At 35.1% G+C, this 288358-nt stretch overlaps 1 protein-coding gene and 1 pseudogene across 3 annotated transcripts; both read left to right on the top strand.

Moving 5' to 3' along the window:
- Nucleotides 1-46841: 46841 nt before the first annotated feature.
- Nucleotides 46842-47419, top strand: LOC138381805 (cyclin-dependent kinases regulatory subunit 2 pseudogene; annotated as a pseudogene). The gene has a single exon (XR_011233175.1). The product of XR_011233175.1 is annotated as a cyclin-dependent kinases regulatory subunit 2 pseudogene (transcript).
- A 46642-nt stretch (nt 47420-94061) lies between these two features.
- HNF4G (hepatocyte nuclear factor 4 gamma) lies at nt 94062-220631 on the top strand. 2 transcript variants are annotated; one of them, XM_069466338.1, is made up of 10 exons: nt 94062-94298; nt 201197-201368; nt 204926-205020; nt 208066-208172; nt 209676-209831; nt 212837-212924; nt 215024-215176; nt 215305-215541; nt 216735-216857; nt 220366-220631. In XM_069466338.1, exons 2-10 carry the CDS (start codon nt 201223-201225, stop codon nt 220485-220487), a joined length of 1227 nt encoding a protein of 408 aa, XP_069322439.1. In that variant the 5' UTR covers nt 94062-94298; nt 201197-201222; the 3' UTR covers nt 220488-220631. The 2 variants fall into 2 exon arrangements, with proteins under 2 accessions (XP_069322439.1, XP_069322438.1); XM_069466337.1 differs by lacking the exon at nt 94062-94298 and adding an exon at nt 198053-198170.
- Nucleotides 220632-288358: the final 67727 nt, after the last annotated feature.

Raw genomic sequence — 288358 nt, 5'->3', positions numbered from 1 at the left:
TCTTAAGATCAAGTTAAGACAATTAGAGATGCTGGTTACTCATATTGCTGTCAGGGTCTAGCTAATTAACCAGCTAATTAACTAGCTCAAATAGAGAGCCAAGAACACATGATAACATTCATAGGAATTACTTGGGACAGAGACATTAGCAGTATTCCTCAAACAATCAAAAATAAGCTACCATCTCTTCTAGCTCAAAAATTAAAACAAAATTTGTTTGTTTTGTTTTATAAAACATTCTGAACATCTGTAGATTTTATTAGCCTACATTCACAGCTAACAGGAAAAAAAAAAAACTGGATTTGAATGGAGATTTCAACAACAGCGGCATCTCTTGGAATATCAAAGAGTCATTATCCAGTGGATACTTGGAGCCATTCAAACCCCAGTGATGTTCAAATGATGTTAGAAGTGGCAGCAATTCCACCTACACTCACTGAAGCCATTGCCAAAAGCCCATTACTGCCTCCCAGTGGTAACTTCTGGGTTTTGAAACTAGAAGTTTTCCTGATGTAATTCCTAGTTATACTCTCTTTAAAAAGCAATTGTTGGCCTGTTGTGCTTTAGTTAAGCCTGCTTCTATTTAATACCTGAAATATCCATTATGGCATGCATTATGTAAAAATAATATTCTAACAGAGAAAAATTCAATAGTTTCTCATCAAATGGAAATATTATATTCAAATGCATGAGACAAAGGAACCTTTTCAGCACATTAAAAGATGGCTTCCTTGGTCTTTGGGCACTACATTAGATCCCCCTCAGGATTTATCTAAGTCCATAGGCAAATGGGCCCCTACGTATGATCAGTTCTTAGAGGATGCCAAACAAGCAACATGATTAATACATGGCACCTCAGGAATGGAAGAGCAACATTCAATCTAGACAGCCTTGGGACAGGTCATTAGTTGTACTTTGAGTGAAGGATGTAAAGATAAATCTGCTCAATGGATAAAATTAAGAGTTGTGTTCCATAACTGTAGCATCAGAGGAACTAGATCATAAGAATAATATTAATAATATGATACAGATTTTTATTGATTCTTGGGTGATAACCAATGAACTGGAAGTATAGATCAGAAAATAAGCTTGGTTGGGCAAGGTAGCTCAGCCTGTAATCCTAGCACTCTGGGAGGCCCAGGCAGGAGTACCAGTCACTTGAGGTCAGGAGTTTGAAACCAGCCTGAGCAAAAGTGAGATCCCACCTCTATTAAAAATAGAAAAAATTAGCCAGGCTTGTTGGAGCATGCCTGTAGTCCCAGCTACTTGGGAGGCTGAGGCAGTAGGATCGCTTGAGCCCAGGAGTTTGAGGTTGCTATGAGCTAGGCTGACAACATTGAACTCTAGCCGGGGCAACAGAGCGAGACTTGGGCTCAAAAAAGAAAAAAAAAAAAAAAGAAGGAAAGTAAGCCTTAACGATTCACAGGTAAGAGGTACGTTAGTGTGGGGTACTACATTATAAAAATTTTGTGAAGGAGGAAAATCCAAGTGGATCAGGTTGAAGCCCATCAAAAACAAACAAACAAAACAATAGCAACACCTTACTAATTCATAAAAAACTGGAATTGCATATCCACATTTGGTCTTTGAAGTGGCTTTTTGGTGCCCTGAGATGAGCAGTTATGGAGGCATTTAAGCAATACAACAATGGGCCGTAAAAGATATATCCACTGTCCCCTTTCTTACTGAGAAGAATCCTGGGAGGTCTTTGACCTTTCATTGAGAGGTCTCAGAGCTCTCTTACGTTTGCCTGTGCTTTGTTCCTACTACTATACCCTATTACTTAAATTTATTTAAAGCCTTACGTGAGTATAACTTCTGGAGTCTCATGAATCCTATCAATCATCTTGCTCTGTGCAATTAATGTAATCATATAAATCAAATTTTAAAACATTCTCCATTAATATTTCTATTTTTTGAAGGTTGTAATTATCTAATCTTGTTGTGGTTTAGTCTTCTGAATCCTTTTTATGGTGAATTTTCCTTCACATGTTTATTTACTTTCAATTGTGTGCTAATCTTCAGTAGAGCTTTATGTGGAGTATTCCTGTGCAGCTAGGGTGAAGAGTATGTTTCTCTAGAATAGTTTGTGTTTGTTTTTACAAGCTTCCCCAGGGAGTCCCCTCCAGGGGATGCATTTTTGTTTTAATTTAACAGTTTAGAGATTTCCATATCTCTTGAGCTTTGCAAATTTCATGAGAAAATGTTTAACAAGCTAGGACATAAAACATGGCAGGAGTGAGGTCAACAAAAATGACATGGTAGGAAACTCCTAGGATGTGTCCATGCCTAGAAACACAGAAAAACTGGCAATTTTGTGAGAATCAACCTTATAGGAACCCTGGAAGATAGTCGAAGGCTTACAGCAAACAAGTGAATGTTTAAATAGAAGAAAAGTCACTGAAACATGGTAAGAAACGTTCTCGACAATTAAGGTATCCTTACTCCACTCAATTTCCCAGGATGCTACAGTCTTGAAAATGGCAGCCTGTTCCTGGTGTGGGTGCCTGGTTCTGAAAGTAGCAGTGTGGACATTGTTCCCAAGGAATTGTGTTTGTCTTTTTTGACCTGTCTGTGGCTCCCTGAAAAACTGATGCAAGGAGCTTGCCTTTGCTTTACCTGACTCAGAACTGTCTCAGGGCAGAGAAATGCCTAAGGAGCACATTCCTCAAAAACACTGAAAAGAAAATGAACAACCTGCTCTGCCTGGGGCATCAAATAACACTTGTGGCAAACAATAGTCATGTTGAACACCTTGGAGGAAAAGCTGGGAAGTTTGATACTTTGGGAAATAAGAGCTTTGAAAGCTCTACATATACCAGGGAATCTATAAAGCAGTGTGCATGCACAGTACAGAATGCATTCTCAGAAAAAAATCTGAGAAGAGTATATGCTTTCACCCCTGGCTTATATTTAAGCTCAGTGCAAACAGAAAGTGAAATGGCTTAGCTAAGTGCTGAGGGAATTCCTCAATGAAGAGCCAATGAGCAAAGAACTGAAGGGATTTTTTTTTTCTTTTCTTTTCTTACTTCTTCATCTTCTTTTGTTTGTGTGTTTTAGCTTCAGACATTTAAGGAAATATCTGTTGAATCAATAGCTGACCACAAAGCTAAAGAGATTTCAGAGACCACACAAAACAAGAAATACCATCTTTACAAAAATGGTTTACAAAAGTCACTAAACAATTACAATCCCACAACAAACATAAATGGAAAATCCTAAAAAGAGAATCTGATTTCCAGAGTTACTGTATCATAATATTCAAAACATCTAAATTTTCAACAAAACATTATGAAACATGCCAAGAAATAAAAAAAGTATGGATTAGTCACAGGAGAAAAAAAGAAAAGAAATTAATAAAACTGTCCCTGAGGAAACATAGACATTGGATTTACTAGACAACAACTTTAAGTCAACTGTTTTAAATGCATTCAAACAGTGAAAGGAAACCATGGACAAAGAGCTAAAAGAAAGGAGAACACTACCTTAAAAAAATAGAGAATATCAATAATGAAATAGAACATATCTCTGGATCATGACAGTGTAAAAAAAATAAAAGAAATAAAATCATCTATCTATCTATCTATATATCTTCCCATTAAAAAGAAGCAAATAGAAACTTTGGAGCTGAAAAATACAATAACTGAATGAAAAACTTACCATAGGAGTTCAAAAGCAGACTTGAGCAAGCAGAGAAAAGAACCAGCAAACTTGAAGATAAATCAATTAAATTATTCAGTCTGAAGTGTCAGAAGAAAAAAGAATGAAGAAAAATGCATAGAGTCTAAGACACTTGTGAGACACCATCAAGCGGACCAGAATAGGCAGATGAGATTCCTAGAAAGAAAAAGAAAGAAAAGAAATAATGGGGAGGAAGAATATTTGATGATATAATATCTGAAAACTTCTCAAATTTGATGAAAGACATGAATCTATATATCCAAGAAACTTGACAAATTCCAAGTAGGATAAACTCAAAGAGATCCACACAGGGACACATTATAAACTGTAAAAAGAGATAGAATCTCAAAAACATCAAGAGGAAAGTAAATCATCACATACAAGGGATCTTCAAAATTAACAGTTCATTTCTCATCAGAAGCCATGGAAGCCAGGAGACAGCAGTATGATACATTTATCAGACTGAAAGAAAAAAAAATCTTTCAACCAAGAATTATATGTCTGCCATAACTATTCTTCAAAATAAATAAAAACATTAAAACAATCCCAAATAAGAGCTGAGGGAGATTATTGCTAGTACATCTGCCCTGTAAAAAATGCCAAAGAGAGTTCTTCATGATGAAACAAAAAGATATTAAATAATAATTTGAGACCATATGAAGAAATAAAGAACACAGGTAAAGGGAAATTGTTACACAAAGGACATTATGTATTGCTAAAAGGATCAACCCATCAAGAAGACATAACAGTTAAATATATATGCACTTAAAAACAATGTCCCAAAACATGTGAAACTAAACTTGACAATTGAAAGAAGAAATAGACATTTTTTAAAGAATAGTTGAAGATTTCAATAATGGAAGAAACAACTAGATATGAGATCAAAAAAGAGATAGAGGACTTGAACAGCACTATACACCAATTACCTCTAACAGACATATACAAAACATTCTGCCCAACAGCAGCAAATTGCTCATTCTTCTTCAGTGCACATGGAAGAATCTACAGGATAGACTGAATTTCAGGCTGCGAAACAAGTCTCAATAAATTTTAAAAGATGGAAATCACACAGAGTATTCTTCAAACACAATGGAATGAAATTAGAAACCAGTAACAGAAACAAATGAGAAACCAATAAATATTTAAAAATTAAATAATGCACCATTTAAAAGCCAATGAGTCAAAAAAGAAATCACAAGGTAAATTAAAATATATTTAAAGGTGAATAAAAACAAAAACACAATATACTGAAACTTTTGAGATTTAGCAAAAGGAGTGCTCAGAGATTAGTATATAGCTGGAAATGCTTACATTATAAAAAGAACAGTGATCCCAAATAATAACCTAACTTAACCTTTAAGAACTAGAAAAAGAAGAGCAAGTTAAAATCAAAGCTAGCAGAAGGAAGGAAATGATAAAGATTAGAGCTGAGATAAATGAAGTAGAGACTAGAAAAACAATAGAGAAGCTCCATGAAACCAAAAGTTGGTTCTTTGAAAAGGTCAAAAAAATTGACAAACCCTTAGCTAGATCAAAAGAAGGAAATTGTATTATTTTCAACAACATAGATGAATGTGGAGGACATTATGCAAAGTGAAATAAGTCCAGCACAGAAGGACAAATATTGCATAATCTTACTTAGATGTGGAATCTAAAAAAGTTCAACTTATAAAAGCAGAGTAGAATGGTGGTTGCCAGAAGTTGGACAGAGAGTGTTTGGGGAGACGGAAGATGTTAGTTAAAGGGTATAACGTTTCAGTTAGACAGGAAGAAAAAAATTTTTGCACAAGAAGAACATAATATAGAGTAAATAAATATGGCTCAGCTGTGGATTCTGATTCAAAGACAATTATAAAGGGAAGGATAATGTAGAGATGAGATGTAGTGGAGGAAGAAATGTGAATGAGTTAAATCTTTTTCTTTCATCATTTTATATTTTAGACAAAATAGAAAAAAATGGGAAAAATAGAAAATAGAAGAAATAGAAATAGAAAAATAGAAAAAAATCAAGGAGTAAGAATGTAGGCACATCACTGAGGTCCATGTATACAAATGCCATCTCTGAAAGAGGCACAGCCATCTGCAGAGAGGAAATTAGAGGGAGCAGGGAGACAGGGACTCCTACTCTTCATAATAAGCCTTTTAAAGTTATTGTATTTTTAACTCTGCGCACATTAAATTTGATTTAAAATTAAATTTAAAGAATACTGTAATGTATACTTTAATGTTTATCCAACAAAAAATCTTTTATTGCAGCACAATTCACAATTGCAAAAGTATGGAATCAACCTAAATGCCCATCAATTCATGAATGGATAGAGAAAATGTATATATTGTGATATATATATACGCACACACATATACATATATATACCATGGAGTACTACTCAGCCATAAAAAGGAATGAAATAACGTCTTTTGCAGCAACTCGGATGGAACTGGAGATCATTATCCTCAGAGAAATAACCTCCGAAATGGAAAAACAAACACATGTTCTCACCAATAAGTGGGAGCTAAACGATGGGCACACATGGGCCCAAAGAGATATAAAGGACATTGGAAACCAACAAGGGGGAGGTTAGGCGGGGTAAGGGATAAAAACTTACCTATTGGGTACAATGGACACGTTCTGGGGACAGGTACACTGAAAGTCCTGACTTCCACCTGATATAATTCATGCATGTAACAAAAAACACTTGTACTCTCTAAATTTTTTGAAATAAATAATTTTTAAAATGTTTCAATAAATCACAAAAAGCATATCATCACAGCTAAGGAAATAGTTTCCCTTGTCTTCCTGATCATTCCCATTATTCTTTGATGGTAATAGAGTAATACATCTTTTTTTAATTCAAAGCGCCTGTGACAAAGGGTAAATACATTTCTAAGTAAGAGACAATTATCCTCCAATAGTGTGACTCTGCCTCTGACTTCATAGTTGGCACTATATAACATAAAAGAGGAAAAGAAAAAATGAGAAATTAACAAGGAGACTATTGCAAATGGTTATTAACAAAAAAGAGTACTGCAATGACTTTATACTAATTTAGGAATTGGCATGCTGGGGATAATTGCAGTAGATTGCCCGATGGTGACATCTAATGTTCATGGAGAATTGTAAGAGAGGTGTGACTATGGACATGGGCAGGAAGTCAACTCAAGTCAACCAGCTGTATGTGTGTTCTTACTCAATGAGTTCTTAAAAAAAAAATAGATCAGATACTCAGCAAATACACATAAGTCATAGCAATTAAACACGAAGAGTGGCACTTGTTTGGATAAGTAAGTCTATGTTTTTAAAATAAGCTTTCCACAAATTAATAATACAAACTATGGAGAAATGTAAAAATTCATCCTGAGTATCCAATCAACAATTGGTACAATAGAAATGAATGTAACAATTAAAACACTTGATAGATTTGGATTTAGATATAAATATATCTTCCTTATGATATATTAATAGATATATTGTTATATCGATATATCAATAGATCATTTTCATAGGAAATGAGAGAGTACACACACAGTCCCCTAAGTTGGCTCTGAGACGGAGCTAAAAAGCAAGACCAGGGGCATTAATCTTCCGTTCAAAAATGTATCCCTATAGAAAGCTTTTGCATTATATTGTCTTTTGTTCAAAATACAGCCTAGTCAAAACTTATTTATATTGAAATAAGACAGGAAGAGGTTTTTGTCAGTTTTTTTCTCCCTACAAATCGAGTGACATTTATCAGCACCTCAAAAGCTGGCTAAGGTTAATATTTGACTAGACATTAGAGGAAAAAAAAGAAACACAAACCCACGGGGCTTAAGATTTTCAATGTATCAGCTCTTGATTAGCACATCAGATAGAGCAATGCTGGGCTCTGTTGCTAAAAGGCATTGTCATCATTCCTTCTCCCATTTCCATGACAATAATATTAGAGATATAAAATTATGAAAGACCTTCAAATGTCAGTTCTGTTCAGTCTAACCGTGTTTCAATATCTGCACCAATTTTTTCCCGTTAGGTTGCAAATACTACTCTCTGTGGCAGACCCTGCTGAAATTTAATCAGGTAGAACTACTGGGAAAATTTCTGAACATTCAGATGTGATTATGAACGTATTATCATTTGTCTCTAAATAAAGATTTTAAAAGAACTCATTAAATCGTATTTCTCTTCAAATATGTTTTAATATACAGTAAGTGGGAATAGATCATCATTGTGATGTTAAGGTAACTTTTGTTGTTTTTTCTCAGGATCAAATCTGTAGATCAGGAAATGTACTTCTTTTAAATGCATATACGATATAAAAGGATATACCATGTGTTAGACACAGGCTTATGTTTGTGTGCAGAGTTGCCTAAAATGTCTGGATTCTTAAAAGCTTTGGACATATTTGCCATAATATTTAACAGTTGAGGGCAGTGAATCTTTGTCACAAAAGCTACCATTGGAGAAGGCAAGACAATTTAAGAGCATGAGACTGTTGGCTTTCAAATATACAGTTCTTCAAAGAGAAAATATTTTGGAAATAAGGAAAGTTTATATTTTCAGCAGTGACTTTTAGGGTGTTGTTTTTTCCTCCTGAACTGAGAACAGCAAGGGTAACTGAGTGCTGTTAAGAAAAACCTCCGAATAAAGCTCTGTCTCATAACCAAACTTTCTGAGTTTTCGGATCTCACTTTGCCTAGTTCAATATTTCTCTATCCATCAAAGAATAGCTTTGAATAACTTGATTTATTAGCATTATGGAAAGATTTTTTTCCCTTTTCCCCTTTTTAATTTACACTAAGAATAGTAAAAGAAATAACTGCTTAATCCTTTTTAAAAGAAATGTCATTATTTCTTTTCAAAATATTTTATATAGTTTATGACTCAACCATAAATCATCGTGCTCAATGAACAGAGGAACACTATTATGGAGAACCAAGAATGGTTGCTGATCCAAAAATTACAAATGAATATTTCATATATAAGATCTACATTACAGGGATCAAAGATAAGAGTATGTCATTTATTTTCACTTGTCAACAACTGAAAAAGTTATTTTTTAAGCCCCAGTTAAGAAGCACCTTCTTTGAGAAGATGGTCTAAATTCTTTCAGTTTATTGTTCCTTCCTCTGTGATAGTTTCACAGTACTTTGTAGGCTATTATGTAATATTTTTATCTGATTTATTTTAACTCCTGTCTGGAGTGTGAACTTCTTCACACCACTGGCCCTATTTTACTCATTTGTGTATTTTTAACACTCATTCATTGATTCCTTCAGTCAATATTTATTGAGTATTTATTTTATGTCAGGCACTGCATTAGGCACCAAGGTCAAAATAGTGTTGAAAATAAAATATTTCCCTTCTTCTCAAGGCTTCAGTCTAGTGGAGAAGTCAGACATTTATTTGTTTGATTCTTAATATCAACTGATAAGTGATAGGACTGAAATGCACATGGCGATAAATAGGGAGATATAAAGCTAGCAAAAGATTTGAAGGCTGAATGAGCTGACATCTAAAGCATGAGACTAAATTAAGTAACTAAAATGGTGGCAGGGGTGAGACAGGGGAAAAAGCCTTCTGCAGAGAGGAAGCGCAGGGAAATGCTCTGTGGTAAGAGGGAACATGGCCCATCCAAGGGGCTGTTACCAGAATGACTAGATCACAAAATGAGGGTTTGGTGATGAGGGGAAGCTGAAGAGGTGGGGAAGGCCAAGCCACCAAGGATCTTGTCCATGCTAACAACTTTTTACTTTACCTTCAGAGCAATGAGAAGTCAGTGAAGTGACTGAACAAAGGTGGTGTTTCAATAAGATCTGCCTTTACTCTAGATTTTACATGAATTGATAGTGGTCATGTGGAAGACAGATTGGAGCAAAGTAAGAATGGATGGCAGAAGCCAATGAATACTGATCTTAGCCCTGTGCCTGATATGACCAATGAATTGTTAGACCATCCCCAAATACATCTGAGTGTTTTACCCTCCCCAATTTTTGCAGTCAAATGAGAAGGATCTCAGCAGGCCCCAGAAAGGACAGCATTGAAGGTTTTCTTGTATCTTTGTTTTCATTTTCAGCCTATAAGTAAGTCACTGAGATTCTAGAAGTCAAGGGGATTTGCAGAAGTGATGATAATTGTTAGAAAAAATTATTTAGAGAGCATTAACTTAATTTTATTAATAGATATGTAGATATGTACTGTTTATCCATCTTTTAAAAGCTGCTCTGTGTGTTGTTTTGTACATAATGAGAGATTAAGTGTACAAATGGACAATGGCCAGAACATATATAAAATAGAACTCTTATCCCCAACCTGCAATAGCTAGTCCAGGAAATCAACCCATTGTGTACCTTAACCAGCCCAGGAAGCCAGCCTATCTTTAAGGCAAACTTGTAGGAAGTTTAGCAACAATACAAGAAGTCAAACAGTAACAACTGGATCAAAATGTCCAAAAAGTATTAACAACTGAGAGCTTCCCCAATTTTTGTCCCTGCTTCCAACTTATGCCCAACCAGAGAAAGCCAAGTATGTACCCCTAACAAATAGTATAGGATGGTCCACTTTGAGGTAGCTCACCTACAGCTTCTCTCTGCCAACAGCGTCTAATCAGGGCATGCCTGAAGCCTTCCCTTTTATTCACTATGAAGCTTCCTCACTCTTCTGTCTGACTTTCAGTCATTGCTAAAATGCAAGTAATGGTGGCTGACTCCTTTTGCTATAGCAAGCTCTGAATAAGTAGCTTTCACTTCTTCTTCTTTGGTTGGTCTTCATTTATTTCTTCAGTAAACTCTCTAGTCACCAGAAGGCATAAAGAGCTAAATGTCCATTTGCTACTTCTAGCTATATATCCATTTAATCAGGGCCTGGAATATTGAATGAATGAGTTATTATGTTTTTGAATTAGGATATATGTGAGTATATGTGTGTTTGAAAGAGAAAGAGACAGACAGAAAGGAAAAAAAAACAGAGAAAAAAATGAGCAAGGTATTTAAGAGTGGGAGGTTGGTCGCGTTCATTCCTTCAGCTCATTCATATTCAGCACCCACAATGTGTCAGGCACCATTCAAGGCCTCTTTGATGGATAGATCCTCGTCTCTATGGAGCTTACATTGCAGAATAGAAACAAACAATAAACAATGAGCATAATAAATAGGTAAATTTTAGAGCATTTTAGAAAATAGTAAATGCTATTTTTTTTAAAATAAAGGCAAGATAGGAGGCTTTTAGGAGTCTAGGTGGGTAGTAAATTAAGTAGGTGGTCAGGGAAGGCCACCTGGTGAAGGTGATAGTTGAGCAAAAACTTGAAGGGGGTGAAGAGTCAGATAAGCAGATATATCTGGGGGGAAAGTTTTTTAAGCCGTGGAGAGATAAGAGCTAAAACAAGGACCTAAAGATGGACAATACCAGGTGTGTTCAAGCAATAGCAAGATGGTGAGTGTGGCTGCAGTTGAGTCATTGAAGAGGAAGATAGATGAGGCTGAGAGGGGTGTGGTGTGTGCAGGGGGAGAGGGAGAAGAGACTCGTAGACCATTATAAGGATGTTTGCTTATTATCCGAGTGAAATGGAGAGTTGTGGCAGAGTTCTGAACAGATGAACTGCAAGGGTTAAGTTTTAAACAGATCCTCTGCAGCTGCACTGAGAATAGACTAGAGGGGGAAAGAGTGGACTTAAAGTGTAGTTTTTTGTTTACATTTAAACATCAGTGTGTTCAATAATATAGACATTCTCACAGTGGCTAAAAAATATAACTAGGCAATTCTGGAAACCACAATTCCAAAGATAACAGAAACCTGGAATTCTTACAGTTTTGTTTTCCTCCTCATCTCCCTATTCCATTCAACTAGAGAATTGGACAAGACAAGTTACCCCTTCTCTCTAAGCTTGACTATTCTATGAATTTAATGAACTTATGAAGGGACATTTGGCCTAAAATACATTTATATTCATACAAAACATTTCAATAATATCCCCTAAATTCGAAGCCCGATTTATAGATCAAATAATGCCTGCATCCACTCTATAATTTTCAGTCTATGTGCTAATTATACCCAGTATTAGCTCACCATAAATAATTAAGCCAGATGCATTGGGAAAAAGTAAGAATCATTTGAGAAAATTTAAATACATATGCATTCTGATTCAATAGTGATAATTTGTAAGAGGGAACAGCTAGAAAAGAAACTTGATTTAAATCTTAATATCATACTGTGGCACCTGTTCTTGGAAAAACAAATCTTAACATCAATATTAAGCTCAAAGAAACTTGCCCACTCAGACTCCTGCCCGTGGCCTGTGTCAGAAAAGTCCTGTAGTTGGGTGTTAAAGCGATGCTTAAGAGGAAGGTATTGGACTGACACCAATAGAAAAACACACCTGCAGAGAAGGCTGACTTGTGCCATAAATGAAAAATAGAAAAGTGTCGTTCAGAAGAATGTATTACCAAAAAATTCAATCTGTTTTCTAACTAATCTCATGTGAAGACAAATTTTAAGTGGAGGAATGCAAAATGCCTTACATTTTGGCCTCAAGATGCTATCCTGCCTCTTTGTATTTTCATTGAAAAGAAAAATGCAGGAATCAAGAAAGAATTCATGTCCAGTTAACCTGGTTATGGCCCATTGACAAGGCATTCCTTTCCAACCATAAATATTTCCTGATGTTTGAGAGATATTCCAAGAGTATAACCCATTTAGATTTTCAAATCAAATAAGCAAACAGCCATCTTCACTTCATTACTTTTTCTGACACCAGTTTAACACCACACCAGCACACTACAAAATGGTCATTATCATTCATGGTCTTTTCACATCAGCACTTTTAGCAGAACTAATATTATTTGTTTAAATTTTCAATTTTAAAAATAAGTTTCAATTAGACACCATGTAAAAGGTGAAAATAGACGTTGTATATAACCCCTCATTCATTAATCTCATGCAATATATAGGTGACAACCTGCTACATTAAACTCCAAGGAACTAAAAATAGCTTAGTAAAAATTGTTGCTTAAAATAACTTAATTTTTAAACATAGTTTGCAAGCCTTATTTTCTTTCTCTCTTTGTTTTAAGACTTTTTATTGGAAAAAGTATTAAACACACAAATGGGAACTCTTAAGACTGTATTCAAAGAATCTAAAATTATCCCCCATTATATGGCAGAGACTGCTTCTATTCTTCCTTCTTTTTTATTAACTTGTCACTGACCAAGCATATGGCCCCAGGAAGGAAGGCCATATTTCTAAGCCTGTTTTGCAATCATGTGTGGCCATGTAACTAAGTTGCGGCCAGTGGGATACGAGCAGAACTGATGTGTGAAATTTCCACGTAGTGACATTAAAGGGAAGGAGTGTGTCTTCCCATGTGTCCTTCTTCTCCACACTAGCTGGAATGCAAAAGTTTTGGCAATCCATTTTGGACATCAAGTTAAGAGCAGCACTCAAGAGTGGAAGGATGGTGAAATAACAAAATGAAAATGTAGACCACTGATGGCTTTCTGGAGCAGAGCTTTGATACCAGCTGGGAATTTTAGGTAAGGACAAATAAATTCCAATTTTTTTAACTATTATTTTGGGTGTCTCTATCTCCTGGCAGAAATTATTTCCCCACTAATACATACGATGAGCATACCTCGTGTAGCTGAGAGCGGAGATGCAAGAATCAGTAAGTGTAGTGCAGTGGGAAGCGTGTGGCATTATAGCACCAGCGTGGCTGAGCACAAGTCCCACATTAATCACTTTCAATAGCTGCTAATTTACGGCAAATCAGTTAGCTGTTTCTTGGGTCTTTCATCTGTAAAGTGATGATAGTAAAAGTAATTTCATAGTTTTGATGGGAATAAAAATGTCTTACAAGGTAAATGAATCTATAGAAGTTTTAGTTTCTATTGCGATATGCCTGCCTTTAATATATAAATAAACAGCTAAGTTAAGCACAAATTCTCTTCATTTACATTAAGTTTATACCAAAGTTATATATCTTACTGATGATTGAAAACTGATGGGTTTTTTTTGGTGGGCGGTTGTGTTTGTTGGTATGTATTAATTGATTGACAAAACATAGGTAATAAAGATGAGAAAAAGTAGTGTAATTTTATTTTTAATGCTTAGCCAACAGATAACTGGCATTTTACAGTATGAATGCCAGATGGTGGGAAAAACTTGATTGTGCTAAGTATTTGGTGAGAGAGATTCTGTCATGCTATCTCATTTACTGTTATTAGACATCTACCTGCAATTGTTGACCCATGAATTACAGAAGAAAACTGATCTGGAGAGCATCAGGTAAGATAAAATTCATTTAGCCAAGATTATGGAATGTGATTAAAATCTAGGCAGCTTCCCCTTAACCCCTAGAGTACTTACTGGGGACACCCTATTGCCATTCAGTGTCAGGGAGCGAGGTCTCGCTGTATCCAAGAAGTTTAGTACTTGCCACTGTACAGTTCTTTCATACATATGAGCTTACACCACTATTTTGAAAGAATGTACAGTATGAATTGTGTGCTTCTATTTAGGAAGCTCTTTATTTTGAGCTCTTTTAGGGTTTGAAACAAGTGCAGCATCACAAAGGTTACCCTTATCGGTGAGGAGGGGGACTCAGAATTAGATACAGTGTCCAAGTAATCCTAACTAGCATCTCTCCTTACCCAGTATATATGCATATTCTTATGTGCCTGTTTGTGCAAATGTTTGCATCCTTAATGACCTGTCAAAATATGTCAGTATGGGTTATGAGAATTAATGAAAATATTTTCACCTAATATTATTTCATTCCCATATGCACACATGATCCATTTTAATAGATCCTCATAATTGACTTGAGATCCAGTAAACAGGATAATTTACCAGGTTAGACCATAAATACAAATGAGTCCCTAAATGACCTCTCAATCTTCTATGAAAATGGAGGTAGATAATAATATGAACATACAGAAGAAATTTCTGTTTGTGTTTGGAATCCATTTTCTTTACTCATTGAGCAAATAAACATTTTTTTGAAGACTGAGATGTTGTAGAACTTTATTTCAAACTTATTAACAACAAGTAACCATGAAGATCTAACTCAGAAGAAGCTTGGGATTCATCTTAACCTATACTGGAGCTCCTGTGCCACACTCTGATGCTGGTATACAGACAGACCAGGTCCCCTGAATGTATAAAACATCATATTGTGGGAAGGAATGTAGCAAACCACGCATATTAAATTTGTGCACCTCTTGTAGTATCCTGGATAGAGTTGGAGCCCATCCTTCGAAGTGAAGCATCACAAGAATGGAAAAACAAGCACCACATGTACTCACCATCAAATTGGTACTAACTGATCAACACTTAGGTGCTCACATGGAAGTAATATTCACTGGGTGCCAGGCAGGTGGCAGGGGGTGGTGGGGATGGGTAAACTAACAACTAATGGATGCAGAGCACACTGTATGGGGGAAGGGCACGCTTGTAGCTCTGGCTTGGGCAAAGCAAAGGCATTATGCGTAACCAAAATGGCTGTACCCTCATAATATTCTGAAATTAAAAAAATAAATAAAATCAAATAATGTAAGTCTTCCAACTTTGCATTTTGTTTTTCAAAGTTGTTTGGCTTCTTCTAGGTTCTTTGCCTGTCTGTGTTGGAGCAGTGTTGATATCTAGAGATAAACCTGAGGAAAATTTCTCTATAATAAATATCAAGTCTCTTGATCTAAAAAAAAACTTGTGTAGTCATAGCGCTTGTTTACCATCCTGGGCTCATGAGGCAAACAGGGGTGCAGGCATGAGAGAGGAACAGTACATCAAGCAGGGAAAGAGATGAGGGAGTCACATGAACTCTACCACTTTACATAGATCAATTATTTAGGATTCGTGAGTTAGTCAACACAGGAGTTCTCCTGAAAGAAATTTACCTGCTGATCCAAGCAAATAAACTACAAAAATGCACTTAGATCAAGGTGTGAAAATATAAAAGGTATATCCATTATCATTCCTCATAAAGATATGTAAGTATATGTAAAATTATATACAATCCCCCCCTGTAAGTTTACTACATTTAGAGTTCCAATGTCTGCAGGTTGGATGATGGGGTGTCAATAAAGCTAATTAAACATTTCCAGAAACCACACATAACTGAAAGGGACTTGGAGGACTCATCTGTTGACATTTAAATATCTACTGTGCAAAGTGGAAAGCAAGATTTGCATCCAATAATACCACTTGGTTAGTCCAGCAGCTTTTATAACCTGGTAAATTGTTTTTGTGCAAGAGTGCATTTTTATGAAATTAGGTGGATATTGTCAATGTTATAATCAACCTTTTTTTCTCATTGCCCTTTCACTGGAGTAGCTCCATTGTAACAGATGTTTCCCTCTTTACTGCTGAGGCAAAACTGCATGTATCTTGACACAGGCAGGCAGCACTTGGCTTTGGAACATTAAGTCTTCCATCAGGTTATTCCCTCAGTTTCAGTCATTGGCTTAAATAGGTCTGTTTCTTCCAAGCTCAACAACATGGTATCCAAACACTGTTTCTCCATTAGTCACCTGGTTCCATGCTCCAAAATGCAATTCAGACTTGGAAACAAGTGTGTATCCATGACCTTTAAGGTCTAACATGGTCTGGTGGAAAGCATATTGGAAGAATGGTAGTCTCACCAACTTGCTAGGTGACCTTTGACAAATTACTTGACCCCAATGTGCTTCATTTTCCTTTCTACACAAGGCACATGGAGGCAACAGTATACAGCTTCCTGCTCTATATTACAGGGATTTCATAAAGCTAAAATGTAATAACTGTTTACATTCTGTGTTGACATGTTGATGCCAAAATAGCTTCCCTTTCTATGCTGGTAGAAACATGTTGCCAAATTTATAATAAAAATTGTTGAAAAATGGTTTAGAAGAAACACAATTTACTCCATTTTTACTATTGAGAACAAATTTATTCCATTCAATGATGATGCCTGGTAAGTTTTAAAATGGTAAAAGCACAAGATTCAGAATTCAGACCTGAATTAAAGTTCTAACACAACTACTTAGAAGTCTTTGCTCCATACATCTAGGTCCACTAATGCTCTCCCACCTTGTACTTAGTCCCGTGCAGTAGAAGAGACAATCTTGGCCAAGGCAGGCAGCATTCTAACCGCCAAAGGCAAATTCTCACTCCCCAAATCAAGTAACTCATACACACCTGTTGTGCTCTCACATTGTTCAGTTTGTCTACCTTTGTGCAAGTGAGTTCCAAAAAACAGGACTACCAGTTAGGAAAGACAAGATGTGTGTTCTTCAAGTCACAGTTCCACCAACCCTAAACCTCCTCTGAATGTAGCACAGTTCCCATTCAGATCTGGAGGTCTGATCAAAATCCAACCCCATCATAGTTTCTGGCATACAGTAGACAATTTACTCTGCTTTTCTCTGCTCTCCTCCCTAAAACTGACTCTTCATCCTCATAAATTGGGGTCTGAGTTCCCGACTTACAGGACATAACCTTTAAATGACAACCATCTATTCATCTGACAACTGTTTCTGAATTCTCTAAAGTTGTGCTTTAAATTCCAAGTGGAAATATTGGATCTGATCATTTATAGAATACTAATTTAGACTTCAGGTCATCTGGACACCAATGGCCTGATCACTGGAAGCTCTGAAGTAAAATTTTAAAGCCAGATCAATTCTCTAGTCTCTCTTCCATTTTGATTAGTGACTCTCTCACAAAGCAGAAGCTTCTCCCAAGCATTCAAAAACATATCTTGATCATCCACTATGTGTCAGGCAGAGTGGCTGGATGGGATTATGATAAGCTAACATTTATTTAAAATTTTCTGTATTAGGCATTGTTCTCATTGTTCCTCTCATCCTCACAACCAGCCTCCTGAGTAGGTGATATTCTAATTTCTATTTTACAAATAAGGAAATTGAGGCACAGAGAGGCTAAATTATTCACCCAGGGTTACATACCTATTTAGTGATAGGGCTAGGATCTGAATGCAAGCAGACCAGTTCCAGAATCCATGCTCTTAAACACTATGCTGTATTGAAACGAGGGGGAAATTGGAAATTGTTTCCTGGAAGAGGGGATATTTGAAATGGGATTTCAAGATTAAGCAAAATGACCCAGATAATGAATTAGGGTGAGAGCATTTCCAAAAGACAAGACCATGTACAGTTATATGGGGGTGTGTAAATACATTACTGGGTTGGAAAGTTGGAAAGTTGAATACACAGCAAAGTTGTTGATTGAAGGGGCAATGACAGATAACCCTAGTGAGCCAAGGAGGAGCAAGAAGAGCCCTAAGACATTAAACATGTCTTAGCCATTTGGATATTATCACAATATCACTGAGGGAAGATCACAGTAGTTTAAGCCTTTGAGTGACATAAATAGTACTACCCTTAGATATGGGCCAAAGGGATCCCTGATTTGGAGCCATGCATATTACAAACATGTGCACACATTTTATTAAAAGACATACAGACTTTCTAGTAGAATAATCCTGGTTGCCTGGGATGTTATTGATTTTGGTGCTGAAAATCCTACACATCCCAGGAATGCCCCTCAGTCCTAGGCAAATCAGAAAGTCTTGTCGCCCTAACTTCTGTCACGGATAATCGTACTTTTAGGGCAGGCACAGTGGGACCTAGAACCCTAAGCCTACACTCCAGTGAATAAGCCCATTCAGGCTCTAGAGAAATGCTGCTCCACATACTGTTTTCCACTCAGTCTCAAAACAAAAGGTAACTGCATCTAAAGCCAGGGGAGGACTGTGAGTTGTGCCACTGTTGCTACTGTAGACAGACACTACTTTGGAGTATGGAGAGAATTTGAACTGCAGAAATATTTAGGTAAGAGAAAAAGACAAATTGTTTCAACTTGTTAAATCCTTCCCTTTAGATATTATAAATATAATAAATACTTGAAACCATCTTATCTTTTTCCAGTAGTGCCAACTGTCCATTTTCTCACTTCTTACTGTATTTAAATTCAATGTATGGAGGCACTCAGAAAATGATATGGTATACAAAATAGTTAGGTATGGCAGCAGGGGCATATTTACATTATTAAACAATTTATAACTTATAAATTATTTAAGAGGTAAGCGTGATACACCATAAAAAAAGGTGTGAGGCACCAAGTCTTTATAATAATGTGTGTATTTAGATATTACTTTAAGGAAGGTAAAAATATGACATGATTAATAATGACTTATAGAATAAAATTAAAATATTTTTAATATTTATTGCAATAATAAATTATCATGGAACCCCACTTCAAAGTTTGAATATAATATATAAAATTCACTGTTTACTTTTGATATAAGTATGTATTTAAGAATTTTATTGACAGTTCCAATTGCTATTGCCCCAGCTGAGAAATGTTCCTCCACATTGCCATTAATAAAAAGCTATTTAAAAGCTACAGAAATTCGAAGAAGATTTGCTAATTTGGTATTATTATCAATAGAACACAGATTATGAGAAAATTTTTATAATAACAATATAATTTGTGATTTTTCTATAATGAAGTCAAGAAACAAATTTTATTGGAAAAATTATATAATGATTATTGAATTACCTTTATCTTATTATTCATGCAAACATTATCACCCCAGAATGCATATCAGAAAATCTATACATGGGCAATAGTAATTCATTCATATATCTTTGATAATTTGCCAAATATTAGTTATATAAAACATAGCTTTGCATTATGACTTTATTGTTATGAAAGTATATACTTTAAGGTATAAAATATAATTGATTTTTTTTTTTTTTTGAGACAAAGTCTCACTCTGTTATCCAGGCTAGAGTGCCATGGTATCTGCCTAGCTCACAGCAACCTCAAACCCCTGGGCTCAAGGGACCCTCCTGCCTCAGCCTCAAGAGTAGCTGGGACTACAGGCACACACCACCACACCAGGCTAATATTTCCATTTTCAGTAGAGACAGGGGTCTCGGTCTTGCTAAGGCTGGTCTCGAACTCCTGACCTTAAGCAATCCTCCCTCCTCGGCCTCCCAAAGTGCTAGGATTACAGGCATGAGCCACCATGCCAGGCTCTATAATTGATTTTATTTAACAGGTTTTTACATTGATTTTCCACTTTTAAATATCTACTATGTGATAGGTGAACTCCCATATGTACTCTTGTTCTAAACCCACTACTGTTAGCAGCAGACTTGGGCACGAGTGATTAAATGTACATTTGGAAAGATCACTCGGGGTTGGAGGAGAATAATAGTAGATAGAGGGAGATCAATTAAGAAGATTTTGCCGTAATCCAAACTTGTGGATGAGATTTCTGGCTTGAGTGAATGAGCAGACAGCAATGTGATTTGGTAAGTTGCTAGAAAACTCTGGAGGACTAGAGGGTTGTGGATGAACATGTTGAAAACCACTTTAAGCAATGTTGAGTTTGAGGTACCTGAAGAAAATATTAAGGGGGAAATATAGATGTGTGTATATGTATGCATATATATGCATGTATGTATTTATGTATCTGACTGAAGCTTAGAAGAGAGGTCCGAGCTGTACATTTACAATTCTGTGCCATCAGTCAGAGTGAGTAAGGGTTGATTTCACAAAAATAGAATGTGTATAGTATAGAGTGTAATATGTGAGGAACAAAGGAAAGGACTGGTTTTAAAAGAGAAAAGAAAGTTAACCTGTGTCAAATGCTACAATAGATCAGGAAAAGTTAAGAGTTGAAAATTATCAATGGAAGCTATTGAGAGCAGAAAGCAAACTGAAGTGCCTGAAGCATAAATGGAAAATAAATAGTTGGACACTGAGATTAGACTGCTTTTCTCAGCAGTTTGGCAGTGGATGGAAACAGTTCCTTGTTAAGTGCAATTGTGACAATATGGAAGGAAATGCATGAGAGAAGCAACGGTTCAAGAAAAATGTATTGTTGTTTTTCAAGGTGAGAGTGGTATAAAAATGTTTATATTTCAAGTGCAAGGAGATACAAGGTGAGGCTAAAGACATGGGGGAGAGAACACTGATGACCAATAGTATAAGATCTCAAAGCAAGAGAGATTCTCCAGAGCACATACAGAGAGAGGGATACTGACCCATGATAAAAGAGAAACTATTCCACTGAAGTTGCAGAGAAGGATGAATGGACCTGAACACTTGCCCAGATGGAAGTTTTTTTTGTTGTTGCTGCAAATCCATTTGATCTAGTTTAACCAAAAGAGGGGAATATAAGATTCATAGGTATCTCCTAGGACCTCAAAGCAGGAAACACACCTCACTAGGGCCTGGAAACAGGAACAAGAAACTCTTCAAAATCTCTTTCTCCAGGGCTGTGAGTCTCTCACTTCTGCTTCCCTTGGTACCGCTGCTTCACTGACACTTTCCCTGCTTTTCCTTGTGCATGTGGCTCCTGGCTTTACATATGGCAGTCAAACAATCATCAGAGACCACCTAAAATCTCTGAAAACAAATCTCACGTTCCCAGAAGAGATCATCTAATTAGCCCAGTGTGAGTTAATGTGCTAATGCATTCATCTACGGTCAAGGAAATATTATGGGCCATGTGATTGAACCCTAGCAACCAAAACCCATCCCTACAGGTAAATATCTGAAACTCCCATCCCTGTCCTAAGTCATTTATCACACTGCAGGTGAGTTTTTTTAGTGAGAGAGGGACATGAGTTGAAAGAATTTCTGTCTGATAGTCTCTATTTAGTCATTGAGTTAGGAGGCAAGGTTTTCTGCTGAGTGTGATTGTGACAGTATTATATAAATTGTAATGAGAGTAAGGAAGGTCAGAAGTGGCTGTTTTGAAAAATGGGAGATGTATACCTATGGGGACTTACAAAATTTCAATAAGACATCATTAGATTTCTAGCTCAGACTAAAGACCAAGAATCTATCACGGTCCCAAGCCACGCTATTGTTTGTGTAGAAATTCTTGACATTCTGGCTATAAGAAAGTGGCTGGATATGTGGATGGACTAACGCAGGGTTAGAATTTTGTCAGGGGGTATTGTGGAATTTTATCAAGTTTACGTAGAAGAACTAGTAGACAAGTCAATGAAATACTAACAATCTAGTGGTTTAAGTAATGAAGTTTTATGAGACTGGTGAGAAAGAGAAGAGAGAGAGTCTAGAATAAAGAAGAGGAGAAGAGAAGAGAAAAGTGGAGAGGAGAATCAGGAACTAAATATCTCCATGAGGTAACAGGTACAGTGGACATAAAGATGTGAAGGAGCTTGATAGAAGTGCAGTTGTGTTAAAGAGTGAAAAAACATTACAGTTTCTATTTAGGAATGTTGGGTAATTCTTAGGAACAGTTACAAGGTCTGTTGGGTGTGGTTGGCTGCAGTAGAGTTGAGGCATATTGGTGTTAAGAAGGGCAACAAATTATGAGACAAGGTTTTTGGATAGATCAACCATTAACTTTGACGCCATCTAGGATGATAGTTGGATTTGTGGGTGAGGGAAGACCGTGAGTGAGGTGCAATAAACAGTGTAGATACCAGCATTGAGGAGGAGGATGGATAAAATAGCATAAAACTAAAGAAATTTTATTTGAGTGGAATGGAATGTTGTCTTTGGAAACAAAGTAGTTGTAACATTCTTTCCTAGCCTGAAATGTATAGACTTTGGACAATAAACAATATCCATTTAAAGATTCAACAGGGAAAGCAAAATTCTTCAGAGGTTCTAGTTTGAATCTTAAGAGACTGAAGATTTAGAATGCTTGGAGATTTCTTTACTATGAAATTCAGTTATATCTGGATCAGATGGAGTTGGATTATATTAGTTAATTATTAGGAGGTGGAAGGAATATCAGTAATAATAAAAATTAATATTTTAGATTACTCCTGTCATTAAGACACTTCCAAGCGTCTTCCACATGATGTTATCTCATTTTCAATAATCACAAATCCATGAGCTATATACTATTTTGCCTATTTTACAGAAAAGAGAACAGAGGCATCAAAGGGTTAAGCAACTTGTCCAAGACTATGCAGGTAGTAAGAGATAAAGTCAATGTATCAAGTCAGAAAATCTGATACACACCTGAGCATACTCTTAACCACTATGTTATAGTAATGGAAAGATCTAGGTTAAAATAGAAAAGATGAAGACAGATTTAGGAACTTAATTATGGAAGTGAAAGGAAAACTGGAAGTACTTACATTTTGGCCAGTAGCACAGAATTACAATACCAAGCAATTACAATTGGAATTACAATACCAATACCAAACTTTCCTTTTGCAGTGATGAGTTTAAATACTCAAACACCTTTGAGTCTAGCTGTTCAACTAACCAAATCAGTTGACTTATCTTTCCCAATCTTACTTTGCTTAAATGTCTGCCAGTGATTTCTAAATATTATAAGGCCCTAAAACAATTGTTTTGATTAAATCACACAATCTCTCTGAATATTAGTATTCCCATTTGTAAAGTATAAATAGATAATACAAACTTCTGAGTCATAAAGGAAAAAATAAAACCATGAATATGAAAACTGTTAGAATAGTTGAAAACACTGAATGAACAAATGCTTCTTCTATTAATGAAAAATAATAGCTTTAATTTTTGGAACCGTGGTAATGTATACCATGTTTTGTTATTATTAATACTTATTTCTCATTAAACCCTCATAATAATCTTTAAACATGGGTATTATAGTATTTCTACTTTACAGATGTGGAAAATCAGGCTTAAATGCCAAACATCAAGTCATGGAAGCAGAACTTGAATATATCTTTCTGACTTCAAAGCAATGTTATTGTATGCTATTCTCTTAATACTAATGAAGAATACTCCAGGTAAATATCACTACTATATAACAGGAAGCAGAATTATTACAGCCCATTGCATCAAAATGCAATGCCCCAAGCTATCTGGCTTAAATATAAACCATTTAGTGCAAAAATAGAAAAATATAGTAAAAGCTAGGATAACCATTATTCCCAATATTACTTGTAGGCATATTTATCCCAGCCCTAAATTACTAAGCCTCTACATTCATAGAGTCAAACACTGAGTGACTATAGGTCCTAGATTTCTCAAGACAGTTTTGATTTGTGCTACTGAACTGACAAAATGTAATACCTTTTACTCTCAAAAGTGTCTTGGTCAATGGACAATGAATTATATGAGCATCCCAGTTTAATGTCTCCAGAGGTTAGACCTTACCATTGCTCCTACCAGTGATGGGTGCACTTGTGCTTATCTGGACAGTAGTACTGTCTCAAAGCCAGTAGAATATCCTCTGAATATGATGATTTCTAGAATGTTTCCTGTATTCTGCAACTCTTCTGGTAGACACTTAGGATGATTTTAACCCGAAAACAGATAGAAACCATAAATTATAAGGAAGAGTAATTCACATCCCTATCTTCTTATAAGAACATAATTTAAATATAATATTTGTATTGGTCACAACAAATGTCATTCTAGTTAATTTGGACTACATAGTTAATAGAGGATAATCTATGATGACCTATTCCTAATAAAACATTTTCTAAAATAAAATGTCTTTTAAAATTTTTCACACTCAGAAGATTATTCTTTCTTCGGCTTTAATCTTTACACTGAATTTTGAACTTTCCCTTGATATTCTTTGCATAGCAAATATTGTAATTTCTCTTTTTCAAAGCAATACAATCAAGATCTTCTAACACTTGCAGCTTCATCATGTCATGTTAAAAACACTATTATTTTTTCTTCTTATTCTATTTTTATATGTTTTAGGTATGATATTAATATAAGGTTTTTAAAAGTGTAACCCAGAATAACTAACGACAACCAAACAGATAGATAGTTTGAAGTTTGCTTGTTTTTTGAAGGCTTTCCAGTCTAAAAGAGCTTGCTCAACTCTTCAGGTTAAAAGGATTAAATTAGAATGATGGTTTATGTTAACATAGAGGAATTTGATCAAGTATGTTTAACAACAGTTTTCTCTAAACAGGAAAAACAATAGTAAACAAGTTAAGAGCAACTATTTACATAAAGTATCTCGAAACTGTTGAAACAAAGATAAATGCAGAAGAGTTAAAAAATATTTACCAATATAATAATTCAAACTTTAATGGATCTTAGAAAACAAAATATCTTCTTTCTGAGTTTGATACATAGAGCTTTCCAGCAGAGGGCTCTACAATACTGAAGGATGTCACATTCCACAGAATTGAGGAGGCACCGCTAGTGAAGCCATTTTATAATTATATACAACATAGTAAACAGTATTCCGAAACTCAGCCCATAGCATTTTCCACAACCCCATACAGTAGATTGAGACTTAAGTAAAAAACAAAAAGAAAAAAGTAATCTAATACTGATTTACGGTATTAATTGTTAGTTTGATTTTAACACTCTCAAAGTATATGTAAACTAGCTGGTTTCTCTAGACTGTTGTCTGATGATACAAAGCTATCTACCGTCTGAGCTGCAGGACGCACGCATGTGGACAATAGAAGCTGTTTCCTTGGAAACGACTATGTGAAAGCTCTTGGAACATCTCCTCCCCAGGAGTTAATTTGTTTCAGATGGGGAAAGGTGATTACTTATGTCTGTGAGAGAGAGAGAGAGAGAGAGGGAGAGAGAGAAAGAGAAAGAGAAAGAGAGAGAAACTCATATTTTTTTCCTATCATCACTGTAATTTTTTTTTTAATGTAGAGTAGATGGCAATAGCAAGGGTAAATTAATGACATTGTCACCATCTATGATTATAACTCTACAATGGTGCTGGCCTATTGTAGAAGAAACAGAGTAGGGGTGGAATAGGAAAATTTCCTAATTGAACCAAAGTAGTCCAAAGTGTGTTGCCTGCCCTTCCCAATTTGCTGGAAATTTTCCAGTGTTCTGTTTCTCTTAATGCTGATCATTACAAAGTGCAGATGTTTACCATGTGGGTAGAATTACCTATAAAAGATAATGAGCTGTCATATAACAAGGAGGAAATTTCTGCCCCATTGATGTGAACTTTTTTTCCAGTTGCAGTGAAGTCTTAGTCCTGCAAAATCCTCTCTTTTGCTTGTCCTCTTGCCTTCTGTGTCCCTTCTAGCATGGATTACTTGGGAAGTGTGTTGTGTTCACGCCTATGGAAATTTCCTCAATTCTGGACACAGAGTAGTAGGTCTTGAGTAAGGCTCTATTAGTTGATTGGCTAATTGTTGGCATTACTGACTGTTCTGGTTTGGAGCTGTAGAATTGTTGGGTTGTGATTTGGGGCTATAGAATTGCATAAAGCCAATCAGTCCATATGTGGAAGAAACTTAGGACCTAATCTTTAGTATCACTTTTTTGATGAACAAAGTTAACCAGACAACAGAGATCTTACACAAATTACCAGGACTCAGCTAAAACAAAGCAACTAAAGTCATTTCAGTACATAAGTTTATCAAGAGTATTGATTGTGTTAATCAAGTTTTACAGAGCCTTTTATCTCAGTATGGTCTAATATAAAGAAGTGTAAATTAACCTTAAATATTTGAGATTAAAATCAAAGCCAGATATCTCCATAGGAAAAGTGATTCTGCACTCAGATAAATAGCATTGGCAATATCTCTTGCCTTTTTAAAATAGATTTTTAGTAATGTGAATTCATATTTTGGATGTAACTCTATAAATTCACAAATAAATAGAAATGACTCTTTTGATAAAACTCTTTCCTTGCTATTCAACTGTATTGTCATTAAAGAAATCCCATAAGAAAGAAGAAAATATTGAATCTGGGAGATGTTGATTGTCACTCAGAAATTCTCAATATCATGCTAAAGTTTTGTGAACTATTCTAAACCAATAAACATGAATTTTATATAAATAATCATTAGTTCTAAATATCAATAAATTCTGTCTACTCAAATACTTATAACTTACAGTTTGGTTATCATTAAGGGGTAGTTACACTTTGTTTTTTGGTAGTTATAGAATTCTTTTTTGTTTGTTTGCATCATCTTTTTGGAATTCTTAAATATTACCAAGTTTTATAGAAAAGCTGTTGGATCACCACAAATATACAAACACACTGATCTTCTTAAGAAAAAGACAAATGTTCCAAAAAGCACAATTCCATCTGTCCCCTTTATCCAAATATATAATCCAAGATGACAAAACTTGTACTTATGCATCACTTAGTCAACAATAATATTTGGACATATTTAAGTAAATAAAATATCTATAGTATTTAATATCTTATGTCTTCCTTTCAAGATAAAATACATTGAAATCTCTGTGTTGAAGGGATTATAAAACATTCAAGTGGGGTATAATTCATAAATCTGGGCAGTTCATTTTCTGAAAAAGCACTCTGTGTCATAAGCCTAGAAAAGCACTTTGCTTTCATTCCAGGGCCATCTTTTAAAAGAGAGATGATTTTTAATGTAAAATTTGGTTAGAAAGAAGTAGCACTATACTGTATAATAATACAAAAATGGAATCCACCATAAGAAGAAATATTCTTCCAAAACATGACAGGAAAATGTTTCTCTTCCTTCTTATAGGATTATATATTGTGATTTCCCTGAAAATTAAATTTTGTCTATGTTTTTGCTTATGTGTGTGCCTGAGAAAAAGAACTAACAGTGGGCCAGGCGTGGTGGCTCACACCTATAATCCTAGCACTCTCGGAGGCCGAGGCGGGTGGATGGCTCAAGGGCAGGAGTTCGAGACCAGCCTGAGCAAGAGCGAGACCCCATCTCTACTAAAAATAGAAAGAAATTATCTGGCCAACTAAAGGTATGTGCCTGTAGTGCCAGCTACTCGGGAGGCTGAGGCAGTAGGATCGCTTAAGCCCAGGAGTTTGAGGTTGCTGTGAGCTAGGCTGACCCCACGGCACTCACTCTAGCCCAGGCAACAAAGCAAGACTCTGTCTCAAAAAAAAAAAAAAAAAAAAAAAGAACTAACAGTGATACACATAAACTTTTAGAAGAATTAGACATCGCTATGATTCACATCTTCATTGATTCAATAATATTTACTGAATGTGAGAATTTGCTTCTGCTACATATTATTGTAAATACTTGGGGTACATCACTAAACAAATAAATATCCCACACTTTATATAGCTTATATACAAACAGGAAGAGGTCAACTAGGATTAGATTTGGAGTGCTACCATCTCACTTCAATTGTGTCCATGTACTAAAAGAGTGTCAATAATAAACTTAGATGGCTCTTGAATTTGGAGTATTAATGTCTACCCTGGTTTGGCAGGTCTCCATCTCTGACTAATTCTCACCTCATTACTACTATCATGGTGCTATTCTTGACTTAGTAAGACATATGTATAGAAATAGAAACATACTGCTGAATATTCCTGTGTTCTGTGGAATGCCTAGTAGGGAAATGGGGAAAAGAGAGTTGAATCGAGTTCTAGATCAAATTCTGTGAGAGGTGGTAACATTATGTACCAAGAGGAATACGAATTTTGGGCCAAAACCACCAATAAGTGAAACAAGAAGTGGAGAAACCCAAACAACTCAGAGGAGCAGCTAACAAGTGGATAATGCCAAAGTGAATTTAAAACAGTATCTGGTCTTTCCTTCAAAAATACATTATGTTGAAGTGGCTTTTATTTTGTTGTAAGATCTGTCATTGTACATCTAGTTGCTACATCTAGTTGCATACCCTTCTTCACAAGTGGATATACAGTTAAGTGATCCCATTTATGGAAGTGTCATAATTCTGTTAGAAACTTGACCTGTTAGAGTGTAAGCTCCATGGGAGTGAGAGTTCGGTTTATCTTATTTACTGTTAGGCACCCAAGACCAAGAATGATGCTTTGCACATAGAAGGTAGGAGATAAAGATTTCTTAAGTAAATGAATAAATCCACAGCTGACAATTTTATCTATACACCAGAAAGACAGACTTTAAAATCTACATAATTATCTTGCACATATACTTTTAAAAAAGACTATGAGGCAAGTAACTTAGTTCAATTGCTTAGGTTCATTTACAACTGGTTTGTTTTGGAGGCCATAATAAAAAATTAACTGTAACTCAATTGCAAATTCTATCTCAAAACATAGAGATTATTTGGCAGATTTCCTCAAGTTGTTTTTTTTTTTTTTTTTTTTGAATGGCTGAGGTTTGATTACACTATTTTTGGTCTAAAACCTTGAGTTTTGATCTATTTGAATAAGAACTTATCTGCATCTATTAATACATTCTTACCAACCATGCTTTCCTACTAATTCCTGTTTTCTCTGGCTCTCTTTTACATTTTTTCATTCAGGTCCTAAAGTGAGCCTATTCCAAAATTCTCTCTAGACTTTGACTTTGATCATTTCACACATCTCTAAATATAACCCACATGCAAATTCTATCCTAAAATGTTCACCAATAGCTTTGATTTGTCACCACAGCATTTTATTGCTCCCCTGCCTTCAAAAGATCAAAACACTAGATGTGTCTTCTCCATTCTCAATCATGCTGCTTCTCTTGAATTCAGTACTTCTCATATTGCTTCACTATTTTCCCAGTAATCCAATATTAAATCCTTATAGACATCATATCTTTCTCCTCAAAAATCCCAAATAAATTTATTGACAAAAAAACCTATTATTTCTTCCTCTACCTCAATCTCTCACATCTTTATTTCATTATCCTTATTTATTACTTTTTTTCCTGTACAATTAGACAGTTTTTCAGTAGTACATATCATAAGTCTTTCTCTTCCAATTCGTCTTACACATGGTTCTCAGTAAAACTTCCTAAAACACTTTTTTGCAGACCTCATGCACCTAATTTAACTAAATAAAATATAAATTCTAGACTTGACTTTCCAGACCTTCTGTGTTGAACCTTCGGTACCGTTTTAAATTTTGACCTCTACAAAATCATTATGTGCATTACATGCCGCAAAATTCAAATATGTGTTTTCCTTCAAACACTCCATGAAATTTCCTAGCTCCATGCATGTCTTTTCCCATTCCTTTCACTAGGAAAATACTTTAATCTCCATTCTTCTACTTAAGTCCATTTACCTGATTTTTTTCCTCTTTCCTCACTCTCGTTATATTAGTTAATTACGGTTGTGAAAAATTACCCCAAAACTTAGTGTCTTCAAACAGCTAACATTTATTATCTCATAATTTCTTTTCATCAGGAATCTGGGCACATCTTGGTTGGATGCCCCTGCCGCAGGGACTGTCACTAGCCTGCAATCAAGGTGCCAGCAGGGGCTACACTGATCTCAAGGTTCAACTGGAGAGAGAGTCCACTTCCAAAGTCACATCCGTGGCTGTTGGCAGGATTCAGTTCACAGTGACCTGTCTGACTGCAGGCTTGAGGTCCTCGCTGGCCGTTGACTGGAAGCCACCCTCAGTCCCTCGCCACTGCATAGGACATCTCATGACGTGACTTGCCTTGTCAGAGCAAGCAAGAGAGCAAGCAAGAAAGGCCGGCAAGATAGAAGCCAGTGCTGTTTGGTAATGTAATCTCCAAAGTGACATCCGGTCACCTTGCAGCATTCTCTCCATTAGCAAAAAGTCACTTAAAAGAAAAGGATTACACAGGATGTAAATATCAGGTGACAAGGATCATTAGAGACCAGCTTAGATGCTGGCTACTAACTACACTCCTCAATTGTCATTTCTTTCTTGTTTCTCTCAGGAAATACAAAATTTTTTGGTCTCTGAATTCCTATACTAGTTGATTATCTTCCTCATTGTGCCACTAATCAGTTTTATCTTTTTATTCAAGTACTTTTACACATATTAGCGATTGACTACAATATGTTTAATTCCCACTGTATATCTATCTATTGCAATATTTTATGCATAGTATTTTTGACTAAATATTGCGGGGTGGTTCCTATCTCTGTCACAATCCCTCTTAACAGGAGGGACAAACACTCCTGTTGGTACCTTTTTATTCAAACGCTCACCTTAAATATCATGAATGCTCTAACTAGCAAAACCAACCTAAACTTTCAAAATACTCCATGGAAGAAAACTTGTAAAATGATCTCACTTTTATTTTCACCTGCAGGTCTCAAGGGATGCCATTGCAGTTTTTAACAATGTGAACATTTTTTTAACAAGATCTACTACAACAAAATATTCCTGAAATCAAGAAACAGCTCTAATGGCGTTTTATCTATATTTATATCACTTTCTACAAAAAGCACTTAAAAATTGATATTAATAATTGGCACACGTATTTTGAGGCAAGTATACTACAGAGTTTCTGTCTTCTGCCATTTAGATGCAAACTCGGCTGAAAACAAAAATCTAAAACTCATATTAAAGAATATTGTTATACAACTTAACAATTATTTCTTCTTATTGAAACCTAGATGCAGACAATAATTTCATAAAACATAGTGTAACAATATCAGAAAACATTGTCTGACAATGGACTGATATCACCATCCCCTATTCCACAAAATTTGGGGAGATTAATAATTAGTTCATCAGTCAAACAACACTCTATATTATTTATATTTATAAACTCTGCTGTAAAATTCCCTTTGTCTTTTAAATTAGCTTACAAATACATCATCTATCTTAGATTATACATTATTAGGAGATACGATTTACTCATTTTAAGAGGATCTTAAAATATAGCCCAATCACAGATGAATGTCTCTATTATAAAGAAGTTTCAAATGACAGTGATTATTTTCTTCTTTGCCCATAGCTGGACTTTTCCCCTTTATTCATTACCTTTACAGATCATAAAAATAACTTTGAATAATTATATAAACAAATTGTGCATATACCATATTGTTTCTATAATCTTTGCTATTTGCATCAAAGAATAGCACCATTGTGCTTGAATTGAATCATTGATAATTTTTCTCCAAGGGCATTTTTGATTGGCAGGCCAGTGGAATTGCTGGTGATGCTACAGAAACATTCAAAGAACAACATTGTCCCACAGGATACACAGGAGAACTGTCATAAATTAAATGCACCATCTGCTGCTGTTTAAATGAAATAATGATTTAAAAGCCTCACATAACATATACAAACTTCAGAAAACATTTTTTTAGTACAAATACAAGAGCTATAAAATTTGATTCCAGGAAAAAAAAAAAAAAGAGGGAAACCACAAAGTCCTTGAATTCCCTGAGATTGAGTTAGAATCCAGATCTTCCTGAATTCAATTCCTTTTAACATTTTACATCAGATCTTTAGTTGATCTGGTTTCCCAAAAGATATAAGTTTCGCTTTCATAATTCATTCCCAGTTTGGCCTGGAATAAGATAGCTTACCTCCACATTCCTGGCAAGAAACATTTCTTTGCTGGAAGAAAATTTCACCTTTTAACTGAATGTTTGGCTAGAGATCAGGAAAAAATAAGATCTGATTTCTTTTACACTTGACTTCCTTTTTCATGTGAGCCTTACACAGAATTGTCTTTATTCTTCACTCTGTCAGCTGGAATATAATAAATTATGCCAGTTCCTGTTGATCTATCACCCTTAGGAATTCTTAAACATATCCCACAAATAATGTATCTTCCAGTTCATTGAAATCTAGCAGTTTGAGAATTTATTCATCTCAAACAAAGGATGTGAAATATGCCTTCTTCACTTCCTAAAAGGCCCAATGTACCAACTGCCTTTAAACTGGTATTTGATTTTCCAGGCTTCTAACTAGTGCCAATGTTCTTTCTTTACAACGTTGCTGACTCCTTAGTTTTAGCTTCCTCTCTTTTGCCTTCTGGGCCTAAAATATTCTCTCTTCCAATTTTTAAACTGCTATTGCTTTGTTTACATAAGTTAACAATCCCCTACCAATTCTCCTTCCCTCCTTCCTTCTTTCCTCCAATAGCTTAGTCAACAAGAGAAAGCATGAAGCTGTGGCTTCTAAAGCAACTTTGCATGAAGACATTGTTTATATCTGAGCCAGCTTAATATTAAGTTTTTGCTATCTCAATGTATGAATGAGATCATTGAACTTCCATGTAAAAATAAATACTCATATAAAATAGGTAAAAAGATTACATTATTTTATTTTATGATGAAATAAGGCAAGTATACTAAGAAGTATGGTGTTTAATAAAACTTACCAATTGTTGGAATGATATAAGTGATTTTTTTTTAATTGACAATGTAGGCTACAAGAGCTTATGTATGGAAGTCTCCTGTTATTGCTCCACTAAGAGAAAAAGAAAGAACACCACTATTCCACCACTGATATTACATACCCCCATGGTGTCTAGTACAATGTCTTGAACATTACAGTCTCTCAGATACTCAATTGTATTAAAGTGAGATTTTATTTGAAGAATACAATATAAGACAGAAGAAGCCCTTGAGGATTCAGTAGTAACAAAGGTCTATGTGGTGTTTTCAGCAGAATGTTTGCAAAGAGAAGGAAAATAAGCACATATATCAGTCAGGGTCCAGTTAGGAAAACAATAATTGCACCAGGTCTTTTAATGGAGAGAATTTAATAAAGGAAATAGGTTAACAACTACAAGAGAACTACAAAGGCAAAAAACACTACATTGAGATAACAGAGGTAGTCATTTCAGCATGCAGACTTCACCTGTGGGACTAATGAGACAAAGGGAAAAGATTGATCGTCAGATTGTGGAAGTTTGGAGGGAGGTCTCCATGGGGCCGGGACCCACAACTTCTAAGGAGAGGTGCTGTCCAGCAGGTGCTGGTGAGGAGGACCCCCACAGACCCGCACCTCAGAAGAGCTAGGCACCAGGTGGATGGTGCTAGAATCTTGGATATGGCTATTTAGCCCTGTAAGTGAAACAAACAAAAAGAAAGTGGAAACCATAACAGTTACCACTGGAACCAAATGCTGCTGCCCAAGGCCGAGTGGGTGTGAAGAACTGTGGCCAACAGAACAGCAAACAAAAGGGTCAGAGCCTTTCCCTTCTCCCTCTTCCAGCCTTCCAGTCTCGGCCCATCAGCAGAACCTAACAGGAGACAGCTGGCGATATAGAAATGTACTTTGCAGAGTCCCAACTCCAGGTTCACCAAACAGAATACAGAAGGCTGTGAGAGATGATAGCCTAATAACCAACACAAGAGAGTAGGGGGAACCATTAGAACAAGGAAGATGTGCTGTATGACTGGAGCAAACTGGGTATGTGTGGTGATCAGGGGAAGGCTGGAGAAGGTTGCTTAGGAAATCCAAGAGTTCAGAATGTTCTTTGCCGTTAGCAGAGCCTTAGCATCCGTTCAGACTTCTCCAAATTGTTGGAGTCATCTCCTTACCTAATCCCTTTGATAAGGTATGGATGGTTCCTCATTGACCACAGACTGAAATTCAACTCTTACCCTCATGATTATATCCCCTCATGATCTGGCTACTTCCTTCCTTTCCCATCAAGGCCCTTAGGTCCAAGTGCATAAAACTATTAGCCTGAACATGACATGTTGAGACACACATGCTATTCTCTCTTTCCAGCACACTCCAATTTATCATTCAGAACAGAATTGAACTGTCCGTCCAGGTGAGCCCTGTTTGTGTGGCCAGCACTTGGTTCTCCTCTCCAGTAAATGACCAGCACTCCTCTTTTTGCTTTCTTTGCTCATGTCACACCTTCTCTCTCGCTCTCTCTGCATCAGCCACGCTTGCCTCTATGTTCTTGTCTTAGGATTTGGCACCGGCTTGACCCTCCTTTCCCTGCTTTATTTTTTTTTACACTGTCCTTATCACTTTCTAATATACTATAGAGTTGACTTATTTCATGCCATTCTCCATGGAGAAAAGTTTTCAGTTTGTACTGTATGTCCACTGCACCTGGGAGTAGGGACAGCCTGGCACTTGGTAGTTCTCAGAAAATGTCGTTGAGTGAATGAATTGGGGCTGAATCAGACACTGCACAGCCCTGGGGCACTGAGAACTGTTAGCTGCTAGAGAAAGGGAATGCAAAAAGGATAAATTAAAAAGAGGATGGTGGATTCCAACTCTTTTAAAAAAGATGTTATTCCTTGAATGTACAGAAAGGCATGGGGAAAAAAATAAAGTATTTTTTTTTAAGAAGAAAGGTATTTGGAAATATTTTTAGGTTGAGGAGTAACAAAAATAAGAATTTGATACTTTTTAGAACACATTCTTGAAGGAAAAGGAGGCTGTTGATTATGAGCATAAGTAACATGGTTAAGCTTAAAAAAGATATTCTCCTCTGAGAGTGGAGGAAAAGCAGACGAGTGAAGGTAAAACATTTCATTTCAGGCGAAAGAGGAAAGTTGCAGAGTGCTTGTGAAGTCAAAAGTTACGCCATCTAGTTAGAGCATCTGGTCAGAAGGAGAAGTGACAGGTGTTTTTCCGCAGCTGCGCAAGGAGCCCGCGGAGAGGGAACCTGGAGTTCTTGGAATACTTGTGTTCTACGAGGCTGTGCTGCAGAACATTCACAGGCTTCCTCAGCTTCCTGCAATTCACAGGGCAAGCGCCAGGTTGGAAGAGCGAGATTTGCGTTCGTCAGGGCTGCTTCTGAGTTGAAGAAATGGCAAGGATGTGAGAGCAATGGGTAGAAGCAAGACGAGTACTGATTTGAGCTTTTCTTTGGAAGTTGGCAAGTGGAGAGGAAGGAAAGAAAATAGGTGTTATTTGCTTAGGTTTGGGAGAAAGACAGGTTATGTGGTGTGAGGTCACTTTCATTTAAGATAATTCGTAGAAAGAACATTTGCAACAAAGTTAATGTCAGAGATTGCCCTTCAACCCAAGCCAATTTATGGCACCAATGTCCACGGTGAAAGAAGATAACACACCAGCAAGGAGAATTGGAAACAGGATTGGCAAAAGGAAATGAAAACCGAACAAAGTAGAGGTGAAATCAGACTTCTGAGATGGTGACCGAGGTCACAATGGCAAAGAGAGCAAGTCTATTGTGAATAGGCTTCAAGGGAATTTAGGAAAAATGTTCACCTCAAATTAATAAACTCAGAAAATGTATTTGTACCACATGCAGTGATTCTCATGTGTGACCTTAGTATTCCTTACACTGATTTCTCAATTCTCAACTCATATTGTAAGGCAAACAAGTGATTCTGTAAAACTTCGAGGACAATGCAAAAACACCAAACATCAACTTGTTAAAATCATATTTTTTTTTTAGAGTAAGAAATGTATTGCTGGGCATGGTGGCACACAGCTGCCCTCCGAGCTACGTGGGAGGCTGAGGTGGGAGGATCACTTGAGCCCAGGAGTTCAAGACCAGTCTTGGGCAACATAGCAAGGTATCTCAAAAAAAAAATGGTAAGAAATACATTAATTAAAGCTTGTAATTTCTGTGATTATGTAATGATCAGTTGCTTTCAGAGATTTTAAATTTTTAAGAAACATTATTGAAGTATTAGAACATCTGAGGTCTGTGGTTGGTGCATAATATGCAAGGAGATTAGTATAATGTTTTATATTTTAAAAAATGAATAGAAAAATTAGTTTACATCTGTATAAATCCCTGGGTTCTTTACCAGGAGTCTTTTCATTTTTTCTTTTTGTTATAAATTTTGAGTATTTGGGGGCACTAAATTCTGAGATTTTTGGTATTTTAACTGTGCTGCTAATATGTTTAATTTTCTCATTTATATCATTTCCATTTCTTCAAATAAAGTTTAAGAAATAAAATATAATTTCTCATTTTACAGATTAAGAGTACACAATCTTTAAAATGGATAAAATTAAGAACTGTTGATAGCAGAATTAAACAAATCTGTCAATTTAAATAATCATTATAAAAACTCTAAATTTTTGAAATCACTGTATGCTTACATGTTAATTGTTTATTTTCTATAGTTCTGCACTGCCATGGTTTGGTCAACTCTCACATCTTTAATATTGTGGCTGTGCTATTTATTGTGGTTAATAATGTTGTGTCATGCCTAGCTATACAGTATCTCTCTCTTGATTTATTTAATTCACCTAGGAAAGTTCTACAAACACAGCCTTCAGGGAATCATATACAAAACTTTTTACCCAATCTATATTTGAGATGGTAAGTTATCTATGAACAACTTATATCTTAAAAATCAAAAAGGCCCACAAGGCTTTCAGATTTGTTTATGAATAATTAAAAATAATGTAACCCATACTTTCTTATTATGGTAATTCAAAATTTAATCATATATAAATGAGAATCCACTTTTATATGTTTTCAGTTTTGTAAACTGTCTTTCTACTATAAATCGTTCAGACTATAATATTTTGGAGTTCAATGGAAAATCTCAAAAACCGTCTGTAAAAACCTTCTAAGAATTAGTAGAGTACAAAATTTGTTGGTCCCTGTTCTCTATTTCATAGCAGAAACATTCATACTGGTGAAACCTCCTGGACATAAGATAAAACATATATATGAACCATCTTTTTAGTTCAGGCACTTTCTTCCTACAGACTATTCTGGGTTCAGCCATTTAGAAAATAGTATATTTGTACTATTAACCTATTAACCACATTTTCCCATTAACATAATTTTATCCACTGCAAAAATATGCTTTTCAAAAATGTACTCAACTTGTAATCCAACCCCACAATGCTTTTAGAAGTATTAACAAAAGAATCTAAATAGCATGTCAAAAATAATGCAGTCTCAGCATTGACATGCAAGATTTCGCTTGATTTGGTAATGACTGTTGAACTAGTCTAATTACCTATTTATCTGCTATATGACTTGTAATAAGTCACCTAATATTTCCTCTCCTTGTTCTGAAGTTTGGAAAGACATGTCTTCAGGATATAAAGCTTGCTTATTTAGTAAATATTGACTTGCTCATTAAACTTCCCTACACTGTAACTACGAAGCATTATTTGAAAATTTGTGATGGTTAATGTAACGAGACTATAAAGAAGATGGAGGATTTCTGGGGCTCATTAACACAAGAGTTGTTTTTATAAATGCTGAAAGCATAGGTGGTTACTAAAAAAAGATTAAAATATATACAAGAATATTGAATTCATAATGCTTTTTTAAGTGAAACTTGTGTTATACTGAAAATGACCATAGTTAACTTGGATTTAAATCAAGAAGGGCAATCATGCCCTATCAAAGTTCCTCGTTGCACTTTTCAAACACACAGATGCAATATGTGTCTCTCAGTTTGACCAAAAACTCTCTCCTACCAGAAAACATACACCATGAGGGCAGATAGCCTGTCTTTTTTTTTTCTTGTGGTTATTTATCATTGTATCTTCAAGACTTAGTATAGTGGATGGCACATATTAGGAGCTCAATGTATATTTGCATGAATGAACAGGATAAATTTTAGGTCTTACCAAACATTTTAATACCCATGTAGCATATTTTTAATTATACTCCAAAAGATCTTTCTAGAATGAAAATTAGTTATATATCAGAAGAATTTTGAAAGAAAGTCTATGAAAACGTACTTATTTTTTATTTTTAAATATTCTATTACACAGGACATCCATCCACAAGGGAAATATTTTCCTAGGCTCTGGCTACATGACCACAGGTGGATTGGATCAGTGTTGAAAAACTAATTGAACAATTCAGGCAATCTGTTTTCCTAAGGGCTGCTTAATACATCACAAGTGTCAGGACTAGTACTTCCAGTTCCTCACTGCTGAATTCAGGCATATAGCTGAGTCATGATTAACTGTGTTAAGACAGTTTTCAGACTTTTAGTTTTAGTATTGAAATCATTATATTTGATATTCACATCAAATCAATTCAATTCACACTATTCACCAAAAATTTGAAAGTAACAGAAATTATACTAGTATTTAGAAATGTATCCAAGACCCTTTAACCACAGGTGGAAAGAAAGCACAATGGCTTCTATGAAAGTGGTTGTCCTGGCATATATTCTGATTTCAGATTTAGTTATTTATGTTCAATAATTTCAGAATGATCATCCTGACACCTTGAAATAAATTTGTTATCTTCTAGGAAAAAAAATTGATATCTGTCCATAAAGCAAGAAAATCACAAAGAGGATTCAATCATCATGTCCTAGTATAATCTACATAAAACCAGACTGATTTGTTCGTGCCTGGAAGTCTGCCTCAGGGTAGTGTTTTATTAAAAGAACTGAGTCCAGCAACAGCAACAGGTTAATTGAAAATAAATTGTCTAGTAGTTCTAAATGAAATCCTGAGACAGAAAAAGGACATTAGGGAAAAACTAATAAAATTTGAATAAAGCTTGTATTTTAGTTAATAATAAAATATCAATGTTGAATAATTAAGTGCAACAAACGTATCATAGTAATGTAAGATGTTACCAAGAGGGAAAACTGAGTTTGGGGTATTTGGGTACTCTTTGTGCTATCTATGTATTTTGTAAACCTATTTTGTAACCTATTTTGTAAACCTATTTTGTAAAACTATTTTGTAAACCTAAAACTAGCTAAAATAAAATTTTATTTTTTAAAGCATATTATCTTTGTTGGAATTACTGTGAAAAAACCCCAAAGATTCTATTCATTATTCATGCCCAAAATGATTGAAATTCAGTATTTTTTCTTCTTTTTTTCTTAGTATCTTGCTTTACATAACTACCTCAACTTTTGATTATGCTTCATAAAGATTCTTAAATTTTTACTCCATGACATAGACTGCTAAAAATTTTTATCTCACTTTCCTGTTGATCCTTTCTCATTTCTCTTGTTTTTTTCTTCTTCCCATCAGTATCAGAGCTTCTCTTCTCCACCTCATTTCTTAAGCATATGCTATATGATATCATCCTGAAATCATCAAGCAACACAGAATTCTTGGCAGTGGCTGAGACAATGACTACACATGTATTAGTATTTAGAAAGTAATATAGTATAACAGGCTTTCAACAAAACAATTAATGATGAAATAATTCATATGAGGTTTATAAATTATTGAGAAACAATACTTCTTTTAAATAATCTGCTCTATGTCTTGATATGAAAACAAAGACTGGATATCAACAAGTTGTCAGTTCGTTACAAATTAATGTCTATAGTCAAAGAAACTCTAGAGAAATACCTTTAAAATATTAATGAAACTTGAAAACTTATTCTAAAATTTAAATAGTAGAGGATGGGTTCAGAAGTAAACTAGATATTTTAAAAAAGAGAATAAGGATAAAAAGCTATCCTTCCAAGATAGACTCATGACCATCTGCTATACCTGTATTTTATGGTTTTTTTGTTTTGTTTTTTTGTCTCTCTTCTACAAATAAAGTTTATGTCTCTTGATGGAATGTTGTTTGGTTTTATCCACCTTTGTATCCCTTGAATATACTGTTTCTACAATAGTGCATGGCACATAGTAGCATCTCATAAATATTTGTGGAATAAACCAATTATACATCTATAGTTGGTCAGTGTAATACTTGGGGAGAAAAATAGCCAAATAGCAAATGACCAAAAAACAAACTCAAGCATACCTGGAACATTAGACTATGTCAAAGGATATATTAAAAAATCAATCAAACTCAAGAAATCAGGGTTTCTTAGAGAGCTCTGTGCAATTATTTAACTGGAATGTAAAAAGAAAAAAAAAATAAGCCTGAAACTTGATAACATTTTTTGTGCCAAAATATAAGGAAATACCCAAAGAATGGTGAAGATATATGTAAAGGTCACAGGAACCATGTTGAAGGTTTGCCATCTCTGGGCAAATCTGGGACAATTTAATATAAATAATGATATTAAAGGATTATAATCTATTGAATGGTTTAAGAATCCATGAATCAACATTGATATAATGAATGAAGGGTGAATGAGTGAATAAATGAATAGGGAGCATTCTTCCTTGTGGTAGAATGCCAACTCATGAATGTAGAAGGAATGATAGAAGTAGAAAATTACCATTTGCCAAAAATCATAAGGACTTAGTTGCAAGAAAGAATTAAGTGTAAGCATATAGGTGAATCTAGATAAATATCAACTATATGGAATAATAATATAACCTAATTGCTGGATTAAAATTAAACAAGACAGAATGAAAATACTGGACAGGAGCACAATTAAAGTAGGAGATGTTGATCAGAGTTAAAGCATACTAAGTTTGTTGTAGTGATTGAAAGGAGAAAGAATAAAGACGGGTTTAGAACTTAAGTTAAATACATGTTATAAAACTTCTATGTTTGCCATTAAAAGTTACAGACAAGACATTAGCTGGGTTTCCCATAATCTGAAGACTCGGACCACATCCAAGGTGGCTCACTTGCATGCCTAGCAAGTTAGTGATGGTGGTTGACAGTGGCCTCTGCCTTTCTTCATAAACCTCTCATAGGACTGTTTGGGTGTGCTTTCAACATAGAAGCTGGCTTCCTCCAGAAAGAATTATCAGAGAGAGAAGGAGAGAAAGAGAGAGAGAGAGAGAGACATACTCTTTTATTTTTATAATATAATACCTTACTGGTTACATATGGTGGTCTCATTAGACATAGAAAGAGCTACACAAGAGTGTGAATACCAGGAGAGGGGCCATTTGGGAGGTTGGCTATTACACGTGCTTTTAAAAAATGTGTATTCTATAATTGTCAGATGTGATGTTATAAACACACATTAGCTCGAGATTTTTATTTGTATTGCTCAAATCTTCTATATTCTTAATTTTAAAAATCTTTCAGAACAATGTATAACACACATACAGTAAAGCACATAAATCTTGAAATTTTACAAATGCATACATCCACATAACTACCACCCATATCAAGAAATAAAACATTACTAACACTTGAAGTATCTTGCAGGCTCCGTCTGACTTCCTGTCTTTTAAAAAATATTAAATAAATAAAAATCATTAGTTTGCATCCTTTTCATCTGCTCAATTTTATGAGTTTCAGCCATGTTGATGCATGTGGCAGTGATTCATTCTCTTTCATTGCTATATACAATAAGACTGTATGATTGCATAATAACTTGTTTATATTTTAGCTGTTAATATTCATTTGGGTTCTTCCCAGTCTGTAGCTATTGCAAAGAATGCAACTATAAATATTTTATACATGTGTTTTGTATGTGAATACTTACTATAAACATGTATGCTATGGTTTGGATATTTGTCTCCTCCAAACTTCATGTGAAAATTTTATCTCCAGTGTTGGAGGTGAGGCTTAATGGGAGATGTTTGGATCATGGTGGCAGATCCTTCATGAATAGATTAATGCCTTCCCTCAGGAGTGAGTGAGTTCTCATTCTACTTAGTCCCATGAGAATTGATTGTTTAAAAAGCCTGGCACTTTTCCCTTCCCTGTCTTGCTTCCTCTTTCACCATGTGATCTCTGGACATACCAGCTCTCCTTTGCTTTCCACTAGAGTAGCCTAAGGCTATTACCAGATGCAGATACTCAGTCATAAACTTTCCAGCAATCAGACTCATGAGCCAAATAAACTTTTTTCTTTATAAATTGTCCAGCTTCAGGTATTCCTTTACAACAACACAGAACAGACTAAGATAATATGTAAATAGAATCAAACTGCTGGATGAGATGGTGAGTATGCTTAATTTGAAAGACACTTCCAAATATTTTTCCCAAGTGGTTTTATCAAGTTATATTCCTTCCAGAAGCATATGAGAATTCTAGTTGCTCCAAATTCTTTCCAACATTTGATATAAAATTTTACATATTTTTAAATTTTAGTTCTTCTGAGGTACATGTAGTAGAATTTACTATGATTTTAATATTCATCTCTCTGATATTTAATCAGTGGCACACTGGTAAATGTTTAATAACATGCTCTCCAAAAACCATATGCATATAATAAATACATGTATCCACACATGCATTAATTATAAATTTTATTTATGTACTGGATGTTGTACACAGTTTACAAGTAAAAAATTAAATGCTGAGGAGAACCTGGAAAATGGTGGACCAAAGACACCATCTCAGAAAGAAGGAAAAGTTTTAGACGAAAAAGAAAAAACAAACAAACATAGATTGGGTATAATTCTGAGAGAAACATGCCAGAACCTACCAGAGACTCCATGGGAAGAAGGTGTAGAACAGAACAGGAAGGAGCAAGGTATTGACACAGGTCAACCCCTGAGAGGCATGGAGTCCAATGAGAATGGTAGGTGGTTTGTTTCTCCCCCCATTGCATCTGACAGATGGTGGGTCCCCAAGCTGCTGGAGAGACCTTTTGCCCACACAAGCCCAGAAGCTGCTGCTTCCAGGGAGCTGGAAGTTTCTTGTGGGCAGGGCACCAGTCTCCCAACCCCCGTGTGGCAGTTTCTGCCCCACAGACCCAAGCCAGGACAGCAGGCGCCCTATTGCTTCTCTACTCACCATGTGTCCTTGTCCTCCTCAGGGGGCTTCAACTCCTCAGGTTTCAACTCACTAGCTCCCACACAGACATTTTTCAACTCCAGCCTGGACTGCAGGAGCCACAGGATTCCAGTGGGTCCTGGATGACCTGTGTGACTCCAGTGCCTGAACATTCTGGACAGGCGACCTCCCAGAGGGAGGATGGGCATGACCAGAGTGCTAGATTTCCTCCATCCAGACTTTTCTTCTCTCCTTCCCCTTCCCAAACTATGGCTGCCAAAAGAGACAATTGAGCCACAACACTGAGGCTTCCACAGAGAAAGATGCTCAGACCTTTCCTCTTGGGGTCCTGCAATAGACTGAGGGGGTTCTCAGACTATGGGCTCCCTGCCTGCAGCTCTCTCCCTGAAGCTGCTTGCCCAGCAACTCCATCAGAGCGGGGCATGCCCACAGGTGGAGGTACATTGAACCTGCTGGGCGTCCCATGGACAACTTGGGACTAGCATGTTTCTCCCTGGCCTGGTCAAGGATTGATCTTCAGGAACCCAGGGATGGACCCCCAAGCCAGATTCCATACTTCCAGTTCTCAATCATGTTTCTGGAGTGCGGGGAGAGGAGATCTGTGAGTTAGTCTTGGCAGGCAAGGGAGCCTGCATGGGCAGATTGAGGGGAGCATGTAGGGGGTCCTAGCTGCAGTGTGCTCACAGGGCACCCACACCCCCACAAGAGGGCCATGCTCTCAGCTCAGACCGGAATCCTGGGCAGGGAATTTCCCGGCCTGTATCACAGTTATGGAGGAGCCCAGAAGACTTGAGCTTCTGCCCACTGGCAGATGCTGGGGGGTGGGGGGGACCTCAGAGCAGGGGAGGGCAGAGAAGAGTGAAGTCCACTTCAGATTGCCAGACTATGAATCTCAGATGGCTCTGCCTCCACAAGCAGATGTTCTGGTTGAGTGGGGCCACTTCAGCCCCTCCCTAGTGGCTTTGCCCAGAAGCTGGGGGCAGACCTTTGACTTCTGCTGAAACTTTTGCCAGCTTTTGTGGAGCCTGAGGACAAGCTCACCCAACCTAGCCCCACCCAGACACACTCCCCCACCTGCCTTTTCTATGGCAGAGAATTAGGATTCACCTGAAGTTCCAGGACTCACCACCTGTGGCATTCAAATGCTTCTCCTGAGGACTAGAGCTGGTCACAGAACCCCAAAACAGAATTGCAGCTTGTTCCTTCCAGCAAGCACCATCTACTGATATGGAGGTCAATTTGCATGTCCTTTATAGCATTTTGTGACTCAGTCATACAGGGTGTGGTTGATTCTGACCCACAGGCATCACCTACTTTCTCAGAGATTAAACTAGATGTGACATTATGTAAACAAAAGGAAATACAAAAATAAGAAGCAGAGCAGCTGCTCCAGATGAAAATAAATCAGTAAAAGAACTCTGGAAGTATGAAGAATCTGTGCAAGAGGTCACACCCAAAAGGGAATACCAACTCTTTAGCAATGGGTACTAATGAAAATCAGAATATTAAAAGGAAATATAAAAAATGCCAAATATGGATTATAAGCAAGCTCAACAAATTACAAGAGAAAATGAAAAAGCAATGCAAAGAAACAAAAAAATTTTCAGAAAATGAATGAAAAATTCACTAAGGAAATCAAATTATTTAAAAAATCATGTAGAACTTCTGGAAATGAAATATTCATTCAAGGAAATGCAAAACACAGTGGAAAGTCTTAAGAATAGACTAGACCAGAAGAAAGACTCTCAGAGCTTGAAGACAACATCCCTTTGAATTAAATAAGTCAGTCAAAGATAAAGAACAGAGAATTCCCTCTTTCTCTTCTCTTTGTCCTACTTTTATCTCCAACTACATCTTCTTGAGCCAGACAGTGATAATCTGAAGCGATGATATGCCAGCCTCAAGAGGCCCTGCATGCTTCTGCGTGCACTCTCTCTCTCTCTTCCTCTCTTTGCCTCTGTTCCTACTGATTGAAATGTCATCTTTCCATCTATGTTAGTGGGTTTTTTTTTTTTTCCATTCTCTATTCTATTCTAGTGCTAAGTTAGCCTTTTTGGCACAAATACCACAATGTTCTATATGGTACCTATTTAGGGTATGTTTGGTTAGATGAAATTCTAGCGTATCTGGGTTTCTTTTTACAAAAAAAAAAAAAAACAAAAACAAAAAAAACAAAAACAAACAAACACACCTAAAAACAAGAATAGCTTTTCTCTAGGAGAGAAGGATATACAAATTCTTTTCATTTTCTTTAATACAAAGTCATCCAGTCTGAAGCACTGTGATGCCTTGTTCTATTCCAGCATGCTGTTTCATGCTCGTGCTTTTATCTACCATTCAACTTAGTATGGTACCATTTATGTAGTGAGTGTTGAGTAGATATTTACTGAAAGAAATGAAAAGCTCTTCCCAGAAGCATTTAGGGGATGTGGAAGAATATGTGACTACCAAGCAGAGGATTATTATTTACTATACCTCACACGGTACATGTCTAAGAATTTTGCAGTAAATCCCCAGAACAACATGGAAAAATAGACTGCAGGAAGATGCTGAGAACTGAGAAAACAGATTAGAGTCCAGAAAAAAATTGAAGTTTGAGTGTATGTATGAGTTAGCCACTGCTGTTTAACACAACCTCAGTGGTTTAAAATAATAAGCATTTGTTATTGATCATGAATGTACAAGTCAGCTGGCAGTTCTGGTCTTGGCTGGGCTCTCTTGCATGTTTGAGGGTTGGCTAGCTGTAAATTCACTTAAAATAGCCTATGTTAAGGAACGTGAGCTCTTCTCTATACGGTCTCTCATCCGTTCACTTGTCTTAAAACAATTGACTTTAATTCTCTTCCATACTATATTTTTAAATTGGAAACCTTCACCACAACGGAACAGGCTAGGAAGACTACATCATCCCAATCATTGGGAGTTGTAATAATTGTTTTCAGTTATTTTTCTAAGGCCTTTTGACAGCTATAATTTCTTGAATACTGAATGGTAGCTCTTGAGAAAGCTGTGATTTTTAAATGAAGTCATTCACATAGTCTAATTGTCTTAACCCAGTAATTGTTCTTCCAGATAATGCAAAAGGGCCATATGTCAAATTTCTCTTACTGAAGGGCAAAGAGTGTTCCTTCGAATACAATGCAGGAAGATCCCAAGTGCATATTGATTTCTTATTTGCAGAAGGATTTATGTTAATATATTAGTCAATACAAACACTAAGTTTAGCTGTAGAAAAAGCAATTTCAAATTTATTCTCTTTATTTGCTTTTATTTGAGATTAAGGTAGAGTTTTTAAAGTATAAAATTCCCCAAATCCTAGAAAATACAAAGAAATATCACTTATCAAGGACTCATAATATCAGAAAGAAGATATAAGAATAAAAAAATCGTAAGTATTTAACCCCAGGTCTGTCTCTCACATCTTAAAGAGTTTCTTTTAAAAGACAGAAGATGATACATTTTGTACTCTTAAAATGGTTCCAGTTTAGATGCCAAATTTTATCCATGTTGGTTTTGTGATTAACCTATACCTTCCCTATAAATGACACAAGTTTTGCTTTGCTACAACACCAAATCACACACAAATTCTTCAGGGTGAAGAGTTAGGGCACTGTTACCATCTGTCCTCTCTCTTTCCCCACCCTCATACCCAATAGCTCTTTTTAATGATACAGTGTTAATATCAGGAATTGCTCCAAGCAATCCTAAACTTTGACCCTCTGAGTAAATTTCACTATGATGCCCCTAAGGAACTGCCAAAGAAAACAAGAGAGAGCCTGACACTCAGTGGAAAGCAAATAAAGTTTCTATTACTAAGACCTCCCAGGTGTGAAATAAAAAATAGGAGGGCAAAATGATTCTCAGTTTACTTAAAAGATTATTGGTAGGCTTGAAATTGTTTATTTTAAAATGTCTTTCTGAAGCTAAATAAAAATCTGCTCTGTTTGTCTCTTTCCATGTCTATGTAACTAGTATGCATGAAGACGATCACCTCATTTTGCAGTATTTTTCATCTCTAACATTTAAAAAAAAATTTAGAATTTCCATCTTTCTGAGTCATGTCGTTTCCTTGGTCAGCACGGACGCGCAGTTCGTTGCGCCCTCTTTTCGCGCTTTCGTCCCCCTGCTCTGCGGCGCCCCGGCAGGATGGCCCACAAACAGATCTACTACTCGGACAAGTACTTCGACGAGCACTACGAGTACCAGCATGTCATGTTACCCCGAGAACTTTCCAAACAAGTACCCAAAACCCATCTGATGTCTGAAGAAGAGTGGAGGAGACTCAGTGTCCAGCAAAGTCTAGGCTGCGTTCATTACATGATTCATGAGCCAGAACCGCATATTCTTCTCTTTAGACGACCTCTTCCAAAAGATCAACAAAAATGAAGTATACCTGGGATCGTCAATTAAATCTTTTTCAAATTTAATGTATATGTGTATATAAGGTAGTATTCAGTGAATACTTGAAAAATGTACAAATCATTCATCCATACCTGTGCATGAGCTGTATTCTTCACAGCAACAGAGCTCAGTTAAATGCAACTGCAAGTAGGTTACTATAGGGTGTTTAAGATTAAATTTCTTCTAGTCAGTTTTTCTCTTAATATAAGTGCCTGTTTGACTTTACCTGTTACGTTACCTTTGTTAAATAAAGTTTGTATGTTGCATTTACAAAAAAAAGAATTTCCATCTTTCTGTTTTTATTTAGTCTATTTTATTCTATTAAAGTCCTTAGCATATTAATCATGGTTGCTTTAAATTTTCAGCATACTAATTCCAAATCCCTGCCATAGCTGAGTCAGGTTCTGACGCTTGCTCTATTTCTTCATGCTGTGTTTTTTTGCCTTTTAGTGTGCCTTGTATTTTTTTCTTGATAGCCAAATAGGTATTGAGTAAAATGAACTGCTGTAAGTAGGCCTTTAGTAATGTGGTGGGGGAATTTTTAACTCTCAGACTTGTCCACTCTGAGCCTAAAGCAATTAGTCAATTAGAGCTCACCTTTTCCTGCACTGGCACTGGTTTCTTCTGAGATTTTTGCTGGATGGTTTTTGTTCCAGTAAATTATGTATTTGCCTGTATGTCTCTCCAGTTTGAAGGACAGTGGTTTGCCTATGACCTTACTTCTTTGATGGATCTAAGAAGATTTGTTGGTTTTTCAATTCATTCAGCTCTTTACTAGATGTTAGGAAGAAATCATGACTTCCAAGCTTCTTACCTGAAGGACCAGACACTGGAAATCTCCAATTATTCTAGAAACTTCACTTTATCTGTCTGCCCTTTTACTCCACGCACAAACAAGCTGCAGTTTTTCTAATGTTCTCTTCTTTCATATATGCAGAGGTGAGAGAACTTAAGAAAACTAGCTATGAAAGGGAAGAGAGAGAGCAGGGGCTAGAGGAAGAATGATGGTAAGACCAGGGTGAGGATTTAATGAATTAAGGAGAGGGGATGTGGTGGAAGAGACACTTGGAAGTCACTGGGAAAATGTGTCACTGATGGAGCAAGTCCCAGGAAAAAGATGAACTTGATAGAGCTTAGAGCTTTCATTCAAGGATGGCAAAAACTTAAATATCTCATTATTCTTGGGTGGAGATTACTGTTTATGATTATAGAGAAAGAGAATCAGAGGTTCAGAGAAGTTAAGTGATTTACTTGAAGTTATAATGGCCAATTAGTGTAAGAAGATATTGATGTACCAAATACACTAGCGACTGTTGGGATTCCATTTTTAATATTTTACCACCAGACACAGACATTATGCCAAGGAGCCTCCTTCAAGAGAAGGTCTATACCTTACAGCCACTGCTATTTTTTCAGAAGTGTAGTTGGTTTTGCAAGGTTGATTTTTAACAAAATTGACTCTGTCAGAAATATTTTTAAGAAAGCCATTAGGCCATCACATGCATAGTGCTATGGCTTCAGTTTAGACCTTCATTCTACAAAACCATTTCTTCTGAACATGAAGAGACTTTTGTATGAAGCACTATTTCATCTTTATTATATTGGACATGATATAAATATATCTACACACAGAAAAGTAAGAAATGATATTTTATTTCAAAATTATCATGTATCAAATGAAATAGTATAAATAGTGGGAAATCCTATATTCTAATACTAAAGGAACAGCTGAAACCATGGCATTTATTCAGAAGGCTTGCTTTTGCACTACAATGATGAAATTGTGCAGACACATGATGTAATAAATTAAATAATATGTCAACTAAGTACTATTAAATCACATTTAAATATACTATCGTTGATTGCTAGAGTGAAGCTCAGAGTATACACCAGGGAAATCAAGTTGTTTTGAACTTAGTTATATGGTCCTTAAATAAATTATGCTTTGCTAATGCATTTGCTTTTGAGCAGAATTTTGCTCTAGATGAAAAAGATTCTAATATAAATCTCAAACATAAAAATAAGATTATCAAAATTTGCTCTTATCTAAATGAGAAATGTAATCTTTCTCTAGGTCAGAAATATGATCTTGGTAGTACTCAATTAATAAAGGTGGCATTGTTCTAGAGTAAAAAGAGCATTAGATCTTTTTAAGAAAAGTGGATTACAGAACAGTCTTAATCGCTAAGTAATTATATGATTTTGGGCTAGTCATCTAGCTTTGCCAGATTTCAGTTTCCCATTGGAAAATGAGAGAGTTGCGTGTACTAACTCTAAGACTTCTGGTTCTAATATTAAGTATTAAGAGGAGAGAGCTTACCTTGTATTAAACAATTGATAAACTTTTAAATTTTTATTCACAAAAATCTGTAAGGGTGGTATTACTATTTTTCACACATGAAAAGCCAGGTAGTTCTGAAAGGTTAAGTAATGTACTGACAGTCAGCTAGTTAGAGGTAGAACCAGGATTTGAATCTGCCTCTCAGTCTGTAAAACTCATGTTTTTCCCTTCCTATATGGTATGTGTTGGCTTTGGCTAATACTACCTCCTGCCTGTCTCTGAGTTGACACTTTGCTAAACGTTTTAAAAAGAAAAAGAAACAGATTCATTAATTCCTCCTGTCTTTTCTGAGGAAACAACAAAAAACTCCTACAACACACAATAGGAGGAAATCATCACCAAAGGGCTGCCAGTTGATACATCCACAGACAATGGCTTTAGTCTCCCTCGGTTTCCAAAAGAACAAAACAATGCTACTTTCAAAGATGCAAAAACTGCACGTCAGAGTATTACTATCCAGGCCGTTGTAAGTCTACAGACTTAGCTAAGTGTGACATGCCCACAGTTATTTTCAGACACTGTAATTGTGTCTGCAGATACTTTTTTCCTCCTACTGGTAATGGTGGAGGGAAAAGGGAATTGAGTTGGAGAGGTCCAGTGACTTGTCCAAGGCCACAGCTTTTATAGAAGAACACAGAGGTTCAAAATTAGGCATTTTTGACCCCAAATTGTAAACTATCTTCAATTAATAAATGGAGGAGCTGAGGAAAAACACAGTTTCATTAATATACACAGACACCCTAATTAAAATTGCAGCACAATAACATCCACATGAAAACTGTATTATTATAGGAGCTTTGTTTCCCGAGTAACAATGAGAACAAAAGTAAAATAACATGAAATTCAGGATTATAACCATCCTGCCATTGGTTTTTTTCCTAAGTTGTATTACATAAAATAATTTCATTTAGGAAACATTTTGAAAAGAGTACAAGCTCTTTAAAAAATATCACTAGTGCATTAAAAAAAATCATTTCTATGAAAAAGAAAGAAAAATCTAAAGGCCCATTGTACTGTCAGTGTATTGTTGGCAGGTATTTTTAAATCCCGATTCTAGAACTGAATGTTCGAGCTGCTACTTAAGGGAAATGCCCAGGAGCAATTGGTCTGAGCCTGAACTACTGCTCAGGCCTCTACACTGGCAGAGTCGTCAGTGGTGAAATTGTCAGCACAGTTGAAGGCATTTACGGGAAAGCCAAGATTGGAGGTGAAGGGAAATGAAATGGAGGAAATGAAATGGCTGTATTATTCAAATGTGCTGCAGACAAATCTTCAGCCCTGGAAAAATGCGCTCTGTATTCCAGGTAACTGTATTAGCTTAACTGATTCCAGGTGTTCGCAAGCATAATTGATTCATTCCGCAAACATTTCTTAAGTACCTACTATGTGAAAAACAATGCTATAAAACAGATTGTATGAACAGCCTTCATTCATTTCTAGAATTCTTCCAATTACAAATCATCAGTCTTTATTTTCATACATTTACAAAATCAGCACTTTATCTAATATAAGTATTGGTTAAGAAATTGGGAGGTTAATATGCACGCTTTCTGTCTATTTACAATCTACACTTTATCTCACAGGCTTTCTGTTCTCCCCTTCTCCTGGTAAATTGAAATAAATTTACTCAGGTATTGGTCGTGGAACATTCCATATGTCTAAAACGCTTTTCAACTTCACTGTTTTCTACAGAAAAAATTTTAGACTTTACCCAGGAACTCATGTGGTAAAGCACATTACAAATACTAACAGAAAATTTCAATACATTGTTTCCTGAAGTAGAAAAACCCGCAATCTGGAAAAAAAATAACACCATAGAATATAGTATTACACTTTGTCCTCAATTCTTCGTGACTACAGGAAAATAATTAATGCAATCAAAATAGAATAAATTTAAATTTAAAGCAACTAAAGATATTTTGTTATTATTACTTGCTTGTTGCTTAAGCATATTGTACTAAAAGAAAATTCTTCCACCAGAGAGCGTTTATCTTTTAGAAGTCCTGTTTCATTTCAGAGTGTTGGAAGTAGAACATAGTAGTAGTAACTTCATGATGGTAATATGCTAGATATGAATGTCAGTTCCTCAACTTCATATCTTAAACTGGATATAAAAAAGTAGATTGAAAGCGGGACGCAGTGGCTCATGCCTGTAATCCTAGCACTCTGGGAGGCCGAGGCAGGTGGATCGTTTGAGCTCAGGCGTTCGAGACCAGCCTGAGCAAGAGCCAGACCCCGTCTCTACTAAAAATAGAAAGAAATTAAATGGACAACTAAAAAATATATATAGAAAAAGTCAGCTGGACATGGTGGCACATGCCTGTAGTCCCAGCTACTCGGGAGGCTGAGGCAGAAGGATCGCTTGAGCCCAGGAGTTTGAGGTTTCTGTGAGCTAGGCTGACGCCACGGCATTCCAGCCGGGGCAATAGAGTGAGACTCTTTCTCAAAAAAAAAAATTTAAAAAAGTATATTGAGTAAATGTAACTCAATCAATATTTAAATATGCAGAAAATTAATGTCATATCTTTTTTTTTTTTAAGTCTCTAACCGATTGGGCTTTCTCTCTCTGATACCACCTGCTTGCTAGCAGTCCAACCTAAACCTTACTCTGATCTGATCATTAAGACAGTCCTGGGAAGAGTTCACTTTCCAGGATGAAATGATCAAAGTCTCCACCCATTGACATGTCCTAGAAAAAACCTGAAATATGACCCCTTCTTAGAAACCCAAATAAGAAGGTAGGACAGGATTCCTACTCCCCTCTCCCTACGTCCCTCACTTTATCTAGCACATTCTCTCTGCATCAAAACCTCAGGATAAAGCAGGGAAAATACTATCTTTCTTCCTTCCCTTGTCTTTCTTGCTATTGCTAATGCCAGGAGTGCAGGTGAGATTTTCTTTGTCTTATTTTCTGTCATTTTCTCGTAACTACCTTGGAACTAGTCCAGCTGTCATAGACAAAAGATGCATCTTCACTATGTGGGACAACTCCAGTGAGTTGTGTCCTTCTGGATTCCCTACTGATATGCTAAATTAAGAAAGGGAGGAAAGGGAGCCATGGAAAATCCTCTTTCTAGGCTGTAGTCTTGTGGGAGAATTCTATTTTGCATCTCAAAACCTGAATATAACTTCATTCCTTCTGTAACAAACTCTAAAACTCTCCTCCATCTCTACTCACCTTTATCAGGTAGATGGACAAACACCCGTGGCTTGCTAGGGTAAAGTATATCTCAAAGGAAAAAGAGAACTGGATGTTAATGTTTTTTCAAAATATTGCCTCATTACAAGTATGCATGGGAATGTAATGCATTCCATTAGCATTAGAGAGTCTATACTTGGTACCTTCAAATTATTCTCCACATGATATTTCTACCTTTGAGGTCAAATTATTTTTCTATTTTTATTCTCTCTTTTTTTTTTCTCTTTCTTTAAGCCGTCATTCTTTCCTTTCAGTGTAGTGTCATTATTTTTAGCAACATTTTCCATAGCCTCATGGGTGCTGCTTTGGAAGTATTAATTTCTCTTTGTCACTTAGTTTCAGGTGTATTTTACCAATGTGAGCTTGAGCATTCCGTTTCTCATGGTTATAGTCTGTTTGTTTAACTTGTGCAAACTACAAATAAAGGTGAAGATAGGACGGTATATGATAGAAGCATAGATTTTTTGATTTATCAATCACACTTGCTTAACATGGTATCAAAAGTCCTTCACCCTCTGGGAGTTCCCCCATTCTGCTGACTGCCCTGTGTGTCCATCAACAGAGACTTCTGCTTTTGAGTGTTCTTTAGTGATTCATGTCACCCAATTTTCCTACTTCTAAAAATATATTCACGATTATAAAAAAACACTTGGCTCTTCTCTCAGTCAATCCAAAATCAAGCTTCAAGACCTAGCCCAAATTCGGTGTCTTCATAAAGTACTGTTTACCGAAAGCTAGGCTTACCTTTCCCTTCAGCCTACCCGCAGCACTTTACAACAACTGCAATAAGAACAAACACATACATAGTACTACTTTGAGCCAGACATTGAACTTAACATTTGACATATAGTAACTCCCCTAATCCTTACAACAATCATAAGAGACAAGTAATCAGATTTTCCAGAACATAGAGATGAGGAAACTGAGACACAATGAATTTAAGTAACCTATCTATGGTTATATAACTAGTCTAACATCAATTTTTCAGGATTGTATAACCAGGACATATCTTAAATTTGAAGAAAACAATGAACCCCATTAAATTGTGTACAAAATTTTGTTTCGATGGGCAAATGTAGATTTTTTTAGGGGAGAAGGCCTCCATCTTTACATCAGATTTTCAAAGTATTCTGTGTTCTAAGAAAAGATTGCACACTCTGAGAAAGAGTATTCAGTACGATTCTTTAGTTATCTATTTAAAAAAGTGTACTTTTTGGAATTATTTACAGTGTATGTGAGGAATCTAGTGAATACCTTTGATTTGACAGAACATCTGTTTTGAATAAGTAGAAACTTTGGAGCTGCTAATAAGGGAGCAAGTAAATTAACCAATCAAAAAGAAATGAAATCACAGTTCACTCATTAATCACCCCTGCTAAATTGTAATAATAAATGTAATCTACAAGTGTAATAGTATTTATCTCAAAATAATAGTAAAATCACATTTCTCAAAGGACACATCACAACACAAAATATGTACCATTAGCTAGTAAATCATAACAATAAGTTTATTGTAACTTGAGATCATCCTTTACCTTTGTCTTGTTATAATTAAAGATTTTTCTATAATTTCTATAGAGTACATATTATAATGAATATGTATTTATTTTGAATTTTTAGAAAATGGATTTAAGTCTCTGCTGTGAGGTTACTTCAATCCTTTTCTAACACTTATTTGGCCCTATGTTGGCATGCCAGCAAATATAATTCAGGCATTTGAGGTCATAGGAGCTCTAATTATGCCACATGCACATATATAAATACATGCGCCCTCACACACACACACATACACACATTCACACACACATCTCTAATGTCTAATTCATTTAAAAGGATACATTTTATAATATCTTCTCTAGATTTACATATATATATATGCACACACACTTCAAAATGTGAACTAAAAACCCCTATCTTTAACAAAACCACTTTAATTCTTTTCAAGTTGCTTGGATGGTTCATAAAATATTCAAACCTAGCATTCTGTGTTGACCTGATTTTTTTCAATAAAGTAGATGAGAATAATATTCATTTATTTTAGAAATTGCTGAACCTGATAACTTGAAGGGTCAAGAATATCTAGAAATATGAAATGAGTCACTTAAAACAACTGAGGCCCAGGTGTGACATCTTTGGAGGAAAAGATTACAGTCCTGAGATGGCAATCAGAATAGTTTATGTTTACAGTTCTTCATGATATTGCAGGCTTGTCATGAAAATAAATTACTTGTAGTCCTCTGCCATTTTCTATTCCTGTCTCATCATGATAATAAGGCATGAAGTTTTTAACATTCAATATATTCTGAAATGCAATTTCATTTAAAATGCACTGAGTTCTAAAACATTTGCTGCCTATGTTTACTTGCAGATTCCACTTACATTCATATATCTAAAAGTACTGCTTGCTCTGTCTAGTAACAAATGAAAATTAAAACCATGGTTCTGAAATATGGATGGCTCATTGGAAATAAGATAGTAACCCCCAATTTCACTTTCATCTCTGAGAGGTGAAAATTTTTCTTCTAAATTTAGAAATTCCCCAAAGTTCATCTTGCAACCACAAGAAATTCATATAGTGGGATGGGAAAAGGCAGTGCATTATCATAGCATAGTTTCAAAGGAACATGAACGTTTCTACTTGGTTGGGTCACCTGCTGTCTTATTATTGCTTCCCAAAATATTCCGACTCACTAAGCCCCATGGTCACCAGGACCTGGCCCTAAAATGTCAGATAATTTTCCAGTTAGCCTGAGTCATGCTGTACCTTGTAAGTGCTGGAATTACAACTCTAATAGTAATAAATAACAAGGGTGAGATAGGCATACTAGCATTTCTTAAGCAAGAATAAGAAGCTATGGTGTTCAAAAATTTTAAGAACTTTCTTAAAGATCAAAAAGATGGCCTTATCTTTCCATATAAGATATGGCTAGATATTCTGGGACTAGAGAAATGTCAAAAATGAGTGAAAATCAGAAAAATCATAAACATTTTTAAAGCTCTGTGGAAGCATAGGAACAAATAAATGTCAGAATAAAACAATCTTAGGAAATTTGGATAAGAGCAAAATACTCTGTACATTTTCTGTTATAAAACTTCTCATAATCGAATCATGTAGTTAACTCTGTTAATGTTATATCGTTAGCTTCATGAGACCTGAAATCCTATCTCTGTTGCAGGGCTTCATCTGCAGCCTCTGGTACTATGTTTGACACATGGTGAGTACTGAAAAATGTTTACTAAATTAATGAGTATTCCTCCTTAACGCCCAGTAAACAAAACTGAGTGGAGACTACAGAAATATTAGTAGGTTATAAAAGTAAAAATAATGCCAGTATTATGACATCAAATATTCAGGTAACCAGAGGAGAAAAGAGGATAGTATATTGACAATATAAACATATAAATATAATATAATATAAAAAAGTAGAAAATTTTAGCATGCCATTTGTAATCCCTACATTATAACTTTAACATATTTTGACCCTTAACTGTAATTATCAAAACTATTTTAAACGTGCTGCTCTATTTCTTACACTAAATTTCCATTCTTGCCATTGAATATTGGCCCATTATAACGAAAAACAACCTTTTCTTCTTTTACACGGTCAACACAACACAGCACGGAACACTTCTGGTCACCAGAATGCCTGGGGAGATATCCCCAGTGGACACCAACTGGGTGTCCTACCATTCAGTTCAATTCTGACACTCTCTATCTGAAGTCAGATCCCACAGGTTAAGGGCTCCATTCTGTAAGACTGCTCCTATTTTAGACTCCAGTCACAAGTAGTAGTTGTTACCCATACTTCTAGTTGTTACCCAACCAGTTCCACATCCCTATCCATGGGTTCCATTAATTTGTTAGGACAGTTCACTGAACTAAGGGAAACATATTTACTGGTTTGTTATATTAATAAGGGATATAATAAAGGATGCAGATGAACAGAAAATAAAGAGATACATAGGTTGAAGTCTGGGAAGGTCCTGAGTACAGGAGCATCTGTCCCCAAGGAGTTGGGGTGCTCTACTCTCTTGGCACTCCAATGTGTTCATCAATCTGGAAGCTCTCCAAACTCCATAGTTTGAGAATTTTCATGGAGGTTTCATGACATAGCAATGATTGTTTATTAAGTCAATCTCCAACCCTTCTCCCCTTCCTAGAGGATGGGCAATGGGGCTGAAAGTTCCAAGTTTCTAAACATAGCTTGATATCTGGTGACTAGCCCCCATCCTGAAGCTACTCAGGAGCCCATCAAGAGTAGCCTCGTTAGAGCAAAAGATACGTCTATTACCCAGGAGCTTCGATCCCTAATCTTCTAGTCCCAAGGTATTAGAAGCTCTGTGTCAGGAATCAGGGACAGAGACCACATATATATTTCTTATTATATCAATAATCATCAATATCAATATCATGTCCATGTTCTCTCAACAATGGCAAATTGGCTTTACCTCCTATGCCAACCATGATTTATTGACATTGACTTTATTGAGAAGGACTGCAAGAACTAATTACTCCAAGTTTAGAAGGCCCTGTTATCAAGTCCTCAATGAGTAAAAGTATTAACTGAGACACATAGCACAGTGTATTTACTGATGTCCTGCAATCTTTTTAGTCTGCAATTGTTTCTCCATTCTTCACACCTATCTAAATGCCATCAAATCTTCAAGGTCTAGATTACATGCTATTTTTTTCTATAACAGATTTCATAACCATTAATCCTAAATGATAACCTTCTTCTAAAAAGTCCTATGACATATGTTTGCCTTATTTTGTTGTTACTTTTATCTTTGTATAATGTTATGTCTTTTCTTAACAGTAAGATTATAATCCCTTTAAGAACAAAGACTGTGTTTTGTCTGTTTTTCCTATATTATTTAGAATACTACAAATGTAAAATCTCAATATAATCCCTAGTGAAGAATAGATTTTTATGTATAGAATTAGAGGCAGCTTTCCTTATTAGTTCATTGATTTGTTCTCGTCTTAAATTACCATTAGTGAATTTTTAATGCATATGTAAATCTATAAAATTTTATATAATACTATAATATTCTACTATAAACATGCTTTATTTCATAAAACTTTTCAAAATTAAAATTTCTCACAAAACCTTTTCTGTATCTTAATTCTTTTTCCTCTTTTTTGGCATCATGCTGAAGAATTATTTTCAATTCCTATATTTTAAATATAACACATTTAAATAAATTATACAATAATTCCATCATTTTGAAACTCTGATATATTTAGCTCAACCCTTCACATAGTGAAAAATTTTCCCTATCCCCAATTTTGCTGTTGATGGAGCAAATTTCTTTCTATATTCACAAAAATAGTTCTTAGTGGAACATTACAATGAATATACCATGCAAAATTAATTTTCAAGTGATCAGAAGGCAATAAGTACTTTTTCATAATTAGTTCTTCTTAAAATTAATCTAATGTTGAGGCTTGGGATTGAGATGTCCTATGTATGCATCATCTTTGACCTCATAATCTCATCTTTACCCTTATGCTTGGTTTATGTGTCATGTCTTCTGGGATATCTTTTATTAATATAATCACCCAGTTCCTAGGCCCCAGATGAAGGTTGGAACCTTTCCTCTCCACATCTCCACACCATCTTCTAGTTCTTCTAGTTGCTTTCATCAGAGCCCTTATCATCCCCATGGTCCTTGTTTGTTTACATGTATATTGCCATTACAAGCTGTATCTCTTCTGGAAAACTATGCTTTCTTTTACTCATCTTTATATCTACAGAGCTTGGCACTTAATAAATAATGAATAGAATAAACAGATGAACAGAAAATTGATTCATTCAGTACTAGCAGAACTCACAATAATAGTTGAGAAAAACCCTAGTGTTAACTGACTGACATTCAAAATTGTTGCTGACACCTGATACCTTTGGCAAATTACTTAATGTCTCTAAACCTCAGACACCTCTTTGGGAAATGGACATATTACATCACAAAAGCCTGTGAAGTTTAAATTGGGAAATGTACAAAAATCTACATGAACATAATGCCAGGCACATGGTATGCTATAAATAGAGCATTGGGGTTTTTTGTTTGTTTTGCTATTGTTAATGCAATAATTATGATATTAAGTGACTATTATATAATAGACTAAGTTTTGTGAAGTATGTTTAAGAGAAATTCTGGTTAACAGGCAGGGCCAAAACTCTGAATTCCTCAGTCTCTCAACTTGGCTGCCTGGAGTTGGGGAGATGGAGAAGATGGTGGTGGACAGTGAAGGGGGTTGGAGTGGGTTCCATGAAGTTTAGGAAGGGGCTACTTTTCACTCAATACAGGGGATGAACCCCTATCCTTAGACATATACTGAGACTGAGACATGAAACCATTCAGTCAATAGTTATTACACTTCTGCTATGTCTCAGAAGTGGCCATGATGTTTGGAAAGGATGCAGAAAGTGAAAGTCTAAAACAAGCTGACAATCAAAGGAGACAAATCTCAGAAGCAAAGTAGGATCTGAGGAAGCAAGACAGCTGAAAAGCGAGAAGGACTAAAGCGGGGAAATGAGAATTGGGCCCAGAGTAATAACACAGATACAAGATGTTACAGTGGGTGGGGACTATTTGCTTGCTTGCTGGGGTATTTTTAACCATAGGTGTGGGTTCAGACTCGTGAGAGCATGCCTACCTGTTACACATTCATTTAAAAGGGTTGAAGCAGAATAATGTGCTTGGATTTATTCTTTTGATGCAAATAAAATTTTTGAATATTTTCAATCCACCTTTGAAGTACTCAGAGCTCTTAATCAGTCCTGTGGTAAACAAAATGTATTAATTGCTTAATATGTCCCCCGCCCATGCTGATCCTCCAGAAGTCTGACAGACACCCTCAGTGGCTTTTCATGTGATTGAGTGGATAAGACCATTTTACCCATAAAACATATGAAAGATCAAATTCTGACAGTAGAATGTCAGTTTTTACTATTGTTATCTAAATAATTTCAATTAGATATCTTTCTTATATGTATTGAACAGTTTTCTGCCTTCATAAACAGAAGATATTTAATATAAGTAAAATGTTTCCTAATAATCAGCATCATCAACATCATTGGCTGTTCTTTGATATAATTAAGGTAATCAACTTTTTTGATGGTAGAAACAAGTCTTACTGATTTTTATTTTTTAATTACATAGATATAAAAAAAAACAGTTGAAATAAAGAACAAGGAATATCTTCCATTATATTAAAGATCCCTAAGGTGCTAAGAAATTTTTTGAGCTCTTAAATATTAATAATTTTTCCATTTTTCTGGCTGTCAGCTCTCTTACTAGTTTTACAGTACCTGTCACTTTACCTTTCATCCAAGTTCTTTTTCCAAGTTTTGATTCTAATTTACTGCGTACTAGGAGACTAGACAAATGAGTTTACTAAAATTCTGTCTAAAGTTGGTTCATATATTTCTAGTAAGTAAAGTTTGTAAGCATTGAGCTATTAATTCCATTTTGACTTTCAAAGTCTTTTTTTTTTCTTTTGATTTCTTATTATTTGGTTTCCAAATAGTTGGAATTGTCAGATAAATATCATGTCTGAAAGTTACATGTAGACAATTAAAGTGTATGATTAAGGATAACACTATTTGGCATAAGCTCTGCAATTCAGTGAATTCCAAAATTAGAAAGCTCTATGAAGTCAGCCCACTGAGGGAGCCATTCAGAGTCAACAGTTATTACTCTCTGTGTCTCCTTTATTTATCTGGGTACTGGAAACAGCCTGAATATATACTTAGTCAAAAGAAATCTAGATAGCACAAAATTTCAGGTAGACTGAATTGCATGTACAAAGGCACTCAAGAGACAGCAAGAAATTTGGTTTGGTTGGAATAGCGGTGACATGAAGGGAAACAGAAGATAGGGCAGACATGAGATGGTGGAGATAGGATGGATCCAAGTGGGATACGCTGCTTGGTTTGTGGATGCTATTCTTAAGAGCAATTGTTCTTAAACATCAGTGTGTTTCAAAATCACCTGGTGAGTTTGTTAATAACTGTACCTGCAGTTTTTTTTCTGAATCACAATATTTTTTTTTTTTTTTTTTGAGATGGAGTCTTGCTCTATCACCTTGGCTAGAGTGCCGTGGCGTCAGCCTAGCTCACAGCAACCTCAAACTCCTGGGCTGAAGTGATTCTCCTTCCTCAGCCTCCCGAGTTGCTGGGACTACAGGCATGCATCACCGTGTCCGGCTAATTTTTTTTTTCTATTTTTAGTAGAGACAGGGTCTCGCTCTTGCTTAGGCTGGTCTCAAACTCCCGACCTCAAGGGGTGCTTCTGCCTCGGGCTCCCAGAGCACTAGCATTACAGGCGTAAACCACTGTGCCTGAATTCCCCAAATTAAGAACCACTGCTTTAGAGAAGAGGAAGGCAGTGCAGATTTAAGAGTCAGAAACTGATGTCATTAAAGCTTTTGTTTGTTTGCCTGCTTTAAGAAAATCACTGAAAGTATAATGGAAAAGGAAAAGACTGAGGAAGAATATTAAGTTTGAAGAATACAAAAACCAAATCTGTATAAGAACAAACTACTAAATTTTGGCCTGATTAAGTAGGCTGCAGTATACATAAGATAGAAAAAGGAAAAGGCCAAGGGAAAGTAACTTAAAATTTTTAAGAAATAAATGTCTAAGGAATAACCAGATAATAAAATCATAATTACCTATTGTGTATGAATTCTACCTCTAAAGGACAATATTTTTCTTATATAAATGTCATGAGTCATGTTATTAACTGATATTTAAGGTTATTGTGGGTGATAAGACAAAAAAATATTATAGGATTTGTTTTTTTCTATCTGATTATCAAAGTAATCCACTTAATTTTTTTTTAAATTCTGAAGTATCAAGATCCTAAATAAAAATTTACTATGAACTTATTAAAGAGGCGATAAAGTCACACTTTTGAAAAAAAATTATAGTTCTTTTGAGAGGTTGAAGCAACTGCTCTTCCAGTGTCCCACAATTCACTGCTAGAACTGAGAGCAGATGTGAGAGAAAACAAGTACTGTATTTCTTTCCATGTGAAGAAGTAGCTTATCTTTCTTTTACTCACTCGTGAATTCATTCAGCTGTAATTTATTGAGGAGTTACTATATGCCAGACATTTTATTAAATGTACAGATTTGATATGAAAATACTAGATACATTTCCTGTTCTCCAGAGCTCGTTCTCCATGGCTAAAGATAACAGTAGAGGGGAAGAAGCTGTGATTAAGGGCTAAGAAGAGGTGATTAAAAACAACTAGCCTAATCAAATTGATGTGAAGTCTTGGTGCTCTAAATGTCCAGTAAAAAGAAAGAAGACACATTTATAAATGAATGGTATGTTTATACCAAACAGGAAATTAAGTATTTGCAAAAAAATTTGGAATAAAAAATCATTCATTTGAGTATATTCTGGTTCTTACATAGTTTAGTTATGTAACCTTAGTCAATGTACTTAATTCTCCTGATCTACTTACCTCTCAAGTGAGAATAAATATAATTTTACATAGGCCTGTCAGCCTATGGCACATAGATAAAATGAAATAAGATAAAATGCATGAAAGTGTTTTCTAAATTGTAAAAGCCTATGGGGATATTAATGACATATAAACAAAGTACCATAGGAAAAACTGCTTAAATGCTACTTGAGCTTAATCTATGAACACTCATTAGTGATGGTCTGTTAGAACTGTTCATTAGAATTAGAAGTGTAGATCTATAAATTGCCCACGATTTTTGTCATTTAATTATCTCAATAAAATGATCAATTGTTAAAAGATTAAAGTCTGCAAAATGGCTGCACTTTTAGAGCTGATCTTTTTGGAAGCTGTGGAAATTTATCCGTTAACTCGTCACTGGAGGATTTTTATGAATTGTGCAGTTAGAAATTCCTATCCAAATAAACCTATCTTTAATGTTGTTACAGTTTCATACATTAAGTTGTGGAGATAAACTCAGGTTTCCAAAAAAACGTTCCTTAACTAAAACATAAATACTCAGGCTTTCCAACTTTTATAAAATGGGTCAAAATTAAATTTCAAGAGTGAGATGTTTCCTTAATGTTTCCTTAAATGAACTGTTGACAAGACTTTGGAACCTTGCAGAATAAAATTTGGCTTCCCTTACAATAAGTCTTCTTCTGTACAAATTGTTAAAATCAAGTCACCACACAGCCATAGATCCAGCATTTTCATTTTTGTTACAAAATGTCACTGGAGGGGATTTTGTCCTTGCAAACTGCATAAAATTTACAGTAGAATATTTGTAAAAGCAGGATGCTGAAATAGATCTGCTTTGATTCCTTGGTAAAGAAAAAGGAAGGGCAAGAAGCTTCAGCTTCTATTTACCCTGGCATTAACTCAAGATAAGCCTTAAAATTACTTTTTGGTGTACAAACAGTGTGGTTTCCCCATCAAAAGGTTATTTGTTACAAAAGGGCTTTATTCTGTGAGATATTGGGTACATTCACTTTTTAATTAGAGCTGCCAAACTCTGGGCCAGTGTGAGGTCAAAATCATGTCTTTTTACGATGCTCTTTTTCCTGATTATAAAAGTAATAACAAGTGCAATAGATCCAATTTTTTCCCCAGAGGATTTTCTCAAGTTAACTGTAGCATGAAAAAATTAACCACAGACCGATGCCCTGATTTTGCCCTTTAAATATCTTGAAAGCTTCTTCAAACACTACAATGAGATACCGAGAGACTGGGGTAAGAATGGGATTGTGGTGTTGTTGGTGTAGTTCCTTCTTATGTCATCTGGCACTGAATGAATGAATGAATGAGTGAGTGAATCTATGAATAAATAAGGGAATGAGCTTTTACATGAGATAGACAATTTTATTTTCTCTTGCCCTGCCAAATGGATGGGTAACAAAATACAAGGGCAATAAAATACAAGTTTTATGGTGTTTCGGTGTTTATTTGTGAGGATTATGGAGCAATATCAAGAACACAGTGACTAAGAGTGTAAATTTTTACCAATTAGTCTTAATAATGAAACATTGACAGTGTATTTGACCTATTAAATCAATATGTTCCACTACAGATCCTGGTTTTCCATGTCTCCTGACCTATTCAATTCTTTAATTTCTTATTTCACAGGGGAAAGGTGAACAGATCCTAAAATAAAGTGGTTGTCACTCGATTTTGAGTCTTACATTAACCTTTTAAAATATATACTTTCATAGAGAATTGAAAGTTTTGAACATTGGGCAATGTTGAAAGAAGAAATCTTCTTCCAGTTCACAAACCTCCCCACTGCAAAGCCAGAGTAAAAGCTTGAGGGTCTGAGGATAGGGTTTTCCTACAAAAGCATAGCAGAAAGGATGGAGGAATGAGTTAGTACAATTGAAAGGGAAAAGATCAACTTTTGGCTTTTGGACAGGGTTGGAAAGATTAGGAGGAGAGGACACCACGATGCAGAAACAACGTCCTCTTCTCTCAACCATTCAAGTGGATGCTGAAGAGGAGATAGGATGTTCCGAAGAGAGATGACAGAACACAGGGAGGCGATGGGAAACCCGAATGCAAGGGCTCTTTGGGGGCCCTGCTTCTTGTCTGCCAAGCAGAGAGGAGAATACATCATAGGATACAGTGTAACCTCATGGTTCAGCTGAGGCAGAGCACAGAAGAGATTTGAAGCCATGAAGCAGTGACCCCTGTGGCACACACACAGATTTGAAGAGAGGCTATGTAGACTGTGATTTTCAAAGTGGCACTATTGCAGGACACCCAGTGACATGAAGGCACCAGGGACACCTCCATGGAGACAGCATGGACTGAGAAAATAACAGGCCAAACAGAGTCCCTTTTCTCCCCCACCGGCAGAAATAGGCACTCTTTGCCTTGCATCGTTATCCTACCATCCTGGGAAAGAAAGGAGAAAGAGGAGACCTCTCTAGAAGTTTGAACTGACTAAAAAATATTACCAATAGGAATAAATACTGACTTGCCAAGATTAGTTTTTTATTTTTATTTTTCTCTTTTTTCCTCTCCGTAATCACTGAGAAAGGTGCTTGAGATCAAGATGAGATTGATTATAGGAAACAAATCATGTCACAGTTTAACAGATCTAAGTTGTAATGGGTAAACTCTGACCAGACTAAAGTGGCATTACCCAGACATTCCGCACCACCCCCGCCCGCCCAAGCTCTGCTTCCATTCTTTTTTGTGGGACTGTAGCAAGGTAGTATTAACCATTCCAAGCTAGCAGTTAAATTTTTGGAAGTAAAAGACAACTTCATTCTGAATAAAATCTCACAGTTGTGAGCTTGCACAACTGTACTCTCCCACAAAAAAGAAAAAAAGGCCCGATTATGTTGTATCATTGGTTATAATTCTAAACACAGTGTTATAAAAATGTAAAGAAATACTCAAAGCCATATATCCAAAATAAACTAATGAAAATATCTGGAAAAATTCAAAAAATTATATCAAAATAAATGTTATTTTTGGAAAGTAATCTTGTGGTTAAATTAATGTACATTATGCAAATATTTCTAAGTATCAATTACATTAACTAGTAATACTTGACTGGCTAGGCACAGTGGCATGTGCTTGTAGTCCCAGCTACTTGGGAGGCTGAGGTGGAAGGATAGCTTGAGGCCAGGAGTTTAAGGCCAGCCTGGGCAAAACAGTGAGACCCCATCACTAAGAAAAAAAAAAAAAAAAAGTAATACTTGACAGAGTTGCATTACACTTCTTTTAGTTATTTTTATGGTAGAATATAGCTAATTATTTTTAAGTCAATTGTATTCCAGAACAAAATATACTGATAAAGTTTAATCATAAAAAAGGTTTAGGCTGGCTGCGGTGGCTCATGCCTGTAATCCTAACACTCTGGGAGTCCAAGGCAGGAGGATTGCTTGAGCTCAGGAGTTCGAGACCAGCTTGTGCAAGAATGAGACCCCATCTCTACTAAAAATAGAAAAAATTAGCCAGGCATCATGGTGCATGCCTGTAGTCCCAGCTACCTGGGAGGCTGAGGCAGGAGGAATTGGTTGAGTCCAGGAGTTTGAGGTTGTAGTGAGCTATGATGACACCACTGCACTCCAGCCAGGGCAATAGAGCAAGATTCTGTCTCAAAAGAAAGAAAAGGAAAGAAAGGAAAAGAAAGGAAAGGAAAAGAAAGGAAAAGGAGGGGAGGGGAGGGGAGGGGAGGGGAGAGGAGCAGGGGAGGGGAGGGGAGGGGAAACGAAAAGCTTTAGATTTCCTTTAATTTTGCCTAGTTTCCCCTATAAATGAACTGACAGACATGAAAGTGAAGTGTAAATTTCCACATTTGGATAAATATAATTTCCTGAATAAATCAAAGAAATGAACCTCTTGTTTTTTATTTATAGACTAGTTTGACAGAACGTTTTGATGTCCTTTCCCAATCCCACATTTGAATAATCTGGATAATGCATTTATAGTTTATTTTGCCAGTGAAAATAAGACCCTCCAAATGGAGAAGTGCCTATGTTTTAGATCTTAAGCTCCTTACCTGTAAAACTATGAGTTTGAACTAAAAGATAGCTACATACTTAAATGTACTAAAGTTCTGTGATTTGGGGATTCCTTAAAATTTATACATACTATTCTTCATTACTTACACTAAAATCACAGGAAACAATTCTACACACACATATATATGTCCCGGAATTCATACCCATTATATCACTATACTTCAGTTATTTCAAAACTCCACAAAAATTATGTAAGGAATTGCTTAAATCTTTAAGTTCCATGGGGGGGATAAAAAGGCTCAACTAAATTTCAAAATCAAGAAAGGGCCCATATAGCCATCTGGTGGCTATTTAGGGAAATACATCTGAATCTTTCCACCAATATCATTGAAAATTGGTACATAGCATTTAAAAAAAGAAATAAATCATATATACTAATTTAATATTTGCATTATTCTAATAGATCATTCAAAACATTTTAATTTCATATAGATGTATATATTTGCTTTTAGATTTTTCTTTAAAGCATAAAGCTTTTCTCATACATACTAATTACTAATCATACATATCATTGTTGTTGCTATTCATTATAAATTATACCCATTATAAATTTTAAAGGAGCTATTCAAGATCATAGCTCCTTTAAAATATGAGTTAGATAGGTAAATAGAAGGGACAATATTTGATAGCACAACAAAGTAACTAAATCAAAAATAAGTTAGAATATACTTTAAAACAACTAAAAGAGTAGAATTGGAATGTTTCTAACACAAAGAAATGATAAATGCCTGCGATGATGTATGCCCCAATTATCCTGATTTGATTAATACACATTGTGTGCTGTACAAAACATCACATGTACTGTAATATACACAACTATTATGTACTTATAATAATTAAAAAGAAAAAAGGAAAAAAATATGAACCCCAAATAGACTAAACACAGGAAGTTGAATGATTATGCATGGATGCACTTTTTATAAATACTCATATATATTACTCATATATAGGACCTTTCAACCAATATATTAATATATATATATACTAATAAGTGCCAGGCTCCATAATCATATGAAAAAGCATAGCCCAGCTTTAAATATTTAAAATAATATGAAGAAATATCTAAGTAGTAACATATAAACATAACATTGTTAGACTTAACTAAAGTATAAAAACATCAAAGAGAAGGATCATATGTTGTTTAAATAAAGGTAATTGCAGGGAAAAAAGCTAGCTATACATTGTTGTCAGATGATATAGCTTATTCACAGAATTTTACAAAATTCTGAATATGTCTTTTAGAAAAATGGACATTTTTTCAATATAGCTGTTTGTAAGCAGTGAAATAAGAGCGAGTTTATAATTTAATATGACCATGGTGAAATGAAAACCTTATTATGGATATTCTTAGAGAGTTTTCATAGGCAGAGGGAAAATAAGTATGTCAATTTACTAGATGAATGTTTTGCTATATAAGTCTATATAAAAAAAATAGAAAAAAAAATGAAAAACCATGAAAAATAATCTGTTACATATTTTTTCTCCAAAGGCAATATTCCCAATATATTAAAGTGTAAGCATGTCCAAAAAGTAAATTTAGACTGGGCGCAGTAGCTCATGCCTGTAACCCTTTTGGAGTCCTAGGCTACAGGAGGATCTCTTGAGGCCAGAAGTTCGAGGTTACGGTGAACTCTCATGACACTACTGCAACCTAACTGTGGCAACAGAGCTATATTCTGTCTCAAAGAAAAAAAAAGTTTATGAGGTTAGCAGTACATTTGCATAACACAATAATTTTATTGTTAGTATTTTGCTAGGCATTAAATTTCATTATATATAAGATTTAATGAAATTATTGTATTATATATAATATTTAATGAAATAATTATTTATTTATTAGAAATAGAGTCTCACTATGTTGAAACCAGGCTGACCCTGAACTCCTGGGCTCAAGGGATCCTCCCACCCCAGCCTTCCTAGTATCTGGGACTACAGGTGTACACCATCACACCCAGTTCTAATGGAATATTTATTTAAATATGGAGGCTAGTCTACACATATTGCTCTGATAAAACCCTTGCTCAGAATTTATTTTTAAGAGTGTAATGTTTTTCTCCTGTGTAATTTCATTGTTAACTTTATGAATAGTGAATTTTTAGTCAATAAAATATGGAGAAGCAATTTACAAAATTTTAGTAAGGTTATGATGGAAATTTAGAAGTCAGTCAATCTGATAACCAAGAAAAACATTAAAATAATCAACACTAATTTTTCAGTTCGAACATTTCAATCTAGAAACAATAATGTGAATAATAAGCTATCATTAGAACAAATGACTTTTATAATCATTCTATAGAAATAACACATAGCAAAGAAGATTAAGACTGGTTTCCTCAAGTACTGACTTCTAAGTGCAATTCTGTCCTATTCAAGCCAAAAAAAGCATGAAAACATTTTTTAAGTATATGAAAGAATAAGCAAATATTTATGGGAAGAACTATAATCATATGTATGAAACCGAGATTTATTGGCTACACCTACTTAAGCTTTTGTCCAAAATATTGTTATAAATGTTCTATACCAAGAGTTTTTTCCCTTTAATACTGTCCCCAGAACCATAGAATATTTGCCTCTGTGTGTGTGGTTTTTTAATATTTTTTATTTTTAATTGTTATGTATACACAATAGTTGTACATATTTGTCTTGGTTGAGCCTGTTTTAATGAATGGACAAGAGTGCAAATTCTAGAGTCAGACATTCCTAGTCTTAATATCAACTCTACTGCTTAACAAATATTCCTTCTTGGGCCGGGCGCGGTGGCTCACACCTATAATCCTAGAACTCTGGGAGGCCAAGGCAGGAGGATCGCTTGAGCTCAGAGAGCTGGAGACCAGCCTGAGCCCTGAGCAAGAGTGAGACGCTGTCTCTACTAAAAATAGAAAAAATTAGCGGGTGTGATGCCACGTGCCTGTAGTCCCAGCTACTTGGGAGGCTGAGGCAAGAGGATCACTTGAGCCCAGGAGTTTAAGTTTGCTCTGAGCTAGGCTAATGCCACGGCACTCTAGCCCCGGCAACAGAGCGAGGCTCTGTTTCAAAAAATAAAAATAAAAATAAAAATAAACCAAACCTCTAATGCTGAACTTTTTTTCCCAAAGTAGGTGCTCCAATATGTAGCCCTATCTGCAATTGGTGGAGAGTTGCCTTTGCTACACACCCTCCCCAAAATATGTTATAGTCAGACTCTTCAAGTTTCTGTCTATTAGGTTATCTAATGACATCAGATTTTGGTTAAATTTTATATTTCCTTGACTAAAAATAGGGTTGATCATCTTTTCACTTGTGTGTAGCCATTTAAACTTTTTTCTTTCATAAAGTGCCTCTTCAATTTTTATTGACTTATAGGGATTATCTCGGTACTAGATCAGAGGAATTCTCAACCTCTCATGTTGCCACCATTTTGATCATGTCAGTATTAGAGATGGAAATGGGTTGAATTGCAATTTCAGATATTTTTGAACCATGGGTTAGAAGTCACTTATGGCAACCTACGATTAAATGTGGTTCTACCTGATTTCTCTCTGCTTTTCTCCAAAGCCACTTTGGGATTTTTTTGTTTGTTTGTTTGTTTGTTTCTGGTGGGTGGGGGGAGGTTACAAAATTAAAGTTTGTGTTAGGAGGAGCCAGGAGAGAATGGTCAGGTAGAGCAATTTGTTTTGTGTTTCGGGCTCTTTTAGATTTTATTTCATCTCTCCAGCCCATACTGTTGACAAAGGATGAGCTGATTTCTCCTGTTCTTGGAAGTGTTTCTCTTCTACATCAGGCTTTTTCTTCTGTCCATCCCTATCTAGGCCAGACGCCCATCTCTGGTAATGGAAGCTGACATTATGGTTCTCTGCTCACCTATAGCGAGCTTATTTCTCTCTGGAATTTAACTTCTTGAGCCTCCTTGTATCTAATGTTCTTTGCTAGCTGCATAAAAAATTGTGATTTTTATTTTGCCTGTGTTTTTCCTGTTGCCATGGAAGAAAGGATGGTCACATATTTCTACATCCTCAGAGGAATATATATATATCTGTGTCCACATTGGACACAACATAATGTTGATCCAAGAAAGTGAACCACAACAAACATTTGGAGAATTCCATTTATTAAACATTTTAAAAGAATAAATACAAATAATTCCAAGTGTATGTGCCTATTTTTACTGTTTTGATTACTTCCGATTAGGGTAAGCAAGGATAATTGTTAGGGCAAGTTCTCTCTCCTTTTTTTTTCTTCAAGAGTTTAATTTTCTCTCTCTTCTTTCTTTCCTTCCTTCTTTCTTTCTTTCTCTCTCTCTCTCTCTCTCTTTCTTTCTTCTTTCTCTCTTTATCAAAATATCCATTCCTTCAACTTGGTTGATATCAATTGTATTTTAGGAGGAACTGAAATAAACACAATCATTTATGCTATAGTATAAATGACTAATAATCTTTTAAGATTATTCCCAAATAAGACTCAGATCAATAAATTTTTGGGTAGTGTGACAAAATGAGCTAATGCTTGTAAGTCAGAGATTATGTGTATGGTTGAAATTCATGTGCATATATCAGTCAGTCTTTCTGTCTACAGTCCTTTGTTTATGCACTTACATAAGCAAAGCATGAATTATTTTCTTTCTTCTTTACCAACAAAATCTTATCTGCCATTCAAAATTTTCATTACAATTTAGTGCACCATGATTCCTTCTTTTATGGTTCCATCTACTATAGACTGAATGTATTTCCTCAAAATTTATAATTTAAAACTTAATCCCCAGCTGGGCATGGTGGCTTGCACCTGTAATCCTAGCACTCTGGGAGGCTGAGGCAGGAGGATAGCTTGAGCTCAGGAGTTCAAGACCAGCCTGAGCAAGAGTGAGACCCTATCTCTACTAAAAATAGAAAGAATTAGATGAGCCACACAGCATGTGCCTGTAGTCCCAGCTACTCGGGAGGCTGAGGCAGGAGGATTGCTTGGCCCCAGGAGTTTGAGGTGGCTGTGAGCTAGGCTGACACCACAGCACTCTAGCTCAGGCTACAGAGCGAGACTCTGTATCAAAAAAAATAAATGATTAAAATAATAATAATAATAATAAAACCTAATCCCCAGTGTGATGACATTAGGAGGTGGGGCCTTTGGGAGGCTCTGCCTTCCTGAATGGGATTGGTACTCTTGTGAAAGAGGTCCAGAGAGCTCCCTTCACCCCTCTGCCATGTGAGGACACAATGAAAAGGCCATCTGTGAACCAGAAAGCAGGCCCTCACCAGACACCAAATCTTCCAGCACCTTGATCTTAGACTTCCCAGCCTCCAGACCTATGAAAAATAAATTTCTGTTGTTTATCAACTACCCAGTCTATGGCATTTTGCTGTAGCCGTCTAAACAGACTAACTCCATTCCACACAGATCACTCACTTCTATGCACTTTTATTTATGAAACTTTAATTATATGCTTTTATTATGTGCTTTTGTTCTATAACTCCTACATAGACATCTTGATTTTTGTATTATAAAAATTTCAGTTGAAAGTGACAGAAATTCAACTCAAAATAACTAGCAAAGGAAATGTACTGGCTCACATAACCAAACCAAAGAAAGACGGGAGCGGAGCCTATTTCAGTAATAAAAGCTGGAGTTTGGAATTCAAAAAGCATCAGCACTCTCTGTTAATCTTTCTCTCCTGCTTTCTCTCCTCACCTACCACCACCATCATGAGTGTAGGCTTTTATTTCTGTAAATTTCTGTCTCAAGTACCTCTATATAGCAGGTTGCTATGGTTTGAATGTTTGTCTCCTCTGAAACTCATGTTGAAACTTAATCCCCAATGTGGCAGCATTGAAAGGTGGGGTCTTTAAGAGGTGATTGGGTCATGAGGGCTCTGTCTTCATGAATGGATTAATCTATTCATAAATTAATGGATTCATAGGTTATCATGGAAGTGGCACTGGTGGCTTTTATATATATATAAAAAGAGGAAGAGAGACCTGAGGGAGCACACTGAGCCCCCTGGGCATGTGATGCCCTGCACCGTCTTGGGGCTCTAAAGAGAGTCCCCATCATCAAGAAGACCCTCACCAGATGTGGTCCCTCTGCCTTGAACTTCATCCTATATAACTTGGAAAAATAAATCCCTTTTCTTTATAAATTACTGTGTTTTAGGTATTCTGTTATCAGTAATAGAAAGCAGGGTACTTGTTTGGGTTTATATCTTAACAGCTTCTGATTCAAGAGGAAAGGGCTATGTCTTTCCTCCACTGTTGAAATTCAAGGAAAGATTCTGATTGTCTTAGTTTGAATTACATCATCACCTTTTGGACACTATAATCTAAGGTATATAAAATTATTATTATCCCAGCATGAGAGGTGCCTCCATTTAGCTAGAGAATGGGATGGGCTGGGTCAGAGTGCTCTGATTGGCACTATCACCTATTAGAACCCATAGGATAGGGTGACATAGGTCCCAAAGGTTGTGTGTGTGAGACAGTAGGAATATTTTGATCTTGCCTAGAAAAGGAGAGGAACACTGGGCAGATGAAATAACAACAAGCTCTTGGAAAGCGGGAACTATAGCTTCTTCTTCAGTGTCTCCCTGCCAATTTCTCCTTTGAACAGAGATGGTGGTTTCAGAGGTCAACCAAACACAGTAAATATCTATGAGCTAAGTTCATTGATTAAAGCTATAGAGTTTTAAAACATATTCATAAAAAACTATTTGTTCTGTCTTGCAGTTATGTTTAGATTGAATTGAAATAATGCTGGTTTCTTATTTTTTAAACATCAATGAGATCGCAGTGTCAGAATATTAGAGGAAGAGAAAATGTTTGGAGGGTAAGATAAAGCTATTGAATATGAACAGAGATTTATATCAACCAGTGACACAAGAATAGAAAAACACATTTATGTTAGTGGTAGAGTTGGAATACCTTCTCTTCTCTTCTCCAAATTGTGTCTATAATTCCAGGCATGAACTTATGCCTCTCCCTTTCAATCTTGACGATCTGTGGAATTCCAATCTTTGTCAACCTCTTCTTTCGGTAATTCTACTGTTTATTTATTTTTTTATACTGCCACAAAGCAGAAATTTGACCCCTCATTTGCAATCACAGAATAATGAGATGTTTATTTCTTTAATAACGTCTTATAAATATGCCTTGGCTATATCAATTAAGTTCTAGATTTTTTGACAAAAAGTGGCATGCCTTCTGCTTTTCTTTAAACCTATGTAGCACTGATCACAGCTCTGAACACACAATCCTTCCTGTGATGTTTGTGGACAGTGAAGAATCAGGATGGAATGTTAGGAACTTCCAGCAGGATATATCTTGTTACTACTTTGAAGGTAGTTTAAGAAAAAAACATAACATCTGCTAAATATGCATGCTTATATTTACTGTTATGGATGCCAAGTAATTACCTTCCTTCCTCTTCTGGAAAAACAGAGGGTTGAAGCCAGAAACCTGTCTCCTCCATGGACAGGTAAATTTATGCTACTAGGAGAGTATACTCAGAGAAGAGGGAAGGATGGGAAACTCAGCCAGCTTGTGTAAACACATCTTCAAGATCGCAAGGAACCAGATCTTTCTCTTTTTACACCATTCAGGCTGGAACAATGTAGATTCTCTTGGACTTTGTCTTAAATTCTTTAGAGAAAATGGCAAAATATAAATAATTGAAAATAGAAGGATTCTTTCAAAATGTCATCAAAGACTATTTTATTTGTCCTACCTTCAGTAGAGCAAAGAATCTATATATTTCCCTGGGAAAGCACCTGTGTTAGGGGCCTTTTCTCAATTAAATTATTGTCAGGGTCCATGAATGTTGTATGGGCAGGAGATACCTGGCCCAAATTATTGGGGCCAGCAGTACATAGTGGAGACTGGAAACCAGATACAAGCCCCATGGAAAGAGGTGTTAGCTGGTCTGTTTTTTCTGAGATGAATGTGGGGCCATAGGCTTTCTTGTTCAAAAGAGCTCTATTCTACTTCTGTGGACTTGCTAATGCACCAGATAAATTTCTAAAATTGCATAAGTGTATTGAGCAAGTTCGTGTCTCACTATCATGTATGTTTTCTACATCCCATGATGCTTTCAAATTCAGATCACATTAATCTTCCTATCTATGAAACACTCTGATAAAAATAAAATAAACTGAAGAAAGAAAATAATATTTCAGAGAACCGAGAACATAAAAAGACAGTGACAAGAGGGCAAACTTGGCTTTCACCTAAATTCCAGCAAAGAAAACATGTTCCAATTTACTAAAATGGAAACACATAGATATTTAGCAGCTCTTCTTGCTGGAAAGTGCCGCCTGATTTCTGACTCAGAAGGACGATTCCTCTTGGGCTCAAACATGGTGGCTGGTAGTGGTTGATTTCCCTGTGCATCATTTTGATCACAAGTACTTTGGGTGAGATACAGTGACTGTCCATATCTGATTGTCGTCAGAAAGGTGTTAAAACTCAGGATTCCCCATGGCCAGTAGGGAGTAGGAACAGAAGAAAAGGTCCAATGGGTCTCAGCATCTGGGTGTGAGGCAGCCTTACATGTAGAGTGAAAGGCAAAGGGTCTTCGTGCCCCTGAGGTGGTGTGACATAGCTTAGAGAGGTGAATCTAGCAAAGGCAGGCAGTCAGAATCTAGGCAAAATGCAGTAACTGGGTGGACCAAGGGCCAAGGGCCAAGGGCCAAGAATCTCCCAGCACCGTGTATATCTCAGGAGAAGCAAATGGAAACAAGTGGTCACCAGGGACACTGTGCTGCTCAGTGTTTGGCATTAAGAAGCTCCTGATGATTGGTGAGGTGAAGACAGAGGAGAAAGGAAGGATCCTGAATTAACTAAAATTACCTGGAATTGACTAAGGTTAACTTTCTGCCACAGAGAGCATTGGAGACTCAAAATAGACATTAAATTCAGTATCAGAAAATAAGTTTACATTTCTTGCCTGACTGGCTTTGTGAAGTGAGAGACATATTTGATAAACTTGAAAAGCAAAATTATTTCAAGAGAATAGCTAACCATGACAAATACTACAGGTTTTAAACTTTGCTAAATTTGGGGAGTTTCTATTATTCTAGGAAATGACTCAGGAACACAGGGAGTTGAGGAAAGCAGATGGCAGGAGTTCCAGAGCAAAGGCCTAAGCTCTTCCAACTGCAAGGCAAAGACACCCTGGCCTGTGGGGACTGTCGGCCACACAGTGCAGCAAGAGACCTATTTTCATCAGGGTTGGAAATGCTTCGTGGGAAGAAATGGATGTTGGTGAATTGGCCTGCCTAGCTCATTTTCTTGGCAAAACTCCTAAGTTTTAAAGGAGGCAAAGGACAAAGCCCCGCAGAAATCCATCCTAAGTAAAATAGAGTCACACAAACTATATCAAAGAACAGGTTGGGAGGCAGAGGCCCAGGGAAATTCTGAGTATAACATTTTGCATGACATACAGATAGACCCAAGTGGCCAGGGGCAGTGGGTTCCTTGTGGTCTAAGTGATGGTGGGAGAATTATACATGTTCTCTCTGATGACCTCTTTGTAATCCAGAGGACACTAGCCCTGGGAGCCAGTGTGAAACAAGGGGATCTATAAGTTAGGACTACGTGATGTGAGAAATAGAGGATGGCCAGTCATGTCATAAAACATGGCACAAAATATCCCATTTTATAATAAACAATTTTGGCAAAAAAAGGCCAAAATATTGAAAATACACATTTAGTAAAAATTTAGTACTGAAATGTGTTTCTCAAGAGAGTTGATCATGCATGTAGAACTTGTTCAAAATATTTGCTGACCTCCACCACCTACCACCACCCAGGATATAATGATATCATTGACCACCCCAAAACCAGAAGAAATAAATCTAATGAAGAAACATCAGCCACTACTCCAAAAAGAAGCAGTAAATTTTAAAAGTTTGTGCTTGAAGACAAAGATTGAACAGGTGTGTCTGCAGAAGTTACATTTACCTATCACACTGTGATGGGTAACTTTTCATAAACAGTCATGCATTGCTTACCAATGAAAATACCTTCTCATAAAGGTGATCATCTTTAGGTGATTTTGTCATTGTGTGAACATCACAGAGTGTACTTACACAAACGAGGAGATACAGCCTACTACACACCTAGGCTACATGGTATAGCCTATTGCTCCTAGGCTACAAACCTGTACAGCACATTACTGTATTGACTACTCTAGCAAACTGTAACACAATGATAAGTATTTGTGTAGCTAAACATAGAAAAGGTATAGTAAAAATAAAGTACATATTATAATCTTATGGGAACACCAGAGTATATGCGGTCCATCGCTGACCAAAAGGTCATTATATGGCACGTGACTGCATATCAAATAACTTCTGTTTTATATTAATTTTACTCATTTCAATTTCATGATTTCTTGTGGAATTGTGAAATTATTGTTGTCAGTATGTTGGCTCCATTAGCAAAAGAAGAAATTTGTAAAGAGTTAAATGATGCCAATTTTATATCAGAGTTATCAAATGCTAAAACAATAAACACTGAAGCTAATTTTAATAATAATAATTTTCTTCACACAATAGAATCAATGTAGAGTCTTGGAAATTTACTTTTCTGAAGTGAAACATTTGGTGTTATAATGAATGCTACTGTGAATACAATTAAAAGGGTCAAAGTTGAAGATCATTTTTTGTACAGATAATTCAAAATACTATATTTTCATGAGACTCAGGATTATAGTAAAATGATATAATTCCTAAATTAGGAAACCAATGGACCAAAAATATGCTTTAAATTACTTGTAGTATAAGCATAATTCACAATTACATCTGTTTTAGCTATTATGCTGCAACAAATTACCACAAACTTAGTAACACGCATGTATTTTCTTACAGATCAGTATGTCACAAGTCCAACACTGGTCTCACTGGGCTAAAATCACCGTGCAGCAGGGCTGCAGTCCTTTTTGGAGGCTGTAGGAGAGTCCTTGCCTTTTCCAGCTTTTAGAGGCTGCCTACAGTCCTTGGCTCTTGTCTCTGATCCTCCATCTTCAAAGCAGCAAAGTAGCATCCTTTTTATCCTCCTTCTATTGTCACAACTCTTTCTCTGAGCACATTTGGGAAAGATGATCTGCTTCTATGGACTCATGAGATTAGATGGGGCCCTCTCAGATAATGCAGCATAATCTCCCCATCTCAAGGTTCTGATCTGAATCACATCTACACAGTCTCTTTTGATACATATGAACATATTCACAGGTTCCAGGTTAAGGCATGGAAATCTTCAGGGGCTATTATTTTGCTTATCATATCATCCAAATAAAGTGTAATACCCTACCAACTCATATATAGGCTTCCATAAAGACTTTGAGATTTAACAGTCTTATAATTATAAATTTATAAATAATAATAAATAGTACAAAAGAACAATACAATGGATAATAGAACATATAGCAAAAAAGACTTCCTTGAAGAAGTTTGAGATGACAACTGAAGGATGAGTAGAAGATAAATAAGTCAAGATTTTTGAGCACATAGACTGTAAGGTGTGGTGCTTTTAAGAAGGGAAAAGAAGGCCAAAGTCATATATGTACAATGGGCAAGGGGAAGAGTTGCATAATCTCCTACCAACTAAAGAACCAAAGATCAGATTGAACAGGCTTTTCTGATTCTGTTAACTTTTTTTTAGAAAAAAAGCATCTTAAGTACGGAGAAAGCATTTAAGGGTTTTAAGCAGAAGAAAAAGTGTTGTAATAAAACTGGGAGTTTTGGAAGGTGATTATAGTATCACTGTGCAAAACGGGTTGAAAGGGACAAAATTGGATGAGAGTTACTAAAAGAGTTGATACAAGATGCTGTAGACTCATCTACTCTCAGAGATCTCAAAGTCACCTTGATAGATCCCAGGTCTTCTCATACAAGCCTGCTTTTCTTTATTGTCCGCCATGTGAGTAGATAACCATCTAGTTCTGTAAGCCAAGACCTGAGAGTCATCTATGATCTCCCCTCTCCTCACTTCCCAATACCCAAGTCCTATCAATCCCAAAATAGCTCTTGAAATTGCACCCATCTTTCCATCCCCGCTGCTACCACTCCTACTACTCTGGTACAGACTAGCATCATTTCTTGCCTAACACATTGCAATAGGCTTTTAACTGATCCCCCAAGTAGATTTTTGTCCTTTCTGTTATCCACATTGCAACCAGAATGATCTATTAAAATCATAAATTTTATTAAAATCATTCTACTGTAATGTACATCCCATACCTCTCCCCTCCACACACACACATTTAGGACCCATGGGTGGGTTCTCATTGCTCAGAACACACAGCCCTGCAGCCTCACCACAGCTCTGTGTCTTCCAGGGCCTCATGACTATTCCCAGCTCACATACCCCACGAAGACCCCTAACTCTCATGCTCTATCTCAGACGTCTTCTTTTATCTCTTTGAGTGTTTTGGGCTCTCTCTCATGGTAGAGCCTTTTTGTGTGTTAATTTCTTAGTCTTTCCAACTAGAATGCTTCTTCCTGTGCCCAGTTAACTCTGATTCTCTTTCATATCACAAATAAGAAAGTACTTACTCAAGGATGCATTCGCTAATACTTCAGTTCTCCTTTTACATTTTTATATCTTTTTATGTAGTCAGGTAATGTTGGCACCTGGACCCAAATCCAGTTGAACCTGATTTCCCAGCCCATGCTTTTAATCACTAAGATACCTGCCTCCCTCCAGCTTAAGAGTTTCCCCCTCCAATGTCCCATATTTCAAGAAAGGCTACACCATTGACTATATAACCTATTTTCAATTTTATTTTCAGCAAGAACACGAACCTAAAGAACAAAAACTTGACCAAGGTTGAATACAAAAATGAATTCTCTGTAAAAGTAATTTAAAGTTTAATAGTTTTTGGTTACACCCCAAGTAGACACTTAATAAGTGAGAATCCATGATAAGAACTCCCAAAGTTTGCTTTAAGAACAAATATACCTAATGTATTTGTTAACATGAATACTGTCTGGGAGCAGGGAATGAACCCACATCGGGATTGGCATTGGGACAGCTCTCCTAACCATTAACCTTTATGGGAAAAATTGCAAACACGATAGGTAATTTTACAAGTCATCTTAGCAAGTAAAGGAATAAGTAAGAAATCTTCTGTTCTTAGAGAAAAGAGGTGAGATGTACTAATGAGGCTGCTTAGAGAGGTTTGCGTTTTCACCATTTGTGCCATGCAATAAATTTAAAAGGCTGTAGTCTCCAAGGCTGTCACTCCATCACCTTTCACAACACTAAGTTCACTTAATTTTTTTTTTTTCACTTTAACAGCTAAGGATGTTATCACTTACGGTGAGGTCAGTGAGAGGGTAATACTACTCTTGGTGACGCTAATGAAAAGGTACAGTGGTGACATGAGTTAATTGCATAGTTACCACACAATTGCCAATTTATGTTCTACTGATGTTAACAGAGAATGGAAGAGAGCTAGCATTATGTGTCCAGAGTACTGCAGGATATAATAATATCATATAATATAGAACTGTGCTTGGTAGTATGTGACATTTTCATGGACAGGTTTACTCACATAAATAAAGAGGATTATGAAAATGTATGCTTTCCCATATTTACTGTTCCAATGCTGCTTAAAAATGGACCTCATAACAGTGATCTTTCTTTTCCTCTTTCCCTCTTAATCATTCAAGTTTCAAAAACCTGACTGATGGACTTCTTAAAAAAAATAAATTTAATGTTCATCTAGAAAAAAACAGTTATTTTACTCCTGAACACAAGCTTCAATTTGATTTTTTTTTTATGTAAGTGACATACAAAAAGTACAGAGGGAAGAAATAGATTAGGTTGTGGACTTGGTTTCCATAATAGAAAAAAATTTCATTTATAAGAATTTTGTTAGATTAAAATAAATTATTTCTAGTGTTTTGTTAGTTCTTTACTTCTATTTAATTTTCAGGATCTCTGAATGTGTTCTATGTTAATATTTCCACAAATTCCTGGAAAAGTAAAAAGATCTTTTTTTTTCTTGGTTTTCAAATCAAGTTTTTTGAGGTATAAGTGACATATAATTATACCTTTAAGTGTATAGTTCAATGAAAGCATGCCCTCTTTAAAACAAGGTTTATTTAATGACTCTCTGAAGGATAGTTTCAGTAAAATGTAGGAACTGATTGATTCATAAAATTATCCATAGCACCTCTAAACTAACTTCTTGAGAAATTTTACTCTGAACACGAAGCAGAGTCCATATCTTACCTATTACCCACACATATGTAGAGTGAATATAAGTGTAAATTTTTATCAAAACACTTTAAACAGTTTTAAGTTAAACCCAACTATAATCTCTATACATTTGCTGATAGTGAGCCACAATGAGCAGAGTGCTAAAAAGCTAGAATAAAATTCATTAATTCTTTGGCATTATCCAATCAAAAATATATACTAAGTATGATACAAGGCACTTGTAGATACTAGAGACACAGTAGTAAACAGAATAGACACAGTCCCTAAAATTTGTTTCTTTACCTTTCCTCAAATGTTTGTAATCTATTTAATACTGTATATTAAATCAATTCCTGCTTAAAATAGAGTAGATTCTGTCCTCTGGATGCTGATCAATGCTTTATAGCTACTAATGCTTTCTTGTCTAATTGCATGGTCCAAACTTATGCCTTGATTCTGACTGCCTGCCTTTGCTAGATTCACCTCTCTAAGCTATGTCACACCACCTCAGGGGCACGAAGACCCTTTGCCTTTCACTCTGTAAGGCTGCCTCACACCCAGATGCTGAGACCCACTGGACCTTTTCCTCTGTTCCTACTCCCTACTGGCCATGGGGAATGCTGAGTTTTAACACCTTTCTGACAACAGTCAGATATGGACAGTCACTGTATCTCACCCAAAGTACTTGTGATCAAAATGCTGCACAGGGAAATCAACCACTACCAGCTACCATGTTTGAGCCCAGGAGGAACCGTCCTTCTGAGTCAGAAATCAGGCGGCACTTTCAGCAAGAAGAGCTGCTAAATATCTATATGTTTCCATTTTAGTAAATTGGAACATGTTTTCTTTGCTGGAATTTAGGTGAAAGCCAAGTTTGCCCTCTGGTCACTGTCTTTTTATGTTCTCGGTTCTCTGAAATATTATTTTCTTACTTCAGTTTATTTTATTTTTAACAGAGTGTTTCATAGATAGGAAGATTAATGTGATCTGAATTTGAAAGCATCATGGGATGTAGAAAACATACTGTGCTTGCTTTTGCAACCCAGGCTGATGAAGCATCCACTATCTAGATCGTGATTATCTGGTTGAAGTCTTTCCCACCACTATGGTGACCAACTCCACAGGGGCTCCCCCAGTCACCACTGAGGCCACCAACTGTAAATGGGTCTCATTCCAGTCCACACAGGGATACAGTTCTGCCTCCTGAGATAACCAGTGGGATTCTAATTCTTCTCATCACTTTTAGACCTGAGTAATATAGATTACCCAAAAGCTCCTGAAGGGACTAAGAGACACCACACAGATGTATAGAGAGGTGACTCCCCATGAGCTAAACATTGGACACTGAGAACTTTAAACAGTGGGAAACAATAGTTAGAAGGAGACTCGCAGATACATCTCTCCTCTGTCCTTCCCTCCACCACCTTCTCCTGAATCTGTCAAGATACCCTCAGGGGACTGAAACCCCAGCTGCTACTTTAACAAAAGAAAAACTTAACATAAATAACTCTTAATTAGATAAAAGCATAGTTTTATTAGTCTGCTTAAGCTGCTATAGCAAAATACTAGGTGCTTAAACAACAGACATTTATATTCTCACAGTTCTGGAGACCAAAAGTCCAAGATCAAGGGTCCAACCAGCTTGGTTTCTGGTGGTGGCTGTCTTCCTGGCTTGTAGATGGCTGTCGTCTCACCACATCTTTGCATGGCTTTCCTCAGTGTGTGCACATGGAGAATGAGACAGGGAACTCTCTGGTGGCTCTTCTTATAAGGACACTAATCCTGTCAAACCAGAACCCTACTCTTATGACCTCATTTAACCTTACTTACCTCCTTAGAAGCCCCTTCTCCAAATATAGCCACACTAGGGGTTAGCGATTCAACATATGAATTTGAGGGGACACAGACATTTGGTCCATAACATACCATAACTCTGATTAGATTTCCAAAGTGACCCAATTCTAAGAAAATTTAAAAATAACTGATGTGGAAGTTAGAAAGTTATGGGGATGCTTAGACTGCACAGACATTTTTTTAAAGTACAGGTGTTTCCAGGTTATGGACAAAATACATTCCTGAGCACATCTTTAGGTCGGATTTGTATGTAACTCAGATCCTTGATGAACAGCACATATACAGTAATAATACTATAATGGCTTATATATAATAATACAATGTAATACTGTAATAATAATCATACTCCTATACTATAATAATAAATTACAGAAACTATTGTGCTCTTTCTTTTAATTCAAACAAACAGAACATAAAAAAAACCCATACAAAAAGTTTAGATAGGAAATAGGAGAAATTTCACAAAAGAATATTAAAGGTTGACACTCACCTAATGTTGCATCAATGTCTTGCTTACTGGAAGGGGCAATTTTGAGGCAAGAAGGTAGGCTTACTTTTTTTGTTTGTTTGTTTTGTTTTGAGACAGAGTCTCACTCTGTTGCCGAGGCTAGAGTGCCATGGCATCAGCCTAGCTCACAGCAACCTCAAACTCCTGGGCTCAAATGATCCTCCTGCCTCAGCCTCTGAAGTAGGTGGGACTACAGGCACTAGTCACCATGCCTGGATAATTTTTTTTTTTTTTGGTAGAGACAGGGTCTCTCTCTTGCTCAGGCTGGTCTCAAAATCCTGACCTCAATCGATCCTCCTGCCTCAGACTCCCAGAGTGCTAGGATTATAGGTGTGAGCACCACGCCTGGCTGGTAGGCTGACGTTATTGGAAGATGATGATGGAGATGGTGCCGGAGGGGATGGAGTGGGTGCTGGAGAATCCTGATTCTGTTGCTGGAGGAGGGGAGCTGACCACTGAAGTCAGGCTTCCTGAAAAAGGTATCAAGTGTTGTTTGCACAGCCTTTTCCTTATTTTCATCATAAATGGTCTTGTAGCAGCTGATGCTCTTATTAACAAGCACAGCAAACCTTTGTAAACAGCTCAATGTTAGGGTCTTGCTCCTCAAGCATAGCAAATCCTGATTCAGTGAGACAAAAGTCTTCGGCTAATTCTTTTGTCCTAAACCTTCTTGGCTCTTGGCTAGGTGCAGTGGCTCATGCCTGTAAACCTAGCACTTTGGGAGACTGAGGAGGGAGGATTGCTTGAGGCCAGGAGTTCGAGAACAGCTTGAGTAAAAGCGAGATCCCCATCTCTAAAAAATTAGAAAAATTAGCTTGGCATGGTGGCATGTGCCTGTAATCCCAGCTACTTGGGAGGCTGAGGCAGGAGGATTTCTGGAGCCCAGGAGCTGGAAGTTGCAGTGAGGTCTGATGACACTAGGGCACTCTAGCCCAGGCCACAGAGTGAGACCCTGTCTCAAAAAAAAAAAAAAAAAAAAAAAAAAATACCAACTAAACAAAACCCCCAGCTTTCTTGGTTCTAGATATTCTGATTCTTTTTGTTCTTGTGTTTGTATTAGTTGCTTCTCTATCTATGAATGAGACCAGCTGCTAGCATAAAGATGCTGCGTCAGTGAGCTGCTTATGCCATGTGGGTTTGTTTACATATGCAGAGGAAACTAGTTCCTGAATTATTAATTTAATTATTTAATTGTAAATTATCCTTATGGAAGTCTTGGGAGCCTGTTCATAGGTCTGGAATGCAGTAAGCCAGGTTGTCCGTAAGCCAAGGACTACTTGTATTATTAAGGTACTGACAGTTTAAAAAGGTTGAAATGTGAAAGATGAGGTAGTCATTAGTTTTACCTACCCAATATCTATTCTCCTATACTTCCTTACTGTAGATTGGGGGAAAAAAATGGCCGTAAATTCTTCCCATTCCAATAAGCATAGTGACTTTCCCATCCTCCCATCAGGAAGTAGAATCTATCTGTCCACCCCTTGAATCTTGGTTTGGCCACGTGATTGGCTTTGGTCAATGAGACATTAACAAATGTGATATAAAAAGATGCTTGAGAAGTACTAGTGTATTGGGACTTGCCTCTTTTGCTTCTGGGATCCCGGAGACCACCATGGAAAGGAGCCCTATTCTCCTGGATAATGAGAGGCCACATGGAGATAGAAAGAGGCCCAGCCACCCTAGCTGAGGTCTTTGACACAAATTTGAGACCACTGTATATCATCCACCCTCAGCCAAGCTGTCTCAGAATTGCCCCACTAACCCAAAGAATTGTGAGACATACGTGTTTTAAAGCATTGAGTTCTAAGGTAAGCTTGTTATACAGCAAAATCCAATTTACTATTACTTAACAAAACCCCAAATATATTTGTTTTAGCAATCTGGCTACTGAAGATACCCTCTGATATGGTTTGGATGTTTATCCCCTCCAAACATGTTGAAATTTGATCCCCAGTGTTGAAGGTGGGACTGAATGGGAGGTGTTTGGGGTGGGGGAGCGGATCCCTCATGAATGAGTAGGTTCTCTCCGGACAATCATGAATGAGTCCTCACTTTATTAGTTCACTCTGGAGCTGGTTGTTTAAAAGAGCCTGGCACCACCTCCTTCCTTGCTCCTTCTCTCTCCATGTGACACACCTGCTTCTCCTTCTCCTTCCACCTTGATTGGAAGCTCCCCGAAGCCCTCACCGGAAGCAGATGCTGGCACGATGCTTCTTGTACAGCCTGCAGAACCATGAGCCAAATAAACCTCATTTCTTTATAAATTCCTTAGCCTCAGGTATTCCTTCAGAGCAGCACAAAATGGACTAACATACTTCCTTATAATCTACAGCTGTAAATGGTATCTTTGTGATCCAGTTCTGGCCAAAGAGGCATAAACATACATTGCTGATTGCTGTCTGGTAGTGAAGCCATATAAAGGGAAATAATTCTTTTAGTTGGCATTGTCCTTTGACCCTTTGCTCTTCCTCCTCTTTCTTGTCTGAAATACAGATAAAATGAAGGAACCATATTGTAACCATGAGATGAAAGTTCTATACTAAGAATAGTAGGACAGGAAAATAGAATGTTTGTGCCCTGACGGCATTGTTTATCTGCCTTACCAGGTTAAGAATACTTACCTCCAGATTTTTTGTTAGATGAGAAAAATAAAATTTTTAATCCACTGGAGTGGATGGATGCAAGTATTAATTTAAAGTAAGAAAGAAGGTGCAGTCACTGTTCCTATTTTGCTGGCTTTGCCAACTGAGTGGATAATGGTGCCATTAATTAATCCAAAGAAAAAACAAGTTTGGGAAGAAGATAACTTTTGGAAACACTGAGCTCAAAGTGGCTGTGAAAGGTAGAGGAGGCACCATTTAGAAGGTGGTTGGTAAGCCAAAGCTTTTATCATGCTGATACTTAGAAGAAAGATCTGAGTTTGAATATAATTTAGGGGATCGACAGCAAATTTTGTGGTAGGTGAAATTGTTGGAGTGCATGGGATTGTCCAGGAAGAGTGAGAAGAAAAGAAGTCTGAAGGAAGAGTCTTAGGAAATAAATACCAGTTGTTAAAGGATGGTTGGAGCAAAGTATTAAGAATCACAGATAAAAGAATGTTAAGAGGGTTAGACATAGACTCTGGTGAGCTTAATACAAGGATTGAACATGTCCTTATTGGATTTACCAATCAGGAGGCCACTAAGGCCCTTTGAGAGAGCAGAGTCCCTGGAGTGGAAACAGCTAAAGCCGGATTATGGTGAGTGAAGGAGTGAATGGAAGGTGTTGATAAGGAAACCATAAGTTGCCTTGGCTAGTGAATCTTGCCTGCAAGGGACAAAAAGTAGGGCAACACCACAAGGAGACAGTGTAGAGAAAGCAAATTTTGTTTTCACTTTTTACAAATTTTGGAGTTTGTTGGTAAGACTTGAACTTATTTATAGCCTGCAGGGAAGAAGCCATTGGAGAGGGAGAGTTTGAAGATAGAAGAAAACGAGATACTGTAATTGATAGAACAAGGCCAGGCATAGGCAGGAAGGGATGGGATCAAGAACACAGGTGGAGGGATTAACCTTAAACGGGAGTTGAATCTCCTCTTCCTGTGAGAGCATCAATATTTCTTCCTGAGAAGGGAAGGTGCACTTAGATCTACATGGATACACAGGAGAGATACAAGGGCCCTGACTGCTGTAGTTTCAGCTTTTATCTGCCATCTGATCTTGATTGGAGGCATGTAAAGGATCAGGAAGGCAGAACTGGTGGCTTCTCTTGTGAGTATTAAACCATAGCAGGAATTCCGAGCCAGCTGCTGTCAGCTTTTGAAAGCATTCACTACTCTTAAATTAATACCTGCATACTACAGTGCTACTTAATCATTAATATTTCAAATGTGGATTAACACAAAACAAAATATCTTGTGTCATACACTGATCATTAACCTAGTTTCTAAAATGATCAATATGCTTCCAGATGAGAAATCTTGTTCTTATGACACAGAGTTACAGAAGAATTTGAATACATTTAACTAGTTCATATTTATAAAGTAACTGTTCTGAAAAGGAGAGAATACTTTGTGCAATTACAGAATAGAAAAATATGTTCAGAACATACTTGCATTTTGTTTAGGAAATAAAATAAGCAATTAGGATGAGGCAGGGTGGAAAGAAAATTGACCTGACAGGCCCAACTGAATTTAGGGACAAATCTTTGGCAGCATGTTAGAGGACTTTTCAAGACTTGTTTGCCTTAGCATTGGTAACTTCATCACTTGAAATTAAAGTGCAGGTGGGCACAGACTGTAGGATAAATCTACGATAAAGATTTGCAAGGTATCTGTCAAAAATTGTACTAAGCAGATGAGATAAATGAATACATCATTTGCATTTGACAATATATTTTTCCTGGTACTTGATGTTTACAACGAGTGGTAATAAACTGATTGGTTTTCTTTTCAGTTGGATGTCTGGTATTTTGTAGACCATGTGCCATCAAGCAAATATTTCTTTTGGATGTATGTTCTATCTATTTTATCCCATAACATGAATTGCATTGGTGTCTTTTTGCCTCTTTTCCATGTGAGAGACAGTATGACATAGAAGACTCGTGCTTGCCTTGTCTGGAAACCACGTTACTTCTGCACTTACCAGTTTCACAATTCCTCAATTCCTCAGCTTCTGCTGATCACTTATAAAATGATATTAATGATATAAATCTTCCAGGGCCCTTGCGAGTACTCAATGTGTTAACTAATTAAAATCCCGCAAAACAATGCCTAGTACATTGTAAGCACTCCCCCTAAAAAAGTTACCTAAGAAAGTTAGGTAACATTAAATATGGTGATGATTTTGTAATATTTATTTTAGTAAACTACATATGCTAAATATTTTATAATGTGAACCTCAATAAAATATAGTTTTAAGTTACCATACCTTGTAAATTTTAACCTGTTTTTTGATACAGTCCTCCCTTACAATACATGGTGGATTGGTTCTATTGGTTCTCCTGAGAATACCAAAATCTGCAGATGCTCAAGTCCCTGATATAAAATGGTGTAGTATTTGTATATAACCTACACACATCATCCTGTCTACTTTAAATCATCTCTAGGTTACTTATAATACCTAATACAAGGTAAATGTTCTTCCCTAAACAAACTGTATTGTTTAGGGAATAATGGCAGGAAAAAAGTCTGTAAATATTTAGGACAAATGCAGTCATCTCTTTTTTTTCCTGAATATTTTGAATCCAAGCTTGGTTAAATCCACGGATGTGGAACCTATGGGTAGAAAGGGCCAACTGTATTTGATAAAGTCAAATTTTGGATACTTATAAGAAGTCATCAAAAGCAAGTATATAAGTGTAATCAACCCCATCTTTCTTTTTTTCTCATTTTCTTTCTCTGTTTCTTTTATTTTGGCAAATATTGGGAATAGCTTTGTGTGCATATTTTAAGAGTCCAAACAAAAGGAATACCTCTTTGCTGTTTTTGAATTTTTTAAATTTGCAAATTAACTGGGTCCAAAGCTAATAGTGAATTTAATCCAGAAAGAAGGCAAACAGCATATAATCTACATGAAAAGGATACACAGAAGAAAAACTAATGTAATAATAAATTATCTGAGCAAAAATCAATAACCTTAATGATTACTAAATGCAAAAGGAAATGGAGTGAAATTGAATGATTATGTTATAAAACTCCCTAATGTAATTATTTATTTCCTTTCCTTTAGCTTTCAAGCTACATTTTTCTTTCATTTCTTAGACTTATTTTGGTTTGTAAATGAGAAAGACTCAATCTTTTGAGGGTGCCTAGAATCAGCATTTTCTCTTATGTCCACTAGATGGCAGGCATAGGATTCTGAATGTCTTTCAGAAGCTATGTGTTACCTATTTTTTTGAAGCATAGTAAAATAGCGTTTATATAAAGTTCAAAAACAGTTAAAACTCATTGGGTTAGAACTCAGGGTAGTGGCTACCTTTGGGAGAAGGTAGTGACTGGAAGGTTTTCAGAAGTACTGGGAATATCCTATTTATTTTGTTTTGTAATTGATTTTTTTAATTGACATACATAATTGTATGTATTTATTGTGTACAACATAATGTTTTGAAATATATACATATCTCTCATGGAAATGTTAAGTTTAGTTAATTAACAAATGCGCTTATATTAATAATTTTTGTGAGAATATTTAACATCCACTGTCTTAGCATTTTTCAAAAATAAAATATATTGTCCTTAACTAAAGTCACCATGCTATAGGACAGATTTCTTGAAAGTTACTGTGTCGCCCATTCTTATTTGCAGCACTAGATGAGAAAACAGATTTGGTATAAAGTATGAAATTTTAGAAATGAGAGTCCCCCCTCCCAGTCTCCTACACATAGCCTTTAAAAAGAAAAAAAAAAGACTGGTAAAACTGGTAAAGGAGTATAGGGTTTCTAATAAGGCTTTTAAGTTCTATCTACAATTACAGAATAAAATAACAACCCTTTGCATATTTATCTTCTTTACTGAAACTTTGTAAAATTAAAATCCAGCAACTAGTTTGTATTTAATCATGTACTTTCACGTAAAACAGTCAAGATTTTTTTTTTTCTTTCTCCTTTGGACACATGCAATCAAAAATGGTGTGTTGTCTCTATAATCTCTTTTTATTTCCTCACAATGGAAGAGCCTATGGATCCTTGTTATGCAAGGGGCAGTTAGAGACTGCATTGCAAATTGATAATAATTTACTTTTTTTCTTTGTGAAAAGAGACAGTAGGAAATTAAGGAATTTTAAAGAAATTCTTTCTCCTTATTTTGTTTAGAAGATTTTGCCCCTCTCCCTCAGGCCCCAAAATAAAGTTGAACTGCCTGAATTTTCTGCTCTGAACTTGTGTGCCTTCCCACTGAAGGGCCAAGGCCCTGGAAATGTAAAGGGCCAATCTTTGTAACAGAGGGGTTCATTGCAGTGAAGGGCGTGTTCTGCAAATACAAACAGGTCTCACAGATAGTTGCCAAGGGTACCGAATACATCTTTGCATTACACCTTGAACTAGCGTGCTCATATCACCTGTTTTTATTGCATGCACCATAAATGACTGTAAAAGTTTGCAAATCTTGCAGGGACCTTGGCAATCAATACTTCAGCAGGAAATCTACAAAGAGGGGGGTGGGGAAAAGAAGAGATCCAGCCTAGTAGTTTGCCTGTTTGGCGCAAGAACCATACCTTGACATTGGAAATTATTAAGTGTTCAATTTTCACAGTGTCTCAGATGCATAACATACGCAGAGCAGTTTCAATTTAGACGCTCAATTTGAAATCTCGGCTTTGCCTTTTTATTAACAGGTTAACGGAGTCTGGGAACATTCCTGGGGCCTTACTTACATGAACTTACTCTGGGTGTTTCTGATCTGTAACTTGAGCGCAAAATAAAGACTAATTTTTATCTGTGTCAATGTGGGGCCAAGTAGGGTGGTCAGTCCCAAAGGCTATACCTGCAGGTTCACTATTTTTAAACGCCTGGCCCTCAAGTGGGCAAGGCAAGTGTCTGGTCCCTTTTTTGTTTTTAGGATCTACACATTGGTGGTAGCCTTGGGAGCACAAATCAATCCTCGTGCCATGTTCAATCGGTCTGTTCTACTAATTTTTTTTCTTGTTTTATCACGTTAAATTCACGTTAACTATGTCTTTACAACGTGGGAGCCCCGTGGAAAGTCCGACAAGTCAAATAACAGACGAAGGTACCAAAGCCCCGGCTTCCAAGTCACAGTCTGCTATTGCTCCAGGCCCGGTGGGGACAGACCTCGCTGGAGGCTACTGTGCAGGGTCGCAGGAGATGAAATGGCCCGGCATCCGCCTTCCCAGGGGGGCGAGCCGGCAGCTTTATAGTTCTGGCAATCTGTGCCCTCGCTTTGGGCTGCACTGGGGAGCAAAAGGACTGTGCTCTCGCAGAAAGAGGCGGGGCCACGAAGACAGCCGCCACCAGAAGCAGCCCGCGGCCCTGCCCGAGGCCTGGGTGGCTGAAGGCTGAAAACTTCCCCATGCCTACCCCCCATCCTCACCTTTATTCTCATCCAGCAGGCCAACTTCCCCCCATCCCCCCCGCCCGGCGACCGGAATCCCGGCCTTTCCTTCTAATGCATAAAACATTCAGTGGCCTCCTGGGAGTTTTTGAAATTCTGGCGGAGGTGGCTTTATCCGCTGTTCCGCCCCCAGGGTCAAGCACAGCTCGGTCGGCTGAGTTGGGGGATGCGTTCAGCGCAGCTACAGACTGAATTTCACCAGATTCCCCGTGGCTACTTCCCACCAGCGGTCCTTTACATTCAAGTGGCTTTGAAGGTGTCACTGGGCATCGCCCAAATCTAGAAAAGAGCAGGAGGAGAACTGTATGAGCTTTTAACTTTTCTTCTACCCCCTCCCCTGCCCCGTCTCCCCCGCGCCCCCCGCTGGTAAACGTGAGCAAGGGTGGGCAGTCATCCCCATCGACTGAGCCCGCGCGGGACGGTGGCGGACTCTGGCGTGGGTTGCCACCGCAATCGCGGAGGATCGGGTTCTGAACCTGATCTGCAGAGGTGGCAGCGGCTCCAGAAGCGTCTCGTCTGGAAGGGGACACTTCCCGTCGGAGTCTAGTGATGGTTTTATGTACAGGGCGAGCGGCGCGGAGTTGCCCTCGGAAATAAGGTCTCTGGATGCTTAAATCAGAAAGACCTTTTCCCGGAGGTTGCGCGCGCCTCCCGGCGCCCTCCCAGCGTCCTGAGCTCTTTGCCTAAGGCCACTGCTTTTAATTAATGGTATTGGAACCGTTCTTAGGAGAACCCTGAGTTCTTATCAAGACAATCTCGGTGGCATTGGGAAGCAGAAAAAATAAAGGTGTAAAAAAGATTAATTACCAAAGGGAGAAGGAAAAGCATAGGCTAAACGAGATATTTAATAGGAAAGCGAAGTAAAGGGTTTTTTTGACGCCACAGTTGGTGCGTTTAGTTTTACGTTAAACGAGCAGATGCGACATAAATACATATATGCATAATTTTCCCCTAACCTCTAACTAGCGAAACGTATATATCTCCTGAGAACCTTTCCCTGAAAAACTATCCCGATCTCTTACTGCTCATTGTTGTCCAATCCTTCCACTCTCAAGCATCAGGGAACAACTCTCTATAGAGCACATTTTTCATCTTCAGCAGCTTAAAGCCATGCCATGGAGAATCGTAATAAATTAGGTTCAAGAACAATATAAGTGATGCTCTAAAACTTGGTCGTTTGGCACTGGTTCATCTAGTAAAAACTGCCAAGCTCCGTAGTGGAGCCAATTCTTGCACCTTCTTTTAGTTCTTAACTAGCTCATTCATTCATATGAAACCACTCTTTTCCTCCTCATGCAAGAGGATTGGCCATGTTACATAAATTCTTCACACAGATTTTTTTAAAAACTGAACAAATGCAATGCTTCTCTTTGATAATAACTAAGACTTGACAGAGTTTAATTCCTTGAATGCACGACCGTTTCTCTTATCATTATTCAAAATGCTCATGTTAATATAATTCTCTCGCAAAGGTTCTACATATTGTGTCAAAATAATTTTGAACACAGAACATGTGATTATTTCCTGGTAGATTAGAGGCTCTACCGTACATCAGTAATGAATTGATCATCCAAAACCGAACCCACTGTCATTGCGGACTAACAGTGGAAGAAACTGAGACTACTGAATTAAAATATGATTTCCCCCGTCCCCCCTCCCCCCGCCGAAAACAACAGATGTCAAGTGTCATTAAAGTGTAGTGAATGGGGATGGAGACTTTCTGTCTCCAGACTTTCAGTGTTTTATGGAAACTATACATTTACATTCTGGCATATAATAAGACTACCTGAGTACCTGGAATTACTTTTAAAGAAAATGTGTCCACAGGTGATCTGTCAACAACACACCGATGAAAGATTTAGATAATAAATGTAACCCGTTTATTGTAACTCCTTTGCTTCCGCTGTCTCTCCTACGGTTCCCCGGAGCGACAAGAACAGAGGCCACTTTCCTGAGGCGGTTTGCAGACAGTGTGGGCAACGAGGACCCAAAAAATGTGTTTTGCTCAAGAGGTCGATTTAAAGAAAATAGTGTATGATCTCTTTCCTTTGTTCTTATTTCTAAAACAGCCAACTACTTGTTTTTAAAAGAGCCTTTCAGCAAGATATTCAGAAGGAGGAAACTGAGAAAGTTTAGTAAATCCTATCTAAAAAGAAAAAAGAAAAAAACACCTAGCCCTTTGATCTCCCTGGCATTGTTATTACAGTCTTAAAATAACAGCCAACCCCCGGTTGGAAAAGAAAAACCTTACGGATTAAGTAACTATTTATCTCATGAGGATAATTACTTGTTTGACCCGAAGTCATTCATTCCTGAAACCACGAAGTTAAATTGTTGAGATATTTTTAAAAGCCACAGCTCTGACTATATTGCTGCGGAACGGACGCCTGATCAGGATGACCAGAGCATCTCTGAGCACCATTTCTGCAAGTGGAAAGCTCGCGAAGTCGCCTTGGGTAGGGCAGGGAGAAAGGGAAGTTTCCCCTCAGATGCATATGTAAAGAGATACTTAAAGACTGAAACCACAGGTAGCTGGGATGGCCAGGAACGGAAAACTAGTCTTCCCAGAACTCTTGCAGAGCAAGGTGGTCAGGAGCATCATCAGGGTAGAATTTAATCCCAGAGTCCCAAGGTGCAGAGTCAAGAAGTGGTTACGGCTTCCCCTAGTGGTGTGGCTTCAGTGCTGTCCCTAGGAACCCATTTAATCCCTTTAATGACACTTCCGGCCCTTTTCTGGACCTCATTGGCTCAGAATTAGATCCGCATTCTAGGGTCAGCAGGCTTCTCCAGCCAGGGTCGACACCGCCCAAGACGAGGCGTGACCTGGGGCGGGAGAGGGGACCTGTACCCGCGTCGCGGGAAGGGCGTTTTCGCCTCAGGCTGCGGACGCGGGACCTCGAGGGGCTGCAGCGGGTGCCGGAGGCAGCAGACATTCATCCACTCTGCCTCCCCGTGCTCAGGGCGCAGTGCGCCCCGCGCTGGTGGCGGGAATGTTGGCAAGTGGCGGGCGGCAGTTACCGCCAGGCGGCCTCGGGGAGGCCCGGGTTTGATTCTTGCTGGCCCGCCCGCCCGTCGCCCCGGGGCCTTGGGAACAGGGAAATGAACACGCCGAGGCGGTGGCGGCCTCGCTGCTTTCAGTTTTCATTGAGACTGCTGGTTACTGTTTAACATCCCCACCCACGTTTCAGTTTGTTTAGTAAATCGATCAGACTGTGAGAGTCAAGCCGCTGCCCTGTCGCCATTGAGCAAAGCTAATATTCTCCCGGCATATGGTCTAAAGTCTTTGCTAGAGATCGGGGAAAACAAACAAACAAACAACAACACAATCCTTAAGCCTGCTCTCCCAGATCACCCAGCCCCACCCCCATTTCCCACCTCCCAGCTTTCAGCAAACTTCCCAGGCTCGGGAAAGTGCGGCGCGGGACGCCGCTGCTGGGCTGGGTGGGGGGACCTGCTGCCGGGACATGCGGCGGCTGCCGCGCAGCTGACTGCGACGCGGGAGCTCCGGGAGCGGCTCCGCGCAGGTAAGTTTCTGTGCCCGCGCCCGGCGCCCGAGGCTGGCCGCGGTCCACAGCCCCGGCGGGGCGGGTGTCGCCCAGGAGGAGTGTCGGTTCCCCTCGCGCGGCTGAAGGAGGCGCGCCCGCGCGGGAGGGGCTGAGCCCTAGGACCCCTAGGCCAGGCAGTGTTGAAAGCAGATACCCCGAGGCCCCCAGCAGCCTGCGGTGGCGGGAAGAAGAAAAGGCTGGAAGGAAGACAGTGGAGGGGGGAGCTGGGGGAGAGATGTGCAAGTCGTTCAGCCGGGAAAAGGGGAAAAAAAGTTGTATTTGTTTGGGTGCAGAGAAAGCTTTCCTGGCTGTAGCTGGTCACGTGATTCCCAGATCTCTAGGGGGGCTTTAATGGAGGGGTGTGTGTGTGTGTGCGTGTGTCTGTGTTTGTGTGTGTGTGTGTGCGTGTATGGCCTGGGGCAAGGTCAGGACTTGTGCATGTCTATGAACCGTGGAGGTTTGTGGGGAGGTGCTTGGTCCTGCGACATCAGCCATGGCCTTTGCCCAAGTCTCAGCTTGCATCGTTCTCTCATAGAGACAGTTTGGGAGTGGGCGTCTTCCTGTGATGCTATTGGAGAAGATTTTATATACAGTATTTAAGTCGTCTTAGTTCCTTTGGGATGAAATGCCCTTTGGAAGCTGAGTTAACGTGCCGGATAAGCAATAATGATTCTACGTCTAACGGGAATAAGGCAGCACGTGATAAGATCTTAGAATTGAATATCGGTGTGTGCTTCATACCTGATGCACTGTGCTTTTAAGGTTTGCTCAAAACTGAGTCAAAGCACTCCTCTCCAACATGCAAAACAGTCTTAAAATAGCTTTCACTCTAGGGCAAGGGCTAGAGAATACAGAATATAGACGCTCAAAACTTAATGGGATGTCCTGAAAACCAAACACTTCATTGACACCCTCACTTACTGTTTTTGTTTTTGTTACTTTCCCCTGCTTTTCCGTTCATAGGACAGGTTTCTTTTCTCCCTTCCCAAGCATTTATTCATCATAAAACTATTCTTCCTCTCCAGCTATCGCCATTTTTCCATTATAGTCCTCTCGTCCCCACCCTCTCACCACACCTCCTTCTGTTTTCATCTCCTATGCATACTCTCAGTCAAGACACCTGATCTGCTGTGTGTTTGAAATGTGTGACCCAGTAGTGCTGGGCTCCTTCCTGGTACCGTATGGGGGCTGGGGGGCGGGGAGGTGGTGGAGTGTTGGTAAACTACTCATTTTTCACATTTCAAAGTGGAGTGGAAATTGAGAGCCATTTGTCTTCTCCTTCCCGTTCCTTCTAAGCTCCATTTATGGGCCTACAAATATGGAAACGATCCCAACAAGCTTTATTAAGCTACAACCCTTTCACTAAAGTGTGTCTGTTAAGATCTCACATGCATTTTATTCTGCAATTGTGGTTATAAATATATTGGATAGCACGAATTAATTTTCGGGATTGCTAAGATTTTTTTTTAATACTCCTGTTGCAAATAACTTTATTTTTGAGTGCCTTGTTTCTTTTGAAAATACTTGTTATTTCAATGAAATCTAAAAGTAATACTCATAAAACAACATAAAAATTATAGTAAAATATAAAGTGAACCCCTCTTCCCATTCCATTCCATGTATATACAATCTCTGTTGATGTTTGGGTTTGTGCCCCTCCAGTCTTCATGTATATAATAGAAATTTTACTTTCATTGTTTTAAAAATTGAACAGTGGTTCATACACTGGTGTTCTGAAATTTATTCTTTATTTAGTATTTTTCAAATACTTCTCTGTCAATATATGGAAATCCTATTTTTTTAATGTATCTACTCAATGTAACCAGCCAATATCTTCCAGAATATTCACTTGAATTGTTTAATTTCTTAGTGTTACAAACAATGATGTAGTGAATATAGTGAATATCTGTGTGCATTATCTTTGCATGGGTACTGCTGAAGATTTATTCTGAGAAGAGAATTGCTGGCTCCAGGGGGATGTTCACTTTAAATTTGATAGATACTGCAAAGAGCCTTCGTAAGTACCCACAGTATATTTACCATGCTTGCCAAAACTGGATAATAATGATCTGCTTAAAATGGTTCCGATCTGTTGTTGAAAAATTGATTCCTCACTGTAGGAATTTAATATTTGGAGATCATATAAACCAATCCTGGAACATCTGACTTGGGGAGTTTGAGAATTTTGCTTTAAAAATATAATAAAATGAGAAGGGCATTAAATGCACTTCAACATACTGTTACTTTGAGCTTGTAAAAGATGCTTCTGCCTTTGTTACTTTCACTTAATGGCTGGAGATACTGGTACATGATAACTGAGAATTTCTTTATTGCAAACATGTGGACCATTGTTGATTGAGTAGTTACTGTTGTGATTTTATGGTTCTTGACTTCGTGTTTGCCACCTTCATAAAAGAGACTTCACAACCCTGGGAAAGTACAATTTTAAATGAGGTATCACAGCTTTGGATCCTTTAAAAGCTATGGATGCAAAGGAAACAATGGGGTATACAATGATGTGCAGAGTTACTTCTCTCTACTCTTCTCATTAGAACTTATACCTATTGGAATCACTCCTGCCACTCATACACAGACATAAGGAATGCTTCAAATATGGCTTACTCTCACTCCTATATATATACATATATATATATTTATTTATTTTGCAGACGGAGTCTCTCTCTGTTGCCCAGGCTAGAGTGCCGTGACATCAGCCTAGCTCACAGCAACCTCAAACTCCTGGGCTCAAGCAATCCTTTTGCCTCAGCCTCCCGAGTAGCTGGGACTACAGGCATGTGCCACCATGCCCGGCTAATTTTTTTTTCTATGTATATTTTTAGCTGTCCAAATCATTTCTTTCTATTTTTAGTAGAGACGAGGTCTCACTCTTGCTCAGGCTGGTCTCAAACTCCTGACCTTGAGAGATCCTCCTGCCTCGGCCTCCCAGATTGCTAGGATTACATGCCCGACCTCTTTTTTAGATTCTTAAAACAATCCTATGAAGTTCATACTAATATTCTTCCATTTTACAGATGGGAACAATGAAGCAGGGAGAAATTAAATAACTTGACTAAAGTCACACATCTAAAAGGGATAGAGTAGGGGATTCAAATCCAGGTACTATGGCTCTAGGCCATGAGAATAACCACGGCTCTTCCATGTCGTCCTTGGGTTGCTCACTGCACAGAGATGCTCAACTGAGCAGAAAAGTGAGGACTGCAACCTTGACCGCACCCCACAGACCAAGCCATGTCCCTTTGCTCTTGTATGAGTATTCCCTGGGGAAGGCACTTTTCTAGGTCACAAAATGTCTGTGAGGGACAGCATCACCCTTGTACTTCTGCTGCTGTATCATTTGTAAGAGCCACATGTTACGTGTTTGTTTGCTTATGCATCTTTGTAACTCAATATTATCTTGCTCCCGCATTACACCTTAGAGAACAGATGTGCCTTACTGCCTAAACTTCCTGCCTTGTATATTAATACGTGGTGACAGAGTATGCTCTTTACATGGTAGAATTAGCTGATAGCATCTGACGATATGTTCTTTAGAAAACTTTTCATTTTGTCAAGATGGTTTTCTGGAAAATGCATAAGGAGTTCAATTTTTTTCTTTTTCGTGACACTCTTAACATTTGAGGGAACATGAAGGTCTTTGAGGATGACCAGCGTGGTAGCTGCGTGGCATACAAAGGAAGAGAGCAGGCCTTGTTGTCAGATGGCAAGGTTTGTATCCCTGTTCAGGTCTTTACTAAATGGAAAGGGGGCGCTGCTTGGGCAAGTTATTCTCTTTGAGGCTCCATTTCCTCATGTTTGAAATGTCTGCAATTATAATACCTATGTCATAGAATTGGTGCACTAATTATACATGTTAATCCATAGGAAACATTTAGAACAGGGTCTGGTATGTTGAATATGCAGTACGTGTTCTGTGTTGGTCTTTGTTGTTATAATAGAGTGAATTAGTGCTTCTAAAACACTGCTTGGTTTGTAGTAAGTGTTTGGTGTTACCTGCTTTTATTGACTCTCTCACTAGAGATTATTGTGTTTAATACTTACATACACAAAGTGCATACGATTTCAAGAATTTATGGACCCCTAGAAACCTGGCCAAGCCCTCTGATGGGCCTCAGAGATACAATGATGAACAAGAGAAAGAGTTCCTAACTTCATGGAGCTCTAAATTAAGCAGTGTAGACAAAAATCATCCTATGTGTACTTCAAAGACTAGAACATGGTCTTGGGGCTCTTTGTGACCTGTGTGCAGATCTCAGTTCTGCTCTCTGCCAGTGGTGCATCCCAGAGCAAGTTACTTAATGCTTCAGTTTAAAAACTGCGAAATGAGAAAATATTGTAGTTCTCACTCTCAAATTATATGTGGATAAATGCTTGTATTATTTAAATCAAACCTTTTTTTTGTTTAATGTTTGACATTTTCCCTATGCTCTATTCCAATATAGAAGAGTGACATTTATATTTGATAATAAAAAGTTGACATGGAAATCCTGGCAGTGTTTCTCCATCTCCTTTAAAAGTATTAGTTGATATAATCAGGACATGGCAATTTAATTTTTAAAAATATTATATTTTGAATCTTTGAGTATTGTTCTTCTAGGTTTGCACACTGTGTTGTGCTTTGTTTATGCTTGTGGCTGACTGAAGATTGTCAAGTCTATCCTAGTATTTTATTTTTTTTTGTATTTTCTTATTTCAATTGTCATGGCTATAGGTTGCAAATAAAGTTAGTATATATTAATTTAGCAGCAATTAAGTTATAGGGACTGTACAGGATGCCTAGAATACAAATATAAATAAAGCAGTGTCTCTGCCCTCAAACACAAATAAACTACTGGGAAGACAAACACGTGCAAACATCCATAATATAAGGTGATAACTATTACATTAGCATAATAGATAATTAACATTAACATAATACCATGGAAAATGGAAGCATAAAGGATACTTTTGGCTTGAGTAGCCTGGAGAGATTTCATGGAAGAGTTAAGGGTTTTCTGATTAGAACCTGCTGAGAGAGAAGAATCTGAAAGGTATTGGGGAAGAAGAGATTACACTTGGAGTAGGAATAGTGGCAACAGATGACGTGGGATAGGAACTCTGGGCCAGATTCTGACAATCTTGATTGGAGCTATGTCCCTTAGACTGTGGAAGCCATTAAGAGTCTTTAAGTAGCTTGGTTATGAATTTTTTTTTATGATTGGCAGCATTTTGGAGGATGGATTAAAAAGAGAGAGACAAGAAACAGGGAAATAGTAGGAAGCTTCCAAAATGGTCCCCTGGCAATGAAAATGAGAAGAGGATAGGATCTGGAAATGTTTTGAAGGTCTTTAAACTGCATTTAAAGACTGTAGAATATGCAAGATAAGGGAGTGGGAAGAATTGAAGCTGACCTGCACTTTTATATTTCCAAGCGATGACTAAAACAATTGTTTCCTAAGGTTCTCATGTCTTGTTGGTGATACATATAAAAGAATTATAACTCACAGTGATAAATGTCATTGTTGAGTACTGGAGAAGTGTTATAGAAACCTAGTGGAAGACTCCACTTTTCCTGGAGTAGGTTACATAAAGAGATGAGGTATAGATTCTTTATTTTTAAATCAGGTTTATGGAGATATAATTTATATTCAGTAAAATCTCTTTTTATGAATATATATCAATGAGTTTTGACAAGTGCACACAGTTGTATAACCATGATCACAATTTAGATATAGAACATGTCTGCACCCATTCCCCCAAATGCCCTGTGCCCTTTTGCAGTCAGCCTCCTCTGCCCTGCCCTGGACAACCTCGGATCTGATTTCTGTCTCTAGTGTTGCCTTTTCCAGAGTAATACATAAATGGAATCATATAGTATGTAGCCTTTTGTGTCTTGCTTTTTTTCATTTAGCATTATTATTCTGAGATTCTTTCATCTTATTGTATGTATCACGAGTTTATTCCTTTGGGGGAAATCTTTTAGGTTTATGAGGTGCAATTGACACACAATAAACTGTATAAAGTATACAATTTTAAGTTTTGACCCATGTGTATATCCTTGAAATCCACATGACAGTAAAGATGGTGAATATAACCAACATCTCCAAAAATTTCCTCAAGCTCTTTTATAAACCCTCCCTCCTGTTCCTCCCCTTCCTCTCCTCTCCTGTCCCCAGGCAACTATTGATCTACTTTCTGCCCCTGTAAAGTACTTTGCATTTTTTAGAATTTTATAACCATGGCATCGTATGATATCTTTTCATGTCTGGCATATTTCTCTCAGCATAGTCATTTTGAGACTCATTCATTTTGTTGCATGTATTTCTTTTTTTTTTTTAATTTTTCTTTCTGCTGAATAGCATGACGTTGTTTAGATACTCGACAATTTGTTTATCTCTGTTCACCTGCTGATAAACATTTGGGTTATTTCCAGTTTTTGGCTATTACAAATAAAGCTGTTATGAACATCTTTGTACCAAGTCTTGGTATGGACGTACGCTTTCATTTATCTTATATAATTACCTAGGAATAGAATGGCTGGGTCACATGGAAGAAATTGTTAAACTGGTTTCCAGAGTAGTTGTTCATTTCACATTCCCATGTGTAATGCTTGAGAGTTCCAGTTTCTTCACATCGTTACCAAAACTTACTATGATCAATTTTTTAATTAATTAAATTAATTAGTTAATTAATTTCTGAGACAAGGTCGTGCTCTGTTGCCCAGGCTAGAGTGTAGTGGCATCCTCATAGCTCACTGCAGCCTTGAATTCCTGGGCTCAAGTGATCCTTCCTGCCTCAGCCTCCTGAGTAGCTGGGACTAAAGGTGTGCACTACCACCCCCAGCTAATTTTTCTATTTTTTGGAGAGATGGGGTCTTGCTCTTGCTCAGGCTGGTCTTGAATTCCTGGCCTCAAGTGATCCTCCTGCCTTCGCCTTCCAAAGTTCCAGGATTACATGCGTGGGCCACCGTGCCCTGCCAGTCTTTTAATTTTAGACATTATAAAAGGTATCCAAAGATGATATCTTATTGTGATTTTAATTTATATTTCTCTAACCATTAGTGATGCTGAGCATCTTTTCATGAGATTATGTAGTATCCATGTATTGTCTTTGGTGAAGTTTTGTTCGAAAACTATGCATCCCCGCTTTTTTTTTTTTTTTTTTTTTGAGACAGAGTCTTGCTCTTTTGCCCTGGCTAGAGTGCCGTGGCATCAGCCTAGCTCACAGCAACCTCAAACTCCTGGGTTTAAGCGATCCTTCTGCCTCAGCCTCCCGAGTAGCTGGGACTACAGGCATGTGCCACCATGCCCGGCTAATTTTTTTTTTATATATGTATTTTTAGCTGTCCAAATCATTTCTTTCTATTTTTAGTAGAGATGGGGTCTCACTCTTGCTCAGGTTGGTCTCGAACTCCTGACCTCGAGCGATCCTCCCGCCTCGGCCTCCCAGAGTGCTAGGGCATCCCCGCTTTTTAAAATTGAGTTGTTTGTTTTTTTTCATTATCAAGTTGTAAGTGTTCTACATATATATTATAATTATAAGTCCTTTAAGATATGAGTTTGGAAAATATTTTCTTCCCACATTCATTTAGTCTTTTACAAGGGATAGGATTTGACCAAGCGAAAGAGTAAAGGGTATTACAATCATAAACAGGAATAGTGTTGCAAATGAAAAATAAAGTTGGTTTTATGAGGCCGCAATATGTAGTAAAATAAGAAAAGGTGGTAGAAAGTGAATTTACAAATATAGGAAGAAGCCTGAATATAAAGACCTTTTTGTGTCATGCTGTGGAACTTAGACTCTTTTTGTGTGAGCACTGATACTAGTAAATACTAATACCATAACAATATTGATACTGATTATTGCGCTTTATAGAATTCTTTCATATGCACAGTTTATAGTATTTCCCCTTACATTATTTTATTTAAGTCCTGTGACAACCATGGGAACATTAAATATAGGTTTTGAGGTTTTGAGCTAATGTCTTTTCAGCTAGTGTGTGTGTGTGTGTGTGTGTGTGGAGTGTGTGTGCGTGTACGTTTAATGGAGTATGAGGAAAGAGTGACAGCTGGATTGGTCTGCAAGGGCTCAGGAGGGCACTTTCCCAGTAGGGCAGGGGACAGTGTCCTGCTGAGCCCTGGCAGATGGTACAATAGGCTCTGATAAAGGTTTGGATGTATAGCTGTACTTTGAAAATGACAATTCACAGTTATTATAGAACTGTTCACAAAAATTCCAAAATCTCAGTGGATAATCTAGATTCTGTGAATTTTCTTTTAGTTGTCCTTTACTTGCAAACTGACTCTAGATAAAATAAAATTAATTTTATTTGTTAATTTGTTAAGAGAAAATAGTGTGACCAAGTTCTCTCTCTATTTTTAAATGTAATTTTTTTTTTTTTTTGGTTTCTCATAAGAAGTTCAAATAACTTATTTTTTCGAACATAATTCTTTGGTTCAATGTATTCTGTTTTTATTGGCCTGCTTAGGGCTCTGACTTCTGTTTTCATACCGCAGACATGCAATTCATACTTCAGATCAACTTCAGAAGCATGTATTAATATAAAATTACATGCTGAACAAGCTCCTGATTTGGGCAATCCTTCCTTCCTTCCCCTGCCTTCCCGTTCCTTCCTTTCCTTTTTTCTTAAACTCACTTGGAAGTTTTGAAATGCTTTCATTGGCTCCTCTTTTTGAAATTTTCACTCATTTTTAACTACCATAGGTTCTTTTCATGGTAAAGAAGTGGCATTGTAATCCAGAAGAATTAAAATGCAATTGTGGGGCTTATCCCTATCAAAATTCTGTACTATTACCAAGAAGGTAAAAATGAATTAATAGTTAATTAGGCTTAATGTGTTCATACACATTACTGTATAGTATTTGTATATCTTTTGTGTAATCATTTCAAAACCACTGTAAGAGTATATCCATGTAGACTTAGCATGGGATCTGCTGTTTTCTCGCAGGTTAACCTGGAATGCCTGAGCTTCTTTTAAAACACATTTGCAAAATGTTCTCTTCCAGTTCATATTACTTAGTTGGTTTGCCACAATGGAACAAACATGCAGGCTTTGGAGTCAAATATACCTGATTTGAGCCTGGAGGGCTTTGGGCATGCTAGCTACTTAACCTTAGCGCTGCCTTGCTCAGTGTGTGTGCCGTGAGACTTGAATAAGATGACATTTCAAGTGTTCGATATAGAGTCTGGCAAAAGGCAAATGCACTTAATAAATATTGCAATTACTTGTTATTTGACTCCTCTGTATATTAAGTTAATATTTCTATATGTTTATCTCTATTTTTGTAGGTTTAGTATACACTCACACACAGGTACTACTATCATTAACCACTATGACTAGTTAACATTTACTAAGTGCTTTCTGTGTGCCAGGCATGAAGTGTTTCACACTTATTAAATCATTTAATCCTTACAATAACTTTATAAGGTATTAATATAAACTGTTATTATCTCTATTGTGTAGTTGAGAAACTTAGTCAAAGAAAGATTACATACCCAGTTGAGACTGTACAACTAGTGTCAGCATTACATATGAACCAAGGCCATTTGACTCCAAAGCCCATACAATTTCTTCCAATAACCTTAATTCCTAAAATGTTGTGCTGTTAATCTCATTTGAATTTTCACAGCATCTTTTAAAGCTAAAAGTGAAATGAGGTATTTTATTTTCTGCATTCTATGTGTCCCATCAGTTATTTATATGAAGCATGTGAATGATTTCACTGGATTTATTAATATTTAAGCATCTATTAGATTAAAATAATCTACCTGATATTTCACGTATAAATCTGCAATTTCAGATTGACTTCTGGAATATGTTAGAATAGATTTTGTAAAACACTGAATTTGAGCTTTTAATTGGAACTAATTTATTAAATCAGATATAAAAATCATAATAGTCACATGTTTGATTGAATAAAACCTGATGTTTATGGTATTAATTTTTAACATTTTATCTAGTTTTACACAATAAATTGAAGCATCTTGAATATTCAGTTAATGATAAATGTATATGCACTACTGTCTTCTCTGTAGGAATCACAAGTATTAGTTTTAAAAGTTTCTTGATTAGTAATTACTTACTAAAACTTCTTGGGAAAGCAAGGCTTACAATGTGAAAGCCCTAGTGTGTTTTAAAAGCTGATTTTTCTTTCCTAGTTTAGTTGATCAACTCCTTTCTGGACAAATAATCCTGCTACCTGAAACTATCCCCATTAAATAGGAAACATGAGTAGTATTTGTACCGAGCATTTTTAGTATATGTTGAATGGCTTGTGAATTTTAATGGTCCTGTTTTTCTTCTATTATGCATGGATTCCAAGAAAGTTAAAACTTATAGAACTTGCAAAGTAATTGTTACTTAAGGAAAGAACATTTTTGATACAGTTCTTCAAATGGCCTCACAACACTCAGGTTGTAATGCAAGAACAAACAGTATGCATGCATAACAAAGTAGTGTTATTATTTAAGCCCCAATCAATTTTGAACAACATTGTGCCTTTTTACCTACATTAAAGCACAAAGTATTTTTTTCTTATAAATAAGTCCAAAACATGAGGTTTGGTTTTGTAAAACTGAACTGATAACTTATTTATTTGGAACAAGGAGCTATGATGCAAATGTATCTCATTTATTAAAAAGGGCTACAATTCATTTAGGCAAGAGTTTTTGAATGGGCGTTATGGCAAAACATGTAGTAGCTTAAGTGATTTAAAAATAAATGGAATCTCTAGAGTTTAGGAACTGGCAGAGTGGTTGGGGAATAACTACAAAAATATTCTCATTCGAGTTGGTTTATGGTAAGTGTTGCAATGTACAAATCACTTATTTCAGGATACTAATATACATACATACATAGAAACACACACATATTATGCACATGTCATATATGTGTATGTGTATATGCTTGTGTATATATTTACACACAAATAATACAGATTAATAATATACGCCAGTATATTAACATATATGTCTACATACACCTTTGTATTTGGATTCTAAATATATGAGGTCCTTCATTCCAAGTTCAATTGACCTAAATAAAAGAGCATAAGCATTTTTAATCATTAACTGTATTTATCCATGATGTGTCCTTCTTACAGTTAAGTATTATTCCTTAAACAATTTGTCAATTTAAAACAAAGAAAAAGCAAAAAGAGGATGACTATCAAAACTAGTGAAGATAATTTTGATAAAAGAAGAAAAGGGGAGCAAAATTTGGGAAATTAATGTAATCTAGAAATATGTAAATTAATCTCTATAAAAATATGTACACTAAAGATACTGCATATCACCTTTTTTGGTATATTTTATTTCTGATATGGGGAAATACGCAGAACTTATTTCAAAAAATACTTCTTTTTTCCTATGTGAAGAAAAAGAATGAATAAATTTTTTTCTTTTTTAGGTAGATGTATTAGTTTGCTCGGGCTACTAAAACAAAATGCCACAGACTGGGTGGCTTAAACAACAGAAATTTATCTTCTCCCAGTTCTGGAGACTAGCAGTCTAAGAGCAAGGTTTCAGCAGGTTTGGTTTCTTCAGAAGCCTCTCAGCTCTGCTTGCAGTTGGCTGCTTTCTCCTCCAGTCCCCACACGGTTGCCCCAGGTCCGTGTGTTGTCTGTGTCCTAAGGCCTTTCATGAGGACACCAGTCATAGTGGATTAGAGCCCACCCCTATGACCTCATTGTATGTTAGTTTTTCCTCTTTGAAGGGCCTATCTCTAAATATATTCTGAAATACCGAGGGTTAAGATTTCAACATATGAATTTTGTGGGAGGGGACACACAATTCAACCCATAATAGCAGGACAGCCATAAAATGATTTAGTCTTTACTTACAACCTTGGATGTTCTATCTTCCTTATGGTTCATGCATATATTTGTTTTAGACTATAAATGAAATCAACCCAATCCAAATAAGTGGTTTAGAACCAAAACCATTTATGTTGACTCCTAGAAAGCCTTCTTCTCTCTTAACACACATCCCCATCCGCACTTCCCTCATTGTTGGCTTAGTGCATTCTTCCTTTTGACCAGTCACTCTGGCTAGGACAAATGGCAAAATTGATGTGGCTTGAGGATGCTATCTGGAGTTACCGAATAATATTTGGAAAGAAGAATCTTCCATGAATAACCTACAGATAAGTCTGTTATTTTTAAAAACATATTGTGTTGTCTGCTGCTTATATTCAAACTACTATTTCGCCATCTTGGCCTTTGAGTAAATGGTAAAGTTTTCTGATTAAGTAGCAGCAGAGGGAAGTTCTGTGATTCTGTACGTTTGTGTCCCTGAGACTATCAGAAGTTAAAAAGCAGTGCCAAAGAAAGCTGAATTCCCAAGCAAGACAGATGCTGTGTTTGCATTTTGGAGTAACATTTTAAATATGTCTTTCCTTTCAGGCTTTTGCACTCTGTTGGATCCAGATCCTCACACTGGCATTTATGCATTATCTTAATTTATAAACGTTGAGAGTAAGTAAGAAGTGTTGAATTTATACATGATAATGTGGAGACTGATAAACTCTACTCTTGAATTAATGGGAAAGAGACACACAGAGTGAAGCACCATTCATGCTAAGCAGAAGTTCTAAGATACCAGACACTATCCATGGTGGCATCCCCTCTGCCCTGGTTGAGAGATATAAACATGCACAAGCCTTTAAGGTACAAAGGACAGCTTCTGCATTTGAAGTTATGCATTAAACAGATTGTTTCAGAGTTCCTTAGGTAGAATCCTAACTACTTAGATTGCAATAAAGCTCCATGATTCATTCTCGCAAACACTTTAATTTCACTAACAATATAACTGTGAATCATGGGTATTTGGATCCATGTGCTCACTACTGTGAGTCTGTTTTAAAACTGTGAACGATTAGTTGTGTTATGTTTTTAGCCATCTTGCAATAAATATCTGAGGAACAGTAGTTTATTGATTTAGAGAAAATCATCAGGTCCTGGTACGGCGTGGTATGTGTAAAGCATTTCAGTCAGAGGGAATTAGACTCTTGACTGAGCTAGCTGAGTGATCCTTGACAAGGCTGTTTAACTTCTTTGTGTTTTAGTTTGCCTATCTCTAATCTGGGATTCTACCACCTACTTCCATAGGGTTCCTGGGAATCTTAAATTGAACAACATATGTAAAAGAATACCCAGCACCATTTCTGCTACTTGGCAGTTACTTAATAAATGGAAATATTCTTTTCTTCTCCATGATTTTTAATTTCCTCTGATGATACTGGAACTGGGTGTTATAAACTCCCATTTTTTTACTTAAACTAAAAGCCAGGAGTCTTCCTTAATTTCTGCCTCCTCCTTACACGTCCTGTCTAATGTGTTGGTGGATGAGAGATCTGCCAACATTACCTCCAAATGAGCCTCGAGTTTTCCACTTATCTTTACCTCTACTACTGTTACATCATCCAAACCACAACTATTATGTACCTGGATGACTGCTGCTGTCTACTAACTGCTCTCTCAGTTTCCATATTGCTCCCTTCAAGGGTGATGTTCTTAAAACATAAATAAGAACACATCATCTTCCTGCTTAAAACCCCCACTGGTTTTCCATTGTACTAGGAATTAAGTTCAGACCCTTCCAATGCCTATGAGGCCTTTGATCTTCAGGCCTTGGCCTCTCTGTCTTACCTCTTGCAACTCACCTTTACTCCTGAGATTTCAGTCACATCGAGTTTTCTCAGTTCCCCAAAAAAGCCCAGTTATTTTTCATCTCAGGAACTTCTTCCTTTGCATTTGATATTCCTTCCAAACTCTCCACCACCTCCCACACATAGACATCACGGGAGAATATTTCATCCTTTAGTTCTCGGTTTCTGTGAGTTCTAATGTGTGCAGGTGTCTTCATATTTATTGATGATTGGAGATAATTGAATAGACCCAGCTGGCTGGGAGGTCTCGGTAGCAGAAGTTTGAGGGGACGTTGCCAGAAAGGGTTACAACCAAAGGCCAGGGGAGCAAGAGGAGAAAGGAAATCAAGATGCTAAGTAATAAAGTAAAAACAAAGAGTCTGACACATTCTTTACTCTGTATATAACTTGAAAATTTATACTACATGACATGATTTTTTTCTTTGGAATAAGATATAATTATTACTAAGTGCTAGCTGAGGACTCTAAAGCAGCACCGTGGAATAGAAAAATAATTCAACCCATGTGCACTTTAAAGTTTTCTCATAACCACATTGTAAGTAGAAAAAAGGGAAAGTCATTTTAAGAATGTATTTTATTAACACAATATATCAAAATATAATCACTTCTTGTATAATTATTAATAATATACATGTTAAAGTTATTAATGAGATACTTTACATTCTTTTTTCATAGTCATTCTTCGAAATCTGGTGCATTTTACACCTGCAGCACATCTCAGTTTCTCCTGGTCATAGTTCAGGTGCTCAGTGGCCACATGCGGCTACTGGCTGTCTTTTTGGGCAGTCCAGGTCTAAAGGGTAGTTAAAGGAAGTTTAATATATACTTCTTTCATGGTCTGGGATGATTTTTTTTTTTTTTTTTTTTTTTTTTTGAGACAGAGTCTCACTCTGTTGCCCAGGCTAGAGTGAGTGCTGTGGCGTCAGCCTAGCTCACAGCAACCTCAAACTCCTGGGCTCAAGCGATCCTCCTGTCTCAGCCTCCTGAGTAGCTGGGACTACAGGCATGCGCCACCATGCCCAGCTGATTTTTTCTATATATATATTTTTTTAGCTGTCCATATAATTTCTTTCTATTTTTAGTAGAGATGGGGTCTCGCTCTTGCTCAGGCTGGTCTCGAACTCCTGAGCTCCAACGATCCGCCCACCTCGGCCTCCCAGAGTGCTAGGATTACAGGCGTGAGCCACCGCGCCCGGCCTGGGATGATTTTTGATTCAATTTGGTGACAATTTAACTTTGAATTGTTTTTTTTCAATTAGATACCTCCGCTTTCTCTTCTCAACAACTTTTAAATAGAGTTATAGGAAAAATATTTTCTTACATTTATGAAAAACCCATCATCTCTATCTTAATTATGTTTGAAGATGAACAAGGTTGACAGGGGTTAGTTTACACTGGAGAGTCGATGGTGCTGCTAGACTTTCCACTACATTTAAGATTTAGTTATGAGGCAGTTAACCCAGAAAGGCATGTGCAAGTGGTTCTCAAACTTGAGTGGGCATAAGAATCACCTGGGGAGCTGGTCATCATGCAGACTGGTGGGCTGCGTCCCCAGAGATTCTGAGTCAGCAGGTCTAGGATGGAGCCGAGCATGTGCATTTCTAGCAAGCTTCCAGGGGCTGCCGCTGCTTCCTCTGGGTGGAGACCGATACCGGAGTAGACCATCTCAGCTCGCTGCAAGCATGGTGCATGTGGAGATTGCCCTCAGCAACACCGTTCTTATATCTTCGTATGCGTGATGGTGTATGTAGACTCTGAAAACCACTCTTTGTTTGTTTCTATGTGTGTGGGAAGGTGGAGGGTGGATGAAATTGCCTATTTTTCATTACGGTATCGTGTTCCACTTGGAGAAAGGAGGAACAAAAGAAACTTACAGGCGCTCCCTAGTGTCTATTCCTTACGTTTTACAACATATGTTGGGGGGCGTGGAGAAATAGTAAGGTATTTTACCTGAACAATATCTGTTAATATTTTCTAGGTCCAGATGACAGACTGTTACTGAAGTAATAATAGCTCTGTTGAATACTCAAAAAGCTAATGTTCCCTCCCCGCATGATTTATCTGTTTTTCTAGCCCTCATGATACCTACTAATTTCCAAGTCTTAAGTTAGCTTTAAGGCTCACATGAAAATAAGTATCATTGTTTATATGAACAGGGTGGCGCTCATACAGCTTCTATATCATGTTGAATTTCTACAAAGCTGCAATTGTGGGAATCAGACCGCAGTGAATATTAATGCCAAATTTCTGAGTGCTGAGAAAAATCATTATCAAATTAAATATATTAACTTTGATAAAGCTATGATTGCAAAACATTTTTTTAAAAGGCTAAGTTTAGGGAAGAAAATCAACTGAAATTAATCTTTTCCTTTTTATTTTCTCTGAAAACTTTGATTTCCCTGTTGCATTATCTAATATTTATTGAGCACTTATTATGGGCAGGCACTGCTCTAAATGCTTTACCTGCATTAATTCGTTTAGTCCTCTAACAAGCTGATGACTGATGTGATGTTATCACTCTAATTTTACAGATGGGCGTTACACTCTAATTTTACAGCCAGTTAGTAGCGGGGATGGTGTTCTAGAATGTTTAACTGCTACATTATATCCTCCTCCATGACATTCCCCTGCCTTAATTTGTTCTTTTAACACTGATCTTTTCCTTGACTTCCTCCTATTGTACAAATTTATACCCAACTATACACATTTGAATTTTTGTTCTGGAATTTTTTGCAAATTTCGTGCTCGGACCTCCCTCTGTGTCTTCTCTAATCCATTCACTTTATCTGAAAAGACTAGTCCCTCTTATTTTTGGCCTAGATCTACCCTTAATAACAGTTTACATTTATTAGTTCTTATAACTCTCAATATATTTATTCTTGTTCCCAATCATAAAAAACAAGTTTTTTAAAAAATGGAAATTAAGTCACTAATTATCCAGCACACATATACTTCCTTTTTGCACATTTCTGTCCAGTTTCTTATATGTGTGTTTGTGGGCAGGTGTATGTTTTATATTTATTTATTCACCATGAGTAATTTGTTTTTGGATTTTTTTCACTAATTATCAGATGAGTTTTTTTTCTTATTTGAGTAATCTTTAGGCTTATCTTTTTAATATCAAATTAAATGCCTGTTAAATTGACATAATATAATTTGCCTAATCATTTATTATTGTACATATTGATTTTAATTATTTAGTTTTCATAATTTTGTAATGAATGATTGTCCATGAATACAGTTATTTTTTAAAACACATTTATTTATCTGGTAGTAATTTCCAGAAGTTAATTTAGTGAATCAGCAAGTTAGCCTCTTTATGTCTTTTTTTTTCTTTTTTCTTTTCTTTTTTCTTTTTTTCTTTTTTTTCTTTTTTTTTTGCAGGGGTGGGGAGAGGTGAGGAGGAATCTCTTTATGTCTTTTGATATATGTTTTTATACTACTTTTGCTTTTAACTGAAGATTTTTTTTGAGTTGTAGCTAATATTAATCATACACTCAAATCTTTACATATATATATATATATATATACACACACACACACGCACACACACACTTATGAACCATTGCCATGTGCTACCCCCAATAGAAAATTTCCAGTGCCCTAAAAGTACCGTTGGGCTCTTACCCAGACATAGATTAATTTTGCCTATTTTAGTGATATACTATGTACTATATACTATGTATATCAGTAGCTTGTTCTTTTTCCTTGTTCTGTGATATGCCATTGGATGAATATGCAAAAAAATAATTTACCAAATCTACTGTTGATGGCCAATTGCGTTGTTTCTAGTATTCAGCTTTTACAGATAAAGCTGTCTTGAACATTATTTATGTGTCTTTTTTTGGATTTGAGCTCTTATTTCTGATGAGTATATTCCTAAGAGTAGAATTACTGGGCTTTAGGGGATATGTAATTTTTTAAGGTATAAAATCTATTTAAAATGCTGATAGAAATATTTCTATCTTGTAAATTGATAAGAACATTATACTATCATCCAAAAGAGGAGAGATTAAATAATTTAGAAAAGCAGTAGCAGAGTTTAGAACTCAACATTCTACCTGTCTTTGATCATTTCTTTTCTCTCTGAATGAGTTTAGCATATATGCAACTATATATAACTATTTGTTCACATAAATGTATTCCTAAATTGTTAGACTTTTATTATCATTATTATTTTGGTTATATATACCCTTCATTTCCATTCCTCATGGATTTTTCTCGTGCCATTGTGTCTGCCCAGAATCACAGGTTCACTGCTTTCTTTACATTTTCCCATTGCACTTTTTGTATCACTTCCCACTTACTAAGTACTGAATCCATGCTGTCCACTGACAAAGAGGTATTCCTTTATGTTAATGAACCCAACAAAGCCATACCCTGGCTCTATGTTTAACACTGAGTTTACGTAAATAGTTCAGATAAGCACACCCACACACAACAATCCTGTGCTTTACTGTGTGTTAGTGAGCATCATTTTGCAAACACACTTTTTATTTAAGCAAGGTTATGAGAACAGTAAGTTTTAAAGAACTTAAGCTGTTCTTACAAATTATAAATTATCTCTTCTGGTCATCTTGTAGCATAATTTTCTCTAAATTAATCAGACACTTCTTTTATATTCTCTCTTATATCTCTGAACCGGGAAGTGAGCTAAAAAAAAAATTTCCTTCAACACAGGCCTTCATGCAGAGTCAGTAAGCAGCTTTTATTTGTTAGGGTGTGCCAGCAATAAATATTTTCTCTCTGGGACACCTAAATTATGGCCACAGTTTGAACTTTAATAATATTGTTGAGGTGCAGACCAGACAATGTTTCCATTATTGCAATTCTTATTTATTGGAGGATAAAAGGTTGTTTAGTGAATAAAGTAGATGGGAATAGATAATGATTGGCTAAGTACTATGGAACTCCCTGACACTGATCGAACTATGTTAATGTTTAGTTTAGTACTTGGGAGCAGTAGAGTCAGTGGTTAAAACTTCCTCATGTAACAGCATTTCCAGGCCTGAGGGTGATGATAGGGTTAGAAAGAAATGCAATGATTAATTTTTAATGCAAGACAAAAATCAAATTTAAACATTTTAAATCTTTGTTCTTTAAATCTTTTAATACTTTTCATATTGTTATTTAAATGATTTTATTTTTGAAGAAAAAATTAGAGTGAATGTTCAAAGATATTGTGATTACATGAGAAGTGAGGGAATAATAAGTAATCTTTTTAGAACAGTTTCATCAACAATTTACAACATAGCATGTCCTGGCTATTTGCAGAGATTTTTAACTCATCATGTCCCTGAGGTTCTCAGTATCAGAATGAATCTGAAGACCAATGAGTAAGTAGGCTGTGGAGTTGAACATCTACAGGCATTCAGACTCTAACTGTTGGAATAAGGGTGTAAAAAATTAAGACTATCTTGGCATCCAGTATAGTATCTAATAGTGTGTGCCTTGATAAATAACTGTTGAATGAATATATTAATATGAATGAAACAGGTTAAAATTTTTGAAAGTGTATGCTTCTTTGATTTGGATAATAGCAGGGTATGTTGAAAAAAGTTTACAAAATAAATGGAATTTATAAACTCCTATAAATGTATATATGTTACATATAGCATATAAAATAACTTATACTTTACTAATTTAAGTGAAAACTGAAGATTTGGATAACACTTTAAGCTAGCAGTTCTTTCCCTGGGTGTGTCCCCTTGACAGGGTCTTGTACATGAATAGGAAGAGGCATGTACAGCAGCATCAATCAGAGCAACATTGTTTTTATTTTTATTTTTTTGAGACAGAGTCTTGCTCTGTTGCCTAGGCTAGATTGCCGTGGTGTCAGCCTAGCTCACAGCAACCTCAAACTCCTGGGCTCAAGCAATCAATCCTATTGCCTCAGCCTCCCACGTAGCTGGGACTACAGGCATGTGCCACCATGCCTGGCTAATTTTTTCTATTTTTAGTTGCCAAGCTAACTTTTCCTATTTTACTAAAGATGGGTCTCGCTCTTGCTAGGGCTGGTCTCAAACTCCTGAGCTCAAGCAATCCTCCCACCTCTGGCTCCCAGAGTTCTAGGATTACAGGTGTGAGCCACAGCGCATGGCGCAACATTGTTTTTAATAGCAAACATCAACAACCAACCTAATGTCCATCAGTAGTGCAATACATAAAACATTGTTTTTTATACATACACTGGAACACTGTATGGTAGTGAAAACATGTAAACTAGAGGTATATCAATTAACATGGTTGAGTATCAGACTCATAACATTGGGTGAAAGAAGCAAATCAGAGAAGAATGTATTGAATATGATTCCTTTTATATAATTTAAAAAAACAAAAAATCTAAATAAACACTTTCTGTTTATATAACACATAAGTATTCATGTTATTACTTGTGTTTTATAAAGGGTAAATTTGGAATAATGATCAAAACCTCAGGTTAATGCTGAATTATTTTGATACATATACCTGGCAGGTGGGGATATGTTTGGAGAGAGGCACAAATGGGGCTTTCATAGACTGACAGTGTTTTCTTTCTTTACTTAGATAATGTTACTTGGTATTTCATTTATTACTAGTCTTTTACTGTACATTGTATATATTCTCCCATTTCTGATATATTTTACAATTAAAAAATAAGCTATTTCTTGGAGACAGTAATGTGCTGTGTAATATCCTTGTATCCATGGAGCTTTCAGCTAGAATAAAGGTATATATTAATTCAACAATTGCAATTACTCTAGGCTTATTGAATAAGAAGTATGTTGTGCCTTAAGACGATGTAATAAGTGATACGGTCTAATCAAGAAAGTGCAGAAAGAGCTTCACTGAGCAAATGAGAATTGAGCTGATATCTAAACGATTTTTGGAAACTAACTTGGAAAATAAGAAGGGAAGAAAGGACTATTTCTTGTAGGGAAACTGGTATTTGCAAAGGCCTTGTGGTGCAAAAGGGAGCACTATGAATATGAAGGAAAGAGATGAAAGCAGTGTAGTTGGTGCAAAGAGAGAAAGTATCATGAAGAATATTATTCGAGAGGTAGGTAAGGGTCAAAATATGAATCTTGCAGGTAATGCATTTGCCTTCCCCCAGAGTGATGAGAAGCCATGGAGATATTTTAAGCAGGGAGATGATGAGAACAGATTCATATTTTCAATATAATATTCTGGCTGCAGCTTAATAACTGATTGGGTGGAGGCAAAGGTAGGTATGGGGTAGACCAGGTGAGAGACTATTTTAGTAGTTCAGGCAACAGATGATGATAGCTTAGATGAAGATACTGGTAGAGGGTATGAGAAGTAGACTGATTACAGAGAGATTTTGAGTACAAAGTGTAAGGCTTTTATTTGGTAATGAATTGGATATGGCGAGTGTGCAAGAAATTCCTCAAGCATGACTTCTGTGTTTCTAGCTTGCTTAAATGCATGGCTGGTGGTAGCCTTCACAGAGAGAGAACATAGGAAGAAGATCACAGGTTAAAGGGACTCTGCACATTGTCTATCTGGTTTGTACATCTAACATCTGTGCATTTTAGAACTCTGAGAGTAGATACTGATCTAATTTAGATTGTATCCTTCAAAAGTATGTTTCTATGTTTGTATTTTGTCTGGGATTGAATCTTCAATATAGTGTAGGTCCATTTTCCCCTCTTTACACACACACACACACACACACACACACACGGAGAGAGAGAGTTACATTCATATATACATGAATATAAAGAAAGTTTTTTGGCTCTCTTTTTCTCTCTTCTATTTTAATTTCTAATCATCGTCCTTTCCTTCTCTAATAGGAGTCTTTGGATTTCTTTCCACCATAGAAATCTCTCATCCTATATCCAACATAGTAGAGGATTATTGGTTCTTTGCTACTCATCGTGGTTACAATAATACCTTCTCTCATAATGAAACTGGTAATATCTAATGTGAGGCTTGTTCCAGGATTAGTGAAGATCTTGACATTTCATAAATGTGTGATGATTTGAAGGGTGGCTCTGGGTTTTGTTCCCATTGAAGAGGGAAACGCTAATCAGGGCCAAAAATCTGAGTTTAAGAAAAGTCTAGAATCATAGCATTTCATCCTTTCTTTCAATTAGAAATCCCATGCTTAGTCTTTCTGACAATTTCTGACAATATGGTGGGCTCTGTGTCTCTGGAAATCTCCCCACTAGAAAAACCTAAAAATGCCAGGCAGAATATACTTTTTAAAAAAGATTATCTAATTGCATATCTGAGTTGGTGGAAAGTAAGGGGAATTCTCAGAGTCCATGAACAGCATGAAATCAAAAATCAAGAGAAGTAAGCAAGCACTGAAACAGACATTTTCCCAGAGATATCTGGCAGTTTTTTTTTTTTATTATATACATTCTAGGATTTAAGGGACCATTTTTGATTCACATATTCAGTTTGGCTGGCAAAAGTTGGCAGATTTGACTGGAAAGCCCCTCTGCATAAATAGGGTTCCTGAAAGGCAACACCTATTGAGAATTAAATAAGTAAATAAAAAGGTGTGTTGGGGGCGAAGAGAGAGAGAGAGAAAGAGAGAAGAGAAGATAGAGAAACTACTCTTGAAGGAGATACTTGGTTCCAGGAATAGTATGGGAAACGGAAAGTTTCACATGAAGAAAATTCCTAACTTGTTTCTCATGTAAGTCAGATTCATAGCACATATGTAACCTGAAAACATCTACAGGTAAAATTTCATTTTTAAGTGTTACTTGATTAATAGTATCCCCAAGTATTTTGCAGAAGCCAGCAACAATCCTGTGTGGGGGGGGACCACTTTAAATTAAGGTCTCAAATAATTCTCACAGATAAAATTTAAAAGGACACAAGATTATGTTAAACAGGCCGGGCGCGGTGGCTCACGCCTGTAATCCTAGCACTCTGGGAGGCCGAGGCGGGTGGATAGCTCGAGGTCAGGAGTTCGAGACCAGCCTGAGCAAGAGTGAGACCCCGTCTCTACTAAAAATAGAAAGAAATTATATGGACAACTAAAATATATATATATACAAAAAATTAGCCGGGCATGGTGGCGCATGCCTGTAGTCCCAGCTACTCGGGAGGCTGAGGCAGTAGGATCGCTTAAGTCCAGGAGTTTGAGGTTGCTGTGAGCTAGGCTGACGCCACGGCACTCACTCTAGCCTGGGCAACAGAGTGAGACTCTGTCTCAAAAAAAAAAAAAAAAAAAAAAAAGATTATGTTAAACATATAATCATCACTAAATACAGGCAGAATAAAGCATCATAATGAGAGTCATCAGGAAAAACAAGCTGTAGAAGTGGATTTAAAAAGATTGTAGCTATTAGAATTTTCATTTATAGAATACAAATTAATTATGCTTATGTTTAAAATAATATAGATTATCAAAGGTATGCTAAAATACAAAAGACTATAAAAACAGATGTGTTTGAAAAAGAACCAAACAGCATTTTGAAAGATAAAGAACAATTAACAAATGAAGGTTGAAATTTATTGTATGGACTAGAGAGCAGAATAGACATAGGTGAAAAGTGAGTTGATTTTTTATTTTTTTTTTTTTGCACTAGAGTGCAGTGATGTTGCATAGTTCACTGCAACCTTAGACTCCCGGGCTCAAGAGATTCTCCTGCTGCAGTCTCCTGAATAGCTGGTACTACAGGCATGCGCCATCATGCCTGGCTAATTTTTTTTTCTATTTTCTTGTAGAGACGGGGTCCTTCTACATTGCCCAGGGTGGTCTCAACCTCCTGGTCTCAAGTGATCCTCTCTCCTTGGTTCCCAAAGTGCTAGGATTATAGTTGTGAGCCAGCGCACCCAGCTGGAAAAGGAAATTCTTGAAATAGAAGATAAGTCTGAAGAAATTACATAGACACCAGAGCAGAGAGACAGAACTAGAAAATATAATAAGAGATAGGGAGGATAAAATAAGAAAGTGTAGCACACACCTAGTTGGAGAGCCAGAAAGAGAGAAGAGAGAGAAGAGAGGTGAGACATCATTGAAGGAGATAATTGGTGAAATATTTTTAGCATTGATGAAAGACACTGTTCCTCATATTCACAAAGCAAAACAAATCTCAAGCCAATTATACATTATGATAGAATCACAGAACATCTTGATATATTACAGTGAAATCACCGAATGTTGATTGGGAACACTGATCAAGACAAAGAAAGAAGAAAAAAAGTAAATACAGAAAAAACAAGACAGTAGTATATGAGAGAAACAAATCCAATGTCAGTAATCACAATAAACATAAATGGATTACACTATTAAGGTAAAAGAAAAACGGACTATCAAACAGAAAACAAAAAATCCAAGTTATTGTTTATAGAAACACATCTAAACCAAAGAATACAGAAAATGTTAAAGTAAAAAAATTGAGAAAAAATATAGTAAACTGATAACGACAACAAAAAAGAGGTTACTTTTTAAATAACAGAGAAAGGAAATTCTAAAGTAAGAAGTATTGCTCTATGTGGTAGCTAGCTTCTGACATGGTGTGATCCTTGTCTCCAGGTGTTCATGGCTTTTTAAAAAATCTTGTCTAATAATGAAAAGGCATGACAGTTTTAAGCAATAAAATATTCTAGAAATGACCATGTGTGACTGCTTAGGTTGAGTTGTAAAAACCAATGTAGCCTTGAACTTATTCTCTTGAAGCACTGCTATGGGCTACGTCAGCTGCAGAGCTGTGTGGACATTTAGGAAGCTCTATGGAGAGATGTTTAACAAATTGAAGCCTCTTGCCAATAGACAGTATCAATTTGCCAGCTATTTGAGTGAGACATTGTCAAAAAAAAATCCTCTGCCCCAGTGAAGTCTTTGGATGTCCGTACCCTTGCCGACATCTTAACTGTAACCATATGAGAGATGCTCGGACAGAACCACCCCCCTAAACTGCTCTCAATTCCTGACCCATAGAAATTGTAAGGTAATACATTTTTATTACTGTTTTAAGTCATTAAATCTTGAGGCAATTTGTTATTCAACAAGAGATAACTAATACAGTATAGAATTTCAACTCAATAAGAAGATAAATTGTGTTTTTTTGTTTTTTTGGTTTTTTTTGAGACAGAGTCTCTGTCTGTCACCTGGGGTAGAGTGCAGTGGTGGCATCATAGCTCAGAGCAACCTCAAACTCCTGGGCTCAAGAGATCCTCCTGCCTCAGCCTCCCCAGTAGCTGGGACTACAGATACCTGCCACGATGCCTGGCTAATTTTTCTATTTTTAGTAGAGACGGGGTCTTGCTCTTGCTCAGGCTGGTCTTGAACTCCTGAGCTCAAGCAATCCTTCCACCTCAGCCTCCCAGAGTGCTAGTATTATAGGCATGAGCTACCGCACCTAGCCAAGAAGACACAGTTTTAAAACTTTATGTATGTATGCTAGTATAACTTCAAAATAAACTAGATTATAATTTGCAGAAATTTTAATATATCATAGCAGTGGGAGACTTTAACACAACTACATCAACAATTCTAATACTAATGAGCCAAAAAAAGTAAGTATGTAGAAGATTTTATAAATTTCAAAAGACTAGTGTCATAGAACTATATTCTCTGATTTCAGCACATTTAAGATAGAATTCAATATAAATATAAGAACCTCCTATTTTGTAAATTAAAAACATACACTTTTAAATAACTAATATTTGTAAGAAGAAATCATAATGAAAATTAGAAATTATTTAGAAATGAATTATCACTAAAATGCCACATATCAAAACCTTTGGAATACCACTGAGGTAGAACCAAAAGGGAAATTTAAAGTCTTAACATGGTAACAATAGATTAAAAAAACAAAAAACTCTGAAAATATTTGAGATGGATTTCAAACTAAAGAAGCTAGAAGCAGAACAATAAAATAAACCCAAATAAATAGAAGAAAAGAAGTCATAATGATAAAAAATTAGTGAATGAGGAAACAATAATACAATAGAGAATGAATAATAGAGAGTGAAAAACAATCCTAGAAATTTGAAAACCCTTAACAAAATGACTCAAGAAAACAAAAAACAATGCCAACATACATACACATACACAAATTAGGTAACAGAGGTGGGATATAGTTAGGATGCAGCAGAGATTACAATGATAATACAGGGGCGTCATGAATATCGCTTTATACCCGTACACTTAAAAAATTAGGAAAGTAATTATATCCACAAAAGTATAACTTATCTAAAATGACATATGAAGAAATAAAAAATCCTAGTAGCCTAGCAGCCAATAAGGACTTGAAGCCATAGTCAAAAATCTCTCCATAAAGAAAATTAAGTCCAGATAAGTATTTTTACAGTTGCATTTACTAATAGTTAAGGAACCCATAATTTCAATCTTAATTAAACTCTTTAAATAAAACACTTGGGAGCACTCTACAGCTTATTTCATGAGGCTAGCATAACTTTGATAACCAATAACCTAGACACATAATACAAGAGGGCAAAATAGTAGGTTGATCTGAATCATGAGCACATATACAGAAGTCCTATACAAAATATTAGTAAAACAAAACCAAATATGCTTATAAAAGATAACATAGGTTTATTATAGAATGCAGAGTTGATTCAGCATTAGAACTCTATTACTGTATTTGCCATATTAATAGATTGAAAGTAAAATCTATAGGATCATCTTATGAATGAAGAAAAACAACCTATAAAATTTAGCATCTGTTCACATATTTGTTTAAAACATTTAACAATCTAGTTTTGCAAGAGACTGTCTTTAACATGATAAAACGTAGTACCAGTTGTTTTTAGCAAATAACTCACTCCATGGTGAAACATTAAAATACAGAATAGTCCATGATGCCTGTTTTCACCATGCCAATTCAACATTATACTGCAGATTGTAGCCAGGGCAATAAAAAAGAGAGAAAAAATAAAAGTTATTAGGCTTTGAGAGGAAAGAAAAATTTTAATGTTACTTAGAATATATGATTTCCTATTTAAAAAAATCAACAGATGAATTTTTAGTAATTTTTTATTATAAAATCCAAATACAAAATTTGTGTGCATTTTTGTATATTAATGTTTTGTTTTTGATCTTTTAACATGAAATTTATTCTATTATAATACCAACATAAATTATAAGTTACCTCAAGCTTTTTATGTGTTGGATTATAAAATTGTATTGAAAAACATTAGAAGACACCTAAATAAATGAAAAATCATACTTTGTTATAGTTAGGAAGGCACTGTTTTTAAAATGACAGTATTCTTCAAATTGGTTTATGATTTAATACAATGTCTATCAAGTCTCACCAAGACATTTCATGAAAACTGACTAGCTCATTTTAACATTGATATGATAGATCAAATGGGACAAGAATTGCCGTTTCACTCCTGAAAAAGTAGGACAAGAAAGGACTTCTTGCCCTATCAGATATCAACATCTATTTTAAACCTTTTATAATTATTACAGGGTGGTGTTGTTTCAGGAATAGATTGCTGGAACAGAATGCTTAGCTCATAAACAACCCACACTTATTTGCAAACTCATTCTCTGAGCCCACATAGCAGATCATGGGGAAAGGATTGTCCCCTGAACAAAAAGTGTTGGGAAAACTGGTAATTAATATAGAACAAATAAAACCTCATACTTAACATAAAATTCCATTCCAATTGAATTAATAAAATAAATTTGAAAGGGGATCATATCTTTCTGATCTCTTTTCATAAAAGAATTACTTTTTAAAAGAAGCATAGTGGAAAAGAGATGTTGCCACCCAACCAGGTTTATTTGCCCGTTGCCCAGGAGGAAGCCAATGCACTGAGACAACAAGGTTTGCAGCAGAGAAAGAGTTTAATCTGCATAGCGCTAAGCGGAGAAATGGGAGAAATTTCTCAAATCCGCCTCCCCAAGAATTTGGGAGACAGGGTTTTTAAAAACACTATGGTATAAGCAATTGAGTCTCCTAATTGTCTGGGTTCAGGGTGGAACCATAGAGTTGTAGAAATTGTCTTCTTTGCTGACCAGATTCTTGCGTGGGGGTCAGAAGACCAGTTGAGTCAGTTCTGCCATGTGGGCCACTGGTCTGGGTGGGTCAGCTGTTCCACTGGAATGTGGGACCTGGAAGATAGCTCAGAAACTACCCCTAGGTTTCAAAAAGGTGATGTTATCTATGGAGAAAGTTAAGAATCTTTATGATCACTAGCTATGTAGCTCCAGAGTGGCAATTATAGAGAAACAAATAGGGGGACAGTGGCTAATTATTATTATTATTTTTAGCTAGGCCCTTATCACAGTACTTGTTTTGCACCCCTTTATCAGTTTGTGAAGGTGGTTTCAGAGATAGATTAAAACATTTTCTTCATCTAAGTTAAGAACTTTGTCCATGGAAAGGCACTATAAAAGACTGTAATGGTAGTCCAAAAACTGGGAGAAAGTATTTGCACTGCTCATGACCAATAAAGTTTAAAATCTAGAATGTATAAAAAGTTAGTGTCTGTCAAGAAAAAGGAAAAACGACCAATAGAAAAGTGGGGATAATGCATGAATAGGCATTTAGTAGAAAAGAAATCAAAATAGCCAAGAATTATTTGTATACGTACTTGCACTAATCTGTAATAAGAGAAAGGCACATTTAAAGTACAATTATGTCACATTTATATTTCCAGCAATTGAATGGGGGACTATATCAGCATTAGTGAGCAACAAGAACTGGCATACATTGCAGGCAAAAGTGAATCGTTGTACAATCCCTTCAGAAATCTATTTATTTGTTTATTTTTTGAGACGGAGTTTCACTTTGCTGCCCAGGCTAGAGTGCTGTGGCGTCAGCCTAGCTCACAGCAACCTCAAACTCCTGGACACAAGTGATCCTCCTAACTCAGCCTCCAGAGTAGCTGGGACTACTGTACCGTCACGCCCAGCTAATTTTGTCTATTTTTAGTAGAGACGGGATCTTGCTCTTGCTCAGGCTGGTCTCGAACTCTAAGCTCAAGTGAACCTCCCTCTTTGGCCTCTCAGAATACTAGGATTACAGGCGTGAGCCACTGAACTCAGCCCCCAAAAATCTCTTTAGAATTATGGTAAAGTTAAGCAATAACACTATGAGCTAACATTTCCACTGCTAAGTATACCTCAGAGCAGGGATGCTTCTCAAACTATACTGGAGAAAGGAAGAATACTTTTTTAAAATTTCTAATTTTTTAATACAACATGATAAAAATGAATTATTAGAAAAAAGAAATGTTACAATACATTTCTAGAAAAAATAAATTAAAAATAGATGTACAAATTATAAACCCATTTTTAATCATGAGATTCAGTAGACATAAAATTACATTTTTTAATAACACAAAAAGTGCAGCTGAAAAAAATTACATTTTAATAAAAATCATCCAAAGTAACATAACACTGATGAAAATATAATTAGAAAACCCATACAGGTTGTTCATTGAAAATATGATTATTAGTGGTTAGCAATCACTATAATATCTGTCATTTTTTTGTCATTCTACAATTATTTCTAAATAAGATGTTGAGTAAAATAGCAATTCCATATATTTTATGCCTATAGGAACAGTTTGAATATTTATAGTATGTATCAATACTTAGATTTTTGATGTGACAGATTAGCTTGTTTCTTGCATTATATACGTATAATGATGCATATACATAAACATATGCACATTTAAGAAACCATGAGTTCCCTCCGATACTTTCAGTTCTCCTCCATCCCCACATGATCTTTCTTGCTTTTCTCGGCGTTCTCTATTTGTCCATTTTTCTACAGCCAGAACTCTGGCTCCCAACAACTTTGAAACATTTATTCATTTGCTTAGTCCTATGTTAACATCTAAAATTATTTCAGAATTGCTTCCCCTATACCACTATAAAATCTAAAACAAGTTCAAGATAGGTTTGCACTTTGTCTTCCCTGACACCCAACCCTGCTCTCTAGACTGAGGGGATATAGATAAACAAGGAGTTCGTAAGAAACCTGGGTTAGTTCTACCTGCCTACCTTCCTTCTTTCCCTCCCTCCCTCCCTCCCTCCTGTCTTCCTTCCTTCTGAATAGTTATGGTATTTGTTTGGGATACAATTTAGCTTCGTTTGTTTTACCTTGCTTTCAGTTTTAAGTGTTTTGTCCTTTTGCTTCCATTGTTAATTATTTAATTAAATTTTTGAATATGTATGTTATGCTTTCAAAAGTAAAAACTATATATATAAAGGGATTACTACAAAAAAGTCACATTCTCTCCTGTCTCCCTTCCATTCTATACCCCCTCGTATGTAACCAATTTCACTGGAAATTTTTTTTCAAAGATAAGCTGATACATGTACATTAGTTTATTTTTCTTTCTTTCACAGATAGGGTTACTATATATGTTCTCTGCACTTTAATTTTTCCTTCAATCATATGTCTTGAAACTTACTCTGTATCAATTCATGGAGAACCTCCTCATTCATTTTTGTAGCTGTATAGTACTCCATTATATATATGGGCTGTAGTATATTCAGCCAGTATCCTAGGCTTGGATACTTAGGTAGTTTCAATATTTTGCCTTTACAAATAATCCTATAATGAATAACATTGTATGTGTGTGTGTGTGTGTGTGTGTGTATGTATATACATATATATATATATATATATATAAAAAATTGTTGGAGGTTTACCTTCAGGATAAGTTCGTAGTAATGGATTAGAACATCAAATGGGTAAATGTAAATATATTTATTTTTAACTTTTATACAAAATGAACCTAGTCATTTACTATTTTCAAAATTCTTTTCAAACCTCCATAGATGACCTATTATAATTTAAGTGATTTTTGATTAATTTCTTATATGTGCATGTTTTGATGAAAAATAAAATCCAAAGTACTATCAAATTCATAAGACCCGCTGATAATTTTTTGCTGATGTACAATATCAAGAGCTTCACTTCTTTACTGATAATTTTGTTAAATTATAAGACATATCATAATAATTTAGAAACTTTTCTCTTTTAGGCTTCTAACTTTCATTTTTGTGTTTTATTTGACATTGAAAAACATACTGCATTCCTTTCTTACATGGAAGTAAAAACAGCATTAAATATATCAAAGATAAAGACAATATAGCAAATCTGGCAGTCCCAATTATATCTTTAAATGATTGATATCAAATGGTTTAATAAATTGCAGAGACATTAAGAATTTATATTAATATATATGAAATTTATGTAGAGAACTTTAAACATTCTCTACAGAAAAATTTTCCGTAGTAAACATTGTATCTCCACGTGAAATAAGGAGATTTTTAAACAATAGGCTTACATACTATGTCACAATAAAGAAGATAATCTCTCATTTAAAACTCTATTCTTCAGAGAATTCACAATTTTTCCTACATCACTAAGACTTTGTTTTCCATAGCATGTCTTTTTCAGTGAAAAAAATAAAAATGTTGATTTATATTCTAGTGAAAGCTCCTTATTCTGCATAACTTTTCCAGATTATTTTCTTCTTATTGCAACTGTGCCATCAGAACACACTCTTAATGAAACTTGAACTCCAAACTATTGTTTTGTCAGTGTAGTCCTGTATAGTTTTACAAATCTATAGTTGGTTGTTTGTGATCAATACAGTTGAAAAAATATTTCTCTGTATCACCACTGTGTACAGTTTGCACATGTATTAAATAGTTGCCAGGTTAGTGATATCTTTGCATTCATCAGGTTCCTAGCTGTATTTGTTCAGTGATTCCATAAAGTGTTGAACTCTCTTGTTAATTGAAAAGTGGTACTTGAGCTACCTTCTTTGCAGCATCATGCACCTATTGTTTCTAAGCACACACTTTTGATGCAGTCTTTCACTAATGTCTCAGCAATGATTTATGGATTTTTAGTCTTTTTTTAAAAAAGTCTGTAAAGTGTTTATTGAATATGTATAGTTTCACATATTACCAAGCTAAAAAAACTAAATCAAATGTATGAGAGATAATATTCTGGGTAAAACTTAATGGCCACCTAATCTTCATTTCTTCGAAATTATTTCTTTGGAATTATTTTGTTTAGTGCTATTGCTACATTCTGAAAAGGTAAATCTTGTCCTGACTCCTCCCAAAAATAAAATTTAAAAATAGAAAAGAAAAAAGAAAATCCAGTAAAGCTTATATTGCTATCAATAAATTAGTCATTAAAAATAAATACACAAATTTTACTACCCTAACTTAGCTAAATGTTAAATTGTAAATTTTAAAAGTAGGCTTAATTATAAATTAAAAGATTACACAGATGTTTATAAAAATGTATATATACTCATATTTTATCCACTTTTTATTGACTTTGGAATTACAGTTACCAATCTAATTTAAAAATATTACATTTTTATTTGGTTTTATATTTTATATTTATATTCAGAACTGCTTTTATATTTTTGCTTTGCCATCTCCAAGAGCAGCAGTTGGCATTTTTTTTTCTGTAAAAGTCCAGATAGTAATTATTATAGAATTTGGGGGCTATGTGCTTTCTGTCACAATTACTCAACTCTGCAATTGTTGAGTGACAGTAGCTATAGACAACACATAAAGAAATGAGTATGGCTATGGTCCAATAAACTTTTTTTAAAATTTATTTTTAATTGACAAGTAAAAAATTGTATACAACATATTTTGATATATGTATACATTGTGGAATGGCTAAATCCAGCTACTTCACTTGTATATTACCTCACATTTATCATTTTTCTTTTGTAGTGAGAACACATAAAATCTACTCTCAGCAATTTTCAAGTATATAATATATTGTTATTATCTCTAATTACCTAGATGTACAATAGATCTCTTGAACTTATTCCTCCAGTCTAAAATTTTGTGACCTTTGACCAACTTCCCCCCAATCCTCTCCCCTGACTAACCCAGCCCATGATAACCACTATTTTACTCTGTGTTTTTATGAGTTCAACATTTTTAGATTCCACATATAAATGAGATCTTGTGGTGTTTATCTTTCTGTGCCTGACTTATTTCACTTAACATAATGTTTTCTAGTTCCATCCATGTTATTGCAAATGACAGGATTTCATTTTTTTATGGCTGAATTATATTCCATTATGTATATGTACCATATTTTCTTTATCCATTCATCCATTGTTGGTCACTTAAGTTGATTCCAAACCTTGGCTATTGTGAATAGTACTGCAATAAACATAGGTGTGCAGATATCTTTTTGATATGCTGATTTCCTTTCTTGTGGATATATACCTAGCGGTGGGATTGCTGGATCATATGGCAGTTCCATTTTTAGTGTTTTGAAGAACCTTCATACTGTTTTCCATAATGGCTGTACTAATTTACATTCCCACCGAGTGTACAAGGGTTCCTTTTTCTCCACGTCCTCTGCAACACTTACTATCTTTTGTCTTGCTGTTATTGATAGTAGCCATTCTGACAGGTGTAAGGTGATATCTCATTGTGGTTTCAATTTGCATTTTCCTGATAGGGTTTGAATGTGCCTCCCCAAAGGTCATGTGTTGGAAACTTAATCCTCAGTGTAACAATGTTGACAGGTGGAACCTATAAGAGGCTAATAGATCATGAAGGTGCTGCCCTCATGAATGGATTAATTTCACTCTCACGGGAATGGGTTTGTTACCCTCAGAGTGGGTTTGTTAGAAAAGTTTGAGTCTGGCCCTCTCTTGCTCTCTTTTGCATACTCTCTTGTCCTTCCACTCTTTGCCATAGATGACACAGCAAGAAGGCCCTGGCCGGATGCAGGTGCCTTGATATTGGACTTTCCAGTCTCTAGCATTGTGAGACATAAATTCCTTTTCTTTATAAATTACCCAGTCTGTGCTATTCTGTAACACAAAATGTACAAAATAACTAGTGATATTGAAAATTTTTTTATGTACCTGTTGGCCATATGTATGTCTTTTTTTGAGAAATGGCTGTTTTGGTCCTTTGCCCATTTTTTTAATTAGGTTGCTTTTTTGCTTTTGAGTTGAGTTCCTTGTATATTTTGGATATTAACCCCTTAGCAGATGTATGATTTCCAAATATTTTCTCCCATTCTTTAGGTTATTTCTTTACTCTATTGATTGTATCCTTGGCTATGCAGAAGCTTTTTAGTTTGACGTAATCCCATTTGTCTGTTCTTGCTTTTGTTACTTTTGCTTTTGGAGTCATGTTCCCCCAAAAAATCATTGCCTAGACCCATGTCATGGAGCTTTTTCCCTGTATTTTCTTCTAGTCATTTTACAGTTTCAGGTCTTACATTTAAGTCTTTAATCCATGTTGAGTTGATTTTTGTATATGATGTGACATGGGGGTCCAATTTCATTCTTCTGCATGTGGATATCCAGGTTTCCCAGCACCATTTATTGAAGAAACTGTCGTTTCCTCATTGTATTTTCTTGGCACCTTTGTTGAAAATCAATTGATCCTAAATGCATTTTAGTACTGGGCTCTCTATTCTGTTATATTGGTCTGTGTGTTTGTTTTTATGCCAGTGCCATGCCATTTTGATTACTGTAGCTTTGTAGGTAGATTTTGAAATCAGGTTCTGTGATGCTTTTCCAATGAAACTTTATTTACAAAACAGTCAACCTTGTAGTTTTATGACCTTTGCCCTAAGGCCTTGTCTTCTTTTGCTTAATTGAGGCCTAATTACAGGCATATCTGTCTTCCAGCTTATAGGAAGGGGTTAGCATGGAGGATTTCTTGCATGATGTCTGAAAGGCCTAGGCATATCTGATCATATTCCATTGATGAAAACTTAGTTCCACAGCTACACTGAGCTGCAAGGGTGGGTGGGAATGTGATCTCCAGTTCTGAAATGCCTAATTACAAATCTTATGCTGTGGAAGGAGGGAGAACATGTTAGGAAACTGCTGGTTTCTCTACCAAACTGTTATCAAATAAATTAAAAATAACTTTATAATTTTATATTAATGATATCAATAAACATTGCCAAAGGACAAAAATTATAATATCCAATGTTGGCATTGTACCATTATCAGTGGTTACAGTAGTAATATTTATAATGACAAATAATTGTTGCAATATTAATATGGTTCAAACACCATGGTAAGTGATTTATATACTTTATTTATCTCCTTTATCCCTAACACAACCCCAAGAGTTGGGTATGCTTATTGTCACCACTTTCCAAATAAATATTTTAGTTTTTAAAGACTAACATATGCAATTAGTAAGTGTTTGAGCCGTGATTCCAACCCAAGCATTCCTGTTTTAAAGCCTATGTACTTCTCTAGTGAATAATCAAAATAAGAACATTTTTGTGCAGAGTGGGTATGTTTGTTTTTCCACTTGAATGAAGGATTGTTGAAAGCACACCTTGTTATCATTCATTTTGATTCTTGAGCATATTGCCTGGTCTATGTTTCACCTTCAATAGATATGTTTAGAAAAAATTAATGAGGAAATAAATGATTATATAAATTTAATTTTAAGAGGTTAAGTGATTGCTAAAGTTCACCTGGATAATAACAATAATGGCAGGCCTTCTCAACTTCAGCTTTCTTTTTTCTGGTTTTTTTTTTGAGACAAGGTCTTACTCTGTCATCCCAGCTGGAATGCAGTGGCATCATCATAGCTCACTGCAATCTCAAACTCCTGGGCTCAAACGATCCTCCTGCCTTAGCCCAAAGTGCTAGGATTACAGGTGTGAGCTACCACCTTCAACTTCAGCTTTCTATTTCCTACCCCAGGCTGGTCTGATATCTGCAACCTGACTCCTTGTTTCAGGGCTGCAGGGTTGTGTCTGTGTTGTTCCTTGCTGGAATCAGGATAACACAAAGACTAATATTATAACACTAACATTGATTTGGGCCTCTTGAGATTAGGTCCTAGATCGCCTCCATCATGGGCAAGTTATTTTATATCTCTGATCCTAATTTTTTTGCTTTGTTTTATAAAATGAGAAAAATAATATATATCACACAGGGATGGTGTTATGGACTGAATGTACATGCCCCTCCCAAGTTCATATGTTAAAGCCCTAACTCCCAGTATGATGGTATCTGGAGATGAGATATTTAAGAGGTATTTAGGATTCTATTTGATGATAAGGGGTGAGCCCTCATTTTGGGCATTCTGTCTCTGTCTCCCTCACTCTCTGTCTCCACACACATACAGAGGAAAGGCCATATGAGGACATAGGGAGAAGGCTGGCATCAGCAAGCCATGGAAGAGAGCCCTCAGCAGAACTTACCCTTGCTAATGCCCTGACCTCAGATGTTTAGCCTCGAGATCTGTGAGAAACAAATTTCTGTTGATGAAGCAACTCAGTCTCTGGCATTTTGTTAAAGTAGCTCAAGCTAACTAAGACAGGTGGTACTGAAGTTTAAGTAAGATAAATATATAACGTTTAGTATGTTTCCTAGTAAATTATAAGAATTTAATACATGCAATTCTTATTATCCTGCGCATCTAATGGACTGCCTGGCACATGGTAGGTCCCCACTAATAGTGAGCACACAGTAGGCCACTTATTACCCTTCTATCTCATCTCCAACTGCTTACCACCCTCTTGCTCTCCAACCACATTATCTTACCTGAAGTTTCCAGAAGACACAGAAATTGTGGCTGCATCAGTATTGAATTTTCTGTGTTCTCCATAGAAGCTTTCTTCTCCTTAGTTATTTGCTCAGGTCTCTTCTTAAATGTCAGGTGATCTTGTGAAGGTCTTCTCTAAGCAACCTATCAAAAAATAGCCCTGATTGCCCTATCACCTTATCTACTTCATTTCTCTTCATTTAACTTAGCAGTCACTGACATTTTGATATATGTTTAATTATTTTCATAGTGCTCCCGTTGCTCACAAGAATAAGGCCCATGAGGGCAGAAACTATCCCCAATGCTGAGAAGAGTACCTGGCCAATAGCATCATTAAACCTATTTTTGACCGACTGGATGAAAAGAATTGTATAAGAAAATGCTGCTAGTAAGAATCAAACTATATAGGAACATGTGTTTATATGTATAGCACCATCAATGTTGGCATTGTTGAAGGAATGGTTAAATTTATGTATAAAAAATGAGATACAGGTTTTGAGTCTCTCCTTTCCTATTGCTCTCACATCTATCCCTTTTGTGTAAGTAACGCATTCCTTAAATGTATTTTTCTATCCCATCAAAAACCAAACAAATAACTCACCTTCCAAATTAAGTATATCAACCTTCAAAGCAATAACACATTAACTGTAAGCTTTTGGAGACAGACTTCTGGAGAAATTAATACCAGATTGCTATGTTCTTTTTGAGAAAACACAATGTAGTTTCTGAAACATAAAATTTATGACATTTTTTCTTAATCTAAGTGTTATATTCCATATAGCTCTTCCAATTGTCTTTATTCAGAGAGATTTTTTTTTATTTAATCATATTGCTTTTAGATGGACAGGAAATGATTAATAATTAAAAATTAAGTTTCATAAAGTGTTGGCATCCCCTTTAGTCACACACATATCCAACAATGACAATCAATGCAGTGAGTAATGTTTAGATAATTTATGCTCCAGAGAACAATTAAATCAATTGGTACAACCTGGTGTTTCCTGTTATGCATAAACTTGGAGAACTACAATTTTCTGGATAATTCAACTTAAAAGTAAAGCAAAATGAAATGTGAGAGTAGTTAAATAAAATGTTCTTGTGTTAACATTTACCTTGATAACTTATTTCTGTAATATGTTTGATTTTACAGACACATCCATATCAGTGAATTAATAAAATAAGATAACTCCCCGAAAGCTCATGAAGTGATAATTGCCTCTATATTTTCCAATAGGATGTTAAAATAACCATGGTGCACTATGAACATAATTTCTTCTAGGAAGTTACTTTGGCTGCTTTTAAAGTACTAGCAGTTGCAGTTTGCATCCTTTCTGTGGAGAGACTGATTTGATCTCATCTCTTGATCTCATTAAAAAACAAAACAAAATAGTCTTAATTGAATAAATTAATGGAATTATTACTTTTTCTATGGAATTAAGTATTTTAAGTCAGAAATGGTTGCAACAAGTTGTATGTTGTTTTCCATCTTATGAATATAATTGACTAAGTGGTTATGAAAAGTGTTAGATCTGTCTGGATGTTCCCTGGTCCCTGGTTCCCAGGGTCAAGAATAAGTACTGGTATTGAGTTGAGCCGATGACGCAGTGATCACAGATACAAAACAATCCCACACAGTTTATTACAGGAAAAAGAATGAAGCCATAAGAAGTGAAAGTGAAGAAGTGAGCTACACAAAATGACACAAAGTGAAAATACATTCCAAAGAGAGAGGAACGAATGGGTCAGTCTCCATGAGTCGAGAAAGACACTGAAGTCTGAGCACACCCTGTCTTTTATATGCTCACTAGTTTGTCCCACCTTTCTCCTGGCAGGATTGGTTGCTGTTTCCTGCCTTTAGGGTGATTGACAGATTGGGGTTATATAACAGGTTAGGTTATATAACAGTTTCCTTACTACACATAGGTCTTACCAGGATAATGAGCCCAAGGTCAAAGGTCACTAGGAGCTCTTTATAGTGTATGTCCCACCAGGGAACAGTTCCTAGCAGCAATTTGGTTCCTAGCTACAATTTGGTTACTGCTCTCTGTCCTTAGCCACTTCCTTGCCACCTGTTTACTCTCCGGCAAACCTAACATGAAGTATAAAATACACTTATCTGGGTATAGCTAGGGACTTCTTTGTTCAGAAGTACACAGAATTTTATAAACCTGTCCAGAGCCTCATATATCTAGTAAGGCTAATTTTCTACATGTCTGAGATCTTATTCTCTGTATAAGATTTTAATTGGTTTATTTGAAGTTCAACATGATGTTTATATTTTTACTGAAGAAATAAACAGAAAAGTAGAGGATTAATCTCAAATGCATTGACTACCTACTAAGAATGAAAATAAAAGTATTTGAAGGTGGTATTGGGCCTGAGATATAACACAATTCAAGAAGAGATTTATGGGTATATTACAAGAATTTCAAGATTTATATATTTGAGATATTGTTTTAGAAAATCCCTTTTCTATTTCCCTGAAAGCACAGTCCTCCGAAAAGTATGACTTTTTCTGTGTTATTGGATTACTTAGTTTTCATTTCAAGTTTATATTTAATGTTGTATCTTGTCTGGGCCATATTTAGATACACATTCTTTTATTTTAAAATGGGACATAAAGAATAGAGTCAGAAATATTTCCTTAGAAAATGTAAAAATGATAGTTTTTCTGGGATGGTATCCCAAGTCTATTCTTAGTCTTCAGAAAATGATAAAGTTAACATTCTATATATAATAAAAAGCACAAAAGGAATATTTTAACTAATTAATTTGGTTAAATACTTACCAAGTCTCTATAATATCCAGAACAGATCCATTGACTAATTAATTAATTCAGTCATTTACCAAGCATCTAAAGTATTCAGAACAGATTCTAAGGCTTTATATTATAGTCATGGATATTTCTGCAGTCCAGTTGTGAAAAGAACCCATGTACATTGGTTTTCATAATAAAGAACCACATCTCTTACATGCTATATAATCGAAGACAAAGTTGACCATTCAAAAAAAGAAATGCAAAAATGTTCCCGATATCCTGTAACTCCTTGAAGACTGGAATTGTATCTTCTTAATTTCTTTGTTTCCTGAATGTGTGGTACATGTGGTACATTTATTGGGTTGAATTTACACCCTCGTGGGAAGAAGCAATAACCTCCACTTACAGGTTGGCATTCAAGGGCATAGTTCATGTTGCTTCAACATTGTAACTGGGTCAAAGATAAGAACACATTTTTCATCTCATGTGTGGTTTTTAAATCAAAAGTGAAAACTAAAGAGAATAATGACAATTCCTCTTGCTCTATTTTATGTTTCTAATGACTTTTGATATTTTAACTACTACTTAATGGATATGATATTAATGAAAACATGGTGATTATTCTTAGCAATGGATATTATTAAAAGTCAGTAATGGTCTTCATCTCAGATGATAGAGACTATGAAAAAAGATATTATAATTATATCCAAAATAAAACAATATGAAATATTAGGTATTTAAATTTTTTTGCATTCACTTTTTATTCACTTACAATGACCACATTATTCAGCAAACGTCTCTATCTATCTATCTTTTTATCATCTATCTGTCTATCATCTTTCTCACCCCTCTAAGCAGAGTGGGATTATGTAAAGAGATGTAGTTCCTATTCTCTAGTAGGAGAGAGCTTTCCATTAGCTGGGTTAATAACGCATTTATAAAATTGAATAGAATGCAGGCTAAATAATAATACCCAATGTGTCTACTAGCAGTGTGTGACTACATCCTGAGTCAGCGTAATAGTCATAAAGGGTCATGAGTTCTTAGGAAGAAGAGATCACTGTGTCCTGTCAGGATATGAAGCCTAACGTATATGCAGAATTTTAAACTTGTGCCTGAATTTTTCTCATAAGGTAGGAAAAAAAAAAAAACTCTGATTTCTCTGTGCTAAACAAATAAACTATATAAAATATGATCAGTAAATCAATAGGAATGTAAAAGAATTGATTTTGAGGGTGATAAAATTCTGGATAATAAAAGATTTCTTCTAGTCTTTTTGTCACAAGTCTTAACTTCATACTGGCTTGTGTAGTAGTGTTTATAAATGATCTGTGTACTTTGACTTCATATTAGCAAAGAGAAGTAAACTCTGCTATATCCTCATTTGAAGTCCAGGAACTAACTCATATATATTTTCATTCCAGAACTGTTTGTTCATTTACGCATTTAGTCATATCCATGTTTATCCTTACTTCCCGTCCAGTGACGTGATCCAGACACTGATGGTTCGTGGCAGCACTGACAGGCTCTTGCCTTCAGAATGCCAGCGGTCTGGAAAAGCCCCCCAGGACCGGGCACAGAGTCCAAAACAGTTGTTTTTCAAATAACATAAGTTGTGTCTTAAAGTGATTCACGTTCCAATGAAAAACCATACACTGTAGAATAGAGGGAGTTATGTGTAAGTCATTTTTCTTTAGTCATAGTGTAAACTTTTTAGAATGATCATGGTTTTCCATGAGAATTTACCTACCTGTGAGGCTTCATGGATGCTAATTAACTTCTGTCATCTTACGATCCTGTATACAGAAAGCTTACATAGCTTTCTGAAGAAAAAAAAAAAAAGACTCTTTAAATACAGTGTAGACAAAGAGTTTCTGAAAATGACCAGTAACTAAGTTGTTTGAAAGAATTAATATAGTTCCCTACAGGCCTAATAAAAGAAGACTGTGCCTATCCCTACATTGAAAAAATGTATGTGATTTTCATTTCTATTTCAGGTCTATTTATGTGGGAAGACTGTGGTGACAGAAAATACTTATTTCTTTTAATTCAGTTTATCGTTTAATCTATAAATGCAAACCATGTTAAACGATGCTTGGAAAAAAAAAAAAAAAACAACTTGAAAGCCAACATTAACCCCCCCCAAACTAGCTGAAGATGCTCAAAAGACAAAAGGGTAAAATTTCATTATACAGACTTCAAGTGGGTTTTTAAAAAAAAGTCTATAGCCTTTCCAACTCAAATGATGAATGTTGTTCTGATTCTAATTGACAAGTGTTATATATAAAAGAGTTCTTGCCTTCATTCTTATCAAAACTATGGGGATTTCCAATGATAGGACAATATTATGTGGGTGGAAACTTCTCAGAAGAATAGAGGACTTATCAGTATTTACTTAGGTTCTATTACATTCAGAGCCATAAAAGCAACTACACTCATAAATTTATAGACAGTCAAGGATATTGCCTCTTCCCCAAAGAGGCTAGATATTAAAGGAGTGGAGTGAATGAGCTTGAATCATGAAGTGGTTTCAATATTGGAGCAGTTTTCCTCCTTCATATTTCAACTTGTAGCCAATATGTTATGAAGAATCACTGGCTATCTGACTTTGAGGATTTGGAAGTGAAAAGCAATCTTCATTTTTTTCTTACAAATTTTATTTTATTTTTCCTCTATAATTAGTGCTTAATAATATCTACCCTTTAGTGATATCTGCCTGTTACTGTAAGTTAATGCTCACCACACTTGTTCAAATAGGTATTTTTATCATTTCAGCTTTGCAGATAAAGAAACAGGTTTATAGAGGTTAAGAATCTTGCCCAAAATCACACAGCAGAGACAAGAGGTAAGCCTAGGTCCTTCTTAGTTTCCTATTTCTGCTGTAACAAATTGTCACAAATGGTCTTGAAACAACATCAATTTATTTTATAGCTCTGGAGGTCAGAAGTCCAAAAGAGGTCCTAGTAGGCTAAAACCAAGGGGTCAGCAGGGTTACATTCCTCTGGAGACTCTGGGAGAGAATCCTTGCCTTTTACAGGGTCTTTCTCCATTCCTTGGCCCCTTCCATTTTCCATCTTCAAAGTCAACGGTCCCGTCACTTGATCTGCCTGCCTCAGCCTCCGAGTAGCTGGGACTACAGGTGAATGCCACCACGCCCAGCTAATTCTTTCAATTTTTAGTAGAGATGGGGGTCTCTCTCTTGCTCAGGCTGGTCTCAAACTCCTGACCTCAAAAGATCCTCCCTCCTCGGCCTCCCAGAGGGTTAGGATTACAGGTGTGAGCCACCACACCCGGCCAACATTAGGATATCTTTGGGAGGCTACTATACCGCCTAGCACAGAAGCCAAAGAAGATCTGAGTCAGTAGAGTGTAGATCAGTGTATACAGCACTTGTCCTTTATCTGCAGGGCAAATGTTCCCAGACCCCCCAGTGGATGCCTGAAATCTCGGATCATACAGAACTATACTCCATTTTTTCCTATATATACATACCTAGGATAAGGTTTAATTTATAAATTGGGCAAAGTAAGAGATTAACAACAATAACATATAATAAAATAGAACAATTATAACAATATAGTATAATAAAAGTTATGTGAATGTGGTCTTTCTCTCTCTTAAAATATCTTGTACTGTATTGACTTTTCTTTTTCTTCTTCCTTGGCATATCCAAATTGCCAGCATCACTACTCTTGGACTTTGGGGCTATTGGTAAGTAAAATAAAGGTTGCTTGAACACAAGCACTGTGATACCACCACAATTGATCCGATAACCAAGAGGGTTACTAAGTGACTAATGGACACAGTGTGGAGATGATGGATGAGGGGATGTTTCACATCCCAGGTGGGAGGAAGGAGGAAGGTGTGAGATTTTATTACACTATTCAGAATGGCACTCAATTTTAAACTTATGAATTGTTTATTTCTGGAATTTTCCATTGACTATTTTCAGACTGCAGTTGACCATGGGTTCCTGAAACCCTGGAAAATGAAACCATGGATAAAGGAGAACCACTGTATTTTAATGTTAATATTTAGGTATTATAATTTAGTAGACCAAAAATATAATCACTGAGGTTAATGGTCACAGAAATGATTATGGTAGTATAATATAAACAGCTTTGAATTCAGAAAAATTCTTGCTCCATCATTTACTAATTGTAACTTCAGATAAATTTATTAGTGCCATCACTTTAGAGTTGATATGGGGGCAAGTTACCATGAATTTTATTCCTCAGAACAAATGGAAACATATTTAAACACTTAGCTGATGGGTGCTCTACAAATGCTTGTTCTTTCTTCATCATTTTTAGAAAATAATTAAGTTAGAAAAAGCAGAAAAAAGTAATACGGTACTCAAATGTTGTAAGTAATGTCCAATAATCTAATAATAATTAAAATTGCAAAAACAGTTTACTTTTTAAATATGTTAAACATTCTGTAGGCCTTATTTTTATTTAACAAATAATATTCTGCTGCCCGATATTCTTTTTCTTTTTTCTCTTCTGGTATTGAATGTCTGCCTTTTTTTTCTATAATGTCTCTTACATTTAGGCATTTGAATTAATTTGTTAGCCTGATTATGGCTTCTTCTCATTCCATTTTATGTACTTAATGTTTTAAGATACAATTTTCTTTATTGTTTTTTGCTAGTATAAGTGTACAACTAGTAGTTTTATGGGAAATGAATTTAGCATCATCCTTTTAAAAATCATGTTTTACAATAAATGACAGTCTTATAAGAAAGTTATGGTACAAAGTACAATCCCTGACTCATCTTTCCCTCACTCTGATCTCATTCTCAGAAGAAACTCCTGTTAGTTTTTAATTCTTTTCCTTTGGGAGGTTACTGCATAATTCTTGATCACATGCATGTCAATATTAAAACTGTCATTGATTCCTGATATGAAAGGCCAGGCTCTGCCCCACTTTACCTCATCTTTCCCTGCCCTTCCTTTTAATATCTGACATTTATATTTTTAGTTTTGTTCTTCTATTGATTACTTTTACAACTTCAAATAATATAAAGGCCCATTTCTTTTATTCAACAGAGACTATACTCTTTACTTTCTAAGGTAAGATATTAATGCTCCTACTCATTTGCTCAACTTTTCCTTTCTCCTGTGGCTTATTTTGGTCAGCTAACCTCTTATATTGTCATGCTTGTTTATACTTTCATTTTTTATATAATCACCACCAACTCCTTTTAAAAAAAATATGTTGCCTCTAAAGTTGGAGATGTATAAACAATGCTGGCACTCCACAAATATTGTTCAAGGGTGAGTCATATACTGTGCTATATTCTGTTGTGGGTTCACTTTCAGGAAGACTACACATCCATTGGAAAAAGTTCACCATGTTCGAATGGATTCTCTCTCTCTCTCTCTTTTTTTGCTTTGTTTTGTTTTAACTCAATTTTTTGAAATCATTTCAAATTTATATTTGCTTTAAATTGGTATTTGCTTATATAAAACCAATCCAAACTTTTTATTTGCTTTATTTGGTCTTGACATTTTCAAACAGATTTGTTTTTATCTTGAAATTTCAAATTTGTCCTTCTTTCTGTTTCTTGTATTAAATTTGCCTTTACCTTATCCTCAATTTTTTACACCTTCAAAGTCTTATATTGTCTCAGATTTTTTCCCTCTGAAAATTTCCCTTGGGGATCTCTCTATATTTTTCCTGCTTCAGTCAGAATCCGTAGCCTCTCTAGTCCTGCTGTGCAGCTGCCATTCTATAGATCCCTTCATTCTGTTTCTTAGATAAGATCCTAAGTTTCTTTGATTCCATGTAATTCTGTCTATTTATTATTTTGATTTTCTGGAGTCTCCATCAGATTGTATATTAGTAATTTGAGCTATTAGCCATTGGTTTTTCTTCCACCCCTGACTACTCTCCACCTCCACCTATTTCAATTATGGAAGATAAGGCTGCTTTTGTGCCTGAAGGTGTGTTTGGAAAAATACCAGGGAACACATATTCTAGACTCGTGACTGCTAGGTTCAAAAGGTATCATCAAAATGTGGAGGGGGATTCATTAACAGGGTGGAAAAGCACAAGAGAACATGTTGGGAAAGGATAAGGAATGAGGTATGGCACAAGTGTGATAAACCTTGTCTCCCTAATCCCTGGCTGGATTAGGATAGAATAGAGGCACAGCAGAGTCTCACAGAGTCTCGCTGAATTTCCCATGGTATCTGTGACTAGAAGTGGTAGTCACCTTGTCTGAACTAACTGGAACTCTGGTATTTGGTTGACTTCCAAAAATAACAAGAAGCAGTCATATGGTATCATGAGAGTCTACAGATAGCCTCATAGAGGATCCTACAGATCCTACAGATAACCTCATCTAGCCTCCATACAGAGAATTCCAAAGTTGAAGATGATACAACTAAAAAGAGGGATTTATTATGTTCATGAATTAGATGACTCAATAAATTAAGGTTGTCAACTCTTTGCATATTAGTCAATACATTTATAGCATTTTCAATAAAAGTCCTAGCATAAATTTTAGTAACTATTAATAACCGCATTCTAAACATCTCTATGCTAATCAAAGGGATAAGAATAGCCAAGAAAATATTAAAGACAATGTTGTATCTGCTTTTATGCATTTATGGATATATTTTATAAGTTTAAAAATTAAAATAAATAGAAATAATTATAGAACTAAAAGAGTTTTAGAGATCAAATATCTAATAAAACAAATGTAAAATGCACTAGAAGCCTAAAAAATAAGCAATGAAAATATTTGTTATATCAAAAAACAAAAGTAGAAAGACAACAAAAACAAGAAAAAAAGAAAATGAATCTAAGAGTTAGAAATGAAAACCAGAAAGTGAACAAAAAACTGGGAAAGAAGAAAACATCAAAGGAAAAAAACTAGAAAATATCCCCAGACTAAAGCAGGACATAGATTCAAACTTCAACTTTTTCTCCTAACTCAAATCTTTATTCACTTACTCCCCTTCTAACTGTTTCTGGAATCCTCATCCTATTGGAAACAAAGGAAGCAGCCTGGGATGATAAAATGAGATAGTTCACTTTATGTCCTTGTTCCTTCCTACTCATGGTGGGTGTGTGTGCATCTGATGAAATAATGTACACAAAGTGAATTTGTATGAAAATTGGAAAATGGCCAGCATTTGTTAGCTTATTTTTTCGTTACTGTTAGTTTTTAATATCTGTTGTTTTATTCAGTGTAAAGAAATCTGAATTGGAGGTTCATTATATTCCAAATCTCAAATACATTTCTGTGACTTTAATTATCACAGGTTCATTATATTCCAAATCTCAAATACATTTCTGTGACCAAATTATCTGGCTTCACAATGCTAGGTTTCTGTTCCTTATACCAAAATTTTCTTTTATGAAGGATTATTTTGTTAATACATTCTTCAATCCTCATGTCTTCCACCAAGCAATTACTGCTTCTCTGTCCTTGAACTTTTTTCTGAAACAGCTTTTTCTCAAATTACCAATGTCTACATAATTATCAAGTCTATTTCTATGGATTTTATTCATCCAATTAATTTTATTGGAGTGCTCTGCTGAATTTTACCTTGCATAGCATTCTTTCTGTGAAAATCCACTTCCTTGATTTTGCTTAATTTTGTCAACCATTCTTTCTTTGTCTTTGTCTTTTTTTTTTTTTTAATTGGAGGGTGCACTCTTTTTCTCCTCACTTTTTCATAAATAGTTTCTTAGAATATTTTTAGTCTTACATAATCTTCTGATACATTCCCATTTGTTTTCTTGACAAGATGATTCCTAGGTCTATGACCAGCTCACATATCTCCTCGAGAAACCTTCTCTAGTATAGCATTCATTTATTCATTCAAGAGATGTGTGAGTGCTCATTATGAACTAAGCATTTCACCAGAACATTTTCTCATCACTGTCCTTTGCTTGCTCCATTTCACTGGAATGGCCACGTCCTGAACCTGTTACCAACCAGTAATCACTGGGTCACCTCAGAAATTTTATACGAGAAGACAAGATATTGAGATCACAAATTTTTATCTAGCCACGTTTTTCATTTCCTTCTTTTAGACATCAAAAAAATCATTATTCTTTGAAATGTCATTCCTAGATCACTTTCTTCAGATATACTTCTATGAACTGTTAAAACTGAGAATCTTCAGTCCTGATCCAGACCACAGAAACTAAGTTACCGGGGTGGACCTGTGGAATCTGCATTAGTAGCAAATGTTCTAGATGATTTGTAGCCACATTAAATTTTAAGAACCCTTGCTATATGTTAGTTATTTTTCTTACTGTTATTCTAAATAATGTCATCATATATATCACACACACACACACACACACACACATGCCAGGGTGGGGATCCTGCGTCCTTAAGGCCACATATGGCCTTCTAGGTTCCTAAGTGCAGCCTTTTGACTGAATCCAAATTTTGCAGAACAAATCCTTTTATTTTTATTAATATATATTTTTGTTTGTCTTTTATACTTTTATTTTATTTTTAAAATGAACATATTTAAAATACTAAAGAATAAAATAAGTTTCAACAAAATAACCCTCCCAGATCGCCTGGCACATTGGAACATTAGTAAGCCGTAGGGGCCAAATTGACAGCTGCTTTGCTCATGATTTAGTTCTGACTTCCCCTGACTGACTGGTGCCACTACCACACGAGGCTGGTTGGCGAGAGTTTATGAGGGTGGAGAACGCCAGTCTGTTATCAGCTTTTAACAATGGTGCACTGTGTTTCTGCTTGAAGTGGAATTTGTGAATAGTTGCACAGCCCGAATGTATTTTTAAATTCTATCTGCTTAACAGCCCATCATGTTAAAGAAGACCAAGAGAGAACACTGAAGGAAGAAAACAGATTTTTTAGCGAGGATTGGGAATTGCAATGTTATCCTGTTTCTGCTAAAGATAGGATGACTTGCTTGCTTTGTGATACTGCAATATCAACATTAAAGAAATTCAATGCTCAACAGCATTATAACACTCATAAGAACCATAAATATTTTAAATTAGAGGGAGAGACATGAAAGCTTGTATTGCAGAAATTAAAAGATGAAAAGCAAAAGTGAAGACAATTCTTTCAAGCAATAATAAGACTAGAAATAATGCCACTGAAGCAATTTATAAAGTAGCTTATATACTCGGGAAAAAAGGGAAGCCATTCAGTGATGTAGAAATTGTGAAAGAATGCATTGTCAAAGTTGTAGGATGCTCTTTCAACTGCCTCTTTCAAGGAGGGTGATAACTGATCAGCAGCATGAATTAGCCTTCAACTTAACAGAACAACATCATGTGATACTTCAAAAGGAAAATATATATTATTCAATTGCTTTGGATGAATCAACTGATACTACTGACTCGGCACAGGTTTTATAACTTCATTCAGGTTATAACAGAAAATTTTCTTTGCTATGAAAAGTTACTCACTTTAGGCACTCTTGCAAACAGAACACGGGGAATAGATATCTTCAACAACTTTCAAGATAAATGCAGTGAAGTTGGACTGAATTTGGTAAATTTAGTGAGTGTATGTACAGACAGTGCACCTTCCATGACAGGAAAAGATGAATGTTTATTGCATAGATAAAAAAAGTATTAACAGATCCAGATGCTCTCGTTTCTTTTCATTGTATCTTGCGTCAGCAAAATCTCTGTGCTACTATTTTAAGTGACACTCTGCAGCAAGTTATAAATATTGTTAAGAATATTCTTGCAAATGCAACACTGCATGGTCAGTTTTGTAACATGCCAGAGTTGAGTGAGGAGGTATTCAGTGTGGATTTGGCATATCATTCTAAAGTGCATTGGCCACCTCAGGGACAGATGTTAGTTCACATTTTATCTCTGTGAGAACAAATAGTTAAATTTTATGAAGAACAGAATCAGCAATGTGAATTGTTGAAAGATTTCTATAAGAATGTAGCATTTCTGTGTGATATGTCAAATCAAAATGACTTGAATATTTCTTTGCAAAGTAAAACTAAGTCTGTATATGATATGTGGCAAAAAAAAATTCAAGCATTTTTTTTTAAAGCTATCTTTTTTCAAAACACTTCTTCTTCAAAAGGAAATTTCAAGTGAACATTTTCCCCATTTAGCAAAGTTCATTGATGAACAGGATGGTATATGGGAATGATTTCAACAATAAGTATCTGTTACAGGCTTATTAATTGGAGAATACAATGAAAGGTTCATTGACTCTGAGAATCACAACATCACACTCAAATTAGCATTTCAGCCTTACCTAGTTGATAATCACCAAGGCACCTAAAGAACTACAGTTGGAATTGATTGAGTTCTCAGTAGATGGCATTTTAAAGTCATTGTTTGATACTAAGAAAGATCCAATTGAAACATGGAAAAATGCAGTAGAATACCCATCCTTTCAGCAATATGCCTGAAAAATGCTTTCTTGCTTTTCAATCACTTATTGCTGTAAATCTACATTCTCCTACCCAACCCAAATTAAGACACCCTTAAGGTCACAAATGACTGATACCCATCTAGAGGACCAACTGAAACTGTGGACCTTCATGCTGAAACCAAATATTCAAATGCTTTCCACCAAAAAGCAAACACAACAAAATCATTAAAATGTTAGTTAACTTTAAAATGAACAGTTTTCATCTTTTGAAATTATTAAGTACATGGTAGTTAGATTTTTACAATATAATGTATATTTCTAAGTGTATCTAATTGAAGTTTGTTGAATGCAGCCTTATTTGATTACTGCTAAATTAATGCAGCCTTCCAACAAGCAAAGGTTCTCCACTCCTGATATATACACATCATATACACACACACATATAAGAGATATATATATATATGTAAGATATATATATATCTTTTTTCATACAGATAACTATATCTTTGCAATAGATGCTTGAGGGGGGAAACAATAGTTAAAAGGAAATAACATTTTAATATTCCATCTATTATTCCAATCTCTTGTACTCTTTCCGCCATTTAATTCTATAATATTGTGTTCCTGGTTGTATATCTACCACTCTGTGACCATTTCTTTCATTGGCTTGTTTCCTACCGGTCAGCTAAATGTTTCCCAGGGAAAGCTCCTTCTTGGGTCTTTGTCTTTTTTTCAACACTTAAAGTTCTGCAGAGGTGACTTAGGAATTTCTCAAGAACCCTGCTTTAACCTGCATCTCCCAGTTTATGTTCATTTTATGAATTGGAAATCAATACAAAATATATTATCTAGAGTGTTCCAATGCTAAAACAAAATTCAAAGAGTCACTCACTCTTTCCCTATATAATTTACTCATTAGTAATTACTCCCTAATATGAGAGCCTTGTTATCACTTCCCTATCATCTAGAAAGCAAGTTAAGACAAATGGATTATGATTTTATAGGTAATTACAGTCTTGAGGAAAAAAAAAACAAAAACAACTCTATTTACTCTGAGGTAAAGGAAAAGCTTTATTAGTCAGCTATTGCTACACTAATGCTGCATAACAGAAAAGACAAAACTTTCAGTGGCTTATTGATGTTTTAGTTATTTTTATGTTCACAGGGCTGTGATCCGTATGATCTAGACTACAGGTTTCTGATTAAGTTTCAGGTCTGAGGTGGGGACTGAAAGACCAATAGAGACATTGACTAGTTCTTTTTGTGATGTGTTACAATTCTTTTTGTGTGCACAAGAGAGCAAGCCAAACTATGCAAGCAATTACATCATGTTCACTAACATTCCATTAGTCAAAGCAGTTTTATGGCCAAGCCCAACATTAGTAGAATGGGGACAGGTACTCCACCCACAGTGGGAGGCACTGTAAAATTACATAATCTAGGGTGTGGATGTATAATCCTAGTACTAGGAACTTAATAATTGGGACAACAAGACAATCTACATCAGAAGGAAAGTATATGAATATAAAGTTGAGTATTCTTTGCACACATGATTTTTTGGTTGTTTGCTTTGCCATTATCTGAAACTTCCTCAAATGTTTTTGTAAAGGGTTTTACTTAGTAGATTAAAAAAATTACTGATTTACATGCTTGTGTCTTATGATTAGTTACTTTACTGTGGTAGTGATGGAAATCAGGGAGGAAAGGGCCTCAGCCTCTCTCCTGAGTGTCAGGCCTGTGTTTTGAACATTCTAATGAATTTTCCACAGATACCTTATTCTCGGGATGCACCAGTAATTTCATTAATTCTTTGATGCTCTTTGCTTTCTCATCATCAAATCTTCCCAAGTTATCCTCCAGTTTTTCTTCTTTCTCATTTCTATACCCAATTCGTGAACAGATCTTGTCAGTTCCAACTCAGCGTACCTTTCAAATCCCCTCACTCAATTCTTATTCTGTTAAAGGTTTTCATTTTTAACCAAGAATTGTACCTCACAAACTTAGAGCCAGAGACATCTTATAAAGAAGAAATTTGAGAGTGTCCCATGTTTAGAGAACTCAACTGCTGGACCCCTGGCTTCCCACTAGTTATGAGATGTAATCCAAATGTCTGTAGGATGGCATCTAAAACCCTTTACAATTTGGCCCCATTGCTTTGTCTCTTGGGGAACATCCCACTTCTGTCTTTTCACCACCGACCAGCAGTCAAACTACGTGGAATGCTAACTTCAAAACTTAATATTCTTTCAACGATTCGCTCACTAATTGACTATCACCTACAATGTCTTCTCCACTCAGTAAACTCTGATTCATCCTCCAGAGCAAGGTCAGGTGTTATTTTTGCTCTTACATAAATTCTTTACTTTTGATTATAAAAGTATTAAGAGATCCTTATGAAAACCACATGACATATAAAGTATAGAGAAGAAAATATAATCTATAGCAATCACCGTTCTCCTCTGCTTAAGAGAATACTATTAACATTTTGAAATTATGTTTGTTTTTAAAGCAAGACTATTTCATTTTACAATATGGTATAGGCATTTTTTCAATTATGTTCTATTGTAAAAATTAATTGAGCTGTTTCTCTCCCTCTCCAGATTGTGCATTCCTTGAAGGGACACCTTTTCTCGGGGTCTGCCCTATTTCCAGCGCTCAGTGCAGCCTTGCAAATAGGAAGTATTTAATTAACAGTTTTGTGATTGTTAAATGAAATCGGAATATATTTCTAAGTCCAAAATAACTCAATGAACCAAGAAAGTGTAACTGTAGTCAACGAAATTACAAAATAGGTAGTATTTTACTAATGTCTGGGCATCTTGTTATATTAAATATTATTTTTGGAATCCTGGCCCTGTATCAAAGAAATAGTTACTCTATAATTCTGTGTTGATTCTATTTTTCACTGTTTTGACCTTTGAAAATTATTTGCTATAAGGAATTCAGTCACATAAGGCTTTAAATATTGATCGAGTAATGCAGCAGCTTTAGCACTGGTAAGAGATCCAAGGGGTTAAAATACTCTATTCTTTTTCTTTTTCTTCTTCTTCTTTTAAAGATATGTAACTCCTTTGTCTGATCTCCTTATGGTCCTTGTCACAACTGTACGGCTTTTAATCACTCATACATTCAGTGAGTTACTGCACTCCTGGAACCTTAATAATGTTCTAGTTTGTTTGGATGATCTTCCTGATAAAGTCCTGACAATCTCTCAGTATAATGGGGAGACAATCAAAATAAAAAATGCTTTAAGAGTTCAGGTAGTGGAGCATACTATTATTTTTCACATGGCACAAGGATATTAAAATACTGACTTTCATGCATTTGATTGAGTTTGTGATGAAATCCAAGAAAAATTGAAAATTTGAATTATTCTACTGCCAGTAGGGACTGTATATCATGAACAGAAAGCAGGCATTTGTAACCAACTCTAGTATCATAATCTCAAGAGTGTCCGATTGCCCTTCTTTTATATGAGTTTCTGCAGTTTGTCTAAGCAATTAATTCATTATACAGTTCTTTTATATTTGTAATTATCACATGGGATTTTACAAAAAAAAAATGTCATCTTCAGTGCAAGCAGTTTGAATAGTTAATAACAATGCCTTACATTGATGGAGTGTTTCAGATTTTTCAAGGTGCTTTCCATCAAATTACCTCGTTTGACTCAATAATCCTCTGAAGTAAGCAGTGGAATTCTTATAATTCTCCAACCTGTCCCATACTTTCTGCTCCTTCCCTCTTATTATTTCCCTATTTCTCTTTTCTGTCTTTTAAACGAGGCAGTCTGGTGTGGTGGAAAGAGCACAGAATGTGACTTCAGGTATTTAATTCCATATTTGCCTCATTGATTACTTTGGGGAAATCACTTTCACTTTCACTTCTCTGAACCTTATTTCCTGGCAAAATAAGGATAATGCTGAAGTATATACGCCCCAAAATTGGGAGGATTAAGTCAGGTGAAATATGTGAAAAATAAAAAAAGCCAGTATAATGTCCATGTTATTAATAGATTCTTTTAAGGGCAGCTTGGGATAATGGAGAGAGAGTAGAACTTGCTTCTCACTGCTTCTCAATTATAGTACTTGAGCAAGTTATCAATCTGAGCTTCATTTTCCTATATATAAAATGGGCATAATATTTACTCTTTGAAGCTGCTGAAAATAACATAACCTGTATACTGATGCTAGCCTAGTTTCTAACACATAGTAGTATGCTCTATTAAAAGTATGTTCCTTTGTTTCTTCTCTTCCTTCCTCCCTCCTACCATGCCTTTTTCCTCCTGTTTTCTTCCTCCTTTTTTCTTCCTCCCATCTCTACTTTATGTGGCAGAGAAGGTGGGGAGTATGATTGCAGAATCTTGAGATTTAATATTATCATTTAAAAAGTGTATAGCATCAAGATTCTTCTTTTCTTTGAACAAAATTGTAAGCTTCAGTTGAGGCAGAAGCGAGGATCCAAGGTGCCTGCTTCCCCAGCTTTTGAGAGAAGACCTCCATCTCAGCATGCTTTGAAACCTCCATTGCACATGAAAACAGTGCGGTAGAATTTGAAAACCGCTGCTGTAGCCTAGCCCTCTCATTGTACACATGAAGAAACTGAATTTGAGAGTTGAGCGTCTTGCTCAAGGTTGCTAAACTGATAAGTGGTAAGCTAAAACTAGTAGTCAGTTGTTTTTGCCTTCACTCTCTTGTTTTCCTTACTAAGTAAAGGTACAGAGTACAGATATGTATAGTGAAGATTCTTCTCTTGAAGGATATTACGTTCTATTTGTGTACATGAAACTAACAGAAAAGATGAAGAAATGTAAAATAGAATGCTATAGCCATGAAATGCGTGAAAGAGGTAAACACATCAAGAAGAGAGGAGTATGGAAGATCATTGGATTGGTTTCGGGTAATGGGACGCTGAAAATTTCATGACGGCAGGGACTGTTTTGATCATGGTCATTTTATTCCCATACATACGAAAGTGCCTGGCTTCTAATAGGGGTTAATACATTTTTAAAAAATTAAGTAAAGTAATGAATGCCTAAATGAGATATATAATTGAACCAGTCTTAGAAAAAGGACGAGGATTTAGAAAATCTAGATCAAAGTGTTTATGCTGTTCACTATTGGACAATGAAATAAGTTTGGTGGATCATGATTTACATATAAAAATTTCCAGAGTATCATTATGCCATGAAAATTGTTTAGAATTATATGTGATGCAGACATAAACAAAACACGTATGGATCAATATGCTTATGTGTATACTTGGTCACAAATTAAAACCTATGTCTCACTATAGGTCGGGGTTAAAAATGTTTGAAAAATAATGTTTTAGACAAAGCGAATGCTAAAGTTTGAGGCAGGCATGTGAATGCTTTGTAGAAAAATAATGAGCTTAACAGTTTTGCTAAATCAGATGGAAAGAGAGTAGTGAAGTCAAATTAAAGTGTATCCAGGAGAAGAGAAATCTATTTGGTTTTTTAGCTGTTGAAGAATCATTGGGAATCCTTCATCCTCCCACTGTCTCCATCCTGCACACTAAGGAGATTTAACAAATCTTAGGAAGATGAGAAAGATTAATCCGTCATAAGTGGATAAATTAGATTGAAACTGGGGAAACCAGATAGAGAACTCTGCAAAAAAGGCAGGATAGGGTAAGAAAGTTGTGGCTTTAACTAGTGACAACTGGTAAAGAAAACTAGTTTTTTGGACATGGTTGGGGCAGATGAGGTTCAAAAACAGTGAGTGGGTGTTGATATAATAGAGACCAAGTTATAGACAATTTTTTTAGAACTACTGTCTGAGGGGAAAAAAAAAAACATTTAGGAAAAACAATAGGAGTTAGGAAAAGGTTTTTGGTAAGGTCAGGTGAGAATCTTTGTGGTCAACGAGGAGTAAGTAGTCAGTCAGTAGAGGTCTCCAGACATTGGCTAGAAAAGACTCTAAAGAAGGTATCAAGATCTTAATTATAAAATTTACTTTGGGAGAAAGAGATTTCCCTTCTCTAAAATCTGGCAATTAAGACCAGAGGGGATGGGAGGAATACTGGGTATAGATAACAGAAACTTAGTAGTCAACATTTCTTTCTTTAAGTTGAAGATTGACTAGAATAACAGTTTTAATCAACAGTGTGACATTGGCGTACTACTTCTGTGTTAGTAACAGGTGACATTTTTTAACTGTGTAAAAATATTTACTTTTCTTTTTTTTTGGTTTTTTGTTTTTTTTTTTTTTTTTTTTTTTGAGACAGAGTCTCACTTTGTTGCCCAGGCTAGAGTGAGTGCCGTGGCGTCAGCCTAGCTCACAGCAACCTCAAACTCCTGAGCTCAAGGGATCCTCCTGTCTCAGCCTCCCGAGTAATTGGGATTACAGGCATGCACCACTATGCCCGGCTAATTTTTTCTATATATATTTTTAGCTGTCCATATAATTTCTTTCTATTTTTAGTAGAGATGGGGTCTCGCTCTTGCTCAGGCTGGTCTCGAACTCCTGAGCTCAAACGATCCGCCCACCTCGGCCTCCCAGAGTGCTAGGATTAAAGGCGTGAGCCACCTCGCCCAGCCTATATTTACTTTTCTATGTAAGAAACATTCTTTATTCATCTTAAATTTGTTTAGTACACTACTGTCACTTTAGAAATTATATAACTTTGCCCATTCTCCCTATTATGTGTAAGTCAGGAAGTTAGAAAGAAGATTGAGTATTGTATGAGAGTTTTGGATTTCATGTTCTTAAAAACTACCTAAAATGAGTTTAATAATGATGAAACAAGTTCAGAAGGCTAGAAACCTAACTACGAAGGGTTGAAATATGTCCAAAGTTAAGCTTTTCCTTTGGTTTAAGTTTATCTAACATTCAGAAGAAATTCAGAGGTCAAGCATTATAAATCATTATTATTTTTTAAAAAGCCATGGCTTAAGTTATTTATTTTTAAAAGGAAACCCAATAACACCCTTTGTTGTTTATTAAAGGAAATCTATGACAACATTATAGATGTTGTCCCATGAACATGTGTGTATGTGAGTCCATATAATTGAGAGAGAGAGCATGAGCCTAAGCGTGTTTATGTGTGTTTGTGTGTGTATTTGTGTGTGTGTGTGTAATGAAACTCTGTCTCTAGGCATGGTCAGGTACAAAGGTCCATCATTTAAGTCTCAGAACTAAATAAACATGTAGGTTATGATTATTTTATTGAGCTTTCTTATTTTATGACCCACTAATGGCTCATGGATCAGTTATATTGATGAGCACTGAAAACCTACAGCTTCAATGAGGTTTTTTGTTTATTCATTTATTGCTTTCATTTTAAAGTGCCAAAAAGAAAATGCCCAGTTCCCAGTCTTATTTTTCATTTACGTTAAACCCAGAAGTATGATTTTTATTATAGAGAAGGAACTAAACTACATATAGAGTGTATCTAATTGGCGATTTGTATGTGACTTTCTAATTTGCTTTTAATTTCTAATGCAAATTGTTAAACTTCTGAGTTTGAGTACATTCTTAATATCAGCTATTCGCCATCAAGCTTATGTTTCTTTTTGCACATTTTTAGGCTGAATTTATTGGTGAAATTAACCCTGTTATGACATTTAGCATTTCTGAGGAGATAACATAATTCAAGAATAGTTTTTAAAATTTGTTTGTGGGGTTTTTTGCATATACTGTAGGTTATTCACATCATATTTTTTTCCTTTTTCCCCCAAACACCAAGTTTGGATATTCACATCATACTTTATCGAGAGTTCAGATGATAGGAATTCCTTTCTGTGCAATTTCCTGTGGGAATTTGCATGTGGCTTGCTCCTAATGAAAGGGGCTGAGAGGGGCTATACATCCCAGTTTAATCTTCCCATATTTGCCAACCAGGTGACTTTCTTCCTCTCCTCTAAGGCGAGGTGAATAAAACAGGTGGAGTGAAGTCAGAAGATAGCTCCATTTCCACAGAAAGAAATGTCAAGAGTGAGGCAACTGGGTGCAGTGGCTGTCTCTATAATCCCAGCTTCTTGGGAGACTGAGGTGGGAAGATGGCTTGAGCCCAGGAGTTTGAATCTAGCCTGGGCAACATAGCAAGACCCCTGTCTCTAAAAGAATAAAAATAAAAAAGGAGTAAGTGGTCCTCCCCTCGCCAATATTAATATTTATAATATTCATGAGTAGATTCAGTTTGAAAACTAAGCATGAAAGTTTTGTTTAATGTAGTGGTTGATAATCTGGCTTACTTATCTGTTTTCAAAGTAAAATCAAAGACTGAATGAATATGTAGCTTTAGAATTAATTAACCCCTCTCAAACATCTTGTTTCATCACCATCTTGTCAATTTTATTTTGTTTTATTTTATTTTTTGAGCCAGAGTCTCACTCTGTTGCCCGGGCTAGAGTGCCATGGTTTCAGCCTAGCTCACAGTAACCTCAAACTCCTGGGCTCAAGCTATCCTCCTGCCTCAGCCTCCTTAGTAGCTAGGACTACAGGTGCATGCGTGCCACCATGCCTGGCTAAGTTTTTCTATTTTTAGCAGAGACAGGGTCTCACTCTTGCTCAGACTGGTCTCGAACTCGTGAGCTCAAGTGATCCTCCCACTTCAACCTCCCAGAGTGCTAGGATTACAGGCATGAGCTACCGTACCCGGCCAACATCTTGTCAATTTTAATTGGTAGCACTTTTAGTAGAGTTTGTTATGGTGAAATAGAAGAAGCATTTGTTAGTTTTGCCTCAAGAATCTTACATATTTTATTTTTCTATTAATAGATTAGTCTGGAATTAAAAAGGAAACCATTTGACTTATATAAATGTGTTCCCTAAGGTGAGAGCCTACCATTAAATTTGAAAAGATTCTTAGGTTAATTTTTTAAACTGTGGACTTTAATGCTAAAATATTTATTAAAATCACACTATGGAGAATGAGGAAATATTGACTTTATCAATACCATTGTCTCTTGGACCCTCTATATTTGGGATCGAATCCGTCAAGTCTCTGTGTATGTACAGAAGTTGAAGAACAGTTAATTTGTAGGTGAACAAATTTGGAAACACATGTACAGGGAGCAGATGGGCAATGCACATGCAAGAAGCAAACACCTGTTTTCTGAGGATGTAAATATTTAAAATAAGATCCACATTTAAGTTAAATAAAATCAAAAATTCAGGGTCCATTATTCTTCTAGACCTTGCATTTCTTTGTACTAGCTGGGTGTGGTGGTACATTCTTATAGCGTCCTGGCTACAAGGGAGGCTGAGGCAGGATGATCTCTGAGCCCAGGAGTTCATGGCTACTGTGAGCTGTGAAAGGAAGCGTCTCGTTCGTGTCTCGTTCGTCTCTGGACTTCCAAAGTGTGATGTGGTGACGGAGAATGCATATTTTGGTATAAAGTAAATTCAGGTTAGAATAGAATCTTGGCTTTGTCAACAGTATGTCTCTTTCTCAGGTTACTGAAACTTTTTGAGTGTTAGTTTTTTCACCTATAAAACTGGAGTAAATAACACATACTTTATAAAATCTGGATTAAATGAGAAAAGGGATATAAAAAGGGCCTTGTAAAATGCCTGGTACAGAATTGACTCTGGGAATCTATTAAGTATAGTATTCTCCATTCAGATGGAACTCTCTAAATCGTCCCTGACCAACCTACCACCCTTATTATTAAGAGACAGATTGACCTCTTAGATTATATCCCTTAGCTTTGCTCATGAATGAAGGCAAGTAATTGTTTTATCTAAAGGAATAGAAACGATTGCCCTTGAACAGTCAGTGGATTCATGCATCTAAAAAGTGACTTGCATGTGGTACACATCAACGCTTTTATTTCTTGCATATTTTGCTGATAATGGATTCTTCAAATGTAGATCGTATGGAATCAAGTGCTTGATCTTTAGGAGAGGATTGATTTTTAGTGATCTCTGTGGGGACTGTTCAGCAGAACCAGGATTTGAACTAGGGGAGACTGTCTTTAGAGCCATACACTTATTCAGGATACAGTAAATAATCAGAGATAAAGACCATCTAGAAATTAATATCAGAGCTATGTCATTAACAAGATTCTGTCACTTGATTTGAAATTTTTTTTGCTATGTCTATTTTTCTTGTATTGATATAAAGAATAGCTATGCTGTGTATGACTGCTTATTTATTGAACAAACATTTTGTTTGTTAGATATTGGATAACAAGAAGGAATATGACAAATGTTCTGTATTTATTTAACTACCACGGATTTGAAGGAAGATTGTGCAATAAGCTGAAAAATATTCTTTTAAATTTCTGTATCTTCTGTAATTAATTTTGATAAACAATATATTTCTAGAAGAAATACATTTCTTGTATATTAGAACTATACAGGAAAGCATTGTATCCAAATTTATTTGCATGTGTTCGAGGAAAATAGTCTTTCATGCTGCTTTTAATTGATTAGAATATACCCTATTTATTACCTGAAAGAGGAAAAGTATATGACAAAGGTTCATGATTTCTATAACAGAAAAAAAATCTCTAATTTTTAGATTTTATGGTGTTTGGGTTCTGAGTTTTGTTTTTGGAAAAATCCCATGCAATTTAATTTAAGAACAACGCAATTCTTATTGAATGCTTACTTAATTGCCTAATAGGTAATATTTTTGCTATTGATATGGTATATAAGGTACTTCTTAGTTTGTTATTCTAAATAATAAAAAAATTAATAAGACAAAACTTTAATAAGGCTAACTGGAAAGTATGTAATATGTGCAGTAAAATTAAATCCAAATTTGGCAGAAGTCATTTTCATTTCTTTGAGCAGGACACAACATTTTGATTGTACACTTTTGTAGCCATAATGGAGTCCCACATATTGAATGTCAAAGTGTCAAAGAGAGCAAAGCTGGCAGTTTAGGCTGAAGCCTGCAGCAGGGCTACACTCTGATAAGTGACTATAGGTCTTCTTTCTGACTTTTAGTTTTATATTAAAAAATAATTTTTATCAGTAAAATGAAGAGTAAATGATAAACAGTTAAAACAAAATTCAAGTGGAGGTTGTAAAAAGTCCAACATTATTAATTTTTTCTTAGTGAAGTGTGATACCTGAATAATATTTTACATTATTTTCCGTGAACCTTGCCAGAAAATATAGCTGTGGTAATTATAGCTCTATACGTATTACTGAAAAGAAGTAAAGGCCTCTTCATTTTTAATCCTAGTAATGACCTTGGTTTTCAAACATTGCTTTCTTATGAGTCCTACAGATAGGGAGTGCTTTAGTCTCCCATACAATTTTGACTTTGTATTTTACCTATTGGTTATCTGCTTGAAATTTATTTAGAAGATATTTCCATACAGTAAAGGTTTAAAAAGCCCTGGGCTACATTACATCTGAAATTCCTTCACTTTTAACATTTTATGATTTACTTCTTCTTTTTTAATTCCTATGCTTGAGTCAGACACAGGAATCATATAAATTTTGTGTTTTTCCACGTATAGAACTGCTTTACCCTTCAGACTTTTCATGGAATACCCATCTGCCCATTTTTACTAGTTGAAATTCCACTTGTTTTTCAAGGTGAAACTCTGGGGCCATCTCTAACATGAATAGAATTATCAGCAAGGAAAAACTTTACTTCCCTGGAATTTCGATAACAGTATTATTATTGTTTGTGAGGCACTTAACCTGTTCTTCATTCTATCCTGGTTGTCTTGTATTTGAAGAGTTGCCAGCTCTCATTCCTGCAGGATCTCGGCACATCACATAAGCAGGAGTAAGGAGATGAATCGAAGAGAAGGGTGAGATGCTGGAGTACTCCCTGGAGTACACATATTGCATCAAGAGTGGGAGTCTCAGCCTTGGTGGGATTCTTGAAGACTGTCCATGGGAATATTTAAGAATGACGTGGCCAAATTCTATTTCAATAATAATTGTAAATCCAAATTTTAGTGCAATTTTTAATGTTTGAAAATTCATTTAAAAATAAAAACCATAAACTACCAAAACAAAAAAAAGATAGGCAATGACCACTTGTATACACACCTCTAAACTGAATATGCAGTATGTGTCTTTGCCTTTTAACATGAATGTTATTTACTTACACCTTTGTTCTGCAAAATTTAATATTCAGATTTTGTTCATCTTGAATAAAATGATATTGGTTTAAAAAAAATAGTGCAAACTTGACTGTCAAGAGCAATGTGACAATGTCCTCAAGAAGATCAAATTGTTAAGTAGATCTGTTAAGTGGCTCCTCTTCAAAGGTAAAATCTTTTGTTCTTAACCTCAGAGTGTTTCCTACTTGAGCCTTTGCAATACAATATAAAAGCCTTCCAGAATGACAATAAGGTTAAAGAACATTTCACAGTTTAACTACAGTTATGTAAACAGCAGTTAGATTAGCTAGTCACCTAGAAGAAATAAAAAATTTCATCGGGATATTTGGGAGGATTTTCGTAGTACCCCCTTGTGTTGATCTTGAAAGAGAGAGTTTGTATTAAAGTCTGGTTTACTTTTAGATGCTTTTCCTGAGCATCTTTAGGTGTTTGTCACTAGAACACAAAGTTTGTATTCTTTTAAATATTGCTCTGCTGGCCATATCATGCTTCCTTTTTCCCTAAGAACATGTTTGAATGTTGAATGAAACTGTACAAACAAAATTTGAAGCAAGAATATCTTGACTCTATATATAACAGTGGTAGTGTTTATGACCTATTTACACTATCATGTTCTATCACGAACTATCATGTTCTCATTGTTGACTGTTTGGAGTAATTCCTAGTTAACTTTTCACATTCTGGTTAAAATTTTATCTAAACCCTTATTCTGCTTATCACTCAATAACAGAATATTCAGTAGTGACTGGACATTAAGAGAAACGATTGAACCCTTCTAAACTCAATGACATGTGAAGTGAACATGCACAGGCATCACAAAATAAAATTTGGAATGCTTTGTTTATGATAAAACAATAGTTTTTCAATTATGAAGAATAGATAATAGTTTACATGTTACGTTTCACTAAAATAAATAGAAAATTGATCATATAATTTATGATAATGAATATTGATATATTAAAATGCTTATTCATTTATTTCAAATAAATCAGATAAATTTTTCCCTAGTTTTATCTTAATAAGTCAGCCAAGAGGTGGTCACTTTGTCTTTTCAATACAAATGTAATCCTTTAAGTGTTTTGATAGCCCCACGCTTGTCTGTACTTCTCGGCGCCTTTTCTCTTTAACAGGGCTATTAACATAAAGCCAGCAGAGGTGTTCTCTTGTTAAACAGGAACAATTCACCCATTCTACCCAAGGAAGTTCCCGCTGGTACCCAGCCCCTCCCTCCACCTAATCCTGCAGTTCAGTCATTTAATTTCTCAGCCTTTGTTACACTGCCCCCTACGTCTCACCTAGTGGCCTCGCAGTCCGCATTGTTCAGGTTACTCATCCTTTTTTCCTCCCTAAAAAGTATATCATCTATGCAACTTTTCCTTGAAGTTTAATCTCGTTTATCGAAAACTGGGCTTATGTAATGATAAGCTTACTCTCTTTAAAACTAAGGGAAATTATGTACTTAAAAAGATTATATATTATATATATTTTTTAAATTAAGTATGTACCAGATATTCTCTTAAAAATGTATTATATAATAATATGAAACCATGCAGGCCTTTAGAAAAAAAGTACTGTAATAATGCCCATTACAGTATTAAATAGGTTTATATCTTAGTATTACTAATTATAGTTGCTCAGAAATATTATCCCTGTGTTAATATGTTTTTGGTCAATAACAAATAGCATTGATAAAAATAACTGACCTTTTAATATAATTTTCTGTACACATGGACACTTTCACATGAAATACCTCACTGGATTATCACAACATTATTATTATTATTATAGATTCAAAAATAAAGTTAAGGAAAATTCAAATTAAGAAAGACAAGTGAATGGCTGCTTTTAACAATGTAAATTTTTACTCCTTTAATGAAATGAAACTTGACAAAATTGACAATATGTTTCCTTATATCATTATGAAGAATTAATCTTAAGTAAATCTGAATATTTATCTCAATATTTCTTAAAATAGAAATTACTAGAAACAAACCAAATGACCAAATAGGGAATAGTTACACACATTATGATACAGCTTCATACAGTCATTCATACAGTCGTGACATATAATGATTTTTAGTAATATGAAAAAATGCTCACAGGTTAATGATAAATGAAAAGAACAGGATATAAAAATACATAGTGTGTATGATTGTGATTATGGAGGCGTATCTCTGAGTCCTGAGCCTGAGTACTCCAGTGTATAAAGCTTCTATCCATCTCCGGCCCCTCCCTAGAGTTCTCTGCCGGGAAGTTTGGGCCACCTCTTTGCCTGACTACTTCTCCTTCAGGTTCCAGCTTAAATGTTACTTTCTAAGGAAAGCCTTTGCTGATCTGCCGGGTCGCTTCAGACCAGGTTGTGTCCCCCAGCTATATGTTCTCATAACACCTTGGGATTTTTTCATGATATTTATTATGATTATAATTAATCGCCTTATACTATCTGTTTAATGTCGGTCTTCCACAGTAGACTATAAACTTCATTGGAGCAATGACTGTGTCCTTATTTGCTCCGTGCCTGTCACAGTGACTGGGCCATAGAATGAATGCAGCAAATATCTGCTGAAGAAACGAACGAATAGATAAATGCAAGGCACTCCCTGAGCACTTTTCATGTGATCTCATTGAAACTCCACAAAAAACTTATGAAGTAGAAACCATATTTATCACATTTTATGGTTAAGGAAACTAAATCTTAAAGAAAGGAAATTGTTCAAAGTTATACTGCAAGTCAGTATAGACAGCTCAAATTTAAACCTGATGTCCCTGAACGTAGTGGCTAGGCTCATAGCCACCAATTATGTAAGTGGTTTGTCGGGTCGCAGTCTGCAATGTCGGTTCTTGGTGTGCTCAGCTGAAGAATGACCAAACACACCGAAAAGTAAGGCAAGCAGGAAAATGAGATTTATTGAGGAGAGAAAGATAGGATTATAGAGCAAGAGCAAGATGTAGGTTTATAAAGCAAGATACATACGACACAGATTACAGCTAGACCCATTGCCTTAGCAAAAGAAAGAGCAAAAAAAAGGTCTTGCTTATGGTCTGGGTCTTGTTTTATATTGTCCAGATTGGGACCTCCCTCGTGGCTCAGACGTCACCATGGAACCACTTTGGACAGTTGGCAGTTATATGACCTGAATCTTACTGGGATTATGGATCTCCCATGAGCCTCTCTGAAAGCCCATGGTGGGGTGCAGTGAACCACAACAGCACCCACTTTCATCCCTGGGAGACCCAGAATCCCTCACTATCGATCTAACAGTTGTACTGAATGTGACTAATAAAACAATGATATCTTGTTGAGCTATATTAAATGTTCATGTTATTAAGATAAATATGCGGAAATATCAAAAACTTTGTATTAATCATTTATTGATGATAATGAATTTATAAACATGTTAAATTCTGAAGAAACTTACAAAAATGAAAACAGTGGTAGAATTGCAGTGGCTTTTATTTTTTGTATACAATTCTACATTCCCCAAATTTTCCATGCCAAGTCCTTATCATTTTCTGTAAAAAGGAAGAAAACTAAAATCTATTCACCTCAATAATGGTGAAAATAGTTCTCAAGTCCAAATCTTTTGATAGCAAATTCCAAAGAGTTTTCATTGAATAAATAGAGCTTAGAAAGAGAAAAATCAGAGTTCTACATGTTGTAAAGTTGATAACTATCTTGTGAATTGGCATACAATTTACAATTAATTATTCTGGAGAATTTAAAGTCTATCTCTAAAATATTTTTCAATATTTTTATGTAAAATTCTATGCAAAATCTAATTAAAAGACTGCAGAATAGGAAGCCTAATTAAATCTATACCATAGAAATTTTTAATTAAAGTTTTGAGTTGGTTGAACATATTTCTTTCGATATATACTTTTTATTTTATACATATATATATATATCTTATACACATATATTCTACCACAGACACTGGCTCACAATCAGATTTATATCATTCAGTTTTAAAAATACCTGTTTTATTTATTGTAAACGCCAGTATTTAAGATGAACTTGCCTTTAGAAGTTAATTTTGTTCCTGAAACTTACCAAGGTAACATAATTTAAAATTTATCTCTATAGTTTTTATCATATGCTTTTGCTTTTGGTTTTCCCTCCTGTGATCACTGCCTTCATTGTCCCTTCTCTTGAAGTGGATAGAAAGGAGCAGGGACCCTAAAAAACTCTGGGCTCAGACCTTCATAGTTTGTTAGATATTTTTGACAGGACAGGGGCATGTATCTTGAGATACCACATTTGACAGTCTTGAGAGACAAGTCATGCTGCCTACACTCAGATTATCATGGTGGTCGTAGATACCAGCCCCCCATGTCCAACCATATCCTCCATCCAGAGCATCAGATATGAACCCTGAGTGATTATATAGGTCCTATTTTTATTCATGGCTTAATGCCAAGTTTATGAAGGAAGGAGTGAATGACACCTTCATTACCTGAATTCTTAATTTCTAGTTCTTCTTTCTTGACCACCACATTGGACTTGGCCTTGACCTCACAAATGAACTTGGCTGTCCTTCCTTTACACATTGTCCCTAGGTCTAGCCTTAGCCAAATTATTTTCCCTTAAATCCTCTGTATATCATTTTCCTTCTTGCAAAGACTCCAGCATGTTTTCTGCTTGAACCTCTACAGTATCTTTTATTATATTTTAATAACCAGATTTAAGTAATCAGACTTGGCCATCTTTTCGTCCTTCACAATCATATGCATATTGAACCTATGTAATGTGCAAAGTGGTGAGCTAAGCTCTTAGGGGTAAGACAGAATATCTATAAACAATAGTCCTTGCCTAACGCTATTTCATACTTTGGTTAAAATTAGTAATAATTTATTGTGGTTCATTTGCATAAATCAGTTCTAGCTCATCTGTACTTTTGTAGTTAGAAGTTGGTCAAATTAAACAACCAAACAAGTTTTTTTTTAAAAAAACCTTTTTGTAGGGGTAAAAATTTAAAGTTAATTTTGGAAATTCACTCTTCAAAAGTGAATTCAAAAACTGGTTGATAGTAAAAATCCCACTTAACATCTAAATAATTTAAAAAATGGTGAAACTTAAAAACTCTAGTTATTTGTTTGCTTTTTTCTGAATAATATAGACGATTTCAAACTAATTTTCACAATCTTTAATTTTTATTATGATAATATTTACTTTGGGACAGTCTCCTTTTGCCAACTTGCAGACAGGTTGTTCTTTTGCATGTAATTGTATGTGTGGATCAGTGGTTCTTTTTTCTCCTTTTTATTTATTTTATTATATTTGGAAAACATATAACATGCCCTTTTCTCTGGAACCTGCCGCATTTAAAACTTTCAGGATGGATACATATTTGATCTTTTGTATTTGTTATTGAGTTTGCACACATTAGATCACTTACCTGCTCAAAAACCTTTAATGACTTCTAATCATTCCTATAAACAAATCTGAAATTTTCTGCCTAGTTCTCTCTAAACCCTCCATGAAATAGTTTCACTCTTACTGTCCAATAACACTTTTCACACATCCTTTCAAACACCACTTATTTGCTTTTCTTCACCCCAAAAGTCATCTTTACTTTTGCCCACCAAAGTCTGCCCATTCTGTAAAGCCCCGCTTAGACCCAATCTCTTCATCATTCCAATTCTCAATTATGAATTTTCTTCTGAATTCTAGGAGTAGCTAGAATTAGAATAATTTCTTTTCCCACTTGTTCATGCTAATTAATCTTACCAACATTTCTCTCCACAAAGAGATTGACTTTTTAAGGGTAGGAACCATGTTTTATATTAATAGTTTTCTTTATGTTCTCAGACTCTAGTACTAAAGACCACTTAATAGGAAGTTTAGAAATTGCTGTTGTTAAACACAATTTGACAACATTTGACATTTAGACATTTTGAACAATAATCTTGGAATCATACGATCTTAAGACTTTAAAGCATTCCAGACTTTAGAGATTGTGACAAATTCTTCATTTTGCAGATGAGAAACCTCAGGTTTAAATAGGGGCAGCATGGATCGATCATTCTTAATAGCTTTTATCTCAGTATCTTTGATATCCTTTTAAAAATGGACTGTCATTTTTCTGCCTATTAAAAAATAATAAAAGACACTGTCTTATCCATGGTTTGGTCAGAAAAGTAGAAAACACTTCAGGAATTTGAAGTAGAAGGGATTTAGTTCAAGGAACAAAGTGCTCGCAAAACCACTGGACGGCCTGGAGAAGCCAAATTCAGGAAAGACCCTGTTAGCTTTCAGGTTCACCACTAGCCGACAAGTCAAGGATCTGTCAGCACTGATCCAACAGCCTCCAACGTCCAGGTGGCTGAGTTCTAGGAAAATAACTAGAGGCCACTATAGAGTCTCTTATTTGGGAGATCCCAGGCATTTATTCACCTCCTAAATTTTGTGTGAGTGCTCCTAAATGGCAAAATCTGTACTGGAAAGAAAACCAATTCTTATATGTATTTGCAACTTAATTTTTTATCTCAGTGGTTTGGTGCCTTTCGATTTAAGGGCAAATATGGCCACATGCCTCAATAACTCACAAATCATCAATCCATTCTAACAGTGAATTAATGTTTATAGTAATAGAATTGTTAGTGCTTCAAGGGAGTAGAGCTAAATTGAACCCTATCTTCCCACTTAAAAGGTTGAAGTCACATAGCAATGGCATTGGAGAGCCAACTTTTAAACCTACTTCCATGGCTAAAATGAAGTGTTTTCCTGTTATAAAGCAGTTGGCAGGTTCAGAGATAAGTATACTTCCATTCAATTTAATTCTATAACTTTCTGATTTAATGATATAAGGATTTGTTATACCTAATCATTTAGTGCTAACACCATGTCTGAGTTTTATAACACACTAAAAAATTTTTACATGGGTACATACACATAAGTACAAGCTAAAAGGAAGTTAGCATTGCTCATTGCTGTTCCAAAATCAAGTCACCATTTTATCTAATGACTTACAAATGGAAAAATTGACCAATAAATCTATTTAGTCAGATCTCTCAGTATTTTGAATGATCCTTCTAGTAACCAGATATTATAAGTCTATCATGACCCCTTCTCATTGTGACTCATTGTTCTGTATGTGACTTGCTGTGGCAATAGAGTTTTCTTAAGTACAAACCATTCCAAAATCACACTGTTGTTGTAGGTTGCTTTGTCCTCAGGCTCTCTAGTATTCCTTTTGGGCTATTAGTCTTTCAACATGCAGTTAGGGGATTAAAGTAAATCATTTAATTCATGTAGCATGTCACTCAATAGTATACTTTTGGAAATTGTTTCCACAGGAGCACCCGTGAAAGCAGCCAGTCTGAGATATTGACACTGTAGAAAAAACTGACAGCTTACTCCTTGTATTGATTCTACTCTTCTCTACAAATATAGACTCCGTTCCCTACCACAACCTTGTAAGTGGTGCCTGCTGAGGTTGCTAAATTGCTTTGTAAATTATTTATTACTTGGACACCTTGTAAAGATCTCTTTTCTTCTTGTCTGACTTGCTTGTGCTTTCCAGGGTCATAGGTATTGGAAGGTCTCAAAGTGTTATACTGACCACAGCCGCCTTACGGAATCCTTTCCTTCCGAGCTTATGTTGCAATGTGATTTGCCCTGCCTGTAATGTTATGATGCCTTTTGTCACTGGTTCTTATTTCTGCTGTATTGCTTACAAAAGATTCCAAATATTTATATGCTTATGTGCCAGATTGAGCACCGGACAGGCTGGCAATTTAGAGCCCAGCACTGGGCAATTAATTAGCACATTTTCAAACTAAAAAGTTTAAAGTATTTGAAGAATACTTATTTAATGATGGGGAAAAAGTTCATATTAATAAAAATGGTTTACCAGAGCAAATGCACATATTTAATTTACTTGCACTGATAGAGTCAATGATCTGAAAAAAAAATCGTAAATGCTTTCTCTCTCTTCTGAATTATTAATATTTTCTTCTCATTTAGGTTTTCTTTTGCAATTTTCTGAACGAGAATTTTTTTAATGTTTATAACTTTATATTAAAAATACATATACATTTTTATATCCAGTGAACACAGCAATTTGAGCAGATTGTAATGGCCTACTTTTAGCCAACTGAAATTACACACACACATACAAGAATACTCAATAGGAAAAGGTCTGTGCTTAATAATTTGCATTTTTCTCTTCCCGTCTCCTAGCTTCCTAAATTAGTAGACTCAGGTCAAGTAGAAATTTGGTGAATTTGGTCCAGAGTTATGTTAGTGCCCTTTACAGTTTAAGAAATCCAATAAGCTACTCTTCTCATCCCTCCCTTAAAATTCATTTGATTATTTTTGAAGCATCTGGGCTTTTCAATCCCATCTCTGCCATTTATGAGCTCTGTGACTTTAGGCAAGTAACTCAGTCCTTGTAAACATCTGTTTCTTTTACTATAAAATAAAATAGTGATAATAATAATATCTACCCAAAGGATTATTGGAAGAATAAATGACAATATATTTGGAGCCTTAGCACAGACATACATTAGGGGTCAATCATGGCTACAACACGTTACTGATACCTAATTTTTTACTTAGAATTCAATTTTATGATAATTGTATTTTTATACAATACCAATAGATACATGTTAACAATAAAAATGCAGTTAGTAATTACACATTAAGGTTGTAGCATCTTATAGGCATTGTTTTAATTGTAGGAGCTTGAGGAATATAAAAACACACTTCTAAGATCACTGTAAGTCTCACTGAAATGGAGAATGCAAATCTGTTAGAGGACAAAGAATCAGATCATAAAGATTTATAAACAGAGGAAGTCAACTATTTCTAGACAGGCTCTTGGGGGTGAGAGATGAGCACAGGAAGAGCCAAGCTGGAAATAAGCCAGTGGATTTAGGCCATGAGCTCCTTATGGCCATAAGCTTCAAGCCTGTTTTACTGATATCCTCTCCAGGCAAGGTTTGCTCCAGTGCAATGCTGGTTTTCTTGTCCACTGCTTTGTGCCAGAGTGTATTGTTACGATCTCATTTCATTCTTTCCCTGCATACTAAAGGCAATCGCCTTTAATATGAGTTTTCTACACCTATTTTCCTACTCCACTCCTGCTTGAAATGCTTGTGTCTTAACATTATTCCAAGTTTTAAGGCCCAGCTCAAGTGCCACCTCCCCGACCTGGTCTGTTTTTATTGTTACCACCTATTTCTACCCCACTCCTAAATTCTTTCAGCATTGATAGTGTGAATTACCCTACCTAGTATCTGAGATTAGATACAGTGCTATCTGGTTTAATAATTACTTAATGTAAAATTACCTATCCAGCTAGAAGCACGTAGGGCAGGGAAGGCTCTTTTACTGTCTTTTCAGTAGCAACATAATGAAAGAGTAAGGGAGAAGCCAAAGGCTGGTTAAAGCAGAAATATTTGCAGATAAAATGCATGTTCTAGCCCCAGATAAGAGCCTTACTATGTTTGTGCATATTTTACTCATGTGCCCCATTCTTATAATAACTGACTTTACCACATTACTTTGTAGATTACATAAAACTTTCACGTAGTTTATCTCATTTATTCCTCAGAGCAATTCTATGAGATGAGCCCTATTACCCTCATTGGTAGAGAAGAACCAAAGCCTCTAACACGTTACAGTGATTTGTCCTGCGTCACACTGAAGTCCATTACTTTTCTTTCCTATCCACCCCAGCTGACCTCACACAGTGCCTCACCTCGCCAGAACCACATGAGGAAGCCAGAAAGCTTTTAGTTTTGATTTATAAGCAACAAGGCTGATTTCTCTTGAGAAAAAGTGAGAGAAGAAGAACCACTCATCCAGGCAGTCTTTGCCTACTCCCTTTTTGGGGGCAGAGAGAGTGCAGTTCTTTGAACAATAAAATTAGTTTGATACAAGAAAACAAGTGAGAGTCTGCAGACAACTGTCTGTAAGAGATGCATGAGGGAACAGAGTTGGAAAATGATCTTTGAAAAAGATATGTATACACACACGCAAATATATGTGTTTATATATGAATCATACAGTATTAAAATATATGTGAAAAATATATATTGAAAACATGTATGCCTATCTCTGTTTACATACATTCTGTGAAATTTGGGATAGAAGGGGAAATCTCAGAATGGGAATGAACCAAATTAATGTTAAATAATTTTAGAGGAGAAAATAAGGTAAAGTGGAGAAAGGAACTATTAGATTGAGCTATACTAAGAAAATTGAGTTTTATGTCCTGATATGATATGGAGGATGGTTGGACACAGGCTTCTCCATCCTGAAAAGTTCCTAGGAAAAGTCCCCCTTTCTTTCTTCCAAATTGAATCATTGAAGGAAAACTTTTAAAGGAATATATTACAAATAGCTTTGCACAATGTTTGTACTATAAGTATTTCCAAAAAATGTGTAAGATGTTATCCATTCTCCTGCATCCTTATCAATATTGAATAATGTAATTGAAAAATAAAATACTAGTTTGAAATGGGAAAAAAAAATACTCTTTATAAATGTTCAATTTAGCATGAAGATTTTCTATATCTTTCTTCACTAATTGCACTTTCTTTTTTAAAAATGTTATATTCTTAACTTTTCTGTTTATTTTGACAACAATATTTAAATCAACTTAAGCTTCATAGTGTCTTTTACCTGTTTGATCAACAGCTGATAAGTATATATAATTTCCATTGATTATATACAAGAATTATAAAATTTCTTTCCTGTACCTATGAATTTCATTAAACCTGATAATGTTTTCATTGTGATTCTTTTTAAAAAAATAATTGAAAATTTGTCCCAAGCAATTGGGGGTATATTTTCTTTGATTTTCTCTGTTGCTACATTTCCCACTACAAGCAAACTTGCAGTCATAGACATCAATACTAAATAGTAGAATCTCTATTAATCTCTGTCTATAATAATATTTTTCAAATATGAGATCTCTGAGCAGCATTGTATTGGTATTTAAATAGTAATATATATATTAGGAATGCTAAAGTTAGCATTCATGGATTCGTTCATGAAATTTACTGAGTCCATACTTTGTTGAAAAATTGTGGAAGAATCTGAGTTATCTAAAACATTGAACCTTTCTCCAAAAAGAAGAGAGTGTAATGGGGTTATAAACATGTATTCTGTAAATTAGCAAACAGCAAGAAATAAATGACATAACAAAGTCAGGCAAAATGTTGTTTTTGCAGAGAGTGAGTGAAAAGCAGTCTCCTTCCTCTCCAACACACACATACACTGGGTTGACAATGCAGAAGGAGATTAAGGAAAAATCATGTGGTAGATAAGTGAAAATTTAAGTCATTTTTATTGTCCGAAATAATTAGGTGAACATTAATAAGATCTTTTATTATAGCTGCATAAATTGGGCTTTAATTTGTGACCATTGAGGATACTGCTCCTGACTAGAAATTAAATTTGTTTTTATTGAATGTAATAAATAATGATTACACATTAAAATATTATGAATCAAGTGCATTTAGAAACAATCTTATCAAGTACAGGTACTGTGGTTTATTAATTCTTGAAGTTATTATCTAGATTAGTGCCTTGGACCTAATAAGTGGTCATTGTTTTTTTGGATGAATGAATAGTGGTCAAATGTAATGTTTGAAAGAATCGAATTTTAGATAATGCCATTAACACAGCATATGTAGAAATACACTAAAACTCAAAATCATGGAAAAATACATTTCACTTTAACAATAAACATCTACTTTAACAGGTAATAATAACAGTTTTTATTTAAATTGACTGGCAATTATGACCTGCCAGCTATATGCAAGGTAATGTTTTTGGTCTTAAGGAAACTATATAGTTTGGTCTCCATCAATAAGTAATTATGCCAGTAATAAGCTAGTGTACATCACCCAGTAACAAAATCGAAGACTGAATGAGATGAATGTCATAAAAAAGGAATAATGGCAGTGATTTTGGAACAAAATGAATTTATGCTTATTCTATTTATGCTTTTCAACCGATTCACAAATTATGTTTTTAAGATTTAAAGACTAGTGTCTTCCTATCCCTTTCATCATATTCTCTTCTTCAAAATTACCAGCAATAATATTTCATACATGCAAAGTCACACTGAAAACTTTAATACAGTTGTAATATCTCTGAAGTCTCCATTTGTAATAGTCCCATGTGATGCCATTCACTATTATCACTTTTATTACAGTTATTAAGGATGGGAGGTTATTATTAAATAGGACTTTAAGGTACTAACCAGTAATGTTACTACTGTAGGCCTCACAATTCACTGTGCTCAGGAATTGGCGGGATCCTGAGATCTAAGTGTCTGCCTGTGTATGGTGTGAGTTTTGGAACTTGTTTTTTAGACATTAAGTTTTAAGTACAGATGCAAGATTCTTTAAGAATTCTAACGTTGGAGAGTAAATTCTCTCTCAGTGTTAAGAGATGGGGAATTCTGGTGCAAGCCATCCAAAATAACTAGGAGGTCGAAAACGCCCTGAGAAAAATGGTAGTAATATCAAACTTTTCTGTGAGTAGTTAAAAGTTGAAGGCCATAGGAAACATAAACAAAAATATCCCAGTGTTGTGAAATTAATGTAACATCAACTGAGTTGAAAAGAATTTAGAATATTTAGATATATTCAGGAAGCTACTAGAACCTTGCCAGTAGGTGTCAGGTAGAGTTCATTACAAGAAGAGACTAAAAAATAACGGTGACCAGAAGAGTATTTTTTAAAAATTCCTTAGAAAGGACATTTTACTGTAAATTTTGTTTTATCTTGTTACAGGATAATTTTCTGTATCCTCCAATTTTTGCATATTAATTGATTAATTTGATATTAAAGTTTAATTTAAATATAAAATTACTTTTGAAGAAGTAACAAATTTTCGAGATTAATTTTGATACTGTTATTTTTTCCATGGATATTTTATGTCTTTCAATTATTAATTATTAGTAGTACACAGTCATAAATATAATATAATAGCTCACAAGAGAATCTCCCAGCAAAGCTCAAAAATACATAACTGGTTGTCATGAAAAAGCTTGTATCACTTTTGGTTTTTATTCCATGAAAATCCACGGAAGTAATGTTGCCTCAGCCAGAAAGGAGAGAAAAAGATATGGAAAACATAGAAGCAATGTCACATGTCGAAATTACATTATAATGGAACAGCAGCCAATACATTACTATATGTATAGGCATTAAAATAAGTAAAGTTTTGTTATGTCACAGATGACTAGTATAAACTTTTGTAATTTTGAGAATTGCAGTTTTAGGCAAAACTAAAACTAGTGTCTACTAGAATTAGAAACATTATCAACCAAGTGCAACTTTTGTTGCAGAAATGGCACTTTCTCAGTTATAGTGCCCTATAATTCAGAAACCTGGTTGGGTAGCATCCATAGGCCTTTGCTTAATCCTCCCTAGATTTGCCTGCGTGGGTAAATGTGTAGATGAGAAGCATTTAATGGCTCAGAACCAAATAGGATGGCGTATTTGTATTTGAATCATCTTAAAGCTATTGAAAGTCCTGAGGCTCATAGAATAGCTATTTGAAAACAAAGTCTGGTCTCTCTATGGGCAGAAAAACATAAGTTTGTGTTTGTGTGTCATTAAAACATATTTAACTTTATCAGGCAGAGGATACCATGTCTGATTCCTTGTAGAAGGAAGTCCTAACTCCTGAATGGAAAAGAGACCAGGAGAAGGTGAGGCATAATAAAAGGAAGTGTAAAAGCTTAGTAAATAATACAAGTACTAAATAGCTCACTGAGGAAAAGATAACATTATTTCATATATCTATTTCGTATATCATAGGAGCAAATCGTCATAAATTCAGGGCAGAAACTCTTTATTTCACCTTAATCTGTACTATCAATTATCTTTCTTTCTGGTCTTTCCTGGATATCTTGGATTTCTTTGCAGTACTGAAATATTCTATCCAGATACTTCTGTGTTTCTAGCTTTTGTTACTCTAGAAAAGAGTTTGTTTATAGGACTCCTTGGATTTTGTTTTAATTAAAGGAAGATTCTTGTGCTATAATATGCTAAGTCAATTTAGAAACTAAACTTAAATTGCATTTAACATTGTCCTGATGTTTTTTATTTTAAGGTATAAAACTTTTCAAAAAATATACAGACATTTCTTAAAATACATTGTAATATCTTTAATATAGTATACTTATTAATAGAGACCACACTGGAAATTTAAAAAAGAATTTAAAGTATTCACACTGCAGGCAAATGCTAGGACATTTGAGAACCAAGTAGAATTTTAAGTTCCACCACAGAATCCCTGTATCAACACACAACACACAAAAAAGATGTGCTTAATGCCCTGTACTTATGTTTGGTTTTGTTGCTAATTACATCTTGGGTAATTATTAAACTCTTTAAGCCTCAGTTTACCCTCTGTAAAATAAAGACAAAAAAATGGTGGTCACCTACAGAACTATTGTATTAAATAAGATAAAAACATGTAAACTAACAAGACCCGGCATATATTGATCATTTAATTATGTCATATATTCTTTTTATTACTAATAGTAACTGTGATAGTGCAAGACAGTTGTATGTATAGTGTTTTTGACTTCCAATGAGAGATGTCAGGATATTCTTATGATAGCTGCTGGTCTAGATCAGAGCTTCTTATCCATGGTGCCATGACAAGCTAATGTGTCACAATCGTTGTTTGTGTTGTGAGTAATTTGTTACTTATAAAACTTTACTGAAATTTGGGGATTGTTCTATGTTAGTTCTGAATCAGTGTTGTACCCATAAAAACTCTCTTACTTTCTGGAATTATGAAATGATTTGTTTGAATGGAAGAGAAAGAAGTGGAGTTATAGTCATAGTTCTGAGAGTTGATGACACTTCAGGGTGTGCCAATGGGAGTGTATCATGTATGGTAAAATCACATGATCACAAGCTATAATCTTTTGGGCATCAATTTAATGTTAGCAAACAGGAAGTTCTGGGTCAGTTAAGGCCTAGTACTCATTGTAGACTATTTTCAGAATATAGGAGTCTAAGTTGTCTCCATAATCCTAAAAGCCAGTAAAATTCTGGGCAAGGTCAGGAAAGAAAACAGAAAATATAACCTTATGCTATGTAATAACCACAATGTTTTTGCCCTTAAATTATCAAGTTCTGGTTATTAAATCTCAAGAAAGATGTGATCCTAGAGCTGGGATTACTAGGCCAAAAGTTAGGAGCATTTAATAGCTCTTGACATATACATATATAATATATATACATATATATACCTATGCATATGTTTGGGTGGAGGACAATTTACGTTATTAGTGCTGTATTAGTGATAGCAGTTATCTGCAGCATATGATGTCATTTATACTAATTTTTAGGCATAAAATTATATTTTGAGGTTAATGTGTTGCATTTATTACCAAATTTGAACATTTCCCCTTATGTTGGTTTTCTATTTATATTTTCCTTTGTCTAAACTACAATTTATATTCTTCTGATGACAGTTTTTAAAATTAGTTTTGATATTTTATTATAGATTAAAATGATCTCTCATTACTTATATTTAGGTAACCTTGGGATTTTATGCAGTGAATTGTGAATTGTGGAAGCCAGTGTGAATCTCTTATCTGTCTGACTCTGTAATATTGTACTTTTGAATTATACCTATTGTGTTGGGTGGTGCAAGAGTGGAAAGGAGGATGTATATTTCTTAATTTCACTCATAAATGCAGGTGATTATAGAAATTTTACCAGAATCTGGGATATACTCAACTATTAACACTCATTATGACTATCACTAAGAAATTTTCTTTCCAGAGGGTTTGTTGGATAATTTATTAGGGTTTTGAGAGAAAAAGGTGTTAGTTTTTCCATGACAACCTTTTCTAAGAATGTGTTAGTTTTTGAGTGCAGGTACTGGTTTTACGCATTGAATATGTGATAGTTACTCATTCCTAAACTTGATTCTTCTGCTAACTTGGCAGTGGACTTTTGACAAGTCACTTAAACCTCCTTGTTTCCACAACTGCAAAATGAAGCATTAATCTGAGATGTCTCTAACATCCTTGCTAGCTGTACCTTCCTGATTCGTATATACTATGCATTTCTTGCCTCTCAGTACATCTTTGGAATATGCAAATAAATTTGGAATAGTTAATCGTCCACCATAAGTAGGCTTCTCTCTCTCCCCCTATTCTTTAACCCTTTATCCATCACAAGATAAACAGTATAAAGGTTTCAAAAGTTTGGAACTTAGAACCAGAGTATTTTGAAATTGTACTCATTCACTAAAATATGGACAAAGTTAAAGCAAAATATATGAAAACATTGTTTTATCTTCCAACCCTTTTGCTTCAAATTCACTGTCTTGTCGTTCATAAACAAATATAAATATGTCTTACAATAGAATTATATTGCAAACTCCATAATACAAGAGTTCCAAAAAAAGTACATAATACAAGTGTGACAAATATACATATTTGGGAATTCTTGCCATTTTTTCATCTAGTTTAAAAAATCATCTGAGGAAAAATGTAATGAATCTATTTAACTGTCAGTTGCATTTTAAATATTTTGTAGAGACATGAACTATGAATAATTAACTCTGTTTACTACTCAGTAATTTTAAGTGGAATGACCTTTCACAGTCTGTAATAACTAACACAGTGCATTTTAACTCATTTATTTTAATTAGGAAAAGGCAACTCTAGAATTTAGGGGGCAAAATTGAACTTTTAAAATTGCTTAGTTTAGTATATTTTTTCTTAATGAAAATAAAACTGTTGTGCATTTTAAAAATATTGGTACACTTTTTAAAGTGATTATGTAAGTAATTTAAGATCAGGCATATATGATAGGGAATTGTATCTTATCTTTCTACCACTTCATACCAATCTTCTAGTGTATTAGAAGCTATATAGCCTGAAAGTTAAATAATAGGTCTGAAAAGTAGAAGATTTTGTGATTTTAAGAATCTGAGTTTGAAAATTCAGTCAACAAATACTAAACTAATTTTATAAACATAAAAGTTCAGTTTATAAAATAGCAAGAATAAACTCTATCCTAAAATTTACAAGCAGCTTTAGTAATTATAAATGTTAGGTTTAATAAGCAGGAAACTCTTACCCTCATTTTCTGTGGCTGTTTATCTTATACTTGACCTCTTCCCTCATTTTATCCTCTTTGAATAATACTGTACTAAAGTGAATCTCTGATTAATATTTAAATGTGCATGGGAGAAATAAGTAACCTAATCAGAGAAAATAATTAACAAGCCACCTCATTCTCGTATCCCTTCATTCCTACAAGGAAGCATATATTTTTATTACCACAGTATCATTCCCTTTGACCTCCTTTCTGATTCAATCAAAGCTTAATAGATTCATGATTGAACTGGCTCAATAACATTTAATTATAGCTCCTAAATATTTTCTGAACATGCTGCTTATGTACTGCTTTTTCCTAAATTCCATTTTTATCCTCTAATACAATACCAAAAGGTAATCTTTAGGGATTATTTTCACATTTCAGACAACTTTGTGATAGGATGCAAGACAAATTCCTATGGCCTTGGTGGGTGAAATGCTGTTTATGCAGTGGCTAAAAACTAAGATAAGACTTCATGTATCTATCAATGTAGAATGATATTCATGTTTTGATGGTTGAGCACTATAATTTTATTTGGGCTAAAAATTCTACAGGTATATGAAAAGAATATATATCTATATAAATTTACATATGTGTATATTTATGTTTATGTGTGTGTTTATGAAATGTTTTGTATTTTCTATATAGATTATAGGACTTATAGATAGATGGTTGTCTACTTCTACATAAAATCTATATACTTACATTTCTACCTATTTTATTACAATCTCTATCTCATCTCTCTACAAGAAGTGGCATTGAAAGGAGAACTATTGAGTTTTAAATTTTAATTTACGTATGTTGTGAAGTTTGCTATTATTTTTGATTTACAATCAAGCTTATGTGTCTTCTATAATTAAAGACATAAGGGAAAAGGTAATGATGAGCATTGTTATTCTTTTTACAAATAATATATTTTATAAAACTATTTAATATGTAATCAGATAGGAAACCTAGGTCAACAAGTATTACCTAATTCCATCAAAATTTAACTAGTTATGTGTTTTAAAACTATGGGATGTTTGGAAATAATTGTAAAAAGAGATGTGCTGAGTTTAAGAGAATTTTACACTTACTAAGTAATTTAAAAGAAAACATTAAAAAAATTAGAATTACTAGGTCCTTGGGTAAGAAAACTAAAATGTGTAGAGGATTTAGAAGTTTCAAGATTTGTTTATGGTTTAAACAAAACTTATCAAAAGGATTCTAAAGTTCATTTTAACACGATAAACAGATTAAAGTAGTAAATTTGAAGAAGGATAATAGTAAAGGGAGCCTAACCATATCACATATTAAACAATATTATAAGGGTATAGTGATGGTGTTGGGCATTCATAGACAGAACATTGTAACAAATAGAGACTAGATGGAGACCCTTTTCTATATGCAGGAAAAACCCATCCTTCCCGGACAGGTAGGGAGATTTTGCTGGAGCTCCTCTCCTCCACTCCCTGCACCCCCCAAGAACTTTCCCTCACCCTATTTGAGAAGGAGGGGCTGGGCAAAAAGAATTGAGCTATTTGCTATTCTTATAATATTCCAATAGCATATGTTTTTATGGGTATTTACTATATATCTATATAAAAATTAACATGTCAGTACAAAAGTATTTTTAAAAAAATAAAAGGAAGTTAGATCTTCATCATACCATGGCCCCAAATAAATTCTAAATATATTAAAGAGTTAAATGAAAAACTATGCCTTAATAACTGTAAGAAAATTTATTAAATCTCTTAAGGAAGAATTTCTAGGTTTAAAATCATTCATGTATTCAAAAACTACTTATTGAAACCTCATTTTTCAGCTGGTAGGTATACAGCTTTAGGAAGACAAAAGTACTGGTTTTCAAACAGCTTAGAGTCTAGCTGAAAGCACAACTCAAGTAATAACAATTAGCAGTAACAGCATCAATAAATGTTGGTCTTTAAACTGCAGGAAGAACAGAGTATAATAATAGGGGAAAGGGGGAAGCTGTAACCATGCACATAGACCCAGAGCCCAGAGAGAACATGAGCCGAGGAAGTTCATTTTGTACTGATGCTTAGAGGAGAAGAGAGGAGTGACAACAGATAGAGCTGAAGAGGAAGGCCAGAACTCAGTTTGAAGTGTCTCCTAATCCATATTGAGGAATTTGAGCTCTGCCTTAAGAGCAGTGGAAAGCTATTAAAAATTTTTGAGTGAATAATATCATGTGAATTGAATTTTAGAAAATTCAGTTTGATGGACTTATAAGACTTAATAGAAGTGACAGTAGGGCTGAGACTCCAGTTGAGAAGACACACAATTAAATAGAAAATACCCAAAACATATGTGCTAAGAGGGTGAGTACAAGGTACCATGGATACTGACATACCTTTAGGACTCTGCTCATGTGTAAGTTAGCAGAGGTCTCTAAGTAGAGAAATTAAAAGAGGATTGGATGGAGCATGGGGAGATATTTGTAGCTGGGCTCAGGGTCATATTCACCGTTCTAGTGAGTTCTACATGGCTAGACAGTGTAATGAGGCAGTTTCCATTGCAAAGAGTCAAGCACTGAGCCAGTGTGACAAAGTAGAATGTGCAGAAGTTTGGGAGTCACAGAGACCCGTATTTGGTATCCTGGAGTTAAGATTTGGCTGAGAGGCCCGATGTTAAGAGGAGGTATATGTAAAGATTGGGCAGACTAACAGGAATTCAGCAACTGGGGTTGGATGTGAGAAGCCTGAACATTCTAATACCTATAATGTGGTGCATTATGGGACACTGATATATTTTGATAGCCATTGTCTTGATTCATTTGGAATTTGTGGCTAAGACTTCTAGATAGGGCTCATCAATGGAACTTTATCCTCTCTTTCTCTCTCTACATATGTGCATGTATACACACACACACACACACACACACACATATATTACACAGTCATGTACTGCATAATGACATTTAGGTCAATAATATACGGTGATGGTGCCATAAGAGTATAACGGAACTAAAAATTTCCTATTAGGAAGGCATGGTGGCTCATACCTGTAATCCTAGCACTTTGGGAGGCCAAAGTGGGAGGATCCCTTGAGGCTAGGAGTTAGAGACCAGCCTGAGCAACATAGTGAGACCCCCATCTCAACAATTTATAAAATAAAATAAATTAGCAGGGCATAGTGGCTCACACCTGTAGTCCCACCTACCTGGGAGGATGAGGCAGAGGATTGCTTGAGCCAAGGAGTTTGAGGTTGCAGTAAGCCAAAATGAAACCACAGCACTCTAGTCTGGGCAACAGAGTGAGATCCTGTCTCAAAAAAAAAAAATTCCTATTGACTCATAGCCATTGTAATTTCATAGAGCAATATATTACTCACTTTGTAGTGATGTTAGTGTAAACAAACCTACTGTGCTACCCATCACATAAATGTATAGCACATACAATTATGTACAGTACTTAACACATGGTAATGATAATAGGTGACTATGTTACTAATGTATATACTATGCTATACTTTTTATTATTATTTTAGTGTATACTCCCTCTACTTATTAAAAAAATAGTTAACTATAAAAAGCCTCAGATGGGTCTCTTCAGGAGTTATTCCAGAAGAAGGCATTGTTATTATAGGAGATGACAGCTCCATGTGTTATTCTCCTGGAAGTCCTTCCAATCGTGACCCTGTGTAGGCTTAGGATAACATGTGTGTTTGTGTCTCAATTCTTAACAAACAAGTTAAGCAAGTAAAAAAAATTAAAATAAATTTTACAAATAGAAAGAAGTTTATAGAATAAGGATGTAAAGAAAAAAATTTTTTTACAGCTGCACCATGTGTTTGTGTTTTGAGCTGCGTTATTATAAGAGTTGAAATTTTACAAATTTAAACAGTCTATCAAGTTAAAAAGTACAGTAATTAAGGTTAATTTATTATTGAAGAAAAATGTTTTAAAAAAATTAATTGTAATCTAAGTGTACTAGTATTTATAAAGCCTGCAGTAGTGTATAGTAATGTACTGGGACTTTACATTCACTCAACACTCGCTCAGAGCCCAGTTCTTGCAACCTCCACTCATGGTAAGTGCCCTATACAACTGTACCATTTTTAAATTTTCATAATGTATTTTTATATACTTTTTCTATATTTAAATATGTTTAGATACACAAATGCTTACCTATTGTGTTATTATTAACTCTAGTAGTCAGTATGGTAACATGCTGTACAGGTTTGTAGCCTAGGAACAATAGGCTATACCATATAACCTAGGTGTATAGTAGGCTAGACCATCTAGTTGGTGTGAGTACACTCTCTATGGTGTCTGCACAACAATGAAGTCACCTAACAATGCATTTCTCAGAATGTATCCCTTTTGGTAAGGGACTCATGACTGTACACAGGTATATATCTATATATATACTTTTTATATAGTTGAATTTTATGTAATGAAAAATCAATTTTTTGTCATGGTATTTTTCCATATTTCTCAATCGTATCAAATTTCATCCAGTTATCATCTTGTCTTTTTTATTTTGCTTATGGTGTATTTTGGTGCACAAAAGTTTTTTTTATTTAATATAATCAGATGTGTCAATATTTTCTGTGTAGCTGGTGCTTTTTGCATCTTTTATGATGATTCCTTTTCCTGTTCTGAGACAATAAATATATTTAATATTATTGGTTATTATTCTTTCTAAAGGGTTTGCTTTTTACACTTAAGTCATCAAGTTAAGTATATTTGTTTTGGGGATTTTATTATATGATTTCTATATGTATAATCAATCAGGAATAAATAATTCATCATTTACCCATTGGTCTGGAATGCCATCCAGATAGCAACTTTTTGTCCAGACATAGCTCTATTTTGAGCTCTTTATTCTGTTCTACTTACATCCCTGTAACAATGCCACACTCCTTTTATAACATGCACATATGCTTTAATATCTAATTGAGAAGTCCTTCCAACTTCAGAATTTTCATGGCTTTCTTAGTCTTTTTTCCTCTTTACATCTATCATAGAATCACTTGTTAAAATACAATTAAAACACCACTGACTGTGGGTCAAAGTTGAACTAAAGTTGTAGATTAACTTGAGTCGTGCTGACATCCATGCACATGGTGTATGTCTCCATGTATTTAGACTGACTTTAATGAATTTCAATAAAGTTTTGTAATGTTCTTCATTATTCCTAAGTACTCTGCCATTTTTCTTTCTTTGGTGCATGGAGGGTTGTTTTTTTTTTTTCCTTACAAATATCATTATTTTCTTGTTAGGTTATTGTTGGTGCAGAGGAATATAATAGATAATTGTTCTTTGAGTTCATATCCAGTGAATTTGTTGAATGATTTTGTTAATACTAATAATATATTTGTAAGTTCTTTAGTGTTTTCTATTGGACAGTTACATTGAAGATAATGAAAGTTTTCCAATCTTTATGTTTTTAAGAATTTATTTGTTTTTATATTTCACTCTTAATTAGGGCCTCTAGCAAAATTTTAAATAAAAGCAAAGATCATAGCCATCATGTCTCTTTCATGACGTTAAAGGCAATTCTGCCAATGCCTAACTATAAAGAATAATGTTTGGTGTAAGTTCATATTAAAGAAGTTCACTTTTATTTGTAGTTTGCAAAAAATTTTCATTGTGAGTGGATACTGAATATTGACACATGACTTTAGCTTAATATCTTTATTATTTTAATATTTTAATGTAGTGAATTACATGAATAGATTACCAAATATTAAGCTATTGTCACATTCCTACAATATATCCCACTTCGTCATGTTGTATTACATTTTTATACATTGCTGGATTTAATTTACTAATTTTTATTTAAGAATTTGTATCTTTCATATCAGCAGTCACCAACCTTTTTGGCACCAGGAACCGTTTTCATGGAAGACAATTTTTACATGGAGCACGGGTGGGGGTGGAGATGGTTTTGGGATTATTCAAGCACATATTTTTTGTGCACTTTATATCCATTATTATTACATTGTAATATATAATGAAATAATTATATAACTCACTATAGATTGGGGACCCCTGTTCTAGATTGTCATTGCTTGATATTGGCATTAAGAATATCCTAGTATAGAAGTTTGGTTTATGTTCTAAAAGTGTATATGAGTTTATGTGTTTTTTGAATGTCTGACATAGTTTACTTATAAAATTTCTTGAGCCTGGAGTTTTGTTATTGGGTAGATTTAATGAGCAGACATAGTTTTTAAAGTAGTGATGGCTTCATTCAGATTTTCTATTTCTTCTGATCAAGTGTGTTCAATACAAGATCTGTCCAGAAAGTATCCAGCCATTGTTAATATAACAAGAACAGTTTGTGCAACATCAACATAACCTAGTAGCCAAGGCGAGTGGAGTATAATGGGCATGGGTGAACAATGACGACTACATTGTACTAGTCAGTGGGGCGCTAGATGCCCTTGAGTGAGCATGTGTACTGTGTGGCCCTGGTATTCAAAATGACTGAGCAAGTAGCGCAACTAATCTGCATCAAATTTTGCATTAAGCTTGAACATTCTTCCGCGTGGAAACTAGTCAGATGATTCAGAGGGCTTTCTCTGCAGAAATTTTTCGGAAGATTCAGAAGGCTTTCAGGGATGATGCAATGAATGTAACTCAAAAGTGTGGCGCAAATGCTTCAAAGATGGTCAAGAATCTGTTGAAAGTGATCCCACGTTCTGGAAGGCCTGCACCAAGCAGATCGCCTCAGAATGTTGAACACGTATGGGTTAGGTTAAGAGATGCTGGGAGAACTGTGTGAGGTTCCAAGGTGCCTACTTTGAAGGGGACTGAGGCATCTTTGTCCTATGTACAATGTTTGTTGTATCTTGTACCTTCTTCAATAAATATCTCTATTGTCATATTACATGGATGGATACTTTCCAGACAGACCTCCTATGTTTAGAAAAATGCTCATATTGTCTAGGTTTTCTACTCATTGTCATCAAATTGTTCATAATGTTTACATAGTATTATTTAAATATCTGCTATCATTTCTATGTTTTCTTTTTAATTTCTAATATCCTTTGTGTCATTTCTCTTTTTTTCTTGGTAAGACTTGCCAGTTGCTTGTTGCCAATTTATTATCTTCTCAAAAAACAAATTTGACTTTGTTGAACCTTTTTATTTAAACTTTGCTTTTTAATTTCAATAATTGATACTTCTTTCCACTATTTTACACCTATTTTATTTTTCCCTGTTGCTTGTTCTCTCACTTTTTAAATTGGATTTGAGGCTCTAAATTTTCCTCTGACTGTAGCATAGTTTCATGCCCAAGTAGATTTTTTTCTGTACTTTGCTTTAAAATAGCTAATTCAGTTCATGAGTTTGGAATTGTTTCTAATTTTTGAAAACAAGTAGTCTTTTTACAATTATTTTTATGTTTTTGAATTCTGATTTTATTACATTTTGTTCAGAGAATATGACCTAAATAATATCTTTTTTCATTATTAGGTGGAAACCTTTTGTATGGTCAATTTTTGCCAATTTTCATGAATAATTAACAAAAAATTACTTTATAATTGTTGGATGATGACCTCCGTATATGTCCATTCTATTAGTCTGTTATTTTTTCCTCTTTTATCTATCAATTACAAACATATGCATAAAATATTTCAATTAAAGGGAGTTGTCATTTTTTCTATTAATAGTTATACTTATTTTTGCTTTATATATTTCTCATCTATACCATTAGCTATAAATAAGCTTAGTAGTTTTACATCTTCCTATTGAGTTGTATTTTACCATTACATAGTGATTCTTTTTCTCTTTCATAGTGCTTTTTTATTGTCTCGAATTCTCTTTGTCTGATATTAACACAACTCTCTTTTCTGTATGTGTTGCCCTACTACATTTTTTTCTATCATTTTACTTTCAATTTTTTTATGATAGGGTTTCATTTTTTACACAGTATAAAGCAGGGTTTTATTACTGTTCTTTCTGTTGTTTTAGAAAATTTATCAGTTTTTTTAATGGCAAGCAACAATTTAAAATGATTGCTGATATGTATGTCATTTTATTTTGTGATTTGTTTATTCTTCTTTTCAAAATTATTCCTTGCCTTCTTATTGATTGATGACCTTCTCATTCATCCTGATCCCATTTTTTAGCCTTTTTCTGTACATACATATTGTTTTACTTATTAAACTAGGTAAATTTTTAACTTTTGTGACTAATACACTAACCATAGAATTTCAACTCAATAAGAACATATTTTTTTTTTTTTTTTTTTTTTTTTGAGACAAAGTCTCTTTCTCTGTTGCCCTGGGTAGAGTGCAGTGGTGTCATCATAGCTCACAGCAACCTCAAACTCCTGGGCTAAAATGATCCTCCTGCCTCAGCCTCCCAAGTAGCTGCGACTATAGGCACAAGCCACCACACCTGGCTAATTTTTCTATTTTTAGTAGAGAGGGGGTCTTGCTATTGCTCAGGATGGTCTTGAACTCCTGAGCTCGAGCAATCCTCTGCCTTCATCCTCCCAGAGTGCTAGGATTGCAGGTGTGAGCCACCACACCTGGCCTGTTGTCCAATTCTCAATAAAGTATTATCTCCATCAGTATATAATATAAATAAAGTATTTTACACTTGGATATTTTTTAATGAAAAATAGCAAAAGAACAAATAATAAATAATATTAGGATAAATAAAAGAATAAAGATCTGTAGATTATCAGGTCAGGCTTAAAACTGTTGAAATAACAAATATTTCTTAAGTTTTCATGGATAGACTCAGAGGAAAATGAATACGTTGAGGTAGTAGAGCTTACAGCTAAAATTCCCTAGTTAAGAGAAGACAGTGGGATATATTTTTTGAGGAAAAATGAAGGAAACAGATATTTTAAAGAGCCCCCAAAATAAATTATTTGCTTGGTAACAGCTGTGCAGAACTATGTATGTATGATATATATACACATACATATATATTAATAATACATCTGAAAATCTATTGATAATATTTATAATATCAATATTTATTTACTTTAGGTATAATAAGAAGGAAGAGTAAATTAATGATTAATTTTCCCCCCAGTCATTAGGTAATGGTGGTCATTGCTCCAATTTAGTTAGTAATTTTATTACTTGTTCTAGGATTTAGATGTATGTTAATGTTCTAATAGTCTTGAACTCTGGTTCTGAAAGTTTTAGCCTGTCAAAGCCTATGATTAGAGATAAATGTGTTTTCTTACTACATAAAACTAATTTGGTATCATCTTTTACTTGATATATTCATATATTGTTTCATTTTGAATCTCATCGTAGACTCTCTGGTCTTTATTTTTCTTTTTTTTTTTTCTTTTTAAGATTTTTTTTTTTCCCCACCCCCCCCCCCCCTTTCCCGAGTCAGCACCTTCAAGTGTTACCACTCCCCAAACGGTGCGCAATGCACTCATTGTGTAGGCATACCCCATCCCCTCCCCCACCCCCCACCTCAGTCTGATGTCCAATTGGTGTCGTTCCCAGATTTGTATTTAGGTGATGATCAGGGAAACCAATTTTCTGGTGAGTACATGTGATGCTTGTTTTTCCATTCTTGGGATACTTCACTTAATATAATGGGTTCCAACTCTCTCCAGGAGAACCATAGAGATGTCGTATCTTCATCATTCCTTATAGCTGAGTAATATTCCATGGTATACATATACCACAGCTTACTAATCCAATCATGTATTGATGGGCATTTGGGTTGTTTCCACATCTTTGCTATTGTGAATTGTGCTGCTATAAACATTCGGGTACATGTGTCTTTGTTAAAGAATGACCTTTTTTCCTTTGGGTATATGCCCAGTAATGGGATTGCTGGGTCAAATGGCAGGTCTACTTGAATCTGTTTAAGATACCTCCATAATGCTTTCCACAGGGGTTGCACTAGTTTGCAGTCCCACCAGCAGTGTATTAGTGTTCTCTCTGGTCTTTAAATACAATAGTTTAAGCTGCAAAAGCAATATGCATTCCGTATGCTCTTTGACTTACGATGCGGTTACATTCAAAAAGTGCTTTTGATTTACAATGTTTTTAACTTATGATGGGTTTATGGGGACATAACCCCATGGTAAGTCAATGAGCATCTGTACTAAGTTATTAAAATTAACTTTGGAGGCTACAAAACTTTTTTCAATAAAAGAAAAAAGCTATATTCGTTAAACTTCTATGTAGAAGATTCTGCCCAGGAATCATAATTGTTATGCCAGTGCATTAGTTCATTCATTAAACAAATATTGTTCATATGCATACTACTGTCTGACTGTGAAGAGACTGAGATTATTAGGAGATATGTACATACATGTGTGTGTGTATATATGTGTGTGTGTGTGTATATATATATATATATATAAAAGTGTCAATATCTATATAGCTTGGAATATACTAGAATATATTTACATAAATATTTATTTTATAATGGTAATAACATGATAAATTAAACAATTCTTTATAATGTTCAAAAGGCTCAAGCATATTATCACAGTCCATTCTTGTAATTTTCAAACACTGAAACACATCATTATCATCTCATTTAAAATATGTTGTATATCTTGCCCAAGGACACATGAGTGGTTCTACTACACTGTAAGTCAAGGTGTCTCCATCTAAACATTATTGACACTTGACCTAGGTCATTTTTTATTGTGAGTAACTACTCTGTCATTGTAAGGCGTTCACACCATCCCTGGCCTGTACACACTAGATGCAGTAGCATCCCTCTCTCTCAGTTATCACAGCCAAAACTGTCTCCCCACTGCTAGAACCACTGATGTAGCCTGATGATTTCTCTAACACCTAAATTTTGGTAGAGTGGTAGATATTGTATATTAATCAATATAAAGCTGGAATTATAGCATATCTACATCATGGAAATGCTTCCACTGGAGACTGATTACTTTAAATAGTTTGACGAGGTGAATTGAAGCATACCTCAAAAAAGATGGCATTTAGAAAGCACAGCCTTTGCAATCAGAAAGACCTCTTTTGAATCCCAACTCTACGTAAATGATGCAAAAAATAGTAACATCCTCAAATACACAGAATGATGACTTTCTTCTTCCTAATCCTTCTCTCAGATACTATTTATTCATCCTTCTAAAATCAAGCTGTTTGAACATTACATTTCTATTCATTTCATAGGCTCCTAAGTAGCCCTTAGGTTCCACTACTGCAATGGCTTCTTCTTATGGAAAAAATTCTAATCATTTATTTCATTTTCTGCTTTCCCAAGTCCTAGATACATAATAAACTAATTGTTCCAATATTTCAGACCCTAGTGATGAACAATAAATAAAGACAAGTAGCTATGTGAGTCTTCCTAGTGTGAGTATGTTTAATGTAGGGGGAAACTGGTATGTACAATAGTGCTATCTAAGCATTCAAGTGTGACTAGTGAATGAACTATGGAACATTTTTTAAGGTAAAGAGATACAATGAAGTTTTAAAAAACTTCTCCAAAGCCCATAAAACTAAAGAGAACATTAAATTTATAAAAAGGACCAAGGCATTACATTAATACTTACTGATTATAACTGACCAGAAACAAATAATTCTGTATATTTGGTCTTCTATACTTTTTATAGAAGTATCAGTAATTGTTACTTCTTTATCAAAGAATATACATAATGTAATAATATGTGGAGTACAATGAAAACATTTAATAAAAGACATTTCATATGGGGCTACCTTAAATTGCTAAAAATAGTGACACTTCCTTAAGATACAGTCTCACAGCAGGTAAATTTTTTAAGCTATTTATTGAAGTATTACTGAGTTATGATATAGATACACAAACGTGCATACGTCATCAGCATGTAACTTGATAAATTTTATAACTGTAAATGCGTATGTATTCACAGATTTGGATTTCAGCACAGAGATATAAATACCTTTTTAAAGGCCTATACTGGACATACATTGCACGTGGTTTGACTTCTTATTAATACATTCATTAAATAAAAATGTATGATATAAATATTATATGCATAGTATCCTATTAGGTATATGAATGGCTATGCAAACTTACAGCTCTGGAAGGAATGGCCGTGACTTTGGGAGACATATAAAAGGAAACTTTAGCCAACAGTTCAAAACATTCTACAATTGTTTTCCTGTCCTTGTTTTGAGATCAGCCAGAGGTCTGACCAAAAAAAAAAAAATTAAATGTCTTGAGAAATATTCCATCATTGAATATTGTATAATAATAGTTTTGAAAACATACCTTGCATTTTTGTGACCATATGTTACATGCTTTTGATATTGTAGTAGTCATTAATTTTTTTATCAGAATGATGACCTTGTAAAGCAAATATATTAAGAACAATATCCTGTATATAGTACACAGGATGAAATGGATGAGGGAGAGGATAGAAGCAAATATATTGAAAGGTTGTTGCAATGCCCTACACAAGAAGTAACTTCATCTTGACTTAGGAAAACTGTAGGAATGAATAGAGCTAAATAAGTAAAAAGTTATCTAGATGAATCAACATGACTTGGTTATTGAATTGATGAGAAGATTAAAGTAGATAGAATTTGCTATATTTGTTAAGATTACACGTGCATATACAATATGTGGGTTCTTAGAATAATAATTATACTAAGGTAAAATTAGGGAAGCAGAAAGAAAAGCTTTTGCATTTACAGTGAGTAAATCAGTTCCAGTTTATACATATACATGTGTGTGTGTGTTATATACGTGTGTGTGTGTGTTATATACATGTGTGTGTGTGTGTGTGTATGTATAATGGAACTTGTAATAACATGTTTTATAGTTTGGGCACAATGACACTTTAGGGAAGTTGGCTCCCATCCTTTCCATACCCCCCATTCTCAAAGTGTAAAGGAAGGTGAGAGGACACGTGAGGTCATAGCAGTTAACCCTGGAAAATAATGAGACAAACAGTTGTCATTGTCTTGACAGTTCTAACCAATCACACCTTCCAGAATCTTTTCCATTAATATTTCAGTCTTAATGAGCAATCGTTACCCTGTCCAAACCACCTCTGAGACCTGGAAAGAGTTGGATTGCGCCACCTGACAACTCACCTCTCAGCCAGCTGGTTCCATAGGCTCACCTGTGATATTTTATAAACCTCATAGTAACAAGATTGAATTTTTTGATCTGCACTTAAATTATTGTGACCAAGTTTTACTGTAGGTGACAGAAAAGCATTCTAGGGAAAAGAAGATTCATCAACAACTGAGGATATAAAATTACATTTTGCAATGGTGTCATCTCTGTAATAAAAATTTGAAATCATATTTCTAAGTAGTGATGGTAAATTTAAATGCCTGGGATTCCGTAGGAAAAGAGAATAGCAGCAAACGCATCAATGAACATTGGAGAATGTCTGTGTTTATGAAGTGTACGAGGAAGTGGGATAAAAAGGGAGTTGCCACAAAGGTAGAAGATGAATCAGGATAATATTATTTTAAATAAAAGCAGTTATTGTATTTGGTAGGTTGAAGAGAGATTTCAAATGAAGCTATGACTCTGAAATTTCAGGGCCATCAGGTGAAATTTCAAAGCCCCTTCTAAGTCTCAAGTCTACAAATGTGTTTCTCATAATTCCTTTCTTTTCAAGAGGCCCCTCAAAATTTCATAAGCGTCAGACCTTACAAAAACTAGATAAGCAACCGCAAACAGCTTTTTTCTCTTGGCATTAATTTTTACTCATCTCTATTTCGAAAATAGTAGTAATATCATGAAAATTATTCTGGTATGCTCTAAACTTATAATTATTTTTTACCAATAGCATTTTGATACAAATGCATATTGAATTTATTTAAATTCTACATATTTATGGCTTACTTACACTTTTCCAGAAGTCCACATATTTATGACTTAAGTTGCTTTTTTTCTCTTTCTCTCCCTTTATTTCTTCCTTCTCCCTCCTCCCCTCCTTCTCCCCTGCTCTCTTTCTTTCTTCCTTTCTACCATAACCGAAGGGAAAATAGTTGAAAGAATATGATACCTGCTATCAAAATGCATAGTTATCATTGAAAAATTAAATTGCCCTAATGAATGTGGGTGTAACTGGCTGAACACACATTCCATTTACCGTCACAATCCAGTATCGCAGTGATATTACTGGCTGAGGTTTTTTGTTTCTTTTTAATTACAGATTGAGATATAGAGTTTTAACTTTGAGGGTCCTGAAAGTGAAAAGTCCTTATTTGTATCAAACCAAGTAACTTGTACACTTTTGAAGGTTAGTTCAATAAAAAATGGACAAACCTAAAAGGAAATGAATTTGTTAATATATACCAAGTTTTCTTTACATTTAAAATCCAAGTACTACTCACAAAAATATATTCACATAACTTTTTTAAGGTTCCTAATATCTCAACAAATTTAAAAAAATTAAATATGTGTATTTAAAAGGTTTTTGCAATTCTCATAAAGGTTTCTTTGACTCTAAATGTAATAATATGTTACACAGGCCAATGAATACCTTCCTTTTTATTGCATATCTAGAACCTTAGTAATAATGTATATAGAGTCGATCTTCATTATTTGCAGATTCCAAATTTGTGAATTTGCCTGCATGCTTGAGTTGACTTTTAACCCCCAAAATCAATACTTGGGGCACTTTTGTAGCCATTCCTGGGCATGTGCAGAGTGGTGAAAAGTTTGTTATTCAATGCGCAGATGCCCAGCTGAAGTCAAACAAGGCAGCGCCCTCCTTTCTTGTTTCAGTTCTCAGACTATAAAAAAGTGTCCTTTTCACAATATATTTAGCGCCACGTTTTCCTCATTGTTGTGGGTTTTTTTTGGCGATTTTGTTGTTCAAAATGGTCCCCAAGCATAATGCTGTCTAGTGTTCATCAGAGCAAGAGGGCTACAATCTGCTTTACAGAGAAAATATGCGTGTTATATAAGCTTCATTCAGGGATGAGTTCTAATAGTGCTGTTGCTGTGAGTTCAATATTAATGTTACTATGTATTAAATAGGTGTCTTTAAACAGAAACACCCGCAAAAGGAAGGTTATATATTGACTGGTCTGTGAAAATGTTGTGACCAGAGACTCACAGGAACATAACCCTTAGTTTCCCTAGAAGCAGAGATTCAGCATTTGCTAATTCAGTATTCACAGTGACTGTATAGAAAATAATTACCATAGCTAATGAGAATGGACATACACACACATATATATATATATACACACACACAGATCAATACATATCTGTTTTGTGTTTAAGAAGTTAAAATATAAAATTATGATATACCACTACTAGTTAATAGTTTCCAAGAATACAACTATAAAAACATATTTTGACCATTAGAAAATTAATTAAATGGTAACTGTGTTTTATTATACCATTCACAGTCTGAATTCAAATAATTTTGTTTAATATTTACTGATGAAACTGGCGCACTGTTTAGCTGTTTTGGTAACATGAACATTTGTTTTATAAGCAGACATTAAGCAAATTTTACAAATATTGGTATATAGGATCTTTCCATTATTGTGATTGACTCTTATTTATAAAATGTATTTTGAGTGACCTTATATTAGAATTTCTGCTTTTGTTTGTAAAATAGGTAAAATTCAATACTTCCTCTTCTAACTTTATTTTTAAAATGCTTCTTGCGCTCTCTGTTATTTAGTGGGAATTTAGTAGTTCAGAGAAATTAACTCTTCTACTTCAACACTTTTTTTCTTTGCAAAATCTTGAATAAGGGCTTTAAACCTGATGTCAGTACCTTTATGTTTAATCCTGTTCAGGTGAGAGGGCATAATTGTGCATTTTGCAATTTCCTTGTCTAACTTGTTCTTTTGTGTAGTGTTTATCTGCTCACTCCTAAAGCTGGGAAGAAGGATAGTATATGAGTGGCATACATAGTAAGTGAGAAATGCGAGCGGTCCTTGGGTATCTTATTTATACCTTGGTACTATTAGCATGCCGTAGTACGGGCCTACCAAGGCTCTCAGGCCACTTTTTCAGCTTTAAGGTACTTTGTCAGATACAAAAGATAAGGTGAGACTAAGATATAGGAGAAACTACGGCGTGGGAAAGTGTAAGAATGTTTACATACAAGCCTAGCTTTTTGCAGCCTTAAACTTCATGTAAAACCTCAATGAAATGTATTTCCTCTGCTTTTAAAATGAAAGTTACTAACACCTGATCTAACTCTGTAACACCATTACTGTGTTCATCAAATGAACAGAAGACACTTTCAGCCGTCTGTATTTTCTTCTGTAAAATAAATTTTCTGTACTTTCTCTATGTTTAAAAAATGGAGTCCTTCGTGGAGTAAGGCCAGTATTGTGAAAGGACTCTTTTAATTCTAAGTTTTAATATATTACATGAATTTGTCTTAAAATGATCCAGCTCAGATGCCATAAAATGAGTTCAGGTGGGTCTGCCCAGGACAATTCATAGGGAATTTTGTTACCTCTAAGTTTGGATTTGAATGTTGCTCCAGTGAGGCGTGGAGCTTGAGGGGCCTAAACGTCTTCCTCTACTTTCTTCATGTTTCTCTCAGCAGTAGGCAAAAGCAAGAGTGTCAGTAACACTACATGCAGATATATTCTTCTTCTTGTACTTTATTTATGGAAACGTCATCCTGTTAAAAATGTAAGGCTGGGAGATAGAGGGTGGAGGTCAGGTACCATTTTCTACTGTAGTGGAGATGGGGGTTGCTTATTTGTCCTATTAGTCTACTGTAGGCAATAGACAATAAACAAAATTAATTACATAACTACAAATTGGACTATAAAGAAAAAGAAAAGGATGCTGTGAGAGAGAACTTCAAGGGAGATCCATTTGAAATTAGATGTGGATTTCTTTTCATTAATTTTTACTAGAATCCATTTAGGCATACTCAGGATTTCCATTGTTTTTTAATATTTCTGAGTTTGGATCACCTTTCTCTTCACAATATTTATCTTCTTTTACTATTTTTTTAATATTTAATTTTCAAATCCTTAATTTTGTTGCCCTCCCCTCCCAACTTTAATACAACCACCATCTACCTTTCTCAAGAGGGACAGCCCTGAGGTCAGCTGGCAGTAAGGCCAGGAAGGTGTGAACAAAACAGAACGGCGTGAGTGGGTAGGGGCTGTTATTCCTCTTACATGTGACCCTGGACACCTGTTTAAGAGGGCCCTGGAGCAAGAACCAGAGTCCAGTTGAGATATCTAGACCAGCTCATCACCCTCAAGGAGAGGTTGTGCTAGCCTAAAAGTGTTGTCATTAAAAGAGCTTCTGGTGTTCTAGACCTCTGTGGAAAATAGGAGAGCTGTTATAGTAAGCTCAGTTACCCTATCCCTGATCCTCAGAGCACTGGACTTCGTAGCTGAAGGCACTGCAAGCAGAGAGGCTCTACCTGTCACCTTGCAATGGAACTGTCAACTTTGTACCTGATCTGTCACCTACAGGGCTACTGGGCCTTCCGTTTCTGTGTGACTCTTCCATTTGCCGTACTCAAGTAGGCAGATATGGCACTTGAAGGTGAATAGAGCTAGGAGTAATCAAAACAAAACAAAAAACAATGCATCTAAGGAAACCCAGCAGCCTGAGAAAGGAAAGATACGTAGAACATGTAGAACAGGCAACTTGCATTTAGGCAGAAATTCTGCAGCTGGTGGATGATAATTAGAACAAAAATAATGAATATTTAAAGGCAACTTTAGATTTAAATCATTTTCTCCCATCCAGGTACTCACCAGCCCCAACCCTGCTTAGCTTCCAAGATCAAACAAGATTGGGCACATTCTGGGTGGTATGACCGTACATGGTCTAAGACTAAAATGTATGATTTTGAGTTTAAAGATTTAGAAGAATTCAGTGAGAATATGGTCCCTATGGAGACCTAAATTAGTGGTTCAGAATAAATATCTGAACAAGAGCCAGACTGCCAAGAGATGGTAATCATAAAGGAAAACATACAAACATACAAGGCTTGGAGGATGGATAACACGAGCTTTTATATATATTTTTATGATGATTACTTGATTGTGAGATCTATGAGGGCAAGGATTTTCTCTATTTGTTCATGTAGAAAAATATCCAGTGACTGACTAGCAAGGTGCTTGACACATAAAATATACTTAGGTACTCAATATAAATGCTATATTCTGTCACAGTTTATTATGTGCATATGTATCTTATTTACATTTTCAATAATTATTTGTGTAGTGTTTATGGCCAGTGTTGTAGGCACTAGAAACATAATAATAAATAGAAAATAGAAGGTCTTTGCCTTCATAGAACTTAACACCTTAAAGCAGTGGTTCCTAGCAGTGATTGCTGCACACTGGAATCACCTAAAGCCTTTTTAAAAAGAAACCTGGCTCCTCCCTTTAGACTTAATTGGTATCTGATGCATGTTGGACCTTGGTAACCTTTAAAATTCCCCAGATGATTCTGACATGCAGCAGTATTTGTGAATCACTGTTCGAATATGTAAGTTAGGCAATAAGCAACTCCAAATTACTTACCTGAGAGTGATGCTGGCTTGTGTTACAAAAGCTACAGCTTTACCCCTGATGTTTAGTTCATCTTATATTCATATGTTTACTGTTAATATTATTTTAATCATGTCCTATATTTCATTACAATATTGTCCAAAAACCCAATCAATACTGTTTTTGAAAAACTGTTTACCAAAAAGAAATATTTATTATTTCAGTTGTGCCCACCATATACCTTTATTAAATGGAGATCCAAATATTGTTTATTTTTATCCAAATCAAGTATCACATTAAAATGTTGTCCTCCCTATATGTCTAAAAAAGCTTTAAAGAGGAATGTTAAGCAACACGTGACTGAATGACTGTACATATGATCTATTATTACATTTTTAAATGGAGAAACTGTAACTGTTATTTAGGTGTTTATTTATTTATTTGGCTTCCACATGCTAAAGTTTATGTTCATTACAGTATATCTGTTTAAAATGTTCAATTCTAAATTGTACTCAGCATAGCAAAACTGCTGCTATTTTTCTTAAACATTATACCTTTTCAGAACATATTGGAAATAGGTACTGGCCCAAACTGATAACTTCCTTCCCTTCATTTTGCATAATGCAGCAACTTTGGTATCAAAATGCCACCACAATCTTAAATACTCCGACTAGTTTTGCTGAGTTTGCACTAGCAACAATGATAATACCCATTGTAAAAAGGAAATGCAGAAATAGTGACTGTCAAATCCTAATATGCTCCTTCTATCCACACTTTTTTATTTTTCTTACCACTATAATCTATATTTCAGTTAATAATTTAGTACAAATTGGCTCCTTATCTTTTGAAAGGAGAGTCTGTTTTGAATCACAAGGCAACTGACCTTGAAGGTAGGTTTAATATATGCAGATTTCTTATATTACCTCTAAGCTTTTACTCGAAGTATTTTCTTGGTTACATTTAGCTCTCAGCTGCGCAGTCCTCATTTTGTCTACCCTAACAGTAACTGATTTAATTAGGATGCAGTTTTTACTTTTCTTTAGTTTTGGATTTTACATTTATTTGTATAAATAGTTCTAAATAATAATCTACTGTGTTAATCAGCAAATATAATAAATACAAATAGTTAAAGTAAATAATAAATATTAGAAATAATAGTAGCATCTTTCTAAATTAGTTCAGCTATTTCTCAAGGTGCTTGTGTATCTCTGTTCACTTTATTTAAATTTTATTATCAAATGACATTTTCTGCTAGTATGTGATAAGGATTTAAAATTGGTTCCTTGGATAAGTTTTATGAATTGAAAAAAATATGAATTGAGAAATGAGCTATGGAGTAACTATAATTCTTTAAAGGAGATTTATAAAACTGTGTAAGCAAAGTCATAGAAATTCAGTTTAAATTTAAATTTTCAACAATTCTAGAACAGAAGTATGTTCAGAAATAGTATTAAAAATGAAAATTTTTTAATGTTGGGACTAATTTTGGTTTAAATTTCTTAATGAGTTAATGTGATTCTGCTGGAAATTCCATAGATCCAGATTGAAGAACAAGGAAAAAAAGAGAAGAAAAAAATGATTTTTATTTATATAAAATTATATATAATATGGACTTTATGAAGAGATTTACGAAACTCTTTGAAAATAGAATCTATCATTTCAGGCAATTTCAAACTTCTTTAAATGTCAGTGCTAGTGACTTGTTTTGAACAATTAAATGTCTATCTTTCTTTGCTTGTAATTTTTTAAGTTACTTGTTTTCTCATCAAAATTAGGAAGAATAAAAGACAAGATTTCGATTTCAAAAGAGGAATGATGGTTAGGTTAGGGCAAGGAAATGCAATGTTTTGTTTTGTTTTTAATTGAGATATTTTTTGAGAAACGAGAGGTGGCTTTGCTTTGAATTTATAAACCATTTTGTTAGGTAGAGTTCTTCACTTAATGGTTTCTTGTTTATACTGAAAAATACACTAGGTTGACTTGGATTGTTACTCTCCTTCATTTAGCTTTTAATGATCATATTTGTATAATCTTCATACTTGAAAAATGGAATATGGAAACAAAAACTACAGATATGCTTTTGGAATTAATACACAGTACTTTTGGTAATGAAAAATAATCTCAAAGGAATAAGTTTAGAGGATAAATTTTATTAACTATGCTTTAAAATAAGATGTTTTTATGTCGGTATTAGCATTCCAAATTATTTTCATGAAAATTCTTTTATGAAAATAACCTTGATTTTTATTACCTGTTTTCTATTTTAAATCACGCTATGAAGGAATGATTAAATCAAACATATAGTATAGCACAATTTAACAAGCTTAATAGTCTTACAGATAAGATAGAAATGTTTCTGCTATTACCTTGAATAATCAATAGTGAATTGAGTTGTTGTCTTCTTTAAACACTATGCTGTTTTCTTGTTATGTTGCTCTGAAGAAATTTAAATATCATATTTCACATTCCAGTTTAGAGAACGATTGTTCTGAGAGAAATATTTTTCAAGATCATTAGTTGTACTTTAAAAATTTACCTTTTATCTACAAATAATGTTATTCTCTCTGGAGTATTTGATCTGAATAAGGCTAAAATGGTACATCTTAGCCTACAAAACATGAGATTACACTAAATAACAGTAATATTTTGTTCAGCTTAGAGAACAGATGCTGGCAAGTGATGTCTGTTAAGAGATTTTTAGCAGATCATAGTTTATCTCATATATTTATGTTTTTGGAGAAAGATTATTTTATATATTTTACTTTAGAAAATGTGTACTACTTATTATAAATTACTATTTTAAGTATTAGCATGTATTTTTGATGTTTTTCCCAATTAAACCTTTAGAAGTAAACATAAAAGTATTCATAAATTTATGCTGAATGTAGGGGTTAGTAACATATGTCTCATTTATTTAAGGATAATTGTTTCTATATCACCTGGGCATAAAATTAATATAGTTTCTTTTTACTACTTAAACTCTTAATCTAATGTAGCTTTAATGAGTTTACCCATCAGAAGTACTTGAAGCTATAATGAAAGGCTGATATCTATCTGTCCCCTTCCTGAAAATAACTGAATTTTAATGCAGAAGTATATAAGCAGACACCATAGACCAGGCGCGGTGGCTCACGCCTGTAATCCTAGCACTCTGGAAGGCTGAGGCAGGTGGATCGTTTGAGCTCAGGAGTTTGAGACCAGCCTGAGCTAGAGCGAGACCCCGTCTTTACTAAAAATAGAAAGAAATTAGCTGGACAACTAAAAATATATATAGAAAAAATTAGCTGGGCATGGTGGCACATGCCTGTAGTCCCAGCTACTTGGGAGGCTGAGGCAGGAGGATTGCTTGAGCCCAGGAGGTTGTTGAAGTTGTTGAGGTTGCTGTGAGCTAGGCTGATGCCACGGCACTCTAGCCCGAGCAACAGAGTGAGACTCTGTCTCAAAAAATAAATAAATAAATAAATAAAAGACATAAAAAAACCCACCATAATTGTTTCATGTATCCAAGGTTTATGCAATTTAATTTTATAATTTTATTTTGTTCAACTGTGCCAGAGACATATTTCCTGAATTGTGAAGACTCCACACTCACTATTTTTTTTTTTTTTTTTGAGACAGAGTCTCACTCTGTTGCCCAGGCTAGAGTACCCTGGCATCAGCCTAGCTCACAGCAACCTCAAACTCCTGGGCTCAAGCAATCCTCCTGCCTCAGCCTCCAGAGTAGCTGGGACTACAGGCATGCGCCACCATGCCAGGCTAATTTTTCTATTAATATTTTTAGTTGTCCATATAATTTCTTTCTGTTTTTTTTAGTAGAGACGGGGTCTCGCTCTTGCTCAGGCTGGTCTTGAACTACTGAGCTCAAATGATCCACCTGCCTCAGCCTCCCAGAGTGCTAGGATTACAGGTGCGAGCCACCGCGCCTGTCCCACACTCACTATTAAATGGAAAACAAGGAATGCTAAAGACTTGCTATTTGCTTTGATTATGATGCATAACTAAAAATCCCAAATTAACTATAACTCAAATTTTTTTCAATGTGACATGTTTTCTTCTTTTTCACCTCCTCTCTTTCTTTTCTTCCTCTTCATTTTCTTCTTCTATTAAAACAAATAAAAATATTCTGAATATAATTGAATTGGTTTCAGAAGTAGAGAGGATGGATTGGCCATAAAGAGGAATATAAGTTAATTTATAGATTCAAGTTATCTCAAGTTAAAATCAATACAAGAGAAACTCTAATCTCCATTTAGCCAACTCCTAGGACTAACTCGTTCTCAATTTCCTTTGTGGATCATACTAATTAGTTTCCAGGGTAGGCACATCTCACCAACTTTAAACACCTATAAGAAGTCACTTAGATTTGTTATCTAGCATGTTATTGCCATTTGTTCTTGTTATTTCATTTCACAATTTAATTAAATATTGTGCAATCTAACGCAACATAAGTGTTAAAAAGAGTTTATTTTTCTCTCTCCTATAAAAACCAAGGGGAATACATTGGAAGTGAACAAAAGCAAGTCAACTAAAATATATAAAATATTTTGAAAAATTATAAAATTCTAGAATGCTTCTGCATTCGGATTGCTTTATAGGAAGCTTTGACTTTTTTCTCCATTAAAAAAAAAATACTAGAAATCAAAGCCAGTGAATGAGGTTTACGTAAAAAAAAAAATTAGTAAACTATCCCAACCTGGGAGTTCTTGCTCAAAGAAAAGGTCTTTGTTTTACAACAAAACAGTAGTATTTATATCTACTTAAGTCAAATAAGCTATTAAGTAAGCATATACCATTTTTATGATTCTCTGTTTTATTTGCTTAATCAGTTCAGTAAATTATAAGTCCTAGAATTTAAGAAAAGAGGGTTTCCGCTGTACTTTGTGATCTCTTTGAAAAAAAGCTAGAGAATCATTCCTTTGCTAGTCTGAGGCCGATTGAATTCTGTGGGTGTTTCCACATCTGAATATCATTAGGAAGACTAACTGCCCACTTGAGGAGACATGCCTGCTATTTGAATCTACCATATCTTCTGGAATTCTCAAGTTCTTTTTCTATAAAATGAACAAAATAATTCACAGTAACATGGACAGGAAACAGGTTTCATCTTGAAAGCCAGCTCTGATTAATTGCTAATGGCAACTTGAAGATCTGTGCTGAGATGAATCTGTAGCCCCTTTTCACCTTAGAGCAAAATGCCCTGATCTAACAGTGATGTCAGCCACTGAGCAAAGTGGGGTAGAACAGTAAAACCATGACAGCATTGTTCTCCTGCACTATATCCACGTTTCCTTTAGTGTTTTGCAGACCTATAAATGAACAGTTCCCTGTCTTTTTCTTTTCTGTTTTTCCTTCTGTTGGCACACTCTCATCATTGACATCCCTTAGCATTAGTTAGTTACCACATAGATGAGAAAGACTGTGGGCTACGCACAATTCACCCCTTTGTTTCCCGTAGAAAACACATCTTTGTTGCTTCAGTTCAAATGAGAACGACTTCATGCAAATGAAAACCACAGAATTTACTTGCTGTCTACTTCTCCAAAACTGAATAACTTTGTTAGCCTTTATTAAAGAAAATCAGTCAGAAAAGAAAATTTATCCCAAAATATTATCCTCACAGTTAAGAGTCTACAGAAGATGAGGGCAAGAGGACTATTTGCAATGAGCACTATTTGATTTAGGAAATCTGGCTGCCAAAATGACTCTGCTATTTTTTTACAATTTGTCACATGGTTTAAAGTATTTTAAGAGGTCCACTTTCCCAGGTGAAAAATACAATCATTTCTAAGACAGAGTATTCACAAGTTTTATGGTATTAAGAAATTGATTAAGAAATATTGCTTTGCTATTATCTTTAACAAATGTGGAAAATGAAGTTCTGAATTTTTAATGTAAGTGGGGCTGGAATTTTCTTGGAAGATAAAATCAATAAACATATTCTCAGAAGTAAAATATACTCATTGAATATTATCATCTAAATATTCCCAAACTCTAAATGTTTGTCATCATATATATTAATATTAATACATATAAAAGATATACTGTGCTCTATAGATGAAGGTTGATGATCGTAGGGTGTTTAGGTCCACAGCTATTAGGGATAATTTTATCTCAGTTTAATGTCTAGAAAGTAATAGGCATCAGCAGTCAAAATAAATGAAACTTTATTCATGTAATAATTATTAATTGAATGCCTAGGATATGCTAGCAACTCTACCCGTTCTGCCCTTGAGAAGTTTACAAACATGGAAGGAACACAGAGCCATGAATTGATAGTTAAAAAGAATATGTTACAGGCCATATTAGGGTGACACCCAGGGTGTTACTAGAATATATCATAAATCCCCACATTCTAAATTATAAATTTATTTTATTTCAAAATAAAGGTAGCTTTATTGTACATATAAGAAAACTTGAAATTGTTAAATGCTTATGTTAAGTGTTCAGTGTTAACTTACAGTCTTGGCTTATCAAATTTATCATGGTAAACTGAGTCCTATTTTTCAGAATATCTGGTATGTGACTTCAGCCCCTTAAATGGAATACTTGACATTATAATTATAGTTTAAAACCTGAGAGATTCTCTGTTCCATTTTTAATCCTTCTTCTAATGACATCACTTATTGTCTACTGGAAAATCAATTTAGGAAATCATTTTAGTCCACTAAGCACTTTAGATAAGGTGATTCCATGAAGCATTCCAAGATTATCACAAGGAATTGCTTTCGTATGTCATAAAACAAGAAGAAATAAGCAGAATATGGCCTGCTGAGGAAGGTTACAGTTTTACAGCCCCTCCCACTGCAGCACTTAAGTCACTCAGTTACAGTTAACTTTGGATTATCACTCAGAGATTGAAAGCAAAACAGTCATCACAAACTCTGGGCTTGTGGTGTGACTTGTATGTGTGTTTCTAAATCCATGATGAGGGTATCGGAACCAATACTGGAAATGGACATGGCAAATTACAGTGAAGTTTTGGACCCAACTTACACAACTTTGGAGTTTGAAACCATGCAGATTCTGTATAATTCAAATGGTGAGTTCTCATCTGCTTATAGATGTAGAGAAAATTAAGTATAATGGGAGAAGTAAAACTGAGCTTCCCAAGGTGGTGGTGGCTCCTAGTTTTATTGCTAAAGAATTCAGGGCTTGCTTTCTAAGGCCACAAATCTGAGCTTTTGCGCTTCATCATAAAATTTAAATTAACAGTGCTACGGGTATTTTATGTCAGTGATAGAAAAAGCCTGGTTTTGTGTTATAAAGTAACCTCAGAATTCTGTCATGGGCCAGGTAGGGAAGTAAAAAGAGTAGTTTCAGCAGTCATTTTATTTGCTGTAAATCACAGGAATAAGTAATATTGGCAGATTGGCTGTGAAAGTATATTTTCTATGCAAGATTTAAAATGACTTATGGAACAAAGTTTCTATAGAACACTAGGGAGTTTTCTTGATTGCCTACTCCTTTCATTAGTCCAGTTTGCAGTTGCTGCTCATGAAAAACTGGCATTTAAAACTACTATGGAGTTTTTGCACTGAACATAAATATGAAAGGAAATAAGGTTTATATTATAACCTCACTTGACAGGCTAATGTTTAGCCTCACAACACTCTTGGTATTTATCTACTGTAACATTTTAACTTTAAATAAGACATGAGTTGTTGAGGTTTTGTATCTTTATGTAATACAGTTTACTATTGACTTTGAATTTAGAATTTTTTTCTAAGTAAAAATCTTGCCCCAAATATGTTGTAAGTGTTAGAACTTCTAACATATAGTAATTATATATGCTTTGGAAAATGTGTGTGTGTGTCTGTGTTTAGTTGAGAATGTGTCTTATACTGAGGACATCTTAGTATTCTCCTGTACTGTACAGTTGGTATGATTGATGTTCTGGTTGTATCGCCAATAAACAATAGCTTATTAGTGGGGAGATTTTAAAAATTGCTAAAAGATGAATTCTGAAATTTTAGCACAGAGTTAAAATGAACCTGTAGTGCAATAGGAAGTCACTATGTTGATTCCTTATGTCTAGTTTGACTAGCGATATTTAATATTTATTTCATTGTAATCATGGCTTTAAAAAGAAAGACTCATGATTAATAAATGGTAGGGGCAGATTTACCATAAATACTTAAAAGTATTTACCAAAATATACTAAAACAACTATTTGGTATGGCAATTTCCAAAGTGTTGTGTTTAACTTGTTTGCCTGTAATGGTGCTGTCAATACTATGTCAGTATAGCATTTAACTTGAAGCAACAGTTGAATTGTTCCTATTTCCATCTAATTTGCCAGAAAACAATGAATTCCCAACACCTCTAATATCCATATTGCTAATATCTATTTTGTTAATGTTACCCAAATAAAAATGTGTAGCATTTACATTCTATAATGCCACATGACTAACCTTACACATTTTCTCATTAAACTTTTATTCCAAATTTATGAAACTATATGTAACAATATTTGTCTACTCAGAAGTGTTAGTAAATAGAATATAAGTAACATTACATAATGTAATTGAAAGATAACCTTTAATTTTCTTCTTTTGTTCTATTAGAGATATAATAATGAGTTGTTATATTTATATCATACAACTATATGATAATTGAATTTTAATATATTATATTGTATATTCAATATCTTTAGAGAACATGCAGATTTTTAAGGTGTAATCAATAGTATTAACTCATTTAAGAAGTATTTATTTAATATAAGTATGTAGTTTTTTTCCAATGACCCTTTCTTCATAACTATCTATTAGATGTCCGCTATATGCTGGACAAAATTCTAAGAGCTAGAAAACACAGGGAGTAAATAAAGCAGATAAATTCTCTGACATCATGAAGTTTATATTCTATGTGTAAAGATGGGTAATAAATGAGCAATCCAATAATAATATAATTTTAGGTAATGAAGTTATTAAAATAAGTAGGGCTCTAGATTCTACTTGAGGGGCAAATGAGAGGTGACTTTTTTAGATGTGTGTTCAGGGAAAGTTTCATACAAATTTTGAGGTTTGAATCTGACAGCTAGCTCAAAGAAAAATTTGGAGAAGAACCTTCCTTCAGGCAGAAGGAACAGCCAGTGTACAAGTGCTGAGATGTAAATAGGCTTCGATGGAGAAAAAAGACAGTATTGCTGGAGAACAGTGAGCTGGTTGAAAAGTGGCACCAGGTACAGGAATCAGAGAGGCGGAAGAGGGGGAAGAGCTTCATCATACAGGGGTTTACAGGCCGTAGTAAGGTGTGTAGACTTTATTCTGTATCCAGTGGCAAGTCGTGGCAGGGTTGGATGCAGAAGGGTGACATGATGTGAATTTCTTATACCAAGATCACTTTGGTAACTTTGAGGTAATAAACAATAGGGGAGCAAAGGTGGAAGTAGAGAAATTAGAGAGGAGGCTATTGTAGTAATTCAGGGGGAAAATTATGGTTAACTGAATAAGGGTGTTCATGGTGAAAAGGTTAAAAGTTGTGTATTAAATAGGTATTTTAAATGTGGACTAACTCACAGACTGGAAATGAAGGACAAAAGTGAAAATATAAGGAAGGCTTCCAGGTTATTGGCCCTGGGCACTGGAGGGGACCATTGACTGATGTAGGGGAGACTGAAGGGAAGAACAAGTAGTAGGGGAAAAAAAATCAAAGAGTTCTGTTTATGATACATGAATTTGCAACTCTTATTAGATTTCAAAGTGAAGTTCTTCAATAGGTACTTGGTCATTTCAGACTGATTCCCGTGGGAGACATCAAGGCTAGAGGTAAAATACTGGGATTTCTCATCATACAGATGATTAGTGTCATGGGACTGGATGAACTTCCCTTGGGAAAGAGTACAGTTGGGGGGCTGAGACTGATGATGTGCTAAAGTTAAATACTCATAAATATGAAAGGGGAGCTTGGAATGAAAGCAGCCAGTGGCTAAAAGGAAAGCAATGGTGTGGGGTCTCCAAGAAGTCAAGGAATGGGCTGTTTCAAGCTGTAAATAATTGGTAGGACAATTTAATCAGGAAGCACTCAGTACTAACTCTAACTCTACTCTTCCTTTCTCTTTCACAGAGAGTTCTGCCCCAGAGACGACAAGTATGAATACCACAGACAATGGGGTCAACTGTCTGTGTGCTATATGTGGGGACAGAGCAACAGGAAAACACTATGGGGCCTCGAGCTGTGACGGGTGCAAGGGCTTCTTCAGACGCAGCATACGCAAGAGTCATGTTTATTCCTGCAGGTATTGGAAAGGCTACTTTTGGGAAAGTTATCTTTAGAGGTGTTTCAAAATGGCATGCAAGGAGTAAGGAAAGAACATTCAGAGACTTTTTTATATCTGTAACTCAATGAACAAAATCTCCTAGCTGCAATACAAATGAGGATGTGTGGGTATATATGCAGGTTGTATTCACATAAGTGGTTCTTTTTTATGAAACATTTGAGACTTATAAAAGGTATATAAAAAATCCACCTGCCTACCACCCACCTTAGATCAATATAGTTGAAGCTGTAGTAGACACCTCCCCTGTCATTTTCTCTTTCTTCCTTGCCTCCTAGAGGTAACTACCATCAGGGATTTGGTGTTGATGTTTTCCTTGTGTTTCTTTATTGTTTTACCACATGTTCATATACTTCTAAACATTTTAAAATCTGAATTTAAATGGTTTTACAATAAATGTATTTTTCTGCATGTTGATTTCTTTTTTTAGCACCACTACATCCTGAGTCTTTTAAAACTAAATTGTAAAACTACACATGATTTTGGCAGATTGTTGATGTCAATAACTGAAATTCAATTTTCAGTCCTAAAATTAAAAATGTATTTCTCCTGACACATTTTTTCCATTGAATTTAAATGTTTTGTCTAAAGTTTTTTTAGCTATTTTATGTCACACATTTCTAGTATGTGTTTTCTTTTTTTAAATTAATATATAGTCAACATCATAGCATAATTTAAGTATAAATATTGAACCTCAATTGCTCAGTATGACAGTTCTTGAATGAAGATTACATATAACTAGAATACAGGCTATTCACAAAAATCACTGGTTTTAACAAAAAAAAATCTGTGTTTTCTTTATCAATGAAAAGTGTGTGTAAGATTATGTTTTAAGAACAAGTTGGACATTTGAGAAGTTAACTCTCTCAAAACCTTGTCATTTGATTTCTCAGGGTGTAATAAAAGTTAATATATAACTCTCCAAATATCTACCTAGTGTTCTCTAGCAATTTTTCCAGGATAGTTTGAAGTAGGTTAAAAGAAATGTAAATCACCCACTTTAAAACTTCTTGGTAAACAAAAAAGAGTTTATAGATGAGTTTTGCTTTCGTAGACATCAAAACTCTAGAGGTAAAAAATAGATCAATTTTCTTCATTAAAAGTTATTTTCTCCGTGATAACGTTACATACTGAGTGCTCCTACAAAGTAACAACTAAAATGAATACAAAATAACATGCAAACAGAGCTTTCTGGAATTAAAAAATGGCGATTCAAAAACTAAATGCAATAATTTGTAGGAATCAGAGAATATTTCTATCAGCATTGCCACTCTTCCTGCATAGAGAGAGTGGAAAAGCAGTGCTCCCACAGCAGCTTTTAGAAGTTCAAAAAATGTTCTAGCAACATGTGCTGTTTACCTCCTTGCACCATCATGAATGCTGCTGCCAACCTAGCTTTTTTTAATATATATTTTGGTATTAAGCAAATGGTATGATTTTCCATTTGGAAAATAGCTATTATATTGATGCAAGTTTAGGAGCATCAAGGTTTTTTTAAGCTCAGGTTTTTCTGGTCTCAAAGTTATCCATCTCCTTATCTTTACAAATTGCATTTCCACTCTAACTGCTCTATCACACAGAAGTTGGGCTTTCCCTCCCAAAGCACTTTTAATTACTGTTTCAATACTTTTCACATTATACTTTTTATAATGACTATTTTTAAATCTGTATATGTGCTCTATCAGATTGTAATGTCCTTGAATGGAGGAGCCAGGTAGTATTCTACCTATTTAATCTCTACACCAGGATCTTGTACACTGAAGGTGCTGAATAATATGTTTATTCAATTTTTGTTATTAATTTAATGTTAATTGAATTTGTTTTCCTTGTTGTTTTTCCTTGGTAATCTGGTCCTGTCTCCTGAGTCTCCTTGGCCATGCATTCACAAATGAACAATCCCTTTTTGCTCATGCCAAAAGCATACTCCTCTTCTGGCTCAATTTATTTATAGTAGGCTTACTTCTCATTCAATTTTAAGTGAGCACCCATATTTTTTAGAAGAAATATTTTTCTAGGTCACAAAATAAATATATTTCTTTATTCTTATTATTAATAATCAACTAAAACTAACCAGGGACATATCAATACCTCTGAGTAATTTTATGCCAGAATTCTAAAGAAATGTCATTGTTTACTATATTCTTAAATACTCCAAAATGTTTAAAGTGCATTAACACAACAACCATTGCAGCAAGTCCTTCTCCTTATTAATGTTATTTAACATCCCTAAGTTCTACTGATAATGAATGGTGGATCTGGGAATCAAGCTCAGATCTAAGTTCAGAGATTGCACTCTTTGTTTAGGTGTACAATTCAGTTTTGTAGTGTATTCACAGAGTTGTGCAACCATCAGTACAATTAATTTAGAATATTGTTATCACCCTACAAAAAAACCTTAAGCAATTACTTCCCATTTCCCCCCAACTCCTTTCCCAACAATGTGAAGCAATTGAAAATCTACTTTTTGTTTGTATAGATTTGCCTCTTCTGGACATTTCATGTAAATAAAATCATGCAATATGTGGCCCTTAGTGTCTGACTTCCTTCATTTAGAGTGGAATAGCATTCTCAAAGTTCATCCATATTGTAGCATTTATCAGTATTTCATTCCTATTTATTGACAATAATATTTCATTATGTGGGTATTCCACATTCTGTTTATCTTTTCATCAGTTGATAGGCATTTGGGCTGTATCCACTTTCTGGCTATTATGAATAATGCGGCTGTGGACATTTGGGTACAAGTTTTTGTGTGGACATATATTTTCATGTCACTGGAGTATGGACCTAGTATGGAATTGCCAGATCGTATGGTAACTCTATGGAGACTCTTTTTGAGACTGTCCTTGGGTGGACCCGGTCTTTTTAATAAGCTGCCAGACTTTTTCCCAAAGCAGCTGCATCATTTAATATTCTAACCAGCAACGTATGAGAGCTACAATTTTTCTACATCCTCACCAACACTCATATTGTCTGTGTTTTCAATTATAGCCATTCTAATGGTTGTGAAGTGATACCTCGTTGTGCAGAGACTGTACTCTCAACACCATTCTCAATGGCCTCTTGATATGTAGTTTAGCATGTAGAGTAAACTTTAGTTGAATATGAGGTACACTTAAAATTAATAGAATAACTGAAGAGAGAAACACGTGAAAGTGCATGGGAATGAAGTTCTGATATATTCTCCATCACACTGAAATCATTTCACAATAAGCAACAAGACTTTATATGCCAAATAGTTTTAAAGCTAGGTTTGGCTTTCATGACTCATGATAGAAATGGTTATGCACCCTGGCCAAAAACGAGATAGGCATCCCATATAAAGACTGCATGAGAGGTGAGGCTTGTATTTCCATGTACGTGCTGGTCATGAGACTAGAAGGTCATAGTTAATTGTTCTTACTCATTCTTTCTGTTGAATCATATTTCATCATATTTATTTAAAGTTCATTTTTCTGGTTTTTTTTTGAAAAACAATAGTTTTCTGCAAACTAATATATCTTTGTTTGATATTATAGGTTCAGTCGGCAATGTGTTGTTGACAAGGACAAAAGGAATCAATGTAGATATTGTCGACTAAGAAAGTGTTTTAGAGCAGGAATGAAAAAAGAAGGTAATAGTAATAATGATAATGTTATTGCTGAAAAATGATAAACATACACACACAGTCTCATTAATTATAATAACCTTTTCCCATGAGTTCTAATCTTCCTCTATATATTAATGAAGATTCTACGGTAAAGAATTTAGCCCATAGCCAGGAACAGTGGCTCACACCTGTAATCCTAGCACTCTGGGAGGCCGAGGCGGGAGGATTAGTTTGAGCTCAGGAGTTCGAGACCAACCTGAGCAAGAGCGAGACCCCATATCTACCAAAAAAATAGAAAGGAATTATCTGGACAACCAAAAATATACAGAAAAAATTAGCCAGGCATGGTGGCACACGCCTGTAGTCCCAGCTACTCGGAAGGCTGAGGCAGGAGGATTGCTTAAGCCCAGGAGTTTGAGGTTACTGTGAGCTAGGCTGATGCCACGGCACTCAGTCTAGCCCAGGCAACAGAGTGAGACTCTGTCTCAAAAAAAAAAAAAAAAAAAAAAAAGAATTTAGCCCAGGAACATCCAGCTAGTAAGTGGTGGATCCAATCTTTATCAGGTGACTGTCTAATTATGGACCATCCTCTCCACCACTGCTATCCCTGGCAACAAACTTATTGTCTAAATAACATTCCAATGTTCTGTTCAAAATATAAATGGCAAAATCTATTAATATGTTGAAATTATAAATATATTTTAAACACATTTTTATTCTTAATAATAATTATGTATCTCTCCTCATTTCATGAACATTAACTGAACATCTTCTTTTCATACATTCATTAATTTAACAAATATATATTGAACACTGCTACTTTCCAAACACTGTTCTAGGTGCTGAGGTTTCAATAGTGAACCCACTTTATAGTCTGTTGAGGGACAGAGACAGTAGACTAGATGTGCTATTTTAGTGTGTACTAATTTTATGTTGAGCATATTAAATAATCTGATTATATTCTCCTACATTCTAGATATGGTTAATTTAGAAACAAATGTGTGGAACACAATCTAAACATTTGGCAGGATATAGCAGCTACAAGATTTAGGTCTGTCAGTTTGCAGCAAGACCATGCCTATCATGTACAAAGAGATTTTTCACAACTATTTCACAAACCATTAAAAATCAAATTAAATCAAATTACTATATTACAGAAGTGTAAAATATATCAAACTCACCTTGAACATAGCTTTTTTTCTTTGTCATTTGGTATTTTAAAGATATAGAAATACCATTCCTTTTACTTTGGTTGGTAGTCTCAAAGAAGACAACAAAAAATAAAGTGCACAAAATTAAAGGAAAAGTACTTTCCTATTTCAAAAGTGACTTATTTCTAATGTCATAAAAAGCTCTATTTAGCAGCTTATGGAATTAATTACATACTTTGTCAATTGTCTTCATTCATTTCAACTTGAAACCTATATTTACCCCTACAAAAGCGCAAGCAAATCACAAGCCCACATTTTCTTTATGAGTTTTACAATTTGTGAAATACAAATTATTTTAAAAATAGTGAAATTATACCTTCTTTATGAATTAATGCATTCATTTTCTTAAATAGATTAGAAAGTAACTTTTGAATTTCAAAGTTGATGTATTTCTCTTCTTTACAGTCATAGAATAGTAGGAAGATTAATTAGATAAAAACAACTATAAACATGGTTTTATGTAAAAAACGATGGCACTCAGAATAGAAATGTTCACAATATCTTTTGGCACTTTTCTAAAGAACAATCATGTAAATGAAATTCATAAAAGCATACCTAACATCTTATTTTTTTTTTTAATCTCCGCATATGCTTTACCAAATGAGTCAGCTTAGGTTGAAAACTGATAACATTTGATAACAATTTCTGTTAAAAAAAAAAAAAATGTAAGGTACCGATAAGAATGACTTCAAAATAAAATAGTAATGATTCATTCTAGCTTAAAGACCACTCACTCTTTCTTAAAGGCAAAAAGTCACTATTTTATCTTCCAGTTTAATGGAGTTAAGAGTCAATAGAAAGTTTTAGGTCTCTGTTGCTAGATTTTGGTGTAGAAATTGGTCAATTTATTTAATAAAAGAATAATTGCAGAACACAAATAAGATAGTTTAATGCCTTATCTTTCTAGCAGAACAGGTTACAGCATTAACTTAAATAGTATAAGGCCTGTAGGCCTTGTTTTTCTTTTCTTTGGGGGGAGGGATTAATGGAAGATAATTTTTACCTGCTAGATTTTGAAATTCAGCTTTGATATCTGATTTATTTTATTTTCTATATGACAAATAGAGTTAATATTAATACAAGTTACTATTCCCCCTCTCATTTTTCCTTAGATTTAAAAATGTAGTTTTCAATAAGAGATTTGGGAATACACATTATTCTTTTTTTCCTTTCTGAAATAAAAAAGCAGATACGTAAAAAGTTAGACACTTTTTATATAATATGTAGGATTTTGTCACCTTTCCGAAATGCTGATATTCAAACTTTAATCTTCTCAAGAGAGACCTACCTGGTGCAACTTTTGCTTTATTAATGTTTGTAAACTGTCTGAAGGATGGTGTTTTATAAGATATCATGATACTACAATCTTAAAATCATCTTAACTAAAATAAATTTACTTTCCATTTTTGCTAGTGTTTTACAGGAAAAAGAAAATAGAAGCTTCAAAATCTATGACTCATATTTTCTGACAGTGAATACACTCTTATCTTTGACCTGGTCAATCTCACAGGCGATGCTCTTTCTTTAGCCATCTTATAGTTTTATTAACTTTGAGAGAATGGAAAACCATCCTATTAAAAGTACAGCATGGTAGAACTGGCTGACTCAACACTTTCTAACATGCATGCCATCATGAAATCCCAAACAGCAATATTTTATAAGGTCTAGTGACAAGCTTGACTATTCCTACTGTTAAGAGTGGGACAGAATGAAAATATCTTCAGTCTTACTTTCCCCACCAAGGTCTTTTAGAAAAACCCTTTCTCATACATCCTGACATACGTGTGTGTGCGTGTGTGTGTGTGTGTGTGTGTGTGTATGAGAACTGACCGATAAATACTGTGATTTTCTCCCCTAGCTGTGCAAAATGAACGTGATAGAATAAGCACCAGAAGAAGTACATTTGATGGCAGCAACATCCCCTCCATTAACACACTGGCACAAGCTGAAGTTCGGTCTCGCCAGGTATCTGCTACACACCAGCATTCAGCCCTGTTTCAAAAAATCAAATGACTATTTAAGCATAATGCTAAAATAATCGTAGTTCATTCAAATGTGCTCATTACTAAAATAAATCACATCACAATTCGAGAGTTTTACTCTGAAACTATTAATGGAACTGCTGAATTAATTTTCACTTTTCCCAGACAAGACTATTTTTGAAATGAAAAAGTAAAATGAATTTCTGCCTAAGATTATTAAAAAACAGTTTGTTTATAAAACTGATTAAAAATACTTAATGCATAGCACAAGGCTCTGGGAGCAGCATTTTATTTTATTGGTTGAATCTGTAAAAGCAGCTACCACAACTTTTGGGGAGTTTGGTTGAGATCAGTCATCAGAGTTTCTTTCCTTGAAAATGACTTCTGAACTCAAGAAGTCACCTTGGCACCTGTTTTAGAAACAGATTTTTTAAATGAAAAGCCAGAATTTAGAAAACACAGGAGGAAAAAAGCTCTATTACTTTAAACTTCTAGCATAAGAATATCAGTTCTAAAGTTTAACAAAAAGTTTAGAGTCAAATCCTTTAAAAACAGGTTTATTTTAGCATTTCCCATATTAGAAATGTTAATTATATTTTTCCATTATAAAGCAAATTATGAAATAGCCACGTAGTTAATCAGGTCCTGTAATGAGTCAGTGTGACGACTGCTTTCGTTTTTGATAACACAAGGGTAATATGATGATGTTAATCACCATTATCATTATCATTACTTGAAGATTACTTGATGGTCCAATAAAGCATTTAGAGACTGCCTTAAAGGGGGCTGTGAGGAAGTATCCAGATACCCATAAAGATACACACATGCACATTCAAAAACTAAGTGTATAAAAACTTTGAGACAGTGTTTCTTTCAGTGTTTAACACCAATTATATTTTATATAGCTAAAAATTATATACAGTTTTAAAAATGTATCATTATGTATTAAGCTTTTTAACATTGCTGAGTGAAGCCTTTTTTTGAATATTATTTTGATCAGCTTCCATTTAATGCAGCGACATAAATAGTTCTGGCTTCTTGTCTAAACCTTTTCTCCCAAGTTTGGTAAATTTTGTCCCTTGCAAACATTTTCTCCATAAATTTCAACAAATTGAAGATGGACTTTCTTAATGAAAATATCATTTTTAATTAAAAATAAAGCCATAGAACATATTTTATGTGGATACTGCCAATCTCCTTATGTAGCCATTTGGAATTGTGAAACTTCCCAAAAGTTGTGGTAACTTAGTTTACAGCTTTGGCCAGTAAAATAAGACACTGCTCCCAGAGCATTATACTATGTATTGGAAGTTTTCAGTCTAACTTATTTCTCAATTAAAAAATGTTTGGTATATTTTAAGATACTGTGACAATGATAGCACTTGCTTCAATATTGTTTTCTTATTTCAGTCACAAGAAAAAAGAGAAATATTGGCCATGTGTTATTTTAAATGATAAATTAATATAACATTCTTCTTAATGCCAGATCTCAGTCCCAAGCCCTGGAGGAAGCACTGATATAAACATTAAGAAAATTGCAAGTATTGGTGATGTCTGTGAATCTATGAAACAGCAGCTCTTAGTCTTGGTGGAATGGGCTAAATATATTCCTGCCTTCTGTGAGTTACCATTGGATGATCAGGTATAAGTTTTAAAAAATTATGAATGTTTTAAAAATGCTTTTTGAACTTTGCTGAGTTTTTGTATTCTGTCAATTCTATTTGTAATGCCTATACTGCATTACTGTATTTGACAAAGGATTGATTATCTTATGAGGAAAGGATTGGGTGTTCTTATCCATTCATCTTTTTCTTTTATCAAGAGGCACAACTGTTTGACTTCTGTTTTAGGGGTCTAGAAAACTTACTGATTGGACAAGAGTTGAACAAAACATTCTTCGGTCCTCTTGGAGTTTAAAAAGCTTATGTGAGGGAGAAAGGGAGACAGCACATAACTACCACTGTGAGATAAAATATTGGAAAAATGAGTGTCTGTGAGGGAAATGGTGCACTGTTGTGTCTTGGTTATTACTGAAGGTGCCATATACAATTCCTCAGAAATACCAGGCCATTCCTAGACAGAAACCACACAGGATGTGTTTTGTGGGAACTTAATGCAATTAATATGTAAAGTTTTGCCTTTCATGCTATCAATTTTATTCTAACACTTACTGTATAAAAATTACAGGACTGGAAAAAAAGTCTGTAGAATCATGATCTGAAATTTATAGAGAAATAGAGAATTTAGATATAGCCATCTTTTCCTGATACTTAAATCTTCATAATTTGTCATATGTACATTAAGACATTTTAATTCATAGTTAGGAGTTTGAGTTTCCTAATTAGTTTATAAACACTAGATTGTTTCGCAGACATTTAGAACTATTCTTACTAATAGTGTATAATTTTTTGTAGAAGAAAATAATTGAAAATTTCCATTTCTTTCACATTGAATTAACCATGATAAGTGTTATACCCAGTGTGCATTTAAACACCCTCTGATCAGTGTTCTCTATTGTTGATACACAAAAACAAAGAAACAATCAAAGGTGGGACATAATTTTGGAAAAATCAAAGAAGGGCAGTATAGTTACATGACCAAGAAAAAAATCACCATAGGAAGTTTGCAGCTATATTTCTAAGGGAGCATTTCACCTGGTGACAGAAAAAAAAAAAAATACTGTGAAATCTGAAATCATTCTTAACATGTTCTTAAACTACCTTCCTGGTATGAGTCACAGTTATTGACATATCATAAAGATAGCTTGGCTCGGAAGGTTATGCCACAGTGAATAGCACTAAATTGCTAAAACCTACCAGTCTCACCCCAAGCAATATAAGTAGGGTTATGTTATTTATCAGTTTTATATTTTTATTATCACTCTTATATAGAAATAGCTGATTTATGTATGCAGATATTGATTTAAAAATCGGGAAATTGAAATCCAGTAAACAGTCAAAAATTATTTTTATTTGCTAAATGACACCATATTAACAGTATAACATTAATATCCATGCATTAGTGAATGTCTGTTATGGATAAAGCCTTGGTAAAGTATCTTTCAGGTGAACTATAAATTACTTTTTATTTATTACTATTTTATTTAATTTTCTGGGGCATAGGTGTTATCTACTCCATTTAACAGTTTCTAAAACTGAACCCTAGATCAGTTAAATTCAGCCAGTAAATTCATCAAACAAATATTTATCAGGAGGCTACTTTTCAGTTTAAGGAACTATGGATATTTCATGTAAAAACACAGATTGCCTCACTATTCTCATAAAGTTTGTATTCTATTTGGGAGAGACAGACAATAAAAAAATATACAAATTATGAGTAAGGTAATTCTAGGCGGGGATAAGTTCTATAAAACGGAATAGGATGACTTGTTGGAGAATGACTGGGGGTGGGATGTTAAGAGATACTTTAAATTGGTTATCAGAGAAGATACTCCCCGAGACCAGAATGACAAGAGGCCAGGCGCCCCAAGATCTGAGGAGGAAGCCCTAAGTCACAGGAACGGCACGTTCCTGCGAGGTTCTGAGTCAGGCAGGAGCAATGTGAACAAGGGGTGTTGCAAGACGCAGTCAGAGACATGGGAGCCGGAGGCAGAGCACTGAGCCTCCCCTGCCTCTCCCTTCGCCTGTGAGGCCAGGATGGAGCAGTTCGGATTTTGTTCTAAGGACACTAGGAAACCATTGAAGAGTTTTGAGCAGAGGAGTGATATTAAGTGCTTACTCTTTTATAAATATCACATTGGAAGCTCTGTCAGGAAGGATTTAGGATGGAGGACCCGGAAAGGAAGCAGGATTATATTGGGTGCATTGCGGTATCCAGTAGTAAATGACACGGACCGGAACTGGAGTAGTAGTGAGGGAGATGGAAAGAAGTGGATTGATTTGGCTTATATTTTGAGAAGCAGCACTTGGATTTGCTGGCTAGACTTTTGTTGTCATGTGAACAAACACTTTAAATGACAGTACCATTTACTAAGATGATGAAAATATCGGAGAAGCATTAGTTTGGTACATGTTAAATTTGAAATGCTTCCTATACTTCCTAGTGGTGATGGCCAGCAGGTAATTGAGTAGATGGATGGAGAGTTTACTGCAAAGAGTTAGTGATTCAATCTAGGAAGTGACAGAACTCAGTTTTCAGTTTATTATATGCAGGAGATTATGTTTTACATATATTCTATCATTTAGTCTTTATATAGTACACTCAGATTTTTTTATATTACTAACCCCATTTTATAGATGAAAACAAATGAGTCCTAGCCATACAGGCTAACTTACCCAAGGTTAAACAGATAGCAAGTGGCCAAACTGGGATTTGAACTCTTTCTGGTCTGTTTGATTCTGTTTCCCTTCAAAACAATTAACTGACTCCTGTTTTCTGCTGCCATTGTATTGACCTGTTAGTTTCAGAAATTTTGAAAAGTAAACTCTATTGATATGCTAAGATGGAAAACTAGAAGGCTGGATGATGAAGCCTTGATCATGGCAAGATCTATGAATATTATAGTTTGTTAAAACAGAAAAAATGTTCCAGGCTTAAGAACACGGCAAGTTAATCAGACTCCTATTATGCCATCTTTTAGTCATTATATTTTATAATTAATTGTTAAACTTGGAATTTTTCATTAAGGTGGCACTGTTGAGAGCTCACGCAGGGGAACACTTATTGCTTGGAGCTGCAAAGAGATCCATGATGTATAAAGATATTTTGCTTTTGGGTAAGGTTTTTTTTTTTTAATTTAAGAAGAAATTATGCATATTTTATCCTTACAATAATATGCAGGATCTATTTTGTATGTACAAAGCATTTACAGACACCATCAAATGGTGCTCTCGCTTCACAGATTGGATTTAATTGTATTCTCACTCGGCCTGATTTTTCCTTGCCTTGATTGCATGTAAGTTCAGAGTGCATGAGATGATCAGAGAGCATTAAGATTTAAAAATAAAAAAGACATGTTGCTCAATAAACATAATATTGAGATATGTTTAAATCGTATCAGGACAAAGAATTCGTGATTTTTATGACTGTCTTAAGAAGTTCCGATGTTTTTTTCACACTCCTTCAGTGTCTTCTTAATAATTATTTTACACACTTTTAAGAAACATGTTTATCTCTTATGATCTCATTGCCTATGATATGCTACAAAATAATCAAGTAAAATAATTGGCGGCAATATCTGAAAATTTCTGATAGAAGTGCTTGAAGAGGGAAAAGAGGATGACAGGTGGCAGAGGGTGGGGAGGGGACACAAAGGAAAAGCTTTTGTCTTAAGTGATTGCTCCAATCTCCTCACCTTACTTAACTCATAAAATTAGGTTTTGAGAGTTAAGATCCTTCTAATACTAGCTCTCCCTCTCTCTGGCTTGTGTGAAATGATGACTGGATTATTTAATTTTTGTGATAGATGTTTTGGCCCTAAATATAAATGTATTGGACATAATATAACAATAGTTAATATCTGTTGAGGGCTTATTATGTAAATGTACTGTTCTAAGTGAGTTACATGTACATACACACTCTCTCACTTAATCCTTGAAATAACCCTAAGGGCTAAGTACTATTATTTTCAGTCCATTTGCAGGTGTAGAAATGGAGGCAGAGTTTGGCAAAGGTCACAAAGCCAGGAAAGGATAGAGCCAGGATTCTAAACCACGCCATGTGACCACATGTTCTGAAATGCTATTAAACACTTCTCTTGCATTTCTAGAAAACATCTAGATGACTCTTCTCACTATAGAATTGAGTTCAATATACCTAGAAAATAAAATGTCTACTATATAGTTTGAAATTGTTTTACCCTGAATAATTAGGTAAGCTACCTTTTCATAAGAAAGAGTGAGGCTGAGGCTAAAAAAAAAAATGACAGCTATAATGTGATGGATATGTTAATTAGCTTGACTATGGTAACCATTTCACAATGTATATGTATGTTGAAACATCACCGTGTATACTTTAAATATATACAATTTTTTTTTTTGTCCATCATACCTCAATAAAGCTGGAGGAAAATGAAGGAAAGAATGAGGTTACATTTACACATGTTGTTACCTTGAAGATTGTCTTTGCCTGACTGCAGTGAAAGAATCCAGAATATTCTGCTTTTTTATAAAATCAGAAAATAGCAATTTAGCTGTTATTTTAGATGCTATGATAAATATTCATTACATTATAGCCAGAGAACTTCTAAGTTAGAAAGATCTTTAGGGGTTAGGTGGTCTAGCTCCTTATCCAATTTCTGAACTTTCTTGAATTCAGCCCCATAAAGTGGTCATTTCACCTCTGTTTAAAGAAACCCAGGAAGAGGGAATATACTATCAGAGGCAACTCTTGAGAATACATGTGCTAATTTTTAAAAACAACCTTCTTTACTCAGGCTTGTTAAAACTGTCTCAAGAAGTTTTACTCTTTCATATGCCTAGAGCATCAAAGGAGTGCTGTTTTTAATCCACTCTAAGCAAAAAAGATTCTGTAGGGTTTGTGTTATGCTCATTAATGAATAAGACTCTACTAGAGACTGACATAGAGGAAAACTAATGATTATATTTTGATTTTCCCCTGTCAATTATTAGCTTGTTATTAGTCTGTACTTTTGTGTTATCAACCAGTGACTGAGGCTGTTAAAATGCATGTGATCATGTTATCAAAGTTATTGACCTTTTAAGTATTCTTACATGTTTCTAACATAATTAACGCCACTGAGAAAGTACTATCACTATTCCTTCAAGGGTAGACCATTTTAAACATATCTTACAAAATTTGAAACGTTGTTTGACAGTTTTGGGGGGAGATGTTTAATTTTTCTTTCTCGTCCAGGAAACAACTATGTTATTCACCGAAACAGTTGTGAAGTTGAGATTAGCCGTGTGGCCAATCGGGTTCTAGATGAGCTGGTTCGACCCTTTCAGGAAATCCAGATTGATGACAATGAGTATGCTTGTTTGAAGGCAATTGTATTTTTTGACTCAGGTTAGTTTTCAAAATTCCATTAAAGAATGAATATAATGAAAATTAAACTACTTCGTAGTATGGGAATATTTATTTCCACACTCTAATTAGATGAAATCTTCAGATTTCTCTTTTTATTCCTTCATTAGATGCAAAAGGGCTAAGTGATCCAGTAAAAATTAAGAACATGCGGTTCCAAGTGCAGATCAGCTTGGAGGACTACATCAATGACAGGCAGTACGACTCCCGGGGGAGGTTTGGAGAGTTGCTTCTGCTTTTGCCCACGCTACAGAGCATCACTTGGCAAATGATCGAGCAAATACAGTTTGTTAAACTTTTTGGGATGGTTAAAATTGACAACCTACTTCAGGAGATGTTACTGGGTGGTGAGTACATGTAAGAATTTCTATTTTATTGATTAGCCTCACGCTATGTACTTTAGAACAAGTTTGACCTATTCATTTTTTGGCCATATTTATCAACTTTCGAAGTTGTTTTGTGTTCCTGCCTTTTTTTCCTTCTGCCATGACAAAATGAACTCCATTTCTTTCATTTAAAATGTATGCAAAACCCGTTGGAGGGAGATAAAAATACTTGGATAAATTAAAATCCACATTCTTTTTTTTTTTTTTTGTCTACACGATGTTTCTTGTATTTATTTTATTTATTTAACTCTAGTACAGCAATACTTGCATAGTAATTGGCAATATCTGAAGCATGTTATAGACACAATGTCATTTAACCCTTCAGCATTTTTAAATTGTCTTCAATTTTACAGATTAAAAAAATAATAATGAAATAAAATAAAATCCTCATTCTTTTTAGCCTCTACCATCTTTCCTCCCCACAGTCCCTCTGATTTCAATTGTCAGAACATTTCAAATGTGGTGAATAGAAATATATTTCCTGTTTTTAGGGCCTCTTGAAGTATATTATGTATTTTTATGCCCTGACTCCTTTAAGACCTCAGGGATACTGGAATTGCAACATAACCTAAAAATATATATAGTATATAGCTTAAAAATGAACATTGTGCTCCTGAAATAATTAATTGACACAAAACAGTAGAAGAGAAAAATGAGATTTCATTGCTGCAATTTATGTCAGGAATAAGTTAAAAAATCATTTATTTTGTGCTCCAATCTAGATTAAATTTCCTTGTAAAATCACCATATTTATTTTTCATTTTCTGGTTCATAATGTGTTCCTAATGATATCTTTCTGAGATAAAAGTTGTTCGTGCTCTTAGGGTGATCCCAAATACCATCAACTTGAGGTAAGTGATTCTTGGAATTGCCTTAACAACAGGCAGCAGACCTAATGATTCCAGGAAATGGCACACAAGGTCCATTATTAATATACAACATAATATGATACAGCATTAATCTAGCCAAGGTAAAGTGAAAGCTGACATTGTCCTTAATATGGCAGCGGTTCTATCAATTTATTTTTGAATTCCCAAGAAGCACTTTGCAAAAATAGCAGTATTTAAGCTGTCAATCCAAACATTTTTTTCCAATGTAAAATTGCCATCTCTGATTAAATATCACTAACACAAGCATGTTTTTCTCTTCTGTAGGTGCTTCCAATGATGGTAGTCATTTCCATCATCCAATGCACCCACATTTGTCTCAAGATCCATTAACTGGACAAACTATACTTTTAGGTCCTATGTCAACATTGGTTCATACAGACCAGATTTGTAAGTGTCTGAGCTACTTTTCCACTGTAATAGTTCTTAATGACCTGAGAAAAAGTAGAATTGGGGGGAGGAATTTATTAGTACCCAGAAATAGCAAAAATTAGGTAGAATTTCTTCTCCTAGACATAACTGTGGGAGATTGTAATAATTTCGCTAGTCATTTATCCTCCTCAGGCATGAGCATGCTTCCTAAAATGAAGATGTGAGAACTTAAATCTTTCTACTTCATAGGTTAGGGGAACAAAAAGAGTGTATGGGTAGCCCTAGCTTTGCATGGTCGTGTGGGTCCATAAAAACAGCAATGCAAACTGAAACCACGCAAAGGGATCACAGTAATCAATGGGAAAATTATTTTCTGCCTGTGATCTTTGAAAACGTTTGTCAAAACATTAACAACTCTCTTAACCCTAGATTGTAAATATACAGAGAAATTTTTAAAAAATAATAATCCTAGTTTTTTTTTTTTAGTAGAATGTGATTTAAAACATCACATTTAGCACACTGTAATTTAAAACATTAGGAACATTGAGAATTAAAGCGTTTTATTTCTTTGTAAAAAAAAAAATTGTGATAAGCAGTTGGAATAGTGTTTGCCACCTTCTTCTATAACTTCCAATAGGAAATGAGCATCTTTTCCATGCTCTGATGAGTTTCACTTCTGTAGAAGTTTGGATCAACTTCCAACATTTTATTCTTTGAACTTTGAACCCCCTGAAATTTCCCTGAGAATTCATTTAATGTGAAGTTTTTTGCCAGTTTCTCATCTTTTGGTATAAATTCTTCCTCTTAGTCACACCGAGTTTCCTCATTTATATGGACATGTTTTCCTTCGATAAGTTCCTGGCTGCATGTTTAGAAACTTAAACAACAGCAGCGTCAACATTGCCATGGTCAGCTACTCCTGTGACTCCACTGATGTTCTATTTGAATTATCACTTTTTATTTCTTTTCTGCACTTTCATCTTTATTGGTCAATTCTTGTTCAATTATCCATTTTTGTAAAATGTTATGCGGATTTATCACTAGAACGCAAGGAGGCAACTCAACTGTTGTATGTTATTTGTTGCCCATGCGTGAACTGAATAAAAAATGTTCAATGACCAACCACAGACAGACTAAAAGTTGTGATGTGGTCAGTCACTTATCACAAAGTGCATTTATTTTTTAAATAGTTGTTTGTAGGCTGAAGAGTTGGCAGTGAAGTTTGTATTTATGTAATTACTCAAAGTTAATTGTGAGTTACCATGGCAGCTGAAATTTGAACTATGTTGTTGCCAGACTGGTGCTATTTAAGTAAGCCATGGCAACTGGAATTTGTGCATAACAGGGTCGTGCAGAGTGAGGGCTGCTTATGAAAATGCTTTGGAACTCAAATGACTATGTAAATACTTGGGATTGTTAGTAGCTGAATTAATCTGATATTATTGCAGCTTTAATGCAAATTCTATTTTTCTAAGCTACTCCGGTAATAAAAATCCCTAATTATTTGACAAAATATCTAGAATTAATTAATTGTTTCTGAATTTGTACTAATTAATCCCAGCTTTACCTTTGTTCTATTGACTCTGAACACCAAACCAGCCAACTCACTGAGATGACTTGAGTTATGGTGATGTATTTATTATGCACACTTTCATTGCCTACTGAATTTACAATAGTCTTTAGTAACTAGTTACAATGTTGTTTTATCCAAATGTTCAGTACAATGCAGCTACAATTCAGTGAGCACCCCCTGACTGCTAGGTAGTAGTGGGGAGAGTAGAGGCCACAGAACTGTATGTTACCATGCTGTCCTTTAGACACGGCACTGGTAGACATTCGTGTAGATGGTATCTGAAACACAGAATTCTTAAAGCATATGAGAGAGGCAGAAATGAAATTGTTAGGAAAAAATACAAATTGTGGAAATAATATGGCTTATCAAATTTGTGGATCACAGATTGAAAGACATTATTTGGGACCGTTCTTGTGGAATAGATGTTACCATTTTTATTAAATAGATAGTCAAGATCAGAGAGAGGGGCAAGCTCAATACCATACTAGGTCTATGGAGTTGTGTCTTTTAAAGATCAGTTATTCATAAACTCAGAAAATAAAACACATTAATAACACATTAAGCAGCATAGGAATCAATTGGCAAGAGAATTTGACCATTCTGCTGGTGGTTAAATTCTTTACTCTTTAAAGGGTAGTGTTCTAGTATTTTAAAGACATGTTCACTGACCCTAATCTTGTAAGAGTGACATCATCAAACTTTTCATTTTTATTCTTCCTCTTTCAATATAATATTTATGAGAATCATTTGGAAAGAAAAACTTGGCTTTGCTGTGCTCATTTGGAATAGTTTATATGTCATGGAAAGCAAGATTAAACACAAACAATAAAAACCTTAAGTTCATGCATATTTTCTTAGTTATTTAGAGAGGGCCACTGCAGTTTTAGATCCATTCTGAATATCCAGAAATAACTGTAAAGGCAGATTTGGAAATTGTTTTGTCAATTAAACTGCATTTTAAAATGTTGTTTCTAAGCAATTACTAAGTCATACTTAACAATAATATAAAGTTAATATATTAAAGAATATCAAGCAAAAGAAGATTGCTCTTTTGTATAGAATTTTAAAAAAACTGTTCAGAAAAAAAACCCTATAGAGTTAACATTTTATCAGTCTGATAATCAAATATTTCCTTTTAATTCTATCAAATATATAGAATAATACAGTAAAATTGTGAGGACTAAAATATTTCAAGTTTTTTAGAATTACAGAATAACTCCTAGATTATTTTATAATATGGTGAAATTTTACAATAGGAATAAATACTATTCTAGACAATGAAGTATTCAAACTATAACTTTCTTATATCTGATTCAATTTTTTATATTCAATTACTTTCTATTCAATTACTCAGGTTTGCTCTTTCTATCAAAGGGGAAGGGACAGGCAAGCTCAATTGTAATAGAATAATTTTTGAAGCAAGAAAGCCAGTAATTTCAGATGCTTTTGACTACAACTTATATTTCAAAACATTTATAAAGTATCGTAACCCTAATTTTTTATGTCATCTAATACATCTGAGTTAGTGGAATCCAAGCCAAATATATTTTTATTTTATGTGAATTTTGATTGCAAAATGATAAATATTTTCTAATATTTGAAAAAACTGGCATTCTGTTAATTCTTTTCACTAACTTTTTTTTCTGCTGGGTTTGTTAGAGAATCAAATGCTTATAAATGCTATTAAGAAAGGCAGAAAACATCTTAAAGTGACCATGAAGATTTTTTAGTGTGATCTATTCCTATTTAATTGCTATTTGGGGAGGTAGGGTGAGGGTGCTATCCAATAGTATGTCAGTGGGCTAATATTGCAACCTACAAATTTCTACTTTATATAAGATCTTTTAAAAATGTTTTGAAAATATATGAGTTTATATTAAGGTTGTGTGGGGTTTAATGGGGTGAGGCAGGTTGACTACCATCATCACATACAATTCTCTGATTCTTTTTCAGCAACTCCTGAAACCCCACTCCCTTCCCCACCGCAAGGCTCTGGACAAGAACACTACAAAATAGCTGCAAACCAAGCTTCGGTTATTTCTCATCAGCCTCTCTCCAAACAAAAGCAATTGTGAAAATATGTTTACTTTTGAACGGCACTGCATAAATCTGAAAAGCTGTTGGTCTCAAAATATCTCAGGATAGTACTTTTGACAAACTCTTAGCCAAGGCTTCATCATGGTGCTGTTATAAGATGGTATCCTATTTTATTGTTTATATGTCCATTTTGTTTGTTGTTGCTACTGTGTAAAACTTTCACATCAACTAATGTATGTCTGAGTTTGAATATGTTTATAGAGTATATTTTTTCCAACTGCCCCTGCCTTGTGCCTCGACCAGTTGAATCTTATGTACTGCTGTCATTTGTTTTCTTAATATTAATTTAAATCTGTACATAATTGTTTTATGTTGATGTGATGCAGAACACATCTTTTGTTCTTTTTTGACTGAGAATAGTAGATGAGAAATCTGAGGTTAATATAAAATGAACTAAGTTTTTTATAAATTATAAACTTGCAGATTAGGAAAATAAAGCAGTTGCTGTAGAATAGGGTGCATTTCTTTGAAGAAGAATCACTTACAGGCATTCTGTGGCAAAGTAGCATCACTTTGGTCCACTGTTAAATATTCCTGTCTTAAGTTTAGAAAATTATAAAAAAGCCATGCCAAGGATGACTGGATATTCTTTGAAATCTGTGTTTGAGGATGTATGTTAAGATAAAACATGTTGTTAGTGTCATCAGTTAGGATACAGGCTAAACTATAACAAAAAAAAAACCCCTGAAACAGTGGCTCAACCAAGACAGACATTTATTTCTTTCTCCTGAAACAATCTAGAAGTAGTCATCCATGGATTGGGAATTAGCACACCTAGTTCCCAGGGCAGCCAGGAGAGTCATCTTTAGGTAGAAAGCCTGTGTCAGCTAAAGCCATTCTACTCCGATAAAGCCAATCCTTGGGACAAATTAGCCATCTACCACACATGTGCCTTATTTAGTCCTCACAGCAACCCTGTATGAGAGGTATTATTATCTCTCTTTTATAAATAAAGAAACCTTCAGCCTAAGGGTTTAAGAAATATAACCAAAGTTCATAAACCTAAACAATGAGAGAGCCACATTTAAACCCAGGTCTGGTTGACTGTAATGAGAATAAATCTTTGGTATGAAATGAAAAATGAGAGCTTCTTCCAGTGTGACTTTTAAATAGATGCAGCTGAGTGATGATTGAATACTATCCATCATGCTGCCTATGGTATCTATTCACATGTAAGCAATGAGTGCAAAATTGTTGCAGCTTAAATAAGAAAACACTTTTGTACTTGTAGCAGGCATCTTCCCCTAAAAACATTAAAGAAAATAAAAAAGTTAATCAGATAGATTTTGATGAAAACAGAAAACAAATTCAGATAACTAACTTAGCAGATTTTCAAAAATCCAGCAGCCCAGGGATGTACCAAATGTCAAATTCTAGACTGAGGAGTGCATTGGATCCCTAAACTATTTCATACCATCTAAAGCTGGAGCTTATCTTAAAGCAGTTAGTGTTGGGCTACCTCATGAATCAATAATAACTCATCTCTGGTTGAGGAGAAGGAAAACTGGGAAAACTGGTTGAGTAATTATCAATAATATTTTTTAAAAAGTATCCAAAACTGCAAGAGATTGAATCAAAATATTTTTTTCAGAACTTTTCAAAATTGCTAAGATTATGATTTCATAACTCCCACTTAACCCTACAAATAAAAAGGTTTTGTTAATGTTGATTAACTTATTGGCTCTTAAAGTGAAATTGAACTCTTGGAATAGAAAAATGATTACTTAAAAACTATCATGATTTAATAGAATCAATAAAATTCCTTCAAGAGCTAGTACCCTTGTGAAACTGTAAAATATATCATTGCGTGAGGGGGAGTTTTTTAACTCTTATTTTTTGAAAATTTGCTGTAGTGTATATTTCATAAATAAGAATGTTTTTGATTTTTATAAATACAAATATCTTTTGTAGGTTTTTGTTTACTTTGTTGGGGTTTTTCCTTAGAAGATATTAAAAAATACTCTGTTAGTCCATTTGGCCTGCTATAACAAAATACCATAAACTTGACAGCTTATAAACAGAAATTTATTTCTTACAATTCTCAAGGCCGGGAAGTCCAATATCAAGATGTCAGCAGATTTGTTTTCTGGTCCATAGTTAGTGCCTTTTTGCTGTGTCCTGAAATGTGGAAGGGGCAAGGCAGCTTTTGGGGGCCTCTTTTACAAAGGCATTAATTCTCATGACCTAGTTACCTCCCAGTGTTGTAGCACTGGGGACTAGGTTTCAACATATAAATTTGGGGGGACGCAAACATTCAAACCATAGCAAATGCCTTAAAAATGTAAAACATAAAATTCATTTTTGTCAACCCTCCAACTTAGCCACATATATTTACTAAACAGCTATGTCTTAGAAATTATTACTAATGATTTGGCTTTAATAACTATGGTCAGGGAATTTGTAATATAATAGTTTTATATACTGAACTGCCAAAAATGCTGAATAAAGAGGAACTGATGTTTTCAGCATGTTTTCAAAATATTGGTAAGGAAAGTTATCGCTTTTATATGGTATATGACTTTTTTCAGATAATAGAAATGAATAATTTATTGTGAAATAATTCATTTTATAAATGTAAAATTATTTTTATAAATTTCATTGTTGAAAATCAAAAATTAGTAGATTTTTTTAAATGTTAAATTATAGTGAGATTAAAATATGTCTAAACTGTGATGCCATGTTGTTTCACTGAACTTTCTAAATAAAAGCTGAGGAAAAAAATAATAATTGGGGTGCTTTATTAGTGTTCTAAAATGATTTCATAATTTTAGAGATACTGATAGTATCTTTTATATAGTCATTTACTTAAATTTATGGAGTGCCTGTTAATACTTGCCTTTAGAGGCCAGAGCAAAATTAATTAGCACATCTCCAAATAATCATAGAATTGGACACTGACTGGAGGGATAATCCTCACATTTATACTTTACTTACATAGTTTTTCTTGCTTTTTAGTGTTGTCACAATAACTGAAATATATCCCCTAAGCTGGTTTAAACATGGTATGAGTATCCTTTGGCATATAAATTTGTAACCTAGATGTTTCAATTGCTGGTATCCTCTGTTCATATTTAAAGCTTCTTAAGATATAAGGCCCAGTAAATCTTATTTTTATTGAAATCTATGAATACGATTTATTTTATTTTTACTCTTAAGATAATATGTGTAGATCACTTAAAGAAAGAAATTACATTTCAGGTGTATAATGAAAACCTGTAGCTCTCCCTCCTGCTACTCCCTCCGCCTCAAGTTCTACTCTGCAGCAACGACATCCAAATCCTACAGCTGTTTGCTCCACGGTTTGAAAACATGTTTAAATCATACTTTAGCCTTTGTTTTAGCTTTTTTGTGGGTTTTTTTTTTTTTTTTGTCTTAGACATTATCTGTTGTCTTCCTACCAAGAAAGAAGCACATTTTTTAGCACATTTACCTCTATACAGGTAATTAACACCACATTTTCCCAATTCCTTAATGAGTCAGTGTTTTTATTTACATTAGTAGTTACCATTTAAGTAATTTGAAATCATGTTTTAAAGTATAAAACAGGCACTTTTTATATCTCAGTGGAAAGTGGAAGAGATATACCCTAATTTTATAGAGAAAGTGAGAAGAGGAAGTCCTTGATCTGAGATCACAGGAGGAATGTATCTTAGAATTAAAAAACACACATAGACAGTATTAGTAATATGGTTTATTATAACACGGTAATTGACAGCAATTAGACATCCATTTTACCTTGCCTATTTGAGCTGATGGTTTCTTTTTCTTCTTTTTTTCTTTTCTTTTCTTTTCTTTTCTTTTTTCTTTCTTTCTTTTCTTTTCTTTTTTTTTTTTTTTGAGACAGGGTCTCACTCTGTCTCCCTGGGTAGAGTGCAGTGGTGTCATCATAGCTCACTGCAACCTCAAACTCATGGGCTCAAGTGATCCTCCTGCCTCAGCCTCCTGAGTAGCTGGGACTACAGGCATGTGCCAAGATGCCCAGCTAATTTTTCTATTTTTTTAATAGAGAAGGGCTCTCACTCTTGCTCAGACTGGTCTTGAACTCCTGAGCTCAAGCAATCCTCCTTCCTTGGCCTCCCTGAGTGCTAGGATTACAGGCAGGAGCCATTGCACCCAGTGAGCTGATGGTTTTAATAAATTTCCCTTCCTTCTTCCAAAATCTCACTAAACCCAGAGAAAAATTTTTTAAAAATAAGTAAAATCTATACATGTACTAAAACTTTAATTTTTAAATTTTTTTCTTCAGAATATAGGGCAGATGACATCAGAGTGAGGAAAATACAGACAAGCCTGTGATTAAGCACAACCAAATGGTGCTGCTGGAAAAGTAATTTGAATTTCCTCCAGTACGGCCCCCAAAACTTCAACGTTGTAACACAAGAGGCTAAGATCATGGGTAGAGCAGGGGAGAGTTAATGGTCAAAACAAAGGATACGGCAGTTTCCCAATATAGAGAACTCATAGTGAGATTCACTTGGTTTTCCTGGAAGAAGACAGGCTAAGTGAAAGGGGGTGGGCAGGGCCAAACAATTTCCAAATTCGGAGAGTTGCATTCAGTTACAGAAGGGACAGAGAGCCCCTAACTTCAGAGCACCATAGCAATCACGTGAAGAAGAGACCCAAGCCAAAGTGAACTTCCTTCCTACATTTTGTCCTCCCCTGGAGAGTCTTCCTTATTGGCCACAGATAATCGGAATTGTGAGATGATGGTGGGCATATCTAAATAGTAGGCAGTACCTTGGGTGGCAATGATGCTGTTGGACAGGATGAATGACAACAGTCATTGTACCATCCTACCCAGACATGGAAACTGCAAATAAATGCTGAACGAATAAGTAAACTTTCCTACCATGACCACCTTTCAAAGTCAGATAGTGCCATATTTTTTATAGCCCATTTGATCCCTTATCTGGAAAAGTAATTCTTTAGAAAATACAAAGTTTGCTGTATGAGACAAAAAACAATAGGCACTCAGAGGGTAGCTGGGGTCATGTGGGAGGGATGAAGAAAGAAGAAATTATATACTAAAACTAATTTTACACAGGATATAAATAATAGGTACAACTATGTATACTAATTTCTTCTTGATGTTTCATAAGAAACTATAATTTAAAAATACTTTCTAGGTAATCATTAATGGAGAAAAATATAAAATTCTATAAAAGAAGAATAGGAAAAATTGAGCAGTCCAGTGAAAAAGTCGTTTTTAATGAAAAGATCAAGAAACCATAAACAAAAAATTAATAATATGGGAGATATAAGGCTAATTTTAGAAATGTCACTATGTTTTACAGGCCAAAAAAAGTCACCTAGTACATTATAACTTTTTTGGATCAGATCAGAATACAAAATTCATCTATGTTTTGTTACAATACATGATGCTTCATAAAGTGATCCAATAAGAGAAATAGGGATCTGATTGCATTTTTCTGCACATGATATCCAGTTTTATCAGTGCCATTTGTTGAAGAGACTGTCCCTTCTTCCCCAATGTGTGTTCTCAGTGCCTTTGTGGAAAAATCAGTTGGCTATAAATGCATGGAATTATTTCTGGGTTCTCAATTCTGTTTCACTGGTCTATGAAAACACTACATTTAAATCTTAGGGACAAAGTCAAAAAAATATACATAAGAATATTCATAACTCGAAAAGTTTTAAACAAGAATCAAAATAAATATGTTGGAATGAGCAGTCTTTTAAAAGTTTAGTTATTCTAGTGGGCATGTAGTGTTACATCATTTGTGATTTTATTAATTCCCCTGATGACTAATAATGCTGAATGTTGAATAATGTTAAATGTTTTCATGAGCTGATTGACTATGAGTAAATCTTTTTTGTCAAGTTTCTACTTAAATACTTTACCCAGTTTCAAAATTGGAGAGTTTGTCTTTTTGTTACTGACTTGTATGAATTTTTTACACAGTCTTGTCCTTTGTCAGATAAGTGAATTAAAAATATTTCCTCCCATTATATGCAGAAAATAAAAATGTTGATCTCATAGAGGTAAAGAGTAGAACAGAGATTACCAGAGGCTAAGAAGGATGGGGGAAGGGGGATAGGGAGAGATTTGTTAAAGGACACAAAATTGCAGACAGATGGAGGAATAAGTTCTAGTGTTTTATAGCACTGAGGGAGACTATAGTTAACAATAATATATAATATACTTTCAAATAGCAAAAAGAAATAATATTGAATGTTCTCAATACAAATACGTGATAAATGTTTGAAACAATTGACATGCTAATTACCCTGATCTGATCACTATACATTGTGTGTATTCAAACATCACTATGTACCCCATGAATATAAGCAATTATTTTGTGTCTATTAAAAAACTGAAAACTAAAAGTGAAATTTTCTCCCAGGCTATGGCTTGTCTTTCCATTTTTTTAACTATGTCTTTCAAAGAGCAAAGACGTATATTGATGAAGTCCAATTTATCCCTTTTGTCTTTTACGGTTCTTGTCTTTTATTCCCCATTCTTGTTGAGGACTGGAAAAGAATAGAACTATCACATTGCTGTTGTGTATGTAAAATGCTTTGAAAAGAATCTGGTAGGTTTTTATAAGGGTTAAATATACAATTACCATATGAACCAGAAATACCACTTGTAAATATTTGTCCAAATGCAGTACATCACATAAAGACTTGTGCAAAAATTTTATTCACAATAGCTGAAAAATACAAACAACCCACCCAAATGCCTAACAGGTAGCTGTCAGTGGCTAAACAAATGGATTAAATTGATTCAGTAATTAAAATACATGAACTACTGATTCACACTACAAAATGGATGAATAGCAAAAACATAATGAAGAAGCCAGATATGAGTATACAGTATAATTCCATTTATATGAAATCCTAAAAAATATAAAACTAGTCTATAGCAGTGATCCCCAGCCTTTTTGGCACCAGGGATTGGTTTTATGGAAGACAATTTTTCAATGGACAGGTGCAGGGATGGTTTTGGAATGATTCAGGTGCATTACATTTATTGTGCAGTCAGACCTCTCTGCTAAAGATAATCTGTATTTGCAGCTGCTCCCCAGCACTAGCATCACTGCCTCATCTTCACCTCAGATCATCAGGCATTAGATTTTCATAAGGAGCGTGTAACCTAGATCCTTTGTATGCGTAGTTTATGGTAGTGTTCGCACTCCCACGAGAATCTATTGCCACAGCTGATCTGACAGGAGGCAGAGCTTATGTGGTGATGCCAGTGATGGGGAGCAGCTATAAATATAGCTGAAGCTTTACTGTTTACCAGCTGCTCATCTGCTGCTCACCTGCTGTGCAGCCCAGTTCCTAATAGGCCACTGACAGGCACCAGGCCACGGCCTGGGGGTTGGGGACCACAGGTCTATAGTGGTAGAAAAATCAATTATTGCTTGGGACAAAATCTGACTTCAAGGGGACAAGAGGGAATGTTTGGGGTCATAGAAATATTTTACATCATGATTTTGGTATGATTACATGGTTGTATATATTGTAAAGACTCAAACTTTATTTATAAATGGGGATATTTTACTGTATATAAATTATATCTCAATAATATTCACATAAACTAATAATTATAATAAAGAAACTATAAAAAGAAGAAATAAACCCAAATAAAGCAAGAGAAATATATAAACAGGAAAACAAAAACAAATATATTTAGGAAGTAGGAAAATGTATATCTGTAATAATTCCAGTTATTAGTACTCTGAAATGAAAAATAAATTGGATGAAATATTTGATTAAACTCAAGAAAAATAGAAGCAGCACAAAAAATTACAGGCTAATAACTCATGAAAACAAACATAAAATATCCAAGCTAAATATTGTAAGTTAAATATAGTGCTATATCAAAAGGATAATATAACATACACAACTGGACTTTATTCCAGAAATGTAAGATTGATTTCACATTTAAAATCAATTAGTGTAATCTGACACATTAATAGAAGGATCGATGTTATATGATTTTCTCAATATAGATGCAGAAAAAAATTGATAAAACACCTAATCTTGATAAAATATAACATCAATAAAAAAGATAATTCTCAGCAAACTAGAAATAGAAGAAAACTTCCTCAAATTCTGCAAATTGACATCATGCTTACTGGTATGATATGAAACATTTTCCTCTTAAGTCAGGAGACTTATGCTCCACTTCTAATAATACTGTACTGGGAGTTCTAGCCAATGCTATAAGGCAGGAAAAAGATATTAAATGTATACATATTGAAAATAATTAATGAATATTGACAATTTTTACAGGTTACACAATTTTACACATACAAATGTTTTGAATCTATAAACAAAGTATTAGAATTCATAAGTGAATTTAACAAGAGCACTGTATGCAAGGCCAACATATGTAGTGAATACTGTGATGGATTGAAGGACTCAAGAACTCATTTCTTTAGCTGCTAGAAGTACTTCCAGAGGAAGGTCCTAGTTAGCCTTCTAGGAATGGCCCTTGGCTATAAAAGGATTACTTATACAAGGTCTCTTCACATGGGCACTTATACAAACTCTCTTCACATGGGCACCTTGCATCTAATGATATAAGACTGTACAGGACTTGGCTTTGTTACCTTAAGTTAAGATAATTTTTGTAGTGGCAGCTTTTCGCTCCGGTGCTTGGTAGTGAAGGAATTATTACTCAAAACAAGTAGTCTTTAGAGAGATGGGGAGAGACCAAAGTCTGAAGGAGAAAATGACTTCCCTAGCTAAGTTCCTTCCTGTATTTATTTCCAAGGACATGTGCAAAAGGTCAGGGCCATTTGCTAATTTCTTTAACAACATCCATACAAGTCAGCTGTTTTCAGCTGACCTTTGCACACAGCAAACAAGCAGCTTTGGGCAGGTGTTTTCACCTGTCCCTTCACTCACCCTGCTCACATTCTTTCCATCCATCCATCCTGTCTTCTAGGCCCGGTCCCCACAAATTTTGACAAGCCATCTAGCTTTAGGTTCTCCTGTGGAGTTGGCTGAATTCTTTGTTAAGAATGCAGTGCAACCCAACATCTCCCTAATCTGGTCCTGAATCATTCCTTTCCCCTATATGTGTGGATCTCAAGATCGCTCCTTGATAAATGTCCTGCATACTAATCTCAACCTCATAGTCTGCTTCCCAGGGAACCCAACCTGCTATCTTGTAGAAAGAGTATTTCAAGAAAGAAGATACTTTATGGGATTCTGATACAGGATTACCCAACAGCCAGCTCCCATGGGAAACCTGTTGCTGATAATAGGTGGAGAATGGATAGCCGCTGGCACAAAGAAGCAGAGAAATTATTTGAATTTCCACCTATTGTGAACTATAATTGTATATTGTGAACTATAATTGTGAAAGAAAATGTACCAGTGGGTGCAACAAACCAAGTATTAAGCAAAATAAGGGAAATGATAATTGTAAGAACAAGGAAATTAGACAGCTATTTCTGGGGGCAACTAATGCTTAGAAAAAGATAATAAAATGCTCCTACTTCCCATTCAAGATAAGAAATTAAAAGAATGTCACAATCTGGGTGTGTGGGAGGGAGCAAATATTATGATCCCTTAAAGATCTATAGAATGTGAGTAGTAGTATTTCTTATACCTCCATTTGGTTTAAAAGAATGGACCCTAAAAAGGCAGACAGATTCTGAAGAATGATTCTAGACTCCCACAAACTTGAACCAAATAGCAGCTCCAATTGCAGTGGAGTAACATGACTGCAGGTATGAAGTATGTGGCTTGTGATTAATGAATGTCTTCTTTTCCATTCTTATCAGAAAGAAGGATCAGAAACAGTTTACTTTCATTGGAAACAGACAACAGTATACATTTACAGCCTTGATCCAAGGCTATTGTTGACTCCCCTTCCTTCTGCTGTAATCTAGTTTGAAGATACCTAGATCATCCTGACATGTTACAGAACATCATATTGTTTCCTATTCAGTCAGAAGCCATTGTCTTAAAAGAAATGACCTCTTGAAAGTATATCTGAAGAACCAGACCTGGATCTCTTACCACAACTCAGAAAAACTCTGAAGAGCCACCAGGTTTCAGATCTCACTGTAGGATGAGTTGACCCCTTCATTGACTTTATATCACAGCTTAACTTCTTCCTTTACCAAAGTTTGCCTCCATTGTCCCTTTTGGTTGTGGATCATTAGAGTATTTCCTAATAAATGTCCTACATACTAATCTCAGTCTTATTCCTAGGGAAACCAACCTGAAACAACATATAAAATTCATTTATATTTATATAGTATCAATAGACAATTATAAAATTAACCACAGCATAGCTTACAATATCATCAAAAATCAAATTTATAAAATAATGGAATGGAAAATATTTATACCAAAGCACTAAAAATTATGAAATAATTATTTATCTAATTCATTTCCAAGTAAATTAGGCCATCAAAGACTGGTGGATTGGAAGAAAAGGGAGATATTAAAAAGTGTATATGAGACTGAACTACAGATGTTTAGAAATAGCAAGTAAAATGTAAAGGCTAGTGATATCTGAGTTCTGGTAATGAAAAGATAGTGTAGCTAAAGATTTCATAGTGGAAGAGTTCCAGGAGACAAATGTCTAGCTTTACCCTTATTTCTTCGAGAGGTGTTTTCTTTTCTTTGATTTCCTGGCTTGTTCCTAATTGTCTTTAAAGATTTGTTAGCATATTATTCCCACCCCTTCAGGAGACATTTTTACAACATTTTTCAGATAAAATTAAGGAATTCCCTCATGTGTTTCCCCATTTGTTATATATCCTTGTATTTATAGCATTTATTTCAATATTTTAATTGTTATTCATTGTCAATAACAGTGAATACCAGAAGAATAGGGACTATGTTGGACACATTTTGCAATTTCCAAGATTCAACAGAATTCTCAACAATTCTGAGGTGATTAATAGTGATTCTTAAATTAGACAAAAGATTAATCACAATTATTATTTTTTGTTAGTAAAGTTTAGGAAGGAAATGTGCTGAAGAAAAAATAATACATATACTTATTCAATGGATTATATTCAGGAAATTATAGCTATTTTAATAAGACAATCCATTTGTCATTAATATTTGAAAATGAAAATAAAAACAGTAAAAAGTGATTCAACTTTTTAGTAAGTGAAACATTATTATTTAATCCCTGTCTACATTATTAACTTATAATTTTTTCTTGTAGATGTTTTTAAAACAGATTTCAACTTATATTCTTTATTTTAAAATATAGGCTTTGTAAAAGGATATTTTGTAAAACAAAATGTATCATATTTTCATATGGCAAAAATAGTATCAACATGGAAAGATTTTTTGCCTTATAATAGGTTAGGCTTTTTGTGTTCATTTAATCTATTATTCACATAAATCTCCTGCTTATATTAGACATTAGGTCACAGGCAGCCTAGTAGATACATTTGCAACGTTGCTGTTTATTTTTTTTAGCCGTGGAATAACATGTATGTATGTATATATGGAGTAACATGTAACTAGTGATTTAGAAAAAAATTGTAAAGCCAATTCACCCTAAGATACCAGCAGTAAAAGACAGAAATGAAGTAAGGCTATATTATTGATAATTTTATTTATAAATCATCATTGCTCTGGTACTATACAATTCAATCTAAATATAAATGTAAAGATATAATGAACAGTTAGCTGCTACATAAATAAGATCAGAAGTGTAAATCAAAACCTGTCGTGGTGTTTGTTTAGAAAACATTGATCTTGGTCTAGAGTTGGACTGCTCTGTCTAAAGAAGGCAATTCAAAAGTGACTCTTCTAGGGGCATCATGAGACACACAACTTGATATTTCAGCAGTGTTATTAAAGTATTGTGCTGCTACATTGGCACAGAATTATCTCAACATTTCTCTACTACTATACAGAAAAGATTCTTCCTATAAAAGATACCCTCGTGAATCTAGAATAAAAATGACATTAAGAGGAATTTTAATATAAGCATATTTAACACTCCACGAATAATTATTTTGTGCATACCAGGGCAAAGAAATGCACTAAGCAGGATGTGAAACACAAAGATGAATGACATGTATTTTTGCTGTCAAGGAGTTTGAAATCTAGTGAGGAAGACTGAAAAGTTATTCATGTTTATGATAGAGAATGCAAGAAGCATTTGAATACAATTCACTGTGGAGATTAAGAGTTTAGGTTCAGCCTAGATTCAAATATGAGCTCTAGGGTGTGATAGTGGTAAAATTATCTGCAAGTTCTTCCTGAGCATTAAGTTACAAAGCAAAAAAATAAAATAAAACCAATAAAATAATGATTATAGTACTAACACCAGTTACACTATTTTTAGGGTAAACTGTGAAAGTTTGAAAAAAGTGTTTATAATGGAATCTTGGAATTAGTAAGCACTGAAAAAATAAATGTTAGCACTATTATTGAAGGTACAATGAGGCCTGACAGCATAGATAAAGATCGATTGTTTCTAATTATGAATATTAGGGATGGTTAATAGAGGACATAATATTTGAGATGAGCTTGTAAGCAGGATTTGGATATAAACATATGGGAAAGTATTGTGAGTTATATTTTTGGCTGAGAGAACACAATGATCAAAGATATGGAGAACATGAAATTTGAGGAAAATTATAAATAGGCCATTGCCATCAAATCATGGGGGAAGAATATATTTGAAAATAAAACATCAGCTAAGAGGCAAGTTGCAAAATCAAGAGAATGGAGCTGGGATAGTTAGGGATACAAATCACAAATGGTAAGATGATTTCATTTAAGAAAGAATCCAGCAAGATGCTGAAATTAATTTCCAATTTTGAAAATCTATTGAGAGATGTAGGAATAATTCCCTAAAATTTCTTTTATTATTTCATGGTTAGGATTATCTTCATGACTATATTTGATTAAATTATGGTTTTGAAATCATGATCTAATGCAGATATTAGATATCTGTCTTAAGTGTATTTTAATTTCTACACATCCTTTCCACTAGTTCCTTAAATCATATTTTAGAGAAATTTCTCTTTAAAATAACATTTTGAAAAATAATGCAGTTCTTTTTAAGCTATTTATGGTAAATCATCTTAATAATGCTGTCAGGTGAATTTTACAAGCTTAGATAAATCCATTTTTTTAACCAGTTAAATTCTCAAACTATAGTTTTTGTTTAAACAGTGATCCATAAACTCAGGTATTGATCATAACTTGAATAGATACAAGGAATCCTCAAACATATTGCATATTTTTTTATATGGAACTCTAATATGACAATGCAATTTTCTTAGTCTGGTTAAGCATTGCGATAGTTACATAAACTACCCAAGGACCTACTGACCAATAGCTTATAAACATGACTAGAAACATTATAATTATTGAACTATGAAATGAAAAACAAATAGCTGTACATTGTGTAGCATAAAGCTTTTTGAACTTATCATTAATACTTTAAAAAGGATATACAATATCTACTTCTGTACATTTTTTAATAACATAAGAAATCTCTGGCTGGAAAGGGAATGGTAGAGATGCAATCCTTCTCTAGGAACTGGTGGTGTACCTGAAATGGGTAGCTTGAATGACCTCAAGGTCACAATCCAGGGGTTCAAGTTTAATGTGGCAACACTTAAGTTCCAGACAGCCTGAGTGACACAATTGTACTCTTACTGCTCTATGTGCTGTAAATAATTACACAGGTGCAATTCCAAGAGTGCTATAAATGAGAATCACTCTAATTCCTATAGGTTGAGAATTTTCTGTTGTTACATACAGAAAGCTCAAAGTGCTCATCTCACATGGATTTTGAGATCTGGCCAAGTATTCACAGCAATTCACTCTGGGGCCAGAACTGTCTCCTGACTCTGGTAGATTCAGATAAGATCAGATACAGAGAATGGCCTTCCTAGGAAACTATTTGAAAAACAGCAAAATGATTTCCTTAATGTGTGTATTTCAACAGCTAAAAAGTCATGAAATTTTAGTAGCAATAAATATAAAAAGGGAAATATATGCTTAAACTTACATTTTCACTTACGATTCATAAAAGTGAAAATATTTGGTTTGTTTGCAATGTATTTTCAAAGAGGTAATTGTTTTTTTCTTTAATTATTTCGCACACCAAAATGCTGTGGCAAACTTACAAAGTTGAACTGAGATGTTAAGGTAGAATTAGAGCCTTTTTAAAGCTCTTTAATGGTTTTCCATTACGCTTAGAGTAAAATGTAAATTCCATAACAAGCCCCACAAAGCCCTATATAACTTCAGTCCCCAACACCCTGGGCTGAGGACTGTACCAGTCTATGGCCTGTTAGGAACAGGGCCACACAGCAGGAGCTGAGCAGCAGGCTAGCGAGCTAAGCTTTATCTGTATTTACAACTTCTCCCCATCCCTGGCACCACCGCCTGAGCTCCACCTCCTGTCAGGTTGTCAGGGTGGCAGTCTGCTCTTGGTTCTTGGTGTGCTCTTGGCTCAAGAATGACAAGACACACCGAAGTGTCAGGTTCAGCGGACTGTTATCCTAGTTCTTTGGCTCCTTGCTTGGAAAAATATCCCAAGTGATGGAGTGACAACAAGCAGGAAGCAGTTTCACATGAGTAGCTTTTTATTACAAAACGAAACGGGTCTATCTCCATGAGTGGAGAGAGACAGACTAACTCACTGACTTATTGATTAACTGACTCTCTGTCTCTGGGAATTCTCCAGTTGTTTCTTTTCAGTGCCCTATATCAGGGAAGGGCTTTTGGGAGGTGTGGGCTATTGCCAAATGATTAACAGGTGTTCTGGAGATTGTATCTGCATATTCAAGCTCTTTCTCTAAAAGCCCTACCTGGTGAGGGGGGAGGCAAACCACAATGTAGATTTAAGCTAATAACATAATAATTAGCCTTAGGTGACTATAGGTCACTTTCCAAATCCTGTTACGCATAGGATGAGGAATTCCCGGATTAGTAAAATGGACCCTCCTTCCCCAGGTGTAGCAGTTGCTCAGGATAAGATTAAGGGTGAGGCAACGCCAAAACGGAGTGCCCACCCTTATCCTTCTTTCCAGCTGGGGCAATTGCTTGAGGCAGCACCAAAGCAGGGCACCTTTATCCCTAGAAGAGCTGGAGATCCTAGCTATTTACCTAACATGATCAGCAGCGGCTTTAAATTCTCATAGGAGCACAAACCCTACTGTAAACTGCGCATGCGAGGGACCTAGGTTGCCTGTTCCTTATGAGAATCTAATGCCTGATGATCTGAGGTGGAGCTCAGGTGGTGATGCTGTCGCTGGGGGGAGACTGCAAATATGGATTATCATTAGCAGAGAGGTTTGACTGCACAGAGACCATAATAAATCAATTGTTTGCAGAATCATATCAAAACCCTACCAATGAGTGGCAAATGACAATGTAATAATAATAGAAATAAAGTGCACAATATATGTAATGCACTTGAGTCATCCTAAAGCCATCCCCCTGCACCTCCTACCCCAGTCTGTGGAAAAATTGCCTTCCTTGAAACCAGTCCCTGGTGTGAAAAACGTTGGGGATCACTGTTTTATACATTCTATCTCTCCGACCTAATCATTTCCATTAGATTCCCTTCACTCACTAGGCTATACTCTCATCATGATCATCATCATTTTCCTCATTATTATTTGTGTTAGTGAACTTAGGGCTTTGACCATGCTATTTTCTCTACTCATAATACTGTTCATGTAGTTAACACAAAATATGCACCTGAACAAATTAAAATAAATGAAAATTTTGTAATGTCTGCTCTCAGAAAACTACAGACCAATATCTCTCATAAACATAGATGCAAAAATTCTCAAGAAATTATTAGCTACTCAAATCTAATAATATACAAAAAATTATGTATTATAGCCAAGTGGTATTTATCCCAAGTATTTAGTACTGGTTCAACTTTTGACAATCAATTTATGTAATCCATCACCTCAACAGACTAAAGAAGAAAAAGCACATGATCATATCAATAGATACAAAAAAGCATTTGGCAAAATACAACACCTATTCATCATTAAAAACCCTAATCAAACTAGGAGAGAAGAAAATTTCTTTCACTTAATAAAGAACATTTACAAAAAACCTGCAACTAATCTCATACTTAATGGCAAATAACTAGGAGCTGCTCTGCTAAGGTCAGAACAACATCATATTGAAAGTTCCAGCTAATGCAATAACACAAGAAAAGGAAATTAAAAGTTACAAATGGGTAAGAAAGAAACAAAACTGATTTTGTTCATGGATGACATGATTATTTATATAGCAAAAGCATATGAAAAGATGCTCCACATCATGTTTCATTAGGGAAAGGGAAAACAAAACAATGAAATTCCACTACACTCCAAGTAGAATGGCCAAAATCAAACACAGTTGAAACACCACATGCTGGTGAGGATGTTGACCAACAGGAACTCTCATTGATTGTTGGTGGGAAATGTCAAATGGTACAGCCACTTTGGAAGACAACTTGGCAGTTTCATACAAAATTAAATATATTCCTACCTTATTATACAATGATGGCACTTCTTGCTATTTACCCAAAATGAATTGAAATGCATACAAAAATGCTGGTGTTAATAAAAGTTTTATTCATAATTCCTAAAACTTGGAAGCAACCAAGATGTCTTTCAGTGTGTGAAGGGATAAATAAACTGTGTTACATTCAGACAGTGGAATATTAATTGGCACTAAAAAGAAATGAGCAATCAAACCATGAAAAGACATGGAGGAAGCTTTAATGCATATTACTAAGTGAAAGAAGTCAATCTGAAAAGGCTACATACTGTATGATTCCAATTATATGGCATTCTGGAAAAGGCAAAACCATGGAGAGAGTAAAAATATCAGTGGTTGCCAGAGGTTAGGTGGGAGAAAATGATGAACAGGGAGAGTACAGTGCATTTTTAGGGCAGTGAAACTATTTTGTATAATACTATAATTGTGGATACATGTCACACATTTGTGAAAACCTAGGATGTACCACACCAAGAGTTAACCTTCATGTAAATTATGCACTTTGAGTGATAATGATCTATCAAGGAAGGTTCATTGATGGTAACAAATATTATCTCTGTGGTGGAGATGTGTATAGCCAGGGAGATAGTGAGTTTATAGGGGTAAGGGGTATATGGGAATTCTCTGTGTTTTATGTTTAATTTTTCTGTGAACCCAAAACATTTCTAAAAAATAATGTTCTTTTAATCCTGCTTTAAAATGAAATAAAAATTTTAAAATATGTTTAATAGTAGTGGTTTCCATTACAACATATTCACATAAAAAGGTTTGGCTAATTTTTCTGCCAATATACTTTCAAAACTCAGCTCAAGACCACAGTAAGTCATTATCTTCATTTCTATTATACTTCTAATTACACTTTGATTTACATTCTCTATATTTTGTGTGTTATTACTGATAACATAGTTTTAAAGAAAATTAACTAGACATAAAATCATATTCAATTATGTGATCTACATCATTTATGTTAATGTGTGATGATAAAAATGGAAGTTTTAAAAGTTTATTTGTTGATACTAATTTTAAAATACTGTCATTTTGTCAAATTTTTCCCCCCAAAATTCTGCTTTTAAATATGTACAACATAACTTTGACATTATGAGTCTCTTCACCCTTCTGATAGTATTTTGATATAAATACTAAATTTATTGGCATTCATTTGCATTTAATTTTAAAAATATACACTCATTTTATTATATATACATAAACAAGAAATCTTGTTATTTTTAATGTAAAAATTTCAGAAACCTCTTAAATAAAACTGATGAAGACAGATATTGGAAATAAGAGTAACATTTCATGAATCTTTGCTTTTGTATTAATTGCATGGAAAAGGCACTCTAAGGAATCTGGGAATGTATTATGCTAGTAAATGTAGCTCTGATTTTCCAAGAATTGCATTAATAATTATTTAGTCCTTTTCTGGAATAGAATTATATTTCTCAAATGAATATATTTCATACCTTAAAGAAGCATAATTCTCAAAATAGCATATCAGATCACCTTTCATTTTAAGCAGTTTCATCCCATATGAGCAATGTGCTCATAACACTATTTTAATGTTGGCAGCCATGGAAGTTGCACCAAGAATCTTGGAGGCAATCACTCCAACTATTAAAATTCTGAAAGCATCTAAAAAGTACAATAAAATTGTCTCTTAAGGATAAAGAAAACAAACAAACAAACAAAACTATAGTCTGAATTTGGCAGTCTTTCAACTTGAAAGTGCACCTCTAAATTCTATGTGTTACTGAATGGTAGGCAGTAATGCAAAATGAAATTAGGAAACAATGACACCACAATGTGTGAAATAACCCAAACTTTAAAGTAGTTTAAATCATATCTAAATGGTAAAATTAGTACAATGAAGAAAGGAAAATTACTTGTAATAGTGTATTCTAACATATAATTTCTGAAGTTCTTAGCTAGCAGAAGTTCTTTAATTAAGAATTTGCTATCCAATTTTCCCACCATCAATTACTGAATAAGGATTCTTTTCCCCAGTGTACATGTTTCTCTGCTTTGTCAAAGATTAGATGGCTATATGAGAATGGTTTTGTATCTGGGTTCTCAGTTCTGTTCCATTGGTCTATATCTCTGTTCTTGTGCCAGTACCATGCTGTTTTAGTTAATATAGCCTTGTAGGACAGCTTGAAGTCTGGTAAATTGATACCTCCTGATTTGTTCTTTTTGCTTAATATTGCATTTGCTATACAGTACCTTCTCTGGTTCCATAAGAAGTATACAATTATTTTTTTCTAGATCTGTGAAAAGTGATGTTGGTATTTTAATAGAGATTTCATTGAATCTGTAGATCACTTTGGGTAGTATAGACATTTTAACAATGTTGATTTTGCCAACCCATGAGCATGGTATGGTTTTCCACCTGTTTCTATCCTCTGCTATTTCCTTCCTCAGTGTTTTGTAGTTCAACCTGTAGAGGTCTTTCACCTCCTTAGTTAAATATATTCCTAGGTATTTTATTTGCTTTGTTGCTATTGTGAAAGGTAGTGAGTCTTTGATTTGGTTCTCAGTTTGACTGTTGTTGGCATATAGGAATGCTACTGATTTCTGTACATTGATTTTGTAACCTGAGACTTTGCTGAATTTGCTTATCAATTCCAGTAGTCTCATGGAAGAATCGTTGGGGTTTTCTATATATAAGATCATATTGTCAGCAAAGAGCAATAGTGTGACCTCTTCTGCCCCCATTTGGATGCTGTTGATTTCCTTCTCTTGTCTGATTGCTCTGGCTAGAACTTCCAGCACTATGTTGAATAGAAGTGCTAAATAGAGAGCAACCTTGTCTGGTTTCAGTTCTAAGTGGGAATGCTTTCAGTTTTTCCTTGTTCAGTATGACCTTGGCTGTGGGTTTGTCATATATGGCTCTTATCATTTTTAGGAAAATCCCATCTATGCTTATTTTGTTAAGCATTCTTATCATAAAAAGATGCTGAATTTTGTCGAATGCTTTTTCTGCATCTATTGAGAGAATCATATGGTCTTTATTTTTACTTCTATTTATGTGTTGAATTACATTTGTAGATGTGCATATGTTGAACCATCCCTGCATCTCTGGGATGAAGCCCACTTGGTTGTGATGAATTATTTTTTTGATAAGCACCTGAATTTGCTTTGTTAGAATTTTTTTGAGAATTTTGGCATCCATATTTATAAGGGATATTGGTCTGTAGTTTTCTTTTTTTGTTGTTGTGTCCTTTCCTGGTTTTGGTATCAGGGTAATTTTGGCTTCATAAAATGTGCTGGGGAGGGTTCCTTCTTTCTCAACATTGTGAAATAATTTCTGAAGGACAGGCACCAGTTCTTCTTTGTAGGTCTGATAAAATTCAGATGTGAAACCATCTGGTCCAGGACTTTCTTTTTAAGAAGATTTTTATTGGTGCTTCAATTTCAGCACTTGGTATTGGTCTTTTCAGGAATTCTATATCTTCCTGATTGAGCCTAGGGAGGCCATGTGTTTCTAAGAATTTGTCCATTTCCTCCACATTTTCCAGTTTATGTGCATAGAGGTTTTTACAGTATTCATAGATGATATTTTATATTTCCATGATATCAGTTATAATTTCTCCTTTTTAATTCCCAATTAAGCTTATTAGAGTCCTTTCTTTTCTGAAATTGGATAGGCACATGCAGAAGACTGAAACAGGATCTGCACATCTCATCTCTCACAAAAATCAATTCACGGTGGATAGCAGACTTAAACCTAAGGCATGAAAGTATAAGAATCCTAGAAGAAAATGTTGGAAAAACTCTTACAGACACTGGTCTAGGGAAAGAATTTATGAAGAAGACCTAAAGGCAATCACAGCAACAAAAATAAATAAATAAATAGGACCTGATCAAATTAAAAAGCTTCTGCACAGCCAAGGATACTATCTTTAGAGTGAATAGACAGCCTACAGAATGGGAGAAATATTCGTATGCTACACATCCAATAAAGGGCTGAGAAGTAGAATCTATATAGAACTCAGGAAAATCAGCAACCCTATCAAAAAGTGGGCAAAGGACATGAACAGAAACTTTTCAAAAGAAAACAGACTAATGACTAACAAACATATGAAAAAATGTTCAACATCTCTCATCATCAGAGAAATACAAATCAAAACCACAGTGAGATATCACTTAACTCCAGTGAGAATGGCCTTTATCAAAAAGTCCCAAAACAATGAATGTTGATGTGGATGCAGAGAGATAGGAACACTCATACACTGCTGATGGGACTGCAAACTAGTACTCTGTAGAAAGTAATATGGAGATACCTCAAGGAGCTATAAGTAGAGCTACCATTTGATCCAGCAATCCTATTACTGGGCATCTACCCAAAAGAACAAAAGACAGTCTATAAAAAATATATCTGCACTTAAATATTTATAGCAGCACAATTCACAATTGCAAAGATGTGGAAACAACCCAAGTGGCCATCAATACATGAGTGGATTAATAAAATGTGGTATATGTATACCATGGAGTTCTACTCAGCCACAAAAAACAATGGTGATCTAGCGCCTCTTGTATTATCCTTGATTGAACTGGAACCCATTGTACTAAATGAAGTATAACAAAAATGGAAAAACAAGCACCACATGTACTCACCATTAAATTGGTATTAACTGATCAACACTTATGTGCACATATAGTAACATTCATCAGGTGTCGGGCAGATAGGAGGGGGAAGGAGGGGATGTGTATATTCATACCTAATGGGTATGGTGCGCATTGTCTGCGGGATGGACATGCTTGAAGCTCTGACTTGGGCAGAGCAAAGGCAATATATGTAACCTAAACATTTGTACCCCTATAATATTCTGAAATTAAAAAAATAAGGAAAAAATAAAGTACTAGAAAGAAATTTTAAAAAAAGAATTTGCTTAATATCCTTTTGTTTTTCCATGTCTATTTCTTAGGTTTGTCCAAATCTCTCTCATTTACTGATGCCTAGTTTTCACTTTCAGATTTATCTTGTAATTTCATCAGTGAATGAAATACACTGGGATAAAATCCGAGAGTTATAAACTGGGATATTGTTGACTGTTAACATATACTCTAGATCTTCTGTAGCTCAGGAGAGATATTTCCAAGATCTTAAATGAGAAACTTTACAACATTGCAAGATATATATATATATATATATATATATATATATATCAAGGCTAAACTTTTCATAGTAATAGTGTAATCAAACAAATTGCCAATGTTTGTTCTTAAAATACTTAGAGCTGAAAGAATTCCTATCAGAACCTAATTCCCCAAAGGAGATTTTCAATCTGGGGAGTAAAAACATAAGTATAGTAGGAACCATAAACAGGAAGGAAAATGATCTGAGACAGGTGGGAAAGCCCCTGCAGTAGGGATTGGATAGCTAATTAGAGAACAAGTTAATTAAATTATAAAGCTAAGACAATCAATATAGCAATTCATCTCATAATTGAATTTGTTGAAAATATTTACATAAATAAATCGAAAAGATTATTTTCTTTGTTAGCCAGATACTTGCCATAGTTTATTTAATATGTAGATATAATCTTATTTGCAAGTGAATTTAGTATTATACTTAAGAATAAACCTAGGAGCACTAACTTGTTTATAAACAACCTTCCAGTGATATTACTTGGTGTTAAGTTGTGACTCATTTGTCTGACTTGGACTTTGGGCTTGGGAGTGTGCAGTCATGAAAGCTTTGGCTTGCACAGAGTTCAGTTAAGGTAAGGTTGTACTTGCAACACTAAATATCTGTGATAGCTATAATCCAAACATATGATTATAGAAATAACCATGTATTTATATTATTGTTTAATAATTTTATAAAAATTTTATATAACCATATCCATATGATTATTTATATAACTGTACAGGCAGTGCTCCAAATTCTGAAGTAATGTGCATACATTAAAAGCAAAGAAAATGAGAATTGAAGCCAGGTTCTAGATAATGTGGAGTAAAGGGAGAGAGCATATGGAGTAGAAATGATCTCTAAACAGAGACCAGGATTTATCAAATTCAACTTTCTAACATTTTCATCCATAAACCCTGTGAAGCAGTTAGATCCCACTAATAAAATCCTGCGACATAGTTAATATTTAAGCTTTGTACCAGTGTTTTATATAATTCTGTTTCTTTGAGTTATATAAGGGAGAATAAGAGTGAAAGCAGAGTACAAAATAAATCAGCTGCATAGTATTCGTACTTTCAAAATCACAGTGTGATGAAACTTTTTCTATTTTTGTGTATCAAAAATAAATCATGGGCCAGGCATGGTGGCTCACGCCTGTAATCCTAGCACTCTGGGAGGAAGAGGTGGGAGGATAGCTCGAGGTCAGGAGTTCGAGACCAGCCTGAGCAAGAGCAAGACCCTGTCTCTACTAAAAAGTATAAACAAATGATTTGGACAGCTAAAAATATATACAGAAAAAAAAATTAGCCAGACATAGTGGCACATGCCTGTACTCTGAGCTACTAGGGAGGCTGAGGCAGAAGGATTGCTTAAGCCCAGGAGTTTGAGGTTGCCCAGGAGTTGAGGAGGCTGATGTCACGGCACTCTAGCCCGAGCAACAGAGCGAGACTCTGTCTCAAAAAAAAAAAAAAAAAAAAAACAACAAACAAACAAAAAAAATCATGGCTGTATTACAACTTTGTGAGATTGCCCATCCCTGTGGTAATGTACCTGCTCTCTATTATTGGCTTCCTAACAATTTCCTTAACAATCATTTGATTTTGCATCCTTCCAACAAGAATAGACAGAAACAGCCTATCAACTTGAAACCAAACAGATAAATAAATGCTGTTTTATATTGTTATATAAATTCAAAAACTTAAAATTGTAAGTTTATGAAAAATGAAACTTCCCATATACAACCCATTTTGTAAAAAGAAAATTATTCACTGAAGCAAATTATTGTAAAAATAATACCACATGGATAGAATTATTCAAAATTTCAATGTGCTTTCCCACAGATCTTTTAGTTCTGATATTTTTTGTTTTTTATACTGTTACACAGATTTATTAGGTGCATATACACTAATAATGTTTATATCTTTCTTGGGTTAGCAAACTTTAAGTCATTAGAGAATATTCCTTTTTACTTCTCTTAATGTTTGTTGCTTTGAAGTCTATTTTGTTTGAATTTAATGGGCCTAAGATTTTTGCTTTTGATGCTGTGTATCATGAGCACCATATAGTTTGATTTTGCTATTTTATCCAGTTGAACAAATAATAGCTTTTATTTAGGATATTTTATCCACATGCAAGGATCCAAGAATGATATCCTTATAGTCCTTGCATGGGGAGGGGAAGAGTAAACTTTGGGAAACCTGCCCATACCCTTCTCCATAACAAAGGCCTACCTTCTGGGAAAGGATATTGCCAGGGCATAATTCTGAAACCTTATTCTATCTCAGAAAAGGGAGTCCTTCCTACTCCAGCCCTCTAAAATCTTCATGCCTCACATAGGGAGGAAGAAATATAGTCAACAGTGGACAGATCTTCAAAAACCAAAAAACAAAAGATTGAGAATGCTGCAGCCAGAGAAGGAAGTAATAGGGAGAGGAAAAAGCTATACCACTATAGGAAGGAAACTTGTGAGTCCCACAGGCCTGAGACACAGGCCCACTTAAAGAATGAGACTTAATCAGAAGATTATGGAATGTTCACCCTCATCGATAGGCCACCACCACGCCAAGGCAGTGTCAGGACAGTAACCATGGATACTGCTGAAAGAGCTGGAAGAATTAGAGTCTGAGTAGCAGTATCTATTGAAGCACCAAAGTCAAGAGAGAAGACAAAATATGAACTTGAGAAGAATTTGTGACTCTGGCAGTCTTAGCTAAAACAAATATTAAGCACAGACCAACTTTAGTAAGATTAATATAAGTCCCTACTCTAAATATTGATTTGCCTCAGTTCCTGTTATCTAATGCAGTGTACCTAGCTTTTGATGAAAAATTACAAGGAACACCGAAAGATAAAAAACAACAAAGAAGAAAACATTTGGAAAAAGCAATTATCAGAATCAGACTCAGATATGACACACATAATGTAATTCTCAGATTGAGAATTTAAAACAACTGATTAATATATTAAAGGCTGTAATGAAAAAAGTAAAAAACATGAAAGTGCAGATGGATAATGCCAGTAGACAGATCGAAACTCTAATTAATAATCAAATAAAAGGCTAGAAATAAAAAACAAAGTAACAAAAATGAAGAATGTCTTTGACAGCCTATCAGTAGCCTCAACACGGACAGGGAAAGACTCAATGAACTTTAAGATAGGTCAATAGAAACTTTCCAAACTGAAATGCAAAAAGAAAGAGGAATGAAACATAAGAAAAAATATATCTAAGAACCATAGGAAAATATCAAAATATGCAACATATTTATAATTAGAGTAACGGAATGAAAGAACAGATCAGAAGAAATGCTTGAAGTAATAATGGTTTAGAACTTTTCAAAATCAAATCACAGATTCAGAAAGCTCAGAGAACCCCAAGCCGGATAAATATCCCCCAAACCATAGCTTGGCATAGCATATTCAAACTGCAGAAAACCAAAGATGAAGAGAAAATCTTGTAGAAAGCCCAAAGTGGAATAAAAATCTTACCTCTATGTGAAAATGGATAAGAATTACAGTAGAATTCTCATAAAAAAACCACACAAGCCCCACCAACCTAGAATTCTATATTCAGTGACATTATTCTTCGAAAGTGAAGGAGAAATAGAGGTATCCTCAGACAAGCAAAACCTGAAGGAATTCATTTCATTGCCAACAGAGCTTTCTTGTTAAAAAAAAAAAAAAAAGTTAAAAAACATTCTTCATGCAGGAAAAAAATGCATCAGAAATGGGGGGCAAGGGGCAAGAGATCAGTCACCAGACTGTCCCAAAAAGAAGAAAAAGTTTCAGGTGAAAAAACAGCGTAGGTGGAATACTGAGGGAAAGATGCCAGAACTTATGCTTATGGGAGCTCCCACAGGAAGAAGTTGTGGAGCAAAACAAGAAGGAGTAAGATATCGGCAGAAACCTACTGACCACTGAGGGATTTGGAGTTCAACAGGAGGGGTAGATGAGAGTGTTTACTTTTCCTCCCCTCACACCTATGGTAGTCTTCCAGCTCCCAATCCTTCAGAGAGCCTTTTTACCCTCAGGAATGCAGGTGTTTCTGCCATGGATGAACTGAGAGCTTCTCGAGAGTAGAGCACCTGGTTGTGGGCCTATGCAGGGTCGCTTTCCCCACCATAGACCCAAGCCGAGGTGGTGGGTGCCATATTGCCTGTGCGACCACTGGATGTCTTTATCCTGTCTGGGAAGTCACAGTCCCTCAGTCTCCTTGTCACTTGATCCCACATGAACATTCCCCAGCACTCACTTGGACTGTGACAACCACAAAGGAACAGGGAGACACAGAAGAGCAGCAGTATTTTCCAGAGTTTGACCCATAGGGTAGGCTGCCCCTAAAGAGTCTGGGAAGTTTCATGAATGCTTTTTAGGACAAAGGAAAGTGGAAAGCACACTCTCCTGCACCTGAGAGCCCCTTTGTCTCATGACCAGATGTTGCCTGTACTCTTCCCTGTGGAGACATGGTGCAGAGTGGAGTCCATAAGGTAGAGGAAGTGTCTCCACTGCACAGAGCAGCATCCCAGGAGCCCGGGCAGGAACATGGAGATTCCCTTGTTCCAACCACCCAATGCTGCAGACAGAGCTGCCTCTCCTCTAATAGCATGAGTGGGTGTGCCACAGAATGGCAAGTTCTAGGCTTGCTAGGCTTCTAGGCCAGTTCTAGTACTTTGCTCACCATGCCCATGTTTTGTACGGAGGGTGTGGCTCATTTCCCTCCCTCATGGACAGGCAGCTTTTTTTGTAGATGTCACGACCAGGGAATCTCAGCCCTTAGGTCTCCATATCACTAGACCCAAACCCAATGCTCTCCAGCACCTACTCGGATCACAGCAGTCTTGGGGGACTGGTGCGTCCTTGGGAGAACTGTAGGTCCCCTGAAGCTTGGGAATTCAGGCCACTTCCAGCTGAGAGGAGACTGGCAGCATTCCAGAAGATCCGTCAGGACAAAGGGGGCCAGAAGGCTAGCTTCCCCTTATTTGGGGACTTCTCCTCTACTGCTCTGCCCACTGCTGGCAAGGCAGCCATGGGTGTTTCTGCTTGGAGCTGGTGAAGGCTACACAGGGAACAATTAAGCCAGGGTATTTGGGAGCAGCTGCCCCATCTCTGACACAGTACCTACCACAGTCAGGCTTCCATGGAGTGCGGGGCTCATTCCTTTCCCTTTGAGGGAGGGTAGGGGTAGCAGTCCTCTCACAAAGCTGCTTGTCTCTTCTGGGAGGAATCTACTCTCCCTGGAGGCAACTCTGTGGCACAGCTACCCACCACCCCTGCTAGGGCATTTCAGGGTAACCCCCAGTCATTGTGGGAATCCAGCAAACAGGTTTGCAGCTATAAAGTTGCATACTGACAACAATTCTTGTTTGAGTTTTAAGAGCTGGAGCTGTGTGCATGATAATGAGAAAAACGCTAAACTATATTTTATAGTTGCTATATAAACAGAAATCCAAAAACTATGCTCTTTAAATGAAGTGGTTTGCTGCACACATTCCTCAGATTCTAGTGAAGAAATTGTCTAGTTAATAAGTTTAAAGTGTCTAAAATAGTACAGTAAGCATGCGGCTATTCTTTTTTTTTTCCCCTCCACTTCCTCAGGATTTTGCATTTCTTGGTTCTCTTAAGAAATTAAAATACCTTTAATTGTTTTCTGCTCATATCTTAAGGTTTTCCTGACACTATGATCATGCTTCTAAGATCCTTCTTTTTCTAAAAATTTATTTTAATTGACAAATAATAAATATTTATATTTATGGAATACAATGTTATGTTTTGATTTATGCATACTTTATAGAAAGATTCAACCAAGCTAATTCACATATACATCAGCTCACCAACTTATATTTTTGTGATGGGAACAATAAAAATATATTCTTTAAGCAATTTTGAAATACACAATACATTATTACTAACTGTGATCACCATAAAATGCAATAGATCACTAAATCTTATTTCTCCAGTCTAAGATTTTGTACCTCTTGATCAACATCTTCCCTTTTCTCAGTCCTTCCCCTACCCTCCCCCTGCCTCTGGTAACCACTTTTCTGCTTTCTGTTTCTATAAGACAAACTCTTTTAGATTCCACATATACATGAGATCATACAGTATTTCTATGGCATTATATGACTGGTTTATTTCACTTAGCTAGATTTCGTCCACTCTCATTCATGTTGTGAATGACAGAATTTTCTTCTTTTTTAAGGCTGTGTAGTATTGCATTGTGTATATATATATTACACTTTTTTTTTATCCATTCATTTGTTCATGGACACTTAGGTTGCTTCCATATCTTGGCTATTATAAATAATGCTGACATGAATATGGGAGTACAGATATCTGTTTGACATACTGATTTCAATTCAAGTAGTGGAAATGATGGATCATATGGTAGTTCTATTTGTACTTTTTTGAGGCCTCTATACTTTTACATAGTGACTGTACTAACTTGCATTCGTATCAACAGTATAAAAGAGTTCCCTATTCTCTACATCCTTGCCAGCATTTGTTATTTGTTATTTTTCATCTTATTGATGATAACCACTCTAACTGGGGTAAGATGATATCTCCTTGTGATTTTGATTTGCATTTTTTTGAGGATTAGCGATGTTGAGCATTTTTTACGTACCTATTTTCCATTTGCATCTCTTCTTTTGAGAAACGTCTATTGAGATCCTTTGTCCATTTTTTTAATTGGGTTATTTGATTTTTTGCCATTGACTTGAGTTTCTTGTATACTTTTAATATTAGCCCCTTATCAGATGTATGGTTGCAAATATTTTCTTGAAACCTATGGGTTGTATCTTCACTCTTTTAACTGTGTCTTTTGCTGCATAGATTTTTCAGTTGGATGCAATCCCAATTGTCCATGTTTACTTTTGTTGCCTTTGGTTTTGGAATCCTATCAAAAAAATCATGCCCAGACCAATGTCATGGAGTTTTCCCTCTTTTCTTCTAATAGCTTTATAATTTCAGGACTTACATTTAAGTCTTTTGCCCATTTTGAGTTGATTTTTGGATATGATATGAAGTAATGGTCCAATTTTATTTTTCTGCATGTGAATATCCAGTTTTCCCAATATTATGTATAAGAGACTGTTTTTCCCCATTATGTGTTCTTGACACCTTTGTCAAAAATTAATTGACCATAAATGCTTGGGGTTATTTTTGGGCTTTTTATCTTGTTTCATTGGTTGATGTATCTATTTTTATGCCAGTACCATGCTACTTTGATTATAATAGTTTTATAATATATTTTGAAATCAGGAAATGTGATGCCTACAGCTTTGGTCTTTTTGCTTAAGATTGCTTGTGCTACTTAGGGTCTTTTCTGGTTCCATAAGAGTTTTAAGATTTTTAAAAATTTCTTTGAAAAATGACATTGGAATTTTGATAGGAATTGCATTGGATCTATAGATCACTTTGTGTAGCATGAACAATTTGACAATATTAATTCTTTTTAATACATGAACATAGGACATCTTTCCATTTATTTGTGTCTTCTTCAATTTCTTTCATCAATGTTTTATAGCTTTCAGTATACAGATCTTTCTCCTTGGTTAAATTTACCTCTAAGTCTTTTGTTTTACTTTTTGATGCTATTGTAAAGGAGACTCTTGTCTTAATTTCTTTTTCAGATAGTTCATTATTAGTGTATAGAAATACTGCTAATATTCATATGTTAATTCTTCAAGATTTTCTATATATTAGATAATTTTGGCAGCAAATAGAGATAATTATACTTATTTCTTTTCCATATGGCACCATTTTATTTCATTTCCTTGTCTAATTGCTCTGGCTAGGACTTCCAATACTTTGTTGGATAGCAGTGGTAAGAGTTGGCATTTTTGTCTTATTGCTGATCTTAGAGGAAAAGCTTTAAACTTTTCACCATACACTACGATGTTAGCTATGGGATTGTCATATATGGCCTTTATTTTGTTGAAGTGTATTCCCTTTATACCTATTTTTTTGAGAGTTTTTTTTTTTTTTTACAAGAATGGATGTTGAATTTTGTCAAATACTTTATTTGTATCTTTTGAGATGATCATGGTGTTTTTGGATTTCATTTAGTTAATGTCGTATAACACATTTATTGATTTATGTAGGTTAAATTATCCTTGCATCCTTGAGAAAAATCTTGATCACAGTGGAAAATCTTTTTAATTTGCTGTTAAATTTGATTTACTATTATTTTCTTGAGAATTTATGTATCTGTGTTCATCAGGAATATTGGCCTGTAATTTTCTTTTCTTGTAGTGTCCTTGTCTGGCTTTGCCATAAGGATGATATTGGCCTTTTGTATTATAAAATGAATTTGGAAGTATTCTCTTCTCTTCAATTTTTGAAAAGAGTTTGAGCAGGATTGCTATTACTTCTTCTTTAATTGTTTGATATAATTCAGCAGTGAAATCTTTAGGTCCCAGGTTCTTTGATGGGGGGCTTGTTATTATCCATTCAATCTCATTACTTGTTACTGTTCTGTTCAGATTTTCTATTTCTTTCTGATTTAGTGTTGGCAGGTTTAATGTTTCTAGAAATTTATTCACTTTTTTCTAGGCTATTAAATTTTTTGGTGTATAGTTGGTCATAGTAGTCTCTTGTGATCCTTTGTATTTCAGTATTTCAGTTATAATGTCTTCTCTTTCATCTCTGATTTTGTTTATTTGAGTCTTTTTTCTTTTTTTCTTTGTTATTCTAGCTAAAGGTTTGTCAAGTTTTTAACCTTTTAAAAAAACAAATTTTATTTTATTGATATTTTCTATTGTTTTTCTAGGCTCTATTTTATTTCTGCTGTGATTTTTGTTATTTCCTCCTTTGTATTACATTTATTTGGACTTACTTTGTTTTTATTTTTCTAGTTCCTTGAGGGGTAACATTACTTTGTTTATTTGAGATCTTTCTTCTTTTTTGATATAGATATTCGTTGCTGTAAACTTCCCTTTCAGGTCTGTTTTTTACTGCATTCTGTTAGTTTTAATATGTTGTGTTTTCCATTTTCCTTTGTCTCAAGATATTTTTAAATTTCTCTTTTAATTTCTTCTTTGACCCATTTGTTGTTTAGGAGCATGTTTAATTTTTTTTACATATTTGTGATTTTCCAAGATTTCTCCTGTTATTGATTTCTAGTTTCATGCCATTGTGATCAGAAAAAAATATTTGACATTATTTCAATCTTATTAAATTTTTTAAGAGTTGTTTTTTATTTTAACATATGCTCTATTCTGGAGTATATTAAAAAGAATGTGTATCCTGCTGCTCTTGGATGGAATATTCTGTGAATATCTTTGAGGTCCATTTTGCCTAAAGTATAGCTCAAGCTCACTATATTTCTTTTATTAATTTTATGTCTGGATGATTTCTCTAATGTTGAAAGTGGAGTATTGAAATCTAGTAATATTGCTATATGGTGGTCCAAATCTTCCCATAGATTATTAATATTTTCCTTACATATTAAGGTGTTCTAATATTGAGTGCATATATATACATACATGTTTACAATTGTTTTATCTTCTTGATGAATTAATTAACTCCCTTATCATTACATAATGAACATCTTTTTCTCTTTTTGCAATTTCTGACTTAAAGTCTATTTTGTCTGATGTAAATATAGCTATTCTTGCTATCTTCTGGGTTTTATTTGCATGAAAAATATTTTTCTATGCCTTCATTTTCCATCTATGTTTATCATTAGAGGTGAAGTGAGACTTTTGTAGCCTATAGATTGGTCTTGTATTTTTATCCATTCAGCCACTAGATGTTTTTGGACTGGAGAATTTAAAAATTTGATTCGCTTACATTCAGAGTAATTGTTGATAGGTAAGGGCTTAATATTGTTGTGTTGTTTTCTAGTTAATTTGTAGATACTTTGTTTCTCTTCTTCTCTTTTATTGTCTTCTTTTACAGTGTGACAATTTTCTGTAATGGTATGCTTTCAGTCCCTTCTTTTTACCTTTTGTATATCTACTGTTTTTACTTTGTGGTTTTAATGAGGCTCATGTAAAACATTTTAAACTAATAACATGCTATTTTGAGCTAATAATGACTTAGCTTTGATAACTTGTGCACTGTACATTTCTATGTCCCACCTATAATTTGTTTCTATTGACACATTTTGTATCATTTATATTTTGTGTTTTTTACCAAATTATAATAGCTATAGTTGTTTTTAATAGTTTTGACTTTTAACTTTCATGCTAAAGGTATAATTGATTTCTACACCACCATTACAGCATAACAATGTTTTGAGATTGACCATATACTTAACTTTTACCTGTGAGTTTTATATTTTCATATATTTTTATGTTGCTACTTAGTAATTTTTTTCAGCTTGAAGAACTCTTTTAGCATTTCTTGTAAGGCATGTCTGGCAATTATAAATTCCCTCAGCTTTTGTCTCAGAAAGTTTTTATTTCCCCTTCATTTTTGAGGACAGTTTTTCTGGGTATAATATTCATACTTGAAAGTTTTTTTCTTTCAACTTTTGAAATATACCATTCCATTCTCTTTTAGCCTGCAGGGTTTCCATTAAAAAATCTGCTGATGGTCTCATAGAAGTCCCCTTGTATGTAACAAGTCACTTTTCCTTTGTGGCTTTCAATATTCTATCTTTTGACAATTCAATTATAACGTGTCTTGCTGTGGTTCTCTTTGCATTAATCCTATTAGGTGTCTGTCAAACTTCCTGGATCTGGATTTCTATTTTCTTCACTACATTTTGAAAGTTTCTGCCATTATATTTTTGAATATGTATTCTGTTACTTTCTCTCCCTTTTCTCCTTCTTGTATACCAATAATGTATACATTATTTCACTTGATGATGTCCCTTAAGTCCCTTAGGCTATGTTCAATCTTTTTAATTCATTATTCTTTTTGCTCCTGGTATTGAATGATTTCTAATGAACTGTATTCAAATTCACTAATCTTTTCCTGTCCTTAATCTAGGACCCTTTTGTTCTTTTTTCTTGTGAGAAATCCTCCAATGCCCTATACCTGCTGTTACTCAAGCACAGTAATTTAAGAGCCAAAGCATCCTGGCAGGGACTGTAAAAGGCACTATAGCTGTGGTATAAACCCCTCACCTGTCAGGAAGAAGCTGAGAGTTGGGCCAATTATAAGGCACTGTGCTCAGGGTGGGACTAGTTATAAGTGTATCTTTGATTTTCCTACCCATTTTGATGTGGATATTTTCTCAGTCATCTGTTGTATAGGAATATTTCAAATGGATTCTGGCTTTCTCTTGGAGAAAACTGATCTATATGTAGGTTTTTATGCAGTGTGTCTACGGAAGGAGGAATAGTCAAGAGTCTTCTATTTGCTCAGTGTTTCTTGCATCAATCCTATAATCCTTCTAATGACAAATGGAAACCCTAAGATTCTACTACAATTGATCTAATGTCCCTATACCAGACATAGCCCAACTTGGTTTTTCTGTGTGGGACACAGAGTTAATGGCCAGTTTACAAGAACATTAACCTATGTGTTTCCTTACCAAAAAACTTAGAATGTTAACTGAGCATATAATAACTTCTTATAAAAGGGCTTTCTGTTAAATGATTCCTAAAAATCATCCCAAACACAGTCAATGTTATAAGAAAAATGTGAGGTTTCTTCCTCATAGAAATGATATACTATGATGTAGCCATTTATGGCAGAGTGTTATGTCTACTATGAAAGTTAGAAAATCCATATATATTTTTAAAAGTCATGTTTTTAAAAGCATAGGAAAACTGCTGAAACAAAGTAAATACTAAGTGTTATGACACTGAAGAAAGCATATTTTGAGAGAAAAACTGATGATCCACAGCGTCGTTTCTCTGGAATAATTACCAACTCTAGACACTGGAAAAGGATTGGAAATTCAGTATTGGACCAGGCAAAGTCCACTATTGGGGGAAGAGATATTTGTAGGGTTTTTGATAGTCTTGCTAGATTAGAATAGCATAATTATAGTATTAAAAACCACCAATACAAATCGATATTTCTTTCAAGATATTTGATGAATTTTGAAGTTATGCATGGCAGATGGCTAAAGGGTAACTTGAAAGCTTCTGAAAGTGAGAATGGAGTTTTTGGTAGTCTGGTGGTACCAAAGAGATAAACCTCTGTGAGAGAAGAGCTGTGATGAATAAACAAATATTTTAGTTGAAGGTGCTGGAAGATGATCAATGTATCCTCTATATGACTGGTATAAATGGACAAACTCTCTCTGGAGCATTATAATATCACAAAGAGACTCTAAGATTTTTCTCTTATGACTGAAGTATAACAAATTGAAGCCTTTGCTCTAAGGACTGGAACAGAACAAAGATGCCCATTTTCACCACTATGAAATATAATACTGGAAGTCCTATCCAGAGCAGTTAAGTAAGAGAAAGAAATGAAGGACATTCAAACTGGAAAGGAAGAAGTCAAATTAGCTGAAGACTTCACATAAAAACTGTTAGAAATGATTTAAAAATTCAGTAAAGTTGCAGGATACAATATCAACATACAAAACTCATAGCATTTATATATGCCCAAAGTGACCTCTGTGAAAAAGAAATCAAGAAAGGAATCCCAGTTACAATAGCTACAAAAATATAAAATACCTGGGAATCAATCTGACCTAATAAGTGAAAGATTTATGAAAGAAAGAGAAGAGGACACAAAACAATGGAAAGATATTCCATTCTCATTGATTAGAAGAACTAATATTATTAAAATGACAATACTACCCCCAAAATTTACAGATTCAATACAATCCCTATCCAAATAGCAATGACATTCTTCACAGAAATAGAAAAAAAAACTTAAATTTTATATGGAACCACAAAAGACCCCAATTAGCACAAACAATCCTGAGCAAAAAACAAAACAAAACAAAACAAAACAAAAAAACAAAGCTGGAGATATCATACTACCTGACTTCCAACTCTACTACAAAGTAACAGTAAGCAAAACAGCATGTAACTGGAATAAAAACAGACACATAGACCAGTGAAACAAAATAGAGAATCTAGATATAAATCCACACAATTTGTAATGAACTGATCTTTGATAAAGACACCTAGAAAATACAATGGCAAAAGGAGTCTTTTCATTACCTGGTGGTGGGAAAACTGGATAACTATGTGCAGAAGATTGAAACTAGACCTTCTATCTCTCACCATACACAAAAATAAAGTCAAAATGGATTAAATATTTAAATATAACACTTAAAACTATTAAATTACTATAAGAAAACATTGAGGGAACTCTATAGGACATTGGTCTGGGCAAAGATTTTTTTGTGTTAGATCTCTAAAAAAAGGCAACCAAAGCAAAAATAGATAAGTGGGATTATATCAAGCTAAAAAGCTTTTGCACAGTAGAGGAAACAGTCAACGAAGTGAAGAGAGCAACCCACAGAATGGGAGAAAATATTTGCAAACAATCCATCTAAGAAGGTATTAAAAAACAAAATATATAAGGAGCTCAAACAACTAATTAGCACAAAATCAAATAATCCAATTACAAATGGGCAAAAGATCTGAACAGATATTTCTCAAAAGAGGACATACAACTGGCCAACAGATATGTGAAAAAATGCTCAACATCACTAATTATCAGAGAAAGGCTAATCAAAACCATGAGGAGATGTCATCTCACCCCAGACAAAGTGGCTTATATGAAAAAGACAGGCAATAACTGATACTGATGAGGGTGTAGAGAAAGGGGAACCCTTGTACACTGTGGGTGGAAATGTAAATTAGTGCATCCTCAATGGAGGACAGTATAGAGATTCCTCAAAAAACTAAGAATAGAACTACCATATGATCCAGCAATTTCACTACTGGGTATATATTGAAAGTAAATGAATTCAATGTATAAAAGAGATACCTGTACTTCCATGTTTATTGCAGCACTCTTCATAATAGCCAAAACATAGAATCAACCTAAGTGCCCATCAGTGGATGAATGGATAAAGAAAAAGTGGTATATATACACAATGGAATATTATTCATCCATAAAAAAGAATGAAACCCATCATTTGTAGGAAGATGGATGGAACTGGAAGCCATTATGTTAAGTGAAATAAGCCAAGCAAAGAAAGACAAATATGATATGTTCTCACTCATATGTGGGAGCTAAACAAAAGTAGATCTCATGAGGATAGAGAGTAGATTGGTGGTTTCCAGAGTCTGGGAAGGGGAGGAAGAAGGGGGAATGAAGGGAAAAAGATAAATAATATAAACGTATTTATTACCACTGAAAATGGCACATTTAAAAATGGCAAAGATGGTAAACTGTACATGTATATTTTACCTCAATTAAAAAAATCAACTTTATGACTGAACAGTGGGACATGACTGTAGAATCTATAGGCACTGGAATGAAGATTAGGATACACATGTTCATAAATTAGAAGTGTTCAATATTGTAAAGATACCAACTCTTCCCAGAGTAACATATAATTGCATATATGCAATTGGATTGCATATAATTTCAATGCAATCCAAAATCAAAATTTCAGCATTTTCTGGTAGAAGTTGACAAGCTAATTCTAAAAATTAAATAAAAATATAAAGTGCCTGACTTAGTCAACATGCATTGCTTTAAAGGAATATCTGAAGCTGGGTAATTTATAAAGGAAAGAGGTTTATTTGGCACACAGTTCTGCAGGCTGCCCAAGAAACATGGTGCCAGCATCTGCTTCTGGTGAGGGCTTCAGGAGAGTTTCACCCCTAGCAGAAGGCAAAGGGCAGCAGGCATCACATGACAAGAGAGGCTGCAAGAAAGAGAGGGGAGGGAGGTGCTAGGCTCTTTGTAACAATCAGTTCTCATGGGAACTAACAGAGAGAGAGAACTCACTCATTGCTGTGAGGATGGCACCACGCCTTTAATTAGGGATCTGCCCCCATAAGCCAAACACCTCTCGCTAGGCCCCACATCCAATGCCGGGGATCGAATTTCAACATGAAATTTCCTGGGGACAAATATCCTAACTATATCAGTACTAAAAATAGCCAGTGAAGTCTTACAGATGAAAACAAAGACGGAGAATACATACTGCCATATAACCAACCTATCGTGAAGGTTAAAAAATTAGGAGTGCAGAAATGGTGCAAAGAGAGAAAAGTAAACACGGAAACAGAACAGTTAGTTTGGAAACAGACTCACACACATATATCACAAGGTGACACTTCAGCACACTGGAATAAAGATGATCTTTTCAATAAATTGTGCTAAGTCAATTGTATATCCATATTGATAAAATGAATCAAGAACTTTATTTCACCCATGTAAAAAATCACATTTAGAATGTCAAAGGTATAGCAATACAACTTTTTAGAAAAAAATTGAGGGCATCAATGTTAGACTGGGTTAAGCAAAGCTTAAAAAGGACACAAAAAACCAAACAGTAAAAAAATTGCAACTTATGCTGAATTAAAATTTAAAAAATTATCAAAATATCATTAAAATAGAAAACAAGCCACATAGTAGAAGATATTTATATTATAATACATATATCTGAAGAATGATGCCTCTCAAAATATTAATGGAATTCCAACAAATCAATGCCCAAAATAGGAGACAAGCAAATACAAAATGCACAGGATTTATACAGTCATTTCACTAACAAGAATATGGCCAGTAAACATGTGAAAAACATGCTCGACTTTAATAGTTATCAGGTAAATGAATTTAAAACCGCCCTACAGTACTAATACACACTGATTCAAATATCTAAAATTTAAAAAGACTGAAATTACTTGTGTTTTTGAAGCTGTAGATCAAATGGAAATATCAAAAACTGTTAATGGACTTGTAGAAAAATTATTTAAAAAATACTTTGTAGTATGACTTGTCTTAAAGGAACATATATTTTATAACACAACAATTTAATTTCGGGAGCTACCTAACAGAGAGATACCTAACTCCCTAACAGGGAGATACCTAACAGAATACGTACATGTGCTCTTGAAATAAACAAACAGGAATGTTTATAGCTGCACATTAGTGATAGCTCCAAACCAGGGACTGCTACATTGTGCTGTGTATGTACAATGGAATAGCCTAGAATACTGTGTAACAATAAAATTAATGAACCACATGCAACAACATAGTTAACAAAAAAATATAACGCTGAGCAAAAGAAGTCAGGCACTAAAGAGTGTGTACTATACATAAAATTCAAAAACAGGCAAAACTCATCAATGGTGTTAGAAGTCAAAATAGTGATTATAGTGGTTGCAAAGTGGCTTTTAGAGGGCTATACAGTGTTATTAGTGTTTTATTTCTTAATCTGGGTGCTACAGATGAGTATCTTTCTTTAATAAAAATTAATCTGTGCATTTATGATTTGTGCACTTTTCTGCATGAAGAGAGGTAATTCACTTTAAAAGTTTCCAATCCGAAAATGAAGGTAGGGATTTCTGCTTTTTGTCATGAGAGACTCAGTGGGAATGGACTTCCTTTCCCATTGTAAACAAATATAAAACAAAATATACGAAACCACTCTTTTTAGGCATTAGAGAGCAGGAAGTACAGGACTATGGCCCTTCAAAAATAAATCAAGCGATGTGAGTCTTGCAATCACCTCAGATTTTTGCCTAGAGGAACAGTCCAACCTTTAGGACCACGATCTAGGTAGGAAAATCCAAAGCAGAGCAGAGTGGTCTCGCTGAGCTGAGCACACCAGGAGACAGATCAGAGTTCAGGGTGGCTGAGTTGAGGGTGGCAGAGTTCAGTGGAAATCTGCTCATTAGTCTACCCTATTTTCCCATGCATCTGGGAAAAAAAGCCTTCATTTTTTTTTTTTTTGATTACTTTATCCATAGGACAGGTTCAGTGCTTAGCATTCAAATTATTCGAGATCATCCAATATTTATATTGTGTATAACAAAGAACAATAATTTTGTCAAGGAATAAATACAATAATTTTGTATGTAAAAACAGAATCTATTTTGAACTAAAAAAGGAATGTATTTTAAGATATCTGCAACTGGCACTGAGTTTAGTAAGGTGTTTTTCTTTAGGTCTATGAAGCCCATAGACCAGACGAACTCTCCCCACCCCCATTCTCCTACCGGCCACATCAGTAGGCATTAGAAAGCAGTGGCTTTTCATTTAGTCTGAAGGGATCAGCGTCACCTGTAACATATGAATTAGCTGAGCCTCCGAGAAGCCCTATATTGACCTCAGTCATTTTGTTCAGTAATTTTTCAAAAGCAGGCCAGGGGCTCACTGGTGAACATGCCTGCAATACTGATGTTTGTGCAATGGAAAATTTTAAGAAGGGAATTCTATTTCCCCAAGCAAGTTTCCAAGCACTAAACTCTCTTTCAAATAATAAAAGAGGTTAGAGACTAACTTAGGGAACAGATTCAATTTTTCAATGTGGCATTAATAGGGGCAAAGCAAAGAGACAGATTGCATTGACAAGGAAACAAAAATGGATAATGGATTTAATAGCTTGAGTTCTAATGGAAAAAATAACATTTTCCATGAGATTGTCGTATTTTTTAAAAATGTGGCTACCATTAATAGTTCATATGTGGACAAAAAAAAGCTTATATGGTGGTATATAAATAACTAAAAAGTTTTCAGCAAAATCAAGTAGACAAGTATTTCTGTTGCCTTCTGTATATTATCTTCTTCATTATTCATATACTCAGTATATTTTGTGTACTCAATATCATTGACAATAATATTACCACATTGAATATTAACCTATGATTTTCATCTTTTTACTGGTTATAACAAAAAATACCAATAAGAAAAAACATGGAACTAATTTGAATGTTAGATTATTTGTAAGCTTTTTTGGGGGGATAATTGTATATAATGAAAATTGCTAGATTCAGTATGTGATCAGTTGGCTAATCAAGGGACATTTTAGTTCATGATTTTGTTAATTGTCCGTATCTGTTATGTGAGATATTCAGAGAAGATCAACCAACTAAAAGCTTTGAAAATCTCATGAAACTGATGGACCCTATAATAATGCACACATGAGCATAATCCAAAATTTTACATGTAATTTAGGTGATAAAAGGAAACTCAAAAATATCAGATTAAAAATCCCTTAAACTATAAAGTAATTATTAAGTAACTGGGTAAATGGTAAGAATTAGGATGAAAGGTCAAGGTAAAATTATATTTTTGTCAAAACACAAAGAGAAAAATACCTGGAGTATCATAATTGATCCTAGCACACAAAAAGACATGAGGACTCAAAGGGATAGGATCTAATAAAAAGTTGATATATGGAAAAAAACTCAGTTATGTCAATGTATAAGCAGTAATTGTGATTATTATATAAAAGTGGCAGGAAGACAGAGGTGTTTGCGGGAGGTAGAGAATAGTACATGTTGACGTGAGCCACCGTACCTGGTCCAAACGTTTATTTTTATTAGTTCCAAATTTACGTTTGGATGTATCTAAACCTTTTAGCTAATTTAGAAAAAAAGTTGACCATTGAAGAATTGGAATTAATGAGTGAAGCTTAGAGTGCAGTGAAATAAATGCAGGTCGTGTTGCTCCATGGAGACCAGGCAGGACCAAAGTGCTTGACATGTCATAGAAGGTGGCTGTCAACCACTATGCTCGTGGCCTCCTGTGACTTTAACAGAGGCAACATAAGGATTTGAGACAGTAATTTTGATAACTAAAAAAGTTGAAAGCTATCGATCCCATTCAATATATGACCAATCATGTCAGCTGGCTGCTACATCCCCAGCCACCCTTAGGCCAAACCGTGAAGAGGAAACTCTACCAACATTCCAGAATCCCCTGACAAATACAGACTCGTACAAACACTCTTAGTGGGCCTTACAGCTTTAGCTCCTGATGGGACATGCTCAGTATTCCACCTGGTAGCCATTTACTGCTTTCTCTGCTCCTATTTGCTGGCCTTGGTTGTCAATCATCCCCTTACGCACAGTTCCTAAATGCTGGGAATTCACTGTTCATCGTCTTGCATTGCCTGGCTACTGCCGGAACACAACAAACACCCCAATGTAAAACAGTCCGACTTCATCCCAGCTCTCCTCTCCTCAAAGATACAAAACTGCCCTGTAATATCCCAGTTATTCCTCTCTCAGACTCCTGCCTCCGTCACACCAGCAGGTGACTCCGAAGAGAATTTCCAAATTTTTGCTTTTGTTTCACATTCTTCAATTTCCGCTTCTTTTGGCTTAACATTTTTGCACAGCTTCAAAAATGCATTTTGTCTATTCAAGTGAAATAAATGAGAACTGCTGCAGGGCAGCCGTGCAGTTCAGCAGCTTTTAGGCTCTGCCAGAACCTACTCACAAAGCAAACTTCCCAGATACATGTTCAAACACCCTGCTGGAATTAACGAAAAAGTAGGAGCAAGAATTGTATAATCTTCCATGCATTCATTTGTTAAAGCAACTTTTGCCTCAAAATATTAAGGGGTCAAATAAATATTAGGGAGTTACAGACACTGTCAAGGCTGTCATGAAGAACAGTTTACTTTGTAGAGCAGCAGCCATGCTGCTGATCTGAAGACAGAGGGAGAGAGGAAGCAAGACCGAGAGCAGGTAACTATAAAGAAGAAATTATACTTTACTTAGCAAATCTCTCTGAAGCCGCTATATATGATCTGAGCTTGACTTACTGAGTATTTGGGATATTTGTTCTATGTGGTAAGCAAAATTAGCTGATTTAATATTGCCATAAAATCCTCTAATAATCTGACTGAAAAGATCATAATTAAGAGGAAACCAATAAAAAATTACTTTTTGTTATAAGCTTAAAGAATGCACAACACTAAGATGTTGCTATATTTTATTGCAAACCAATTAAGGAATGATTAAGAACAACTAATCTTATTCCTGAATTTCTGCATTAGGATATATGGGGCATATTATATGTCATTTCTATTAAGGTGTGGCAGACAATAAACATTGAGCTGTAGACTGCATATTTCAAATCAGTCTGCTGGACATGGAATAAATATCAAGCAAATACTCTGCCTTTGTTCTGTCTTTTCCATTCCTTTTCTGAGAATTGGTCAAAGAGGTTCTGGAGAATTCTTGAAAGGGCTATTGCTGTAACAAATTCATGTCGAATCATCACAATATAGAAAAAGCTTGGATTTTTCCCAATCCGAATAATAACATACACCTCAGCCACTGGTATAAAGACAAATCAACATCTTATTAAATTTGATTTTAAAATTGTTATATATTTTCATAATGTTTATTTGAACTGACACATTTTAATTAGAATAGTCACATTATCATTGACTATCAAAAAAGTTATAGAGTACTTCATTCATGCACCTGAATAAAAATGACAGGGAATATTAATATGGTAACCATACAGCACTCCAGATAATTGGTTTTTTCTATCACTACATTTTACTGCCAGTGGCCACAGTGTGGATTTTTGAAGAGACATCTACATACTTAAAGGAGAAGGGAAGAGTGTGAGTATAGAGCATGATCTTTAAAAACGAAATGTAAAAGAACTTTGAAGTCAAGAATTAACACCAAAGTGCTGTAAGGAAATGACTTACATACAAAACGAATATGAAACTTCTTATGAACAATTTTCTTCTTCTTTCTAATTCTCCTGCATATTTTCATGCATGCATTTGCATGCATATCCACATACACAAATATGTAAAAAATAGTAATGCCGTGGAACTGCAACCAGCTGGATGTGCATTTGAGGTTCAGATAAAGAAGAACATTATGGCTACCAAAATTCAACTTACCATTCTTAAAGTACAAAATACTCCCCCTTTCAGTTTTACCTTTTCCACCTCATCTATCACCAAAGTCACTTAAACAAAAATCATATCAGAACACTAACATGTTTCTACAGCAATTTTTCTCTCTCAGAGAAAGCAAAGTTTCAGATTGTGAATTTGTTTTAAATTGTCTTTCTATTTTTCCCAAGAAATTTCACAATGTAAAGAGAGTCTCAGAAAGTTGTGATTGGTGACTGGTTACCAGAACACTTCTCGGTTAACTTCATTATTGCATACATTAGTCTGGGCTGACAGAGTTGGAATTAAGAAATGATTTCCTGCTGGTAGCATGAGCTGATGGCCAATATACAGAACTGGGGATTACGATAGCTGTGGCTTTGATGTTATAGATATGACTACGAGTAAGTTAATTATGGTCTTTAGTGCAGTTTCCTCACATCCGTAAAATGAGAGGATTATGCTATGTATTCTCTAAAATGTACTTCTAGTAGTCTACCTGATTTTCTGTTTTAAAAAAAGACTTTAAAAAACCTTTTAGCCACATGTATAGAACCTTGGCTTGCTTTGTTTAATTTATATCTAGATTACTCATAATCTAGATACTTGAATTACTTGAATTTCTTTTTTTGTTGTTGTTGTTTTTTTTTTTTGTTTTTTGTTTTTTTTTTTTGAATTTCTAGGGCTGTTAGTAATTGGGCATTCTATAGCATTTACATTTTGGATGGAATACAAGAAACCATAAATAATGCCCTAAAAATAAAATATGTCAAAGTGTGTAAAACACAATTACTACTGTCATTCATTATTTTTTAGGGAAAAAAAATGTATTCTAGAAGTTTCCTCTGCTTAGAAAGCTACTACCTTCTATTAATATAATCTGTAAAATCATTTTGCAATATACATATGATTTGAAACAAAATATTTAAATTTGACATAAAATAAAATTAAACCCAATTTACCTTTATTTATTTCTACTCACTATGCCAAGAACTCTCCAGAAATTGATCATTCTGAGCCAAGTGACGGTCATGCCCAAAAATGACATATACTCCAGTGAGAGGTGAAAATTAGTGAATTGACGTAATTCTTGTTGAACCATATTTTCATTGCCGTTTACAAACAAGCTTTTCTTGCTAATAGAACAGCTTGGCAATTCTCAGAAACCCAGACCATCTGAGGGAAAATTCAATAAGTAAGTTAAAAATACCAAATGGTAACCAGGCCTTGGGGAAGCTATAGAATTGAAACACAACTTTTTTTTTTGACAGTTTGTAGTGTAGCTCTGGTGGTCTGTTTCAAAATCTGTCAAAAAGATGATAACTGGACTTAGGAGTTTAGTTTGATTCGTAAACCAAATAATCAGATAGCCTGTCTGGCCTTACTGCCTTTGGCTATTTAGAAAAAAAAAAAACCACTGAGTTTTGAAAGAGCAAAAACATTAAAATCATCAGATTGCTGCTATGTACTGGCAGCAACACTTTCTACGTTGCACGGCATGAACACCTAGTCAGGGCAACCAGATAATGAAGGCATCTTCACTGATGTCAATAGGACTCGACAGCAAACACATCCCCAAAGAAATGCTGTTTAACAATTATGTCATCTGAAGTGATGGGGGAATCATCAACCTCCATTTGTTTCAATGGTGATTTTACTTTCACTTTCTCAACATCAATAAAGCAGTTGCCCCAACATTTATTATGTTGGATACCCAAGTAAAACTAAGGAAATTGACACAAGAGTTTCATTGCTTTTGCATTCCATCAGGTTGCCGTTGGATATCAACAAACAAAAAAGGGAAAATCGAAAAACATAATAGCATTGTACTTAGGATTGTTTGTGACTGGACATTTATTCAACAGTATAATTTATAACTGTATGAATCATAGAGTCGTTAGACCCCAGGGTTTGAGAATACCTCAAAAGTTACCTATTTTTAAATTTTGCTATTTTTATTTCCTGTAATATTTACATACAGAATATGTTAAATTTAGCCATTAAACCAACAGGATTCTAACTATTTTAATGATTAGTCAGGAAAAATAACACCAACAATAATAGGTAATATTTATTACATGCCTTCTATTTCCCACACACTGTACTAAGTACTTTATGTGAGTTTTTCATTTTACACTCAAAACCCTCAAATGAAGTAGGTAGTATTAATATCTATATTTTACAACAAGGAGATTGAGACTTAAAGAGGCTTCATGACTTCTCCAGAGCACAAAGGCCGTAAATGGCATTCATAGGTGACTCTGAATCATGGCCTACCTGGATTCATACAGAAATCTTTTAGAAAATGTTTGGTTTCATTACCTAAAGATATATTGGTAAGTCTCTTACCTGATGTTACATAAGGGATTTCAGATGGCCAGCCCATTGGGAAAAAACTCACTGCTGGCCCAGTCTAAAATTTATGTCAATTTAATTCAATAATGCAAATAAATTACCAAGGAACTCACCTGCCTCCCATTGTGTTATTATTCATCAAATCCACCACCATTATTCTGAAGATAAATGACAGCAAAAGGGTAACTTACAACGGAGTAGGCAAGGCTGTGACAAATCTTAGTTGAAGGGATTAACAGGTGAAAATAATCCAGGAAAAGCAGTTCTGCTATGGGGCTTTGGATGAGGAAAAAATGGAGGATTGCTGAAAGAGTGTTTAGGATTGACACTACTTCTATCTCCACTCAATCCCTAAATTTTTAAATTACAATTTGTATATTGAGCAAATAAAGACATTTTTAAAAATATCATTTGTATAATGCTTATAAGACATAGAAATTATAATTGTCTCAGAATTCAAACAACTAAGATTAATGCTGAAAATATCAGAACCGGGTTAAGGCGAAGACCAGTATGGAAAATTGAGCAATATTCTCTAAGCAGTTAAACAGTAGAAATGTGAGAGGATGAAAAATTGCATTTGCTAGAACTCTGTCCATGGAAAGTTCTGTGAATAGTTTGGAAATGGAATGCCTGAGGTAAATTTTCACTCCCACTCCCCAATCCCACCTGTCATTATAAACTCTTCTTCCAAAAAAATTCTCATATTCTGCTAAGTGGAAAATTCAAGTTTGGAGCTTGGAGTTTGGAGATGAATTCCTCAAGACAATATAGTATTGCCACACACAATTCTTTCTTTTCCTTTTTACCCCTTTGTAGATCCTGTCATCTTCCCTATCAAAAATGTTGAACAGTAGTTTGACAATATTTGTTTGAAGAGGTATTAGATTATAAGCCTTCTTAGGATGACTGTGCATCTTAGTTCAGTTCTGATTATTGCAGACTAGAGAAGACAAAGAATATGCCATTGTTGTTTTTTTGTTGTTGCTATTTTTAGAAACAATTTCTTGCTCTGTTGTCCAAGTTAGAGTTCAGCGGCACCATGACAGCTCAGTGTGGTTTCGAATTCCTGGGCTCAGTCTATCCTCCTGCCTCAGCCTCTCACAGCACTGGGATTGCAGGTGTGAGCTACTGTGTCTGGCCCCTGCCACTGTTTTAGATAATTATTTATATTATAATAAAATGAAGAAAACCATGAAATCCAAACCAATGGTAGGAAACCAGCAAGAAAGGCTTACAACACATTTCTCCTCTCTCTATTTTATTTTATCAGTTCTATCTTTTTGGATAAACATTCCCTAAATAAACTGTTTTGACTCTGCCAGGATAAATCTAGAAAAAGTTTCTCATTCACTTGTAGTGGCCTAATATCCGACAGAAGACTGATTACTGTTCGTATGTATATGTGACTATTTCTAATTTTTTCTGGATAATGGGGGGGGATATTTATATAGTCTGGGGATAAATTATATTTGTGCTGTGAACTATAAAGAAGATTAATTTATATATTTCAGTGTCAAGTAGTTAAAACAGAAATCCCCAGGTAATAATTTGACTATTTTTAAGAACCATTATAGCCACTTGGAAGAATGTTGGTGATACAACACAAAATGTAAATGTAGGAGGTCCAAGTTAAAAAAAAAAGGTTTTTCCAGATGGCACCAGTGGAAGACGTTTTCATCCTGTCAAGTGGCAAGGAGGACTATGAAATCCTGCCACTGTAACAGTACCAAAAAAAGGGCTTTACTTAGCATTCCTAGTCATCTGCAATAGGCACATTGAAATTTTTGAACTTCTCAGATGTGTATAGTAGCAAATAGAAATTGAAATAGAGCTTTACAGACACTGGACAAACAGTATTTTCACAAACAGTTATAAGACAAATGCTTTACTTAAAAAAGTTGTCTTTAAATATTTGCAAAGACAGAAAATTAATCCTCTGCAAATTTATTTTACTGGTATTGTGGAGTGGTGAGGCAGGTAGAAATCAATTCGTAGATTATGGAGGGCTGAATAACAGAATATGCCAACCTGGCCCAGAATCAGAACAGAGACATTCTCCAGAGCCACAACTGACTGAAGGTTTTATCAATTTTCATTAGAAAGATTTAGCAGTTAACATCAGAGCTCTAGATCAATTCCACAATTCTTATATCTATGTGTGTGTTTCATGTATAAAATTATTTTCTATGTTTATATCCAAATTGACTTATTAATATATTGAGAGTGTTATATGTTACAATTAAATTTTTAATTAAGGAACTGAGTTAAAGAACACCTTTACAAATAAGTAAGGGAATATTTAGACATTTAAAGTGATTATTTAAAATAAATTTAGAAACAGGAAAATTATTTTTAATACAGTATACAGTCAAAAAAGAATTAGGTCTAAGTTATATATGTGATAAAGTAGAAAATGTTAAACATGTCTAACTAAAATATTTAGAGATATTATGATATTGCTGGTTTTTGAATGGTGTTAAAATTTTCATTTCTGTGAGGAACCGGTTTAGGTATTATGTTCTTACGAACTAGTGGACCAAACAAGTTTTTTCAGTCCCTATTCTGGTATTCAGAGTGAGAAGCCAGGTCAATAGCAACATCTGCAGAATAGTGACAAATGAGGTCTGTTTCATGTTAGTGTACTTAGTTTTTGATTTAGAAAACTACAGCAAGAACATAAAGTTTTGCTATACTTAAATATAATGTCCTTTCTTTGTTATTGTTACAGAAAAAGTTGGCATTGATAGTGATTGCAAACCAAATTATAAGATTCTTCTTTTCCTTTTCTCCTCTGTTCTGCTCTGTGCATTTCTGCATTCAATTTTCAATGGCATTGTAAATTTGTGCTTGCCAAAGATAGAGATAATGATTTAAGTTAGAGATTGTGTTTATTAAATTCAATGAGGTATTATGTTGGTTCAAAGGATATTGTCACAAATAAAAAGCATTGACTCTAAATGACGAGATAGGTATAATTGGTTGGTTAGTGGAAATAAAAACTTCTTAAAATTGAATTGCTTTTAGGACTACTAGGACTACCTGCAATCATATAACATTAAGTAATTTTGGGTACTTTTTGGAAATTCACCTCATTCCATTCTACTCCAACATCCACGTTTTATTAAATTAATCCAAGAAATTTCTACAAGAAAAATATACTGCCTTTACTAACTCTCCAGTCTTTATTTTTCTTATTCCCAATTTTTCTCATCAGACACATTTGCATGTGCACTCATATACATACACACCACACAGACTTATGAACACATGCTATCACATACACATCTACCTACCGTGAAATTCCTTTCATCCATTAATCCACATTTATACTCCATTGAGTCATCAATTCATCTTTTTAAAAATATCTACCTCCTACATTTCTTAGTTCTATTCAGCTCGATCTTGTCCATTTCTAAGACTATCCTTAACCAATCACTTACCACCATTTTTCCTTGTACTCAGCATACTGATGTCAATCACTCCTGACTCCCCTGAAATTACATAATTGGTTTTCCCATCTTTTATCTCCATTAGTGTTAATTTGCAGTTCCCCTGACTGTACACTTCCTGTTAGTGCTGCAGTCTTTGCCTCTTCAGTGCTCCCTGATCCTCATGGTCAGGAGAACACGCCCCACTCTGCACTCCCACTTTCAGACCTCTGACTGTGCCATATCTCAAAGGCCTCTACTCTGCTGGTGTTTATGTTGTCTGTTTCACACATATCCTCAAAGCCACTTACTCTTAATCTTTAAGTGAGTTTATTTGGAGACTTCAGAACAAGACTTTTTCCTTCTATTTCCTCTCACTAACCTCTGTGATTTTAATATCTAGGTTAATGCCTCTAATAATAATGGTTCCCCATTTTTACTAATATTTATATTCCAGTGAATTGTCTTAACTACTTTAATCATCCATCAGCAAAAATATAACTGAGATCTTACTATCATTCAGAACGGTTCATTTTCAACATCTTTTACCAGGTAACTTTACATTTCCCACACACTTACTTCTCCATAAATAAGTTTTCATCTCTCATTGGTTTCTTGGCCCCAGTAAAAATATTTTTATAAATGTATAAGTAAACTCTTATATTTTTAGTTCTTAATTATAATTCTTTTAGTCTCCTTAAAAGTTATATATGTTATATGTAAAGGTTACCCTATTAGATTATATTGTCTTATGTCTTTACACTTTTATTTTCTTAATAGACTTTACACTTTTATTTTCTTAATAGACTTCTCTATAGACTCCTCTTGCAAGTCAATATAGCAATATTTTTTCTGAGTAGACTTTGTTAAAATTGAACATTAATACCTGGGAATTCTATGCAGCTTGTTTAGGTGGATAGCCAGGATCTCTGAGTCTTCTAGGGTCAAGGGTGCCCTGCTTTGGTGCTACCTCAAGAAATTGCCCCACCTGGGAAGAAGGATAAGGGTGGGCACTCCGTTTTGGTGTTGCCTCTCCCTTAATCCTATCCTGAGCAACTGCTACACCTGGGGAAGGAGGGAATGCTTTACCAGTCTCGGAATTCCCCAGCCTAGGCATAACAGGATTTGGAAAGTGACCTAGAGTAAACTAAGGCTAATTATTATGTCATTAGCTTAAATCTACATTGTGGTTCATCCCCCCAGGTAGGGCTTTTAGGGGAGTTCCCATACGCAGATATAACCTTGAGAACACCTGTTAATCATTTGGTAACATCCCACACCTCCCAAAAGCCCTTCCCTGAAATAGGGCAATAAAGGAAACAACTGGAGAATTCCTAGAGAGAAAGTCAGTCAGGTAAGTCAGTGAGTCAGTCTGTCTCTTTCCACTTATGGAGATAGACCTGTTTTGTTTTATAATAAAAAGCTACTCCTGTGAAACTGCTTCTTGCTTGTGGTCACTCCATCGCACCAGCCTGCTTGTGATTTTTTTTTCTAAGCAAGGAGCCAAAGAAATAGGATAACAGTCTGCCAAGAGGTTGGACCTGACACTTTGGCATGTCTGCTTGTTTTTTGGCCAAGAACACATCAAGAACCAAGAACAGACTGCCACCTGGACAGCTTTACAAAGTTAGATAGGTAAAAACCAAAGGGGAGCAGCAAAATGGCTTACCACAGACACCAGATGCCAGAACTCAACAAAGTCTTAGATGAAAGAGAAAAAAATGAACAAATAAACATAAATAGGATGTGAGTCTGAAGGAAGGGTACCAGAACCTTCAGGAGATCCCACAGGAAGAAATTGTGCTGCGGAACAAGAAGGAGCAAGATATCGGCAAAGATCAACCCCTGAGAGGCTTGGAGTCCATTGAGAAGTGTAGGTGGAACTGTTTCTTGCTCCCTCCCTTGCATCTCTGACAGACGGTGGGTTCCCGAGCTGCTGGCGAGACTTCTTGCTCACAGGAGCCCAGAGGCTGCTGCCGCCAGTGAGCTGGGAGCTTCTTGTGGACAGGGCACCAGGCTCCCAGCCCCTCTGGGCCACTTCCTGCCCCCACAGACCTGAGCCAGGACAGCAGGCACCATATTGTTTCTCCACCCACTGTGCGCCTTTGTCCTCCCCAGGGGGCTTCAATTCCTCAGGCTTCATCTTGCTCATTCCCACATTGACATTTCCCAACTCCAGCCCAGACTGCTGGAGCCATAGGGGTCCAGTGGGTACTGGGTGATCTGCGTGAGTCCAGAGCCTGGACATTCTGGGCCAACTGCCTCCTGGAGAGAGGGTTGGAGATAACCAGAGTGCTAACATTCCTCCATTCAGACTCTTTTCCTCCCCTTCACCTCCCCACTCATGGCTGCCAAGAGAGACAATTGAGCCACAACACCAAGGCTTCCACAGAGAGTGGGGCTCAGGCCATTCCCCTTGGACTCCTGCAGTGGATGGAGGGCTGCTTGGTCGGTGAGCTCACTATTTGTCTGAGCCCTCCCTAGTGGGGCTTGCCCAGTGGCTCCATCATAGTGGGGCACACCCCAAGGCAGAGGGACATCTGTCTGGCTTGGGCACCCTGTGGGCAACTTGGCACCTGGGTGGGGAAACTTCTGGCCTGCAGCACAGTCCTGGGGGGCTTGGCTGGCTTGAGCTCCTGTCTGCCAGCAGATGCCAGGGAGGAGACCATGTAACTGAGAAGACTGGAGAGGAGCAAGGCCCACTGCAGACAGCCAGATTGTGAATCTCAGACGGCCCCTCCCCCACCAGCAGACTTTCTGGTTGGGTGGGGCCACGCCAGCCCCTCCCTATTGGCTTTGTCCAGAAGCTGGGAGCAGACATTTGACTCCTCCCAAAGCAGATCCCTTGCCAGTATTTGTGGAGCTTGAGGGCAGGCTCACCCAACCCAGCCCTGCTCAGTTGCACTCCCCCATCTGCCTCTGCTATGGCAGAGAATAAGGACTCACCTGGAAGTTCAGGGCTCCGTCAACCACCTGGGTCATTTGAGTGCTTCTCCTGAAGGACTAGAGCCAGTCAGAGGACCCCAAAACAACATTGCAGCTTGTTCCTTCCAGCAAGCGCCATCTACTGACAGGGAGATCAATTTGCACACTGTTTATACCATTTACTGACTGGATTTTACAGGGTGTGAGGGGGTCCAAGGAGTGGCCATTTGGGTGAATGCCTATCCCTCCCCACAGAAAACTGTGCTACTGGATAGGGGCTTTAAGATCCCAGCCTGGGGTCTTAGCATGTAAGCATTTAGGCCCCTCTCCTGTGAACAGATCTGCTGGTTTGGAGAACTGGTCATGACCCTCCTACTAGCAGCTCCCCTAGTGGCCAAAAAGCAACTTCTGCGCCCTGCCAAGGCTTTGCAAAGCCTTTCAGCCTCCTGCAATCCAGCCATGATTGCCTTGTTCCTCCCCTTACCTAAGGAGGACTAGAGAGCAAGCAAACCATGGCATGCATATGCCCCACCTGGGGGACCAGAGCTTACCATAGGTACAATAGACCATCTCAGCATCTGGCTCTTCCGTGCAAATCTAAATTTAATTCTTCATCATAGAATTATGAGTTTTAGTAAAGCTGGCCATTCTCAATCTTTTTCCTAGTTGTTCATCTCTCTTTTTCTCTCACTACCCACACCTCTATTATTTACACATTTCTATGAGTTCCAGGTAGAGCATGAGATGGAGCCTTTTTCTTAATAGTATTTTTTTATTCTAGTTGTGCTATGAAAAATTTTTTATCACATGGCCTGGTAATTATTGTTTTTTTCTTTGTAGGTTGAATTTGACTGCTGAGTTGATTGACTTAATGATTAAATGTCTATTCAGGATTACAATATCTCATCAAGCTACTTTTTGAAAGTTATAATTTCCTAGATAATTGTGCACCTTGTTTAACATTGATTGACATAATAAAGTTCAACGTCACCTTTTATATTTCGTTCTTTTTTTTCTTTTTAGACAAGGTCTTACTCTGTTGCCCAGGTTAGAGTGCAGTGGCATGATCATAACTCACTGTACCCTTGAACTCCTGGGCTCAAGCGATCCTCCTGCCTCATCGTTCGGAGATAGGACTACAGGTGCTACCACACTCAGCTAATTTTTTTGTAAGCTTTTTTTTTTTTTTTTTGGTACATGTGTGGTCTCAATATGTTGTCCAGGCTGGTCTCAAATTCCTGTGCTCAAGCAATCCTCCCACCTAAGCCTCCCAAAGTGCTGGGATTATAGGCATAAGCCACCACACCCGGCCACTCTTTATATGTCTAATATTTTTTGTTTTCTCTCTTTTTTTCTTGTATAAACTCTTCAGTCATTTGTCTTGTTTCATAAAAAACTAATAACAAAGATTTAAATAATCTTTTTGTTTCTTAATTTTATATTTTGTCTTCTATATTATTTCTTTTTTACTTTCTTATTTCATTTTTTCTAATATTTAAAGTATAATGCTTAGACTACCATTTTTAATCTTTTGTTATATTCTAATATAAATATTTTGGCCTGTAAATTTTTAATATTAACTATTAACACACACATCACACACATAATATGTAGTCATGTTATTGTCTTTTAGTCATAAGTATTTTGTAATATTCATTATGGTTTTCTTTTATTTATTAGAAGTATGTTTTAAAAATCAGATTTTTTGGGGGGTAAGTTTTCTTAAAAAGCTAAATTCTACTTTTAAATCATTATGGCCTAAATAAATCTTTTAAATAATATTTGGTATTTGTAAAATTTGCTGGGTGAACTAATACATTTTTAATTTTGTTAAGTATCAATATATACTAGAAAAGAATATGTATTTTTAAATAATGTGTTCGGGATTCTCTATGTGTGTGTGTCTCTGTCTCTCTCTCTCTTTCTATCTCTAAATATTTACATACACACACACACACACCCATGAGCCCAATTTTATTATTCAACTCTCTTATTTATCAAATTTTATTTCAAGTTCCTTGATTTCTTTTTCTTTCTTTTTTTTCTTTTTTACTCTTTATAGGTAACATCTTAAATTCATACAGACTCAGAATTAGTTATATCTTTATGGTGATTTTTTATTTTATCATTTCATTATGTAATAACCCATATTCCTAATGATACTTTGTTCTTTAAGGTCCATTCAGTTTAATGATAATATTGCTACACCAATTAGTCTTTTCTTTCTCTTTTTCTCTCCCTCTGTGTGTGTATTGAAAATATTATTAAACTTTTTTTAATGTAATTATGCTTTTTGTGTGTTTTCCCCATGTGAGAATTGATATTGTTTACAGAGGAGTATAATATTTTTTACAGCTATTATGATATTTAATATATTTGGATTCTTTTACTAGTTATTGTTATATTTCATTTTCCTTCTATGTTTATTAAATTATAAAAGAAATATCACTATCATCATCCCAACAGCACAAAGCCATATAACAGTTGAAGTCCAAACAACTCGCCATTGAATTCCATCTTTCTTTCTGTTATTGTCTAGTACTTTAGTTCTACTTAGTTTTTCACACCTGCTAAAACAAGTATTGTTATTGTTTCTATTTATATAGTCAATGTTCACTTAGGACTTCAATTTCCTTCTGAAGAAAGTTCATTCTTACTATTTAATTCAGTCAATGTCATGAAAATTATAATCCTTTAGGCTCTGTCAGAAAATGTTTTTATTTTTCCATTTTCATTAATGATCATTTAGCTGGATATTAAATTCTAGGTTGAAAGTCCCTCAGCATTTGAAATATTAATTAATTTGTTTTCTGTCTTTTTGTTTATAAGAATTAGGTTTTCATTCAAATTTTCATGAGCCCTAGGCATAAACTTGGATGTTTTTTCCAGTTGCATTCATTTCTGGTGATCCTATGATATATCTAAAGGTGCATTTATTTATATTTATTTCCCTTAGAATTATGGTACTCCTAAAATAGAAATCACCAATTCAAAATTAGCTTTTTCCTATATTTTTATGTATTCTCATTTTTCCAAAAGCTATTATTTTCTTTTTTGGAAGATATAACTATACTTTTTTAAAGTTGTGGCTCTAAGAATTAGAATATACATCCCCTACTTAGCGGATGCCCAGCTAGCTCAGTCAGTAGATCATGAGACTCTTAATAGTCTACTTAGTGTCACTGTTTTACCACTTCATGTATAATGCAATAGCCTTGCAACTATATAGGCAAATTTGCATTTCTTCATTCCCCAACCCTACAGCCACAATTGTTTACTTTATTCTGTAGTTGCCTTCTTATTATATCTACATATGTTATGAACCCAAGAAGACAATGTTATATTTTTGTTTTAAATAATTGTTGAAATACTTTTTCTTTATTCCTAAAGATCCAAACTTCATCCTACAAAGATTTTTCATCAACCTCAAAAGCCACATTTTATAGCATGTTTGCTGGAGATATAAATTCTCTTAGTGTTCATTTTTTTCTGGAAAGTATTTTTAATCTCATTATTTTAGGATATTATACTTTGCATTAAATTCTGACTTGGATTTTTTCTTCTTTCATCACTATTTTTTGTCTCCATAGTTCATGATGAAAAGTCCATGATGACTTCAATTGTATTAATAGTTTCCTTTTATTTGATCTTTTACTTTTCTCTGGCTGATTTCAATATTTTTTTCTTCACCTTTGGTTATCAGAAGTTTGACTAATGCCTAAGCATTTTCTCTTAATATTTATGCTGTTATGGATATTTTGGTCTTTTAAAATTTGTCTAGTTACGTCTTTCACAAAATTGGGGACATTTTCAACCATTATTTATTCAAATATTTTTTTTCTGTCCCATTTTCTCTCTCTCTCTCTCTCTCTCTCTTCTCTTTTGGGAATTCTAATTATGTACATGTATACATAGATACAGGAGGGCTGTCTGGAAAGTATCAGCCATGTAATAGGAAAAATAGAGACATTTATTGAAGAAGATACAAGATACAAGAAACTTTGTACATAGGATAACGATTCCTCAGTCCTCTTCAAAGCAGGCACTTTGGGACCTCACACAATTCTCCCAGTGTCTGTTAACCCAATCCGTACACGTTCAACATTCTCAGGTGTTCTGCTTGTTGCAGGACTTTCAGAACATGGATCACTTGCAACAGATTCTCAACCATCTTTGAAGGATTTGTGCCAAGCTTTTATTTGCACTGCACTCATTGCATCGCCCCCGAAAACCCACGGAGGAATGTTCAAGCTTAAGGCAAAATTTGATGCAGATTCGTTGCTCTACTCGCTCAGTCATCTTGAATACGATGGCCACACAGTCCACGTGCTCACTCAGTGGCATCTAGCACCCCACTGACTAGTACAGTGAAGTCATCATTGTTCACACATGTGTGTTCCAGTCCACATTTCTTGGTTGCCAGGTTACATCCATGCCACACAAACCGTTCTCATTATATTAACAATGGTTGTATACTTTCCAGACAGCCCCCTGTATATATACATATACGAATGAGAGCTTTTGATATTGTCCCACAGTCCCTAAGGCTCTACTCCTTCTTTAAATATGTTTTTACTTTTTTCTCCTTTATATTTTTCCATTTTGATAATTTCTAGTGATTTGTCTTCAAATTTGCTAATTTTTTTCTCTGTCATCTCCATTCTGCTACTAAGCCCCTATGGTGAATTTTAAAATTTTTTATACTGTATTTTGCAGTTGTAAATTTTTCCATTTTGTCCTTGTATTAATTTCCTAGGGCTGCTATACCATATTATCACAAACTGGGTGGCTTAAAACAACAGAAAATTATTCTTTCCTAGTTCTAGAGGCTGGAAGTCTGGAATCAAGGGATTGGCAGTGCCATGCTTCCTCCAAAGGCTCTAGCGAAGACTCCGTCCCTGACTTTCTTAGCTTCTGATGGTTTCAGGTAATTCTTGGCTCATGGCAATGTAACACCAATCTTTACCTCCATCTTCCCATGACATTTTTCCCTCTTTTTATTTTGTGTCTCTTAGTCTCCTCTTAGAAGGACACCATATTTGGAGTCCACCCTAATCCAGTCAGACCTCATCTTAACTAATTAGATCTGCAAAAGCCCTATTTCCAAATGAGGTTACATTCACAAGTCCTAGGGGGTTAGGACTTCAATGTATCTTTTTGGGGACACAATTAAATATACAATTCTTTGCTACCTTTTCTATTTTCTGCTGAGAATGTAATGTTTTGTCTTTACAAAAATATTTTTCTGTACCTTATTAAGCATAGTTATCATAGCTGCTTCAAAATCCTTATCTCATACCAACGACTACGTCATCTCACAGTTGCCTCTATTGTTTGTCTTGTGAATGAATCACAGTTCCAAGTTCTTGGCATATTGAATAATTTTGGATTGTATTATTTTTATTTGAATACTGAGCTGTGGAGTCTCTGGAATCTGTTAGTTTTCTTTGAAGAGTGTGATGCTTTTGTTCTAGCATGTAATTAAAATGGTTAGACTTAAACTAAAAACTATTCTATTTGCTATTGGTGGCAGTTCAGATACAAGTTCAGTTTGAGGTTTTTCATTAGCTGGTCTGTTTACAGAATGCTTCTTGCATGTTGGGTCCAGTGGTCAGCCAGGACTTGGGCAGTACCTATATATGGAACTGGGGCTTCCCTTTCCTGAATCTCTTTTGTCCAAATTCCTCCCTTCCTTTCTGGATACTCTAGCTGTCCAGTCTTCTTTCTTCCTTATACCAGAAAGGTATCAGGTATTCTATAGAAACTTGAGTCACTCTGCCATACTGCAATCTCAGGCTACCCTCAGGCCAAAGCCACAGAGACAGGGCATTTACCCCTTGACAGTTTACATTCCTAATTTTCTGCTCTCATCAAAAATAGACCTGCTTTTGCCCGTGCTTCAAACCCTTAATGTAGTTGTTACATGGTATTTTGCCCAGAGTTTATAACAATAAATAGCTATGGGAAGATCAATCCCCTAAAACTGATTCTATCAAAAGTGAAACTTAACAATGTCTATTAGATACATCTAATACCTTTCCATTCTAGCCTTAATATCTTAAAGTCTTGTTCATATTTCTCAAGTTTAAGTTTCTGTCTCTCTATAATGCATTCTGGGTAAAATGTGGTGAGTTTATCTTCTAATGTATAAATAATCTATATCTTTTAATTTATTAATTATCTATTTAGGTTGCAAGTTAAATTGAGGTTTCTGCAATGTGATGGGCTAAGCTAACATGGGCAACATTCATCTTCCAAACACATAGACATTCTGGATTATGTAGCATAGTTTTCAGGAAAACATATAGCTCAACATTGTAAAGCTCATTTTGAGTGATTTGGGATATTTTGTAAAGACAATTGCAGAAAATCAAAGTCAACTTTATTCTAAAAATTATTTCATTTCCTTTTCTCTAAATTCAATTGTGCATTTTATAAATTATATTTTTGCTTTTTACTATTTGATTAATGACTTTTAGTATTTATTTTTAGAGTGGAATTCTTTCTTCACTCTCCACTTATGTTAGCTAGTAGAGAATAAATGAGAAATTGATTAAAAATAATAACTAAAGAAATTAATGAAAAAGACAATAAACCTTGCAAAGCAGGTAATAATGAATTCATCTGTATTTTGTTTTATTTCATTCATTATATCCCCTTTGTGGAATAATCATTTTTATCCTGATAAGATTCCTTTCATTTTTCCTGTGCTCTAGTCTTGATTTCCTATGTTCATACCCATATTCAAAACAATGTAAGATAACATAATTTATCTTTGTAAATTGCTTTCAAAAATCATTATCATCTTATTAACTATATTGTCTGTAAAATTTGCATTGACTCTAGTCACATTGACACAGTTACATTTACCACAGATATAACTCCATTTCCTGTATCCCTGGCCAAACACCAGTTTCAGCCAAAGTCATCTGCATCTGCCCATATAAATCACTCCATAAATTAGAGACAGCATTCCTCATAGAACATGAATTTATTTTTGAATCCAGACAAAATAAATCATAAAGAAGAGCCATGAAGTTGGGACTGCAGCCTAATTTTTATTATGTTCCTTCAATTAATGTAGTTTAAAGCTTTGAATTCATAATCAAAACATTATGAAATTATGTCCATCTTGTTTTATTTTTTTCTTCCTCCTATCTCATTCAACTGTACTGTAATATTTATCCAGGCATCCAGGTCTTTCTTCCTCTCTTTTCAAAATCTTTGGGTTTTTATCTGCTGTTTAATTTTACTTCTGATTTTCCGATTTCTTTATAGGGCCTTGTGTCAAGTTAAAAAGTGTTTTTGATATTTTAGTGTTAAAGAGAATGGAGTTTGGATTCAGTAACATAATATCAACATTTCAACTGTTACCATATTTATTCATTCTTTTAATATTTATTAATTCATTTAACATTCATAGAGTGCCTACCATGAGTTAAGCATTTGATAGTGACAAATGTTCTGTTTTCTGCTGTTAATGGCACAAATGATGGAGACAAATATTGATATATTTGAGACAAGTGCTGAAAATGAGATATACACACTGGAAGTATATCTTCATTGGCTATTGCCAGCTAAAATTCTAGTGCAAAAATTAAATCAGATGGAGGGCTGTCAGGAATCATTGTTCATGTTACTGAAGTTATCACTTCTGTAGCTGCTCAAATTCTTTGTTTTTTTTTTATTGGCAAGAAATTATGTAAATTATTTTCTCCACGTTTGAAATGCAGAGATGATTGTTTCTCATATAAATTTTTAAACTTGTCCAAGCATTGTAAACAGCGTAAAAGGTGAAAAGTGGGAATGTCACATGTCACAGTGTATCAGGGTAATGAGATGTCTAACATAGATCCATAGACATACAGCCTGAAAAACATTTCTTCATATCCATGTTCTTGATAATTTCACATTTATAATATAGCATAAGTGAGGAAAACTATTTTTTTTCAATAGAATCATGGGTCAACTCAAGGTAAACCATTATTCTATAAAAACATGGTTCAGAAATAACCTAATTAGGTCTTATAACCACATTTCTAAGGGCTACTGGTCTGTTATTATGTGTAAAATATAAGAACACTTCCCAATAATGTGAAAATGAGGAAAACTGATATGAAATCTACAGTAGTAAGCTAACAATTTTCCAGACAACAGAGTTATATATTTTGCATTATTGTTCTGAAGACCTATAGGCTTTGATTACTTGGGACTGCTTTTTTTCCTCCTTCCTAGCAGAGCTACAGATTTAATTTTATCGGTATGAGAAATATGAAGCTAGGGAATTTAATAATTGTTTCACTAGGTAAGAGATGAAGTAAATTCCATTGCCTTTCGTTTGATTACGATCTTCCCTGCTGGTTTAATTAAAAACATCCATGTGAGGAAGAAGAAACATGGTAGAGGATCTAATTGTTTTATTGTATTGGATGTAGAGTAGGAACAATGAAACCGAAAGGTTTATACTTGTAAAACTTAAATGTTTCATGTAAATCTAAATTGCAGACACAGGTCAGCTATAGACAAATGTCAGTAGACTAGATTCAAAATGCACTGCAGGCAGAAAAGATGACATTTATCAGTCATCCATACATCAGTAACTAAAACAATTTTAGGGTTGTCTAGACAGGCATCTATTATTTCTTAAATTTAAATCTCTAGTAGAGGGACAACAGCAAGTGTAGTATCTATATTTAGTTTCACAAGAAATGAGAAGAAAGGCCTAGGAAAATTTTCAAAAACATTTTCAGGAATATACATGTAAAAAAGAGTTTCATTGCTGTTATTACATATCGAAAGCAACTTATGATTAAATTAGCTTTCTCGTTACCATGATACAAGCCTGAAAAATGACAACGTACTGGTATGCATGGTTCAATTTCCCGAGTTTTAGATAATTTACCAATAACAATACTTTTAAAAAGGAATCTTTACTAACATTTTTACAAGTTTTTATTCTTTTTAAAAAATTGCTAATAAATTAGAAAATTATTTTTTAAATACTAATTTTGAAAATGGTAGAGTTAGGTAGCAGGAAACCAAATATGCTAACATTCTGAAAATGTCATCCAACACTTTTTCCAAATACAAGGTCAGCAAAGGATTGTGAGAAATAATAAAAAAATAAACAGGATGTTGGGTAGTAGAGCTATAAATTAACTTTCAGTCTTCCGAGAGAAAATATAATTGGATAGGAAATTTTATTTAAATTATATTTGAAACTATCAATATAAAATTTAGTTTAGACAAGCTCATCTGTAAAATAACAACTAATATATCACAAAGTTTCTAAATGGAAAGATTAGCAAAATGTAATATTTTAGACGTCTGAGAAATTAAAACAAAACAAAAGAGAAATAACAAGCAAACCATAAAACCACAAACAAAATAAATCTTATTAGTTGCTGGACTATTTAGAAATTTTATTCTTTTTATTTTTCTATTGCCATTTTATTTTATTGTTTACATGCAACTACAGTTTTTAGTGATATAATTTTCTTATTATTGAATAATATTTGCTAGGATTAACATACTTTTTTTTAGAAAGGTAGGTATCTAGTCTGTAAATGAAAAATCTTCACCCCTCTTTATCATAAGGATTCTATAGGTTCTACTACTTTTTTCTACTTAAACTCTTTAAATTTTTTCTTTTCATTTTTAAAAAATTTATGATTTTTAAAGCAATATTTAATTTGGGTCCAATGATATTTTTATAAAACTACCAATGATCTTGGTTTTTCTAGCAATAATTTATTTTAAAGTTCTTTTTTGCATTGAGAAATCATGGTATTTTAATGCCATTTATTTTTTGGCTCTCCAGGAAGTGCATTTTTCACCCTCCCTTCAACACGCACCCCATATATACATCTTTGTGATGAACACTATTGTGCTAAATATATTACATAGCGCAGATTACTTCAGTTCACTGATTCTAGATCTGGCCATAAATCACAGCTTTTAAATATTTATAACATTCCCTTGAACACTTAAGCGAGAAAGCCAAAATAAAATTTTTCATTTGCTCTTAAGAATGTTTGTGCTGGTTAAAAAATACTACTGCTTTCTTCAAGAAATTAAATTACGCCCAATAACCTCTACCTAACCATTGGTATTGAATAAATTTGCCTGAATGTCCAGATTTTCCTTTGGAAGCATCAAAATAATTGTCAATAGGCAGGTTCTTAATACAATCCAAGGATCTCTTTTTATCTATTATTTTTGTTTTATCTGGAATTCCCTTTGGCCCCAGTGATAATCACCAAACTCTTTATTTTCTTCAGACAAAAATTTAAGAGGCTATATTCACCCAAATATGTCCAAACCAAATAAATCAATCCTTAATTACATTTAAAATTCATGTTTCCCTAAGACTAGCTGCAATGTACAGTTCAAACGTGTAAATGTTAAGTTGGTTTTATACTACTGTTCAGTCAAAACATCATGCCGACAAAGGGGCGAGGACCATTTTTGTAACATCTAGAGAGAGAATAATCTGGTCTTAGATAAAAAAATTAGAAACAGGGGTACCCTAACATTTCTCAGAATCCCTCAAGACACAATAAACCAATTTGGGGTTCATTTCCAAGATCTTTATGTCAAGCCTGCTTTGCTGCTTTTTCTTAGATGGTGGGAATTTCTTAGATTTTACTTCTTATACCTGCTCTGCCATCAGTATCCACTAGGTGGAGGTATAATTTTATTTTTTCTTGGGTTTAGGCTAACTTGACCGCTTATGATGCTCTGTGAAAGGAATATTCATCTTCACAATTTGAGCATATACCTTTTAATTGGTGTTTAATAAATACTCTGATGTCAATCTCTATTTTTTATGAATATTATCTTTATATTAGTTTACATTTCCTTTTTTTTTGTTTTTGTGTTTTAGTATGGATTCTAAAGTATAGATTATTGATTGAATTGGTTGCACTTTTATAATTTCCTCTCCTATGTGGGAATATACAATTGAATGAATATTCTCAATTCCAGAGTATAGCTACATGTAATCCCCAGCATTATGTAAAGATGCTTTGAGACTAAGTACAGGTTGTTGGCAGGGATTTAATTGGAAGGGTTAGAGAGGAAGAAGTAAGAGATTTTCTTTTTTTCTCTAAGCCAGGTAAGACTTTTCCACTCAGCTTTATAGCTGCAGGAAGCAAAGGATATGAAAGCAAATGTGGTTTGCAGATCCTGAAAGAGCCTCTCTTCATAAAAATGTCTCTTCTCCTCCCTTCTTTTTGTTCTCTTTCTTTCCCTTCTCTTCATTTCTCTTTTAGAAGCCTATTTTCTTCTCTGTCTCTCTGTGTCTATTGCTGGCCTCTCTGTCTACCTATCTACCTCTATCTACCTCTCTCTACCTACCTAGGAGAGATGCACATACATACACGTGTACATTTATATTAGATTTTTATATAATGCAATTTATGCCATATATACATATTATATAAACATACACAGTTTAGGACTTTATTTCAAAAAGCAAGAAATAAGAGAAGTATTCACTTTTATGAGGGCTCCTCATTAATTTCTGTCTTTCATGTGGATGCTTGCTTTGTGAAAATCTACCAACTATATATTTCTAGAAATATAAGCATTATATTTCTCCTTTCCTGATTTTCAGGAGGACAAAATGTTTCCTATGACTCTTGTTTCAAGTGTCGTCCTGGAAACCAGGGGCTTTAAACTGTGCAGACAATGTAAGGCAGAAGGATGCTCTTCCATACTTAAAGACAGACTAGATTTAAAACAAAGGACTTAGAGGAACTGTCTTAAATCTAGGGGTGGCAAAATTTCAAGAGCTAGTTTAATGTGAAGTTCTGAGTTAACAAGCACAGTATCTAACACTTTATAGACAACATCACTCACTCTCTTTCCAAGAAACACAATCCTAATGTTCAAGGCTAAATAAAATAAATAGGAATCTTTCCGGTAATACCACTTCTCATCTACTAATACATATTCGAACGAGGTGTGTTTGTAAATCACAGCGTCTATATCACAGACATATTTTAAACAAACAAACAAGTAAAAACAAAGGAAAGTCTGGATTGCTTTGCTTTGGTAAACTGTTTAGGCCTATTAACTACATTTGATCATAAGTGAATGAACCCTGTGTCTCAGAGTTCTGAGAAAACATTATTCTCCCCTCATCCTCTGTGGTCATATGTGCCTATGGTCCTTTAATTCTATATAATCATGCTCACAGTGACTTTTGCCATATTTCTAGCAGTAAGGTTTTTTTTTTTTTTAAATAAAATAACATTTTGTATATGAAAAGTAAATGCATTATACTCATTGCAACACCATCTTGTCCAAGTTGGTTCTTTGACAAATACGTGTTGTTAAAATGAGTGACATACTTGCCCTTAGATTCTAACACTTTTTAAGCCTAAAGAATTTAATGCAAGTTAAAGTTTCTCTAAATTTCCAATTGCTTCCAATTGGTACCACCACTGCAATGATTATGTTTTAGACTTTTCATTTAGTTTCTCATTGGAATAGAGACAAATGTTGCTCATGTTATTAATTATGAAAGTGTTACATTCTATAACCAAACAAAATAAATCCTAAAATAAAAGCCAAATAGTGTCAACCTTCACTCTTGCTTAAAGAAATAAGCAACAACATACCACTGCAAGTTTAAAGGGCAAGTACACAGTTTAATGATAACGAGCAGCATTTCTTTACTATTTTTTTTCTCAATTTTGGGGCAATCTTTTTAAGATATACAAACAATCAAAGCAAAAACAAAAGAAAACTGGATAATGTATTTTTGCTTACAGTTTTGAGCTCAGTAATATCTTTCAGGTGCTAATGTTAACTACTGTTCTGATACTGATACTACTACTGCTGCCGTTGTTACTGGCACTAACATTGCAGTTGTCATCAGTATTCACCATTCTCTGAAATTATAAACTCAAGAGAATGGCCTTTTTATTTACCTTATGGGGATAAAAATAATCATGAACTTTCAAATAGTTTTTTCTCAACTGTCTTCTGCTACATGCTGATCTTCCATCTCACAGTCTCTCTCTCACTCTCTCATTCGCCTCATGTTATATTTTAAAACATGAGAGCAATGAAAACTTTCAATACTAAATATTCTCCCTGTGACTCTCTCAGATACCTGAGCCTAGAGTAATTATTACTATTAAGGTATACTTTTTTGTTATTCAATGCCCATTATGAGCTAAGTAGTTTATAATCTCTGATTATGAAAGCTATGTGAACTGAAATGAATATGCTACTTACTAATGTGACTTTGAGCAAATTATTAACATTTAACCTGTTCCTCAATCTCACCTGTAAAATTGAAAAGATATGTACTTGATTTTAGTCTTAATTAAGTTAGGCCATATAGTCCTTAGAAAAATGTCTGCAACTCAAATGTGAAATGTTACATATTATAACTGTTAGGAATATATGGAGTCTAGTAATGTTTAAGCATTTCTTGTTATAGGTATTTCTTGGTATTTCTTTCAAATATTCCTGAATAGTATTTGGCACACTTCTTTTATATTAGCATTTATTCCTTTCTCCGAAAAACAAAGATTTTTTGTTTCCTGGAGGCACTGAAAGCTATAGCTGAAAAAGATCATGTCATGTTCCCAAAATTTTAAAACTTATGCATAAAATAGAGCTTAGATCATGGAAACCAATGTGTGGCACACCGGACTTCTTCATGACATATTTTGCCTAAAAATTACTGTGCAATGTGAATCAGAATTCTATTAATAATTAAGAAAGAAATAATCCCACTATTAACATAAGAATTACTATTTGTATGGAGTGATTTCAAATTTACAAATATTTTTCACTTACTTTGCTTTATCTGAACACCACAATATCTGTCTAAAGAAGGCATCATTAGTCCAAAATAAAAAAAAATAAGACAATGGAGTTTCAGAGACTTAAATAACTTGCCAAGACTCACTTAGCACGAAATAGTGGAACTATATCTGGGAGGCAGGTTTTCTATCTCCAGAGCTCTCACTCCTAAATAGATCATTAGGACTTAAATGGACCTTCAAATTTTCTAGTCTAAATCGTTATTTATTCAATGAGAAGATGGAGGAGAGAGAAGAAAAGGACCTGGGCAATGTGACATAAAGGGCAGATTTAAGATTAGAACTCTTTTTTTTTTGTAATTTATAATTCACTTTTTTTCCTGTTATACCATAATATCCTATAACCAATATTTTAAATAGTTTTTGACCCTACAAAGTTTGAGAATGTCTGAAATTTTTAAAGATCTCAGTATTTATGATAATTATTTCACAGTTGATCCAATCCTCTAATTCAAAAACAAGAAAATGGTTTTCATAGGTTTCCTTGTTAGAGACAGAGCCTCTTCACATTAGATCTCCAATTCTATTATCTGTTCAGAGGAGTGGTAAACATGGTCAGCATCATCGTGTGACAGCAGTTCTGTCATTTGGGTATCTCTCACAGAACCAGTTAGAATCCATATATTCTGCTTTACATGAATACCAAATTATTTTTTTCCAAATCCCAGTGGAATCCAGAAACTAAAAGAAAACACTAGAGGGGATGCAAAGAAGGCGAACCATCCTCAAGATGAGCACAAGGAACAATTCTCCATGAAAATGCATTTGTTCCCAATTACTACATAGAAATTAATTTCTAACCCTATAAACATGAGCAGAGCAGAATAATATTTATTTTAGCAGCATCTTCATTTGGATGCCAAATTTATATGAGTAACACTGAACTGGAGGGGTTTCAATTTATCTCAATTTTCTAGTATGTGAAGTACTCTAAGATTTTATTCAACAAAGGTTTTGAAGATAAAAAGAATCAAGTAGATACAAAGAGAAAAGTCCCAAGGAATGAATATAGCCCTCTTTGATGGAATTAAATACTGTTCTCGCAAAATTTTGATTTTCTTTCATTTGCTCGTGTATTCATTCATTTTAATTCATTTATTTAATAATACATTAATGCAACAAATACTTATTAAGAGTAATAAATAGCCAGGTCTGTGCTAAGTGCAACTATGGAGCAATCAAACAAACTGAAAAGGTAGAAACTGTCCTCTAAGAAACTAGGAGGGAATTAAGTATTAAATAATGACATTCAAAAGTTGAGACCAGTAAGGGTCATGACAGTTCACTGTGAACAAAATGCACTGGAGGTGTTAAGAAACAGGGGTGTGTCCTTGTGAAATGAATAATTAGAGAATGGTTCATGAAGAAGAAAGATTTTGGTTAACTGAAAATAAGTAAACTTGAATTTGTGGATATGCTGGCAAGGGCATTTAAAGAGAAGGGCAAAATGAATGTTAGCAGAAAGGCAGGGACATAGAGTGTAATGAGGATTAGTGAGTCATTTATTTCAGCTGGAGCATAGAAATATTCAATAACACATTGACATAAAAGATTAGAAGTTTTGTGTGTTCTATTTTAAAACAAGCAACTTTATGCATAGAAATTTATCCTACATATATCTGCTCACGTGAGCAATGACATATACAGAGGACATCCATTCTAGTAGTACTGAAATATCAAATATGTGAAATACCCAAGTGCTCAACAGGTAAATAAAATATGGTATCCCCATGCAATGACTCCTGAGCTGTTATTAAAACAAACAAGAAAACTAACAAATGAAAGAAACAACAAAAATAAACCTAGTCTGTTTCATATGTGTGAATATTCTACAGTCTCCAAGATATATTGTCAGGTAGAGAAATTAATACATTGAACACATGCATTGTATATAATCTATTGTACAGAAATAAGCAAGATAAAATATATATGCTTAAATATTTTGGATTACCTCTGGAAGCACACACAGTGATAAAAGCAATCATATCTGGGAAAGAAAGCTGGGCTGCTTGCAGAAACTTGAGAGGAAGAGGTATTTTTCACTGAGTACTATTTAATAAATTTCAAATTTTATATAAATTCAAGTATCTATAGCATATATTAAAGTTTATCTAGAGATACATTGTGAAAAGTTAAATTTTTAAATGTGCAATGGAAGGAAAAATAAAATACAAACTAGTTGGAAGCTACAGTGTTGAATTTTTGTTTTGTTTTGTTTTTCTTTTAATAGTAAATGTCCTGGATATGCTTGAAGGCAGAAGTGAGGAGATGGATGAATGGAGAGGAAATGAAATAGAAGGTAAGTGAAAATTATGGGATTTAGGGCAGAAGTGGAAAGGCTGGTATCTTAGAAGACAAATGTCTTTTCTATGAGGCGTCTAAACAGAGCCACTGAATCACGTATTTTGGACAAAAGCTGATGGGTCATTCTTTTGTTTTTGTATCAATAGTAGTGATGGGGGAAATGTGCCAGCTGAGTGATTTAATTGGTGTACAGGTCAAGGCACAGTCCTCACCATAAGGCCTCTGAGCAATGCAGGTTGCTTTAAGGTAATGTCTGGATGGTTGAGATCTATAATTTAAAGACTGCTTCCCTAGCTACTAGTGCTGTGTGCAAAGACTCATCCATAGCCTCTAGGAATTGGGTTATGTAACTAAGGTGGGTGGGTCTGGGATAGAGATCAGAAATAAGTGTGCTTGCCATTCTTAAGGGCGGTAAGCTTCTTCTCGTCTGTCTACTAACCCACTGATAAATTGAGTGCAATGATATAACCTGCCCAGTCGATTTGTTTGTTATGAATATAAAGTAATATATGGACAGTATTTCGGAAAGAAAAGTATAAGATATTATTCAAAGGCAAAGTGAAAAACACAGATGGAGAAGTTTTTACTTAACTATTTTAGTTTCTTCTTCAAAATAAGTTGCACTGATGGCAAAGTTTGACGTTGGGCTGTGGCCTGTTGAGCCACTATGAAATACATG

This window comes from Eulemur rufifrons, chromosome 3 (genome assembly GCF_041146395.1).
Source record: "Eulemur rufifrons isolate Redbay chromosome 3, OSU_ERuf_1, whole genome shotgun sequence".
Classification (NCBI taxonomy): domain Eukaryota; kingdom Metazoa; phylum Chordata; class Mammalia; order Primates; family Lemuridae; genus Eulemur; species Eulemur rufifrons.
This window is presented reverse-complemented; position numbering and strand designations above follow the sequence as displayed.

Coding starts and splice junctions, on each gene's coding strand:
- HNF4G (XM_069466337.1), top strand. CDS start 198,053: ATGATGAGGGTATCGGAACCAATACTGGAAATGGACATGGCAAATTAC. Junction 198,171..201,196: donor GATTCTGTATAATTCAAATG/GTGAGTTCTCAT, acceptor TCTCTTTCACAG/AGAGTTCTGCCCCAGAGACG. Junction 208,173..209,675: donor CTGAAGTTCGGTCTCGCCAG/GTATCTGCTACA, acceptor TCTTAATGCCAG/ATCTCAGTCCCAAGCCCTGG.